This window comes from Tiliqua scincoides, chromosome 8, assembly GCF_035046505.1.
Source record: "Tiliqua scincoides isolate rTilSci1 chromosome 8, rTilSci1.hap2, whole genome shotgun sequence".
Lineage (NCBI taxonomy): Eukaryota > Metazoa > Chordata > Lepidosauria > Squamata > Scincidae > Tiliqua > Tiliqua scincoides.
Genome location: NC_089828.1, coordinates 40,785,481 through 41,072,735, shown reverse-complemented (window position 1 = coordinate 41,072,735; position 287,255 = coordinate 40,785,481). Strand labels below are relative to the sequence as shown.

The window sequence follows — 287,255 nt, the reverse complement described above, 5'->3', positions numbered from 1 at the left end:
GAAGGGACTTTTTGAGCCAAGTGCTCTTTGTCAGCAGCACAGCTTGAAACACGTTGGAATCTTCCAGTTTTTATTAAATTGCATTCTTCAGTGAGACAGGGATTGGAAATGGAAGTTAAAACCAAGCCATTGGCGTGTCTAGGGTGTGGCAAGTAGGGACATTTGCCCTAAGTGACACATGAAGGGGGTGCCGGGCATCGACTTACCATATTCTATGATGGTACCATGGTATATTTTTGCACCAGTTTCAGGGAACCATCAAAAAGAGGGAATCCTACTAAAAGAAATTTAAAAAAATTAAATGAACACTATTTTTTGTTTCTCTTATTAGGGGGCTTAGCATCCATATGCTTTTGCATAAATTCACTTGGATCAGGGCTGGCTTTTTCCTCATCTCCTCTTCTTCACTTGGACAGGACTGACTTCCCATCTCATGATCTCCCCTTCTCTATTTGGACAGGGGTACAATTTCAGTGCTTGCGATGGGCACCATTTTCCCAAGATACACCGCTCACTCAAGCTCAGAATTGAGGTTCAGATGAAATGCAGCAGGTGAATCTGCTGCTTATGATAGTATTCTGCCATCTGACTCCATTCAAATGCTCATATATTTGTAAATAAAGCAAATATAAAAACACCACAATCTTTTCCTCCAAAGGAACCCAGAATTCGGTCCACTCTGACCTGAAATTTCTCACAGAATGAGGAAGGAAGGCACAAGCTCATAACTGCAATATAGCCATGATATTTTGTGCTTTTTGTTCCATCTTTAAGGTACCACAAGAAGACTCTTGGTCATTTTTCCTATGTGGTTCCATCTTTAAGGTACCACAAGAAGACTCTTGGTCATTTTTCCTATGTGGTACTTCTTCATATGGTAGATTCAGTTCACAAGACAATCTTATTCTGACATGTTTGTGCATGTGAAAAACCCATTGAGATGGCCAGTCACAGCAGTTTAAGATGTGCATAACAGCCAAGAAGAAGCAGTCTGGCAAGTCAGGCTGCCTTTTTGACCACAAAAAAATTATTTTTAACATTTTAAAATATTTATTTATTATTTAGAAGATTGCTATACCTCCTTTTGTGGTGCTCACCAGATGCAAACCTTGAGGATAATTTGGAAGTTCATCATCGGGTGAAAATGTTTGAGGAATTTTGGCAGGAGCCCAAAATCTTTCTGACAAAACAAGCAACATTTCTCAGGCGGAGGAGGGAATTTCACACATCTTCCTACATGAAGGGGAAGGGCCAAGGAAGTCTCTTTCCAGCAGTGGCGTAGCTAATGATCGTGTAGCCCGGTGCCAAGGTTAAAATGATGCCCTGGAAGTGATGTCACAACCGGAAGTGATGTCACAACCGGGCTTTTAAAAAAGTGAAAATTGGGGGAACACCTCCCTACTCCCCACAGAAGCTTGCCACCTACTTGCTCTGCCGCCACCACCCAGTCAGTGGCATAATGCATCTACCTGCCACCTGTGATCAAAGAAGATTTTGTAGCCCCCCCCCCCCAACAAAATAAAATGTAATTGAGTAAATTAAAAGTGTGCCTATTATTGGTTAGAGAAGCTGTGCTGGGCTGAAGAGGGACAGTTATTCTCCCCCTACTAAATATAAGATGAGCACCCCTGGAAAAAAATGCCTCTTTACCCAGTTAGCAAGGTAATTATATTATGATACATGGAAATGAGAACGGACTCATATTAACACCTTATTCATTCCATGTTGTATCATAATAACATCTCATTGGCTCTCAGAGCAATCAGTCTCATGGGTCAGTTTTAAGTTAAGAAAATCCACTTTCTGTTCCATAAGGCAGTTGTGTTTTCATTTTTCGGTTCATTGGCCATAACTTTTGATAGAATACAGATATTCCGGTGAGGCTTGTTTCATTGCATTCTGCATTAAATTACCTTTCCAATGATATATAACACAATGGTATTATTCATACACATCAATTTTTTCACAATTTTGGACACTAGTGCCAAGCTCAGTTTGTTACCCCCCCCAAACGTTGTTGCCCAGTGCAACTGCTACCCCCTGCACCCCCTTAGCTACGCCACTGCTTTCCTGTCATCCAGGACATGGATGACCCTGAGTAGGACAGCTTCCCTTGAGCACATTGTCAAGATTTTCAGTGACATTTCTGAGCTTGTGTCCAAGTATGTGAGCAGAAAGGTCAGTGCCTCTGTGGAGGAGAGACAGATCAGATTGCCCAGCACTCACCCCCCCAAGTGGTGTGACTCAGCCTTCCCTTGCTACTGTACAAGGGCGTCAGAACTCTCATGGGCAGCTGCTTTCAGATCCCACGAGAGCCTGGGCAAAAAGACAATGACATACACACTCTCTCTCCTTCCGCCAGTCCTTTGATTTGCTACATAGTTTAGCTAGGAAAAATTCCCAGAGGTTAAAAAAAAATGCATCACATGGCAGAGCATGACATGGTGCTGTGTCCTCCAAGAGCACGTGTCCCAGTGGTCCTTTGCAGAACCACCTGCTGATCAGAAAGAAAATGGCTGACACTTTGACTCGTGGGATATGTTTGGAGGGTGGAAATTTTTTTATTGCAAGCAACCCTATGAAGAAAATGCAAAAGGTGATTTTTCAAGTTCATTTCCCTCACACAAACATCTTCTGTTCTGGTCTACCATATGGAGGGTTCCATATACTGGTTAAATCCCTAGCAACCTTTTTCTATTTAACTGAAAGTTGGATTTTTTAATTAGTTAGGTTTTGCTAAAAACTCCTTAAAATTAAATTTAAAAAATGAAAATCTTTAGAGTTCTGCAATCTATTTCTTCACTGCCATCTAGTGGCCAAATCTTGGAAGACTCAAAATTAAATTAAAAAGATTCCCTTTATTTCCAGAGTAGGCTTTAGTGTTGCTGAGGCATTGCTTTCAGCTAGTAGTGAAATAGCTTCAGTCTGCCCTATCCGTTGTGTTCCCATCTTTCTAAAGATCTGCTTGGTGACAATTGTTCTGTCCCGTTCATGCAGACGGGCACATACAGAGTTCAGTATGACAAACAACTTCCTGACCAACTTGATGTTCGCAGACAATAGTGCCATATTTGCCAACACAGATGCAGAGGCGACCAAAGTCATTTACCACATTGCTTGCTACTGCCCAAGAATCAATGTGGACAAGACCAAAGTTATGACCACAGATGGATCAATTCTCCTATATGGATCAGAAACATGAACAAGCTCAATGTCTTCCAAATGTGATGTTTGAAACAAATCCTGTGTGTCTCTCTTTGTGATTGCCATTGTAACAAGACAATTCAGATAAGATGCGATCATCAACCATCAGTCAAAGATCAAATCCAAAAACACATACTGAAATGGTTTGGCCACATCTGCAGAATGAACACTAGCCGGCTGCCACACAAATTCCTCTTGTGAAAGCAACCTATCTACTGGAGTTTTCAATGGGAAGCACCAAATAAAACATGGCTCAGATACATTGAGGAAGACCAGCATTTGACCATCAACAAGGCAAGAAGTATCACCAATGACTGCAAAAAGTGGAAGTGTGTCATAAATGATACACGGATCCCAGTCGTACCTACAGCAGCATATAGGCTGAGAAGACAACCTGCTCTCCAAGCTCCAGCTAAAGATTAAAGAAGAAGAAGAGGACGACGACAATTGTTCTGCCTTTGGGTGGAATGAGACTGGCAGTCTTATATGTGGATTGGAAAAGTTATCTTGATTTGTTTCCATCTCTTCCATCATTATTTATTTGGCTTAATTGATTACTACAGTGGTTCTCAAACTTTTAGCATCAGGATCCACTTTTCAGAATGAGAATCTGTCAGGACCCACCAGAAGTGATGTCATGACTGGAAGTGACATCCTCAAGCAAAATTTTTTTTAACAATTTAGGACCCAATCCTATCCAACTTTCCAGCACTGGTGCTGCCCAGCCCTAAGGTGAGGGAACAAGTGTTCCCTTACTTTGAGGAGGCCTCTGTGACTGTCCCTCCACCACAGGATGCAGTGCAAGCCCCATTGGCATGGCTGCACTGGCATTGGAAAATTGGATAGGATTGGGCCCTTAGGCTACAATCCTACTTACACTTACCCAGGAGTAAGTCCTATTTACTATCATTGTTAATGCATATACATAGTAACCTGTTAAAAGTACAGATGTGTAATATTTCCCTAAAATAAGGCAATTCTTTCATAACGTAGTTATCTGCGAGGAAAAGCCCAAATTCACTGACAGTGAGAAGCTGGTGAAATAAAATGTAAGTAGGAGGAAATAACCATTGTGTGTAAATTAGGACCCTTAACCATTTCAAATGATTCTCTCCAAAGGAAATTAATCTATCCATCACATCCCAGAAATTTAACGGTCAATATATTTGATTTTAACAATGCTGTATTGGATGTGGATAGCTTCTTGCCATTGTGAACGTTTTATATTAGCTCTACAGCTAATTAGAGAAGGCAAAGGCAAACCACCCTGCTTAATGATATTCTGCCATGAAAATGTCACAGAAGTCATGTCACCCTCAAGGAGCAGTAATGACTTGGTGCTTGCACAGGGGACCTTTCTTTCTTTTCTTCTTTCATACAGTATTACAGTGTACTATAGCTGAGAGAGGGAGTGGGGAATTGACTCAAGTTGCTGGGAAAGGCTAGTCTATCTGAAACTCAGCCGTAGTCAAATGGTTCCCACTAACCAGAGCAGGAAAAGGGAAGCAGAAACATCCCTCACTCACGCTGAACCTCACTGTGGTTCAATGCAAGGACTTCGGCATTCCACTGCCCTTCTTCCAGCATCATTGTTGAAATATATTTTAAAGAGTGGTTTGTGAATTAAAGTAGAATCGCATTCATAAAACACAAAATGAGATCACAAATAGTCGCTTCCACTGTATTTTTCAACAAGAAGCTTTTACCCCACTTTGCCATGTGGACACGCATTGCCGGAGTGTCATGGTCTTGTGCCTCTAACTAATCATATGCACCCGTCTTGCACAGGCTCAACCAGTCCCAGGGAGTCAGAGATGCATGTTCTTATGTATCCTACCATCTCAAAGGTTGTAATGCAGGTTGAGTGACTCCATGTCGGGCCTTCCAGCCCAACACGGAGTTCATGATATGCATGAAAAAGCATAGCTCTGCCTATCGTACCCATCTCCTGCTCCTCCCCCACGCTGCCCACCCCCACCCTCATTCCATCCTCCCCCTGCCCCCCAGAGGCTACCCTGCTGCCCAGTGGTTGCATGTACCCCCACCAGCAGCACATCCTTTGCCTGACGGCACAGGGCCCGGTGCCTGACTGGCGTGGGTCCAGCACCAGCACTCCATACTCACCAGGTGCTGTAAACTTGCTTGACAAAACCCAGTGCTAGGGCTCAGTGCCGGCACTGGGTGACTTTAGAATTGGGCCCCGAGTATCCTAGGCCAGACCTAGATCGATCGGTTCCTGTGTACTCACAGGATAACGTAATAATGGTTTGTTTAAAAAATAGAAATGTGGTTACAAGCTACTTGAAAGGCATTTAATTACTTGAGAGAATAAATACATACATACACAATGCTAAAACAATAAGGCTATGCTCCTAAGCTTACTGGATCCCAACACTCAACTGGATCCTCCAATTCCTGAACATAGACGAAGCTTTTCCACCTGTCGTACCAGCAGGGATGGAGATGGACAGTGACAATGAAAATGGCAACAAGCACTTCCCTTCCCTAGCACCAGGCTTTTATAGCCTTGTCCAACCAGAAGTTTGGACTGAACTTCTCCCAGATTGGGCTGCCTCTCCCAGAAACAACTAATTTTCCCATTTTCAGTTACGTCCCACCTGAGGAAAGATGTCTGTGTGACACAAAAGCTCATATGCCACATTGTCAGCATTCATCCTGATCAAGGAAATGATTTACTATCTTGCACTTTTTCACTGTTCTTGAAACATGTAATCCCATATATTCAACTTTTGTACTAACTGCATATATTTATCAGATAGTCATCCTTTTCAACTGATGTTTAGTTAAAGAATTTTAAAAGAGAGCATTCACTGGTGCCTAAAAACATTCATAGCTATTATTTAAAAAAAATCAAAAAATGCATTAAGGCAGCACACACTGTGAATATATATCACACACACAACCCCACCACAGCCCCACCAAAAGTCATCACTTGCCGCTGCCTTGTCTCCTCATAATTATTTTTGCAGATAATCCTACCTACTGGTTCAAATAATTTACAAGAAAACAAAACACTAATTAAATTAACATTCATACAAACTGCTAATTGGTTTTTAAAAGCTGGTGACACTGATTTGGATCACGTATGGGAAGCAAGTTGTGGTTCCTTGGACTGGAAAGGACTAACTGAATTTTACAAAGTTTTAGGTTCCCAAAGACTTTTTCTTCATGAGATGATCTCTACTATTGAGACCAGGCCTCAGAAGAATAATGTAGCATTTGGGGAGAAAGATGCAAACCAGGAGACCAGCACTGGAGGCCAAGATGGAGAAGACCTCCACGGCCACCATGTACTTCCCCTTGGTGCTCAGGTAGGTTGGGACAAAAGAGACCCAAACACTGCAAAACACCAGCATGCTGAAGGTGATAAACTTGGCTTCATTAAAACTGTCAGGCAATTTCCTAGCTAGGAAGGCCACTGTGAAACTCATGAGGGCCAGGAAGCCCATATAACCCAGCACAGTGTAAAACATGGTGACTGAACCTTCATGACATTCCACTATGATCTCTCCAGCCAGAGACTGGAAGTCCAGGTTTGGGAAAGGGGGAGATGTTGTCAGCCAGATTCCACAGATAACAGCTTGAATAAGGGGACAGAGCAGGACAATGGAGTTTGTCAGTTGTCTCCCCAATATTTTTCTTGCAAAGTTTCCTGGCTTGGTGGCCATAAAGGCCAGAACCACTGTGATGGTTTTTGCCAAAATGGATGAAACAGCAGCAGAGAAGACGATGCCAAAAGCAGTTTGTCGGAGGAAACAGGTGACCTTGCCAGGTTGTCCGATGAAGAGGAAGGAACAGAGGAAGCAGAGCAGGAGGGAGATGAGAAGGACATAGGTGAGGTCTCGGTTGTTGGCTTTGACAACTGGAGTGTTGTGGTGTTTAATGAAGGTTGTGAGCACTAGAGATGTGATCAGAGAGAGGAAAAGCACAAGACAAGTCAAAATGAGCCCCAAAGTGTCTTGATAGGATAAGAAGTTTATCTTCTTGTTGATACACTGATCATGATTCATGTTTGGGTGCTGATCTTCTGGACACTGGAAACAATGAACTGCATCTGCAATGGGAAATCACTCTTTAAGCAGCTCAGATATTATGTACGTTCTAGTTTTGTACTCTTTGGTCTACGCATAGCCTGCCCTGCAGAACGGATGGGGTCAGAGATATCTGTGTGTAAGAAGAGGACAACAAAAATTCACTCATGCCATTTCGGGGAGTTGTGGGACATGCCAGGACCCCGGAGGCTGGATGGTCATGGGATGGTATCAACACTGAATTTCTTGAGATGATGAAATGTTGCATGAACCCACCAATTTCCATGTGTCACAGTAGGACAATAAAAAGTCGGCAGACTAATCTATTCTCATAGACAATTATTTGTCAATTATTTGATCTCATGTACTCTATTCTTGTTGTTTAAGGAGAACCAGGAAGTTCCTATACATTCTGCCAGTAATTACAATGAAAGAGGCTTGCGGATGACACTACATTCCTGGATATGGTTAAGGAGTTTTTCCCTTCTCTTGATATAAATTCCTTATCATTGCACTGTACCATCTCTCCCCCCCCCCCCCCACATTTTATTATGAATTGGAGGGTTTTCCTCTGGAAACTTGCCTGTTTGGTTAGAAATGGTCCCTTCTGGGCAAGGATCACATTCGTAGCAGCAAACATGCTCCTCTGTCTCTTTTACTTTTATAGTCTGACCTGGAAGGCAGCTCTTCACACAGCGAGAAAAAGGTGGTGTCTAAAATGAAAGAAGTTTGGCCATCAGAGAAAACCTGGAAGTGTCTGCTCAACTCGGTTGCGTGCGTGGCATCTTGAAATGCTTGCCTGGGCTGAAGTAAAACATGGCCAGCGTGATCAGAGTGTTCTGGGGCCGGAAGGAGCATCTTTTCCCCAAAAGAGTTGCTGGGCCTGTAATCCTGGCGTTGTCCCAGTAGGGAAAAGGTGCTGTGCTGGGGCTGCGCTGGACTTGCCTCCTGCCTTTGCCACCACCAGTGCCTTCCTCATCCTGTGTTATGACTCCAGGTACAAAATCCTCTAATCTGGGGACAATGTAGAAGACCTGTCTAGGAGGTAGGTTAGGGAAGGGGACTTCTTTCATTAAAATCCCCAGACTACTCCCAGGTCCCTGAATCTCTTGCACAATAGGTAATCTAGGGGTTGGATCCACTACCACCATTCCAACTGGAGGATGTTGCTCTGCGCCTCTCTTTGGACTTCAAAGACTATCTTGATAGCACTTTGAGACAGGCAACTACCCTTATAGGCCATCAGAGCTTACGCTACAGATTTTGACAAAGGCCCTTTAAGATGCCTTTTCTGAGGTAAGAGCTGGAACCAACCACTCTAAGTAGCCAGAACAGATAGACAACAGCATGTAATTAGTCTATAGAACTCTTTGCCACCGGAAGTGGTGATGGTATCTTGCCTAGATGCCTCTAAGAGGGGAATGGACAAATTTCTGGAGAAAAAGTTCTTCACGGGTTACAAGTCATGGTAGGTATGTGCAAGCTCCTGGTTTTAGAGATAGGCTACCTCAGATTGCCAGATGCAGGGGAGGGCACCAGGATGCAGTTTGTGTCTTGTTGTCTTGTGTGTTCCCTGAAACATTTGTTGGGCCACTGTGAGATACAGAAAGCTGGCCTATGGCCTGATCCAGTGGGGCTTTTCTTATGTTCTTCCCTCAGAGTGCAATGGCCCTTCTTCTTACTGAATTCCCTTGGTAGCAGTGAGGGCAGCAAAGACCCACTTGCTTACAGACAGATAATAACAGAGGCCCATTTGGGACAGAAAGTTGTCCTGTTGATATCTCCTGACCCTTCTGTCTTTGTGAGTGGACTATCCAGGGGCCTCAGAGGAAGCCCATTTCCAGAAGCAGGAAAAGGCATATTAATTGAGCACAGTGGCCACTGGTTGCAGCACATAAAGGTAGGTATTGTGGGGGCTTTGGGATCAGCTGGGTGAATCTGAAGGGGCATATGGTCAATCTCACACTTGGTGACACACACAATTACCTCCACTGATCCTCTTTGTGTTTTCATTTTCTAATCTAGGAAGAGGGGGACAGAGAAGAAGAGAAAATGTGGAGGGGAAGAGAAAACTCAGCTGGAGCATTGGAGGATGAGAGGGCAAGGGCTGGCACTTCATTAGGTAAGGGGGTAACATTTGGCATGCTGTCTCAGGTGTCAGGAGCTCTTGGACTCATCTCAACTTCATCCCAAACGCTAACTTCGACTTAGCAAGAAGGTGACACATGATTACCACTAAGCAGACCAGTCACAATGTGATCTACTCAACCATCACAAATCCACCTGTCTCCATTCCTAATGACTGAATCACCAAGTCCCTGGAGTCTGCATCTGGTCCCCACCGAATTGGTACTCCACACAATGGCATCAGAGTTAATGCTGATATCAGTCAGTAGGGGAACTCCAGAATCTATCCAGCCAACTTTCCGTCGAGCCAAAGATTTATTGGGGAAGAAAATCCAGTTTAAAAGATCCAATCCAGCAAATTTCATCTGTTTTTCTGAAAAAGACACCTCATCCCCAGCGCTGTTGTTGAAGTGGATGTTCCTCAAAGAGGCATGGATCTGGAATGAGAGACACTTAGAAAGTTGGGTGAGTGGACGGAATGGAGATCCATGAAATAGAATATACTCTAAAGTGAAGGAGGGATTGCCTGCACAAAAGCAGCAATGTAGAATTCCGTAACTTGCACACGGATAACGGGGGAGCCAGTGTAATGGCAATCTGAGCCTGGCTGACTCCGCAATCCTTCGCAGGATGCTGAGACATTCCAAACCTCTAAGAGGGAGGGGGCCCTGAAAAGATTCACAAAAAGTGAAACAATAGCCCAAAATAAGGAGCAATTTTTAAATGTAAAATATTATTTCTAACAATGAAGTTAATTCTTTAAAAAAATAGAATAATTTAAAAATGGTTTCTAAGTTTTGTAAAATGAACAAGTACAGAGATCCCCTGCTTGGTGAAGAAAGGGAGAGGATGCCCCACCAAAAGGGGAAGAGCGCCCAAAAGCTCAGGGTGCTCACATTGCCTAATGGTCGAATAGGTCAAAAACAAAACTGAAAATCAACTGATTCTAAAGTGTGAAGTCTGTAGGTGCCTATTTTCATTGTTACACAGCCTGTCAAAGAACAAGACATATTGGGGGGGGGGGAATTACCTGCCAGGGCTTCATATTTTGAAGAAATGAACTCTTGCTTTCCCACATCACTCTACGTTTCGATGCCAGTAAGTACACGGCATGTAATGCATGTGCCACAGAATAGACAGCGTTGTAGACACTGTAGCTGTCGCCAGTCATGCTGACATCAAACACTGAGGCTGGCAAGTCCTCCACCTTCTCCTTTCCTGTACAGTTCCTGATTCCATCTTCAGAGAACAGGCCTGATTTCAGAAACTCACAAGCAAATGCAACCTCCCACCAGTCACGAAGAAAGACATCTCCCTCAGGCTGGTAGGGGTCTAAATTTGAGAGAAAGTGGTGGAATCCTGGCACGTTGCTTGTGTGGACTGTGAAGGACAGAGCACCATGGAGGGTTTTTAGATTCCACCACGGATCATACCTTCCTATGGCAGCAAATTCCCACTCGGTTGTCAGGATCCAGACCTTCCCACATGAAATATTCGTCTGTTGTTCATACAAAGTTAGTGATATTAGTAGGGTTTGTATGAGTTGGTAGCCTCCAGCAACAATCTCCACGCGAACATCATCTCGCATAATATCCGAAAGCAGACGTACTTGGTGAATTGTAAGTACATTGAATATTGAGATCTCTGATAAGGCCTTTACTGCAAAGGCCACACAGATATTATTCCGGAAAAGTACTGCTGTCAGAGTCCGGATAAAATTTTCACCATTATCACTCTTCAGAGTAACGATCCCAATCCAGTTCCACTGGAAGTACAAGAGTAAAGCAACTAGGCCTATATTTTGCGCCTCATAGCTGGGGTTGATCTGGTAGAAGCTAGGAAGAGTGTTTGCGTCACTCAGAAGAGGGTCAAACAACCTGTAACCTAGCTGAAAGACCAGAGGTGATGGGAGCATTAGCATTTAGTCAGTTGGAAAAACTGACTGTCTTGACTCTATACATCCACTAGAATCATATCCTACAGGAGGGGCTGCACCCAGCTGTTTGAATAGGGTGGAATGTTAATCTAGCACTGGGAGATGTCCTGCCCAACATCCTTCTTCCAAAAGGAACAACAAAACTTTGTAGTCCGATGCTGGCAATGGGAAAGACGTATCCTAAGGGAGTTGATTCTGACAAAGCACAATTGAAATTAATGAGCAACATCAGTTGCAATGATCTTAACTTTCATTAATTTCAATGGGACAGAGCAATCCTAAGCACGTCTACTCAGAATTACATTCCATTCTGTTCAGTGGTGCTTACTCCCAGGAAAGTGCATATAGGATTGCAGTACTAGTCATGACTATTGTCAGAAGCCCCGAGGAGGAGATCTTGGGCTCCTTGCCTGTCTAAGGTCAGAAGTCTATGTAGGGCTTCTAGGGTCATACCCACCTGGCTTGTCTCCTTCACACTTTTCCCCTCTTCCTCCCCGGAACTCAGAGCAATGGCCAGGAGGGGGTTTACAGCACCCTCCTCAGCCTCAGGGCCTTCTCTAGCCTCCCAGGGCTCTGGAGTTTCTCAGCCAGTCCCTTCTCATCCCTGACCCACTCTTTATACAGCATTATCCTGGCTTTGTCTGTTCCCTTCCTGGTTCCACCCTCACTGCCTGGTCTGGGTCTACACCTCCTCGAAGGTAAGGTTCCTGCAGATGCTGACTGCACTCTACTCAACGGGCCAATGGCCCATGCTGTGCCCTGCCAATGGCCCATTCCAGCCCCTCCTAGCCTGTATGTGGTCCTGTGCTCACTAGGTAGGCAGCTCTCTGGGTCGGGTAAGTTCAGCTCTCTGGGTCAGGTAAGTTCAGCTCCGGACACCCATCCATCCATCCATCCAACATTTATTTTTAAAATGCATATCTTGAGTTTCCCTCTCCTACGTGAGAGGCTGGATGACAATATTAAAATTATAAAATAATAAATCATAGAAGCCAAGGAGACATTTGATGTCTTCACCTGCCTTCACTTCCTCTGCCTCTTCTCTTTCACAGGACAATTGATGTTATGGGTGGGGCAGTCCAACTGAACCAGGTCTTTGATACCTTTGCCAGCCTCACCTTGTCATTCTCTTTTGTGTCCTCTTTTAGGAAACAACCCCTGGTATGCATTTTACAAAGTTTCAATGCAAGCAAAACAGCCTATTCTGCAAGAACTGGATCTCAACTGATATGGAATGCTCACACCAGTTACCAGATCACTTTTAAAGTTAGCATCTGAACCCCAGCACTGAAAAATACTGGTGAACCTCAAGGAGAATTCAAGGTTCCCGATTTTGTTAATAATAATAAGTAACAGAAAATGGATATGCCTATGTCAGTGGTTCTCAAGCTTTTAGCACCGAGACCCACTTTTTAGAATGAAAATCTGTCAGGACCCACTGGATGTGATATCATGAACAGAAGTGACATCATCAAGCAGGAAAATTTTTAACAATCCTAGGCTGCAATCTTACCCACACTTACCAAGGACTAAATCCCATTTACTATCATTGTTAAAAGAATCTACAGAGTAGCTTGTTAAAAATACATGTCTGCAACATTTTCCCAAATGCAGTAGCATCAAGTCTGCTATATTAAAAATAAAATGCAGATTGAAATGAATAGGGATCCAGCTGAAATTGGTTCACAACCTGCCTAGTGGGTCCCAACCAATAGTTTGAGAAACACTGACCTACACAAAAGTTTAGTAATTTGATTTGGATTTGACCAGCAGTTGCCCCTCACTGGTCTTTTGCCAAGTTTTGAACAGGTTCTATAAATATGAAACAGCCACACAGGAACACACATAGAAAATGAAATAAAGTGCCCTGTGGTGCAGGCAAAGAAGTAGTTTTCCCCTGTGGAAATCATTCCTACCTGCGGAATCTTGAAGACGCCAAAGAGAAAAGCCATTTCCTTTGCGAGTCCGGAGTCAAAACTCCCAATGACTGAGAGTAGATTCTCCTGGCTGTTACACTTATAGTTTGGAAACATTTCCCCTGATGAGGAGAGTAGAGACAAGCTGGCATCTTGTGCCATACTTGCATACGCCAGTTCTTCATAGATTCGGAACCCCAATGTGATGTTGGGCAGAAGCTCCAAGTTCTTGTTGAGCTCCTTGATGGCAAATGCCAAAGCCTGGGTGTGCTGGTAGTTCTTGGAAACTGGTCTGCAATGAGAGTTAGCTGCAGGTGAATCACAAGAGAGTGGCAAAACAAGAGAGGGTAATGAAATAAAATTCTATTTATTTTTACATACATTTATACTCTACCTTTCCAATTCCAAAGAAAGCTCCAAATGACAAAGGGGAGGAACCCTTTTTACCTTGACCCAATTCCCTTTCCTTGGTCAACCATAAAGGCAAAGCAATAGAGGGTTGTGAAGTCCCTATTTAGTTATTATTACACATATTTATATCCCATCTTAGTCTTAGCAATTCTGATGAAAACTCTCTTTGTACAAATGCTCTGTTATCTGGACTCAACTCCTTTTCCTTGTTCAAACAAGGCATTCAGATTGTTGTGTACCGAATGTGAAACAGGAGGGAAGTTGCTGTGCATATGGCAAGGAGAATTTAAATCTAATTATTATTAACCATTTTTAACAATTATTAAAGATAATTGTTGGCAAGACTAATAGGGAGAGTGTCCAATGTGATAATCAAGGGAACAAAAAATAAAGGTTTTTTATGCATTTGGGATTTATATTTTTATACGCTTTATAGGTAGATATTGCCTTCTCGCTCACTAATCCTATTTTGTCATAAAGGAACTAATTATGGTAGAATGGCTTAATACATTCAACAGATATCAAATCAAAATGGATGATGTGAGTAAGGTAAATATTGATGTCCCCCAGATAGAATGAACTTTCTTTTCCAATATGTTAATGGCAGCAGGCATGATCTTGCTAGCTTTAAACACTCCCTTATTTCACAGGAAAAACATGCAGTGCGAAAGAAGAATGCAGAAAGTTGTTTGAATTGTGCACCATACGCCGAGAGCAATGGTACTCAAACTTTTCCGGCCAGTGGCTCCCTTGACCCCCATGGCTGTTGGCCATGACTCCCCATCATGTTCCTGAGGGCTGGAAGTGACATCATTAAACAGGAAGTGGCCAGAAATATTAACTATATTAAATATATTATAATATAATATTAAATATATATTAACTATATTAATATTAATTATATTAATCATACTATTAATTAAATGCAGATCTTAAAAATATATTATTAATACACAGCAATATACATGCTTTATAAAGATCACTGTTGGAGACAGGATGCTGGAGTAGGTAGATTTTGACTGGTCCAGGAGGACTCATTTTTTTAACTTTGTAAGCTTACCAATAGAATTGTTTTATCAAATGAACGTTGTGAACAACCAGTCTGACCAACATTACACACACACACACACCCCTGTGGACCCCAACCCAACTAGTCACTTCTCCCATTCTCCTTGGATAGGATTGAACCCTTTATTAATTTAATGAAATTAAATTTTTCCAGCAGCTGGTGGGGAAAACAAAAATAGACCATGAAAATGTATCAGAGCTGATAAGGGTTTGGTTAGGATGCCAATTTGTCTCCTATACTAGGAGATGCATAGCTCAAGCCTATGCATGTCTACTCAGAGTCAATGGGGCTTACTCCCAGGAAAGTGTGGATAGGATTGGGCTGGCAATCTCTTCATTAATGGCTGATAAGTATTCCCTTCTAATAGCAAGATTCATCACTTTAAAAATACAACCTCTCCTCTTCAGTCAAACAACAAGATTAATTAAAAACAGTACCCTTTTTCTGCTCTTGGCCAAGTAAAGTGTGTGCTTGTCTCTCCCCTCCCTCTTTGCCAACTGCATGGAAGCAAAGCGGGAAGGTTTGGAGATCGAAAGGGGGGAGTGGAAGAGGGAGGGGGTTGAAAAGAGAGATTTCACTTTGATGAGAAGCGATCCCAGGCTGGGAACTAGGAACCAACCAGACAAGGATCAGTCAGGGTTAAGGACTGCAAGCTGAGCAAACAACATGCAGCAAACACAGAAGGCAGCAACCTCGGAGTGGAGGGAGAAGAGGGCAGGGTGGCAGCAGCCACTCTTGCAGCTGAGCAACTCCCCTTCCTTCTGCTTTAAAAGAAAGCGCAGATGACAGGCAGAAGACGGACTCAGAAGACGGGCTCGTATTCTGCCCAGGGGTGTGACTGTATCGCTGCAAGAGGACATCCCACGCCTCCCCTTTCAGTTCCTGGCGCCTCCCTAAAGAGCCACGCCACACAGTTTGAATAACACTGGCCGAGAGGATCAACTGAATCTGTAGCTGAATCTTTTAAAGAACAGCTTCAGATTTCTAAATAGTGGGTTGGGGGGGAACCATAATATTTTTCTTATCTCAGAATAAGTGTCTAAAGTTCGGAGTCTTGATGGTAAAATTTCCTTTACCTGTTACACACTTCATAATACCTTGCACCTCTCCCTCTCAGAAGGAAATCACTCTCATGACTCTCAGGGAACTGATCAATTTTAATACTGAGATTCCACTCTCGGGCAACAATCTCATAATGAAGCAAAACAACAAAGAAGCACTTACTCAGAGTACATCTCCTGGTTGCGGGGAGATTCAGTTAAGGGAAACTGTGTCAACATGGAAAGGCTGAGGGGTACGTTTGCACCAACAATGAGGTCTCCTGGTCTGTAATAAGCTTTCTGGAGTGCAAAAGGCCTGCTCAAGTGGCATCCGGTCCTCGGCACCATGTGGATAGAATGAGGCAAGGGCCAAACCAACAGCAGCATCCAAATCATCAGTCTCACAAACAGACCTTCACCTTCTGGATCAGCAGCTAAGTGAGTAATCATTAATTCTGGACGGACTCTAAAAGATAATAACTGCACAGAGCTAAAGAACTGGGCTTTAGCTCTTAAGAGTAGCTTTCCAAAGTCAAACAGCCCATCGATAGCCAAGTCCAACTGTGATCACATACATCAGTACATGGATGTATTCATATCTCTCTTGGTATGAGCATGCCTCCTCTGGAATGTGTCTGTTATTGATTGCCTGGGTGGTTTCTGTAAACCCATGGAGGGTCAGCAAGAATGACTGTTATTTTAGCAATTCTGTAGGAGAAAAACAAGCATGGCCCCAAAGCGCTGGGCAATCTTTGCACTGCAACAGGAACAAAACATGTTTGCAGGATCGCAGCTGGGTCAGCCTCTGCTTTTCCACTGGGCAGATGGGCTCATATTATTTCATTCTGATTTTTATCAGTTTATTTTATTATCATTTCTATTATTATCCCATAATATTTTACACACCAGTGATTATTGATATATTTATTATATGTCAAAACCCTATCTTACAAAACACAAAAATGACAAATGCCTAAAACAAATTTATTGACCAAATTAAAAAGCAGCAAAACCCCACAAATGAGTTCAGAATGGAATTCACCGCAGAGTGCGTAGGTTGTGGGTGCTTGGGCGCCTCACACAGTGGCGGTGCTTTTCGAAGGACTCCTGTGGGGAGCCTCTGCCTCACCCGCCTCCCCATCCACTGCCTGTCTCTGCTTAACACTGCACACTCTCTGCCCTTTTATAGGCCTCTGAGCCTTTGCGCACAGATCCTCTACTGTCAGAGTTTTCTTTTTAGTCCTCCAGGCTATCCGTCTCGAGGAGGGGTCATACAACATTCAACTCAGCCATTCATTTAGCAGGCCTAGCAGCTTACCAAAGAGAATAAGAGGCAAGTTTAAAGAGTGGGGAGTACTCGTCAAAACAGTAAAATGGTCATTCCCATCACCCCCAAGCCAGCTCTCTGAGCAGACACTACCTGCTCATGCTTTTGGTGAAAAGAGTAAAGAAAAATTCTTTTGTCTCTTCTTCAGACAGTTCACCCTCCTTCCATCTGTTTTGGGGGTAGGGCGGGGAATGGGAATGGGAATAAAAATACAGAGGGACAGAAAGTTCTGGAACTCTTTTGCCTTTTCCCCTGGCTCTGAATTGTTTCTTAGGGAAACAGTATCTGTGAGATACTGATCTGTGAGCCTCTTGGTCTTGCAAGGGTTGGCTGCCCTTAAAATATGCCCCCACTAGTTCATGCATTTGTGGGCATATTTTGAGGTTTTATCACTATGCTACTGGACACACCTTGGAAGTCCAGAGAGCCACACTCGTACATATCAGCTAATCTATAGCAGTGGTTCTCAGTGTGTTGCGACCCAGTTCGTGTAAAGGGTCCCCCGTCCTTTTATGGGGCAGGGCAGCGACGTGATCCTCAGGATCGTGTCATTAATGGGGTAGAATGGGGGTGCTTTTACGTAGAGGTCATTGTAGGAGATGCAGGGAGTCCTGCGCATCCCTCCGCAGGGCTTCTGATGCTTAGAACATTGAAAAAACTGGGCAGAAAGCACTTCCTCTTTGCATTCACAACTAGCAAGTGCTTTGTGCCCACTTTTTCAACATTCTAAGTGTCAGGAAGCCCTGCAGAGGACTGCGCAGAGCTCCCTGCACCTCCTGCAACATCCTGCAGCCACCTCTAGGTAAAAGCACCCTCCCTCCACCCCCGTTAGCGATGTGATCCTGAGGATCACATCACTGCCCTCACTCTATCCCCCGCAAAGACTTACCCCAGGAGTAAGTTTGAGAACCACTGTCCTAAAGGGTAAGAGCCTCTGATCCAAATCAGAAGATGTACATATGCAACTATGATCTGGAAATTGTATTTCTTATGAAACCTTAACCAAGCGTCCGCTCCTATGTGTATGTTTTATTGGTAGCAACTGACCTAGGTGCTGGAATGTTCTTTTACCATAGGAAGGGGGCCTTTCGCTGATTACTCTGCTACTTCCCCCTCTTCCTTCCCATTGTTTACAAGCTAAACCAGCCATTTTCAACCACTGTGCTGTGGCACACTGGTGTGCTGCAAGTGGTCCACAAGTGTGCCACAGGAATTTGGGGGAATTAATAGGGCCAGTGGGAGATGTGAGCCCCCACTGGCAGCATGGTGTGCCTTGTCAATTGTCAGAAACCTGGTGGTGTGCCTTGACCATTTTAGTGCCTTGTCAGTGTGCTGTGAGATGGAAAAGGTTGAAAATCACTGAGCTAAACAAACAGTTGAGAAAGAAAAAGGATTGTTGAATGATTCCATCAAGAAGAGCAGAGACTATTAGTCAAGGCATCTAAAGGTAACTTATTGAAAGAGACAGAAAGTCAACTACCAAAAGGTTGTGGTTCAAACAAGCCTAGAAAACTGTACCCCTGCTAACTGGGTAAGAGGCACTTTTTCAAGTGGGTGTTCCTCTTTCTAGCAGGAGAAGAGTAACTGGCCCTCCTCACCCCAGCACTGTCTTTTCTAGTGGCTAACTGCTGGTGTCCTTTTGCATTTTGTTAGATTGTGAGCCCTTTTGGGACAGGGAGCCGTTAGTCATTTGATTTTTCTTTGTAAACCGCTTTGTGAACTTTTTGTTGAAAAGTGGTATATAAATACAGTTGTTAATAATAATAATAATAATAATAATAATAATAATAATAATAATAATAGTAAAGAAAAAGAACTCCTTGACAACAAGATTGATATAAGAAAACAAAACACCTGGAAATGTCTTCAGAACGGAAACTTGAGGAAAGAAACAGAAGTTCTCATCCGAGCTGCACAGGAACAGGTACTTGAAACAAAGAAGGATACTTGCTTATAGGCTGTGTTGAATATAATAAATAATATACAATGAGTATTTCTTTCTTTTCTTAAAGCTTCTGAATAAAGAAGAAAATACAGAAATGATATTCTCCTGATCCTCAGGATCTCTGTTTTCTGGGAGTCCACCATCCCACCAAACAACTGTGTTGAATACTAGCGTGCCATGCAGGAGGTTCTGTGGTGGCTGCCTAATAGTTCCAGGCTAGCCTGTTGAAGGTTTTGAGTTCAAATCCTCCCTGCCTCATTTCTTCCAAAGTGGCGAGGGAGGCTTGTACCTTCAGATGTTTTTTGGCAACCCAGCCACTCCATCCCCATGTGGCCTGGTACTGGAACAGCAAGTGGATCAGAACAGGTAGGCAAGGCTTGGGGCAGTTGCTGAGTGTTGGAGGCAACAGGCTATAAACATAAGAACAGCCCTGCTGGATCAGGCCATAGGCCCATCTATCCAGCTTCCTGTATCTCACAGCGGCCCACCAAATGCCCCAGGGAGCACACCAGATAACAAGAGACCTGCATCCTGTTGCCCTCTCTTGCATCTGACATAGCCCATTTCTAAAATCAGGAGGTTGCACATACACATCATGGCTTGTAACCCGTAGTGGATTTTTACTCCAGAAACTTGTTCAATCCCCTTTCAAAGGCATCCAGGCCAGATGCTGTCACCACATCCTGTGCCAAGGAGTTCCACAGACCAACCACACACTGAGTAAAGAAACTTGAGGAAACCCGTTGTGCTCTGGATATGCAAGGCTAGAATGCCACCCTTGAAGCCTCCTTTTCCTGCTCAGGTGTGAAGTGAAGCATGCACCTGCCTGATGAGCCTGCCAGGGGCTCTGAGGTTATGACAATGAGCTTTAAACATGGCCTCGTCACAAAGTGGCAGAGTGGAGAAGACTACGTATCCATTGTGGGCTGCACAACTAGGTTTGAATTTCACCTTTACCTTTGGTGGTCTTTTGAGCCAGCATTCAAGCACGCCTTCTAAAAGTAGGAAGATCATGGGACATGGCAGGGTGGGGTGAGGTGATTGAGTGGTGAAGGTGATGGTTTTGAAATCTGTTTTGTTCTGCATCTGTGGGTTTGAAACCAACCCTCACTATCCTTTTGGGCTTCAGGCGAGAGTCCCAGGGACACATGGGCCTGACTTGGGCATGGTAGGCAGGTCAGGAGAGGCTGGTGGACAGCAGGGCTGGTTTGCAGTGGGGCATTGGAGGCAACTGACTAGAAATCCATTTGAGCACATGAGCTGAAATCCCATCCTCCTCATCCACTTTTTCTCAGGTTTGAGGTGAAATGTGTGCCTTTCTTGTGAGCCCAGCAAGGGCTGTTCAGCTATGGGGATATGACTTTGTCACGACAAGGTGGCCGAGAGGTAAAGGTGATGGACTTGAAATCCATTGTGCTCTGCACGCGTGGGTTCGAATCCCACCCTTGTCGTTTTTTGGGGCCTCACTTGGATGGCTCTGAGGGAGGAAGTGGGCCAGAATGAAGGCTCCTTTCACGCCATGTAGCCTTTTCCCAGCATGCTTTGATAAAATTTGCATGCTGCCGCCAAAGCCCCACACCTACCATTCCTGATGGCAAGGTGGAAGACCCTTGGAGATGAGTCCATTTAAATGCCCCCCAGAAGGGCTAAACAGTGCGCTTGCTCCAGTTACTCATATGCTAAAATTAGAACAATACAGAGAAGATTAGCATGGTCCCTGCGCAAGGATGACATGCAACTTTGTGAAGCATTCTATCCTTTCTGCTTTGTCTCTCCCACTGTTTTCCAGGAGGACAGCCAGCCTGCTGAGACTAATGTGCTATGCTGAGGACGCTTTGCCAGAGATTCTATAGCAGCTGCCTAGTGCTTCCAGGCTGGCATGCTGAAGGTCCTGAGTTCAAATCTCCTCTCCCAGAAAGGAGGACGAGACTGTACCTTTCAGAAACGTTTTTGCAGCCCAACCCAACCTCCTCTTCCCTGGGTGCCTAGGGATCCATGGGCCTGGCTGAGTCACGGCAGGCAGGTCAGGAGAGGCTGGTGGGCAGTCAGGGCTGGACGCAGTAACCAAGCACTGGAGGCAATGGGCGAGAAACCCATTGCGCTCTGCATGCACAGGCTCAAATTCCACCCTGGCCCCACATTTTATCGATGGGGTGTGAGGTGGAGCATGTGCCTGCCTGATGAGCCCAGTAGGGCTGTGAGGCAGTGGTGGCAGGCCTTTGGTAAGAATGTGTGACAAGGTGACCGAGTGCTGAAGGTGATGGACTAGAAATCCGCTGTGCTGTGCATGTGTGGGTTTGAATCCCACCCTTGTTGGCCTTTTGGGTGGTGTTCAGGCACACCATCCTGAGCTGGGGAGGCATCAGGAGTGATGAAAGTGATGGGTTTGAAATCTTCTGTGTTCTGCACACATGGGTTCAAATCCCAACCCTGTCATCCTTTTGCGAGAGGCAGTGGACCAGAACAGAGACTCCTCCCATCCCACCTGCTGCCTTTTCCTGTCATGCTGTGCTGAAATATGCATGCTGCTACCAGATCCTCATCCACCATTCCCCCCACTTGCGTCAAAACGGAAGGGCCTTGGCTTGTGTTCTCTCTGGTGATACATTTGCTAACATGGGAACAAAACAGACAGGATTACACAACTGCACAATGGCGACATGCAACTTTGTGAAGCATCCCACCTTGTGTGCTCTTTCTCTCCCACTGTTTTCCAGGAGGGCCACCAGTCTGCTGATTGTACTGAGAGACAAGTGGCCCAATGGTCAAGGTAGTGGACTAGAAATCTGTTGTGCTGTGCATGAGTGGGTTTGAATCCCAGCTTTGTCACCTCACTTCTGCCATCTCTCTGGGATACACCCAAGCAGAGGATTCAGGCCAACATCCTTATGAAGATTTGGATGTGCCCAGTGACTGGGCTGCCAGCACTATCTGGTGAGCGCTGGGGTGGGATGGGATGTCAAGGTGCCTCCTATCCCGTATCATGACCCAAAGGCATTCCTCTGCAACCCCATTTCCCCCTTTTAAAAAAATTCATACACAGAGAATGTCTGCGGTATTATTGATTTGTCATGGTCCTACACGAACCAAGGGCTCTCCCATGCCCCTTGAAAGCTGCTAGACCTGAAGTGGGGGGGGGGGAATGTCAAAAAGAAAAGATGAAGTGCGCCTGTGGTTAGGCAGCTCAAGGCCCTAAGAGGAACAATGGGGCACATCTTGCAATTTGCACACACAAAGTTACAAAACTGCTTAGCCAATAATACAGCTAGGACAAAGGTTCGTGCACCTCCTATGTGACCAGCTCAGGCAGAGAGCATGATAGAAAAGTACTGAGTGAAGAGTGTTGCTTTATGTAAACTGGTGGTACTTTGTGATTTTGAGTGTTACGTAGTGCTGCTTTGCAGGGATGGGAAAGTCCAGTGCGACTTGACTCGAGTTGAGTCTAGAGTCACCGCCCCCCTGTGTCTCACCTTAAAAGCAAGTCATAACGGGGCACTTTCCAAGTCACCCTTTCACGACTCGATAGGACTCGAGTCACCCCGCCCCCTTTACAAAGCCCGCCATGGAAAAAAACAGGGTTGCTGCCAGTGTGTGTGTGTGTGTGTGTGTGTGTGTGTGTGTGTGTGAGAGAGAGAGAGAGAGAGAGAGTTATCCCTTAATCATAGAATCATAGAGTTGGAAGGGGTCTAATAGGTCATCTAGTCCAACCCCCTGCCTTAGGCAGGAAATTCTCTTAGAGCATCTCCAATAGGTGCTCATTGAGCCTCTGCTTGAATATCTCCAGTGAGGGAGAGTCCAGAGTCCACCACCTCTCAGCAATCTGTTCCACTGCCAAACCTTCCTGTCAGGCATTTTTTCCTGATATCTAATCGAAATCTCTCTTGCAGTTTGTACCCTTTGGTTCTAGTTCTACTTTCAGAGACAGCTGAGAATAAATTATGCCCTTCTTCCACATGACAGCCCTTTAGGTATTTGAAGACAGCTATCATATCCCCCCTCAGCCTTCTCTTCTCCAGGCTGAACATGCCAAGTTCCCTCAACCTTTCCTCGTAGGGCTTGTCCTCCAGCCCCCGATCATCCTTGTCACTCTCCTCTGAACCTGCTCCAGTTTGGCCACATCTTTCTTAAAGTGGGGTGCCCAGAACTGGACAGAATACTCCAGGTGAGGTCTAACCAGTGCAGAGTAAAGCGGAACCACAACTTCTCATGACTTGGAAGCTACGGTTCTGTTAATGCAGGCTAAAATTCCATTGGCCTTCTTTGCAGCCGCATCACACTGCTGACTCATGTTCATTCTGTGATCCAGCGCAACTCCAAGATCCCGCTCACCTGTAGTGCTGCCAAGCCATGTATCTCCCATTTTATACCTGCACCTTTGGTTGTTTTTGCCCAATTGCAGAACTTTGCATTTTTCCCTGTTGAACTTCATCTTATTCATTTCAGCCAGTATTCCATTTTTTTCTACGAGGTCTTCCTTCCTGTCTTCTTTTGTGTTTGCTACTCCTCCCAGTTTGGTGTCCTCCTCGCAAATTTGATGAGCCTCCCTTGTATCCCCTCATCCAAGTCATTGATGAAGATATTAAAGAGAACCGGGCCCAAGACAGAGCCTTGGGGTACCCCACTCAAAACCACCCTCCAGGTTGACGCGGAACCATTGACAAACACCCTCTGTGTACGGCCATCCAACCAGTTGCGAATCCATCTAACAATTGTATCGTCAAACCCATATTTTACCAACTTGCTGATTAGGATGTCATGTGGGACCTTGTCAAATGCTTTACTGGAGTCAAGATATATTACATCTACCGCATTCCCACAGTCCAGTAAGCTAGTAACCCGATCAAAAAAGGAGATGAGATTTGTCTAGCAAGATTTATATTTGACAAATCCATGTTGGGTTCTATTGATCACTGAGTTGTGTAGATGTGTGCAAACTGTGTGTAATACTCCTCTGCTGCCCCTGCCCATCTGAAAACAGGGCAGGAGGGGGTGGAATGGACTGTTAGAGAGCGGGGACAGAAGCGGCAAGAGGGAGGAGGGTCACATGCAGCAGCTGCCTTACCAGGACACCCAATCCATTGTAAATCTACTCGGAAATAGTCCCATCACAGCAAGTCATTCAGTGAGGGTTTCCCCTCCCAAGTAACAACAGAGCCCAGAGAAGCCATGAGGTTGGAAAGTGTGATTGCTACGAACTGCCTCCCCTTGCTTCGCCATCTCCTTTTTCCCCCTCCAGCGAAGCGTAAGGCAAGAATCCATTGGGGCCCCTCCTCCTGCCTTCCCTCAGCCAAAGAAACTATCAGATGCCCATCCTTTGTCCAATGATCAATGGTTCCTTCCTTCCTATTAGAGATGGACACTTCCCTGCTGCTCGACCGGTCTGCCCTAATCCACTGCTACCAAGAAGCCCCTGTAGCTGGAGCGGAACCTTCTTGCACTTTCTTGGTGGTTTCCCCAATATTCATTGTCCCATCTGCTTTGCCCCTCCTTTTTAATAAGTCCAACAGTCATTTTTCCTATGCCAACAAGCTTTTATTTATTTCATAAACCTATATCCCAAACTACTAGCATTGCTTTCAGGGTGACTACAAACAAGAAGTAATCACAATTAATACAATGAAACCAAAAAATGGGCTGTTGAAAGGAAAAGTTCAGGTGCCTGTACGTTGACCTTATGTTTTATTATTTATTCATTCAGCATCTTTGAGTGCTTTATAAATCATAAATGGAAGATGGGCCCTTCTCACAGGCTTACCATATAGAGAGCCATGATAATCTCAGATATTACTGTTTATCCCATCATTTAATTATCTACAATTTTTGATTTTGCTTCTCCTGGGCTTTGAAATTACACTTAAGTTCAGACAGTTCAATTACACTCAGTGGCATCACTAGAGTTGGTGTCACCCAGTGCAGTGTCACCCCAAGCACCACATTGGGAAGCCTGGCAGGCCTGGGCTCCTCTGCTGTGGCTGATGATGGGGGGGAGCACCTCAGCCATGGGTACAGCTGCCATGTCTGGGGGAGGAGCCTCATTCCGCCCCCAGATGGGTAGACCTGGCCCCATGGAAACTCCCCAAAAGGGGAAGAAGTTATACTATGTGATAAATGTTACTGAATTTGACTCCTGCATATTAATTAGGTGTGTTTGTGCCCCAGTATGTTCCATAGCTGGTTACCTGTTACTGAAGGGCTTCATAGTGGATTACAAAGCTAGTCACAAGCTGCACCTGCTGAAAATCTCTCCTGTACGCAATTTCTAAAGGTTTAGGAGCCCTAAAGTTGAAAGGTTGGCCACCCCTGCCATAAACAATATGCCAAAGTTTCCTTTTTTATTGGGGGGGGGGGCAGTGAATGCAAACAATTCCAGGAATGCAGCTGCCTTAAAACAGTGCGCTTTGTCCTATTGGTGCATGAAATGGGGTGACCGTAACAATCTGATAAAAGGTCAGAGAACCAGTTTCATCTCTCTAATTTCCACAGAAAAAGATTTCAGAAAATTGGCAAGGGCAGTTTTTTTGAGATTCCACTTCTGGCCAGTGGTGTGCAAAAGCACCCATGCTAAAGCACTGCATAATGGTGTCACCTGGTGTGGTCCCGCAATGGAAATGCGCAAGATCCCTCGAGGAGACAGAGTGTGGCATCCACAGTGGCCCCTTGCTCTGGCAGGCAAGCATGAGGTTAACCCCAGGGCTCTAACTAGCAGTGGGTCTGCTGCACAGCTGCAGCCACAAGAGGCAACCAGGTCATGGAAGGATAAAAGCAGCACCTGATGAAGGGCGAGTTTGGTGGATAGTAGAAGGGGGAAAGTTGAAGGAAGGCAACTGAACTGAAGGATTAATGGACTGAGGAACTAATGGCTTATGGACGACTGGAACTGCTGATGGACTAACTGACTCAGGGTGCAGTGCTGACCTTGACTTGCGCCAGCGCAAGTTTGCGCCTCCTTGGGAGGAAGCTGAGCCGGCACTCAGAGAAGCGCTGGCCTGGGGAGGCTGACGGAAGCCTCAGTGCCGGCTTCCTCCAAGCACCTTGCGTCAGCATGGCTGCGCCGATGCAAGGCTCTGAGGTAGGCAGGGGGGCTGGGAGGAGGCAGAAGGGAGGTGTTCCTGGGCAGGGGGAGGGCGGGCGGTGGTTGGCCCTGGGGAGTGGTGCAGGGCTGGGATGCAGCAGTTATCCAGCGGTTTCAAGCCACCCTGCTCTCCTCGGATTTGCGCCACCTCCAGAGGTGGCACAAATCTGAGAAGACCCATAGGGGCCAGCGGCCCTTACCCAGAGGTAAGGGGAAATATTTCCCCTTGCCTCTGGCTGAGCCGCTTATGGCCCCTAACCTGCGCTGGATACAGCGCAAGCCTCTTGGCTTGCCTGCTCCAGCGCAGGACAGCGCAGCACCCTAAAGGACAGATGGGTGAATGGACTTTGGAGACTGCTGGAGACACTGGAGATTGGTATGTGGCTGCCATGCCCAAGACCTACTGAGGACCAAGGTGTTGCTGTAGTGGCTAGAGAAGCTGCTAGTAGGAGAGAGGAGGAAGGAGGACCTCTGCAGGTTGAACAAGTGAGCTACCCTGGTGGTGGGGTTCAGCAGTGCTGCAGTGCAGAACTAGGGTCATGGCTGGGGAAAGAAGGGGAGTTAATTAGCTTAAAGTGGACATAGGTTCTCTAAGCAAAGCTTGGACTGGGAATTTGGCAAAACAGGTCTGCCTCCCAGTAGGGATACTCCTAATTAGACTGTCTGGTTTTTTCGAACCTCTTACTCTAAAGTAAATGAATGAGAGAATAAAAATTACAAAACTGGCCCTAAAGATGTACTATAGAAAAATAGGGAAATTTTGTTTAAATGTCAGTCGTGGACAACCTGAATTGGCAGGGGATTGGACGTTATCTGGAAGGTACCTTCGAATGCTCTGATTCTATAATTCTGTGACGAATTCGTTAATTTAAAAAATAACAGCTAATCACTTGAACTCCCAAATAATTCTGTGGGTTTCCTTGTACAGAATAATTGGATAGGAAATTGTGCTTGATTATTGAATCAATTCATTACTGAAATAGGACTAGCAAGGAAATTTCCAGAGTGCTTTATTGCCTAACGTTTTTCCTTATGAGATGATCTCTGCTATTGAGATCGGGTCTCAGAAGAATAATGTAGCATTTGGGGAGAAAGATACAACCCAGGAGACCAGCACTGGAGGTCAAGATGGAGAAGACCTCCACGGCCACCATGGACTTCCCCTTGGTGCTCAGGTAGGTTGGGACAAAAGAGACCCAAACACTGCAAAACACCAGCATGCTGAAGGTGATAAACTTGGCTTCATTAAAACTGTCAGGCAATTTCCTAGCTAGGAAGGCCACTGTGAAACTCATGAGGGCCAGGAAGCCCATATAACCCAGCACAGTGTAAAACATGGTGACTGAACCTTCATGACATTCCACTATGATCTCTCCAGCCAGAGACTGGAAGTCCAGGTTTGGGAAAGGGGGAGATGTTGTCAGCCAGATTCCACAGATAACAGCTTGAATAAGGGGACAGAGCAGGACAATGGAATTTGTCAGTTGTCTCCCCAATATTTTTCTTGCAAAGTTTCCTGGCTTGGTGGCCATGAAGGCCAGAACCACTGTGACGGTTTTTGCCAAAATGGATGAAACAGCAGCAGAGAAGACGATGCCAAAAGCAGCTTGTCGTAGGAAACAGGTGACCTTGCCAGGTTGTCCGATGAAGAGGAAGGAGCAGAGGAAGCAGAGCAGGAGGGAGATGAGAAGGACATAGGTGAGGTCTCGGTTGTTGGCTTTGACAACTGGAGTGTTGCGGTATTTAATGAAGGTTGCCAGCACTAGAGATGTGATCAGAGAAAGTAAGAGAGCAAGAGAAGCCAATATGAACCCCAAAGTGTCTTGATAGGATAGGAAGCTAATATTCTTGGGTATACACTCATCTTTGCTCATCTTTGGTTGTTGATCTTCTGGGCATTGATCACAATGAACTGCATCTGGAATGAGGAACCGTGACTGAAGTATCAGTGATACTGTATCACTAAAGATGTCCCGAATGTTAATTGGTGCTGGCGACTTCACATAGCAGGATGTGATCTTTATCCCACTTTACAAAGCCAACTGCTTTCACTATCCCTAGCCGCTTCTGCTGCTCCAATCAGATGGAATTCAGCTCTTCCTCCTACATGACTACATTTCCTTTTAGCCTACTTCGCATTATTACTGTGCATTGTTCTGGGGGAACTTGCCTGTTTGGTTAGAAATTGTCCCTTCTGGACAAGCAACACATTCGTAGCAGCAAACTGCTTTCCCTTCTATGACTTTTCTGCTCTGCCCTGGAAGGCAGCGCTCCACACATCGAGAAAAGGGCAGGGTCTGAAAGGGAAAACAGTGATCAGCGAGACAGATTGCAGAGCTTTTGGGCTTGACCAGAATCACTATGTTGAACAAGATACAGGCCCAAATCCTAACTCACTTTCCAGCACTGGCATAGCAGCTCCAATGGGACGTGTGCAGCATCCTACAGTTGGGGGCACTCACGGAGGCATCCTCAAAATAAGGGAATTTTTGTTTCCTTAACTAGGAGCTGCATTGCCCTTATGTCGGTGTTGGAAAGTGGGTTAGGATTGTGTCCTAAGTATTGCATGAATGGAACAGACTGCAATTTCCTTAGTTTCCCTCATGAACTTGGAAGCTGCACCTCATTAGCCCACATGATGGCTTCAGGATTAATGATGAAATCTGAATCTGGGGAAGTTTCTGGATCCATCCAACCAACCTTCCGTCGAACCATAGATTTATTGGGAAAGATGGCCCAGTTCAGAATATCAAATCCGGCAAATTTCATCTGTCTTTCTGAAAAAGACACTTCCTCTCTGGCGCTGTTGTTAAAGTGGATGTTTCTCAAAAAGGCATGGATCTGAAATGACATATTTGAGAAAGTGGCATGAGAAGGCAAAAATGGCTGCCCTCGAGATTTAAAAGAGCATCCTTTGGAACCTGCAGTTTTCTGTATCTCTGGAGTGAAGCAGAGCAAAGGTGGAGCAATCTTGAAGTTTGTCGTTAGAGGCTGCAGCATTTGACAACCAGTGGTGGACCTGGGGCAGGGCAAGGGCAGCAAAAGCCCCTGATGCGAGGCCAGGCTGGCTAGAGGGGGGTGCCACCACAATTCACCACCCCCCGGGCTCCCGAGGTGCCTTGCAGGCTTTTTTGGGGTGCTCAGAGCTGCTGGGCAGGCATGCTGTGGCTGCGGCTTTCCTTCCTTCCTCACTATGTCACCAGGCAGTGAAAAGCTGCACTTGTTGAGTCTCTGCCTGTTCTGCAGCTGCAACAGGCAGGGGAGCCAGCAAAACGAACACACCTCGAAAGTAGAAAACCCAAAATTTCTGATCTTGGCCGTTTTTTGGCTTTAAAAAACTTGTGACATGGTACATGCCTGCACACCCAGAGTGTTGTCTGTGCTAGCAGTGACCTAGACAAACCCACATGAGGATTATGACCATTTTATTGTTGCTGTCTCTCTGGGACCAGCCAGCCCTGGCAGGAGGCTCTGCCAGTGACCTGGTGGTGCAGCCTGGCTCCTGGGGCCAGGGAAGAAGCACTAGGCTAGCGAGGTTGTGCCATCTGTTGTAGCTGCTGTTTGTAGCTTGTGTATGTTTGACTTGTTCATCAAAATACCCTGGGTGTAATTTCTGGCATTGGGTGACTTTGGGCCCTGCCCAATATCATTTTTTTTTTCCTGTGCCTGCCTCTACCAGTTGAGGATCACGAAGTGAGCACTCTCACCTGGCAGCTGGTGCACAACAAATCAATTAGATTTTAAGGTGCCACAAGATGCTTTGCTATAACGGTTATTGGGCATCCGTAGCATCCTTTCTTGAGCTACCCCTCAGTGTCCTTACTCTCCACAGCTGACTCCTGCTTTGCCTTCTCATTTTAACATGTTTACCTCCTGCAGCTGCCATGTACTTAGGTGCCAACTTCTGTGTTAAATCACATAGTTTGCAAATAATAAATTTAATTAATTAAACCGTGAGGAGGCACCAAAATTTTAGGTTACCCCAGGTGACAAATGGCCTAGGTACACCACAGTGGTAACATCCAGGTATGCTATTTTCTTTCGTTATTAGTGGGGCCATCATGTTTTTAGTGAATTCATGAATATATAGAACAGTGTTTCCCAATCTGTGGGTTGTGACACACCAGTGGTTTGCAACTTGATTGTTGGTGGGTCACAAAACTGGCAAGCTGATTGCTGACAAGGAAAACATATTGAGCCCTATGGAAAGTGAGATTGAGACACACATCCATGTTTACTTGTGAGTTGGCGACCATGCCCCTTTCCACTTTGAAGTGCAGGCTGAGAGGAACGCAGTTCCACCAGAATGGTCCCCATCTGATGAAAGAAGACCTCAAAAAACACTCAAGAAGGAAGTCCCCCACATGCTGACAAGAAAAATGTATGGAGCCCTAAGGGAAGTGAAACTGAGTCACACGTGCCATTTACTCATGAATAGGCAAACATGCCTTGGCGCCTATCAAAGGCCAGGCAAAGGGGGAACTCAAGGCCACTAGAATGGTCCTGATCTGATGAACGTGGAGTTCAAGAAATGCTCCAGAAGCTGCCCCCCCACACACTGCCATGGAATAAAGGATTAAAAACAGAGGCTTGAGCAGCTGGTAAGATGAAATTGGTTTTTTGAAAAAGACTTTAAGCTAGGTGGGTCCCAATACAGTGTTGTTTTTAAAAATGAGTCCTGGTGCTAATAGTTCCCTGATGGTTCCCTCTATCTATACTAGAAATTGCAGTATAGAGGAACCTATGCAGAGACTGCCAAGGTAATGCGAAAAGTAGGAGAAAATGAAAAATGTACACAGCCTTTTGATCCTAATGTTTCCCATTGAGTAAGTTCATTAAAAGTAGGCATCAAATCATCTCATCAAATCATTGCGACCAGTTTAAACAATTCAATTACATGCCAAAAAGAGTTGTGAGTCTGAGGGAGGACTTTACCTGCCAAGGCTTCATATTCAGAAGCACAGAATTCTTGGCATCCTGTGTCACTACACGTTTTGGTCTCGACAAGTATACAGCATGCAATGCGCGTGCAACAGAATACACTGCATTGTAGATGCTATAGCTGTGGCCAGTCATGCTCAGTTCAAACACAAAGGCTGGCAGGTTCTCCAAGTTCTCATTCCCAGTACAGTTTCTCCTGCCATCTTCAGAAGGCAGACCTGATTTCAGAAACTCACAATTAAATGCGACTTCCCACCAGTCAGGGAGAAAGACATCTCCTTGAGGTTGGTATGGATCTAAAGCCCAAAGAAAATGGTTGAATCCTGGAACATCACTTGTGTGGACTGTGAAGGACAAAGCATGAAAGGACTTTACCACCCACCACTGAGGCTGGAATCCCTCTGCAGCAAATTCCCACCCAGATGTCAGGATCCAGACCACCCCAAATGAGGTGTTTGTTTGTTCTTCAAACAAAGTCAGTGATGCTATGACGTTTTGTACGACACTGGAGTCCCCAGAGAGAATCACCACATGGACTTGACTCATTGCAACAGTCCAAAGTTGATTGTACCGTTCGTCTGTAAGCACATACCATATCATTAATTCAGGCAAAGCCCTCTTCGTAAAGTTCACACAGATGTCGTTGTGGGTAAGCATTGGTGTCAGGGTCCGGATGAAATTATCCCCATTCTCATCATCTGAGACAATGATCCCTATCCAGTTCCAGTGAAAATGCAAAAATAGCTGGACTAACCCAGTGCACTGCAGGGTGTCTTTTGGATCAATTTGATAGAAAGTGGGAGATCTGATAGTGTCACTCAGAATAGGATCTGATGACCTGAAACCTAGCTGAAGGATGGAAATGGACAGCAGGTTAAAACTCATTCAGCTCAAAAACAAACTTTCCATTAGTGCTGTGCCCCGTTTACTAAGCCCAATTTACTAAGCTCACAGTGGAGCGAGATAAATTATTGATGAGAGTTTGGCTACATGTGCACATCTAAGTGATACCAAGCTCAGCTCTTAGCCTCTGAAGACATTTTGAAAGATCTTTTGCAAAAGACACAGCTGGCATGGAAATGGTGTTGGGAGTGGTCATTGGCACTATCCAGTGTGTGCTTGTGACTACTGAGAAATTACACTTCATATTGTAATTAAAATAGCAATAGGTCCACTACATTGGGGGCAGAATGGCATTTTCCCAATGATGAAATATTGCATTCTAAATGCTTGGAAAATGTTACAACATTTCAAGAGATGAACTACCTTGAAAGAAGAGATTGTACCCTTTAAACAATAAGTGATAACTACCCACTAATTCCTTGACTAAAATTATCTAAATGTGTTTATCAAAACCTCCAGTATTTTTTTCCATAGTCCAATGTTTGGAATTCCCATGACTGGATCTAGGGACTAAGGGAAACTTCTGTTTGGAAATTGGAGGAGAGAAAAGTGCCATAGAGACATGTGTTTCTGCTGCAGACGTATCCTGAGCTATTAAGTTCCATAGTCCCACCTGTGGGATCTTGAAGATGTCCAAGATGGATGCCATCTGCCTGGAGATTTTGGAATCGAGACCCCCAACAATGGACAGCAACTTGTCCTGCTTGTCACATTTATAGTTAGGAATGATCTGCTTTCGTGAGGAAAGGAGAGACAAACTGTGCTTGTAAGTCTTTCCTGCATGATAGTTGTCCTCGTAGATACGTAACCCCAGGGTTAGGTTGGGTAGGACCACTGGATCCTTGTTCAGCTCATAGATGGCAAATGATAAAGCCAGGATATACTGGTAATTCTTCAGAACAGGTCTGCAATGATAATTACATTGGTGAAGTGGGCAGGGTGACTGACAGTAGTAACATCCATCTGGTTCAACTCATTTAAACAGAGGCAGAACCCTCTGGCTGATCCAAAACATCTTTGCATTGATTAACCAAGAAATTCAGATCATTGTCTATTAAGTAATAAAGCATACACACACTGAAAATATTTTATCAAAAACAAGACTGCTTAGGTGAGGAGAAAAATGTAAGTCCAATGTGAGTTACAATTTGAGTTCAATTCCCCCTCCCACCGATGCAACGTCACCGATGCAACGTCTCCTCCAGGTAAGCCTTCGCAGCATGGAGGGTGTACTCTGACCTGCACTAACAGATTTGCTGTTGCAGGTCCATGTGGACCTGTACTGTGGGATTGGGTTTAGGAAGGGGGCTAGAATTTGGCAGCCGCCACCTAACCAAACATGATTGGGTTTGGTTAGGCGGCATCAAAGCCGCCTTGGGTGCCCTTCGGGGAGAAAGGCGGAATACAAATCTAATAAATAAATAAATAAATGATCACCAAGTTCAGCATGTAGAAGGCCATGTTTCATCAAAAAGTTTGTTATTATAGATTCTCTAATCCTAGAGAGAAGGTCCATTCCATTCAACTCTGTTGTCCATAATACAACATTTGAATTACTTTTAACCAAAGACACTTTTTGCTGGCATCCTTCAGTCTCAGAAGACTATGGTATCGCACTCTGAATAGTGTTCTGGAACAGAGTGTCCTCTCCAGTGCGCGAAGCCTGGGTAAAGTAGATATGGAGGATAGACTGTTACCCATGCAGCAAATCCCCCCTCTCCACATAGCTGGAATGGTCCAATGGAAAGGCAGAAGCCAATATGGTTGGTTCCAGCAGCGTCGCAGGAGTTGCCAGAACGTAACTGTGTTTAGCCATGAACTGCCTCAGGGACTCCGGCTCCGGATTTTGCCTCGAGGTTGACTCCTGAAGCCTTTTCCATAACTGGATGTAGCCACAAGGCAGTGGAGGTTTGGGATCAGAGTTTTCCTTCTCTCAGATGAGCTGCCTTCCTAGGCTAATGAGTCCCACCTACCTGGTGGCTGTTTAGTCGCCTCTTACGACAAGTACGGCCAATCTGAGGGCCGATTCTTATCCCCAGCCTCCAGGGGAAACCAAAGACAAGCATGCTTTGATTTAACAACCAAACAGCAACAGAAATTCTGTCTAGTTTTATTGGAATGGTTGAATTTTCATTTAATATCAGCGGGTCATTTGGGCATATGTGTTAAACAGCATGAGAAACCAGATCCATGATGAAACAGGGGATCGGAAATAAGGGCTTCTGAGATTCCTGGCTCATTTTGAACATTTTGTTTCAGGTCGTTGATTCTGATAATTTAATTTTATCTTGAATCATATTGACAGGTACTGAGCAAAGAAATGTGAAAGCTGTTTGAATATGGAAGGTAAAAATATTACACAGTGCATGGTCAGAAATAGTTTGTAGCATGGAGAGCATATTTGGTTGCCCATAGATAATATTTTAATAATGTGGATGCTAATGGGGAAGGGGAGGAAGGGTATAAATATTTTAATCAATCCAGACAGGAGTTGCTCTGATGTTCTTGGGAGAGAAATGTAACAGATTTTTCCTGCTGCCTACATTACACCTCTGACACCAGTTGTTTAACCAATGTAAGTGATAACACAATAAGATTTGGATGGACAGTGTCTTTCTTTTGTCCCTTATGAGACTTAAACCTACATTTAGAGTTACTCCTAAGTATTTTCTGCTTCAGTCAAGTGAGGTCCAATCTGCAAAGCATTGGTATGGAAAAAGAGTTGTTTTTTTTAATTTATTTGACCCATAAACACACACTAGCATCCCTGGGATCCAGTTATATGGAAGTTCCCTAGGACCCCATTGTATGGGTGCAAACACATACATACATATCTGACAATACCGTATTATCTGAAAAAAGTACTTGAGTACTGTGTTTGGAAATTTTTAAATCACCCAGGATGAAAGCATGCACTTGTCTTTTGTTCCGGTAGAACTGCAACTCAAAATTGCCTTGCCAAACCATGTTTCCTCCAGTCTGCTAGAGGCTGCAGCTTTGAGACAACTGTACTGGTTCACTGTCATATCAAAACACTTAGGTTGGAACTAGCATTGTATCTGCACTTTATCTGGCCCATGTATTCATTTTCCATTCCATAAGAACACCCACCTAGCAGCCCAATCCTATCCACACTTTCCTGGAAGTAAGCCCCATTGACACTAATGGGACTTACTTCTGAGTAGACATGCATAGGATTGGGCTGTTAACCTTCACAGCATCTAGCACTACAATAATTCCTGTCCCATCTAAAATGATGCAGTTTCAGGAATGAGCACTGCTGTTTCTGAGGAAACACATCTGGACTGAAACCAGGGAATGAGGATCTTACCTCAAGCCAGTCCCCCAAAACAACACAGAAGCAACTTACTGAGATAAAGAGAAGTCCCATGTGAGGGGAGATTCCTTAAAGTTTGTTGGTTTCACTATAGCCAGGTGGAAGGGTAAATTCCCACCAACAATGAAGTCTCCAGGTCTATAGTAGTCATCCTGAAGATGAAAAGGCCTTGTTAAGAGGCACTTGGTCTTCAGCATGATGTGGGTAGCCTGAGGCAGGAGCAAAAACAGCAACAGCAGCCAAATCATGAGAATTAAATGGAGACCTTCCCACTTAGGTCAACAATCAAACTGTGTTGATGGAAGGAAGTTCATACAGAACCCCGTAATTCTGCCAACTGCCCAGGTGAGGGACAGGGTGTTGGATAGTTTAACAAACGTTTAGATGTCAGGGTTTCAATTGCTCATCCTAACACTGCTAGGATGGATCCAGGACATATTTATAATATCCTCAGTACTGTATAAGCATGTTTTGTCCTGATTTCTTTGTTATGAACTTTGTTGTTGGCCTCCGGAAATTCATGGAGGTTCTACAAGAATGGCTGTTATTTTCTCATTTAGCTTCGGGGAGAGAAATAATTGCGTCCCCATTTAGCTGAGCTTTCATTATAATCCCTGCAGGAAGAAAACAAGTTTGCAGAGCAACACTTGCATCATTCTTTCTACTTGTTTGCAGGGCACACAGGCAAAGACTTATTTTTATTACTATTTTAACATGTATTTGTATTCACTCTGTTGCCTTTGAAGGGAACTGAGAGCAGCTGTTGCCTCCAGTGTCAACCGGTTCTGGCCTTGGCCCCAACTGCAGCTGAAGACTTTAGATCCAAAATGGAGTCCAGGCTTGTGCCAAAACTAAGGCCTTAGCCAAGATAAGGGAGTGGGGCATGGCACATGGTCCTCCATAGTAATAGAGCAGAGATGATCACCAGATGGTTTCCATGGAATGTTCCCTGAAAGAAACTGGGCACAAACTTTATAAAAGGCAAGACAAGAGCAGAATCTGGGTGAGAAAGTTGGTCTCAGTGAATATCCCAGCAGTGGCATAGCCAAGCCAGGGCTGGGAGTGGTGAACCCCACCCAGGGTGAAGTGGTGGTTTTATGCCATCTCCATTGGGGAGGAGGGGGTGACAAGGCTCATCATAGTTGCTCAGCAAATGCCACAAAATTGGCCCACCCACCTGCCCTTGTCTCCATACATATCCAAATGGAGCTGTTTCCAGGGCTGTGGCAGTGGAAGGGGATGACCGTGCAGGTGCAGGTGCAGAAGCGATGCAATGACCCAGGGGCATCATCACATTACCCAGCCCTGGGTACCCACCCTCCCAGTTATATGACTGTGGTTCGTGCCCAAGAGAGTTTTAACAATAAAATTTAGTACATATCTCGCATTTCAAGTCTCCGGTGAGTTAATTGACGTTTTCTGCCATGCGCCTTAGAAAACCAGCCAGTTGCTACTTTTCCACAGGCTCACATGTGTGGAATTGCAACATTCCTTCCATGCTGCAGCACATACAGCTATTTTAAAGCTTTGGAAGTTACTTTCACTTCCAGAAAGTGAAGGAAGGGTCTTGTCCTTCGTGAGTTTACTCCTTTATGAACACTTTGGCCCACAAACACTTTGGCCATCACAAATAGTTGATGTATACAGTAAATACTTTAAACATGTGTTAGCCAGATCCCACCTCTATTGCTAACATTCAGTAAAGGAAGTGGAGGAAATTGAGAAAAGTCATATAGAGAAAAATATGTGTTCCGTTCTATTTTTATGGACTAAGCTCTTAAAAGCATAAAAGGAGGACACACCCATAGAAAAGCTACCTATCTGTCTAGCCATCTATCTATCTATCTGTGCAATCTCTTTTGAGATTAGGACCCCACCAGTTTCTGTGAGACAGGCAATCTCAGTGGGAATGACGTGAGAGGACAAATAGTCTATGACAGCTGGAAAGTGAGTTATGCCAGAGGAATGCTGGACTGGGCCAAAATTGTGGTGCTGGGTCTGTGAGCCATAACGTGTGCTTGTGGGAGTCAGTGCCAGCCCAGCACTGAATCAGGCTTGGTGTGAGCCCGCACTGGGCCAGTGCAAGTTGGAAGAGAGCCGGCTGCCACCTGGCACTCTGTGCAAACACTGGGCAGCAAAGAGGTGAGTGAGGGCGTGTGGGGATGCATTCCAAGGCAGGGGAGGGTACTCTGCGCTAGCTAAATATCCAGCACAGAATCAATTAGCCTGTCATGAACAGGTTAAATCTAAGTCCAAGTCTATACCAAGTCTACTACTGTTGCACCAGATCTTTGCAGCTGTGGGAAAGTATGCAATTAGAAAGTAATGTGTTATCTGTCCTTCAGTGGCCAGGGAGGAGAGGTACCAAGGAGGGAACCAAACAGAGAGCAAGTACCTTTGCTGGCAGAGGAACTCTTACCAAGAGATGATTACCACAGCTGTGCAATTGGAGATGGGAGGGGGAAGAATTGTGGTGTGTTCCCTGTAGGGCAGAGAGTCTGGGGTACAGCCTGACCTGCTGCTTGTGTCCTGGGTCCTTTGTCCATCATGGGCTACAGGCCTCATAGGTAGCCTGGGAGCCAGCTTGTGTTTCAATGGTCTTCTGACCCAGGTGAGAGATAGTTTCGGAAGCTAGCTTTGTTATTTTAAACTGATGCATTTCATAGATATCTGTACTCTTGCAAATTGCTGCCTTAAAACCTTTAAATCTGTGTAACTCTGTTCTCTTAATAAATTAGAATTATTTTTTTTACATAGTCAGCAACTGTTACCCTACACGTGCCCAATCTTGTCTGATCTTGGAAGCTAAGCAGAGTCAGGTCTGGTTAGTACTTGGATGGGAGACCACCAGGGAATACCGGGTGCTGTAGGCTTATACCATAGTCTTTCGAGACGGAAGGTTGCCAACCAGAATTTTTTTACAAGCCTGTCTTATTTTGTCCTGGGAATAGGAGACCAAAATCCTGCCTAGCTACTTGGTCAGTCTACCAAGTAACATATGTTGCAGTTTAGTCTTGAGGGCTGGGTCCCACTGCAGAAGGGAGCCCAATGCCTGCAAGAGCTAGAGCCAAGCCTGGAGGGTCCCAGTTTCCCTGGCCTGGGACACTGGCTGATACAGGGTGATGGTGTACTGGAAATGTGCAAGATCCCTTGAGAAGATAGGGTGTGGTGTCAACAGTCCCTTGCTCTGGCAGGCAAGTGTGGGGTTAGCACCAGGCCTCAGATCATTTGAAGGCAATAGGGACCTCAGGGATAAAAGCAGCACCTGGTGAAGGGAGAGTTTGGTGGGTATTAGTAGGAGGGAAGCCTGGAGGAAGGAACAGAATGGAACAGAACAGAAGCAAAGGATTAATGGACTTAGGAACTATTGACTGATGGACTACTGGAACTGCTGATGGACTAACTGCAGGAGGGGTGAGTGCCTGGGCAGAACTAGCGCCCCCCCAGCTTTGACATAGCCCCATTGCGGGGATGCTTCCCTTACTTGGGAGAAGGGGATGAATGTCCCCTTCCCCTAAGGAGATGTCGGGCACCATTCTGGTGCTGCTGCAGCCCTGATAGCTCAGGCCTTAGTCATTCCTTAGTCAGGAGGGGCTGTTCAGGTAGTGGAATCTTCCCAAGGTCTCCTACCATGAAGACAGATGCAAAGAATTCATTTAATTTCATGAGATCTCCAAGACCCCTTTTCCTCCCTCACTGTCTAGTGGGCCAATCACCTCTCTGGCAGGTTTCCTACTTCTAAAATAATTGAAGAAGCTTTTATTATTCCCCTTTGTGTTTCTGGCCATGTATTCCTCAAAGTCTTTCTTAACCTCCTTTATCACCTTCTTACATTTCTCTTGCCAGAGTTTGTGTTTCTTTTTATTCTCCTCATTTGGGCAAGACTTCCATTTACAGAAGAAAGCTTCCTCGCCTTTTATAGCCTCGCTAACTTTGCTTGTTAGCCATGTGGGCACCCTCTTGGACTTACTCAAGCTCTTCTTCACAGTATACACTTACTGCTGAGTCTCTACTACTGTTGTTTTAAACAGCTTCCATGCACTCTGGAGAGATTGAACTCTTTTTACCTTCCCTTTCAACTTATTTCTAACTAGCCTCCTCATTTCAGGGAAGTCTGCCCTTTGGAAGTCAAGGGTTTTTGTGTCAGATTTGCTTGGCACTCTTCCCCCAACATGCATGGCAAAATGGACTGCAGTATGGTCACTGTTCCCCAACAGCTCAGTAACAGTCACATCCCTAACCAGGTCCTGAGTACCGCATGATATTAAATCTTGAGTCACCTGTCCTCTGGTGGGCTCCATGACTAGCTGCTCTAAGGCACAGACATTTAGCATTCCATCAGAATGGAAAATAGCAGCCAGCTCTTGCCAGACGCCAGAGATGAGGAAGCAGCACTGCTGCTGTCAGAAGGGACAGCATTTCACATGCTAAAAAATATTATGGGCCTGCTGCATTCCGGTGGCAAAGTGTGTTTTCCTGGGGTTGCATAATGTGACCCACCATTCTATATAGCTGGACCAATGTCACAGGTGGTGAGCATATCTGGTCAGACAACAGCAGCCTCTGGAAAAGCTCCAGTGCCAGTAAGTCAGCGCAGTGGGTGGGTGGAATGGAGTGGGGAGGAGGAGACCAGGGCAAGGAGGGGTGTGTGTTGAGGCTGGGAAGGGGGCTATATTGCAGCAGCAATAGCCCCACAAATATCTACCCCCCTTTCCAGGCTTTGATCCACTGGTGTGGGTCTACTTAGACTTCAGCCAGCAAATCACTGGCACAAGGCCAGGTAGGCACATCAAGGCAGTAGGAACTTACCCCTGGGAAATGGAAAAAAATATTCCCATACCTGAAAGAGACCTCCAGACACTAGGGTTCACATCACCTGCTCCTGGATGCCAGCACATCACCCCCCCCATGTAGTGGCGGGGCAACACCCCAGATGGTGGGCGTGGTGAGGTACCATCACTCCCCACCCACTGGTTTTTTGGCTATACCTTTTGATCGAACAAAGATAGAAAACATTCTGCATGAAATTACGCATTGATTGATATATAACATGATGGTATTATTCCTCCAAATTATGATTTTAGTGATTTTGATCACTAGTGGTGTCACACACATCCCAGGGTGTCAACTTACTAACACCTTATTGCAGCAGTTCTCAAACTTTTACCACTGGGACCCACTTTTTAGAATGACAATCTGTGCAAGACCCACTAGAAGTGATGTCATGGTGGAAGTGACATCATCAGGCAAATTAAAATAAATAATTAAAGTTAAACAAATAATTAGATAAGCAGAAACCAGCCCTGGTCCACCAAGTGAATTTTCTCTGTAGCCTGCCTGTAATAACACCCCCCCCCCTCCAAAACCAGTAAGATTTTCAGCCCTACCCAGTGCCCAGTTCAATTTAAGAACTTCTTAAAGACCAGATCCCTATCAGGATCCACCTGGCTTTACAAGTCTCAAAAAGGTTCACCTTATCAGCTGAAGCCTCTGTTTTTTTAGTGGGGAGGGGGGGAAGGCTGCCTTCTGGAGCACTTGTTTAGCTCCAGGTGCATAGGATCAGGACCATTCTGGTAGCCTTGCAGTCTCCTTCACCTGATCTTCCACACCAGCCAAGGCATGTTTGCTTACTCGCGAGTAAACGTGACAGTGAGGCTGAGTTTAGCTTTCCATCGGGCTCAATACATTTGTCTGCTTGGAGGGAGGGACTTCCTTCTCACGTGTTTTTGGGGGCTGCATTCATTGGATCAGGACCATTCTGGAGTTGTTGGACTCCTCTCAGCCTGCCCTTTCCGAAGGACTAAGGCAAGTTCACCTACTCACAAGTAAACATGCGATACAGCTCACTTTCACTTTCTATAGGGATCCATGAATTTTTTGTTCTCCAGTTTTTTGGCCATAACCTTTGATAGAAAGGAGATATTTCACTCTGGTTTTTTGCATTGCATTCCGCTCGAAATTCCACATCCAACGGTATATAATATGATAGGGTTACTTCTAATCACCACAGTTTTAGTGTGTCACCCCCCAGTGCGCGTCACCCCCCCGTACCACCTGGTGTGGCCCGCACCCCTCTAGCAACGCCCCTGCCTCCAGGACTGCCCTCTTTAGGACACAGCATGAGCTCCGGTGGTGTAGGTATGTTGACGGTGGAAAGCTTTGGATAGGATTAGTCTGCTACGTAGTATAACACCACTGCCAGTAAGTCTTCCTGAATACCAGCAAGCAAATTAAAGAATACAAACAAAGCCCTCAAGGCACACTTCCAGGTTTGGAGGGGGGAAGCCACAATAGTATCAGCCTCTCACTGTGTTTGATGTCCCAAACACAATACTGAATTTATTTCCACATAACACCAAATCAAAAACAATTCCTGAAATGTGTCAAAAATGCTAGCAAAAAAGCAAACACAAAATATTGGCAGAGCCTTATTAAAATGTGTGATTTTTGCCCTCCGAGGACCATTAGTAAAGACATGTGAATAGGCAAGAATATGGATCTTCTTGGCTTTTCAGAAACCTTTGCCCTTGAGAAGTGACGTGAAAAATATAATAGATCAAAGGAACAACTGGATTATTCTTCCACCATACAATATACAAAAAAAAATTTATGAATCATAAATAAAAAATTTTGTATATTGTATGGTAGAAGAATAATTTGGTTTCATTTTTCACTCATGAGCTCCCAAAGCGGCTTGCAGTTAAAATGCCATCAAAAGACAGACTATAAGTAACTCTGGTAAGTGATTGATTAGAACAGCTGGCAGCATTTCCAAGTGTTACATTTGTTACATTCCCTGAAACTTTTTGCTCATGAGATGATCTCTGCTATTGAGATCGGGTCTCAAAAGAATAATGTAGCATTTGGGGAGAAAGATGCAACCCAGGAGACCAGCACTGGACACCAAGATGGAGAAGACCTCCACGGCCACCATGTACTTCCCCTTGGTGCTCAGGTAGGTTGGGACAAAAGAGACCCAAACACTGCAAAACACCAGCATGCTGAAGGTGATAAACTTGGCTTCATTAAAACTGTCAGGCAATTTCCTAGCTAGGAAGGCCACTGTGAAACTCATGAGGGCCAGGAAGCCCATATAACCCAGCACAGTGTAAAACATGGTGACTGAACCTTCATGACATTCCACTATGATCTCTCCAGCCAGAGATTGGAAGTCCAGGTTTGGGAAAGGGGGAGATGTTGTCAGCCAGATTCCACAGATAACAGCTTGAATAAGGGGACAGAGCAGGACAATGGAGTTTGTCAGTTGTCTCCCCAATATTTTTCTTGCAAAGTTTCCTGGCTTGGTGGCCATGAAGGCCAGAACCACTGTGACGGTTTTTGCCAAAATAGATGAAACAGCAACAGAGAAGACGATGCCAAAAGCAGTTTGTCGGAGGAAACAGGTGACCTTGCCAGGTTGTCCGATGAAGAGGAAAGAGCAGAGGAAGCAGAGCAGGAGGGAGATGAGAAGGACATAGGTGAGGTCTCGGTTGTTGGCTTTGACAACTGGAGTGTTGCGGTGTTTAATGAAGGTTGCCAGCACTAGAGATGTGATCAGAAAGAGGAAAAGATCAAGAGAAGCTAAAGCAAACCCCAATAGCTCTTGATATGAAAGGAAGTTGAGCATCTTGGGAATACACTGGTCTTTGCTCTTGCTTGGCTGTTGATGATCTGGGCACTGGACACAGGAAACTGCATCTGGAACAAGTAATCATTCTTTAAGCACCCCAAATATTTGTGCATGTTTGGTGCCAGTTCAGCCTGCACCCAACGAACAAGAATGATCCATTCTACAACTTACCAGACCTCCACAATCCCCAGTTGCTCCTGCTTGAACAGACAGAATTAGGTTTTCCCTTTCAATAGTAACAAACATTTGCCCATGACATGTAAATACTAGGACATACAAGAGTCTTGCTGGATGAAACCTCAAGAAAGGTCCATCCAGGACAACATTGTGTTTCCCACAATGACCAACTGGGGCTGCAATCTTATCCACACTTATTTGGGAGTAAGCCCCATTGTCTATAATTGGACTTACTTCTAGACATGTATAGGGTTGGGCTCTCTGCAACTGGTATTCATACAGTCTTTGAACCTGGGGGTAACATAGAACCACCTTGGCTAGAAGGCATTGATGGATCTGTCCTCCATGAATTTGTCTAAACCTAGTGGACCCTGCCACGTCTTGTGGCAGCAAAAAGCCATTTTGATTATGTGCTGTGTGAATTAATTCCTTTTGTCTGTCTCAGACAACTTGCCAATCAGTTTCAGTGGATGACCCTGGTTCTAAAGTTGCAAGAGGGAGAAAAATGATCTCAGCCCACTTTCTCTATGTCATGTACAATTTTACTCGCCTCAATCATGTCCCTCTTAAACTCACCTTTTTTTCTAAATGACCTCCCTCCCCCCCAAAAACATGTTTGCCTTTCTTTATAGGTAAGGCACTTAAGGCCAATGATAATTTTGATTAACCTTTTCTCCCCTTTTCAATGAAAGGGATTTATATACATTAGGAAGATAGTGTGCTATGGGGATCCAGCTTGTTTTAATTTCCAGTGACCTCCAATCTCCAACAGTTTTATGTCATGGCATTGTTTCCTGGTACATCCAGGATAACCTGTGAAGTTTTTGAATCTGTGAATTCTTCCACCAGAAAATTTCCTCATATATACACACACACAGACATGCCCCACTAGCATTTTAATATAGATTCATGGGTTCATCTGACGAATCTTGCCTGTTTGATTAGAAATGGTCCCATCTGGACAAGCAACACATTCATAGCAGCAAACAGGCTTCCCCTCTGGAACTTTTCTGCTGTGACCTGAAGAGCAGCACTCCACACAGCGTGAAGAAGGCAGTGTCTGAAAACAAAAAAGTGTCGCAGTATGAAAGACCTGGAGACTTTCTGAATAACCAGAACTTCAGGGTTGAACAGTTCTAAAAATGTCACAAAAGGAGTTCTTGCTATTTCATGACCACAGATGTCAACAGAAGATACTCCAATGCAATTTCACCCTGAAATCTGCCGTTGGTTCACACCTGGTTAGGCCACAAAATGGCATCAGAGTTAATGTGAAAATCTGCCCCTAGGGGAGCCACTGGATCCATCCATCCAACTTTCCATCGAGCCAAAGATGTATTTGAGAAGATGACCCAGTTCAGAATATCAAATCCAGCAAATTTCATCTCTTTTTCTACAAAAGACACTTCCTCTCCAGCGCTGTTGTTGAAGCCAACATTCCTCAAGAAAGCATGAATCTGGAACGGCAAATTTTATAAACTAGCGTGAGAAGATCCTGAGACTTTAAATACCAGGCCATGGAAGCTACAACTTTGTGCATTTCTGGAATGATGTTTTGGTTTCCGTGGTTTCTCCATTGATACTGAGTTAGCAGGCAATGCCGATAATGTCAAGACAATGCTTAGAGAGGCATGTCATTCTTCTTTGCTAGCATGGGACATAGGAAACTGCAGAATGCTCTGTCAGACTATGATTCACAGCAGGGAAAGAGAGGGTAAGGGGGCACCTAGTTACTTTAAATGAATGTAAGACAAAACCAGAAGAACTCCAACTCCAGTCACTAAAGAAGTTGGCAAATGTGATCTCAGAGCTGCTGTCTGTAAGAACTCATGGAGAACGGATGAGGACTGGAGACAAGCATAGTTGTCCCTAGCTTTAAAAAGGAGGAAGGAAGCTAGACTTTTCAGTCTGAGAAGCTAGACTTTTCAATCTAACTTCAGTCCTGGAAAGATTCTGGAACAGATTATTAAGGGCGCAATCCTATCCTGCGCTGGAACAGGCAAACCAAGAGGTTTGCGTTGTATCCAGCGCAGGATAGGAGCCCAAGGCAGTTCAGCCAGAGGCACGTTTGCAGTCCTCCTGGACTGGCCCAAGTGAAAAGCTGGATTGCACCCTATGTGAAATACCTATAAGTACTTTAAAAATAATGGAGTCAATTCTAGGAACCAGCATTGGTTTGTCAAGAATAAGTCATGCCAGAAAAATGTCTCCTTTGATAGGGTGACTAGCCTGGTAGACCATGGGAATGCCCATATTTTAAGCAAAGCATTTGACAAAGTCTGAGACTTTTAAGTTCCCCATATCTTTGTGAATAAAATGGTAAAAATGTGGGCTAGAGAGTACTACTGTTAAATGGATTCAAAGCTGGTTAGCAGCCATTCCCAGTGGCTCTCCATCAACTTGAAGGGAGGTATCAAGCAGACTGTCACAGGGCTCTGTCTTGGGCCCTGTGCAGTTTAACATTTTTATAAATGTTCTGGATGATGGAGTAGGAACGATACTTATCAAATTTGTAGATGACAGAAAACTGAGGAGGGGAATAGCTTCCACCCTGGAAGACCAATTTAGGATTAAAATAATCTTGAGAGGCTCAATTTATAGACCAATAATTTGTAGGTCCCATCTGTTGAACAATTGTTGATCAGTCTTGAAATACCTGAAGGGCTGTCAAGAAGGACCAAATTTGTTCTCAGCTGCCTCTGAGAGTAGAACTAGAGTCAATGGGCACAAATGGCAAGAGAGGAGATCTTAGTTGGTCATCAGGAAGAAATGCTTGAAAAGTAAGGGCATCTGAGCCATGGAACAGATTGCCAAGGAAGGTGGTGAATTCTCCCTCACTGGACATCTGCAAGCAGAGGTTCAACAAGCACCTTCTGGAGATGCTCTTAACTGTTAAATGTGTCAAAAAGAGAGACGACTTTGAAAGAGAATGTTACCTGAAAGGGCCTGACATTGAGAAGAAATGACCTCTTGCTATCCTTCACCCCTGATCGTTCTGATTCCAGTGAGTACATGGCATGTAACGCATGTGCAACAGAATACACAGCATTGTAGATGCTGTAACTGTGGCCAGTCATGCTCATTTCAAACACGGAGACCGGCAGGTTCTCCAGCTTCTCCTCCCCTGTGCAGTTTCTCCTCCCATCTTCAGAGGCAAGACCTGGTTTCAGAAATTCACAATTAAATGCAACTTCCCACCAATCATGGAGAAAGACCTCTCCCTGGGGTCTGTACGGATCTAAAGTCCAAAGAAAATGGTTGAATCCTGGAACATCACTTGTGTGGATTCTGAACGACAAGGCATGGAAGGATTTTAGAGAATGCCACTGGTAGTGAAACCCAACTGCTGCGAATTCCCACTCAGACGTCAGGATCCAGACCTTCCCAAAGGAGGTTTCAGCCTCTTCTTCAAAAGTAGATAAGGATGCTATAAAGTTTTGTATCGCATGGGAGTCCCCGGAGACAATCACCACCTGGGCTGTACTCTTCACAACAGTCAAAAGTTGATTGTACCGTAGTTCTGACAGCACATTCATAACCATGATTTCAGGTACGGTCCTTTGTGTGAAGTCAACACAGATGTCATTCGCAGTGAGCATTGGTGTGAGGGTCTGGATGAAATTGTCTCCACTGTCATCAGCTGAGGTAATGAGTCCAATCCAGTTCCACTGGAAATGCTGGAGCAACTGGATTAGTCCCATGTACTGAAAGTCATACTTGGGATCAATCTGGTAAAAAGTGGGGAAATTGATTGTGTCACTCAGAACAGGGTCTGAGGATGTGAAGCCCAGCTGAAAGATGAGGAATGGATAGATTTGTATTACTTGTTCAGATCAAAAGCAGACTTTCTCTTAGTACTGTGTTTCTACTAGCCTCAGTCCACCAGTAGCAGCTAGATATCCTATCCCCAGATCAAGGAGGGGGTGTCACTTTACTGTGAAGAGTGGGGTGGGGAGAGTGTAACTTGTTTCTGAAAGAGAACCTACTTTCTTACAAAAAGAAGACAGGAAAGACATGGACTTTATCATTACCCATAAGATCACATATCATTCAAAGAAAAAGCGTAGAAGGAACAGTTCACCAAAAGCCAGGCATTGCTGTAGAGTTCTGCACTGTAGTCATTTTTCACCTTTTCACTATATTGACTGATTTACAATAGCACTTTTGCAGACCTTTTGCTCATGTTTATTCATATTTACAGGAATCAAAAAATCATTTAAAAAATACACAGTACATATATATTTACATATTTGTTTAACTTTTTTGGAGAAATAAATTTTACACTGTTCTATAATTGACATTTAGTACAATTCAAGTACAATAAAACACATTTCAGAATAAAAACTCTACTGACTTTTTAAGAATTCAGAAGAAAATTATAATAGTTACTGTTGGTGTTAAGTATCCATTGCAATATGGCCCCTTAGGCACAGGGCCCAACTGGGAGAAATTGGTCCAATTGTCTTAAAGCTAGCCCTGCCCAGCTCCATCTGCTGGGCATTAATGGTTACCACATTCAAGTAGAGCTGCGGTTTTCAAACTCTCCGGGAGTTTGAAACCCACAGTAAGTCTTTGCGGGGGCGGGAGGGAGGCAGCAGGGGCAGGGGGAAGGCAGCAACACAATCCCCAGGATCGCGTCACTCAGGGGGCTGCAGGGACTGGGATGCACTCACCAGTCCCTGCAGCAGCCATCCTTGTGTGTGGGGAGCCCTGCGCGAGCGCCTGCAGGGTGCCCCAGGTCAGGGAAAGGGACAGTAGAGCGATCTACTTTGCCTCTGCTAAAGCAGAAGCAGAGCGCGTTTGCCCCACTCTCCCTTTCCCTGACCTGGGGAGCCCTGCAGGCGCTTGCGCAGGCCTCCCCGCACACAGGGACGGCTGCTGCAGGGACTGGAGGGTGCACCCCAGTCCCTGCAGCCCCGTCAGAAGGGAAAGCGGAGCGATCGTGCTCCGCTTCCGGTTTTGCAGAGTGGGGCACAATAGCTCCACTTTCACTTTTCCTGACATGGGGAGCCCTGCCGAAGTTTGCGCAGGGCTCCCTGCACCCCTGGGAGGCTGCAGGAGGCTTGGGCAAGTGCCTTGGGCTGCCTCCCCCCTGTCTCCTGGCTGACCCCGCCCCTTAAGGGGGCAGAGGCCAGGACCCACAGGCTGGGGCATCGCGACGCCCCAGTTTGAATACCACTGATTTAGAGGACAGAGGGATGTTCGTTTCCCTCTCGCACAACACCAGAACAAGGAGACACCCATTAAAATTGAGTGTTGGGAGAGTTAGAACAGAGAAAAGAAAATATTTCTTTACCCAACATGTAATTAGTCTGTGGAATTCTTTGCCACATGATGTGGTGATGGCATCTGGGCTAGATGCCTTTAAAGGGGGATTGAACAGATTTCTGAAGGAAAAGTCCAACACAGGGTTCAGGGCATGATGGGTACGTGCAACCTCCTGGTTTTAGAAGTAGGCTACCTCAGAATGCCAGATGCAAGGGATGGCACAAGGGTGCAGGTCTCTTGTTATCTTGTGTGCTCCCTGAGGCATCTGGTGGGTCACTGTGAGATACAGAAGCTGGACTAGATGGGCCTTTGGTCTGATCCAGCTGGGCTCTTCTTATGTTCTTATTTGATGAAAACCATTTTTGTGCATTCTGGTCACAATTCTTAGGTATTTTCATCAGCCTACTCGTACTGTTACTACCCCCCTTCCCCCCTCCCATATTGTTTAATTCTCTTTTCATTTGGACTTTTAATAAACAAGTTACATGTTGACCTTTGATCTACCTGGTCCATGTTTACAGGTAATTCAGTGGATTGTCACATCTCCAAACGAAAGACAGAGGCTGCCCCAAAAGGATGCCCCAGCATCTTTTTAGTCTGCTGAACGTGCATAGGAACTTCTGGAGAATTAAAAGTGTCTAGACACACAAATAGGCAAAACATAGGGGAACAAACATCACAAGAGCAATTATACAGGCACTACCTAATTGGCACTTGTGATCTTTATTGAGAAACAGGTGGGGAGGGAAAGACATTTTTTCTGTGAACAAAATGCTGCAGTTTGAATTGTTGGAAAATATATCCCTGTAAGGGACAGACTATCTTAGAGAGGAAACTAATTTACCCAAAACAAATGCGCAATCATAGCAGGTTCATTTCATGAAGGTATCTAGAGAAGTCTTTGAGTATGTACCCAATCCTCCTGAGTCAACATCTGGAATTTGCATCAACTGGTGGAGACAGAGGCTTCTGATAAGAAAATAGAAGAGGAGAAATTTCCTCCTCTTTTGGCTCTTGTGCAGACATCCTAAGATATGACATCTCTTTATCCCTCAAGCAAATTCCCACCTGTGGGATCTTGAAGATGCCCAAGATGGATGCCATCTGCCATGACATTTTGGAATTGAGACCCCCAATGATGGACAGCAACTTGTCCTGCTTATCACATTTATAATTAGGAATCATTTGCTTGTGGGTGGAGAGCAGGGACAGGGTGTCCTCGTAAGTCTTTCCTGCAAAATTGTAGTCCTCATAAATATGGTATCCCAGTGTAAGGTTGGGCAAGAGCACAGGATCTTTGTTCAGTTCACTGATGGCAAATGCTATAGCCAGGATGTGCTGGTAGTTCTTGGGCACAGGTCTGCAATGAGAGTTAATTTGGTAGAGTGGGCAGGGGAACCCCAAGGCATGGCAGAGTAGTGGAGAGTCCTGGTCCATTTGGTTCAATTCCATTTAAACAAACACAGAACCGTCAAGAATATAAACTTCCTTCAACTGATTACTCAAGCATTCACATTTATAAAGCATACACTTTGAAAATATTTTGCCAGATAGAAGAGTGCTAGGTTGGAAAACAAATGGAAGCTTTATCAGGGGGATGATGATAAGGGAGATCCTACAAATTCAAGGTGTCTGATTCAGTCAAAGGATCATGGTATAGTGTAATATGTGGGTGATCTTGCCCATTGCCAATGCAGTGCTCCAGCATAATTTTAAATGGGAGAATGAACTAGTTTAGAACAATAGATACTGTTGAGGAATGGTTTAAAGGGCCACACGTACAGGATGTATAAAACTTTGCTGATATTCAGATCTAAGAAATTTCAAGGCATTTATCAATGAAACAAAGAATGAGGTTCAATAGTTAAGTATCTTTGGCAATACATGTGAAATAATAAGAATTTATGTAGTGATTATGCCTTTGCTTGTTATCACTCCCAAAATCCTGTAAGGCAGGTTTATTATCCCCATATAACAGATATTGGGAATCTGAAGGAAAAAGTCACTTGGAGAATTCATAGCACATGTGACATTCAAACCGAGGACTTCCTAACTGCTGCATGACACCAGCTCATGTACCTGACAGCACAATTCTATATGTGTCTACTCGGAAGCGCCCAGTTGTGTTCAATGGGTCTTATTCCATGGAAAGTGTGTCTAGGACTGCAGCCTTATCCTACTTGTTTAACTCAAAGGTTTTTCTGTTATGTCACAGTGGTACCTCACCACAGACAGGCTGAAAAGGATCGTGGGGGGTACTTGTCTGAAAAAGTATTTTTCACAAGAACTTGTGTACTCATGTGGTGGGGGCAACTGCATATTAAGAAATATTGGAACAAGTACCTATGCGCTGTTCTGGGCATTACTAGTTATGCATTGCCAGATGATCATGAATTATTAGCTGAGCACTGCAGCTCGGCATTAAGCTGAGCACTAAGCGGGATGATCAGGATGTAGTCCAATTTAAAACTGCAGCAGGGGAAAAAACTGTACTGTGGCAAGACCCAAATAGGCTGAGCCCGAAGCAATGCTTGCTTAAATTGTGAGAGGGCGTAGTAATGGAGAACATAGCAAAGTCTGCTAAATTTAAACTTATAAATCTAGATTCACATGACAATTCTTTTCCAAAGAGATAGTTTGGAAATATCACAGAAATGCACACATTTTAATTGTATAATTTGTTTTTGTACAATTTTTTGGAAAATTTGTACAATTGTACAAACAACATTTTCGTACAGTTCGTTAATTATACAATTCGTGTACAATTTTAATGATTGTTGCACTTTATATTTCATTCCTATTTTGGCATTTTACCATTTTCTCTCTCTGTCATACCCTGTCCTGAGCACTCTGTTTATTCAGAGGGAAAGATGGGCTATAAATCATGTAAATAAATAAATACATTTTGGCTTTCTGGGACTGAAGTAGAAAACATTTAGGGGTTGTAATGATTTTGTCAAGATTAAAAAAAAATGATGATAATCAAGTTGCTTGTACAAAACACCTCGCGTAGTCCAGACCCCACTTTCCATTAATTGTATTATCAGGAATATGTATGAGAAGAACATACATAATCCTTGATATACAGGTTGAGACTCATTATTGGTGAGGGTTCCAATTTTTTTGGATGGCAAAAAAAGGAAAATAGCAAATCAATTTAAAGAACAAAGTTTCTTTGCTCTGGCTATTTAAAAACAGTCTTGCTGACCTTTGTCATGGACACAGAAACAAACAGTCTCTCTCCAGGAGCTTAGGTTTCAATCAGAGCCCCAGCAAGGGGGGAAAGAATGGAGAGGGTGATAATCTCTGCCATTTAACCTTCTTTCACATGCTCAGGGGGAAGGGAGGAGAGAAGCCTGCAGAGAGAATGATTGATGGATTGTCTGCAGGCTGCCCTCTCTGGCATTATTAAATGACTGTTTTCCTTTAATTTAAAGGGCCCTTCTCATCAGCTTTGAGATAGAAAAATCTGTGGATTGTATGGCTTGTATGATTGTCTCTCTGCAGCAGTAAAAAGCAGTTTTTTAAACTGTGATTTTAAAGGGCTGCATTTTTTTCTCTTCTCCAGGGATCAGCACATTCCTTCTCATTTGCAGGGGCCATTCGTGTTGAGTCAAATCCCTGTATAAAAAATCTGTGTATAAAAAGGCTGGACTGGTAATGTTCATTTTAATTGAAAATATTCTGAGATTGTTTTAAGTTGTGTTACCATAGTTCTGATCTCTGTTTATGAGATAATGAGAAGAGCTGTTTTGGATGAAATCCATCTAACATGAGAGCAGAGAATGCAAGATTTAACCTCAAGGCACCCCCCCCTGGAACAATTAAGAAATGCTTACTGAGACATGGAGAAATCCCACATGATGGAAAAGTCCTCAAAGGATGCTATCTTGTCTATCCTTAGAAGGATGGGTACATTCCCTCCAACAATGAGGTTTCCTGGCTGATAATAGTCATCACGGAGTCTAAAAGGCTTACTCAAGACACACTTTGGTTTCAGTGGCAAGTGAGTGGCCTGTGAAAGGAGCTGAAACAACAGTAGCAGCCAAATCAGGAGCAGTATAAGCAGACCTTTCATCTTAGGTGACCAGCCTGACTCCTTCTGCAAAGAACCTTATACAGAACTCGTAATACAGCCAGGTCCTGGGTGGGTTTTAGATCTTAGAGATAAAGCATTGAGGTTTCTGAACTGTCCGTTCTCCATCCCAGCCCCACTTGGAAAGATCTGAGTGTATTTATAACATCCTCAATATGGTATTGCCATGTTTTGTGCTGGATTTCTTTGCTGTGGAGTTGGTGGGTGACTCTGGAAATCCATAGGGGTTCAGCAAGATGACTGTTATTTTCACATTTAGTTTCAGGATGAGAAATTATCATATCCCCACAGAGTTGAGCTTTCAACATATCCCTGTGGGTAACAAAGAGATTTGTGTACCTGTACCTGTCATAACCACTGGCTCATAGAAATAAGGGAGAATTGAACTGATTACTATTATAATATGGCCTCATCCTTGGGGCCATCTGCAGCTGACGATTACAGGCTGAAGCTTGTACCAAAGCTACTCCCAAATAGACATCAAAAGAAAAACAAAAGGAATGAGGTGTGAAGAATGGTTCTGTGAATAATGGACATCAAAAGGAATGGGGTGTGAATAATTGTCCTCCACTGTAACAGAGCAGGAATGATCAACAGACATCTTCCATTGACGGCCCAAACCTATCCCCTGCCACCCCACAGCACAGGTTGCCACTGCCAGATCACACACATCATGCTACCAGATGGCCCAGGCGAACTAAGTAAAAATTGTTCTTACTTAGCTCCCTATAGGTTGCTGGGCCACCAATAGGTCTCCTCAGATTTATGCCAGCTATTTTGTTGGCGTAAGTCTGAGGAGATCCAGGGGGTGTTTCAGGGTGGGGAAAGGAGATCTCAACATGTGTTAGTGCCTCCAAAATCCTCCCCCTCCTGTCCCTGAACCACCCCCTGTATGGCCCTCCCCAACCTACCTGCTCCAGTGGGGCATGAGGGAGCCACTGTTGCACATGAGGAGCCTCCAGCCATTTGCATTAGCAGCCCCAGTGCACACAATCAGGGTGAGGCTTTTGAGCCACCAGTCCAGTACAGTGGTGGATTGCAAGATCCTCCATCATAAGCCTTGGATAGAACTGGGCTGTAAATATTCCATTATATAAATTCATAAAACAAATGCAATAAAAATGAACCCCATAACAAGCAGGCAGGATGAAGTAATGGAACCTGGCTGCCACTTGAAGTATTGCTAAGGATCATGGGAAGCTAGAAAGGACTTGGGGGTGAGAGACCTTGAACTCCCGGTGATCTGAGGTGAAGAGTCCATGGCCCTAAGGATCCTCAGTTGTGGCAGTCAGTCCACAAGCAGGTCAGATAGAGAGAGTTGACTTTTATCATCGGTAAAGAAGAAGTGGCAAAACACTGCAATATGTTCCTACTCCCTAAGAGGAGCCCCTAAGTCCTTCTAGGCAGCTTTGTAGTGCAGGATGATGTTCACAGCAGGGAAGGAATTTCTAAAGTGCTAAATGGTTCAGATTGTGATTGCTGAACATGACATTACTAAAAAAAAAAGAGGCTAGGAAAGATTTTTGGAGTGTGGGAAAGGGAGCGAAGGGTTAGCCCTGCTAATTACAAACAATCATGCGGCCTATAGAGAGTCACAGCCCAATCCTGAGCTGCCCGAGGTGCGCGGTTGCAGTGGTGCCTCAAACGGCTGCCGCCACATCCTGTATGCCTCAGCCTGCCGCAGGCGGCACCTCAGGAGCAGGGGACATTCATCACCTTCCCCCAGGTAAGGAAAGCAGCCCTGCAATAGGGCTACTCACTTTTCCGCCGGTAAAGCCGTTCGTGTAGGGCGCCGAGCCCTGCACGAATGGACAGGATTCGGTGCAGTGGAGCTACAACGGACCCCCCTCCTGCCTTTCCGCTCCCTCCCCCCAGAACACCTCCCACCCACCCTCTCTCTGCCCCTGCCTCCCCGTCACGCCTCCCACCCATCCTCTCTCCGCCCTCCCCATGCCTCCCCGGAACGCCTCCTTCCCTGCCCCCTCCCTGCCCCCATTTACCGTGCCACGGCTCGGTGGTCCGTGAGACTGCCAAGCAGTGAAGGACGGGCGCCCACCCGGCTCTGGCCCAGTGCTAGCCAGAGCTGGGCTAGCATGGGCACTGGCCCGGCGGTAAGCCTCACAGACGTGCCTTACGGCATGTTTGCGACAGTGCGCTCCAGCGGAAAGCCAGAGCACCGAGCTCAGGATTGGGCTCTTAGATAATTGGCCTGGCTAGACGAGCCTTTTCTTGTTCGCTGACTAGCAGCAGTGCTTCAGACTGGCATTTCTCAGCTCTGTTTGGAGATACAGGAGGCTGAACATGGGACCTCTTGCACACAAAGCACTTGCCCTACCAGAGCTTCCTCCCTTTTAGAAAAAACCGATTGTGGGGAGAGTGGAGCTAAATGGGAGCATCAGCAGAGCTTTTAATGGTGGAATACTGTCTTTAGACTTTGCCTTAAATAATACAGTGCTTGTATCCCCGCATAAATAATTCTAACCTGCAGTGCTACTACATCATGTGCAGTTTCTCCTCCTTTGTTTTTGCTTTGCTTGTATAACAGGTCTTGAATGAATTCTCCCAATATTTTCTACATGGATCAAGCTCTGTTCTGGAAAACTTAAAATTTGCTGCTTACAACTTTCTGGTATTTTGGTTGATGCTCACATAACTATTTATCCAGACTGGCTTCTAGATTTTTTTTTTTTCCTCCATAGTGTCCCATTTATTTGAACTCTTACAAATAGGGCAGGCTGGTAGAATCACCACATTCCAAAAAGTACTAGATAGGATGGTGTTGTGATGAATCCCTGCATTTCCCTGAGTTTCCCTGTTTCTTTCTGAGCTTTTTTTTCTGTCTATTTTACCCTGTTTGGGATAAGTAACTCACCAGCAGCACCGGTCTTTGCCATACAGCGGCAAGCAGCAATGGTCTCTGCAGCCATGGGGGGAGAGAGCCACAGGGCACAATCCTAACCAGGTCTATTCAGAAGTAAGTCCTATTGTGTTTAATGGGACTTACTCCCAGGAAAGTGAGGTTAGGATTGCAGCCTTAGTCTTTCTCTTCCTTTGAGTCAGAATTCCAACCACAGACAGGAGTGACCTTACTGATTGGCTCGTATTCTCACCAGTTCTCCTCCACAAGGGCAAGACAGATACCCAGGTGGGCCCACTCCTCCAATCAGGTAATGTCCAAATGTGCAAGTTCCAAGGGTCCCTCACTTGACAGATAGCCTACTGCTACATTTTTGTTTCCACTTGGCATTTGGCTAAATGAGAACCAGAGCTTTGCCAAAGATAGTACTTGATCAGAATCATAGAAAGTAGACTTCTACATTCAAGGTGAAAAATCACCTAGCTGAGCCTCTGCCCGAAACCAAATGATATGTGCATGATCTCTGAAATGTGTTGCTTCAAAAGAATGAATAGAAGCCTCATGCTCTAATTGAAATCAAGGTGTCATCACTGCTTTCACCCAACCAAGGTGCCTTCCACTTCAGAGCCACTGTTCTTTGGTTGGTGTGACCCACATCCTAATCTTCCTCAGCAGCTATCTGGTTAGAAAAACTCATCTCCACCCAATCAAGCTCTTTTGTTTTCCCAAGAAGAAAAGCCACTGTCTGGATTGAGGAGGAAGGATAAATTCCTAGCCAGTTAACAGAGAGCTGTACCCTTACAGCTATAATTGCCATCTGTAGTCATGCTAGTCTTCTGGAGGCCCCACTCTTGAAGGCCAGCTTTTTAAATCAGTCACAAGGTTAGGGAGAAGAGCTAGATAAGAGTATAAAACTAGGACCTGATTACAAGAGAGCTCTTTCTGTAAGCAGTGAGTGTCCCTTCTACTGGGCCTCTGAGAGGAATTTTATCAGGGGGTATAGAGTTCCTTTCGGACCCCTTCCAAAAAGGGGGGCTGGCAGTGGCAGAATGAAGGCAAAACAGGCAAGAATAGCAGCAAAAAGTGGCAACAGCTAGAATAGTCTTTGGAGCCCAGGCCTACCAGTCTTCTCAGTGCAGAGCAGGCAGGTCTATTTGTCTGCCCGGTGTTGGCAGCTAGATATGGAAAATCAAACACACTCCTAAATCTCTCTAAAATCTTTAAATATAAAAATAATTGCAAAGATTAGTATCATTGTATTTAAGCTCACACTAGAATGGTAAGCGCCCTGGGTACACCAAAACTGACTTCTGCAACAGCTACTGTCCCACAGCTGTGTATCTGAGCTCCTTTACTCTCCTTCATGGTTAGCAGATCCACAAACCAAAGAGCTACTGTAGCAGGTCAGTCACCTCTCAAATGTGACACAGTTAAGGAATGTAGACATTCCTGGACCTGGTATGTATGGCTTCTTGCAGTAGTCGCCGCCATGTGCCCATGGTAATGCCCCCAGCATCCCACATGGACAGTGAGTCTGGGTCAGATTGTAAAATGTAAGATCCCAGGAAATTTCTGGGCCCCCTCCTTTGGCTCCTGGGCCCCCTTTCTGACCCTGGGCCTGGGCACAAATTTCCCCCTTTACCCCCCTCTCCTAGGCCCTGCCCTTCTAGAACAGTGTCAAGATACAGGCAAGCAATTTCAACATTTGTGCGAGTTGAGAGCCAGGGCAACTAACGCTCCCCTCTAGCTGAAGGAATTACACAAACCCCTCAACTACCCAACACGCACTTACAGAGGATACCAAAGAATTCCTGTTACATTAAACTTATTTTGCTAAACCCAACCAGGGACAAGAAAACCGCGCAACAAAACTGTGAAGACAGAAAGCCAGCAGCAGAGTGGAGGTTATCCAGTGTGTTGCACAAATTATGCTTTGTATCGTGGGCATATGTTGGGGGTTTGTGCTCAATGCAAAGCGCTCCAGGTTCTCAGGGAATGACCTGGAGAAGCCAAGAAAGGCAGAGAGGGATCTCACTGAGACTTCCAGGCATGTGAAGGTGTCATCCCATCCAGAGGCAGGCAGCTCCTCAGCTGCCAGGGAAGGAAGTCTCCTTTCTCCCCTCCCACCATTCCCATCGCTGCCCTGCTCTTGACCTGGTCCCAATCCAGGTAAATGGTAGGGGGAAGAGAATGAAGATGGAGAAGAGGCAAGTGGCAGCAGTGGGTGTGTTTTGTGCATGCATGTGTAGCATCCCCCAAACGGGACATTGGTCAAGGGCCCAGGGTACTCTGGCACCACCACTCCCAAGTCATACACAGAGCCTAGAGTATGTTTTTCAAGGGTTAGCAGACCAGGCTTCACCTCTGTGTTTTGGATGCATCAAACCTGGAAGTAGTGCTCCTCAGCAGTAGCGTCACTAGAGTTGATGTCACCTGGAGCTGTATCTCGTGGTGTCACCCCAGTGGACCTCCTCATAAATGCAATAATAATGTAATGATAAATAATGATAACTCTCCCAACAGCCAACAAATCAATAACCAGTGGCCAACTTGAGGACACTCACACAACTGAATAAGAGTTCTAGTATTTGCTCTGATACATGGAAACAAGAGCCGACTCATACTAGCACCTTACTGGTTTCCTGCTGTTTCATTATAACACTTGGTATGGTATGGGGGTGAACCAGTAAAACCCAGCAGCAGCACCAAATGGGCTGAGATTAATCTTTTCTGTCTGTTCACCTGGAAAAAAGGGGGGAACTGGAGAAACTGGGTCATTTTGAAACTGGAGAAAAAAGGGGGGAACTGGAGAAACTGGGTCATTTTGAACAAACTGGGGATGCTAGACACCAGTAAAGAACTGACGTGTTGGACACAGCCAATCTGAGATCAGTTGCTGAGATCAGGTGTTGTATTTTTCAAGTGAAGTTTGCTTGTTCCACACTTGTAGTCCCTTGTGGCATAATTTTGCAATGTCTTCAGCCATACATATTACAAGTTCAGCAAGAATTGCTGTTGTTTTTTTATAATTACAAAGGTGATCAATAATGAAGTCCCTGCAGCACAGAGGTCTTTTCGCCTCTAAGTGGTAGAAAAACATGTTTGCATGAACACAGCTGTGTCACTCTGTTTGCTGGGATGGGAGGGCAGATGGACTCAAACTGTTTATTATTATTTGAAAATGCAAAATATCCCTGAAATATTGAGGAAAATCAAAACACCTTTTGCCACCAGACAGGAGGTTCTGATCTTGTGACTATATGCAGCTGAGAACATAGGAATCCAGACTTGTGTCACAGCTTAGACCAGTTATTTTCAACCAGTGTGCCATGGCACATTGATGTGCCACAAATGGTCTGCAGGTGTACTGCAGGAATTTGTGGGATTTATTCCCACAAATAAATGATATAATACATACAAATGATATAATTTATTAGTAAGATTAGGGATGTTCGCCTCCCCACTGGTAGAGCAGTGTGCCTTGGCAGTTGTCAAAGAACTGATGGTGTGCCCTGAAAATTTTAGCGCTTTGTCAGTGTGTCAGGAGATTTAAAAAAAAGATTGAAAATCACTGGCTTAGACACAGCTTAGGAACGTCTAGTTTTCCCCTTTTGGCATGAACTGTGTCCCCCCATGTAACAGGGACACCCAAAACCATCCAGTCAGTGACCAAATTGCCCCACACCACAGGGACTGCATTGCCCCATGTCAAAAACACTCTGCCAATTCATTGCTGTGAAAGTCATAATTTACTGTAAGGTCAGCTATTTTCAACAGCAGCATGTTGGGGTGCTGCAAATAGTCTGCAGGTGTGCTGCTGGAGTTTGGGGGAGGGTCATTGGGGTTATGAGTCTCCTACAGGCAATGTGGTTTGCCTTGTCAATTGTCAAAAAATTGATTTGTCAAGGCAACGATCAATTGTCCAGTCAAGGCAACTGATGGTGTGCCTTGACGATTTTAGCACCTTGTCAGTGTGCCTTGAAATGAAAAAGATTGAAAATTGCTGCCTTAGGAAAAGGCCAAATTGCTAGATTATGTTGTAGCACCAGGTATTTATATATCCAAACATTCATGTAAGAACATGATACAGATTTGGGGGCAAAAATCAACCAGGCCAGACTTTTCATAGAATTGTAGAGTTGGAAGGGGTCTTCAAGGCCATCTAGTCCTTCAAGGCCTGTTTGAAGAACGAAAATAATCTCTACAGTATCTGCAAAAAAAAGGCTGTCATGCCTCTGCTTGAAAATCTCCAGCAAAGGAGAATGCACTACTTCCTTTTGTAATTAGTTCCATGGTTGAACCACTGATACTGTTATGAAATTTTTCCAGATATTCAGCAGAAATCTCCCCTCCCACAGCTTAAGTCAATTAGGTCTAGTCCTACACTCTGCAGTAGCAAAGAACAAATACTTTTCCCTCTTCCATGTGCCAGTATATCTGGCAGGGAGGTGTTCCTCTCAAGCTGAGAACTGGGGAAAACTGATTACGTTGAATTTCTATCAAGCAGCTGTTGAGCGGCGTGGGAACGAATTCCCATCCTCAACACACATGGCTGGGCTTGAGATGCACGGTTCCGCACACTGGTTTGCCAGTACAATATGTGAAAGCGATCTCAGGGTTACGGATTGCAAGCTGAACATGAGCCATCAGTGTGATGTGACTGCAAAGGCGGCTAATGTGATTTTTGGTTGCATTAGTAGAACCATAACTTCCAAGGCATGAGCAGCGGTTCCACATTACTTTGCATTGGTCAGACCTCATCCAGACTACTGTTTCCAATTTTGGGTGCCACACTTAAAGAAGGATGCAGCCAAACTGGAGCAAGTTCAGAGAAGGGCATCGGAGATGGTCAGGGGTTGGAAAACAAAACATATGAGGAAAGGTTGCAGGAACTTGGAATGTTTAGGCTGGAGAAGGGAAGGCTGAGGGGAGACGTAATAGCATTTGCTGAATTTTCTGTCCCAGCTGTTTAAAGGTCAAGGAGCCCTATCAGAGAAATGGCTGACCAGGCCACTTTTTGAAAATCACTTCTTGGAAAAAGAACACAAATCCAAATATGTGAGCACAGATGCTTTATTGCTGTGAACCATGAGAAAAGACACAAACAACAACTAGGTGAGTTTCCTTACAGTCCCTTTGGTCCCCTCCCCTTCAGGCTCAGCCCTTAATGGATAAATGTGTCACCCTTTTACCTGTGATCATTGTGCCCCCCACAGCCTGCACCAGACACAGTATCCAAATATGCTTGGACTACAACAGAATGGGTTTCCTTTTAATGAAAAAAATGAGAGTGATTTTTAGCTGGCCCTACTCCTCAATACCAGCACCATGTTAAAGGGCTAAGATTGACACTGTCCTCCATAGCATATTGCCCCCCATCCATGTGATGTGATCATGTGATTTTTTTTCTTGGAGTGGCAAGCCATAGGAAACACATCACATGCTTACTTTCCTGCTTCTGTAGTTCAGAGACAGCCACCTTCAGTCTCGCATGGTTTAGAAATCCCTACAGTCCACCAATGTGTGTGACAACTACATTTGCTCACAAGAACCCCCTACAACCTCTCTGCCTGGGACTGTATGCAGCATATGCTTCCTTACAAAAAGAGAAAAAACTCAATTCTTCTTTCTGTATAATTTATGCAAATTAAGAAGATCTGCATATATTCTCTTTTATTCTACATAATTTGCCATTTTTATCATTAGTCTGGTTTTGCTAGGAAGGGGAGAGAGGCAAGGAGGAAATATGTGGCACCAAGGTGCTCCCTGCCTCCTGAAAACCTTATTCAGTACATGCATGCACATACTTTGCAACTGCTGAGATTCCCACAGGCACTGCCCATACATTCTCCAGCATATCAGCGGCACCATCAGGGCTAGAACCTTGTTTTTAACCTTAAAATGAAAGCTGTGATTCTCAGGAAGCTGACTTCTGTCTTCAAGCCCCCTGCAATGAGTTTTCTGCGCCCCTGCAGAATCATGGTAGGGCTTAAGCATCCCTTATCCAAAGTGCTTAGGACCAGAAGTGTTTTGGATTTTTCTGTATTTTGGAATACTTGCATATACAAAATGCAAGATCTTGGGGATGGGGCCCAAGTCCTAACACAGAATTAATTTATGTTTCATTTACTCCTTATACCAGAGTTCTCAAACGGGACCATTGAGACACCCCAGCCTCTGTCTTTGCCCCTTTGAGAGGTGGAGAGGGGAAAATGCAACAACGTACACAATCCCCAGGATTGTTTTTTTTAAAAGAAGAAAACAAGTCATGTTGGCGTTCAAAAAGTTCTGCATTTTAGAATACTCCATATTTCAGAATTCCGGATAAGGGGTACTCAGTCTGTATATACACAGAGCAACTCATGGGCCAAGATCCAGTGAACTGACTCTTCTTCTCTTCCACAGGGTCAACATTTAGGTTAGTTATTCATCTTCCAAGGAGGTCAGTATGGCACACATGATCTCCCCCTCCCTTTATCCTCACACCAACTCTGAGGCTGAGAGTGACTTCATGGTTGAAAGGAGAATTTGAATCCAGTGCTACCCTCTCACAGCCCAGCCTTCTGCCACTATAACCACAATGGCTCATTGGGTCAAAGAGTAGACCACAACTCCCCATGTCTACAGACCATTAATCCATGCCAACACCCTTCCTATCAAGTTTTATAATCTTCTGCCCCTCCCCATGTGTCTGCCCTGTTGTGACAGGCAGAAATTCAACAGGGACAGCTTGCCAGGAGTAGAGGCAGAATGATAAATTGCTGCACCAAGTAAATTTTTGCCTGCTGTGCAGCTGTTAAAAGCCTTCTGACAGGGGACAAAACAGTGGCCAAATCCTTCTTGGCAAACAGTGTTGGAGGTCATATTGAGAAAAATGATTGGAAAGGGCAGGGTAAATGAGACTAGCCAGAACAGGAAACGCACAGTTGACTCAAACAAATGAGGTGGCCTGTGATCCGAGGACAGCAGGTTAGTTGGAACTGTGTCACTCTCAGGGCCGGCTGTTTTGTGTGAGGAGCAGGAGATCCTGCAAGCTCTACAGAATTCTCCCATAAGGAAAAGCCAAGCCTTCTGCCTGGCACCTACCGCCCACCAGTCCCCCCAGTTGAAATATGCAGTCCTTCCTCTTCTGCCTCATCTCCCTTGCTCCTGGAGTCTTTGCATCTTCAGAATCTGGAACAGAATCTTCTGGATGTCCTCATCCATGTGGCCCTGGAAAGGAAACCAGGGAGGTAGGTGAGCCAGAGAGCACATGGCACCCTTCAGCCTTGGACCCTCATGGTCTGTGGTGGAATTACAGGTTTTTTCTTGCTTATTTTTCCACCAGGGATCCTGTTGCTAGGAAGGGTGAGTTTAAGGAACAACTCTAGCCCTTTTCAGACATTACTGTAAGGGTAGAGCCTCTCCACCTACAAAGCCATTTCTGCCCAACATTGCATATATGCAACAGGGATCAAATGTGTAAACCTGTGGGCTGGGCAGAAATGGGTTAATGTCTCAAAAGGGCTTTGAGATCATCCTCCTTTCTAACATCACAATGGCACTGCAATACACCATGTTTGAGGAAAAGCCATTACAAGACAAACAGGAGCTTGACCCATATTCAGTGGATTTATCTGATTTCACTGTCTGAAGAGACTTAGCACCACAAAGAATGCAATTTCTGCCATTAGCTGCTGTGGATGTGCAACACAGAAAAAAACCCTTCAGGATTCTCATTTTGGCTTATGTGGGAAAATAACTGTGGAAGGCATTATTCCTCCTTCTTATTGACTGCAGGGTCCAATATCCAAGAAAACACACTGCAACCATGCACAGTTCTGGTTGCTCCCTCTTCCCAAAGGATATGACAGAGCTAGAAAGGATGCAGAAAAGAACAAACAAAAGAGATTTGGAGACAAACACCTTCTCCACAAGGAAAGGCTAAAGCATCCAGGGCACTTTGAAAAACGGTGACTTAAGGGAGAGAGTGATAGAGGTCTTAAAAATGATGCATGATATGATGGCATTGGAGAGAGACAAGGCTTTCCCCTCCCCCATAATGCTAAAATTCAGGGTTCTAATAGTCATTGGGGGACACACGAATCCCCCTCTTGTCCCACACTGTGATTCCTGATGCTGATGCAGGTTCCCTCCTCCATCAATTCATGGTTGCTATTTAAGAAATAAAAATAAAAATGTATACTTTGGACTTTAGGGAAAAAAACTTGAGTCCTGTTACAACACTTTTGTGCGATTTGTTGTGGCAACTGCCACTGGCTTAGGTGGTTTTGAAAGGGATTGGGCAAATTGACAGGAGGATGTCTATTGATGAAGGCTATATGGAGCTTCCATGTTCAGAGACAGTATATCTCTGACCGCCTCCAGCCCATTTGTCAATACTAACACCACCAGCCTATGCTGCAGGCCTGTGGTGAGGATTCCAAAGTAGTGTATGTGCAACACTTTTGAGTTCTTAGGAAAAATTACTACAGAAATACAACAGTCTCTGGCAGTATCTTAAAGGATGCCTTTTTGTTTGCAACTAACTGACTTGGCAACTCCTCTGGAATGTACATGCATACTAAGAATTATTATTCCAGGGTGCCAGAGATACAGAAAAGTCTTACTCCAAAAAGAAGCAAGTTCCCTTGTTAATATTCACTACTTTGCCCATGCAGAGTACAAGGGAAACCTGAAACCTCACAAGCAAGGCCTGATGATAGGGTTGTCAACTCTTAAGCCACAACAAACTGTAACTGTGCTTTTCACAGCAGCTCAATGGAACATCATGCTTGACAAACATTTTTGCCTGTGCATCTTCACTCTGTGAAAACCGTTACCTGTCAGCTGCTAAAGGCAGAGGACTATCTGGTGCTTTTTTCAGTACGTTGGCAACTCTGTTAATCACCCGGTGAAATAATTTTATATCCTGCCCCTCCTCCAAGGAGCTTACGTTGGCATATAAAAGGATTCTCCCTTTCATTCTCATAACAATCTGTGAGGATGGCTCACAAAGATAGTGGCAAGTCAAAGATCACTCAGACTGCAATCCTATACAACTGAAAGTAAGTCCCACTGTATTCAGTGAGACTTACTTCTGAGTAGACATGCATAGGATTGATCTGTCAGTTAGCTTCATGGTTGCGCAAGGATTTGAACCCAGATCTCCACATTCTAAGTCTGGTATGCTACCCCCAACAGTACATTGGCTGCCAACACCCAACTCCTGGAGAGTCCGATATGTCTCGAATAAGTGCACGCCTATCTTTTAAACACTGTTTGGGCCAATTAAAACTATTGCTTCATTTCCTCTGTGTTGGATCTTCCTTAATTTAAACTATTTCCAGTGAAAGTAAATCCAACTAGAGCAGAGTACTCCCATTTCAATCTCCAATAACAGGCAGGATGCAGAGAAGCAACTGTTACCCTGCCATTTCAATCTCCCTCTCCAATAACAGGCAGGAGGCAGAGAAGCAACTGTTACCCTGCAGATGCCTGATCTTGTCTGATCTTGGAAGCTAAGCAGGGTCAGGCCTGGTTAGTACTTGGATGGGAGACCATCTGGGAATACCGGGTGCTGTAGGCTTATACCATAGTCTTTCGAGACTGAAGGTTGCCAACCATTTGGCACAGAAGAAGAAGAAAAAAAGAGCCAACCTGATGGGGGTCATCACCAAGACTGGACCTCTACACAGAGTGATGTCTCTTTGATGCCAATATCCCCAGCAAAATCTGGTGCTGTGAGCTGCAAGAGCCAATTTCTCACACACCTTCAGGAACTCTGTCATGTGTAAGAGACTCCTATGACAGACTAGCTAGAATTCTCTTTTGTTTGGGGACTAAATGGGGTTTTATCTAACAAATTTGCCTGTAAAACTAAAGGGGGGAAAATGATATTCCTTTGCAGGAAATAACCTCTTGAAAAAAATAACCCTTTGATGCTCCAATATCTGGGCCTGGAATTCTGGTTCTGTCCCCAGTTTGGGGCCAGCCCATCCCTGAGGCCAACTGAGGCAGTTGTCTCAGGCAGCAGATTAGCAAGGGAGGGTTAGCCCACCTCCATCTTCCACTCACCTTCCCATACTACTTCCTGAATTAGAACAGGGGGTAGAGCAGAAGCGAGGAGAGGATGGGTTAGAGCATCTTCAAAGCTCTCTATCCCATCACTCTCCTCCCTCCAGGCTTCACCTTCTGCTCCATCCCCCTCTACTAATTCAGAGAGTCAAAGGAGCAGTGGCTGACCTGTCACCAGCTTGGGGGTGATGGTGCAGCATTTGGCATTCTTCCTCAGGTGCCGAGAGGTCTTGGACTGGCCTTGTCCCACTTCTGAGTTCCCAAACAACAAATGCAGAGGAACTGAGCTGCATTCAAGCTCTGGATACCTGGGGTTTTGTTTTTAAAATCCTCCCCATCACAACCCCCACTACCACTGCCATGCAACAAGTACCGGCACAAGAGACAAACAGCCCACCTGACACAAGTCCACAAGCCCAGGGTCAACATGCTTAAGCACAAAGACATGCGCACACTGGCTCCAAGCACCAACTGACACATGAATGACCTTCCAGCCTCCCGGAAATCTTGCGCTGGGTCTGCTCCACTGGGCTGTCCCGCCCCTTCCTTCCTTCCAAAACCGCTGCCTTTAAGAACCTGGGTGAGTTGACTGACTTCCCCCCTACCAAAAGCTGCGTCCGGAGAAGTACTGAGAAGTTCAGGGGAAAATGGTGAAGGAAAAATTGGGAGGGGTGAAGAGAAGGTGAGGGGTTGGAAAGAGGAGTGTAATTTTGACAGATCTCCGGAGTGTTACCTGGCCAACATGCAAAAAACATTCAGAAATCCAGGCAGATGATCAGTTGATACAGGCACACTCCTTGGCGCATACAAGCAGGGTTCTCGTGTACTCCACACTCACTAGCAGCCACTCAACACAGCAGTCACAAGTTTTATTGGAAACCTATCCTTAATGAGCCCCACTGAAATCAGTGAGACATAGACAGGCAGGAGCATTTATGCACTCATACACACCTTCCATTCACACCAAGGAGAATTTCATCAGAACAAATTCTGAGTAGAACCAGAGGTGTAGCTATAGGGGGTGGCGTGGTTAATACTGCAGGCACCACAATGCACTGTGTAAGAGACCCCTCCCACTCACTGTTGGAGCCATTCTGGGCAGCGATGGCAATGCATGCATTGCCATCGCTGCCCACATTGGCTCCAATAGCAAGTGGGAGGGGCCGTTTACATGGCGTGCTGTGGCGCCTGTAGAACTTGCTACACCACTGGGTTAAACACACTCCAAACATCTCTCCCTAATACCCACCTCCCCTCCATAACCCCAGCCCCCTCCCCACAACCAGGTCCCATGTTGACCCACCTGGATAGCATAGAGAAGGTGTCCCCTATACAGAGAAACAACATTGGCATGGCGTCGCTCAGCCTCCTGCAACCAAAGACAGACCAGCAACTAAAGTGTGCCATTCTTGCCAATAGTTAAGATATGTTTAAATATCAGTTTTAAGATGTGAATCCAGAGCAAATGTAGAAACCATTTTAATTCAAGTACTTGGTCACTCCAGGATTTCCAGACTTTCTCCATGTTGGGGAAGGGCAAATATTGGGGATTCATTTCAACCATCTGCTCAAGGTCACTGCCTGGCTGAAGGGGTCAAAAATATGCAAAAGGATACTGGGCTTCCTGAGACATTAAGCCACCAGCTCTAAGGTGCTGGGAGGCTGAAATCAGGAACTATGAAATCAGGACCCCTGACCTGTATCTCAGTGGAAGCTTGACAAGAGAGGGAATTGAACACCTGATTTCTGCTGAACTGTGGCTGTTATGCCCAGCAAGATAATGTGATCTGGAGAGCCTATAGAGACCCTCCTGACCTAACTGTTGCCCGACTCCTTAATCCAAGCAATTTGTCTGTCACAGTGCAAGCTTGAGCTGCTATAGACTGCCTGGAAACCCCACTTGGACCTGCAGAACAATCAGCCTGTCTCCCCACTGGCCTCACAGGAAGAGGTGCCAGTCCACACCCAAAGGGTGTGGCCAACAGGATCAGAGGCTTCTAGACCTCAGCACAGTCATGAGGATGGCAGCAGTCAAAGTCCTCATATGGGGTGGGATGGAATCTATAATTAATCTGGCTTAATTTCAAGATGTCCAGCAAGTTCAAATAATTAATCTGGTTTCCTTGGACAGAGTTAAAGATTAAAATTTTGAACACAAACCACATCAGTGGCAACCCAGCCATGAGGCCACCTGCAGTGTTCACATGGAGTGGCATACTTGGAGGGGTGGCAAACAGACAAGCCCATCTTTCTGCCACCCTCTGCTGCCTGCCAAGCCACTGGGCACTTGGACCTTCATTCAGTGTGCCAGGAGCAAGTCAGAAGAGGACTGCAGCAGTTTTTTTCTCCCTCCAGCACCACTGGGGGAAAAAAGCTTCAGTGGCTACAGTTCACTTCTCCCCACCTACTTGGTGGTTACCCAGGAGGCAGGGACAGGATCTTTGGAGCAATCTGGCTTCTTCCCTGTACTGACAAAGATCACTGCATGCAGCCTCCCCTCTCCCCTCTATTTACAAGAAGCACAAGCAGGGGATGCTGGCTTCCCGGCATCCCCGACACCCATCACTTCCAACCAAAGATGCAAAGACTGAGAAGGCTGCATCGTGCCTACTTCGTAAGGAAGGGGAAGGGGGTGGAAGTGCACACACTCATTTTGTCTGGCCTCCATCGTGTGCACAGGCACGAGAAAGCACAGGCAGCAGTGGGCAGCAGATTCAGGGCCCAATCCAGAGTATCCAATCCAATCAGAGTATCCAATCCAATCAGGGCCCAATCACCGCTGGCACGCACTGTTGTAAACATGCTGTAAGCAAGCCCACGCTTGGACAGAGCTGGTCGGAGGTTGGCAATCTACCGCCTGGCGCTCGCTTGGAGCACCAGGAGGTGGAGAACAATCAGAGGTAAGGAACAGGAACAGTTTGGAAGAGGCTGCCTTTGTGCTGCTTATAGCTGAAGGCAGTCACCTGCAGGCTCTCCCCAGGGGAGGGGGCACTGGTCACTTCGTGCACCAGTGATTTTGGTGCACTTCGTGCAGAAATTATTTTGTGACGTCACTGCCTTGGGATGCCAGGACGTGACATGGTGACATCTCTGCCCCAGGTGCCAGAGCAGGACGTTTCACCTCTGGTTGTTGTGCTGTTGTTTTAAATGGTGTTAACATAGCTGCCAAGAGGGCTGGCAAACAGACATGAAAAAGAACTATGAAAGGTAAGCATTTAGATGCCCCACAAACCCACTTTTCATACTGAAATGTATAATTTGTAATCATTTGGCCCATTATTAATCATTAAACTGCTCTGATAACATTAGTAGACTCAGCTCACTCTGTAATTAATTTTTAAAAATTTTTTTACTTTACAGTAAAAAATTTAGTTTACTTTACAATTACTTTACTTTTACTTAAAGTAAAATTAAGTTTACTTTAAGTAAACTTTTTACAGTTTACTTATCTAAACATTTGCTCATTAACTAGAAATCAATCTGGATCTCTAAGAGTAATTACAAAGCTTCTCGGCCCAATGATTCTAGCACCCGTGCATCCCATCATGTCAAGGATCTTGCCACATGGATTGTGCTTACTCAACACCACTGCAACAGATTCCACAGCATTTGAGAGGTTTGCACTTGGAACCCATTATGTTCACAGGAGAAAAAGTTTCAATTTCAAATTTCAGCATATTCAGGACAAAAAAAGTACTTTTTCACACAGTACAGAATTAACTTGTGGAACTCATTATGACAAGATGAACACAAGCTTAGATGGCTTTTTAAAAAGGGATTGTACAGACTCATGGTTAGAGGTGTTTGTTTCCAGTGAGTAAGATAGGATTACAGCCAAAGTCTTACTGAACACAATGGGTTTACTTCTGAATAAGGTAAATAACTTAGTTTTCAGACACTTCTACTCGGGGTGGACTTTTATTATCAACCACTGTTGGACATTGGACTCAAGATGGACTTTGGCCTGATGGCAATCCTTCTGACTTGGCACAGGGTGTTCTATTGTTTCATTCTCCCCACTACAACTCCACTTCTGTCCTTGCCAGGAAGATACTTACAACCAACTGCTGCTCCAAATCTTTGATTTTGCCCTGGAGAATAGTCACCTCCTGCCAGTTCTCTGTCTTTAGTGGAGAGGCTGCCTTGGGCGAGGCACCTGCCTGTCCAGAGAGCTCCGATAAATCATTCAGAGCTTCTTTCAACTTAAAGACTTCCTTCGAAAGTTCTGTGATCTGCAGAAGAAGAGAAGGTATCTGGAAGGTCATCACTCCCCCACAAAAAACCCACAGTGATTATCACAGTCATCCCTGCAGTCTTTTTTCTTCCTTAAAAAAGTTTACCTTCACTCCAATTGATGGCATAATGAAACCCATAAATGAGACCCAGCAGGTATAATTGGCCCACCATTTTTCTATGACTTTTATACCTCTCCCATCAGCAAACATGCTGGCACTTGGAGACTGGTGGAACCCCAACAGATGTCCAGCAAACACTCCCTCTTGCCCCCCAACTGCCTATCTCCAGCCCGAGGCCTTCTTCCTTCGCAGACTCCAAGCTCACCTTTTTATCTTTTTCTTTGACCAGCTTGGCCGAGTCCTCGATGTGACTGTGCAGTTCCTGGATCCGTGCCGACTCAGCCCGCAGACTCTGCAGCTGCTTTTCAGCTGCTGCCAGTTGGGCTTCAGCTGCATGCTTCTCACTCTTCATGAAGAGGGCTTCACGCTGCACCTGGAAGACCTCGATGCAGGTACGCTCATGCTTGCGTCCCAGGTCATTCAGCTTCACATTCAGACTGTCCACTTCACCCTGCAGGTTTGCCTTCAACTGCTCGTGCGTTTCTTTGGACACTGCAGCCTGCTGGACAGCAGCCAGCTCCTCCTGCAGGCGTGAGGCCTCCTGGGTTTTGACCTTGAGCTCCTGCTCCAGGAGCTTGGACTTGGCCTTCAGCTCCCATATGCTGCCCTCCAGGATCTCCTTGGCGCGATGATGCTCCGCTAAGGGCACTGTCTTTTGCTTGTGACTTTCGGCTGTCTTCCGCAGTTCTGCCAGCTCCTTCTGGTTGGTGCCATGCTTCTCCTTTAACTCCAACAGTCTCTTTTCAGCACCAGAAAGTGAGGCCTTCAGCTTTCCCACCATGTCTTCATGCTCCTGCCTGGAGACATATTGGGAAGCCAGATCCTCCTTTGTGGCCTGTAGTTCCTTTTTCAGTTTCCTGTGTTCCTCTCTGAGTTGCTCCACCTGAGCCTTCGCCCCTTCATACTGCTTGGTTGTGTCATCCAGGTGCTTCTTCAGCTCACTAGCCTCCTCTTGTGGGCTCTGGCCTCCTTGCATTGTTTCCATCTCACGGTTTTTCTCCTCCAAGGTTTTTCTCAGTTCCTTCACATCTGCCTCAGCGGAGGCACACCTCATCAGCAGGGCCTCCTTTTCTCTGCAGACCTCATCCAAGGAGGAGCCAAGTGTGGCCTTCATCTCCACATACTCCTCAATGGAGCACCCTTGCACAGCTGCTGCTTCCTGAGCCTCCAGCTGCCCCTCCAGATCCTTCACCTTCCGTTCCTGCTCCCTGAGATCCTCTTGTGCCTGGCACAGAGCGGCCTTCACCATCTCAAGTTCAGTTCTGGAGCTCTCCACGATCGCCTTTTCCTCTACAGAAAGGATGCTGAGTTCAATTTGCTCCTGGAGGACCCTGACCTCAGCAAGGGCTGCCTGGTAGTTTTCCTGGGTCTTTTTAAGCTCTTTGGCCAACACTTCCACCTCATCCTGCCTCTCCTCCCTACTATTTGCTGGCATCCCCTCACCAGAGTTTCCCATCTCTTGTTCTCTTCCACTCTCACTGGCTGCAGAGCTGCTCTTTTCCAGAGCCTCTTTAAGTGCTTCAGTTTGCTTCTCATAATCTGCCTTCAGCTGCTCATAAGCCTCTGCTGGGATGAGTTTACAGGAGTCTTCCTCGGTCCCGACATCTTCTAAGGCCTTCAGGGCTGCTTGCGCTTCAGTGTGTTGCTCCTTCAACCTGTCAAACTCAGACCTGAGGGAGTCATACAGTATGATGGGGATAAAGTCCCCAGAGGCATCAGCATCACTCTCGTCCTTCTCATAATTCTCCAGGACCTAGGCAAAATGCAAAGTCAGTGGAGAGAAAGAAACCACAGGACACTCAGCAACATCTTCCAATGTTGGTTTCATTCACCTGGAGTATATTATCAGGGCTCTACCAACAGTTTTTTAGCAACTCACTCTTTTATTTCAATATAAACTTTAGGGGGTTGTAGTCCACTTTATCAGATGCAGAGAAGTGAAGCTCATAAAAGTTTATGCTGAAATAAATTGGTCTTGGTCACAATCCTAACCAACTTTCCAGCGCTGACATAAGGGCAATGGAACTCAGAGGTAAGGGAACAAATATTGCCTTACCTTGAGAAAGCCTCCATGACAGCCCCCTAACTGCAGGATGCAGCACATGTCCCACTGGTACAGCTATGCCAGTACTGGAAAGTTGGTTAGGATTTGCGCCCTTTGTCTTTAAGGTGCTACAAGACTCTTGACCTTTTCGCTGCTAGACTAACACAACTACTTCTCTGGAAGTTCTTACCCAGTAAAATAAATCTTTGTTGATTAATTGATTGATTATCTTCTCATCAGTTGGGAAAGTGGAAGATCATGCAGTGGCCCCAAAAACAGAATGTGGTTGCCAACCTAAACTATTAGCCACAGCAGTTTAATAACTGGCTTTCATGCCCAGGGCAGGGCAGTGGATGGGACATCAAAAAGTCATCCAAATGAATGGCAGAGAACAACCATTAGAATGCACTACAGGTCCAGCTTTATTATACACAGATTTTTTCTGCACGGATTTGACTCAACACGAATGGCCACTGCAAATGAGAAGGAATGTGCTGATCCTTGGAGAAGGGGAAAAATGCATCTCTTTAAAATCACAGTTTTAAAAAACTGCTTTTCTTACTGTTGTAGAGAGAGATAGTCATGCAAGCCATTACAGGTATAACCTAATCATCCATAGATTTTTCTCTCTCAATGCAATGAGAAGTGCCCTTTAAATTAAAGAAACACACACACAGAGGGAGAGAGAGAGAGAAAAAAGCAGGTTGACAATCCATCAATCATTCTCTCTTCAGGCAGCTTCAGCCCAAGACGCCTCCCTTCTCCCTGAGCAGAAAAGATACTTTGTATTGGTGAAGGGAGGGGGTGAAGCCTTTCTAGGAACCTTGAGAGAGACTGATTGAAGGATTGTCTACTTAATGACTCTTTCTTACATCAGAAAGATCTGCAAGGTTATTTTTAAATCTCCTGAGCAAAGGAACTTTGTTTTTTACATTGATTTGCAATAGTGTGTTTTTGCCATCCAAGTGAGTTCTGGGAATGGAACCCTCAAGAATAATGAGACTCAACCTGTAGTTCCTTCCCAATGGCCATAGGAATGCAGTAATTTCTCTGTCATACATTTAGTTTGTCCCTGCATGGAAGGATGGATGGAGCTATGAGGAGGGGTGCAAGCAATTACCTGTATTTTCTCCATTAATTCTTTGTTTTTCTGGGTCAGAGACTGCACTTGGCCCTGCAGTGTAGCTAACAGCTCTTCGGTCGAGGCACTCAGCGTCTTTTTGGAAAGCAGAAGCTCAGCTCCTGTTTTATTTTAAAATAAAATATTATATTTTAATAAAGGGAGCAGAAGAAACCATAAGGAAATCCAGATTTAGACTGTGTTGGGGCAGACAGAGAAAAATATGTTCAGAAAGGAGCATTGTACACCCTCTTTGGATTGCAGAGAGAATGAAAAGAGAACTAAGCTCAGACTAAGTAATTTTTAAATGTTTCCCTCTCTTTACATTTGCTCTGGCTGCATTTCAGAAAATAGTTCGAAACCGAAACAGAAAAGGACAACAAAGACTGCTGAGTTTGGAAGCAGGGAAGTGTAGGGATAAGAGGAGGAAGGAGAGGACTGGTGAGGTATGCAGAGTGCTGAAAACACAACCCCCTGGCCATTAGGATCCCTTGGGGTTACAGATGGCACAAGGAATTTAAACAGGTTTGAAACGGATTGAGCTGCTTTTATCATTCTTTTCTGGCAGGATTCCTTTTCATTTTTAACAGTTACTTGGCAGACAGGCATTCAGCAGCAGTGGAGTCAAAACAGGGGGGGACCAGGAGGCCCCAGGCACAGGGGGGTGACACCTCTAGTGTTCAAAATCGCTAAAATCAGTTATTAGGAATAATACCATCATGTTATATACCATTCAATGTGTAGTTTACAGCAGAATACAATGAAACAAACAGCATTGAAATATCTGTGTTCTATCAAAAGCTATAGCCAAATAACCAGAAAAGGAAACACAATTGACTTATGTCACAAAAAGTGGATTTCTTTAACTCAAAACTGACCAATGAGCCTGAGTATTATGTGAACTAACAAGGCGTTATTATGACACAGCATGGAATCATTAAGATATTATCATGTCAGCTCCCTTTTCCACGTATCAGAGCTAATATTCAAACTCTTATTCAGTTGTGTGAGTGTCATCATGTCAGCTACTGTTTTTTTTGTTGGTTACCGACTGGTTTGGTAACCTGTACTGTTCAATAAATAAATAAATAAATAAATACATACATACATACATACATAAATAAATAAATAAATAAATAAATAAATAAATAAATAAATAAAATAAGGGTGACACTATGAGTTACCAGGCTGGGTGACACCAACCCTAGTGATGCCACTGGTGGGAAGGTTGGGTGTTGTTGGTTTGCATGACTTTTAAAGTGGATTCTAAACATTCATGGTGAACTATAGTCCATCAGTGATTTTTAACCACAGTGGCTGCATTGAATCTCCAGATGTAGGGACAGTATGTCACTGAGTCAGGAATGGATCCAGTGTTGTGTCTGGGGGAGGGGGCATAAGCACTTAACTCCAGAGCCCAGGTCAACCAGGCAGACAGACCTGGGCTCCTAGTTGAACTTTGGCCTCTGTGGCTGAGATTTGTTGAGTGGGTAGACCTGGGCTCCCACTTGGACTTGGAGCCCAGATCTACCTGCTGGGTAGACGTGGACTTCCATTCTGACTGCCCACTAGAGCAGGGGTGCTCAATAGGTGGATCGAGATCTACCGGTAGATCGCGAGGCAAAATGAGTAGATTGCGGAGTGCTGATCCCCCCCTTCAGGTGCCTCTGGGAGGAAACGCCGGGAGTAAGGCCCATTGTACTCAATGGGGCTTACTCCCAGGTAAGTGTGGCTAGGATTGCAGCCTCACAGCCTAATCCTAGGCATGTCTACTCAGAAGTAAGTCCTGTTATACTCAGTGGGGCTCAAGGTACACCAACATACATTGTACACATAAATGTTATATGTTATGATGGCGCGAACATTGTAAAAAAAACTCTGGTAGATCTCCGGGCCTTGCTGGGTTTCAAAGTAGCTCTCGAGCCAAAAAAGTGTGAGCACCCCTGCTCTATAGCCATCTCTTCCAAGTGGGTAGAACCTAGGTTCCTGTTTGAACTTTGGCCTCTGTGGCTGAGGTATGCTGGGCAGGTAGACCTGAGCTCCTGACTGGACTTGAAGCCCAGATTAATTAATTTTGTTGTATGGAAGGGAGTGTCAAAAATTTATGGGCCCCAGGTGCCAAATGATCTAGCTACACCAGTATTCAGCAGGTGAAACTTTTTCTGGCATGCTTTTGAGGGACCTATATCTCATTGATAGAACCCCTGCTTTTAAATGCAAAAAATTCAGTTTTGGGTTAAATCCCTGGCTTCTAGCCCCACTGCGTGAAACTGTGAAGAGCCACTGTTAGTCTGTTTATGTAGGCCAGTGTTTCTGAAACTGTGGGTTGGGACCCACTAGGTGGTTTGCAAGCCAATTTCAGGTGGATTTTATTTTTAATATATTAGACTTGATGATAGCATGGTATATGACTGCATTTGGAGAAATGTTATAAATCTGTACATTTAACAGGCAATTATGTATATGCTTTTAACAATGATAGTCAATGGTGCTTTCTCCTAGGTCAGTATGGATAAGATTGCAGCCTTTTGGATGTTCGGGGAATTTTTTGAAAACAGATCGGCAACTGCTTAAATAAATTTTTATACTTATATTTATTGTAAATGTTTAATTTAATTTTATTTTGTCAAAAGGGGTACTAAAAATTTTTTTGCTTGATGATATCACTTCCAGGTTAATGACATCGCTTCTGGTTGGTCCCAACAGATTGTCATTTTAAAAAGTGGATTCCTGTGCTAAAAAGTTTGAGAACCACTGATTTAGACAGTACTGAGCTAGATGGAGTCAAGAGAAAGTAACTCCATAGGTTTTCTGGCTGAATTTCAATTTGATTTTTGTTTCACCCAGCTCAGAGCAACACACAGGTTTTCCCATTCCCCTTTAGCCTCACAATAATCCTCTGAGAAGGTTTGGGTTGAGAGACAGTCACTGGCCCAAGCTTTATGGCTGTGTGAAGATCTGAACCTGGGTCTCCCCTGGTTCACCTCTAGCATTCTAATCACTGTACACATTGGCTCTCCTGCTTGATACATGGCATTCTGGGGCAAAATGCCAGCAACCCTATTCAGCTGTCAGACACAGCCTAGAATACCTTGGAAACTATAGTTTTGTAAAGGTGCTGATCATTCCACAGAGACCTTTCCACAATGAATCCAGATTCCTTGCTGGGTATGAAGTAATACCATCCAGTGTATGAAGTAATACCATCCTGGTAGAGTGCTTGCGGATTAAGTACTCTAGCAGGTGCTTAATCCTCAAGTTTTTAAGTGGCTGCAGAGACGTGGGCTTTCTGTACTGGGAGAAGAAACCTGATAAGACCAGCCAATATATACAGGCCTGTGCTCTATAGCATACCAAGAATAATGATTTATCCACCCTGGCAAAGATTCTTCAGAGAGGTGTTTTGCTCATGCTTGGTTTCACAAGAGCAAGAGATGCAGACCCTTACCTGGAAACTCCAGAAGATCTCCCTCTTCATCCTGTAGTGTTTCAATATCATAACTGGTGTTCTCGTTCTCATTCTTGGGAAAAGAAAAAACAGAGGAAAAGAAAATCAGTGTTCTTACAGCCTGGGATTTACGGGTAGTCCCCAAAGCCATACTCCAATTCTCTCCCTCCACCAGAAGACTGACTCTGAAGAAGATGCCTTGATATTACCTACCCCTCAAGGAAATGAGGACCACATCATAATTAAGTAGCCAGTTCTATACCTTTGTAAGATCCTAAGGGTCTGGAACCAGGAACTGTGCACCACCATGAAAGTTTATCAGAAAGAGAGCCACTGTCCTGCTCTTTACTAAACCACAGTGCCACCACTTCAGATGGTCAGAGGATGATACTACAGTCAAATATCAGGTGACAAAAAGAGTCCAATAGGGTTCCAACTGGGCCTATAAAGTTGCTGGTTTTGGCCTATCTCCTCAGTATATTGAATGGTTTGTTGGTCAGAACTGTACTTTGGAAACTCAACAGAAGCCTCATCTCTCTCTCTCTCTCTCGCACACACACACCTCCTGTACCTCCAGAGATGACAGACGGTTCCGGAGCACTTCCAGTTCTTTCCCCAAATTTTCCTTCTCTCCTACTTTCTCAGCCAGTTGCTTCTGAAGGTCTTTTATCTGGAGAGTCAGAGAACAACGGCGCCTTTTTCCAGCCAGCACACTTACCTATTCATTGCCAAACTACTTGGTATTTTAAATGTGTAGTTTGACCTTCTGTACCTGTTCCTTAAATGAGAATAGAACGTGCAAGAACCCTGATCTTGATCAGGCCCGTCCATAAGCGTTATTTACATCAGGAGCCAATGGAAGCTTCCTTCTGATGTAAATTGTGCATGTAGGAGGACTGCAGTGGTGGTAAAGCACTAAAACTCCAAATCCTCTGCCCTAACTGATACTATGCTTCCAGTATAGACCAGGCGCTCCACGTATGCTTTTTTTTTTTTTTTTAAAGAAACATAAAAGGGTCAAACTACATTTTTAAAGTAATGTGTATTCTGAACCTTAGGAAATTAATTCTTAACCAAGCCAGAAAGGGGCTGACACTTAATCCTGTCTAAAGTCTCTTCCCTGATTCCTACTGCATGTGATATAACAGGGCAGAGCTGTGGTTTCTTGGGGGTGTAAAGAGTCTCTCATTCTTCATCATACCTCCAGAGTGGAGGTTCCTGACAGTGAAGAAGAAGAAGAAAAAAAACACTTGAAGGCAATAGGAGAGGATTGCTCTGCACATGGCCATTAGCCAAGAAAAATTCAATGTATAGGAGCAGCCTACCTCTGGAATATCAGGTTTATTTTGTTTAAAGTCACTGGTCATCACAAGTAATTATCTTCCACCCATCCTCCAAGGAGCTCATAGCATTATACATGCCTCCTTCTCCTCTCCTTTGAGGAGGTTACAGTTGGATAACTGACATATTCAGTGGAGAGGTTTAAAAAATGGGGACGCCAATATGGAGACTTTTAAAATAATCAGTGCAGGAAATAACAAGGAAATTTATTTAAATGTTGGCAGTGCCTGCAGAAGTGCAAATTTTAGACATAATACAGGCCTTAAATCAGTGGTTCCCAAACATTTTAGTACCAGGACCCACTTTTTAAAATTGACACTATCAGGACTCATCTAGCTCAGGGGTGTCCAAAATTTTTGGCAGGAGGGCCACATCATCTCTCTGACACTGTTCTGGGGGCCGGGGAAAAAAAGAATAAATTTACATTTAAAATTTGAATACATTTACATAAGTTTACATAAATGAATATATTAAAGATAGACTTACATGAATGAATGAAGGTCTTGCAATAGCTCAGGGTCTATAAAAGGCCTTGCACAAAGCAAGGCTGGCCTTTCCTTTGCTGCTGCTACTGCATCACAGACATGAAACAGCAAGCAGTGGAGGGAGCCCTCATCCCACAGCTCTCACAAGAGGTCAAACAGTTGCATCATGCCAGTGCGGGCTCTAGCAAGTCTCCAGAGGGCCAGAGGCTCATTGGAGACTGGGGGCTCCCTGAGGGCCGCATTGGGAGTCCTCGAGGGCCACAAGTGGCCCCAGGGCCGGAGTTTGGGCACCCCTGATCTAGCTTGATGAGACTAAAAACAAAGTTTCATCTTACCAGCTGCTCAAGCCTCTATTTTTATCCTTTTTACTATGGAGTGGGGTGCCTTCTGGAGCATTTATTGAGCTCCACATACACTGAATCAGGACCATTCTGGGGGCTTTGTATTCTCCTTTGCCTAGACTTCGATAAGAGCTAAGGCATGGTTGCCTACTCATGAGTAAATGCACATGTGCAGCTCAGTTTCACTTTGCATAGAGCTCCATGCATTTTCCTTGTCAGTTTTAGTTTCACTACCCACTAACAACCTGTTCACGGGTTCAGGGAACACTGCAGTAAATTATTGATATACAGGTCAATCCTTAGCACCTGAATAGAACCCCCGCAGATGCCAAAAAACATGGATAATGAAATCTATCACTGTCCTGACCTATTTTTTGAGGTGTGTGGCCTCCCCATGCCTCAGAATGCCCGCCAGAGCCTTCTGGCAGGCACTTGTAGTTTTTGTGAAAACCAGAAGTTCCCGTTAAAGATTCTGGCAGGCATTCTGAGGTGGAGGGAGACAGTGTGCAGCCTTCCTGCAACTCAGACTTCCTGGGTGTGACTGCTGGTTGCATCTGGGAGGTCCTTGATGGGTCCTCCAGGCCCAGGTTCAGAACCCACAGTGGGTCAAATCTGCAGGTTCAGAATCCATGGATAAAGAGGACCCAATGTAACTTGTATTGGCTTGTTTTAAAGCCTTTCCCCCTACAAGGTATATCTCAGGGGTCCCTAATTCCAGGACTCACCTGCTTCTCTAGAGTATGCAGGGAACCTTCCTCCAACTCCAGCTTCTAGCAGAGGGGGAAAAAAGTCAGACAGTTAATGCTAATTGTGTAATGAACATGAGAGCTTCCGATTAATACTCCTTGTTTAAGTTGAGAGGTGCTTTAACTCACGCCAGCCTGGGGGAAATGTCGTCTTAGTGGGAAGCTCTCTCACCTCTTGCTTCTGCTTCTCCTGCTGCTGCTCCAAGCTTCGGATCTTCTGCAGAAACTGCGCCCTCTCTTGCCGCAGCCGAACAATTTCTTCGTAGGCTTCCCGATCATCCTGGGAAAAGAAATCCAGGCCCAAGTGAGGACAGTCTGGTTTCCTCTCCCCTGCCCTATTGCATCCCAGACACAAAAGCCTCACCACATCAGCTGGAACTGAGGAGGCCCTGGCTGGCACTGCAGTGACTACCTGGCTGCTCCGTTCTGCAGAAGATGCGTTTTGGTCTGGTGGATTGGAAGCATGCTAGAAAACAACAGTGGACTTCATGCAGAGAAAGACTCATTACTAGCCTTCTAGAAGGACAGCCAGATGTCCACCACAAGCTGGGAATGCATATGACACCACGGCCTACTGACGGGAGACGGCATTATGACAGCAAAAAGTGCAGAGTTTATTTTTATCTATTTGCTGGAGTCCTTGCAAAATATGCACTTGCCCACCTCCTCAAGTCATGCATTGTCACTCAGTTGTGTTCCAAGACAGTAAGTAGCTAGGCTGGTTGTACAGTGTCGACCCAATGTATAGTGGCAGTGAAGAAGACTAATTCCATGCTTGGGATCATTAGAAAAGATACTGAGAATAAAACGGCTAATATTATAATGCCATTGTACAAATCAATGGTAAGGCCACACCTGGAGTATTGTGTCCCATTCTGGTTGCCACATCTCAAAAAGGATACAGTGGAAATGAAAAAGGTGCAGAAAAGAGCATGATTACTGGTCTGAGGCATCTCCGTTACGAGGAAAGGCTACAGCGTTTGGGGCTTTTCAGCCTAGAAAAGAGGCGCCTGAGGTTGGACATGACTGAGGCATACAAAATTATTCAGGGAATGGATAGAGTGGATAGAGAGAGCACTTTCCCTCTCACATAACACCGGAACCAGGGGACATCCACTAAAATTGAGTGTTGGGAGAGTTAGGACAGACAAAAGAAAATATTTCTTTACCCAGCATGTAATTAGTCTGGGGAACTCCTTGCCACAGGAAGTAGTGATAGCATCTTGCCTAGATACCTTTAAGAGTAGATTGGACAAATTTCTGGAGGAAAAGTTCATCACAGGTTACAAGTCATAGTAGGTATGTGCAAGTTCCTGGTTTTAGAGGTAGGCTACCTCAGATTGCCAGATGCAAGGAGAGCACCAGGACGCAGATTGTATCTTGCTGTCATGCTCCCTGAAGCATTTGGTGGGCCACTGTGAGATACAGGAAGCTGGACCAGATGGGCCTTTGGCCTGATCCAGCAGAGCTCTTATTATGTTCTTACCCAACATTTGTACCTGACCTTTTGTTTGCAGCCTGTTAAATATGGCAATCTTGGTCCCATTCCCGAGTGAGAGGTGTGTTGGTTGCTATGCATGCAAGCAGGTCTGAGGTGAGAGTGGGGACAAGTGGAATGGCAACAGCTGCTCACATTGGCAAAATGGTTTCAGAAGGAAAGGTGGACAGACAGAGAAACCCACAGAACGATGGGATATTATTCAGTCATGATAATCAATTAGGTTGTGTGGGGCAGCATCTCAGTGGCAGAGCACCTGCTTTGTATACAGAAGATCCCAGCTTCAATCTCTGGAAAGCAGACCTGGAAAAGACTGCTTTTCACTGAAACACTACAGAATTGCTGCTGCCCATCAGTGCATACACTACTGAGCTTGATAGATCAATGGACAGAGACAGCAGCTTCATAAATTCAAAGGCAGGTAACCCATATCTGTTACTGGAAGGCTGTTGCTTTCATGACCTGCTTGTGGGCTTCTCAGAGGCATCTGGCTGGCCACTACTGGAAACGGGGTACTAGACTAGATGGACCCCCACAGTGGCCTAATCCAACAAGGCTATTATTATATCATATTTAATTGAACAGAACTGTGTACCTTTCAAAAATTCAGGAACACATTTTCATAGTTGATGTTTCAAAAGTATTGGTCATTTTCAAATTTATGATTTGTATTTTGAGACAGCCAAAGGACAGAAGAGAGGTTTTCCAACTCATCAACTGGACACTGGTGCCAGCTTTCCTACCTGGTTTGAGGTACATGTTGGGGGTGGTGGAGCCCTTCTCTTTCTGGGGCTGTTGTTCTTCCCTTTGGACAGGGAGTGCCGGGGGGAGGAAGTCTGTGAAAAGATGAAATACACAGCAGAGGCAAACATAAGAGTTGTCCTCCAACCGTTTGCCCAAAATGAGGGCACCCCCTGTGGCCTGGGTTGAAAAACATTACCTGTGAGCATAATTCAACTGACTCCTCTTCTGAAAAAGGGCCAGAGAGGGGGGGGGGGGAGAGAGAGAGAGAGAGAAAGAAAGGAGGACGAAAAACACAAAAAGTAAAATGGGGTTAAAAAACATCTGTGAAGAACACCCAAATGTGAGGAGCTGAGAAGCCTTGAGAACTTTGGCAGTTCTAAGTGTTCACCTACATGGCTGGAGCACCCAAAGATCCCTCGTAAACACCCAGCTCCAGTTCCACCCACATCAGCTTGCTGGAAGGTCTTTTGCTCCCTTAAATAACCCTATTCTCTTTCTCACTTGTAACTGAACTGCTGGCTTTTCCAGTGTTTTTCCAGTGACTCAGCTACTTCTCCCTTCCCTCCTTCTGAAGGCTCCCCTGAGATTGAAAGTTTGATTGATTGATTGGATTGGGGCAAGAACCTGTCTTTTTGGTGTTGCTGTTCTGCGAAGTGCCACACACAGCGATGATAATGTTGCAGAGGATGCTGGGACATCCCACTAGGAGAGTATGAGTTGTTCCCAACATTTTGGTGTCCCAGACACAACATTCAAATGATACACCCCAAAACAACCTCCTGCTTAACTCTTTCCCATTTCAATCATGTTCACATGGTGGAATTTCATGATGGATTGTTTCTGACCCATGAGGTCTTTCCATCCGTCTCCTCTTCTCTGTTAGGCTTCAGCACAACCCAATACATTCCTTGTGAAGGCAGGACATCCTCCCAATTGTTCTGAAACTGCAGACCAAACCAGAGATGCAATGGGAGACATGGCACAGGTAAATTATTGCTGAACAGTGGCAAAGAAGAGGACATTATTTGCAGCAGAAAAATGATGGGGTGGGGGAGGATGCAGAATCCTCCCCCCTTACACCCTTTTCCCCTTAGCTGAGGTTCCAGATGGACACAGTCCTTTTATAGAGAAAAGCAGCGAGAAGGAGCAGTTGCAGGGGATGTGGATTCCCAGATCTGAATTGCACACAACTGCCTATTTTCACCACATGAAGGAAGCCATACTGCTGCACAACCCAAAGAAACTCAGGCCCAAGCCAGGGAAGCACATTCCTATTTCTCTCTGACAGCCTTTTCTTCTATCTGAGATGGAGGGATCTCGTCTGATCTCGGAAGCTAAGCAGGGTCATAAGAACATAAGAACAGCCCCACTGGATCAGGCCATAGGCCCATCTAGTCCAGCATCCTGTATCTCACAGCGGCCCACCAAATGCCCCAGGGAGCACACCAGATCCTGCATCCTGGTGCCCTCCCTTGCATCTGGCATTCTGACATAGCCCATTTCTAAAATCAGGAGGTTGCATATACACATCATGGATTGTAACCCATAATGGATTTTTCCTCCAGAAACTTGTCCAATCCCCTTTTAAAGACACCCAGGCCAGATGGTTGTCACCACATCCTGCGGCAAGGAGTTCCACAGACTGACCACACGCTGAGTAAAGAAATATTTTCTTTTGTCTGTCCTAACCCTCCCAATACCCAATTTTAGTGGATGTCCCCTGGTTCTGGTGTTATGTGAGAATGTAAAGAGCATCTCTCTATCCACTTTATCCTTTCCATGCATAATTTTGTATGTCTCAATCATGTCCCCCCTCAGGCGTCTCTTTTCTAGGCTGAAGAGGCCCAAATGCCGTAGCCTTTCCTCGTAAGGAAGGTGCCCCAGCCCAGTAATCATCCTAGTCGCTCTCTTTTGCACCTTTTCCATTTCCACTATGTCCTTTTTGAGATGTGGCGACCAGAAAGGGACACAATACTCCAGGTGTGGCCTCACCATCAATTTGTACGACAGCATTATAATATTAGCCATTTTGTTCTCAATAGCTTTTCTAATGATCCCAAGCATAGAATTGGCCTTCTTTACTGCTGCCGCACATTGGGTCAACACTTTCATCGACGTGTCCACCACCACCCCGAGATCTCTCTCCTGATCTGTCACAGACAGCTCAGAACCCATTAGCCTATATGTGAAGTTTTGATTTTTTTGCACAACTGCAGTTATCTCCAGTCACCTTCTGCTAATTCTCCCCTCTTGTCACATTTCTTGAGAATACAGCATGACTGTTTCTTTCATCCTTTCTAGACTTGTTTCTTTTTCCATCTATCAGGTCACAGTCATACTATATTTTTAAATTTGACATTTTCCACCTGTTCCATGATCTGAATTTTTATGTTTTTAACTGTTCTGTGGCCAGCCCTCCTGAATCTTGAAAGAAAGGGAACAAATTTTTAAAATATTCCAATATTAAATTCAACATCTCGATCCTTTCAGGTTTGCTAATAGATTTGACCAAATCTTCAGAAGCTTAATTCTAAAATCAAGCCCATCTGTACCTGCTAAAGAATTATTCTCGAATAGATTACGGTAAAATTCTAGTAGACTCAAGCATATCAAGCTTTTGTTAATTTTCTCAGTGCTTCTCATTTTTGGATGACACCCAAAATTTTGTCCCATGAAATGGTCCTTCAAGGTTACGAAGAACCAAAATCCCTGCCTATGGTAGATTCAGTCAGTTGCTAGTTATAATTCACTAGTGAAGATACAACCTAGTACATCTAGATAAAATACAGGCTAAAAAGTGAACCCACAGAATACCTTGAAATCTGGAAACATTTAAAATCCGTTTTCTCATGATGCAAGTTCTTAGTCTGTTTACCTTTCCTTCAGAATTATGTAATGCATGAATCAGAAAGAATCACGCTGGATAACATAATACAGACATTTTCCCCAGGACCTCCATTGTAATTTATCTGCCCACACAGACTATTGCTGACATGGGTGTTTGCCTGTGGTTTTGATTCCTGCATTGGTGGAGATAAAAACCAGGTTTTAAAAATGAAGGTCCTCTTGCTCCAAAAGCGAATTTGGTGGACAGTGAGGTCAACAGTTGATGTCATAAAAGGGCCCTGGTTAGTACTTGGATGGGAGACCGCCTGGGAATACTGGGTGCTGTAGGCATATACCATAGACTGAAGGTTGCCAACCATGGAGATGGAGGGACCACACCACAGTTCTTTTGACAGTGAAGCTGTCCTCTTTTTCTCCATTTTTCCATGACCAGTGAAGTTGGGGGTGGGAGAGAGGTTGTCTTACCGCTGGCCCAAGAGCAGCGCTGGGCAGCTTCCTGCAAGTAGTGCTGAATGAGGGCATTGCCGGTGGCCGCACCATAATGTGCTGCATCATGCCCTGTGGCATCCACAAGTCCGACCCGTGCTCCACCATGGATGAGGACCTCTACTGTCTCCACACTGCTGTTCTCGCAAGCCACCATCAGGGCTGTTCTGAATCAAAAGAAGCCCAGTTAAGTTCAGAGAGATGGCTAAGGAGTGGAAATGCTGGCAACTCACATGCCTGGATCTACATCAGCAGCCCTTAACCCAAAGCTGGTTAAAGAAGAGGAGGTAAGTACAGGGCCTTCTCAGTGGTGGTGCCCACTTTGAGAAACTGTTCCTGAAATATCAGGTATTCCCTCCCTTCCCCTCTCTCTCTCCCCCTACCCAAGTTCAAATGTTCTTTCCTTGTACCAGAGCAGTAGCAGCATATCTGTTTGGCCCTCTCATTTGGGTTGGTTTCTGGTTTTGCTGTTTCACTTGGAATTTTGTTTTATTTGTTGTAATGATGTTAAAATTTATCTGGTCATATGCCTTAAATAATTATTGTTTGCCATGGTGACAGTCCACCTGGGTGGGAAGGGTAAGCATCCTTTAAATAAATGATAAAATATGGTAGACATTTATGAAATTGTAGAAAGGGTGAAAATGCAAGAAGAACAAGGGAACCACAATCAGCCCAAGATACTGTCAGACACTACCTTGGGTCACCAGGCAAATAGGCTTATAGCTCAATGAAAAATGACCTGCTTTCACTACAGATGGTTGCAGGTTAAATTCCTGGATTCTCCAGTTAAAGAAACAGGTAGGAAATGATGGGAAAGAGAAGAGTCAATGCCTGATACCCTAGAGAGTAGCTGCCACTCAGAGTACCAATACTGAGCTAGATGGACAAGCTAAGAGAATAAGTCATACCTCATGGGCAGCTCATGCAAAAAGTCCTGAGTTCACTCTCTGGCATCTCCAAACAGGTCTAGAAGAGTTCCCAGCTTGCCTGAAACCCTGGACTGACTGCCAGTCAATGTGGGCAATACGGAGCTGAACTAGACTGAGGATCTGACGGTATAAGGCAGCTCCATTCAGCAAAGACATTTTAGGGCTGCAAATATTAATCTATTTTGTAATTAGGTTTATAAGCTGAAGTTTTGATCCCAGATAAAAAATACATCCCAATATTGATCAGAAGGGCAGAGACACAGTCCTACAGGCCAGAGGGGACAGGTCTACTCCCACTTCTGAATGATATAAAAACCTGCTAAAAAAATGGGTTTTCTTTTTGTTTGCAGAGCTGGGTTAGAGAGGATTTTGATATGACCTCGCATTTCATTTCAAGTAACACAGAAACTGAGGAGCAGGAGGAGCAACACACATAAGCACAGAGAGAAAAGGTCCTCACCGACCCCGCAGGTCTCTGGCATTCACGGCTGCTCCACGGTGCAGCAGATAATGGCAAAGTTCAGAGTGGCTCAGCTTGGCTGCAAGCATCAGAGGGGTTGCTCCATCCTGGCAAGAGAGAGGACAAGACACTAAAAAGAGGGCACAACCAAGTCCAAGGAACTGTTCATAAGATGTTTATAATTTAATAGCTGCCCAGTGTAAAACTTCTAAACACACCAGAACAACCTTGAAGATAGTAAACCGCTCAGATTAAGTCTGTGGTGGTTTTTTGTTTGTTATATTTCTCTTCTGCATTGTGTGTTCACCAGACACTGCCCCAAACTTCTCACTTTCAATCTAATGAAAACCAAGTCTCACAGCACAATCCTAGGCGTGTTTACTCAGAAGTAAAATCTACTGAATTCAATGGGACTTACTCCCAGGTAAGTGTGTATAGGATCACAGCCTTAGAAAGTTCGATTTTCCATCTAATATCCCACTTGGTAGTTTCTTTGACATGGCAAAGAATTGTAGTATACATGTAGCCCTGGAAATGGGGGAATTTTTGAGAAGTGGGGGGCTTACCTGATCTTTGGTGTTCAAGGAAGCCTTAAAGTCACAAAGAATTTCCAAACAAGAAATACATCCATTGACAGCTGAAAAAGAAGAGACTGCTTCCAATCTCTTGTTATAATAGAATGTTTTGATAAATATCAGAATTTTACTGAGACTAAACCACAAGGGGCAACGCATGACTCTTAAGGCAGGATAAGAATTGCCTGCCTGAGCCACAATTTCTTCCTGGCTACTGTGAAGATTTGTTTCAGGGATCTGCAGACACACACAGAGCTAACCTGCATGGTGCAGTGCTGTCCGTCCATTGTTGTCCGCCATATCCACTGGGCAGGATGCCTGGGCAATGAGAAAAAAGGTTAGCAACAAATATGCAGCCACAGTTGCAAGCCTTTACATGTTTGCCTGGGAGCAAGCCCCATGCAGTGGGACTGGCTTCTGCGCAAACATGTATTGATTTTAAAGCATTCATATCCCTCTAGTTCTCTTACTGAAAAGGAACCACAACCTCACAACCTCAATAAAACTTAATATTTAGTAAAAACATGATGGAGATGTGGTAACATTTCAAGTTGGAAAACATTTCCTTTTTTCCAGCAGTTTATGTCCAGACTTTTTTTCCACTGTGTAACTCAAGGCAGCCATCAGGAGCTTTCCAAGCCATCATCCAAGCATTAACCAGACCTAGACCTCCTTAGCTTCAGCATAGCGGCTGGGTGTGCCTTCATTTAGGTCATCATTCACCTTCAGAACATCACCCTGGGACCAGAATAACAGGTGAATGGTGGGAAAGCAAATTATCAGGCAAACATTCCAAAACCTAAGTGATGATTAAAATGCTTGAAAATCCACATGTGGTCATTACCTGCAACAGCTTGCTTACACACTGAGGGTGACCATGTTTAGCTGACAGATGCAATGCTGCATAGCCTGCAAGTGGTAAAAAAAAAAAAAAAAAAAAGACATGATTTTGCTTCAAACTATATCATGTCGGTTCTGATATGAATCTGAGCAAAAATGTCTCAGCCCCTTCCCTGTGCCTCCTTCTCATGAGAGAAATTGCCAATTCTTCAGCCAGTTCAGAACTCAGACATACCCAACCCCTTTGTCTCTCCCCTTTCCAGAAAAAGGAGATGAAATCCCATTTTGCTGCGTCCAGGAAAAGATGGAAATTTTGAGCCCAATTCTATGCATGTCTACTCAGAAGTAAGTTCCATAATAGTTAATGGAGTGGAGCTTACTCCCAGGAAAGTAAGGATAGGATTGCAGCCTTAGGGCGCAATCCTAACCAACTTTCCAGCACTGGCATAGCTGTGCCAATGAGGCATGTGCTGCATCCTACAGTTGAAGGGCAGTCATGGAGGCCTCCTCAAGGTAGGGAAATGTTTGTTCCCTTATTGCATTGTCCTTATGTCAGTACTGAAAAATTGGTTAGGACTGCGGGCTTAGTTATTAACTGTATTTATATATTATCTCTCTGTCAACGCATCCAAGGTGGCTTACAATTTAAAACAGTGACATAAAAAAGGGAATGATGATGGTGGAAAATGAGCATATTCAGGAACCAGAATCCTCAGATAATGTTACATAATTGTTCTCATGACAAGGTGGAATGGCCACTCAGGGAGACAGTTCTAAGAGAGGAAGAGCCAGAGGGGGTTGGTGCCAGCTGAGAGGATGGAGTTAGTAGCTTCAGAAGGAAATAGAAGCTAGGATAGGTGGTTTCAGGTCTGTGAACTAGGTGCCAAAAAAAATCACTAAGGGCAAAAAGGGTGGGGGGCTCTTTGCACCCAGAAAACTTCCAGAAAACCCAGAAAACTTCCAGAATTTTCCTCTGATTGCTAAAATTTGCTAAACACCCACTCTGGGAATTGTCCACACTGACAAACTGCAATATTCAGTATCTCGCAGAGAATGACCATATTCCACATTGCGCATCTGGAAAAATTCACATTGAATAAGCTCACCTGAGCCGTCGATGGTCATGGCATCAGCCCCATGGGCCAGCATCACCTCCAGGCAATCCACATTTCCTTTCATAGCAGCCAGATGGAACCTGACATGCAAGCCAAACCTGCCATTAATCCATAGTTCCCAAGGCTAGATTAACATACATACTTTAAAGAGTAAGGACCCGGACCCAGACCCAGTGAAGTTTCTCCTGCTTTAAGATAGATAGATAAATAAATAAATAAATAAATAAATCGACATACGCAGATTTTCCCTCTGAGTCCAGTTTGGTTGGGACCAGGCCCTTCCTGAGAAGGAGAGATGAGACACGATCTGCATCATTGTACTCCACAGCTTGCAGGAGCTTCTCGTCATTCTTGCTCCAGTCCTGACTCTGAAAACCAAAAGGAAACATTTTATAATTTCATTTCCTTATACACAATCTCCATTTTTCATCACAAACACACCCTACACCAGCTTTGGGTTGGGATTCAGAGACCTGAACATGCAGCAGCATATGCTTCTATGGCACTGGGAGAAGTTGCACTTGCTGGAATTCTCCTTCCATAGGGCCAATGTAAATTTGCAGAAACAACAAGTTGCATGGCTCTTCCCAGATAATACCATTCCAGACTGCAAATGGAGGAGTACATATTTGAATATTTCTCCATCAAAAAACTTTTTCCATCTGTGTAAGCTAATGTCTTTATTCAATAGATTCTCAGCTAAACCATAAAGCAGGATTCTAGTTTTCCATAGCAGATTTCCATATGCAAGGTATGCTATTTTGTTAACAGTATGCAATATCTTCCACAAAGGTACAATCCAGGGCTGCATCAGGAATGACTTCTGCATATCTGAGGCATTGTTAAGCAACCAGTAAAGACAGAGAAGATCTACTAGGTATATGTAAAATTTAGGAACTGAGCACAAAGCAGTGGTATCCTTGCAACTTTTCCCACTTGGACTGTTGCTTCCCATCCCGCCCTGGATGATTAGTATGGTTATGGCTCTTTGACTGAGTAGGCTCTTTGACTGAGAGCAAAGTCCAAAGTCCAGCTGAAATGTCTGCGTGACTTCCTCTTTGCCGACGATGCAGCTATCACTACCCACTCTGCCAAAGATCTCCAGCAGCTCATGGATCGTTTTAGCAAAGCCTGCCAAGATTTTGGACTGACAATCAGCCTGAAGAAAACACAGGTCATGGTTCAGGATGTGGACTCACCTCCCTGCATTACAATCTCTGCGCATGAACTGGAGGTTGTCCATGACTTTGTGTACCTTGGCTCAACGATCTCTGACACTCTTTCTCTCGATACCGAGCTAAACAAACGCATCAGTAAAGCAGCTACCACGTTTTCCAGACTCACAAAGAGAGTCTGGTCCAACAAGAAGCTGACGGAACATACCAAGATCCAGGTCTACAGAGCTTGCGTCCTGAGTACACTTCTGTACTGCAGCAAGTCATGGACTCTTCACTCACAACAGGAGAGGAAACTGAATGCTTTCCACATGCGCTGCCTCTGACGTATTCTCGGCATCTCCTGGCAGGACAAAGTTCCAAACAACACAGTCCTGGAACATGCTGGAATCCCTAGCATGTATGCACTACTGAAACAGAGACGCCTGCGTTGGCTCGGTCATGTCGTGAGAATGGATGATGGCCGGATCCCAAAGGATCTCCTCTATGGAGAACTCGTGCAAGGAAAGCGCCCTACAGGTAGACCACAGCTGCGATACAAGGACATCTGCAAGATGGATCTGAAGGCCCTAGGAGTGGACCTCAACAAGTGGGAAACCCTGGCCTCTGAGCGGCCCGCTTGCAGGCAGGCTGTGCAACATGGCCTTTCCCAGTTTGAAGAGACACTTGGCCAACAGTCTGAGGCTAAGAGGCAAAGAAGGAAGGCCCATAGCCAGGGAGACAGGCCAGGGACAGACTGCACTTGCTCCCAGTGTGGAAGGGATTGTCACTCCCGAATCGGCCTTTTCAGCCACACTAGACGCTGTTCCAGAACCACCTTTCAGAGCGCGATACCAGAGTCTTTCGAGACTGAAGGTTGCCAACTACTACTAGATAGGCAGTAGGGGGCACTCATTTGCCACATGCCATTTTGAAAACTGCAACCCAAGCCCTGTTCACTCTCATGGAAATGCACCAAATTACATGCAGACTTGTGATTCTATCATCAGACCCACTTTCTGGATAATGAAAGATAATAATGAAAGATAAGTGAAAGATAATCACTTTCCATGTTTGCACTAATATTCCCTGGGCATCACCTGGTTGAAACAGCAGCAGTTAATCTGAAATGCTCACATCTGGGCTTGATTTTGCAACATATACCCACATGGTCTGTTGGTACAAATACCAACGGTCACTTGAAATGGAGGCACTCCAAGAAGCTTTGCAAGAATTACTGATTAATACTGTATATGTATCTGTCACATAAGTGCACCTAGCTGTGCTCTTGTGATGAGTCCAGCTTTGATCTGGCACCTCAGTAATCCTGTAAATTCTGATCTTACATACTTGCAGCTGGTTTTTAACCCAAATCAGTTTACCACTGAGCTCTTGCAATGCTTATGTTGCTCATTCTGATTAACAGGTTAGGGGCCCAATCCTAACCAGCACTGATGTAGCTGCAGTGCAGCCCCAAGTTAAGGGAACAAACATTCCCTTATCTTGAGAAGACCTCCATGACTGCCCTCCCACAGACACACCCCGTTGGCACAGCTGCATCAACGTTGAAAAGTTGGATAGGATTGGTCCCTAAAAAGCTGAGCTCTTAGAAGGAACTCTATTCTTATCTAGCAGCAGAGTTTTCCCAAAATTCACCTTGCTTCGCTTCATAGGCTATTAAATTATTTAGGTTGCAACCAGACACAAGTATTCATTCAAAAACTGATGAGTGCATGCTGACTCCAATGGCCCCAAACGACAAAATACTGGTTCAGAATAAAATGCAAACTAGCTTTTACCCTGCAAACTGTCAGTTTCTGTAAACACCCAGAGGATCAAACTGAGAAAATACTCTGATAAAATGGTTGATTGAGAAGCTTAACCCATTTCGGCCCAGCCCACAGGTATACACATTTGATCTCTGTTGCATATATGCACTGTTAGACAGAAATGGCTTTAAAAGAGGTTGGATGCCAGAGTTGCCAACTTTATACACTGATTTCCATTCCTGTGCCTTGCACAATAACTTGATGAGCAGACATTAACAGGCAGTGGTGCTCTGAAAAGTTTCATGTACAGATCAGGTGGCTGCTAAAGGCACAAGGGAAGACCATGTCTTTTTTTTCCCTGTGATCATTCGACATTTCTAGTGGGGTCAAGTCCTGCATTCTGATCCAAAGGGAGGCACCTTAATTTTAAAGGAAGGGGTAAGGTGCACATACTCAGGGATGAGATAGGCAGTCTGTACATGTACCTTCCTTATTAGATAATGTTATTTCCCAGTTTTTCTTTAAAGAAGCTAAAAGTGGGGCAAGGTTAGAGATAGAGAAGGGGGCATAGCCAGGGTATGGTGTATTGGGTAGAAAGTGCCAGTCCAAGAGGATCAGTACAAATTTATATTTTTTCAGAATGCTAACAAGGGAAGTTAAGGCAGAGTTTGATGTCTAAAAAAAAAGAGGGTCATGGGCCAACACCTCCAATAGGAAGAAAGCTCAGATCCTAAATCTAAGCATGTAAGGCTAAGTTTCAGTTGCAGACGTAGGCATTCTGCACATACCTAGAGGTACATCTATTCATTACAGTAATATTTCATATATGTCCCTTTAAGGAGAGGTATGATCAACATGAGGGGGGGGGGAGTGCTAAAAGAGGGCCTTCAGTATTTGAAAGTGATTTTTCCCCCCCTGAAATAATCAAATAATGTCTCAGAATATCCTTAGAACACAGGCAAAGTAAGTCTCTGGGCAGTGTACATAGATCACAAGGACAGGAGGGTGGATGGAGGTAGTCACCTTCAAGCACCTCTGTAGCTGAAAGAGCACAAAACATTTCTATCCCAGAGACAGAAAATTCAAACAGTAACACCTCTCCACCCCATTAAAAATATTATAGTATGTCCACATAATTAAAAATTTGCTGCCTTGAATTCTGTTTTACCTTGCCCGAGGCCTTACTAAATTTGTAGATTTAACATGGGGGTGTGTGGATTCTGCTCTGTTTGTGGCTGGTATGCCCTGTCCAAAGCTCAGCATCCCTCTTAGCTGCTATACTCTGACATCAAGAGAGGTCACAGGCCACCAGTATGTGCCATGTCTTAAAATCTCCTTAACTGGGGTTTAAAAACAAGGCTGCTGGAAGCCAACAAAGGAGGATCCCATGGGGAAGTTACCAAAAGAGGTATCCAGTTGATACTGAGGAGCTGGGGCACAAAACCTGCTCTCCCATATTCAATTCCTCCTCCCCACTTTCCTGGGTTATTCCTTTGCAAGGAAGGGGCCCCTATGATGCAGTGGCTCAGAGTAGATTCCAACACAAAATACTATCTAGACCTTTTCTCAACACTTTAGGGTTCTTCACATTATTTTATCTTGGTTGGTTGGTTGGCAACCTTCAGTCTCAAAAGACTATGGTATAAGCCTACAGCACCCAGTATTCCCAGGCAGTCTCCCATCCAAGTACTAACCAGGCCTGACCCTGCTTAGCTTCCAAGATCAGACGAGATTGGGCATGTGCAGGGTAACAACAACCCTGTAGAGTAAGTCAGAACATAGTATTTTCCCTATATTTCAGATGGGGAAGACGGAGGCAGAAAGAGAACAGCTTTCCTACAACTACCTAATGAGTTTGAAGCAGGATTCAAACTTGGCCCTTCCTAATACACATGCTTCTTGGCAAAGCAATAACAAGACATTGCACCACGGTGCCTCTCTTTCTTCCCCTCTCTTCTGAAGTCTGGCCTACTTGACAGGGCTGTTGCAATAGGAGTAAGGACAAGACAAATGAAAAGAAATAATTCATTGTAAGCACAACATAGAATCCCTGTTTCACCCAAAAGCACACTGTAAAGGCACAAGAGAAGGCACAAGAGAAACCTATCCTTCCACCACCCCTGTGACAGGTGAAATAAGGGACAGCCAATTTGGATGTCCTGTTCTTGAGTATACACACCTGGAGAGGCAAGATTTGCAAGACAGATGAAATCCAAAATAGGGAACATTGTAGATAATGCAGGCAGCTGATTAAATAAGGAAGATGAAGGAAAGCATTGGACTTGTTAACCCCCCCCCAGCCCTGAAGCCCATTGAGCAACGTCTCAGCCTACCTCCCTAGATTATTGTGAGGATAAAATGCTATAGGGGAGACCTAGGTACATTGCCTTGAACTCCTTGGAGGAAGGGTGAGGTAAAAATCAAATAAATGATACACCACATAGTATATTCATAATAATAAATACTGATATTACATTTCTTCCTTCCACCCAATCCTCCCTCAATTCCCCCATGTATTTCCTTTTCACGAACCAGTCACCATCCTCCAACCTAACCTCCCTCACAGGGCTGTTGAGAGGATAAAATGGGGGAGGGGCGATAACATATGCCCTAACCGGAAATCCTTGGCATAATGGTGGAATTATATCATGGCAGGATACTTCCCATAGGCACAATCTCATGATTAGAAAAGGACTAGAAAGCATAGAAAATGGGAAGGCTGTAAAATTGACCTTTATTTGCTTATGTAACAATAATGAGGATAATTATTAATAAAGATTATTAATAATTACTAATAATGAGGATAATTTAGCACATTCTTATGAGCAGCAATATTCTGGAACAGGAGAGTTCTTTTCCAACAAAGGACAAATGCAGGGATGCGTTTGGTCACCCACACCAATGTCTCTCTTTTTTTCCTGCCCAGGGCTCAATCATACAGGAAGCAATAATAAGCATGCTTCTGTGCATGCACAGAATGCATCTCCCCCTCCTTCTTCCCAACACCTAGTCCCCAAAGTGCAGGAGACAAAAAGAAAAGGGTTTCCAGCTTTTGAGACAAGCAGGGTCTTGGCACCCACTTCTCCTTTCTACAAAAAAAGCCCTGATTAACGGGGAACGGGGAATGAAGAAAGATGCATCCCAGGGGAAGGTGGGGTCATGAGGGAAGAGATAGTGCAGAGGGGAGGGGGTAATGAGGAGGTCTGAAGGAGAGCCCTACCAGAGGGAGGGGATGCCCGGGCTGGGGGCTGGAGGGTGGGGGACGTACCGTGAAGGAGGAGGCGGCACAGAAGCAAATTTGCTTCATGGTTCCTCCCAGGAAGTAGCGAGCAGCCATCCATCCGACCAGCTGGCCTGGCAAAGGAAGACGAAGAGGGCAGAAGGGGACCAGGGATGAAGGAGAAATGATGAAGGATGCTGCTGGTGCTTGATGCTGTGGATACTGTTCCAGCCAAGACAGCTTGCTGATGCTGCTCAGTGAAAGGGCAACTGTTGCCCTCTAGCGGCTGGAAGGAATCTTAGGGAAAAGTGCTTCCTCCTCCTATGTGGGGAAAATGGAGCTGGGTAGGGGCTAGGGATTATCAGGGCTTAATTTCCTTTTTTAAGGAGAAAAAAAAAAAGGTGATGGAGATCAAGCTTGCTTGGCTCTTGCATCCTTTCTGGCCTGGAATTCCTCATGTGCAGTTAACAAAAAGACCACTGCACATGCTCAAGCACACTTCAGTACCAAAGCCTCAGGGCCAGAAGTTGCAAACAGGGTCCATCAGGCCCTGAGTTAAGCTGCATCCCCAAAACTGCTGTTGCTTAGGCTCAGACTTCTCTTTTGCTGATGAAAATATTGTTGCTAATAATTTTTATCATTATTGTGTGTCTGATGTCAGATTTCTCAAAGAATTATCTGAGGCCAAGGGTCAGAGATTGAGCGTATTTATTACTCAGCCCTGTGAGGGTCTGCAACCTTTTGAACCACCTCTGCAGTTAGTAGCAGCCTGACACACTGTAAGGTTTGTTGGCAACATTTCATCTCAATGCCAGGAAGGGCTTTACTTGCTGGCATTTACCTGGAGGAAAGGTTCATCACAGGTTACAAGTTGTGATAGGGATGTGAAACCTCCTGTTTTTACAAGTAGGCTACCTCAGAATGCCAGATGCAAGGGATGGCACCAGGATGCAGGTCTCTTGTCTTGTGTGCTCCCTGAGGCATCTGGTGGGGACACTGAGATACAGGAAGCTGGACTAGATAGGCACTTGATCTAAACCAGCAGGGCTCTTCTTATACTGAAATTTTGAGAGCCTGGCTACTGTTCACAGGAAGCTGTTTTAAATTGAATTAGATAATTGGCCCAACTAGGTTGGCATGGACCAGTGGTGGTTCTCCAGGGTTTCAGACATTTTTCTCTACTTGTAGGTGCCACAGTTGAGACTGGCATGCCAACCAAGTGCTCTACCACTGAGCCATAGGCCCTCCCCTCTGTTAGTAGCATGCTAGCAGGGGTAGTAAAAACATTGGCAATCTTATATACTCAGATAGACCCCAGAATGGAATCCCATCATGTTTCCAGGTTATGGAATAGGTTCGGGGAGAGGACTTGCAACCTCCTTGTTAGCAGGACTCCTATGTTTTTAACAGCTATGTGACACAGCAGAAATTAAACAGAAGAAACTAGCTCTCTCATCACTTTATTACTATGCCAGGAAAAGCTTTACTTATTGAACATCTCCTTATGCAGCTGTTAAAGTGCTAGTAAACAAGATGGCAGTACTGAACACAAGAAGAGCACATTTATCTCATCACTTGAGTCATTACAAAAATTCATGCATTCTTGGGGTCAGACCATGGGCAAGAGGGCCTGTGACTTCCAAGCAGCTTCCAGGCTCCCTGGTTTTGAATTCCTTTTATTAAAGGTGTCCATTTTCCCGAGTTCCATATTTTTAGCTTCTGCAAAAAGAAACTGGAAATCCACAAGATGAACCTGACAGGTGTTGCTCTCCACCAGCATTCCAGGCTCCTGCTGGTCTCTCAACCAGATCCCTTGGAGACAGCAGCTGGATGGGTCCGTGTGACAGGTGACCTGTGGCTGGGTTGCTGGCTCTGATCGGCTTGGGGATTAATTATGAAACAGAGAGCAGAGTTTGGCACAAGATTCACTGCTGGCTTACATTGCTGGGAGTTCATCTCTATTTCATTACAATACCCTGGCCACCCTCCTGGTGTCACAGCCATTCCCACCCGGAAGGCCAAGGCAGGCCAGAGAGCTATGAACAAACTGAAGCAAGCCACAGAAATCTATGAAGAAAGGCTGGTTCTATGTGTCTCTGTCTGATTACCTGCTCTGATAGTATATCCTGAAACCCAGTGCCTAATTCTACATTTCTTTGAATTGAGTTTCACTTTGCTCCTTCAACAAGCCTTTGTAAGATTAGATAACATTCCTTCAATGAGCAGAAAAATGCTTATTCAAGGGGGCCTCTCCTCCTATGAGCTATCTCAGACCCCCTCCTAAATTGTCAGCTTTCATTTTAAACATTTTTAACCCATCTAATGACAGGCTTCAAACGGGTTGAAAGTTCATTTTGCAACCACAAGAGACTTTACTCACATCTGATTTCTTAAACCTGGCCTTGAGGCTTTTCATCTCTTGGTGTCAGTCTCTTGCTCTGCAAGAGACAAATAGAAGGGGCTCAGAGAGAAGTCAAGGCTTATACTTTCATTACAGTCACATCATCATCAGACCTAGAAATCCTGCCCCCAGATCTCAGATAGTAGGATGATGCTTCCAGGCAGTTACTGAGACACTAAAGCTGCAATCCTATACACACTTTCCTAGGAGTAAGTCCCATTGATTTCAATGAGACTTACTTCTGAGTAGACATGCAAAGGATTGTGCTGTTAGTGTACTGTCTCAAGCAGATGATGGTTCCAGTTAACATCCATGGCAAACAGTCATTGGCAGACTTGCAATGTGATCCAATGCATGTTTAATCAGAGTCAGATCAAATATGTTCAAAAATAGGCATGTACAGTACTCTGCTGATTTGTCTAATTTCTTAAAGCCATCTAATCATGGTAGCATTTCCACAAATTAACTGTACCTTGTGTGAACAAGGACTCTCTTTGGTCTGTCTTGAACCTATCGCCAATCTTCATATTCTAGTGTTAAGAGAGAGAAAAATATTTTTCTGCAAATTTAAGGGGGTTTTATATACTGTAGGGGACATAACACTTCCTGAAGACAAAACTCCACTAGGTATGTCCTGCCTATCGAAAGCCTCACATGGCTGTGCTGCATGACTGTGATCTCAGCCTTGACTCATTCCCTTCTACGCACTGGGGTTCAGGCTCCAATTGTAGCTTTGATAGATTCCCCAAGCTCTTTCATCACAATCCACTTGGCATGTAAAACCAGGAAATCAGTTTCTCTGCACTCTAACCTCCAGACACCACCAACCTCATCTTCTCCATCCCACATGGCCTAATTAGAAGCCATTTTTGCACCATGCCAGGAGACCAAGGTTGACATTGCACAGTTCTGCGACTTGGTTGTTTATCCAGCAGAATTAACCTCCATCTTGCAAAAGTAGGTGCTGGATCAGTCTCCATAGCATCTGTGGATAAACCCCTGGAAATTCATCTCATGGGTGTTAATGTTGTTCTAAAAAGAAATGTTCTCCTATTTACAGAGTTTTAAAATGCAAAACTTACATGACATCCGTCTCTGGGATATGGACCGTTATACAGTATTCTAGTGCTCGGTTTCTGCCTCGGTTCTGGTTAAACTTGGATCCTCCACTGCCACCTTGTAATCAACAGCAACCGCCTGCTTGGTATAGTCTTTCAACACTGAGGAAGAACAAAACTCAACAGTATCTCCTTACAGGAGCCTGGTTGAAAGCAATTTCAGTGTATCCAGCTGTATTCAACACCAGCTGGATGACATACTCACCAATGAGAAGCATATCTCTAATGGAGGACCATTTCTGCCCAGGGAATTAGGTTACCACCTGTTACAGATAAAGTTACCACCATCCTACCCCCTAGCAGGAGAAGAGAGCATAGCCACATAGGAAGAAACACAGAGCAGAAGACAATTCCAGTTGTTCGGTCCAAGGAGTGTTTAAAATGCTGGATTCAAGCATTTTTCCACAAGAGAAAATTCTGCGCCAGAGCCTGGTGTTAGCTGGCTATTCCATACGTGTAAACTTTTTCAGAGTCACAAGGAAAGCCCTATTGCATACAGGGAAAAGCCATCCAGTCCAGCATCCCGTTTCTCACAGTCACCGAACGTTTGGGAAATCCACAAGCACCATTGCTCCCCTGCATGAGAGAAGTAAGCCTTTCAAGTAGGCAGAAATAATTGCAGTTTAGATATGTATTACTGCTACATAAAACCCTAAAGCCCTGTTGTATTATATAATATCAAAAAGCCCATTTACTTTTTCCAGTAGAGTCTGATCCAACAGCACATATTTTTATATTTTGGTAAAAATAGTGGGGGCCCAGTCCTATCCAATTTTCCAGCATTGATGCAGCCGTAATGCAGTCTCAAGGTAAGGGAATATATGTTCCTTACCCTGAGGAGGCCTCTGTGACGCACCCCCCCTTGCAGGATCAAGTGCATGCCCCCTTGGCATAGCTGCATCAACACTGAAAAGTTGTATTTTGTTTGTTTAAAAAAATTATAACACACCTTTCCCATGCCTACGCTAGGCAAGCAAATGCCAAAGGTAGGGCTACCATACATCCCAGTTTGACCAGGATTGTTTGGGTTTAGCAACATTGTCCTGTAGTCTCACTCAGTTTGAAATTCTGTCCCAGTGTGCCCTGGCCGCTGTTTATAGAAAGGCACCAAAACCACAATGGAGGGAACAGGCACATTGTTAGGTGAGCTTGAGCACCAGGGAGATGAAGAGGAAGACAAGGAAGAAGCCGCATGCATGTGTGCTTTTGTGTTCCACCTGAAGGCCAAAGCACTGCAGCCTCCCACCACCATACTACTGACCCCGAATGAACACACACACGATTCTTTGGATTTTGGAGAGGCAATCAAACAGGCGACAGGAGAATTCAAAGAACTTCTTAACGTTTACTCGTTTGCAAACGGGACCTCCACACATGTAGAGGACCCAGAAGGATTACAATAATGCAGGTTTTATAGGGCAAAATAACATACAGGCAGACGCCTAAAACAACATTTGGCATGTTATCAGTACAGGATGCTGATCTGAGGATGGCAATTCAATACACATTGGCAGTTTGTTTACAGAGATATCCCTTAGAGGGGGTCTGGTACTCTGACTCATCCCTTTTACCCTAACCTTTTTATCCTCGTTTGTTGATTGCCCTTATCTAGGACCTTTCTGTTCACCCTTGGAGGCCCATATCACAGTTAACTGGTTCTCTGAGAGGGATAGCTTTTTGGTCAGAGAAGAGCCTTATGGGTGAACTGGGCATCTTGGGATATTTCCATATTGTGAGCTGGGCATATTGTTATCACTACATGCTCTTAACCATGACTAATCTCATTCAGCCCCAACAGGAACCCTCCTGGGTAAGTGCGCACTGGACTGGTGCCCCAACCTTATAAAGAAATTTGTTTGCTTTGCCCTCAACCCTGCCAGAGCCACTCCACGTTCTCTCCAGTTTGTCGCTCCCCCCCCATCATCTCTCTCTCTCTGCTAGGGTCCCTCTTTGAGTCTTTCCAGTCCCCAGCAGGCCTGAGGGGAGTGAGGGAGGGGGAGAAGCAACACAGCTTGGACCTTGGCAATGCCTGAGGCTGGCTGGCTGGCTCTTATTCAGCACAGAACCCAAACACCTCTCTGCCAAGTGGCAAGAGGCAAGGTGAGTGCTACACCCTGGTGCTGGGGGCACCTCTGACCATTTCCACCCTTGGAACACAGTCACCTTCTGCCCTTACCCTACTTGCTGCCCACTGATGCTCCAGGCCTGACACCCTCTTTACACCTGCCAACAAGCAAGGGGGGGAGGCCCTCCTAGGAAGATACGCCTTCCTATCTCTCCCTCTCTCTGTAGCCTGCCTGCTAAATAAATTCACTCAGAGCCCAATCCTATGCATGTCTATTCAGAAGTAAATCCCATTCTAGTAAATGGGGCTTAACCCCCTACCCCAATGCCTGCCTGGTGATACTCCAATTGGTCCCAATTTCAATTCTAAAAATCTTGGCAAGTCTAGCCTAAGGCAGCTTACAAAGTTCCACACTAACATGTACAATATATAAAAACAATAAATAAAATCATTATCAAAAACAATACCATGAGGAGGGGGGCAACAGACCAAAACACTATGACAGAAGCACAGAGGGCAGACACCAACCCATCATCCAAACAAAACAGAAATGCTTTGAGCCCTCACTGAAAAGCCATGAAGGAGGTAATTCTTAATTCCCCTGGTTAGGAATTCCATAATTGTGACGCCACTACTGAGAAGGCTCACCCTCATGCCACCATCTGTCTAACTTGGGGAACTTGCCAGAGAAGGTGAGCTGGAATGTATTGCTATTAAGTAGGATAGCTAAATGGAACCTCCATATTCAGGGCAGTCTACCCCAATTAATACCTATTGGGGACAGGTAGCATAGAAGGGCTGTTAGCATAGAACCATATGAGGGTTACCACATACCCTCTTTGTCAGTTTCCCAGATTTATCTGGTATGCCACTGTGAGAAACAGGATATTAAATTTGATGGATGCTTTTTTTAAGATAGGCGAATTGGCGGAAGTGATGTTTCCAGTATGCTGTTAGCATGCTTCTAGCATGGTTAATGTAAAAACAACAAAATGATGCTCCCTCATTGAAATTAATTGTATGGAAGTTGCCATGTTGTAACCATGCTCTGCACATACTATGGAGGCTGCCTTGTTTCTGACAGGTTCCTCCATTCCTTCTAATATAAAATAGGTGGAAGTGATGTAACATGGTGGCAGCCATCTTTTCTAGCTCCGAGCTAGCTTGGAGAAATTCTTGTGTGCCTAGTATGCTAGAAGCTAAAGAAAGAATACAACCTGAGCATGCTGGAAGCTTAAAAAGAAAGCTCTCTAGCACTTCTAGAAGGTGAAAAAAGTATGCAGCCTTTGTCTAATCCAGAAAGTCTTTTCTAATAAATAAGTCATTCACACAGTGCGTAATGGAATCCCCACACTCAGAGACAATCTATCTCTAAAAAACACCAGCTGTTGCTGGAGACAAATAAAGGGAAAGCCTCTCCATCAATGTTGGATAGGACTGGGCTGCTACATAGACTCTCCTCCATGCATTTAGCTCATGGCCTCCACTGCAGTAAGTGCCACATTTGAACTCAGTCAGAGGCAGGGTCGTGCCGTGGGTGGGGAAGCAGGTGAGGCAGAGCTCCCCACCAGAGTCCTTTGCTATTCAAAGGCATCCACGCCACCATGTGAGGCATCCACACAACCCACTTGGGGTGGGTGGGGAGGGAAGTGAGGCAGAGCCTCCCCTCTGGAGTCCTTGAAAAAGTGCCACTGCTGCATGAGGCTCAGGGTGGGGAGGCAGGTGAGGCAGAGCCTCCCCACTGGAGTCCTTTGAAAGGTGCCATTGCTGTGTGAGGTGCAGGGTGGGGAGACAGCTGAGGCAGAGCCTTCCCACTGAGAAGCGCCACTGCTGTGTGACGTGCAGGGTGGGAAGGCAGGTGAGACAGAGCCTCCCCACTGAAAAGCGCCACTGCTGTGTGAGGCGCAGGGTGGGGAGGCAGGTGAGGCAGAGCCTCCCCACTGGAGTCCTTTGAAAAGCGCCGCCGCCGCGTGAGGCGCCCAAGTATCCTCAACCCACGCGCAAATGCGTGGGGAGGCTCTGCCTCACCCGCCTCTCCACCCACTTTCTAAAGCAGTGCCTACAGATGCAGCCTAGAAAGTGGACAGCTGTGAACTGAAGCAAGCAGAACCTGCCCAAAGTAAAGATGTCTCCCGCCTGCTGCTCGTCACCCTCTCAGGGCCCTCTGTGCCCAAAGTAAAGATGGCGCCCGCTTACACTTCGTGCCAGAGACAAAGATGGCGCCTGCCCACTCTCTGCCCAAAGTAAAGATGGCGTCCCTGCCACCGGCCCCTCCTCCAGGAGCAAATGACACTTTCCCCCTACCCGCCCATGCTGGACGTGGCCTGCGCGCAGTTAAGAGCGGAGGAAATGTCGGTGAATTACGCGGCCGGGCTTTCGCCGTACTCGGATAAGGGGAAGTGCGGGCTCCCAGAGGTGAGAGAAAAAGGTGGGGCGTGGAGGAGCCCCATTCCCCCTCCCGCTTTCCATGGTCACCCCTCAAGCGCTTGGTCCCCTTCCCAGGCTCGCCTCGGCCCCGCCCCCTTCTCCAAGGTGGGGCATACAAGATAGCATCCCTCCCCCTCCCCCGTAGTCCCCTTGGAAACACACATTAGACCCCAGGGCGAGCCTGGGAGGGCCCAGTCTGAGGGTCTTTGGGAGCCTGGTTGATGTGCACAGAGCCCCACCCCCATCCCCTCATGTAGTGGTGGTTTTTATGGGGCAGTGGTCTGCAGCCTGTTCCCTGCCACCACTCAGGGATGTGCAGTGGGTGGGGAGGCAGGTAAGGCAGAGCCTCCCCACTGGGGTCCTTCAAAAAGCGCCACTGCCACCGTGTGCCACCGTGTGAGGTGCTCAAGCACCCACAATTCACACTCGCTGTGGGTGGGGAGGCAGGTGAGGCAGAGCTTTCCCACCGGAGTTCTTCAAAAAGTACCTGCCACTGTGTGAAGCGTCCAAGCACCCACATTCCCCTGCAGTCTGTGGGTGGGGAGGCAGGTAAGGCAGAGCCTCCCCACCAGAGTCCTTTAAAAAGCGCCGCTGTGTGAGGCACCCAAGCAACCACAACCGATGCGCTCTGTGCATAGGGAGTCAGGTGAGGCAGAGCCTCCCCACCAGAGTCCTTCAAAAAGCACCACTGCCGTGTGAGATGCCCAAGAACCCACAATTCACACGCTCTGTGGATGGGGAGGCAGGTGAGGCAGAGCCTCCCCAATGGAGTCCTTCTGAAAGCACTGCTGCCGTGTGAGGCGCCCAAGCACCCACATTACCCCACAGTCTGTGGGTTGGGAGGCACGTGAGACAAAGCTTCCCCACTGTAACCCTTTGAAAAGCACCACCGTTGGGTGAGGCGCCCAAGAACCCACAACCCATATGCTCTGTGGTGGGGAGGTAGGTAGGTGAGGCAGAGCCTCCCCACCAGAATCCTTCAAAAAGCACCACTGCCATGTGAGGTACCCACGCACCCATAATTTACACGCTCTGTGGGTGGGGAGGCAGGAGAGGCAGAGTCTCCCCACCGAAGTCCTTCAGAAAGCAACGCTGCCATGTGAGGTGGCCAAGCACTCACAACCCACGTGCTCTGTGGGTTGGAAGGCAGGTGAGGCAGAGTCTCCCCACCAGAGTCCTTCAAAAACCACCACTGCCACTGCTTGGGAGCCTCACACGGTGGAAGTGCTTTTCAAAGGATTCTGGTAGGGAGGCTTTACCTCACCTGCCTCCCCACCCACCGCATGTCCCTGTCACAACCCCACTAATAAATAAAGTATGATACTGGAGACTCCTGTCAATCCTGCCCCCCTCCCAGGACCCCATCTGCCCACTCCCCACCTCTGTTATGCCCCTCACCAGCCTCAGCAGTGTTTGCTGTAAACAAATACTCTTGTTAGAGCAGAAAAAGTGGCCCTGAAGCCTGACACTAGTGACAGCTATTTAAGCATAATTGACAAGACCCTAAGAAGGGCTGGGACATTATCTCCTGGTACCTTAAAGGGTACCTCAGATAGGTACCTCCCCCTTTACCTGATGGTGCTCTAGCCCAGTGGTCTTCATCCTTTTTCATTCCCATAAGTTGCCACAACCCCTCAACTGAGGCTTCGCAACCTTATTGGGGTCCTGACCCCAAGGTTGAAGAACACTGTTATAGAAAACATTGATGTTGCCTTCTAATATAAAGTCTCTCAAAGTGATTTGCATTGCAAATAAGAAGACGGTTCATAGAACCATAAGCTGATTTTTATGTTCCTTGTCTCTAAAGAGTTCACAGACTTATTTAAAAAAAGGCACAAGGCAGTCAGCAATCACTGAATAAGAGGCTATGCTGGGGTGAACCAGGAAAGTTGGTCTCCCCACTAAATATAAGAGGATGACCACTTGCTGCTGTTAGTTTTTACCCTGCTTATCTGGTACATATTTATGCTTTTTGCTAGATGAGACCACCTGTATTTCCTGCTACCGGTACTTGTCGTTCTTATTCTCAATATACCTGCACATGTGTATATCTGTATGTATATCCAAGTGGTACTTTTTTCTTTTTCCACCTCTATCTGTTTTTCCTCTTGTGTTGATGGTAAGCCATTATATTGTCAACCGTCTGGAGCTCATTGGCAGAAAGGTGGTATACAATATTTAATGCACATGCACATACAGTCTGCCTGCTGAGGTTTACATTTCATGTCTCTGAAGGGGACTGTCATCCATGAAAGCTTGTTTGTGGCCACAAGTGAGGATAGTGGGCAACTTATATGGGTTTAAATAGGGATTAAACAATTTCATGGAAAGCGTGTCTATCAGTGGTACTACATGTAGTACCATCATGATGTAGCGCATCATGTAGTCATGATGGTTGTATGCCACCTCCAGGATCCTCAAAACTCTTTGTTGTTTCCTCTTTGAAAGGGGCTTCTTTGCACAGTGTGTAGGGGAATTTCTACATTCAGTGGGTCATATTCCCAGGTCAGTGTGCAAAGGTTAGCAGCTGTATTGTGGCAGAAGCTTTTGTATCCACTTCCGTGCACACATCAAATATTGTCCTTGGTTGATAAATAGATCTTCATGCTTGGGCGGTGGGGGGAGAATTGTCACAGTTACAAATGGTCTGTGACATGTCTACACCAAATATAGATAAAAGTGTGCTGACAGATTTTAGAGGTGAAGCCCAAAAATTTCTTCAAACTCATTGTCAAACCCTCCCCCCCCCCCGCCCGTTGAAAATGTTTTTCAGGGCTGATGATAGATTTGGGGGAAGCTTGTTATTTTCTCCCACTGCCCTTTGCAGACTTTGTACACAGATCTGTAATATTGAGTAAGACGTCACAACTATTTTGTTTTCCTTTGAGTAGTATAAGCAAAAAGTTTGTGCATCCAGCCACCAATAAATTAAATTATCAGATAGATATTTGTCCTCATGTTATTTGTCCACATGAGCCTAACTCAGTACCTGCATTAAAAACCAAATCCAGTAGATTATCTTAACTGGGGGAGCCCCTGCACTCCAACCTAATGATTATAGTCTTTGTCTTGTCTCTACTACCACTGAGTGAAATGCATTGACCTTCATAAAGGTGCCATGCCACATCTCTTACTTCCTTAAAATTCTTTCTTAAAACTCACCTTTCTTACTAAACTTTTGGCACAACATCTTCATCTGTTTTGCCTGCTGTAACAAAGCTTAAGTGTAACTGAAATAATTGCATATTTTCCCTTTCCTCTGTTGTTTGCTTTGTGTCAAGATTCTAGACAGCTTGTGATTGTGAGCTGTCCATCCTATGCAGAGCTTTGTGTACATGGCTGAACCAATCAAGCAATCAGTAATAATCTGCCTTCCTCTGCCTCACCTCTCCCTTTTTATTCAGTTTTTTGATCCACCAGATGAACTGGAGAGAAAAATCTGTGAGTTGGCCGGCTTGATACGAAATGCTTCCAATGTGGTGTTTCACACTGGGGCTGGCATAAGCACAGCTTCAGGAATTCCGGATTTCAGGTAACCCAAAAGTAGAAATCTATGGTTTGCCATTGACTTGTTAGGGAAAACCCCACTATCTTTCATTGACACTAAGGGCACAGTCCTAACCCACCTTCCAGCACTGACCTAAGGGCAAAGTGTGAGAAGCTGCTGTGCATGCACACAATGGAAAAGAAGTGTTTCTCTTCTGTCATCATCACCCTTTGATAGCTCTTTCTTAGACTTACTGTTATTAAAGGTCTAGTACTCACTGACCTGTGTGTCTGGGCTATACTACTTGAGACTGCACAAGGGAGGGGGCTGTAGCACAGTGGTAGAAATTTACTTGTGAAGGTCCCAAGTTCAGTCCTCTGCATCTTTGGGTAGAACTGGAAAGACCCATCTCAAATCCTGAAGAAGTGCTTCCTGTTAGGTTAGAAAATACTTTGCTAAATGGACCAAGGGTCCGGCTCAGGACAAAGCAACTCTCCTTGACTTTGTTCACCTGATGGAATAATCCTCCTTACAAAAAAAGTTGCTTGATCAGCCTGGATGGAATCCACCTCACCTGATTCCCAAATGAGGATTTTCCTAGAGACACAATTAGAATGAAGTTTTCAAGTGAGATACAAAATTGAAACCTCACATTTTTAATGTATAGAAGGCCCAAATGCACGTAGAATCCCAGTACAGAATCACTAAATGTCCATCTGAAGAGCCCTGGCAGATTTGATTCCTGCCAAATAGCAATTAGATCTTGGATGCCCAGGAAATTCATTAGTGTTCAAACTGAAGGAGATGCTGGTTGATGAACCTATTTCCATGAAATATTCAGGAGAACATGGAGTCTGATTTATACATGAACCTGAGTAATCAATATAGGTACTGTTGCCATTGTGATAATCTTCTTAAAGCCCATCCCTGCCCTGCCCCCTTTCTCAATAGGTTTTTTACAGCACCCATGGAACTTTCAGTTAGCAATCACAATGTCTGCTTAAAAGTTGAATTTTTTCCCCTTCCTCCCCACAGAGGCCCCAATGGTGTGTGGACTATGGAGGAGCGAGGCCTGGCTCCCAAATTTGATACTACTTTTGAGAATGCACGGCCATCCAAGACTCACATGGCCCTCCTGGAGCTGCAGAGAGCTGGCATTCTGCAATTCCTGATCAGCCAGAATGTGGATGGGCTCCACGTCCGTTCTGGGTTTCCCAGGTAACAAACAGGCCACTTCTTCTTGCTCCATGTTGTTTGAAGAAAGGTATTGAGGGTCAACCTGTCTTGACCTTTCATTGCTGCAGGAGTCTCTTACCTGGCCTTTCCTCATGTTAAAACAGAGACAGGCTGACAAAAGAACACAGGGGTGGGCTCCTTCAAGTTCTGGTAATTTTTACTTTTGCACCTTTTGATTTTAGAGTGTGGAGGAGTAAGAGTTACTTTATCTGCCTTTGGAGGAGCCTGTAAGGGAGGAGAATCCAGATAAAGGACACTTGCAGAGATGTAACAGGCATCATCCTAGGTGGGTAGGCAACTCTGCTGTGCGCCTGTTTAATGGAATGATCAATCACACATATGCAGAGTCGCAGCAAAATTGTCTGCCCCAGGTTCATACACTGGAAAAAAGCATGACCTGAGCTACTGGCAATGGGGTCATCACTTGGGGCGCAATCCTAACCCCCCTACGTCAGTGTTTTCCAGCACTGGCATAGCGGTGCCAATGGGACATGTGCTGCATCCTGCAGTTGGGTGTCAGTCACAGAGGCCTCCTCAAAGTAAGGGAATGTTTGTTCCCTTACCTCAGAGCTGCATTGCCCTTATGTCAGTGCTGGAAAGCACTGACATAAGGGGTTAGGATTGCACCCTTAGTGTGTATTTGCTTTGCATGTAGAACGTCCCAACTTCAATCCCATCACCTCCAGGTAGCGCTGGGAAAGGCCCCAGCAGAACGTGTTGCAGACAGGAGGGAGCTGCATCTGCTTGTTCATTCAGCAAGCAGTCTTTTCCATGTAGGTGTTCTGGGCTCACAAGACTTTGTTATTTATTGGTACCTCCCAAGCATTCCCTGCTCTTCCTCTAAGAAGCTCAGGTGAGCATCCTTGGCTCTGATCCCATCCTCAGTTTGCAGCATCCCTGCAGCTCACAATGCTTTTGACAGAATGCCTACCACGTGAAAAGAGGTGCGTATCATCCTGGTACAATTTGGTGTGTTTATTCTTACAGAGAGAGAGAATCGCAAATAGTCCAACCCATTTTCAAGATGCTTCTGCTTAGAAACCCCTCAGAGCAATTCTTCTTGGAATGTCAAACCTTTAGCGCTATAAAAAATAATACTTATAATTCAGTATCATCTTGTGTTTTCTGGAGATGTATGTAATTGTGCATGGTGTGAAGAAAGTTGAGAGAGTGAACCTTTCTCACATAATAGTAGAGCTTGGCTCCCCCAGTGGAACTGATGGGCTATAGATTCAGGACAGACAAAAAAAAAAAGGACCGCACAATGCAGCAGCACTAACTTGTGGAATTTTCACCACAAGATGTAGTGATGGCCATTTGGTTCAGACCATTTCAAAATGGATAGACTTAAAATGTTTTTAAAAGATGGACTTGTGAAGATATTAGTCATTATGGTTATGTGGAGTCTCCATGTTCAGAAGCAATCTACCACTTTACTGACTACTAATCCCTGAGGATGGGAGGGCTTTTGCCTTCATGCCCAGTTTGTTGACTTCCTTTTAGGGACGTCTCATTGGCTGCTGTGGAAAGCAGGATGCTGAGTTAGATGGTCCCTTGGTCTAGCAAACAGTCTTCTTTCTTTGCACAAAACACAGCGGATGCTGTTTGATTGTACTAGTTTGCTTTGTGTCCTGGTTTTAACCAGTTCCAGCCCAGATCAAGACGGTTGGTTCTGCTATGCAAGGAAGCTGGGGGCAGGAGGTCCTGAGTAGGAGAGGAAACTCCAGGAAGAAAAACAAAGGCTGAGGAATCTGGATGAGGCTGGCTTGGTTGGCAACCTTCAGTCTCGAAAGACTATGGTATAAGCCTACAGCACCCAGTATTCCGAGGCGGTCTCCCATCCAAGTATTAACCAGGCCTGACCCTGCTTAGCTTCTAAGATCAGACGAGATTGGGCTGTTGCCACTGTCTTCCAGAGAACTTTGCAGTGAATTTGGCAGAACTGTAAGGACTGCCCTGCTTAATCATACCATAGGTCAGTCTAGTCCAACAACCTGTTTACAACATTGGCAAGCCAGATGCATCTAATAAGCTCACAAGCATGGCATGAAGGTGATGGCTTTTCTCACTCTTTCCCCCTCCACCAGCATTTAATATTGAGGTGCACTACTGAACATAGGAGTTCTCTTTTGCTATCACAGATAGCCAAGGTTGATCAATGAAATTATCTAATTCTCTTTTAAAGATGTCTAAGCCAGTGGCCATGCACTGATCCTTGAGGAATCAGATATTCCAGTTTGAAAATGGAGAGTCGGGAAGAATGGGCATCTTTTTTCAGGTCTGCAGAAGCCTAAGTCAGCTAAAGCTCTGCTTGATTAAAGAGTGTGTGTGTGTGTGTGTGTGTGTGTGTGTGTGCGTGCGTGCGTGCGTGCGCGTGCGTGCGTGCGTGCGTGCGTGCGCGCACCACCATTTAAACAAAGGTTTTCTTCTTTCTTTCCCACAGGGACAAGCTGGCTGAGTTGCATGGGAACATGTTTGTGGAAGAGTGCATGAAATGTGGCAAGTATGTACCCCTTTTCCACTGCTTCAGCACTTGGGCCTCCTGGAGAAGAGTGGGGGCTGCAGAAGTAGAAGGGACCTCTCCCGAGAAGATCCCTTGAGAGACTCCTGTGTATAGTTCTAGTTGCCCCAAAGGAAATTGTAGAGCTGGAAAGGGCAAGCAAAATGGTCGAGGGGGTGGAGCAGGACACCTATGAGGGAAGGCAACTAGGGCTTTTCAGTCTGGGAATACAGCTGGAAAAGTGAGACACTATTCAAATCTATTATGATGTGGAGATGATAGGGAAAGAAATCTTCCCCTTCTCCCATGAAACTAGAAACCAGGATCACCAAATGAAACTGGCAGAAAATTGAGGTCAGACCAAACAAAGGACATTTTCACACTGTACCTAAGTAATGGCCCAATCCTATCCAGGGTGCAGTTCTGCCAATGCAGCCTCTGTTGCATTCTGCTGGCCAGCTGGGGACCAGGCCAGCTGACTGAGGTAAGTAAAGAACATTTTTACTTACCTTCTCCATTGCTCCCTGGTCACCTGTGGACCTCCTCAGATCTGCACCAGCTCTTTTGTTGGTGTAGATCTATTAGGGTGAAGGGGCACATTGGACCCAGAACAGGAGCATCAGATCCATCAGATGTTGATGCCATCCACCCCTGTCTCAGCCCAGTTCCTGCCCTGATCTGCCCCTGGCACCAGCAGCACCTCATTGGTGGCAGGTCTGCAGGGTACCGCTGCGGTACACAGCCTTGCATTGGCAGTGGCTCTCTGCAGAACATCAAAGAGGCTGCTGCAGTGGCAGACCATAGGATAAGCTGGCAGACTTTATAGTCCATATCTTGCAGAGACAGTATTGGGCCCTAACTTACAGAATTCCCTGACCCCAAGATGCTATGATAGCTACTGGCTTAGGTGGCTTTTAAAAGGGAATAAGACAAGTTCATGGTAGAAGAAAGTTACTTAACGCTATGGTAAGCTAAAGGACCGACCAGGTGCAACAGCAGTATATCTTTTGAATACAAGCAGCAAGGACTGTTGCCTCTCTGTTCTGTTTTGTGGGCTTCCAGGAAGCAACTGGCTAACCACTTTTGGCAATGGGATGTTGAATTAGATGGGGCCCTTGTCAAATCCAGGCAACTTCTCATTATGTTCCAAATATTCTGAGTGATTCCACCTGCTCTTGGTGTGAGCGAGAAGCGTCTTGGCTGCCCTCCATGTGAGAGATGGAGCTGCTTGTCAGCCTGCATGGGAGAACTGCAGGCCAGAAGTGAGACCAAACCAGGAAGATCCATTCTGAAATGTTGTTGGTTCTTGAAAGAGAGAACCTCTATGTTTGTAAAAATCCCCTTGAGGGATTTAGAAATGCTGCCTATGTAAACTGCCTTGAATAAAGTCAGAGGAGTAATCCGATGACCAGAAAGGTGGTATATAAATACCGAGTTATTATTATTATTATTATTATTATTATTATTATTATTATTATTATTATTATTATTATTAATATTGCATATTGGGGCAACCCAAGTGAGAAGGATGGCAGCTCAGGGGCAAACCTTCTCTGTAGTGGCACCACAACTATGGAATTCCCTTTCAGGGGAATTGAGAACTACTCCCTCCCTCATGGCTTTTCAGTGAGGGCTCAAAACATACCTGTTTTGTCTGGCATTTGGTTGCTAAGTAGATAATTTGCCCTCTGAAATACTGCTGTGACTTGACTGCCTCCCTGGACTTATTTGTTCTCCCAATGGCTCAACGATATGTTAGGTCTTGCTTTGTTTTTGTTTTTAAGTTTCATTGTTTTATGTTAAAATTAATGTGTTTAATGCTTCTTACCTATTAGGATACTTTGTACTTTTTTATGGAGCCTTGTAAGCCACCTTGGGCATTTTCATCAGCATAGAAAAAGCGGGATATAAATTTCTCAAACAAACAAACAAATAAATAAAGCCAGTGATTAAGAGGCTCTCACCCACCTTTGTCAGCTAATCTTTGTCTGATTAAGCTTGATATAAGGAAGGGTGAGTGGTTGAGTTTTGTATGAGAGAAGTAGCCTCCTAGTGCAAACAGGAGGTGAGAGCATCGGGGCTTGTTAAAGTGGGGGAGCATTTCCTGTTGATGTGGTCTAGGATCTAAGAAGACTAAACAGGAAAGGAGGACAGGATGGACAATTGCACCCAAGATCCAGGGTCTGAATTATAGGACATCCAAATACAGAGAAAGGATTCTTTCCCTAATTATGTTACTGTCACTGATCTCAGAAAATCTAATGCCTTACCACATCTTCAATGTGTTTATGTTTAAGGCAGTACGTGAGGGACACTGTGGTGGGCACTATGGGACTCAAACCAACAGGAAGGCTGTGTGATGTCTCCAAACGGAGAGGCCTTCGATCCTGCAGGTATGTCACTGTCAATCATGGGTCACAAGAGTGTCCCTGATCTTGCATGTAGTGTGGGTAGGGGGATGCAGTTTGCACATGATACCCTCAGTTCAGCACTTGACGGGTTTTTCCAAAAGGATACACCACTAGGAGTGGCTGCAGCCCGGACTCTCTCTTCCAAGTGTCTCTTGGAAGAAACCAGCTCCTGAGAACAGTTAGCCCTTTTCATCTGTGTTTTTCTACCCGCGAATTTGACTCAATGTGGATAGCCACCGCAGATGAGATGGACCCTGCCAACCTGCTAAAAAAAATCCCTTAAATAGTGGTTTAAAACTGCTTTTCTTACCATTGTAGCACAGCAGAGCAGCAGATGGGCAGCTATTTCTGGATTGCACCGAGGTCATGACCCCCCTCCCTTTGCCTTTGGTTGCCCCAGAATGCAATATGGAACTGATTAATCACTTCCTCATGCATTCTTCCATGTTCCAGGGCCAAGGGTCCAGGTCACTTGCCTCAGTGCGACCCGAATACAGTTGTTCTAATCCTCTGAGACTGCCTGCCTGCTGCTCGACTGCGCCACAGTGATAAGAAAAGCTGTTTTAAACCGCTATTTAAAGAGACACTTTTAAAAAGTGGATTTCACTATTGCAGTTTTCAGCATCTGCAAAGATTGTGGGTATGGAACCCTTGCAGGTGCCACTCAGGTTGGCCCTCTTTATCTGTGGGTTTGGTACCCATGGATTTGACTCACCGTAGGTGCAAACCCGCAGCTGGAGGGCTTCAAGAGACCTCCTGAAAGTGCCTTCCGGTTGTTTCTGGGAGGTGTTTGGAGATGCAGGGAGGCTTCCCTGCACCTCAGAAGACTTCTGACAGGCACTTTTAGTTTTATGAACACTGGAAGTGCCTTCCAGAAGCCTCCCAGAGGCCTTCTGAGGCACAGGAGGTCTCCGCAGCCTCCCTGCGCCTCAGAACACCTTCAGACACAACTGGAAGGCACTTCCAGTCACATCCAGAGGTCCTCTGAGGTTCCCCCCACAGATCTCAATATCTGTGGTTCGGTATCTGTGGGAGGACAAATATGGATGCCAATAGCCAACCTGTATATTTATTTATTGCATATTTACACTGCCTTTCTGCCAAGAAACCCACAGTAGTTTGCAATTTAAAATGCACATACACCCTTGCACATTTGTTTGTTTGTTTGTTTGAGAACAGAAAGTAAACTGGTAGAGCCGTCTCAAGCCACAGATGTATTCTGAAGGAGCTGATAGTGTGAGCTCCCTGACCTGGAGCTCACAAGAAAGAAAGTTGTGTACATTCTCACACACAAGTGAAGTGCATCTCTTCTTGTGCCACTTGCTTATTAATCCTTTTCAAGTATCTTTTTAGAAATAATTACAGCTGTCACAAAACACCTAACGACCGTGCATGGAACGCACCACCACTCCATGCCAGTCTGAGCTGCTGCTACAAAACAGTGGCAGCATCAGAGCCCTGCTCCCACAGACCCCAGGCTGTGTCAGACTTGAGTCAGCTGTGAGGTTTCATGGGAGGGCAGGGGGAGGATTTGGAGCAGGGAGGGGGGGATGGATCCCAGTGGCAGAGATTTGCGCCAGGATAGTGTCTCCAAAACGCCACCTCAGAATGCTCCCAGCTCTCCTTGGACTTACACCAGCAAAATGGCTGATGCGGCTCTAAGGAGACCCATAGGCTGCCTGTAGGCTTATGTGGAGGAGAAAAGTAGAAAAGATTTTTACTTGCCTTCGGTTTGTCTTCAGGTTGCCCCCCCCCCACCATAGCATGTGCCTTTTTGGTGTGGCTACATGCTGTAGCAAGAAGGGGGATTGGGATGAGCTGTTAGTGTTTAAATACCACCTAAATTAAAGTTATACAAAGGATGGATCTACATGACAGACTTGATTTTGCACCAATTTAACTATCTTGGCTTCCCCCAAAGAATCCTGGGAATTGTAGCTTGGAAAGGGTGTTAAAAACTCTCATTTGAGTATACATCATCCCTTCAGTTCCCCAGGTTTCCTAGGGAAGAGGAAACAACTGCAAAACCTGGTGTAGATAAATCTCAAAATTCTTTGAGAGAAAGTGTGTAAAAGAGAACATCTCATCAAATATAACTTCATTACAAATCCATAGTTCACCTATTTATCTGTGTGTCTCAATTTTATTTTTTTAAGGGGAAAGCTAATGGACACCATCTTGGACTGGGAAGATTCCCTGCCTGATCGGGACCTCAATCTTTCCAGTGAAGCCAGCAGGTAGGAGTCTTCCACAACACCAATTTCCAACAGCACTTTTGAGTAACTCAGGGCGCAATCCTAACCGGCACATAGGCTGGCATAAGTCCCCCGGGAGGGTCGCAAGCGTGCCGTAAAGCATGTTTCTGGGCGGGGGAGGGTGGGCGCTGGGCGGCCCCAGGGGCAGGGTTGGGACCCAGCAGTTATGCCAGATTCCAACCCCCATCCCTGCAGAGAACGGAGTGGCTTCAGGCCGCTCCACTCTCCTCGGACGTTCACCACCTCCAGACATGGCGCAGGTCCATGGAGACCCATTGGGGCGAGCAGCTCTTACCCAGGGGTAAGGGGAAGAGCTTCCTTCCCCTTGCCCCTGGCTGAGCCGCTGCAGCCTCCTGGCTTGCCTGCTCCAGTGCAGGTTTGGATTGCGCCCTCAGGCTGCAATCCTAACCACACTTTCCTGAGAGTAAGCCCCATTGAACAAAATAGAACTTACTTCTGAGTAAACCTGGTTAGGATTGTGCCCTTACAGTGGTAGAAGATTTGTGGTGTTTTCTGTTTTTTTTATTATTTACTGTCTTAAACCATTTTTCAACAAAAAGTTATCAAAGCAGTTTACATTGCAAAAGGAATAAGAAACTGGTTCCCCATTCCAAAGAGGCTCACAAACTAAAGAAAAATACAAGGCAGACACCAGTAACGGCCACTGGGAGGGAGCAGTAAGCTTATACTGAACCAAAGAGGGATGGTTGCAAACTTGCAGTCACAGACACTGCTAAATAAACGAGCTTCACCACTTTAAAATAGACCTCTTGGACTCTGTTCCCCTCGATATACAACTCAATGAAATGCTGTTATAATTCAGTGAATCATTTCTTAATAATGTAAGGAGTGCTTCTGCTGGATCAGACAAAAGTGGGTCCACCTAGTCCAGCATTCTGTTTCCAGCAGTGGTCAGCCAGATGCCTCCACAAAGTCTATAAACTAGGCAACCTGAAGGCAATATTTGTTATTGTTTCACACTTTATACCTTCCCTGTCCTCCAAGGCAGGGGTGTCCAAAGTTTTTGGCAGGAGGGCCACATCGTCTCTCTGACACATTTAAAATTTGAATAAATTTACATAAGTTTACATAAATGAATATATTAAAGATGAACTTATATGAATGAATGAAGGTCTTGCAATAGCTCAAGGCCTATAAAAGGCCTTCCACAAAGCAAGGTCAGCCTTTCCTTTGCTGCCCCTACTGCATCACAGACATGAAACAGCAAGCAGTGGAGAGAGCCCTCATCCCACAGCTCATGTGAGAGGTCAAACAGTCACCCTCACGCTGACAGCAGTTGCGTGGGGCCAGTGTGGACTCCAGCAAATCTCCAGAGGGCCAGAGGCTCATTGGAGACTGGGGGCTCCCGGAGGGCCACTTTGAGAGGCCTCGAGGGCCACAAGTGGCCCCAGGGCCAGGGTTTGGGGACGCCTGCTCTAAGGAGTTCAGGGCATTGTATGTGGCTCATCTTCTTCCTCTATATCCTGGCAACAACCTCATGAAATAGATTAGAGAGATTGTTACTGGCCCAGGGTCACTCAGAATGCTTTATGACTGGGCAGGGATTTGGACTTGGGTCTCCCCAATCATAGCCCAGCACTTTAACCCCATGGTTCTCAAACCTTTTAGCATCAGGACACACCTGAAAAAACAATTCCACTTTACCAGCTGCTCAAGCTTCTGTGGCTATAATGGTGTTTGGGTAGCAGTGTCCCCCTCCAGTAGCAGGTTGTTTAACCCTTGATACACATAGGCTAATCTGCCTTATCAGTTCCACAACCTACCCAAAATTGGGTTGTGACCCACTGGTGGGCCATGGACCCACAGTTTGGGAACTACTGCAACCCATTCACCACATGGGCTCATCTTTCCTCTGATTGCTTGCCTTCAAGTAACTGATATGTAGAGGTAGACTGCCTCTGAACCTCTAGGTTCCATAGCTAATTGCCGTTGATAAACCTTTTCATTCATGGATTTGTTTTATTCCCCCACACAAGAACATTCTGGATATCTTTGTTAAGAGATACACATACCATGGTTAAAGTTTTCTTGTTGCTAGATTTTAAAATACTAACCATACACTATTGCTCAACCTTGCAGGATCAGACCAGTGGTTCCCCTAGCTCAGGGTCTCCAATTATGGAACTTCCTACTGGGGGAAGATTTACCCCCTCCCTCATGGCATTTCAGCGAGGGCTCAAAACTTTTTTGTTTCATTTGGCGTTTGAGTGTCGGCTTATCTGCCTCCTGTGCCTTTATAGCAGTTCCTTGAGTGTGAATAGTTTTGCCCTCCTCCTATTGGTTTGTTTGTTTTTTAGTTTATTTATTGCTTTTATAAATTTTATTTTTTTCCCTATAAATTATAAGCCACTTTGGGCATCTGCTCCTGCAGAGGAAAGGCGGGATAAAAATAAATAAATTAACCCCAACCTGGGGTCAGAGGCAGCCTGTGGCAAGCTTCTATCTGACCCTTGACCAGCCTCTGATCCTCTCCAAGCCTCTTGCCCACTCGACCAAATGCAACTGGAGCTGTGCTCTGGTCGCATCCGGAGGGTATTTGAGGGCCCTCAGAACAGGGCCTAGGAGAGGGGGGTAAAGGGGGTGATTTGTACCCGTGCCCAAGGTCAGAAAGGGAGCCCAGGAGCCAAAGAAGGGGGCCCAGAAATTTCCTGGTATCTTACATTTTGCAATCTCACCAGACTCACTGCCCACACGGGCAGATGCTGGTGCATTACCATGGGCACGTGGCGGTGACTACTGCCACAGATCAAACACACCAGGCCCAGGAATGCATACATTCCTTAACAGTGTCACATCTGGGAGGAAACTGACCTGTTACAGTAGCTCTTTAGCTTGTGGATCTGCTAACCATGAAGGAGTGTAGAGGAGCTCAGGGACACAGCTGTGGGACTGCAGCTGCTGCAGAAGTCGGTTTTGGTGTACACAGGACACTTTCCTTTCTAGTGTGAGCCTGAGTACAATGATATTATTCTCCTGCAATGATTTTCTATATTTGAAAGATTTTAAAGAGGCTTAGGAGTGTGTTTGGTTTTCCGTATTACTATATCTAGTTGCCAATGCCAGGCAGGCAGATAGACCTGAACTCTGCATTTGGGAAGACTGGTAAACCTGGGCTCCAAAGACTATTCCGGCTGCTGCCACCCTCCCTTTACACTGTTTTGTCCTCTCCCTGCCCCTGTTCTGCAAATCCCCATCACCATCCTTTCCCCACTCTGTTTCAGTCCTTCCCTCTTTGGGAAGGGGCCCAGAAGAAACTTTGTACCCCCTGATAAAATTCTTCTCAGAGGCCCTGCCTCAGAACACACTCTGGGTGTTCCCTGTGATGTGCTGGTTATGAGGTATTTACTCCTGCAAATTTACACAGCCCACAGGTGTACACATTTGGTCCCTGTTGCATATATACAACATTGGGCAGAAATAGCTTAAGGAAGTTGCTTGGGAGGTAGAGGAATGGGGGGGGGGGTCCATTTGAGTGTGTAGTGTGTGTTGGTGCTTGGAGAAATCCTGGAAATTTGAATCAATTCATTCATTTATTCATTCATCTAAATTCCATCTCTAATGTATTTATTTAAATTTTATATTTAAAATTTATTTTTTCTGTGCCCTCGAAACTGTGCCAGATATTTGATGCAGCCCTCTGGCCAAAAAGCTTGGAGACCCCGCTGTAGCCCCACATCCTTTTTCCCACTATGATAAACCAAATGCCTCGAAGAATAACTAATGTTGCTATTTTGTATGCATTGAGTTCTTCTTCTTTTAATAATAATAATAATAATAATAATAATAAATAGTAATAAACTGTTTTGGGGGAATGCTTCTTTCTGAGGAGAAATTAATGTTTTGTTTGTGGTAGCCAATTTGAGACTTTCAAGACATCACTTGATGATGCAGTTATCAGCGAACGACACTGAACTGTACTGCCCTGCCAAGTGGTGAGGGGCTTTACCACAATCCGGGGGCTGGTGAGATATTCCTTCCTACCTGGCAGGGCATATAGGTGGCCAGCTTCGAGATCGTGTTTTGATGAACAAATTGTAACTTGAAAAAGGACTTACCACATGGAAAAGGGGATTGGACAGATTTCTAGAAGATAAGTCCATCCCAGGTGACAAGCTGTGATGGGTACATGCAATCTCCTGGTTTTAGAAGTAGGCTACCTCAGAATGCCAAATGCAAGGGAGTGGCACCAGGATGCAGGTATCTTGTTGTCTTGTGTGCTCTTTGAGGCATCTGGTGGTCCACTGTGAGATGCAGGAAGCTGGACTAGATGGGCCTTTGGCCTGATCCAGCGGGGCTCATGTTCTTGTGACTGCCTTTGACTATTCCTTGGACTGCCCAGTCCTAACAAGGAATGTGAACCTGGCTAGCTTTGGTTTCTCTTCTCCCTGCAGGAGAGCTGACCTGTCAATCACTTTGGGGACATCCCTGCAAATCAAACCCAGCGGCAACCTCCCTCTTCTGACAAAGAAGAAAGGGGGGAAGCTGGTGATAGTCAACCTGCAGCCTACTAAGCACGTAAGTTCAGTTTGGACTCCTGTAAGTTGTGCTCAGGAACTCTCAGGTCTGCAACTGGGCATGTTCTGCTTCATTTGGGGCATCTTGCTTTGTTGTCAGCTGCTCCACAGTGCTGGGGGAGTGTGTGTTGTACATCCCAAGAGAAGATAAATTATGTGATCTATAGTAGAGATGCTTCAAATGAGAGAACGTCACTTCTAAGTATACTTACATGGGAATAGGTTCCATTGAGATCAGTGGGACTAGCATCTGAATAGCCATGCATAGGATTGGATTGTTAGACAACCAAGAGTCTTGTGAGACCATTAAAACCTTAACCAGTTTGACATTGTTGGAAAGATGGTGCTGGGCTAGAGGGACTTTTTGATCTATTCCATGAAGACTTCTCTTGTGTCCTTTTTGTGACAAACTTCCGAGGATCATCAGATGCTGTTATCCTCAGTTGGCAGGTTACGTATGTCACCTCTGAGTGGGAGATAACTGTTTCCGGTGGGGCCAAAAAGTCACGAATTACATAATGTACAGAAGGTCTGTGACATCTCCGTGCAAATGGTAGGATTCTGAAAAAATGAGGCACCAATTTTGTTGCTTTCCTGCCCTGGTGGAACTCACAGTTGGGGAGGGGCTGTAGCGAGCAGAAGGTCCCAGGGTTAATCCCTGGCCATGCCTCCAGCTAGGGCTTGGAAAAAAAAAAAAGAGGGACCTGAACCCCTGGAAAGCTGCTGCCTTTAGGTAAACAAGACTAAGCTGCTGCCTGTCTAGGTAAACAAGACTAAGCTAGATGGACTTGGATCTGACTTGGGATAATGCAGCTTCCTATGTAAGCCATAGAGGATGTCCTGTTGGTCTCCCATCCAGACACCTGCTAGCCCCAGACCTGCTTAGCTTACTCAAGGCTGCTGTATCAGGACCTCCTTCCCTCCCACCCACTCAAGTTACATACATCACACACTCAAAGCTTAGACAACTCTTGTTTCCTGTCTTAACCTCAGGACAAACATGCTGATCTTCGGATCTACGGTTATGTGGATGATGTCATGACAAAGCTGATGAAGAACCTTGGGCTGGAGATCCCCGAATGGACGGGACCAGTGGTGGTAGAGAGCACCATGTTCCTCGAACCACATGCAAAACCCAGCACAGACTTTAAGTTCCTGAGCAAGGAGGAGCCTCTCTCGCACTACAATGGCATGGGACAGGACCCAGAGCATTCTGCTTCCCTGAAACAGGAATCCCATGTCCTGGACAGCAACTCTGTTGCAGCCAAGCGGTTAAAAATGGAGCCACTGCCTACCTGATTTCCTGTGTGTGTGTCTCATAAGTTGTCTTTATATGTCCTTAGAAACTTTTTTGGTATTCATGTTTATATGACTTTTTAAAAACTGTCTTCCCTCCAGCACTTGTTTGTCTGGTTTTTTCCTTCAGAGTTTCCAAGTGTTCACATGTGTGTTCAAAATGCCCTTCCCTGAAGGACACTAAACTGCCAACTTATGTTTGTGAACCATACCCATAAATTGCACGATGAGGCTTGTACTGGCTAAACCAGGGTAGCTAATTTCCATAAGGCCTCTTTTGGCAGCCCTCGAGAAGCCCCACCACCTCCTCTGCCAGCTTCTCCTGCTGCCACCTCCTCAGTGGCTCAGAACCCGGAAGTAATTGGCAGTGATGACTTTGCATCACCACCAATTACTTCCACATTTGTACCCTCAGGGGAATGGTGCTAGGATATTATGGCCCCCTTAGCAGTAAAAGTTGGACTGCCCAGTCTAGACCATGCTCTGTCCCACTGAGTGCTCCAGCCACCCTAAAACTTTTTCATGCTAGTTCACATGTACATGTTCCTTGCCCAGTAACCACAGCCTCAAGTGATGACTTGGCATGTCAGAACAGGCCATCAAAGTGACCTGATACAGCTGACAGAGCTTTTGTGTTGCCTCCCCCCATTGCTCTGATTGCAGTGAGCTGGAATAGCATTGTGCCAACAAGGATGAGCTGTGGATCAGGACTTTCATAGCTCAGACCTCACTAGGTGGTCTTAGGAAAGTCACTCCCTCAGCCTCAGTGTTTCCTATCTGCATTTTGGGAATAGTATATCTAGAAAGGATATGTTAAGTGCTTTAAACACTCAAAAATGTGCAATGCAAATATTAAGTACAGTATTTTTGTTCAGTGCTGTCTCCCAGAGTTTCACATAGGCATATTGTTGGACTCATGAAAAACTAGGTATTAGGTGGTGCATAATTCTGGGTGATCAGCCTTCTGGATGCTCAGTCTTCTGCAAAGCAAGAACTGGCTTGCCTATAGTGTTCTTTTTAAAATATAAGAAATGACCTTCACCTGCAAAGATGGGGGAAAAGAAAGCTATAAACAAATAAAAAAATCACAGCTTCAAGAAAAATTTCACTAATTCATAGATGAGAATAATTCAACTTTAGAAAGCTGAATAGGTAGTCAGATGGTGAATTGCCTGACTAATAACCCAATCCTATGGGCTGAAACTGCTGGTGGAACACACGTTCAGCTAGCAGTGGGTGCTGAAAGCTAGAGCCTTCCCTCGCGTGTTGCTGGAGCACCAGCCACCTGCTGAGGAAGGTAAGATGGGGGAAGGGCAGAATGGGGGGTGGGAAACAGGGCAGGGGGAGGAAAACAGGGCAGGGAGGTTGTAGGAGGAGGTGGATCCAACATTGATGGTGTGTGCCAGATCCTATCCCCTCTAGCAGCAGATTTAAACCTCTTTTCTTTCCCAATTGCCCCCCCACATGGTACAGAAAATTCATTTTTTAAGCAGCTGCAATAGCAGGTGGGAAAAGGGTAGGGTTAGCCTCTTTGGAGCTCTCAGATAAAAATACATGACTTTAGGAATATTGGTGTTAATAATCTGGTTATATGTAGCTATTTTGACCATCTTACTGTATATATATGGGGATGGCACAAATTCTTGAAACGAGACTCCTAGCAGCTAGTGGTTATGATGGCTAAGTGGAATCTGCATGCTCCAAGGCAGCCTACCATTGGATACCAATTGCTCAGAGGCACAAGGGGTGTAGTTGCCTTCATCTCCTACTTGTGGACTTTCCAAAAGCATCTGGCTGTCCAGTGCTGGAAACCAGCTGCTGCACTAGATGGCTTCACTTTGGTCTGAGCCAATAAGGGTGTTCTTATGTTCTTATATTTGGCATGCCTTGAAGAAATATACTGTACTGTGCTATCTCGGAACCAAAGTTGTACTAACTCTGTGTTCTAAACATGTTTTTCTCACCTAAGATTCATGACACCTTTTTCAATCTGTTGTACTGGTCTGTCAAGCCCAATTGTGTTTGCTTCAACTGATTGCAGCTCTCTGCAGTCCTGAGCAGGTCTTTCCCAGCTTTGCTAGGTGAGATATTTTGAGATGAGATTCTGGAGATTGAACTTATGACTTTCCACGTGCAATCGATGAACACCACTGACCGATGTCTGAAAGCAGAAAAGCATAGCTCTTGCTCTGTGTGTGTCTGTGTGTGTGTGTGTGTGTGAGAGAGAGAGAGAGGGGGGGGGGTCTCATTCCCAGCCCTGCTCCCTGAAATCCTTTTTAATGAGCTACCAAGGATTGAACCAGAGTCCTTTTAATACATGCAAAGTATTCAGCCTTTAATCTGCAGCTTGGGCTGTGTTTAAAAGCAATTACAATGTTGTGCCCAGGAAAAGCACATGCAAATTCTGCTGTGAGAAAAGTCAAATGCTGTGACCAGTGAAAATTATTCCAACATCCATGTATTTCTTCTGGTTGCAATGTCCAGCTTTAGAGGTAATCACTGATATTACCCCTGCCTTTTCAAGCCTTGTATTTTCAGTCCTTAAGGTCCACATTTGCTTTTTTTTCTAAGTGGAAAATGAGATTTTCAGGCTGCCAGTTTCTGTTACTTTCTGCATTAATGCCAAACTGACACCATGACATCTCACATCGCATTCATTCCACAACCCCCATCAGAACTTTGTGTTTGCTCCTGTTCTTCCAATGATTAATCTGATTCTGTACATATGTGCCCATTTGTTATCTCCTGTTTAAAAAAGCAGATAACACATCTATTTTAAAAGAAAAACACTTGCAAGCATACAGGGCAGGCTGCCCCAGCAGAAGGATTGCATGGCTGCCTGCACAGTTGAGTTTTGTTAAACTTAATCCAGGGAATAGCCCCCTAATTTTGTGAGGAACAACTGGGTTCCTGTTTCAATAACAAACCCTGAAGAGGTGAGAGTGGGAGGTGGGACAAACCCTCAACAGGTGAGAGGTGGAGGGACTAACTAAAAGAAGACCAAGTCATAATTACACCAAACTGACTGGACAAAGCAAGCCCAAAACACCTGCACCTGAGGCAGTGTGCCAAGCACTGCTACTCCTTACCTAGTGAGGCACCAGCCTCTGCTCCCTCCACTTCCTGGGCTACCTGATTATCTGTCCCCCACAAACACACACACTCACTTCACCTTCTGCTCCATTCACCTCTTTCAGCCCAGGGAGCTGAAGGAAGAGGAAAAGTGGAGGTGAGTGGGTGGGCGAAAATGGGAGCCACAGCACCAATCAGCTGCCTAAGGCAACTATTTCAGTAGGCTTCAGGGATGGGCCAGTCCTGGAAGTGGCTGTATCTTTAAGGCAGTGGTGTCACCAGGGGGCAGGAGATCCACTTAGGGAATGACTCAACTATTGGCCAAAATAGTTATTTTTGAATAATACCTTTGTGTGTTTTAGCCTTGTGTTCTGAAACGTTATTTTAATGTCCTCCTTTTCACTGTGTGTGGGCCCCTGCAGGCAGCACATAGCTTTCTTGTAATTAATAAATACATGTAATTATGTTACACAGTTTTAAATTTAATAATAAGTAATATAGTGTTTTAATTAAACACATGAAAACAATATATGAGTGTTTTTAGTTTTTGTGTGTGTTGCGTCCTACATTTCTCTTGGATGTCCTACATTTTGGAGTGTCTTGTCCTCCTTTATGGTTATGACATCTGGTCACCCTGTATCAAACATTATGGCCAAATAATCTGAAGAGGAAAACACAACTGCCTTATGTAACACAAAGTGGATTTTTTATTAACAAAACTAACCAATGAGACAGATTGTTCTGAGAGTCAATGAGGTGTTAAGACACAGCAGGGGACCAATAAGGTGTTAGTATGAGTTAGCTCTCATTTCCATATATCAGAGCTAATTCAGTTGTGTGAATGTTAACAAGTTGGCCACTGGTTTTTGTTAGTTACTGATTTGTTGGGTAACCTGTATAGTTATATATTTAAATAAAGTTAATGGGGGTTACATCAACCTTAGAAGTGTGACTGCATTTAGGTTATGTGTATGATATTGTAATGTATTCTGTATGGTTCAGTACAGGAGGAGATCCATCATGGGGGTGATGCAATGAGCTCTCACACAAGGTGATACGAACCGTAGTGATACCTCTGCCTTAAGGAATTCTCTTTCTGGTTTGCTTTTCACTATTCTAGGCCCTTTGTAGGCTGACAGCACCTTTTAGACAGAACCTGTAGGCTCTCTTTTGCACCTTTTCCATTTCCACTATGTCTTTTTTGAGATGCGGCGACCAGAACTGGACACAATACTCCAGGTGTGGCCTTACCATCGATTTGTACAACAGCATTATAATACTAGCCGTTTTGTTCTCAATACCCTTCCTAATGATCCCAAGCATAGAATTGGCCTTCTTCACTGCCGCCGCACATTGGGTCGACACTTTCATCGACCTGTCCACCACCACCCCAAGATCTCTCTCCTGATCTGTCACAGACAGCTCAGAACCCATCAGCCTATATGTGAAGTTTTGATTTTTTGCCCCAATGTGCATGACTTTACACTTACTGACATTGAAGCGCATCTGCCATTTTGCTGCCCATTCTGCCAGTCTGGAGAGATCTTTCTGGAGCTCCTCACAATCACTTCTGGTCTTCACCACTCGGAAAAGTTTGTTGTCGTCTGCAAACTTAGCCACTTCACTGCTCAACCCTGTCTCCAGGTCATTTATGAAGAGGTTGAAAAGCACCGGTCCCAGGACAGATCCTTGGGGCACATCACTTTTCACCTCTCTCCATTGTGAAAATTGCCCATTGACACCCACTCTCTGCTTCCTGGCCTCCAACCAGTTCTCAATCCATGAGAGGACCTGTCCTCTAATTCCCTGACTGTGGAGTTTTTTCAGTAGTCTTTGGTGAGGGACTGTGTCAAACGCCTTCTGAAAGTCCAGATATATAATGTCCACGGGTTCTCCCGCATCCACATGCCTGTTGACCTTTTCAAAGAATTCTATAAGGTTCGTGAGGCAAGACTTACCCTTACAGAAGCCATGCTGACTCTCCCTCAGCAAGGCCTGTTCGTCTATGTGTTTTGAGATCCTATCTTTGATGAGGCATTCCACCATCTTACCCGGTATGGATGTTAGGCTGACCGGCCTATAGTTTCCCGGGTCCCCCCTCTTTCCCTTTTTAAAAATAGGCGTGCCATTTGCTATCCTCCAATCTTCTGGCACCGTGGCCGTTTTGAGGGACAAGTTGCATACCTTAGTCAAGAGATCTGCAACTTCATTCTTCAATTCCTTAATAACTCATGGGTGGATGCCATCAGGGCCCGGTGACTTATTGATCTTTAATTTATCAATGAGGTCTGAAACATCTTCTCTTTTAACCTCTATCTGACTTAACTCCTCGGTCAGGAGGGGCCGTTCGGGCAGCGGTATCTGCCCAAGGTCTTCTGCTGTGAAGACAGATGCAAAGAACTCATTTAATTTCTCTGCCATCTCAAAGTCTCCTTTTATCTCCCCTTTCCCTCCCTCACCATCCAGAGGGCCAACCGCTTCTCTGGCGGGTTTCCTGCTTCTAACATATTTGAAGAAGCTTTTATTATTCCCCTTAATGTTGCTGGCCATGCGTTCCTCATAGTCTCGCTTGGCCTCCCCTATCACCTTCTTACATTTCTTTTGCCACAGTTTATGTTCCTTTTTATTCTCTTCATTAGGGCAAGACTTCCATTTACGGAAGGAAGCTTCCTTGCCCTTCACAGCCTCTCTAACTTGGCTGGTTAGCCATGCGGGCACCCTCCTGGATTTAGTGGAACCCTTCTTTCTTTGCAGTATACACTTCTGCTGGGCCTCTATTACTGTTGTTTTAAGCAGCCTCCATGCACTCTGGAGAGATTGGACTCTTTTTACCCTCCCTTTCAACTTCCTTCTACCCAGCCTCCTCATTTGAGGGAAGTCCGCCTGTCGGAAGTCAAGGGTTTTTGTTAGAGATTTGCCTGGTATTCTTCCCCCAACGTGCATGGAGACAGGCCTCCCTTGCTTTGTGACTGCACCTGCGCACCCCTTCCCCAGCAATTGATTCATCAGAAGTGTGCTGCATCTGAAAAAGAGGTTCCATTCAGCTAATATGGCTCTTTGTTGTTGACAGAATTCTTGGGAAATTTTGCCCTCTTTAAATGCCATCTCCACCTTTGCTACAACTTGTGGCAGCAAGTTCCTCAAGCTTAATTATGTATGTTGTGTGAAGACCGACTCCCAATTGCCATTCTGCAATCCACTGCCCAGAATTGAATTGGGCATCTCTATGCTAGTGTTCTGCAAGAGGGAGGGGAGAAATTGCTCCCCCTCCTTTATATAGCTTTTATACATCTTTGCCATTTTCCCTCTTTGTTGTAGAGAGTGTGGATTGAAATAACTCTCTACAGCTCCCTTTAGGACTGTCCTAATGTTTCAAAAGATGGCCCCAAAGCCTGCAGTTGACTATCACACCTAACACATCACTTGCTTTATCCCGCCACTCGACCCTCTCCCCTCTTTTCTGCATTGAAAGTCCCTCCTGCCTGACTCGTCTTCAGCAGAACTAGTTCATCCTATCGATGATCTGGCAGATGGACAACTTTTTTGTTTTTTGGTCAGGGCAGCCTAACTGCATTTTTGTTGAGGCTGAGAAGTCCGGGCTGTTGAGGTTGCAACAAATTGTCTGCTGGGAGCAAAGGTAGGTGGAATGTGTAAAAAGTGATCCAGGGTTCTGTTTGTTCCATGCTAAAAACAGTTTAAATTCCCTGCGAAGGTAATCTGAATTCTGTGTCTGAAAACTATCTCAGTTTTCCAGTATATACAACACGGGGACGGGGGGGGGGGTATGAAATGAGGCAAACACCTCCCCAGACAAGTAGCTTCCCCTGTCCCATTGTTGGACCGCTGTGGTAATTGTAAGGAAATACGCTTTTCACATAGTGCTTTTCTTTATGAGAGCATTCATAGGCACCCCCCCAAATACACTTTGTTCCATACATGCTCATCTAATTTTTTTCAGATACAACCACTGTTACCATCCAGATGTTCTCTTATTTTGAATATTAAGCTTTTGCTTTTGTACATAGGGGTTTCAAGGAGCTCTGTGAGGCCCACCTCTGACAACTCGAGTTCTTGTAAAGTCACCCCACTGTCTCCAGAAAGTTCAGCAGGCATTGCCCCCTCCTATGCACCTTCTCTCCCAAGCCATTCTGTGGCCATGACTAGAAACTTTATTGTCTTTGAAAATAAAAATAAAAATGAAAGCTTGGATTCCAAAAAAGCTGAATTCCATAATTATTCTGCATGTGCTCTGCATGGAATCTCAGCATGCCCCTTACTTGTAGCATGGTTGTACATAAAGATTGGATGTGGCAGGAAGAGGACACTCCCAGCAAGACTTTTCATGGTAGAGCTATGATGGGTTAGACTGTTCCCACCGAAGGGTCTTAATTCAAGCAGTCTGGTATTAAATGCTCTCACTAAGGCTGTTTTTACATTCCTCTGAAACTTGGAGGATACATCAATTAACACATTAGACTCTGTCTTTCTAAAATACAAAACAAATTGAAAGGGACCTCCAGGAGCCAAGGTGGCATCTTCAGTGGGGACACCAGAATTTGGCCAGCTTGGTTCCTGACCACGGGCCCAGGTCCACCACAGGACCTGTCCGATCAAGGCAATCCCTGAACCCTTAGCACAATGGCAATGGTAGAACTCAGTGCTCCACTGGGGGTGCATGATGGCTCCATCAGGGACCTAATACAGAGCTTTACCCCAGGCACCTCTGCAACCAGACACTGGCATCAGCCTTGTAGCCTAACCCCTGTTCCCAGACAGGAGCCTAGAGCACCCCAGCAAACTGCCTAACAGAAGAGCCCTGCTAGATTGGATCAAATACCCAACTAGTCTACCCTCCTGCTTCTAGCACTGGTCAGCCAGATACCTCCAAGCAGCCTAGAAGAAGGAGCTGAAGGCAACCATTCTTCCCTTGCCTTTGTCTCCCTGATCATCACTTTCAATCCACTTCGTCACCACTACCCTTGAAATATCCTCTAATAAAACATGCAAAGGATCTGCTCATCTTATGCATGGCATTTATTTCATGTTTCATAACACTAGTCTTCCAAAAGATTTAACTCTATGACAAATCTCTCTATGACAAAGCAAGAAGCGTCTTGGTTGCCCTCCATGTGAGAGATGGAGCTGCTTGTCAGCCTGCGTGGGAGAACTGCAGGCCAGAAGTGAGACCAAACCAGGAAGATCAATTCTGAAATGTTGTTGGTTCTTGAAAGAAAAAACCTCTATAATTGTAAAAATCCCCTTGAGGGATTTAGAAACGCCTGCCTGTGTAAACCGCCTTGAATAAAGTCAGAGGAGAAATCCGATGACCAGAAAGGCGGTATATAAATACCGAGGAGTTGTTGTTGTTGTTAAATCTAAAAAAATACATTAAAATTGGTTCTGGAAGTGCCATCTTTCCACTATAAGGAATTAAATACTATTGACAATGAATTTAAACATATTTTTCTTTTCACTTTGCAGCCAATAGAGTTTTGAACAGTTACTCTAAATCTAGTTCAGGTTTTCATCTGAACTGTGAATTCCTGGCTTTTTCCACCCCAGCAATGAACATTTCTCTTCCTCAGAGCACAGTTTCTAGGTTCACATTGCTTAAACTGATTGAAGATTCAGCCTCCCCCAAGTTTTGCATTAGAAAACAGCCGGGAAGACATAATGTGGCATTTCAAGGAACAAATTGGCCTTGAGTGGATCGTCTCCCATCACTGCAGGAATCAAGTTGCCCCCAACACTACAGCACAGATGGAGAACATTTTTGAAAAAGAGAATTCTCATTGACTAGGGAACATTGAGAAATGTTTGTCCTCAGGCTGGTGCGCAACAATTGTGACTCAGTTCACTAAGCTTAGTTATGGAGAAAGATGCTTCATTTGTGGGGACAGGCCTGTTGTTCAGTGGCCATACACCTGTTTTAATAGTCATGGGCCCAGTTTCAATTCCTAACAGCATCTCCAGGTAGGGGTGACCCTGAAACTGGAACCTGGAGAGCTGCTAGCAGGCCGCATAGACCATACAAGAACATCAGAAGGGCCCTGCTGGCTCAGGCCACATGTCCACTTTGTCCAGTTTCCTGTATCTCACAGTGGCCCACCAGATACCTCGGTGAGCACACATGTATTCTGTAGCCACTTCTTTGCATCTGGTATTCAGAGGTAGGCTACCTCTAAAACCCAGTGGCATAGTTATCATGACCTATAACCTGTGATGAACTTTCTCTTCATAAATCTTTCCAATCCCTTTTAAAGGCATCTAGACCAGCCACAGATAAACCAATAGTCTGAACTGGTATAAGCAGTGGCGTCACTAGGGTTTGCGTCACCCGGTGCGGGATGCCAGCGCGTCACCCCCCATGCAGTGGGCAGGGTAGCACCCCAGGTGGTGGGTGTGGTGATGTACCATCACTCCACCCCCACTGGATTTTTGGCTGTACCTTTTGATAAAACAAAGATAGAATACATTCTGCATGAAATGATGCATTGATTGATATATAACATGCTGGTGTTATTCCTCCAAACTGTGATTTTAGTGATTTTGGTCACTAGTGGTGTCACAACCCCCCCGCCCCAGGGTGTCAACTTACTAACACCTTATTGCAGCAGCTCTCAAACTTTTAGCACTGGGACCCACCTTTTAGAATGATGATCTGTCCAAGACCCACCAGAAGTGATGTCATGGTAGAAGTGACATCATCAGGCAAATTAAAATAAATAAGTATAAATAATTAAAGTAAAACAAATAATTAAATAAGCAGAAGCCAACCCTGGTCCACCAAGTGAATTTCCTCTGTAGTCTGCCTGCAATAACACCCTCCCTTCCAAAATCAGTAAGGTTTTCAGCCCTACCCAGTGCCCAGTTCAATTTAAGAACATCTGCTTGGAGGGAGGGACTTCCTTCTCAGGTGTTTTTGGGGGCTGCACTTATTGGATCAGGACCATTCTGGTGTTGTTGGACTCCTCTCAGCCTGCCCTTTCCAACGGACTAAGGCAAGTTCACCTATTCACGAGTAACCGCGCAATATGGCTCACTTTCACTTTCCATAGGGATCCATGCATTTTTTCTCCAGTTTTTTGGTCATATCTTTTGATAGAAAGGAGATATTTCATTCTGGTATTTTGCATTGCATTTCACTCGAAATTCCACATCCAACGGTATAAATATGAAGGGGTTACTCCTCACCACCGCAATTTTAGTGTCCCCCCCCAGTGCGCATCACCCCCCTGTGCGTGTCACCTAGTGCGGCCTGCACCCCCCGCACCCTCCTAGCGATGCCACTGGGTATAAGGCAACTTACTCTTTTCCTCAGTGGTAGAGCTCATACTTTGCATGGACAGGATGCCAGGTTCTCTAGTAGCAGGACTATGAAAGACTTCTTTTTGCTTGAGAGTGTGGTGCTTGTTTTTGCATGGGACCACACCAGAAGTGTGACCTCAAACACCCTCTAGTGGGACCAATTTGGGTCCCAATGTTGCCCCTAAAAATTCCTTAAGAGACCCTGCACGCAGACTTTTGAGGAGCATGGGCTCCCCTTTCCTTTTTTACACAGTCCATGCTGCTGCCATCACATCCTCTGTCAAGTTGCACCACACCTCATCAATCTAATCCCACTAAGTGCAGCCACCATCATCCTTACCCAAGCTCATCTTAAAGTTCTTGCTCAGTTTGTCTTCCAAGGGTAGCTTATGGGAATGCATGAAAACCCAGTTTGTCTTTCAACATTGGGAAATACAATGAGGAGCTCACATTGTATGTCAGATACTGCATGAAGAAAAGTTGAGTTCTGCAATCAGCAGAAAAAGCAGATCGCCTTATTTAAACAGAGTTGCATGTCTGTTACAGGTGCTTTTAATCCCCAAAAGACATTGTGAAAACCAGCCAGGGTGGTCAGGACAGACAAGAGACAGCATTTTGTCACTCAACATATAATTTTTGGAACTCACTGCCACATGATGTGGTAACAACATGTTATGGCTTAGACCATACTACAAGAGCATGAGGCAAATTCATGGAGATGAGGTTGATCAGCAGCTATTTGCCAGAATAAACAAATGGAACCTCCATGTACAGAGGCAGTATAGTGGATCCTAGGGACAAACAGGAGAGGGCTGTTGCTTTCTTTCTCTTTTTTGTGAGCTCCCTGGAAGCATTGGTAGGAAACAGGATGCCCAATTAAAGTGGATCCTTGTTCTAATCCAGCAAGGCTCTTAACATGTTCTTCCTGTCACCCAATGGCATAGCTTAGGGGGTACAGGGGGTAGCAGTTGCACCAGGCATCAAGCTTTAGGGGGGCAACAAGCTGAGCTTGACACTCATGACCAAAATTGTGAAAATCTTGGTATGTATGAATAATACCATCATGTTATACATCATTGGAAAGGTGATTTAATGCAGAATGCAATGAAACAAACTGCACTGGAATATCTGCATTCTATCAAAAATTATAGCCAATTAAGCAGAAAATGAAAACACAACTGTCTTATGGAACAAAAAGTTGATTTGCTTAACTCCATAGTGACCTATAAGACTGATTGTTCTGAGTGCCAATGGGATGTTATTATGATACAGCATGGAACCAATAACTTTATTTATTTACTTAATTAAATTTGATTTTATTGTGCAGGGGGGGGGGGCTACAAAATCTTCTTTGACCCACCAGCAGTATCTGTTCTAGTGGCTGTCTGCTGGTATTCTTTTGCATCTTTTTAGATGGTGAGCCCTTTTGGGACAGGGAGCTATTTAGTTATTTGATTTTTCTCTGTAAACCGCTTTGTGAACTTTTAGTTGAAAAGCGGTATATAAATACTGTTAATAATAATAACAATAATAATAATTGACCCCGGGTAGCAGATAGTTGCTATGCCACTGACTGGGGGGAGGCAGCAGAGCAAGTGGGTGATGAGCTGCTGGGGGGAAGAGGTGGGTTCCCCCCCAATTTTCACATTTTAAAAAGCCTGGGCATGATGTCGCTTCCAGTTGTGACATCACTTCTGGGGCAACAAATTGAGCTTGGCACTGGGCTACATGATCATTAGCTACGCCACTGCTGTCACCATCCCTTTTTAACAGGGATCTCAGAAACCAGTCCTGGGTGTTTTTCTTCTTTCCCCTGCTCTGCTCTCCCAGGGTCAGCTTCGGAGCTATCCAAAGTTCTGATTATGTGTTAACTGAATGTATGTGGACACCCAAGGCAAAATAATACCATAGCTCCCTTTTCTGTTAGTTCCTTTAAAAATTTTTCTAACTGCATATGGACAGACCAAATTCGAGCTGAAAACCCCAGACATCCCTTTGTTTTCAGAGCATTTCCTCTCCCGCCAAGTTACCAAGTCCTGTAGCCTAGGCATGTTTAAAATGATTCCTTCTCTTCTGAAGAAAAAGAAAGCCTTTATCTTCAGCATTTTTCAAATGTTCTAAGATGTAAACTCCAGATTCTCATTCATATATTTTATCTGTAGATACTAAATCCAAAGTGAGCTACAGGGAAATTTTCTGAAGCAAATTCTCCTAAGTGGAACTGACTTGGAAACATTCAGATTTGCATTTCCTCTGTATTACAAAAATGGAATTGGGTGGGGGGGGGGGGAGGAAATGGAATAAAACATTTGACAAGGCAGCCACTAAAATTATCTACCTAAGTGATTGCCAACAACTGTTAATATTTAATCATAATTCTTAACATTTATGTATGACATTTCTAGCAGTCAAAGTGTATTAGAGACATTAACAGTACAACCTTAAATGTTTTTACTCAGAAGTAAGTTCCACTATGTTCAGTAGGGAATACTACCACATAAGTACAAATAAGATTGCAGCCTAAGGCTACAATCCTATGCACATTTTCCTGGGAGTAGGCCCCACTGAACACAATAGGATTTACTTCTGAGTAGACCTGCATAGGATTGGGCTGTCAGGCTGCAATCCTATAACACTTTCCTGGGAGTAAGCCCTACTGAACACAATGAGGCTTATTTCTGAGTAGATAAGCATAGGATTGCACTGTAGCTCAGTTAGGGCCCAAACCTATCCAACTTTCCAGCACCGATGCAACCTCAGTGAAGGCCCGAGGTAAGCGAACAAATGTTCCCTTACCTTGAGGAGGCCTCCAAGACTGTCCCCCCATAGCAGGGTGCAACGCAAACCCCATTGGCACAGCTACATCAGTGCTGGAAATTTGGACAGGATATGGCCCTTAATCCTTACACCAGTAGGCCACTGTTCTTATTCCCCATAATGCAGGTTGGGGGAGATGGACTGTAAATGAGAAAATACCAGCTTGTCTAAGGCCACTGACTGAGATCTGGGCTGAAGTAAAATTTAAACCTTGAACTTCCTGGCTTATGGCTTATTCATGTGACCCTAACTGTCACTAGCGTTCGTTTTCTGCATGTTCATGTAATCAAAATTTACCATCCAAATGTGATCATCTGAAATGTATTGAGTGTCAAATGCATTTTAAAAATTTACAAAATGCAAGTTCACACACAGTTTTCTTTAGATCTGGGTTTCACTGCCACCATCAGATGCAGAGAGAAACCCAGCTCGTTTGGCCTTCAACAGCTGCTTGATCTGCAGAAATCAGCCAGTGAAGCATTTTACAGCACAGAGATAAAAATCTGCTGTAAAAATAATTCCTGAAAAACTGTTAATGGCACAGGTAAATAGACCAGCTGAAAAACTGGCAACCCTATTTCAGCTCCACTTTAGAGTCAGAAGTGGGACCCAATACAGAGATGCTGTTGCTTTGCATAGCTCTGTCCCTGCAGCAGGGGATTGGCTACCACTCATACTTCCTGGGTATACCTACTCCCAGGGAAGCCTATAACTTAATTCCTGGGGGGAAAAGATTATTTTGCGTGCCACTCTGTAGAGGTGGGAGGGGAAGACCCATATTCATTTCAAAAACTCTGATTGGCACAGCCCTTAAGAGAGTAATTTATTCATTGTTTGGAGGTCCTTAAGTGCAGCATAGAATGTGGAAAGGAAGAGACAAACTGAGTCATTTGTATGTCATATTCTTCATTTGAACTCAAATTGCAGTTGATTTTTATATGTACACTACATGCATCATATTAAAACAGTCAGGTATGCTTATTTTCTTGCTTCTTACATTCTGGGGGGGGGCAATTATGGCAAAGGTTCACATCTAAATTCCTATCTCAGTCTGCTTCCATCCCTCATCCCCATTGGAGAGTTCACATACTTATCTCATCAGTATCAAATGATTCATATGCTCTATCCAGGGCCAGTCTTGGGGTGTTTCCTGCATATTTCCCAAGACCAGCTATGCCTTCCCCAGCTCTCCCAAAAGCTCCACCATCCTCACTTGGCATCCAATGTAGTCAAATGCAGAATGAGCAAAGTCTCACTTTACATCAGTCAACTGTTCTTAGCTTAGGACCCCCAAAATCTTGCCACTACCATCCTCTCAGCCTTTTTGCTGATCGTAGCTATCTCTGGACAAGCCAGACAAGATGAAATAGGTCACCTTCAAAATGATTTATTTTAGACATTATTTGCCAGAAGCAAATGTTTTTCATGCACGCCTGGGTTAGGGAAACCCCTTGTCTAAACAAGGGGTCTGGGTAGGGAATTTAAGTCAGCACAAACTCAGGAAGCAAGCTCTAGGTCAGTTCCAAAGAAACATTTGTAAGCTGGGGCAGGTGGATATTTCTGCAAGCTACTGTTGTGGAGTTGGGACCGGAAGATTAGATGCACAACTACTCCTGAGAAAGACAACTTAATTTCTGGGGGTGTGGCCTTAACTGCTGCTTTGGCATTTATAGTTCCTTCTTGGAAGTAGGCACACATTTAATTATGCAAGCCATCTCAATGAGCTTAGCAACAAGTATCTGTGACAGCTGCCTCAAGGATAACTTGCCAATTTTTCCCTTTTTGAAATCATGGCTCATTTATACCTGTGAGTGCCATTATGTATGAAGAATACTCCTCTGACCTGTGATGATGGGTTGCATTAAGTCAACTACAAATTCTATACTTCAAATGTGGCATGACATTGTGTGTGTTTTTGGACTTGGGTCCAGGAGTTTTTTTTAAAAAACAAAAACAGGAGTTTAAAAAAAAAAAAGAGGCAAAAAAAGGAGCCTATGTCTGGGAGTACCAGATGCAGTAGGGGGTCTTGAGCTGTGGGGGTGGATTTGCTCCATTTCTTGCAAGAGAAACTACTGGGAAACCATGGGATATAACTAAAATAAATATTTAAAAAATAATAATAATAATAAAAGGTAAAGAGAGAATTGGAGCTGAGGACTAGACTGTGTGAGCCTTTGGCACTTTCAACTCTCATTCTGCAGTACAGCCAGGACTGTGTGTATGTCATAATTCTGGGAGGGCACAAAAGTTACTCTGGACCTCAGTGGCAGAGCACCTCTTTTGCATTCAGAAGATCTCAGGCTCAACCCCTTGAAACATTAGCAGGTAGGGCTAACAAAAAGCTCTGCCTGAGACCCTAGAATGCTGCTGCCAGTCAATGTAGACAAAACTTAGCTAGATGAACCAATGGTCTGGCTCAGTAGATGATAGTTTCATATGTGCAGCTTTTGAATTTTTTTTAAGGCAAGCTTCTAGCCATGTTGGTTATAGAAATATAATTGAAAATATAGCCAGGGCCTAGTAAAATCTCAGCAGCCAGTTTGCTAGTCAGATTCCCTCCCCCCCAATTGTCCCAAGATTGGGACTTCAGTGCTATATATAGCTCCTGTCCTCCTCCCCATAATCATACAATTTGGTTCTGACTTGGCTGGACTACCCCATGCCCTCTCCTACCATCCACAGTGCCCAAGGAAGCAATGCGTTTGAAGACACTATGTGACTTTAAAATGGGAGGTGGGCTAGAGCTTGCCACTTTTCTGCCACTTCCTGCTGAGATGGGGCCAGAGGAGAAGAGGCTCTTTACACCATCTCTGGCTCTCTCATGCAGCACCAAGATGACTCCACAACTTTTCATTCTTGCTCAATGAGACAGAAGCAGCTTTGTCTGCACAAACCCAGTCACTTCCATCATCACCATCCCTATTAAGTTCCCTAAAGCAGTACGGGGGAAGCAGCAGGAGGGGACAGTCACAGCTCCCCAGCCTGCTCCAGAACCACCTTGCCAGGGTGACTAGACTCTGTCCATGCCACCGATGCAAAGCCATGCCCAGAAATGTGGTCCACATGCCCAAGACCCTCCAAGTCTGCATGTGTCCCCTCTGAGAAGGCCTCTGTGCCATTGCTCAAGATGGCCTCTCCTGCCTTGTGAGGCTGCGAGAGTACGCGGCTTCCGATTAATCTGCTGAGGGTTGTGCTTTGCCCATCATGTGGTTCATGTGCATATTCCATCCAAAGGGGCTTCTCGGGCTCTTTGGGAGTCAGGCCAGCATCTTTTGCCAGGGAATACACAACTCTGGAAGAAGCATCATCATGGAGGGACCTGGAAAAGACTGGGGGGAGGGGGAGAGACAACAAGACATGACCAGCATTAGCAAAAGGGAGGGATAAAAGGCATGGCAAGCATTAGCAAAGGATGGTTTGCCTATCTATCTTCTGGGAGCCGAAGACTGATAAGAACATAAGAACAGCCCCACTGGATCAGGCCATAGGCCCATCTAGTCCAGCTTCCTGTATCTCACAGCGGCCCACCAAATGCCCAGGGAGCACACCAGATAACAAGAGACCTCATCCTGGTGCCCTCCCCTACATCTGGCATTCTGACTTAACCCATTCCTAAAATCAGGAGGTTGCGCATACTCATCATGGCTTGTACCCCATAATGGATTTTTCCTCCAGAAACTCGTCCAATCCCTTTTTAAAGGCGTCTAGGCTAGACGCCAGCACCACATCCTGTGGCAAGGAGTTCCACAGACCGACCACACGCTGAGTAAAGAAATATTTTCTTTTGTCTGTCCTAACCTGCCCAACACTCAATTTTAGTGGATGTCCCCTGGTTCTGGTATTATGTGAGAGTGTAAAGAGCATCTCCCTATCCACTCTGTCCATCCCCTGCATAATTTTGTATGTCTCAATCATGTCCCCCCTCAAGCGTCTCTTTTCTAGGCTGAAGAGGCCCAAACGCCGTAGCCTTTCCTCATAAGGAAGGTGCCCCAGCCCCGTAATCATCTTAGTCGCTCTCTTTTGCACCTTTTCCATTTCCACTATGTCTTTTTTGAGATGCGGCGACCAGAACTGGACACAATACTCCAGGTGTGGCCTTACCATAGATCTGTACAACGGTATTATAATACTAGCCATTTTGTTCTCAATACCCTTCCTAATGATCCCAAGCATAGAATTGGCCTTCTTCACTGCCGCCGCACATTGGGTCAACACTTTCATCGACCTGTCCACCACCACCCCAAGATCTCTCTCCTGATCTGTCACAGACAGCTCAGAACCCATCAGCCTATATCTAAAGTTTTGATTTTTTGCCCCAATGTGCATGACTTTACACTTACTGACATTGAAGTGCATCTGCCATTTTGCTGCCCATTCTGCCAGTCTGGAGAGATCCTTCTGGAGCTCCTCACAATCACTTCTGGTCTTTACCACTCGGAAAAGTTTGTTGTCGTCTGCAAACTTAGCCACTTCACTGCTCAACCCTGTCTCCAGGTCATTTATGAAGAGGTTGAAAAGCACCGGTCCCAGGACAGATCCTTGGGGCACACCGCTTTTCACCTCTCTCCATTGTGAAAATTGCCCATTGACACCCACTCTCTGCTTCCTGGCCTCCAACCAGTTCTCAATCCACGAGAGGACCTGTCCTCTAATTCCCTGACTGTGGAGTTTTTTCAGTAGCCTTTGGTGAGGGACCGTGTCAAACGCCTTCTGAAAGTCTGATGATGTGCCTCTATTGATCCTTGCTCCCTGGTCACTTGCTCAAACATCTCAGTAGGCTGTGATCTCTGCTCCAGTATCAGGAAGCTTTGTTGTCATATGCAGACACAGATTCCATAAAATGTATGGAATCAGAGGGGCTGAATAGAAGCTCCATCTCAAAAATCCAAGACATTTTTTTCAATGCTGGCTGTGAACTCTGCATTTAGCTTTGTTCTAACACAGTGTTTCCCAACCAGTGGTATGGGTGCCACCAGTGGTATTTGAGGTGGTGTCTAGTGGTATTCACGGAATCCCTGAACATCCACTGCCTGGCAGCAAGACCAGTAATGTGACACAACAAACAGCAATAGGAGAATCGGCTCAGCCAAAGCATGCTTTTCGTGCTTGAAAACCCACCCACTCGGAGCCTCTTACTGGTGTTTGTTGCATTGCATCTGGCCTCCCAACCCAGAAGTATCTGCAATGATGTCATCACCAGTCACCAGTTACGCCTGGTGCACAAACCCAGTCACTTCCATCATCACCATCCCTATTAAGTTCCCTAAAGCAGTACGGGAGAAGCAGCAGGAGGGGACAGCTTCATGTTCTTATGAGTTCGGGCTGCCTTGATTACTATGAGTGGGCAAAGTTCACAGCGGCCAAGGATTCTTAACTAAAGCACAATCATGTTCCTTGATATCTGGGAATCGCTCTCTCCAGCCTTTGGAAGGCAACGTCCTCTGTCCAGCTAGAGTAAAGGCAGACAGACAGGTCCAAGCTGGTTCTGTAGTTTGATTTTCATGGGAGGCAAATGGGACTTTTTAGCAGGAAAAGGCGAAAACTACAGTGCTACCCTGGGGGTGGAAGCAGTGATTCTCTGGGACTCCACATCAGGGTTCTGATGTCACCTTTTGGGAATCTGCTTGCTCCCAACATGCTCTGCTCTCATAAACAAACCGAATATTACAACAGTGCTATAAGTCTACAAGACTACCCTAACCCTTCAAAAAAAAAAAAAAAAAAAAAAGCTAACTCCCCTCAGTGCTGCTGGGGGCTCTGGAATTCATCTTTGTTACTCACCTCTCACAGGTGCAAAGTCACCTTGTGTCTCAGCTTTGCCGCGGGCAAAAGGGCTGATGGTTGGAAAGATGAACAGGCCAAAGGAAAGCAGCAGGACCTGAGAGCCAGAAAGAGAAAGCAGAATCAGGCATGGGCAAGTTCAACTCTTGAGCTTTGTACACAGGGAGCCAAGGAGCTCCTGAAATCAAGTTACAGTGCACTAGCTAACGTGGCTTTAAAAGGGAACGAGACAAATTCATAGATGAGGAGAAGGTTGGAAGGGCCACCAACAGCTACTAACCATGAAAGCTAAGTTAATCCTCCATGCCACTGTCAAAACAGTTGCTCAGAGAGTCTTCATATTCCACTTGTGGGTTTCCCATGGGATGTATGATGAGAAACTGTTGGAAATGGGATGCTAGACTGGATGGGTCCTTGATCTGATCTAGCAGAACACTTTGAATGTCATCTAGTCAAAGTTTCTCATTCAAATCCCTGAAAGACTCCACTCCAGCAAGCCCAAAAGGCAGGGTGTTCTACAGCCTCTGTTAACACAGCTTCTTCTGTTACTGAATTGTTACACCCCCACTTAATGTTTTGTTAAAATGTTCTTTGTCTCGCTTAGTTCTACTGATTCTTGATAATTCCTCAGCAGATGGAGTGAGCAAATTTTTTTTTTTCAGCAGCAGTGTCAGTAGAAAAAAAAGGGTATGGTCTTGGGTTCTCATCCCTCATCTCCCAACTATATGTATATAGTACCACCCATTCCCATCTGTGGTTGTACCCTTCTTTAAAAACAAAAAAGACAACCCTGTACTACATATGAAGACATATCTCTGAACACATGTAGAGTGCCTTTCCTTGCAACTATCCTATATGAAATGGTCACCACTCAATGGTAGAGAATGTGCTTTGCATGCAGAACACTCTCAGTTCAATTGGTGACATTTCCCATTAAAAGCCTCCAGCAGCCAGGTTAGGAAAGGTCTTTCTTTGCTCCAGACTCTAGAGAGCTGCTGCCAGACAGATGAGACACTGGGCCAGAAGTAATACTAATGGCATGACCCTAGGGAAGGCAGCTTCACAAGATCATACAAAAAGTCCATAGCTATGCTCAATTCACTGTTAGAATACATACTTTGCATGTAGAAGGTTCCTAGTTCAATCCCCAGCATAATCTCCCAAGTATATTCTTCCATGCCCTAGCCCACCCTTGATAGCACCCTGGAAACACTGTCCCAAGAACATTTGGGAAACTTTTTTAAAGCTTTAAAGTCCTGCCATACCTGAGCGTGCCTCTACATTTTCACAACTAAATACGTATATTCCCCTAAGCGCCTCCATTTCATCTTCTTCTCTCTAGCACAGGGGTCTCTAAAATACAGCCTGGATGCTACATCCAGCCCACCACAAGATTTTATCTAGACCAGAGGTGCCCAAACCCCGGCCCTGGGGCCACTTGCGGCCCTCGAGGCCTCTCAATGCAGCCCTCAGGGAGCCCCCAGTCTCCAATGAGCACCTGGCCCTCTGGAGATTTGTTGGAGTCCACACTGGCCGGACGCAACTGCTCTCAGTGTGAGGGCAACTGTTTGCCCTCTCGCATGAGCTGTGGGATGAGAGCTCCCTCCACTGCTTGCTGTTTCATGTCTGTGATGCAGTAGCAGCAGCAAAGGAAAGGCCAGTCTTGCTTTGAGCAAGGCCTTTTATAGGCCTTGAGCTATTGCAAGACCTTCATTCATTCATATAAGTTCATCTGTAATATATTCATTTATGTAAATTTATGTAAATTTATTCAAATTTTAAGTGTAAATTAATTCTTTTTTACCCTGGCCCCTGACACAGTGTCAGAGAGACGATGTGGCCCTCCTGCCAAAAACTTTGGACACCCCTGATCTAGACCATAGCAACTTAAAATATTTTTTCCCCAACCACGCAGTCAGGCAATTAACATGTGCAGTTCTGTCTGCCACACTCCTTTCTATTCTTACGTGAATGGTCAGAATGGTGTCATCCTGGCTAACCCTCATTTCAGTCACCCAGGCCATATGCTGTAAGACCCTCAAACCATAATTATTCAGTGTTAACCTCACCCCTGCTTATAAAACAAATTAGGTCTCTATATGTTGACTTTTCAACAATGCCGTAAAACTATCACAGTGAGGAAGCATCATTTTTGCACATGCATAAACAAATCATAACAAAATGGGTTTTGCAACAGATCAGACAGAGCCAGTGTGCTCTGCATCGCTCTCCTCCACCCTATATATAACAGATTTATTTTTGGCCCGCAAAAATATGTAAAATATATGATGTGTCCCTCCTACTGAAAAATTGGAGACCCCTGTTCTAGCACAACATAGGCTCAGCCTTTGTTGTAATGCGGTTTCCTTCCAAAGCCTTATTACCAGGAGTTCTGTCTTGGAGAGATAAAAAATTAGAACTATCTCCCATGACTCCCTACCACTACATACATCATCCCCCACATACCGCCACACAAGTGCCTGTCTGAGCTGCTTTGCTGCTGGAATGAATCACCAAAGCTTGAAGTTTCTTCAGCTGTTGTAGCAGAGACCTGGAAGCAAACAAAACATACAATGTCACCCAGGGCTTGCCCAGAACCTCCTGCCCAATGATATGCCAGCTTCTGCTCTTCCCACACTAACATTTTAGCTCAGCTCTCCCCCCCCCCCCCACATTTCATCTTCCTCTCTATTCCACTTTCCCTTTTTCAATCCAGAGAGGGGAAGAAGGAAGAGTAGTGGAGTCAAGTAAGACAGCCCCACAGTGGAGTCAAGAGATGGACAGCCCCACATCTGCTGCCTGAGGCAATGGCTTCAGTTGGCCTCATGGTTGGGCCAGCCCTGATGTCATCTCAGTCCTTTGAACAATAAAAAAATTAGATAGGATGATACCTTGTACGTATGAAACTACCTTATACTGAGTCACTTAGGCCAGTACTTACTCAGACTCAGTGGCAGATCTGGAGGGGGCAGGGGGTGCAAATGCCCAAAGTGCCAGGAATTTAGGTGCCCAGAGATGGCACTGCAACCCGCCCCCTCCCTGCCACCAACTTTTTAATTGATCTGGAACCATGCCCACAGTGGTTGCAGCAGTGCAGCCATGTGGCCGCGGTTCCGTGCTGATCTGAAAGCCACACTCCTCCCTTTTCTTTAAAGAGGAGGAGAGGCAGGCAGACCTCCAATGAGAGATGAACCATGCCTGGAGTGACTGTACTCTTGCAGCTGCTCTAGGTACCATTCCTGAGAGGGGAGGAGAGGAGGGCAACCCTCAGAACAGCTGAGGAGCCCACCCAGCAGGAAGCAGTGCATGTCTCCTCCAATTTCAGAGGAGGCCTGTGCCACTTCAAGCCCCAAAGGAGCCATTCGCACTGCTCCTAGTAGTACAGACGGCTCCTTCTGAGCTTTCTCATGCCGCTGGAAGGTGCCCAGGAGGCAGGCGGTACCAGTGGCGTGAAAAAGCTCTGTTGGAGCGTGGGTTGCCCCCTCCCCCCTTTTTCTCAAAGGGGGAATGGAGAAGGTGGTGTGCCAGAGGTAACTGCAGTGATGATAACATGACCACAATTACTTCCGGTTAGGGGACGGCAAGTGGGATAGTGGGCCCTGGCAGGAAAACCATCAGGAACGCCACTGCTCAGACTAGAAGCAGCTTGCAGATTTTGCTAGGTACTGAACCCAGGACCTTCTGCTGCAACACAAGGGCTCTATGACTAGGCTATGCCCCCTGATCATTTTACCTACTTTGTATCTCCTTTTATTGGAACCTACCTGGTGAATACTGTCAGCTGGCATTTCAGAGATGCTAAGAGCTTCAGCATCCTCCTTACCCCTACCCAATACCCTGGGAGGAGCTGGATTGCCAAAGCAGCCAACTTACAAGTTCTGCTTCTCCAAGTGAACAACTTTTCGTTGCAGCTCCTGATTCTGAGTTGTACAGGCAGACATCCTGGAAGGAAACAAAGCCAGCAGAGGTAAATGCAAAGAACTCTGCAGCAAAAGCCAACAGACAAGGAATGAGTTCTGCTAGTTAACAAGATCAGCACAAGAATTATATCTTTCATGAGACTGGTTCAGCCACATGCAAATACATCAACACAGGGGAAGGGAAAATAATTGTGGGTAGGGATGTGCAAAGCCTGCCCCCTTATTTCTACAAGTTTTCCACTTTTCCATTTATCCATGGAAACAACCTTCTTGCCTTAGGGACTGTGGGCATAAACCACATGCTTATCAGCTTGTGTTTCCAAACATATATCCAACAGAAGATACTGTCAGTAGTATGGGCATGTGGATATAAATGAGGGAAGTGTCCATTACTTTGAATAGGATGTACATTCAGACGTGCATCCCACTGAAAGCAGGGGACAACATTTGCACTAGGTGTGCATCTGGACACATACCCCATTTTGTGTACCCACCTGCAGATAATTTCCCCCTCCCCAATGAAGTATACAACTATACAAAAGGGGCCATTCTAAGACAGTTGCCCATGCCAGTGAAACTAGAAATCAGCATCAGAAATCAAAACTTGCAGATTTCAGCCTCTCTAGTCAGTGGCGTAGCTAGCGGGGGGCAGGGGGTGGTCTGCCCTGGGTGCCACCCTTGGGGGGTGACACCACAAATGCCCCAACATCGCTAACATCACAGAGGTTTGGAATAACCCCATCATGCTATACACTGTTGGATGCAGAATTTCCAGCGGAATACAATGCAAAAAACCTGATTGAAATATCTCCTTTCCATTAAAAGTTATGGCCAGAAAATCAGAAACAAAAAAAATGTATGGAACCCTATGGAAAATGAAACCGAGCCATATTGCGCATTTATGCGTGAGTAGGCGAACTTGCCATAGTTCATCGGAAAAGGCAGGCTGAGAGGAATCCAATGACACCAGAATTATTCCTATCCAATGAAAGCAGCCCCCAAAAAACACCCAAGAAGGAAGTCCCTCCCTCCATGCAGACAAATGTAGTGAGCCCTATGGAAAGCGAAAGTAAGCCACAAGGTCGCATTTACTCATAAGTAAGCAAAAGTGCCTTGGCTCCTGGTTAAGTCAGGCAAAGGGGAATGTAAGGCTAGCTGCATGGTCCCAATCCGATGAAAGTGGAGCTCAACAAATGCTCCAGAAGGCAGCACCCCCAAAGAATAAAACAGAGGCTTCAGCTGGTAAGGTCCATTTTATTTGTTTTTAGACTTGCAAAGCCAGGTGGGTCCTGATAGAGCTATGCTTGAAATATAAGAATTTACACTGAACTGGGCACTGAGGAGGGCTGAAAATCTCACTGATTATTTTTTTTTTTGGGTGGGGGGGTGTTCTTGCAGGCAGGCTACAGAGAAAAATCACTTGGTGGAACAGAGCTGGCATCCCCTTATTTAATTATTTGTTTTTCTTTAATTATTTATACTTATTTATTTTATTGTGTTTGATGGTGTCACTTCCAGCCATGACATCACTTCCAGTGGGTCCTGGACAGATTGTCATTCTAAAAAGTAGGTCTCAGTGTTAAATGTTTGAGAACCACTGCCTTAACTCAAAACAGGTCAATTAGACATTTGGGGGGGGGGTGACACCCTAGTGACCAAAATTCTGGAAATCATTGCTTTTAGGAGTAATACTATCATATTAAATACCATTTGATGCAGAATTTCATCCATTGCTTGTGGGGAAATAGTCACTACATTTATTTTCTGGCCATTATTATTATTCATTTCAAATCCTGAGCTGCTTAGAGGAAGGGTGGTATAAAAATGGGAATGAATTAATAATCAATTAATACTTACTTAATTAATTAATTATTCATTCATTCATTCACATTAATTAATTAATTCACATAATTAATTATGTGAATTCACATAATTCACATAATTAATTAATTATGTCATATGGAGTGACAAAAATTTATGGGCCCCGGCTATCAAATGACCTAGCTACACCACCATCTCTAGTTGTGTGAATCCACTTTAGGTTCTGCTTCACGTGTGGTGCTGCTGGTGCTAAGCAAATTTTGTTATGGCTGTAATGTGTAAGAGGATAAAAACTGGCACTTGCCAATCTGTCTGTAAACCATCATGGGGCTTCTGGCCAAACCGCTGTGATGTTGGGAAATGTCCATGAATGTTATAGCTGCTTGGGGCGAGCTGTCAGTAAAACAAACGTGTTGAAAAAATGGCACAATGTTTGGGTAAGTGGAGGGATCTGAAAGTTCAGTTTGGCTGAAATTAAAATTTAACCCAGGTCTTAAGGACAGGTTGTTCTGTCTACGGTTGCCAAAGAGACAGAAAGTCCAGGGCAGATGAAACCAAGTGAAAATGGAGATGACATTGAGGAGGTAGCCTTACATATAGTGGGAGGGGCACTGTGTGCCACAGGACGTGCAGTGAGAGTGTGACAGGTGAGGCATAACCACCCCATCATAGTCCATGGAAAAGCACTGCAGCTGCCCTGCCCTGAGGAGGATCTCCTTACACTTGAAAAAGCTGGTGTAAGGAGAGCCTCCTCGGGTGTAAGCAGGCAGGGGAGTTGCTTTTCAATGGACTACAATGGGGTAGTTCTGCCTCACCTGGACCGCACGTCCCTGGTGTGCCACTTGTGGGAAAGAGCAGTGTTGCTTTGGAGGCTGAGAGAGCAAAGAACTAAAAGGTAGCAAATCTAAGCTGAATTTCCCATTCTGATCTGAGTCAGCCAGTTGGTTGATCTACTGCCTAGCAAGACTTCAAGTGCACAGAAACTCCCCACACAACTTGCCACCATCATCAGATGCTGGGGAAACAGGAATGAAAAGAATGGGAAGGGATGCCTTACCGGCTTTCCAAACCATCGATATATTCCTTCTTCTTCTTCCGACTTTCTTGTGCAGATTGTTTGTTCCGTATCTTTCTGCGGATTTTCTTCAGCACCCTCTCCTCATACTGGCAGATGCAAAGGGCACAGTTTAACAAATAGCTTCTAGCCATGTGGGGCTCTGAGTTAGACATGTGTATTACAGCCTGCCTTGGGTGAAGGTGGATGGCATGTCTAAATAGAAAGGCTGCCTCTCTCCTGTGAAGATTAAAGCAGTTGTAATAGTCGAGCACTGAGTGAGTACCTTGCAGTGCAATCCTATGCATAGAAGTTACCATCACTGTGTTCAATGGGGCTTATTCCCAGGAACGTATGTATACTATTGCAGTCTTCGTTTACCCTTCTCCTAAACCAGAGAACTCTCTGTCCAGTATCCTGCTTCCCACAGTGGCCTGCCAGATGTTTTTGGGAAACCCAGAAGTGGGACACATAGGCAAACGGTCCTCTCTCACTGTTGCTTACCAGCAACTGACATTCATATGTGTCAACATATATTCAATGCAGGATGATCACTAGTGCGATCCAGAGGATACTTCAGCAGTGCCAAGGGCTCTGGGGCAGCTCTTGTCCACCTTAGTGAGGCTTGTGCAGCTAGGATAACATCCCAGTGAATTGTGTCCCATGTTAGGGTAAAGGGGAAAGATGCCAACTGATTTTCCCATGTCTGTTACCAAAAGGGTTTGGGCCAGCCAGCCCTGACTGAAAATTGCAGGCTTTGTTCTGCTTTTCCTGTGACTCTCAATAAGTTTGCAAAGTGAATCATGTCAACTAATCCTGGAGTAATTTGACAGGAGATTCATTATGCTCCACTGAAGTAACTGTTGGCATTGCTGAGCCAATTTGAGGAACGCTGCTTTGATCCAGCAGTTCAGCTCATGCAATTTGTATGTTATTCTAATGACCAGAAAAGAAGCAGGAAAAAGATCATAAAGGATATTGAGATTTCCTAGACACAGTTTACATGTCCCTGGGGAGAACAGTCTTGAATGTTTGGGAAGCAGGATGCTGGACAGAGAGTTCTCTGGTTTGATCCAGCAAAGCAACTCTTACCTCTTGGCCAGTGTACCCTGTAAGTACCCTGTATGTGTAGCCATACACCTCCACCCAAGAGTTATAAAGGAACTGAAGAATGAAGTTGCTGATCTCTTGGCTAAAATATGCAGCTTGTCCCTTAAAACGGCCGCGGTGCCGGAAGATTGGAGGATAGCAAATGTCACACTGATCTTTAAAAAGGGAAGGAGAGGGGACCTGGGAAATTATAGGCCAGTCATTCTCACGTCTGTTCCAGGTAAGATGGTGGAATCCACTGGAATGCTTCATCAAAGATAAAATCTTAAAACACAAAGAAGAACAAGCCTTGCTGAGGGAGAATCAGCATGGCTTCTGTAAGGGTAAGTCTTGCCTCACAAACCTTTTAGAATTCTTTGAAAAGGTCAACAGGCATGTGGATGCAGGAGAACCCGTGGACATTATATATCTGGACTTTCAGAAGGCATTTGACATGGTCCCTCACCAAAGACTGCTGAGGAAGCTCCACAGTCCGGGAATTAGAGGGCAGGTCCTCTCCTGGATTAGGAACTAGTTGAGGTCCAGGAAGCAGAGAGTGGGTGTCAATGGCCAGTTTTCACAATGGAGAGAGGTGAAAAGCGATGTGCCCCAAGGATCTGTCCTGGGACCAGTGCTTTCCAACCTCTTCATAAATGACCCCGAGGCAGGGCTAAGCAGCACGGTGGCCAAGTTTGCAGATGACACCAAACTTTTTCCGAGTGGTGAAGACCAGAAGAGATTGTGAAGAGCTCCAGAAGGATCTCTCCAGACTGGCAGAATGGGCAGCAAAATGGCAGATGCGTTTCAATGTAAGTAAGTTTAAAGTCATGCACATTGGGGCAAAAAAATCAAAATTCCACATATAGGCTAATGGGATCTGAGCTGTCTGTGACAGATCAGGAGAAAGATCTTGGGGTCCATGTGGACAGCTCAATGAAAGTGTTGACCAAATGCGCGGCGGCAGTAAAGAAGGCTAATTCCATGCTTGGGATCATTAGGAAAGGCATTGAGAATAAGACAGCTAATATTGTAATGTCGTTGTACAAATCAATGATAGGGCCATTGCATAATCTACCTGCGGAACTCACTGTCACAAGAAACCTTTGATGGTAGCTGACTTGCAAGACTCATTAGAAAAGGTATTGAGAACAAAACAGCTAATATTATAATGCCGTTGTACAAATCGATGGTAAGGCCACACCTGGAGTATTGTATCCAGTTCTGGTCGCCACATCTCAAAAAGGACATAGTGGAAATGGAAAAGGTGCAAAAGAGAGCAACTAAGAGGATTGCTGGGGCACCTTCCTTATGAGGAAAGGCTAGAGCGTTTGGGCCTGTTCAGTCTAGAAAAGAGGCGCCTGAGGGGGGACATGATTGGGACATACAAAATCATGCAGGGGATGAACAGAGAGGATAGAGAGACACTCTTTTCCCTCTCGCATAACACAAGAACCAGGGGACATCCACGAAAGCTGAGTGTTGGGAGAGTTAGGACAGACTGAAGAAAATATTTATTTACTCAGTGTGTAATTAGTTTGTGGAACTCTTTGCCACAAGAAGTAGTTATAGCATCTTGCCTGGATGCCTTTAAGAGGGGATTGGACAAATTTCAGGAGAAGAAGTTCATTACAGGTTACAAGTCACAGTAGGTATGTGCAAGCTCTTGGTTTTAGAGGCAAACTGCCTCTGACTACCAGATGCAGGGGAGGGCACCAGGACACAGGTTGTGCCTGTTGTCTTGTGTGCTCCCTGGGGCATTTGGTGGGCCACTGTGAGATACAGGAAGCTGGACTAGATGTGCCTTTGGCTTGATCCAGCGGGGCTCTTCTTATGTTCTTATGACCATGCTGAGCTCCACACAGCCTGGAGCAGGGCAACCCAGAAGTTCGGTGATGATGCAATGACATCATCACCAAATGTCTGGGGACAGCATCATGACCCAGTTGCACACTGTGCAGCTGAAGGGGGGGGTTCATGCACTTGTGTGGGCCCCTTAAATATAGCCCTTGACCAGTTTTCCTAGGCTTCCATGTGGTAAGAATTCAGTGTCATAGCTTCTTACCTTGGTGAGGGGCAGCTGGGTGGGCAGCATCAACCCTTCTTTGGCCAACAGTTTTTTCTCATCCTCTGTTAGAACCAGTTCCTGGCAACTTCTAGGGCTTTGCTTCATCAGGGATGGATTCATGGTCTGCTGATGCTATAACATCACAAGGTGGTTAGTATTCCAATGGAAAAAGTATGGGCCAAGAGCATTCTAGAACAGTGGTTCCCAAACTGTGGGACAGGTTCCCAAACTTGTGAGACTCACAAGTGAGTTGAAACCCAGTTTTTGGTGGGTCACAAAACTGACAAGCTGATAGCTGACAAGGAGCCCTATGGAAAGTGAAGCTGAGCCACATATGCCTGTTTACTCACAGGCAGATGTGCATCAGCATGTTCAACAAGGTCTCCTACAGAGCAACCCTATACAGGTTTACACAGAAGTAAGTTCCATTGCAGTCAGTGAGATTTACATTCAGGAAAGTGTGTATAAAATTGCAGCCCTAGTACATTCATACTAGTTGTTGCTGTTCTTTGAAAAAGAAGATGGGGCCATACTTGTAGCTGTAAACCTGATACTTCCCCCCTCCCCCAGCCTATACTGTCTGGTGGGTCAAAAACAAGGCATATTAAGTACTAATTTCTATGGTTTTAAAATGTTTTTAAATGTTTTGTTCCACAATCATTTTGCTTTTCAAATAAACGCCTCTCTTTTTTTTTTTAATTGACATACATTTTGCCCTGAGAATTCAAAAGACTGCTCCGACCCATCTCAACTAGAGACTGTAGGATCTATGCAGCTTTATACTATACAAAAACTTCGTGCTTGGAGGCAGTAGTTTGATGGCTAACATTTGCTGAGCTGAAAAAGGAAGTTCTGGAGTAGCATCTTGGAATTACAGGCTGGGAAATCACCCGGTGTTACAGCAACTTGCTCTGACTAATTTGTTCAAGTAGAAAGGCCTTGTGATAAATGTTAATTCCTTAGGTCTGCCATTTAACTCCCATTTCAATATGCATCTTGGGTATATATACCATGATACCTAAAGCCAGATGTAGATGGATGGATAGGTTCTTGCTACTCACAATCTCGCAGCTGTTTGACAGCAGAAGGTCCTTCACAGTCAATGTGCACGAGGGTGCTGGCAGGTGGATAGAGGTTAGCTTTTGTCTCTCCTCAGGATAAAATCCTGCATCCCACATATCTGCAGAGGAAAAGAAGAAACCTATTGATCATTTCATTCTAACCTGAAGCACATGAAAATTGGGAAGCAGGCTGCAATTTGGCTTGTTCTGTTAAAATTGGTAGCAAACAGTATCCCCAGAGCATGGAGGCAGCTACAATTCAGATTAGGGGGTAAAGATTCCCATCTCTTTGAAAACTTGACTTGAGATGCCCAATCCTATCTTTAGTTCCAAGATTTAATCAACTCCTCATGAGAAGGAAGTTATGCAAGGAGAGGCTGTAAGTTATTTACTGGCAAGTATTTGCTGGCCAGCCCTTTTCAGTCAGACCCTAAAAGTGGAGGGAGCAGGCGTATTTCATATTAACCTGAACTAAGCAGCCAAATATCTGCTGCTTGGACTCTATGGACTTTGGTTTGGGTGTTTAGCTTGTTATGATAGCTTTGGAACTCAAGCACAGCTGCAAGCAGTGGATTTAATGCCACCTACTGTAGACTGAGAGTGCTGCAAGATCTGCTTATTCTCATTTCTGACTACTTGCTCCAGCAAAGCAGGTGCATTTTTTTCTCTTCCCTTTAACTTTGGGGGAAGGCTGGTGTAATACAAAAGACGCCTCACAGGACATCTCTCAGCCCACCTTCCACTTGGTTTCACAACCCCCCCCCCCATACGACAGATGTTCATACCAGCAAACTAACACAAGTTCAATCACCAGTCTGCTCCTCCTTCTGTACTTCAAGCAGGCTGTTTGGACTGTTTTGTTGTAAAAGCCCTGCATGAGCATGTATGCTGTTGTTGCCTCAATTAAAAATGGATTTTGTATTAAGTGCAAAACTACTCAGAGTAAGTGAGAAGGTCTTGGTCGCATCCCATCACAGTCTTTTGCTAATCAGTGCTGTGCAGAGCTAGGTTCTGCTTCAAACTTGCACAGCATGACTAGAAGCCCAATCCTAAGCATATCTACTCAGATGCAAGTCCCATTATAGTCAATGGGGCTTACTCCCAAGGAAGTGTGGACAAGATTGCAGTCTCAGGAAAGAGTTGAATTGAATTTACTTAGGAGGTGTCCAAATCATCCCCTACTTCTTTTTGTCAGTGTGTGTATAGCAATTTTTCACTCTGGTTCAAATTTTTGTCTGTCAATCTCCCTCTCTCTATTTTTTTTTAAAGTTCAAAATTACATATCACACATAATGTGATGAACTTAGCTTATCTTGGCCATGATGGTCAAAATCTGACTAATTTGACATTATTGGCTCCCGTTTTAAATGGACAAAATTCCATTATGCAAGCTAGCCAAGTCAGACTGGCTTACTCAGTACTTGTCACCTAAACAAAATCTTGCTCTCCTGTCTTTCCATCCTGCATAGTTAATGGCTCTCCAATCATCCTTATGTATACAATACGTATATTGTATACGTATATGTATATTGTTTGTCCAGAGGAAACTGATCCCCAAGATTTTCTTGGAGAGGTGAATGTTTAATATTATTCCTGTCACCATAAAATTGAATTAGGGTGGAAGCCTTCCTACACTGGACTTCCCCAACTGGTTTTTCATACATCTTACCTCCTGCCATTACAGTGACTTGCAAGGCTTCAGTTGGTCCAGTGGAGGCATTAAACTTAGTGGTACTTATGAGTAAAGATGCTGAATAAAGCATTTTGTGTTCATCTTCTTTTGGTCAACATGGGACTCAGTTTGCTTCTTAGCTAGATCTTGAATTATATCTACTTTGTAAAGAAGTACTTTAGAAGTATGAGTAGCACACTGCTGGAGTACTGTCAGGGAGGCTGGAGCTTTCCTGCACACTTCCAGCAAATCCTCAATCACCTACTGATGATGTTAAGATGGCAGAAAGGTCGGAGGGGGGAGGAAAGAGGTGAGGGCTGAAACTAGGTGAGGAGGTGAGTGTAATGGGTGTGGGGAGGCTTGGGGAGGCATACATCCAGCAGTGATGGCATGCGCCAGATCCTATCCTCTTTTCAATAGCCTTCCTGTCCCCTTTCTCTTCTTGGACTTGAGCTAGCAAAATTGCTAGAGCAGGTCAGAGGAGACCCATTGTAGAGGGGGAGGCTTATGAAGGGGCAAGGGGATTTCAATCCCCTTTCCCTGTTGAAGTCTTCCAATCCACCCTCATCCCACTGGATACAGCACAACTATTTTTGGTGTGGCTGCAACAGCGGGGAGGGGGGAGAGGATAGGATCAGGCTGTATGGATTTAAACTTTCTGCATCTCCTTACACACTTAAAGGTCTGTTCACACTACAACATGCTATCGCTAAACACATAATTGGGTGTTATAGGAGAAACCAAGGCATCTTCCAACTGCCTAGGCTTCAGCAAAAAGAAAATTAAGTGCCCATTTTTGAGTGGTGGCTGGCAACTGTTAATTTTCTGTGATGTCAAATTTTAACGGGAATACATGAATTGCAAAGTAAGTGGTTGGTGATAATTCTTGCTTAGACCTCTAGATCTCCACAACAATGGACAAAACAGTTCAGAAAGGAATTAGTCAGATAAACTGCATGCTTGCACCTTAAATCCCACAGGGATCAATCAATATTGTCCTGTCAAATAAAAGCCATTATCAATACTGCCCATGCATAAAGACTATATTTGAAAAATTGCACTGTAACAAGAGCAAAAGAGACGTCACAGCAAGAAATGCAAAACTGCAAATCAGAATTTAAAACATGCAGGTTCTTAATTGTCATTCCCAGTAGACTGAAGGTTATTGTCTCTCTAGAAGTCTATAAAAACTTTCAAAATACTATTAGAATCCAATTCATTCCTAAGGTCATATGGCACTCATTGTCTTTTCATTAACCTTGCTTTTTACCTCTCTCGGGTTAAGACTGCTCTGCTTTCTATATTTGAGGGAATGTAATTACCAAGAAGCTGCTTGTACTGCTTTTGATTTTCATCTTGCATTGCTGTTCTTTATGTTTTGTGTTTATTACTCTTCTGTAAGTCACCCTGGGTGCCCCAATAATGGGGGAGGGGGGAATGCAGGGTACAAATATTTTAAATAAAAATTTATTTATGTCTCCAAAAGGGATTCAGTCACTGTATTCAAATTCTCTGTGCCCCAGATCAAACAACTGTAAGCTAAGACAACTTAGACAAAACAGGAGCCAGAGGTTGTCATTCTGAGACAACCGACATATGTCGGACAAGGAATCATAGAGAGTTTCAGCTACACAATAGCGTAGCTAGAGGAGGGGGGCAAAACAGTAAGTACTGCAGGCATTGCAATGCACTGTAAGCGAACCCTCCCGCTTGCGGTCTGAGCCATTCCTGGCAACGTGCAGACAAACCAAACAGTGCCTTTGGCGCATTGCCACTGCTGCCCAGAATGACTCCACTTACATGGGAAGGGCCACTTACACAGTGTGCTGCAGCGCCTGCAGTACTTACTCTTACACCCCAGTTATACAACTAGTAACAGGTCACTCATGTGACCGGTTACCATTATCAATACCACTGTGATGTCTCTTTTGCTCTTGTTAGAGTGCAATTTTTCAAATATAGACTTTATGCATGGGCAGTATTGATAATGGTATTGATACTGACCTAAAGGACTGAGAACGACTGAAAATAAACACTCCACTTTTCATTTACGTGAGCTTGAAATGAAAGGGGGTTCTCTTCCTCCTTCTCAACTCCCATCAGTGTCTGGTTCAGCCATCTGCATATGTCAACAAACCAGATGCAAAACTGAGAAAAGGCAGTTATCACAAGAGAATTGATTCTGTAAATGCACTCACTAAAGTCAATAGACACCTCAGCTTCTCGCGCATCAGTGGGTGGTGCTTTCAGGACAGGCATGGTCTGGCATGGGTCCTGGTACGGGGTGTAAGCCAGATCACTGTGCCCTCCATCAGAGTAGGTTCCTGGACTGCCTGTTGGAACATAGTGTGGAGGACTGTCCAGCTGGTCAGAACTTGGATCCTCAGATATGCCACTATCACTAGCAGCTGGAGACCAGCTTGGAGAGTCTAGGATGGAGTCTGAGGGGCCCAAGATGGAGGCGATGAAATCCTCATTCTCTTGAGCATTGAGTAAGTGCTATAAAAGACAGAGAAAACACCCCATGAAAGGAGAGAAAATATCTGAACTCTATGTTAGAATTAACACAAATATATATGAAACTGCCTTTTACTGAGCCAGACCATCGGATTCTCTAGCTCAGTAGTTCTCAAACTTTTTAGCACTGGGACCCACTTTTTAGAATGACAATCTGTCGGGAACCACCACAAGTGATGTCATTAACTGGGAAGTGATGCCATGGATGGAAGTGACATCACTGAGCATCAAAATTTTTAACACCCCCAAATCAAGTAAGTAAATTAAAAGTTTACAAGTATGAGTTTTTAAAATGTCTTTAAAATAAAGAAGAACCCTTCTAACTATCTCAAGCAGTTGCTGATCTGTTTAAAAAAAAAATCCACAAACATCACAAAGGCTGCACTCCTATCCACAATTACTCAGGAGTGAGCCCCATTGACTGTCATTGTTAAAAGCATTTTCAGAGTACACTGTTAAAAGTACAGATCTGTAACATTTCCCCAAATGCAGTCACATACCATTGTAGCATCAAGTCTAATATATTAAAAATGAAATATACATTGAAATGGATGGGACCTGTCTGAAATTGGCTTGCAACCCACCCAGTGGGAACCCAATGCACAGTTGGGTGCATTGAACCAATACTCTAGCTCAGTATGGCCATAGTCACCGGCAGCAGCTCTCCAGGGTCTTCAGCAGAAGCTTTTCCCTGCCCTACTAGGAGATGCTAGGTCTCTGAACCTCACTCTTCTGCATACAAAGCTTGTGCTCTACACTGAGCTACAGCTTCATCCCAAGTTTAGAGGTGTCTTACCTGGACATTCTGCTACATCTGACCAAAACAGGAAATACAAACAATGAATAATGTTCTGTACATCTGCAGTTTTGCATACATGATAAACCCAGAACATGGCACCTGTTCCTTAGTTTTTCCTTCTTGTTTTTAAAATGTGAGTTTCTAGTCCTTATGGATACAGAGAAAAGGACTGAGGGCCCAGTCCTAAGCTTTGCACGCCAGGTCACTGCTGGTGCGCACTGTCACAAATGTGTCGTAAAGCATGTTTGTGGGCCCTAGCGCAGTGCTCCGCTGGTGCTAGGCCAGCGCTGGCCAGTGCTGGGCTAGTGCCGGGCAAGCGCCAGAGCTCTGCCGCTTGGCGGTTACACTGACCGCCGAGCTGCAGAGAGGTAGGTGGAGGCGTGGAGGAAGGCTGGCCACCCAACACCTTTGGGTCACCGTAGAATCGAGTAGCCCCATTGCAGGGCTACTCACTTTACCCAGGAAAAGGGAAGTCCCCTTCTCCTGAGGAGCCACCAGTGGCTGCCTGGAGCGCACAGGATGCAGCGGCAGCCATTTTCTGCGCCACTGCAGCCCTGTGTACCGGGCAGCTCAGGATTGGGCTGTGAGTCCACAAAGGTAGTGCCTAGTAAGAAGTCAGACATCCAGTGATCATGGGGTGGGGATTCACTGTCTCATCATCTGTTTAATTAAAGATTTTTATCCCACATGATCCCTTCCTGTCAGATTGGCACTCAGCAGCTCAGGGTCCAGAACCATGCCAATCTGAGGGTTGCCTGCTTCTTCCCCTTTAAAAAAAGGGGGGAAGGGGGGATGGCCCAGAGTGGCACACAATAGGTTTTTAAAATAACTTCTTCCCCTTTAAAGAAAGGAGGGAAGAAGGAGGGGGCAGCCCTTAGATCAGCATGATTCTGGAAGTAATTATGGTGACACGATGATGTTACCACAATTACTTCCAGTGGGGGAGTGGCACCTTACCTGAAGGTCCTGGGGTGGCCAAAACCACCAGTGGTATTAAATGTCTTCCCCATGTACACATTGAATATACACACATTAAATGTACAGCTTCAAGTCCACTTTCCTGCCTGCTGCTACTCTAACATGGAAGCAACTACAGGGGAAGGCTAAGGATGAGAGGTTCTCACACTGTCTTCTGTTCCCATCCAAGTAGCTGCAGAGGGTCCGAGTTCCACGTTGCGAAGGACCCCATCTTGCCGGTCAAACAGGAGATCTAGCAATTCCATGCTGTCAAGGCCGGAGGAGGCCATAGCTACAAAAGAAAAATGACAACATGATCATAGGCTAGAACAGGGATGTCCAAACATTTTGGCAGGAGGGCCACATCATCTCTCTGAGTCAGGGGCCAGGAAAGAAAGAATTAATTTACAATTTAATATTTGAATAAATTTACATAAATGAATATATTAGAGATGGCACTTATATGAATGAATGGCCAGCCTTTCCGTTGCTACCACTGCTGCATCACAGATATGAATTCAGCAAGTAGTGGAGGGAGCCCTTGTCCCACAGCTCAGATGAGAGGTTGAACAGTTGTCCTCATGCTGAGAGCAGTTGCTTTGGGCCAGCACGGGCTCCAGCAAGTCTCTGGAGGGCCAGAGGCTCATTGGAGACTGGGGGCTCACCAAGGCCCTGATTGGGAACCTCTGAGGGCTGCAAGTGGCCCCTAGGCCAGGGTTTGGGCACCCCTGAGCTAGAACAACAATAGGACATCTTGCTACTCTGATCATGCTTTAGCCTCTGTTTGCTTTCCCTCTTATTGCCCTCTTGATTTTATTATCCCATTTTCCAGGAATATGCATGAGAGTTGAGTAGGGTTCGCCTCCATGTCCTGATCCCCAACAACAGGAACCAGTAACAACATATTAGTGAGACAGGAGCAAGAGTAGACAGTTCTTCCACCACTCCACAAGAACTGCCATGTTGAATCCATCTCATCAGGTAAACTAAGACAGACTCAATACAGGAATCCTTACTTTCTTATGGAGAAGCGGAAGAACTATTCCCTCATGCTTCTCTTCCACTGGAATGTCAGTTTCTTTTTCTATTGCTGGAGATCAGGACACAGAGGAGAACATACACAAACAGGACATTGTGTCATTTGTTATTCCCCAACAACTGTTGATCGGATGCACATAATCTCTGGAAATGGAGATCTATCGGAAAACTTCAATGGACTGAAAGTCGCTATAACATTCAACCTTGTAGAAGGATTTCAAATTCCAGTTCCAGAAAGCTTCTCTAAAGTTATAGACTGTTCCACATAAGAACATAAGGGCAGCCCTCCTGGACTCTTATGGGAAATGTAAGCAACAGATTCTGGATTCAAACCTACCTCAAATTCAATACTACAGCAGGTCCTTCCATTTGTCAACTTATAACAACCCTTGTTAATCCAACTGGAGGAGATGGTGCATTTGCTTCTTTGTATGGGTGACCAGTCCACAAACACACACAGCTGGTGGATAACAGACTTTTAAACAAAGAACAAGAGATTGCTGCAGGCTGCCAATATCCCTGCTGCTTGTGGACTTTGCTCAGGCTCTTAGAATGGAAAATAGGTAACATAGAGCACAATTCTATGCATATCTACTAGGAAGTAAGTCCCATTGTGTTCTATGGGACTTACACTCAGGAAAGTGTGTATAGGATTGCAGTCATAAGAACATAAGAAGAGCCTTTCCGGATCAAGCCAAAGGCCCATATAATTCAGCTTTCTCTATCTCACAGCAGCCCACCAGATGCCTCAGGGAGCACACAAGACAACAAGATACCTGCATCCTAGTGCCACTCTCTTGCATCTGGTAGCCTACTTCTAAAACCAGGAGGTTGCACATACCCATCATGGATTGTAACCCGCAATGGACTTTTCCTCCAGAAATTTGTCCAATCCCCTTTTAAAGGCATCTAGGCCAGACGCCATCACGACATCCTGTAGCAAGAAGTTCCACAGACTAATTACACACTAGGTAAAGAAATACTACTTTTTGTCTGTTCTGTTTCGACACTCAATTTTAGTGGGTGTACCCTGGTTCTGGTGTTAAGTGAGAGGGAAAAGAACATCCCTCTATCCATTATATCCATCCCCTGAATAATTTTGTGTGTCTCAATCATGTCCCCCTCAGGCAACTTTTTTCTAGACTGAAGAGCTGCAAACACTGTAGCCTTTCCTCAAAAGGGAGGTAGGTGTCCCAGCCCAGTAATCATTTTGGTCGCTCTCTTCTGCACCTTTTCCATTTCCACTACATCTTTTTTGGGATGTGGAGACTAAAGGGAGGAAAATCACAACAAGGCGTTCCTCTTTCCTTCTTATACTGGAAGGAATGCCTCTTCTGAGTTGATGTCTCTCTTGACACATACCTTGCATTATCTAAAAACTAAGAATGTTTTTTTGCTTCAAAATTATTTTTACTCATATGCCAATATGTATAGATTTAACTGATTAATTACTTGACTAACAATGCAACCCTGCGCATGTCAAAAGTAAGTCCCATAGTGCCTCACAGGGCTTAGTCCCAGGAAAGTGTATACTGTGTAAGATTACAGCCTAATATTTCTTTAATTGAATAACAATCTTTAGGCACACAGATACTCTGCTCCAATGAGAAGTGCCAATAACTCATATCTGTATGCAATTGAATTATAAATTAGCTCTTTCCTGTTCTCCACCGAATTGCTTTCAACAAGCTATTCCACATGCCCCTACAAAAAAGAAAGGGAATTCAAAGGTTTCTGTTTCTGAAAAACAACTCTCAAGCCAAGCATTTCTGTTCAAAAGGTCAGAAGCCCTTCCTTTCATGACCCTGATCCTTGAACAGTGGCTTGATGTGCAGAAATGTAGCCAGTGGAACTGTACCTGGCATGGATGTGTAAGTGGTGGAAAAAGTTGTCCCTCCTTAATTTCTGCATGCTTAATTTATTGCACAGGAACAGGGCCAGCAAAAAGTTGGCAACTCTACACTGAGTACTTATGAATGCCAATCCCTTGGGAATTATGGGACCTACTCTGTAATCTTCTAGTGGGAATTAAATTTGATTTAGTAGAAAACTACTGCGACAAGGTTTCTCCCAGGAAATTAGTATTCAGAGTTTGTGTGCACACAACTTCCCAGTTCACACCTATACATGAAACATCAATACTCATCTCTGACTGTGAAGACATTGAATTGAAAAATTGAATTTCACACACACACACACACGCACACACACGCACGCACGCGCACACACAAACACACACACACACACAAACCTATTGGAATAAGGGCTGCCTGCTAACCCATGTGAGAGCTAAACCATGTGTTGTTTGTGTGTCCAAGCATTATCTGGGGAACAGACTTATCTCTATCCACTACACAGTACGCCCCCACTATCCCATCCTGACCTTTGCCCTCTTGTTTGCACTGCACTGGTTTCCAGAGGCAGGCTGTGTTGGGTTAAACAAGAAAAAAAATTACCAGAAATCAAAGGGTGCAAACTCACCCCAGTTGTCAGTGACTTCGCCTCCTTCACTGCAGTTTGGAGGAATGGATTTTATTCCACCAGTGCTCTCAGCAGAGATGGTTGAGGTGGTGGGTTTTCTTTTCCCTCTTGTTTTAGATCCCTCTGCCCCAACACCTCTTTCTACGATGTGGCAAAGTTTAAACTCCAACAGAGGAAAATAATATCAGGAACTCTAAATCCCTCCCTTCATCTGCTTCACCAATGGGGCAGAGACTGACACAGACACAGAGACACAGTTATCAGAGGGCCAAATTGGGTAACCATTATCTAAATAGCTTTGTCCCCTCCAACCCACCCCCTCCTTTCCAATTTGAGGCGGGCGCTGAGACCATAGGTGTAAAGTCCTCTCTTGGGCTGTATTTACTGCGAACTTTTACCCACTTTACAAGATGCATTTCAAGGAACAGCATATTCATTAATTGCATTTTAATCACTACTGCATAGTCTTATTGCTGTCACAATCATTTCAGAAGATGCCATAGTGACAGCTCAAGGCAGAACCAATATTTTGCAGGCAGGAAATTCCAGGTTCAAACTCTGCCAGTTTTTAAAACGATCTTCTTGAATAGTGGGCTAGTAAAGACCCTAGAGAGCTGCTGCCAGTCACAGTACGTACTGTGTAGGAACCAATGGCCCTATTCTTAGAACCCAGTTTCAGGTATTGATGAGCAAAAACATCTTAATAAGAACATAAGAACAGCCCCACTGGATCAGGCCATAGGCCCATCTAGTCCAGCTTCCTGTATCTCACAGTGGCCCACCAAATGTCCCAGGGAGCACACCAGATAACAAGAGACCTCATTCTGGTGCACTCCCTTGCATCTGGCATTCTGACATAGCCCATTTCTAAAATCAGGAGGTTGCACATACACATCATGGCTTGTACCCCACAAAGGATTTTTCCTCCAGAAACTTGTCCAATCCCCTTTTAAAGGCGTCCAGGCCAGATGCCATCACCACATCCTGTGGCAAGGAGTTCCACAGACCAACCACACATCGAGTAAAGAAATATTTTCTTTTGTCTGTCCTAACTCTCCCAACACTCAATTTTAGTGGATGTCCCCTGGTTCTGGTGTTATGTGAGAGTGTAAAGAGCATCTCTCTATTCACTCTGTCCATCCCCTGTATAATTTTGTATGTCTCAATCATGTCAACCCTCAGGTGCCTCTTTTCTAGGTTGAAGAGGCCCAAACGCCATAGCCTTTCCTCATAAGGAAGGTGCCCCATCCCAGTAATAATCTTAGTCGCTCTCTTTTGCACCTTTTCCATTTCCACTATGTCTTTTTTGAGATGCGGCGACCAGAACTGGACACAATACTCCAGGTGTGGCCTTACCATTGATTTGTACAATGGCATTATAATATTAGCTGTTTTGTTCTCAATACCCTTTCTAATGATCCCAAGCATAGAATTGGCCTTCTTAACTGCTGCCGCACATTGGGTCGACACTTTCATTGACCTGTCCAACACCACCCCAAGATCTTGATCTGTCACAGATAGCTCAGATCCCATCAGCCTATATGTGAAGCCTATATCTTCTCCTACAACTATGCTCCTCTGTTGCTACTCAGGGGGGCTATAGCTCCCCAACAGGGCTCAGCATGACTTGCAAGAAGAAAGCCCCATGTTCAAGTCCACTGTGTGTAATACCTGATCTGAGAAAACAACCTCTCTCTGTTTGAAGCTTATGGCCAGCTAACTCCAGAGTAGACAACACAGTGCTAGATGGACTCTCAAGACAAGGTCATATGATATCAAAACTGTCTTATAATACTGGTATTTATAAGTAGCATTGCCAACTGAACAGGAAAAAAACTCTTCTGTGCTCTTAACAGCAGGCTTATTTATTTATTAAGAATATTTATGTACCACTTTTCAACAAAAACTAGTTTAAAAAGTGGTTTACAGAAAATAGCTTGTTTCCTGTCTTCAAAGGCCTCACAGTCTAAAAAAAGAAGCAAAAGAGACACCAGCGAAAGGCACTGGAAAAGAAGGCATGCTGGGGTAAAGAGGGACAGTTATTCTACATAAATCAGCAGCCAAAATGTTTCACAACATGACAGTTCAGGGAGGGGGATAAATAGCAGTCAAAGAGAGCCCCAATTAAGATTGGGACCATAACATAGGGAGAGGGAGGATTCCACCCTGTACACTTGCTGAGGTCTTGACCTGGACCGTCAACCCATCAGTCCCATGCTTCTGTTTGCACAGGGGAAAAAAGCTGCCATTAGGTTCTGCTTGTATATTTATAAATCAAGTAATCATAAATGTTATTAAAAAGTTACAATAAACCTCGAGTATTATTTATTATTTTAATTATTAACAGTATTTATATACCGCTTTTCAACGAAAAGTTCACAAAGCGGTTTACAGAGAAAAATCAAATAACTAAATGGCTCCCTGTCCCAAAAGGGCTCACAATCTAAAAGATGCAAATGAATACCAGCAGACAGCCACTAGAACAGACAGTGCTGGGGGGAGGTGGGCCAGTTACTCTCCCCCTGCTAAAAAAAGGAGCACCCACTTGAAAAAGTGCCTCTTACCCAATTAGCCGGGGTATGAGTATTCCCTCATTCAAAGGAAATGATACCTGATAGCGCTGTCCAGTCTGGAACTTCTCAATGCCACTGGGAAAGTGGCGAAGGTGCAATGATATTTTAGATCTTAGGTTGTTTTAAGCTGCTTCTTAATATGCATTTTTTTGGAATATTTTAAATAAATTGTAAGCCATTTCAAAGGCCAATATTCCACTTTGATTCCAATCCCAATCCTTTTGGGATGCATGCCCTCATATTCACAGTCAATGAATGCTGGGTATTTATTAATTCAGGGTCCAAGAGTGTTTGAGGCCTCATGCACACACATATTGTTGATGTATAAAAGTCAACATTAGCAAAACTTTTTTTCCAGTGAATCTGTGTACAGAGAACTTGTGAAACCAAAAGAAATGTCAAGACCCAGTCAATAATTCCAAAAAACATCTGACCTCCTGAAAAAATAAACTCTGCCTGTTGATTTATTGCCAAGTCTTATTTATCACTAGAAATAGTCACTTGCGATCTTTATTGTGTGGATTTTCCACATTTTATGAACGGGGAAATGAATCTGGGAGATGGTGGCATGACTAAGAGCACAAGCCTATGCCTGTCTCCTCAGAAGTAAGTCCCATTATACTCAATGGACCTTACTCCCAGGAAAGTGTGGATAGGATTGCAACCTAAGGTCACACAACGTACCTATGGCAGAGGTGGGACTTGAACCTTCATCTCCTGATTCAAATCTGGCTATCTTCTCACACAGCTGTGTTAAATGGTCTTAGTGTGGCAGCTGATAGAAGGAAGGATGGTCAGAGAAGAAGGAAAATTGTTTGTAATCTAATTTATATAATCTCCAGTCAAGAATTGCCTTTTCGCTCCTTTGTTTTAAACAGTGATAGACTCAGTCTATCCTCCATATCTACTTTACCCAGGCTTCACGCACTGGAGAGGACACTCTGTCCCAGAACCACTATTCAGAGAGCGATACCATAGTCTTCCGAGACTGAAGGATGCCAACAACCCTAGACTCAGTACAATTATTATTGGCCTGAGCCTGTACTGTCTGTTTCTTCTGTTTTGTGAATTTTGTTCTGAGTAGTTAGACTCAGAGAAAATGTATTTTTATATGAGCCCAGCCACTAAAGCTTCACTTATGCAAATGTAACACCACAATCCTATGCATGTTCACTGAGAAGTAAGGCCCTGCGACTTTCCTTTTCCTCGCCCCTTTGACAAACCCAATCTATTGGTTCAAAGACGCCTGCCTCATCCATGGGTAACCAGGTTGTGGGCTTTTAATTATAGGGGGTATTGCATAATCAGGGGATGACGATGGCGCCAGTTGCCTGGCTGAGTTGCCCCTTGCTCCTCAATCTTAGTTCCTGCCTGCCACACCCCAGTCACGAGCTGTTTTACTCACCTGTTCTTCAAGGGAGACTTTGGTGTCAGGGAGCTTCCTGTACCCACTTCACCTTTGGATCTTATTCTCAGAAGGGATGGGAGCAGCTGGGGAGAAAATGGATGCCTTGTTTCTCACGTTGAGCCACCCCTACCTCAAAGGCAAACAGTGGTAAAACCTACTTCTCAGAAAGGGCAATACTTGCTTAAAAATTAACAAAACACAACAAACATTTGAAAAGCCTAATCCCTGGTTTACTATAGACAGGCCTGTAAATCTTCCTGCTTCTGTGACAGTAAATGGCCCCTTAAAGAATGGTTTTGATTCATCTCAGTCCTTCCACTTCATCCAGTTACAAATTCTGTACATTTCAATATTTTTCCTAAGGGCTTTCTATGTCATCACTGCCACTCATTCTAATTTTGGACTGTAGAACTGTAAGATACCTGGGGCAAGGACTTACTTTTTGCTTACATTATGATATACAGTATATTACATCTGAACAACTGGGCTTGGTGGGTCATGTTGTACAGACTTGTGCTATGTACTGAATAATAATGCTTTTCTCTCTATGATCCCCTCCCTCCTTTAGGGCCTTCCCTCTGGATGTCTCTTTTCCTTATCAGTCAATTCTGGCTAAACCATGTTCCATTTCTATGCCCAAGAGCAGCATCAGGAGTTGGCTAGCACTGGCAGAAGGCTGGAGTTGCCAGGTCAGATACATCTAAAAAGCTGAAAATGAAAGGGGGGGGGGTGATCTGATGCAGGTTCTCCTGATGTCACAAGGAGGGCCCTGCTGAAGTAACAAGACTATTAACCTTTGAAAAATAGGAGAAAATAACTGGAGCCAGGGCAGAGTGCCATGGTAAAGGGGTAGAGTCCAGCAGCAGCCCAAAACTGATCTGAGATTAATCTTTGCCACCCTGAGAAAAAAAGAAAACAGCTGGAGAAACAGGGTCATTCAGGACAAATTGGTAACCCTGTTGGGGACCCATGCCCATCAGAGGGCCCACCCAGTCAGACTAACCCCAAACTCCCTTCTCTTGGCCATGGTGGCAAACGTTGGCCAAGAGATTCACACCACCACTGCACCTAGTACTTCTATCTACAAATGGAACCATCCACCAGAGGCCTCTGTGTTATTGCAGGCTTCTAGGGGATGTTCACATTTGCCAGTGGAGAGGGATGGAGGAGGTGCCATTGCCTGTAACCTGCCACCAGTATGCTTGGAGGCACTGGGGCCCAACATACCATGGTCCAGTACATGACTTTGGTCCGAGGTCTCTAGTGACCAGGCATGGACACTGGCACGGCTCATGGATGCCTTCCCTCAACCTTTTGTCCCTGGTACTATCAGTTTCAAATGTTTTTGACAGGTAACTGATGAACTGAGGCTATATGGCCTCCAGCATAGCCCCATTCCTATCTATCCCCTTAATCTTTTATAATGTACCTCAACCACTTTCTCCTAAAAACCAAGACACAGGTGAAGGATTCTTTAAATCCCTTTCCTGCCCCCCCCCCCAACCTGTGGCGAAGAAAGGGGAGAAAATAGTTGAAATCCATAATAAGGACAAATTCTGTCCAAGCGCCTGGCATTGTTCATACTGGAAAGAAGCTATTTACCCAACCAAGTGAATTAGTGGGTGGTGCCAATTCCAGGTTCCGATGTTTCGTTACTTTTATACATTAAGGAGAATATGGCCGACAGAAGGAAGTTTTGCTAAACATTGCATCTGATGCTACTTGCAAGTCTCAGCTTTTTGCCCATCATTACAGCTGTCACTTTCTGCACATTTGCCAACACAGCGATACATTGCCTCAGTTCTCCCTGTGGTAGTTTATTCAGCACACAAAGATAGGACTCTTAGGCCAAAATTCTAACCAACTTTCCAGCACTGGCATAGCTGTGCCAATGGGACATGTGCTGCATCCTGCAGCTGGGTGGCACTCATGGAGGCCTCCTCAAAGTAAGGGAATGTTTGTTCCCTTACCTTGGAGCTGCACTGCCCTTATGTTGGTGCTGGAAAGTGGGTTAGGATTGAGGGACCAATCCTATCCAATTTTCCTGTGCCGGTGCAGCTGTGCCAATGTGGTGTTCACTGCATCCTATGATGAAGAGGCAGTCACAGATGCCTCCTCAAGGTATGGGAACATTTGTTCCCTTACCTCAAGGCTGCATTGCGGCTGCACCAGTGCTGGAAAGTTGAATAGGATTGGGCCCTGAGTCTTCAATTTTACACTTTCCCTTTAATTTCACATGGATTACATATCGCTAGGACGTCTCCAACTCTCTTTTATGCCTTTTTGTTCTATTTCTATTTCGTTCTGTGCTGAGAAGCTGCAAATATTTTCTCATTTGCAGATTTTGTTCATGTTGTGTACTTGCTTTTGCAAAACAAAGTATCCAGAGCATGCAGCTGCTTCAAAAATAGTTTTCACTGAGGGAAAAAAGGTAGCAACTAGATGCCCAGAGTCATTTGGAAGAGCAGGGATACTATAGAAAATGGATCCTCCCAACCAGATTTCAGAGCATAACCTGCATGTTCCACACTTCCCACTAGAGGACGTGATTTGTCCTTAACCCAGTTTCAGACTTTAATGTACGTCTATGTCTCCAATGGACATATATGGGCTTAGAGAAGTGCTTCTCAATGGAGAACATCACAGAGCTTTATATCCAGGTGAACATGCATTTTGTACAACACTTTACCTTAGGGCTGTCACATTTGTTTCATACTGAGGGCCAAATAGCATTCATTATGCCTGCTGAGGGACAGAGGTGATGTCATTAGGCAAGAAGTGATGTCATTAGTCATAACCAAAAATAAGCACTTTTTCTCACTTAGGAACCCATTAGCAGCAAATAACAAAAGAGAAAACACACAAATCTTTATCATATTTCAAGTCTTGGGAGAGCCCAATTTTCATGTGGACTGCCCTTTAAACAATAACACCTCAGCACTGCTCATCAGCTGAGAGCCTGAGGGCCAGACAAAAAGCTTCTTCGGGCTGCATCCGGCCCCCAGGCCTTATGTTTAACACCCCTGCTTTACACAGTACTGGATGCTAAATATACATTCAACAGTGGTAAAAGTAAGGTGCTAATTTCATATCCACCAAGAGTTATGGATAATTTGCTTAGTGGATATGCATCTCTCATGCTGGTGCACGTGTGTGTGTATGCACATGTACCACCCAGCCACTCAGTCTACTTAGCAAATCCAGTTCTATCTTTTATATGCTGGTCAGGAAGAAAGACAAGCATGAAAGATGTGTTTTGTTCTTTCTATTTTTAAGCAACTGAGAGGTGTTTTGCTGCCATGGGGACGGGGAGCAACGTGAGCAGCTTGGCAGATGGATGAAGTACTGTAGTGAGAAAGAGGAATGGAACAGTACAGCGGGTGCAGTGTTTCCAAACAGTGGGGTAGGGGAAAGGAAGATGGCACATGTACACTGCTGTTTTCTTTAGAATGTCTTGCAAGTTAGGATCATTGGATGAATTTTTTATTTAGAGACCCTGTGGGAGCAGGGTACAGAAAATACAGTATTCGGAGCAGAGAGAAACATTTTTTTAAAAGCCCATCCAACATGTATAATCTTTTACTCCCTCCTGTTGTCATTTTATCCATAGCTTAATTGTTAATATGAGAGATGCTGAGGCTCTAGCACAGCTATTTTCAACCACTGTGCCATGTGACTCTGGTGTGCCACAAATGCTCTGCAGGTGTGCCATGGGAGTTTGGGGGAGGGTTATTTATTAGTAAGGCCACTGGGGGTGTGAGCCCCCTGCTGGCAGTACAGAGTGCCTTGTCAATTGACAAAAGACTGATGGTGTGCCTTGACCATTTTAGTACCTTCTCAGTGTGCCATGAGATGAAAAAGATTGAAAATCACTGCTCTAGCATGAAGCCATGTGCTACATTTTTAGCACATGTCAGTATAATACACGTTAAAACATTGTATAGTAAATAACAGATATGTTTTTGGCATATAGAGTTTTCCTGTTAGGCATGGTTCCGTGGCACTTACCACTGTAAGTAAGTCCTATCTACACAAAATTCATGCTGCCCTGATTTAGAAGCTATTTCTGAGAGGGTCAAAGCAGATGTAACAACAGCATTGCCCCTGTAAGCATTCCATGAACACTCATCACTCGTACATACACTTAGCATGCCATTTAAACCATATGCGTGTAGAGTTAACATGCTAGTGGTCAGAGGCCAAGCTGGGTGTGCCAAAAACTACAGGTAGTTGGTAAATGACCCAGGAAGCACTGCCTCATGTGGTAAGCCACTTATATGTGATGGGGCAAGCAAATGCATTTTCCCCATGACTGCTTTCAGTCTGTTTCAGCCACCAGCTTCATATGGTTGGCCAGCCTCTGAAAGCTCAGTGGTGAAGGAAATGAGGCCTTGATGCGTGGCCAGAGGCACTCTTTTCTTGATTATTATTTTTACTTAGTGTGCGATTTCTGAAAATAATAAAAATAGCATTAGTCAAGACAATGATTAATTTGCATGTTCAAAGGCTGTCAGGTGGAAAGCAAAACAAGTTGAAATGAAATCCTGCTTGTGGTGAGGAGGGAAAGGCACTCCGTGCACCCTCAGAAGACTTTTTCATTATTATCATTTACACAAACCTTCTAGGGCCACTGAGAAAGGTTCGTTGGTTCGTTTTCCTTTTGCTCTGATTCAGTTCAGGATCTGGTCGGTGTCCTTTTCAGCTCCCTCAGAATGAGGGATGGAGAGCCCCGAAAAGCGCCACTGCAGTGTGAGGCGCAGGGTGAGAGGCAGGTGAAACAGAACCTCCCCAGCCCTGCCGTGTGAGGCGCAGGGTGGGGAGGCAGGCGAGGCAGAGCCTCCCCACCGGAGTCCTTCAAACAGTGCCACCGCCACATGAGGTGCTCAACCCAAGCGCTTTGCGCGTGGGTTGAGTGTGCTTGAGCACCTCACACCGCAGCGGTGGCTGCGGCGCTGTTCGAAGAACTCCGGTGGGGAGGCTCTGTCTCACCTGCCTCCCCACCCTGCGCCTCAAACGGCAGAGCAGGGCTGAGGAGGTTCTGTCTCACCTGCCTCCCCACCCTGCGCCTCACATGGCAGGTCTGGGGAGGCTCTGCCTCACCTGCCTCCCCTCCCTGCGCCTCACAGGCCAGGACTCTGCCTCCCCCCCCACCGAAAGCAAGAGCCGCTTTTCCGCCTTCATGCGCATGCGCCAAGCTTCGAAGCCGTGGTGAAGGCAGGTTCTCGCGAGATTTCACTCTCTCCCCTCCCCCCGCATCCTTAGTTCGCCAGTTACTCTATCTCTAGCGCGCATGCGCGTTCGTGCGCGTGGGCGGGCTCTCGAAGTCCGTTGAGAAACCGGCCAACCAATCGCGAGAGGGCTGGCGCGCGCCGGAGTACAGGCCAATAGCGAGAGGGCTCGCGCGTCCGCGCCGACCACATTCCCCCCCTTTTCTCCGTCTCCCCCTCCCCCCGCCCTGGCGTCTTCGCGTTCCCCCCTCAGGGCTGGACTGGGAACTCAGGCCTCGCTGGCAGCCTCGGCCTCGCGTAGCGCGTCGAGCCGGGCGATGAGGACGACGGCGCCGGTGCTGCTCGGTCGGGGCCCTCGCTAGGCGGAGCGCAGCCAGCCCGGGCGAGCGGGCGGAAGGAGAGGCGAGCGCCGCCGCCGTCATGCCGGCCAAGCGCAAGCTCGTGCCTCCGGCGCTCAACATCACCCCCACCATCGCCGAGGGACCCAGCCCCACCGGGGGGGAGGGCGACGGCTCCGAGTGAGTGGGGGCAGGGAGCGGCCGGGAGGCTCAGGGGGAGGAGCTCGGGTGGGGAGGGGGTTCTGTGCCTTTAAAGGGGAGGAAGACCCCTGTGTGCAAGTTGGAGGAGGGGCGCTGAGGGGCTCCCCAGAGGGTGTGTTCAGAGGACGTCTTCCTGCCATTTCTCTTACAGTGGTAGAAAATGGGAATTTTCTGTGAAGCATGTAGTGTGCTCTTATGTATGTAGTAGGCATACATATACGTAGTATGTATATAGTATTCATGTTTACATACTGTTTTTCCACAAAATTGGTAGAAACTATGAATATAGTATATTGCATATGAGTATTTCTCAAACTGTGGGTTGGGACCCACCAGGTGGGTCATGAGCCAATTTCACAAGGGTCCCCATTCATTTCAATATCTTATTTTTAATATATTAGACTTGATGCTACCCTGGTAAGTGACTGCATTTTGGGAAATGTTAGAGTCCTGTACTTTAACAAGCTACTATGTATATTCTCTTAATGATAGTAAATGGAACTTACTCCTGGGTAAGTGTGGGTAGGATTGCATCCTAGGATTGTTAACATTTTTCCTGCTTGATGATGTCACTTCTGGTCATGACATCACTTCTGGTGGGTCCTGACAGATTCTCAATCTAAAAAATGAGTCCCAGTGCTATATGTGTAAGAACCACTGCAATATGGTATATTGCATATGAGTATACAATATGGTGTATTGTATACAAAACTATGAACATAGTATATTGTATATATGAATATAGTATATTGCAGTGTTTCTCAAACGGTGGATTGGGACCCACTAGGTGGTTTTTACGCCTTTAGCACCAGGATGCACTTTTTAGAATGAGTATCTGTCAGGGCCCACCGGAAGTGATGTCATGACAGGAAGTGACATCATAAGGCAGGAAAATTTTTAACAATCCTAGGCTGCAGTCCTGCCCACACTTACCCAGGAGTAAGTCCCATTTACTACCCTTGTTAAAAGAATATATATAGTAGCTTGTTAAAAGTACAGTTCCGTAACATTTCCCAAAATGCAGTCACTTACCAGGGTAGCATCAAGTCTATTATATTAAAAATAAAATATTGAAGTGAATGGGGACCCACCTGAAATGGCACAAGACCCACCTAGTAGGTCCCAATCCACAGTTTAAGAAACTACTGTATACGATGTGTATAGTATATTGTTAGAATACATTTTTATATATTGCTTTTCAACAAAAAAGTGGCAGAAACTATGAATATTTGTATATTGTTGGGATACATTATTATATGTTGCTTTTCAACAAAAAAGTCCATAAAGCAATTTACACAGAAAAAGGAATGTGAAGATTTTTTCCTCTCTCAGACGACTCAGTCTTAAGACAGAACCACCAGCAAAGAGCCCCTAGAAAAGGTGCTGGGGTGATTGGATGCTGTCTCCCCTACTAAGCAACTCTTAGTAGGTGCCTCTTTTGCCCAGATAGGGGATAATCATGTATTTTGGTAGCATTGTTATTGTCTTGACAATAGATTTGGATGATGGAAGATTATGTAGATGGTAGATGATATGAGAGTGAGAAAGAACAAGGGATGCAATGGGGAAGAATGTGGAAAAGTGAGGTGTGACATGGAAGGAATGAGATGCTTGAAAGGGGATTAACATATGACAGCATGAAAGAGCGCCTTTGGAAGGGAATGGATGAAATGTGTATAGGGCTGAGGGAGGAACAGTGTTTAAAGAACGCAGTTTGTTACCATTAACATCAGCATCACAGTTTGTATTGTTTGTGTGCCATATTTAATATCACAAATAATAAATTGAGTTTGAATAGTTTTAAAGTGAGCAGAGGCAAAGTGATGGAGTGAGAGCAACTGTTCCTATTCACTCCAGCATAGTGTTTTTTTTCTAGTGGTCCTTTTCTGATTGTGAGCCCTTTTGAGACAGGGAACCATTTATTTAGCTCTGTAAACTTTGTGAATTGTATTGAAAAACATCATATAAATATCATAATAATGATGTGTGGAAGAAGGAGAGAAGCATAATAGGAATGCTTGAAGGAATTGGGATGTTGTGGATATGTTTGAAGGAATGCATATGTGTTTTAATATTTGTACTAATCTTAATATTGTAATAAATGTAATACTTTAATTTTTATACTGCCCTTTCTTCAAGGAGTGCAGTGCAGCGCAGCATATGTAGTTTTTTCCCCCCATTTTATTCTTCCAACAACCATGTGCGGTAGATTAGGTTAAAAGAGGTGATGTGTGGTGAAGGATGGGTTAATAAACATTTTTTATCCCTGCCTTTTTCTAAGGAGCTCAAGATAGTCTTCCTCTTTGCTCTCTCCTGTTTGTTCTCTCAGCCAGAGGGCATCATTTTATGATAGAAAGATGGATAGAAATGTCTAAAGTAACCATCACAGGGTTATTTTAAGTTAAATGGAAAGGAATTTGAACTTTGTTTTCCTATTGAAACACTCTCTAAGTACCAGTGTTCTGTACTGATAAAGCAGTGATTTTCAACCTTTTTCATCTCACAGTACACTGACAAGGCACTAAACTTGTCAAGGCACGCCATCAGTTTTTTGATAATTGACAAGGCACACCATGATGCTGGTGGAGGGCTCACATCCCCCAATGGCCCTACTAATAAATGACCCTTCCCCAAATTCCCGTAGCACACCCACGGACCACTCATGGCACACCAGTGTGCCACGGCACAGTGGTTGAAAATGACTGTGATAAAGGCTGAGAGTGTAAGAGAAACTAAGAGGGTGGTGGGGTGTTGAGTATTAAGGAAAAAGCAGAGAAAGATAATTGATAGTGGGGCAGTGTGTGGGAAGCACATAAAAAGGGCTCCCAGGGCAATTTGCAATATAAAGATATAGTATTTAAAAAATACGGTACCAATAAAAACAAGACAGCAACAACAAAACTAACAGCAAAGTCAAAATATGATATCATTAAAGGTTTTTCTTTAAAGCATAGTTCTGTCTTTTTTCAGAAGCGTGTCCTACTGGTTTTAATAGGAATTATGAAATGTTTTAAAAACCTGGTGGAATCTAACAGAGTTCCACAGAATGGGTGCTACAACAGAAAAAACCCTGTTCGTCACAATTTACAGCCCATGTAAAAGGGGTTATATGTTTACCTCACTGTTCTTCTATTGGTATTTTCCCCAGTGCTTAATTTCAAAATAAGAGCTATTGAGGCTATATCCAGAAACGATATGTAGAAATATGTTCAAAGGAAGGCATATATTGGGCTAGATTGGGTGTGCGAGAAGGATAACACCTTGGGGGAGGCTAGACTCTGTGCATCTATGGGGTGAGGAAGGGCAGGGTCTGCACTGGAAGCAGACTGGGAGGGAGGGTAATTATGTGTGAAGTTGCAGGGGACTGGTTAGAGGAGGGTTGCATGTTAACTAAATCTGGATAGGCCAGAAATGACGTGAAGGAAGTCAAAGATGGATGAGTCAAAGGAAATTATTTGGATATTGAGGTTGGGAAGTTTGAGTTTCAGAAGATAGCTTTGGCAAAGGGCTTATGCACTTTGAATAATTTGAGGGTGAGAAGGGTTTTGAAGGAACCAGATATATTAAAAAAAATTATATCCCAACTTTCCTTTGGAAGATTCCGCTCTGGGGAGCTGGGACTAAAAGCTGAACAAGGATGTCAGAAAAAAATAGGTTTAGTAGTGTTAAAGGCAGCTTCTTTGGAAGAAAGAAATAGATCTGGATGTAAGAGCTCCTCCTCTGGGGGCATCTGAATGTGCCCTTAAAAGTACCACAGAGGGAATCCAAAGATACATTTCTGTCCTTCACAGAACTATGGGGAGAAGTTGCAAGTTGTCTGCCTATGTCAAGATAGCTCACAAATATTCCACAGAACTCCTTACTGAAGAGCCCCTACAGGAATGAGAGTTATTAAGTAGGCCGGTTGTATCTGATCCAGAGATGGAAGATGTTTCAGTTTTCTAAGAGCCAACTTTGTACAGAATGGAGAGCATGCTTACTCTTTAGGCACCAGTTCGAGGAGTTGGAGAGACATGGGAGACCAGGGTAGTTTCTTTAAGGAATTTGTTTGCAGACTGTGCTGGCTTAACTTGTAGCTAACAAATAGCCATACTTCAAGCTTTGCAGGAGGGACAGTGTAGGAATCTTAGCAAGCCTAATGCTAAGATTCTTTACCCTGTTTTACCTTTACCTTCTTTACCCTGTTTTTCTTCAGAGCGCATCTTGTTGACCTCCAGAAAAAACTGGAAGAATTGGAGCTGGATGAGCAGCAGAAGAAACGGTTGGAGGCTTTTCTCACTCAAAAGGCCAAAGTTGGAGAACTGAAAGATGATGATTTTGAAAGGATTTCGGAGCTGGGAGCTGGGAATGGCGGGGTGGTCACCAAAGTACAGCACAAACCCTCAGGGCTAATCATGGCACGAAAGGTGAGGCAGGGGAAGGGAAGAAAGGATGAATGCTCTGGGGCATCTGTAATGAGCAAGGGATGCCAAGAAATGATAAGTGCTACAACAGTAAACCACTGAAGTTTGTCATTTAATATAGCAAAGATCTGTTGCACCTTAAGTATTATTGATTTCTGTTAATCTTTTGTCGGCCACATTCTCTTCAACAGACAATTACAAAGGATCAGTGTCATTTTGCCACATTTTGCTATTATAGCGAATCTAGAATTTGTTGTTCAGGAATTGGATATTTAAATTTTCTTTTAGTGTTAGAGAGATAATTAGGATAGAGAAGATATTTCAGTTCCTAAACAGCCAAGTCAACATTTGAGATCTTTACCTCTCTATGTAAAAAGTGCTAGTCTTTCTGGGTGACGTGATTGAATGTTTAGCTGCATGGAGGACTGGGCAAACTTGGAATTTTTCTTGACCTACTGTGGAGTAAAACCTGTTTAATTTATGCTGCTATGCAGTTTTTGTCATTTAATTACTATCTTGCTGCATCCTTCACAGCATATACAAGATTGTATACAGAAAGCTCAGGTGTATTTGCTGACTATGTTGAGCACATAGCAGTTGCAACTGTTTTTCTTCTGTTTTCACTATGTTACTTGCAAGCTGACTTGATTCCATAATTGTAGAACTGGTAGGGACTTCATGATCAGTGCCTCTGTTAGTCATTTAGAAGGAAGGGTTTAGGTAGGCTTCTGCCACAGTGGTGCTATAACGTAAAAGTTGCAATCAATCACCAGCATTGATCTTTCCTTGCATGTAATAAAAGCACCTGAGCAAAGGATTTTCATAATTATGCATACACCATATACACCCTGAGGCAGAGTATTCTTTATGCTGGCATACTACATGAATGTCTGGGTTACGGTGGTTGTATGTACAAATGACATTTGCAACATCCCAAATATGCATTTGTACATAATGTACATATGGATAATGTATGTACATAATGTATGTACATTATGTACATATACATATACCAAATGTATAATTCCAACATCCCAAATATGTCATGGTGGCAGTGAACAAAGTGAGAGTAAGCAGCCTTGGCAGTGACTTGGCACCATCCTGCCTCTTTTCTGCACCTACCTTGTCTTCTAATGCTGGAGAGAGAAGGGGCTTTTCCCATTTTCTTCCCATAAGTTGGCAAGATAAATCTTTTCCCCCTTTCTCCTGTAAAGGCAGATGGAAAAGCCCTTTGAGTTGAATTGTTTACTCTGCTTTTCTTTATAACATTTTGTTTCTAGATGTGAAGTGTCCCTGATATTTGCCAGATGTCAGTCTTTTCTTTGAAATGTCCCTAATGGGTGATATTCTGAGTTTTCTTTGTTTGGTTGCTTAACCTGACCTTGCAGTTGTTCAAGGAATGGTTGCTCATTGCCTGCTCTATTCGTGTGCATCTTCTCCTCCTCCTCTTGCTGTGACGCTATCTCAGATACTTGCCTGGAATCAGGATTAGTATCAAGTATAGAGCTAGATATTCAACTTGGTAGCATTGCCTTATAAACTTCTTTGAGGCTAAAAGTCAAAGTCTAATGTTACAAAATTGAAGGCGATAAAAGACAAGCAACATTTGAACACAATTTAAGACCAAAAAAAAGGAAACAACATGGTCAGCAACAACATTTTGGAATGCCACTAAATTTCAAATTGCAGAATCTGTAGTGTGTGAAACAGACCCACCCACCTCCTAGTTCAAACTGAAAGAGCCAAGTCTAGCAAATGTAACCAAGAGCGTAGCCTGACTGTCACCATTTCAGCCATGTGGAAGTCTTGGCTAGTTTGAAAACTGCTAAATAATGCCCCCTTTTGCAGCTGTAAAATTCTTCTTTTAGCCAGTTATTTTGCAGGTTATATCTCTAAATTATGTCATATCCTGTTTGATTTGGTGCAGCCAAGATACCACTTTGCTATAAATCCTTTGTCCCAGAGTTTTCAAACAGTGGTGATATGTGGCTGGCAGTAGATGTTCCACAGTTTCTGTGCTGTGTCCTTGGGAGGCAATAGTGAAAAAAATTCTTGCTTTGCATATCTGTCATTCCTTGATTTTTCTCTTCTTACCTCTTTGCAGCTCATTCACTTGGAGATCAAACCTGCCATAAGAAACCAGATCATTCGTGAACTGCAGGTGCTTCATGAGTGCAACTCTCCATACATCGTGGGTTTCTATGGCGCTTTTTATAGTGATGGGGAGATCAGCATTTGCATGGAGCACATGGTGAGAAAATGTTCATCCCTCCCCTTTCCAAATCAGGACAGAGATATTTGGTGCCAAGGACATGAAGCTTTGATTATAGGCAATCCACACTTTGGGGGTATAAAAACAGCATTTTGCTCTTGAATGAATCCGCAGTGGTGATCCTGCCACCTGAGCAAGGACCGCATAATACCATCACCCCCATTGGGGACCTTCTGAGGGTGGAGGAGGCTGCACATGGCCTCCAGAATGCCTTAAATGTCATTTCTGGTTTTCATGTGGAAAATGGAAGTGCAATTAAAAGGCCCTCCAGAGGCCTTCAGAAGTCTGTGGCCTCCTCTGGCCCTTTGAAGGAAGCAGGGGGATGAGAAAGGCAGCAGCGCCCCTGCAGGTGTGGTACCCTGGGGTATTTCCCCCCTTGCCTTTCTAGTTACGCTAGTGTTAATCCAAACATTGTGTTTCTTCTGTTTGCTTTTGCAGTTGATGACTGTCTGCTTTTTAATACTTTCCCTTTTTCTTCCCTGATAACACAGGCCAACACACATTTTGCTTCCTTAAACATTTCACAAATTCCTGGGTATATTTGGGGTGCTGATTCAAAAAATGGCATCCATTTTGCCCTATCACATCTCGTTTTGGGGACACGGCATAGCCTCTTTAGTGAATGGTTCAAGCAGCTTCCTTTATGAGGAAGTCTACACCATGACTTTCTCATGAGGAAGCTGCTTGAACCATTCACTAATCAGGCTATATTATATGTCCAAAACTAGATGTGACAGGGCAAAACAGATGCCATTTTTGGAATCTGCACCCCAAATATATATCAAACCACCATAAAGTTTGGGAAAAACTTTTCTGACCCTCAATTTTGTAGGCCTGTGTAATTTAACTTTTCTGACCCTCCTGCTCATTTGAGGCTAATCTATAACTCACTAATCCTTCTTCATTGTGCCTTTGTGTCTTCTGCCATGCTGTTGCTGTGCCAAGTGGCAGCATCAGTGTGTGTTTTAGGACACACCAATGAAAGTCACAATGCCTCCAGATCTCAAATAGTAACAATAAGTGTTGTGGATGAATAAATGCAAATTATTTTTCCAGTCGTGGCTATTATCCATGTCTACAATATGGTGGCTTTTCTCATTCTATCAAACAATCTCTCTTCCTTTCTCAGAATTCTTGAATATATTGCTGTAACACACGCTTAACTTCCCCCTCGTACCTTCTCCTTTCCACACCTACAAATATAATGTTAGCTGACTACTTTTGGCATTGGTGGTCTGCATTTTGACAAGTACATGTTGGTCCAGTTCCTCAAGTGTTTTTACAATGGCATAGAATTAATGAGATTTAGGATGCAATCCTAACCAACTTCCTAGCACTGGCGTAGCTGTGCCAGTGGGGCATGTGTTGCTTCCTGCAGTTGGGGGGCAGTCACGAATGCCTCCTCAAGGTAAGGGAATGTTTGTTCCCTTACCTTGGAGTTGCATTGCCCTTACCTTAGTTCTGGAAAGTTGGTTAGGATTGCATCCTAAATTAATTAATGGATCTTTGTATGTTAAAAGGTTTAGAAACAAAACCAACTGAAGACTGCTACTAACTGATGTCAGGTGCAAATTGACAGTCATATTATAACACTGGTGATGCTTATATCCTGCTTTTCTTTAAAACAACCAGACTTTCTACAAATGTGTTTGTTGCATCATATTCACGCTGCTGACTTTGACCTTCAGAGCTTTAATGATCTGATACTTAGGGAGCACCTGCTCCCATATGATCCTCTCTGGCCAAAAAAGCCACAGGTTCTGGTTCTTTCTTGGACTGTGAAGCAGGACCTTATCTCTTGCCACTCTAGAATTTTGGGCTGCTCGTTGGAAGACTGTCCATTTGACTCCCCCACCCCACCCCATGAAGATCCCTAGACAGTTGTAAATCTTTATTCATCCTGATTTTGGGAGTTAACCAGCAACATAAAATACATAAACACATGTTCTGTTTTTGTGTGTTGGATTTTTTTTACTGTTTATATATGGATTGTATCTTTATTTTAGTTGTGCTGTCATTTTTGAATTGTGCTTGGCTTTGAAAATATTTGCTGAAAAGCAGAATTAATATTGTAGAAGTAAAATGAGCAAGAATTTACTCAACTATGAGATTCAGAAGTGGCTATGTGCCAAAACAACTCCTAAGAAATTGGGATGGGGGCACTTGCTACCTACCATTGAACTGTGGGTACATTGAATGGAGTAATTGAACTCCATTCAAGATGATTACGGGGCTGGGGCACCTTCCTTATGAGGAAAGGCTACGGCGTTTGGGCCTCTTCAGCCTAGAAAAGAGACGCTTGAGGGGGGACATGATTGAGACATACAAAATTATGCAGGGAATGGACAGAGTGGATAGGGAGATGCTCTTTACACTCTCACATAATACCAGAACCAGGGGACATCCACTAAAATTGAGTGTTGGGCTGGTTAGGACAGACAAAAGAAAATATTTCTTTACTCAGCGTGTGGTCGGTCTGTGGAACTCCTTGCCACAGGATGTGGTGCTGGCGTCTAGCCTAGACGCCTTTAAAAGGGGATTGGACGGGTTTCTGGAGGAAAAATCCATTATGGGGTACAAGCCATGATGTGTATGCCCAACCTCCTGATTTTAGAAATGGGTTAAGTCAGAATGCCAGATGTAGGGGAGGGCACCAGGATGAGGTCTCTTGTTATCTGGTGTGCTCCCTAGGGCCTTTGGTGGGCCGCTGTGAGATACAGGAAGCTGGACTAGATGGGCCTATGGCCTGATCCAGTGGGGCTGTTCTTATGTTCTTATGTAACTCATCACTTCATTGTGGTGGGTTTGAGAACTGCCTTTTAATGTCTCCAACCTCGGGAGAATAGACGTGGACAACGTAGAACTGCATTTTTGGGGTTCTAAACAGCTCTGGGTGTATTTTACTTAAAAGATTTATACATTAACCTTTGGTCACAATGATCATCATGATGGCTTAAGCATAGTGCAACAAACTGACAAAATAATAAAAGCTGCTAAATTGGACAATGCAGCTTCAACCTCATGACTAGCAGCATGCGAAATGACAATAAAAAGTGCTGTAGTCATGTCTCAATAAAAACGAGAAAGGAAAACGGCTTTTGCATATCTAAAAGAATCCTAAGTTGGACCCAAGGAATGGGTTTGGCAAAGATGTTCTGCAGTCAGGATACCACAGCAAAAAAGACCCTGTCCATGGTAATTGCCTATATAACCTTTTGAAGCAAAAGGACCTTGGCTGATTATTTCAGCAAATGCTCATACAGGAGAAAGTGGATCTTGAGAAATGCCACAGACTTGTCTGTGAACAGATTGTACTGCAAGACAAGCATTTATCTTGCAGGTTCTGGCAATGAAGGGAATGTCTCTCTTCCCCACTCCCTTGGCTTGCTTTATTTTTTTTCCATAGAACAGGGGGATACTGCCATCTGGTGACTTCAGTCATCTTTTGACAAGCCAAGTGAGTTCTATTCAAGTTTGAAAAATAATTGGAACATGTTCCAGTAATGTTTGCACATTACACCAACTTCATCCTAGCAAGTCTCCTAATCACAGAGAGAACATTCTACTTAAACCAAAAGGGTCAACTAGTAACCATGCTGCTGCTGTCTGGTGGGTAGGACGTTCGGCTTTCACCTGAGGGTGTGTATGGGTCACATGTTGTTCCAGGCCAGGCTCTAAACTCTTGACTTTTTCCTCACATGCAGAATGGAAATTGTAGTGACCCTCCACATAGAATGTTTATGCATATGAGCACAGTAATTATTGTGAATCAGTTTGCATAGGAAGATTTATAGCAAGGTTTTTCAGTCTTTTTCATCTCATTGTACACTGACAAGGTGCTAAAATTGTCAAGGCATGCCATTTTTTTTTAACTATTGATGAGGCACACTGCATTGCTAGTGGGGGGATCACATCCCCCAATGGCCCTACTAATAAATGATCCTCCCCCAAACTCCCACAGTACACCAGCAGACCGTTCTGGGGTACACCAATGTGCCATGCCCCATTGGTGGAAAATCACTGACTTATCGTAACAAATGACAGATGTTCAGGGGCAGACTAGGTGGTGTGCATTGACTTAGCTAGTGTCTTATAATTTAAGAGTCCACCTCCTCTCTTTTGATAAACCAAGAATATAGTCTCCATTGTTCTGACCTCATATCAGAGTGACAGCAGGGGCATTCTTGGAGCACTTATCTCTCCCTGTAGACACATTTACCATGCAAACCAGAGCATTTACCTTAAGGTTTGCAAGACCACTATTCAGGTTGCTGTAAGGCAGGGGTGCCCAAACCCCGGCCCTGGGGCCACTTGCAGCCCTCAAGGCCTCTATGCGGCCCTCAGGGAGCCCCTAGTCTCCAATGAGCCTGTGGCCCTCCGGAGATTTGTTGGAGCCCATGCTGGCCTGTTGCAACTGCTCTCCGTGAGGGCAACTGTTTGGCCTCTCAAGTGAGCTGTGGGATGAGAGCTCCCTCCACTGCTTGTTGTTTCACATCTGTGATGCAGTAGCAGCAGCAAAGGAAAGGCCAGCCTTGCTTTGTGCAAGGCCTTTTATAGGCCTTGAGCTATTGCAAGACCTTCATTCATTCATATAGGTTCATCTTTAAAATATTCATTTATGTAAATTTATTCAAATTTGAAATGTAAATGAATTCAGCCCCTGACACCGTGTCAGAGAGATGATGTGGCCCTCCTGCCAAAAACTTTGGACACCCCTGCTTTAAGGTGATTGGAGTTGGTTTTTTTCAGGCCATGGGATTTCAGTGCATACATTGTTTTTTTATAATATGCTTTGAGCCTTATGGAAAGGTTGCATTGTGAATGTATAGGTGTCAAGGAGGGAGCAACCCTGAGAAAGCAAACATTTCTGGTCTTCCAGATTAACTTTTACATACAATTCAAAGAGAGAAAGCAGGGAGGGAAACATACATGGCCTTGGGTGGTGGTGAAATTAGTACTGTATCCTACTACATGCAGAGTTGTGTGACCTATGACTGACCATTGCAACCAGCAGTTTCCTCTTTCTGTCAGCTAATCTCTTTCCTCTGAATTTAGGATGGAGGCTCCCTAGATCAGGTTTTGAAAGAAGCCAAGAGAATCCCAGAAGAAATCTTGGGGAAAGTGAGCATAGCAGTGAGTATGCCACCACCTTCCTTTAAAAACTTAATGAAGAAAAGTCTGACCTTCCAGAAGTAGTCTTACCTCACTTAAATCCTTCTGTAGGCTTCTTGATATTGAGTTTCTTGATACTTTGCCTCTCTTGCCATTCCACCTGTTGCTTCTCTTGGCACTAATTGTAAGAGCTGGTGGGAATTGTACTTGGGCCTGTGTACAAACTGCAGCTCAGCCATAGGCTCAGTTAGAGTAAAATGGGAATGGTGACTGACAAGGGAAGAAGAGGCAAATGCCAGAACCCTTGTCTGTGATAAAAAGGATCAGTAATAGGCTTAAATCTGTTCAGGCCAAAGACCCATCTGGTTGGTTAACTGCTGTTCCCTACCTTGAACCTTTGGCCAGAGCAGGCTGTCAAACTGAAATGTGAACGCACATCTTGCAAGTTCACTTCTCCTTTAACAGGAAGCAAAACTTAGGGCGCTATCCTAACCAACTTTCCAGCACCAAGGTAAGGGCAATGTAACTCTAAGATATGGGAACAAACATTCTCTTACATTGAGGAGGCCGCTGTGACTGCCCCCCAACAGCAGGATGTAGCACACACCCCATTGGCACAACTGTGTCAGAGCTGGAAAGCAGGTTAGGATTTGGGCCTTAGTCTCTCTATTGATGAGAATGTTTTTTTACTCTGTAAATTTAATGGACTTTGGAAGAATTAAACTCTGCAGAGCTCACTACTGCACCTTTGTCTGGGAGTAAGCAGGACAAGTGCTTGGGAGGGTATCATAGGGACCCAGAGTGGGGAGGAAATCCTGTCTTGGCGTAACTGTGTTGTCACAATATGCAGCCACTTTTTGGACTAGACAGAATGGAAGTAGAAACAAAGCAGGGTGGAAGAAATCAAGAGGAACAGAACCTCACTTGGCAAGTATTAAGATGACAGAGAAGTAGTGGGAGTTTGAATAGAAATATAATTGGGATCAGTTATTTCTGGCCTAGCCAGTATGGGGGAAGGAAACTAGTCAGCCTGTGGAGGAGGAGGTGGAAGAACCTCCCTCTCCTTTATGCAATCTTCCTTATATTGGTCAACAAAAAAGTTTGTATTCCTTATCCAAGGTGCCTGTTCCTCTCTCCCCTGTTCTGCTTTCCAAATCCTGGGTTTACCCTTCCCTCCCCTTTCCCATACAGGTTCTGCGAGGGTTGGCTTACTTACGAGAGAAGCACCAGATCATGCATAGAGGTGAGAGCAGCCAGGTTATATTTTGGGAGAGTATGTGTTCTGTGCTGAGATAACCAAGCTTCTGCAATCTGAACAAATTATGCAGATACAATGGATTTGTGTAGAGTTACTTGGTTTTATTCTGTTTCCAGGGTTTGACTTGGCAAATCATTTGGAATGTTACCCAAACTCTACTATTGCAGACTAGAGGGTGAACATTTGCAAGAAGTGTGAGCAAACTGTGCTTCAGGGTAGCCCATTTGACAATTTTGTATTGCTGCTTGAGCATTGCAGTAAATGGGCACGATTGGAATGACCGAACAAGCACTAGCATGCAGAACATGCCAGGGGTTCTGGCAGTACTCTACTTGCCCATATGCTCATAAGAGAGCTTCTGAATTCCCTATTCTGTTAAGCATTGGATAAAATGAGACTTTTCTCTCCTCCAGAGGGGGATGTGAAGGGGTTGAGCTGCGGTTGCTCCAGTGCTTTGCATTATGGGGGCAGTTGTCAAATGAACCCGCCTCCTACTGAATCTATTTACTATTTACTCTGTACTCCCAGTACTATTTACTCTGACTGGCAGTAGCTCTCCAGGATCTTCTGCTGTGGAAGATGCTTGTAAGCCCTCCTACTGTACTTGTGAATCCTTTAACTAGAGATGCCTGCAATTTCTGCATGCAGGACGTATACTCTACCCCTAAGCTATGTCCCCAAAGCAATCTGAGAAGGGCCTGGTTGCTTTGCAGGTCAGGTCTTTCTTGCTTCTCAGACTCAATTTGATGCAGCCCTCCAGGTTTTTTTCTTTTTGACAGCCACGTGTGCTAGGAACTTGCTCTTTGTTTTATTTTTTCGACAGTAATAGCTCCCAAGATTTTCAGGAGAGCAACCATTGTTGCCAATATCAGACTCCGCTCTTGCTAAGTGAATGCTGAGTATGCAGTGCCCTCATTGGGACGTCCATTGTTTGAATTGCATATTATATTGCTGGTTTTCAATATTTTCCATTCCTTCAGTCTTGTCTTAAAATTCATTTGCAGATGTGAAGCCTTCTAACATTTTGGTGAATTCCCGGGGAGAAATTAAACTCTGCGATTTTGGGGTCAGCGGTCAGCTCATCGACTCCATGGCAAATTCCTTTGTGGGCACACGATCCTATATGTCTGTAGGTCCCTTTGTTCTCTTGTGTAACATTCTGACTTCAGGAGTGAGTGGCTTTTCTTCATCATCTTGAGGACAACAACTAATATATGATGACACACATGTGTAATATGTAGTGGGTTGTATCTTAAGTTGAATTAGTCATGACTCAATGTTGCTAAACTCAGAACACTGCCCAATGTACGTTTTGTGCCAGTATCTTTTATTATTGTTGGTGCCAAACTTACAGCTGGTCAATTTGTTGCTTTTATTTAACAGTATTTGTATGCTACTTTTCAACCATGATGAATTTCCAATGTGGTCACAGTGACAGAATTAAATTCATAAGCAGGTGCCATCTCCTTGCATGGAGAAATCTTAGGTTACCAGATGATCTTGACACGATTCTCGACTTTGCTTTTTACAGTGTTTCTCTGAAAGGTGGTCAAAAATTGTGATATCTTGATATGTTAGAAAGTATGACCATTAAGAAATGCAAGAACAAATTTGTCTTATTTTGAACATCTGTGTCTGATCTCTAGTAATCTTCCTTTCATGTTAGCGAGCATTTCTCTTTAATCCTGTGGGCTAGGAATGCCCCGTCTGGGTTTGGGAGCCCCCTTTTAACACCTGTTGCAGATGAAGGAAAATAGATGTTTTATCTAGGCTAGTGGTTCCCAGACTGGTGGGTCATGACCCACCAGGAGAACTGGAAGAGAACCATTCACCATTAAGGGGAGTGGCCATGAAATGCGTGCCCCAATGGTGCCGCAGCAATTGTGGCAGCACCAGGAACAAGGGTTTTTAAAACTTAATGGGGGTGGGTGGGTTGCGCTCACCTCTGGGAGGGTCCAGAGGCTCACAGCCCCCTCTGCAGGCCTTCCCACTACTCCAAATAGCTTCAATTGATGATGGGAGCCCACTGCTGGTTTCCATGCAGAAACCAAGTGGGCTCTGATCAGAGCTATATGGAGCCACAGGGAGGCCTGCAGAGAAGGCTGTGAACCTCCTGGAGGCCAGTGTGACCTTCCAGTATGTTTTTAAAAATCTACGTTCCCCGGGGGCAGCGTGATCACTGTGGTATCTTCAGGGCCTCACCCCATCCCTGCCAATACTTACTGTGGTCCCAAAGTCTGAGTAGGACTTTGGGAACTGCAGATCAGGCTATCCAATAAGTTAAATTATCAGCAACTGATTGGGGACCATCTGAGTTATACTAAACTTGAGTACAACCAAAATCTCTAGGCAGATTAAAGAGACAGTGTTTTCAGTAAATATGTCTCGAGATGCAGCATAACACCTGCTTAATTTTCTGCTAGAGTACAAAATCTTGGGAGGGAGCATTTGCACCACCCCACTTTCCCTCTTTTCATTCTCTTGACAGCCTGGGTCTATACAATTGTTCATATACCAGCTTACTTCAGAATGTTGCATATTCTGTTCCATAATGCATAATTGATGAAGATTTTAAGGGGTAGCATGCCATTTCAGGCTTCAGCAGAGGTAGGGCAAAGTTTAATGGTCATGTTCAAAGGTCTGGTCTTAAATATTACTTTTTTGCAATACATTCAAGAGCATTGCTTATGGTGAAGTAACCAGAGATGGCTGAGGCATAATCAACATGCAACTGAAGCATAGGAGGAACAGTGCCCTCTCCCAGTGGTATTCCTGGTACAGTTTAGGCAGTTTAAAATAAGAGCTGCTTCATTATCAATTTAAGGAATAAAATTAAAACTTTTCATCTGAAATAACATTTTCAGTTCTCAGTACTTGCCTTCAGTAACTGGGTTTCTTTTGATATATTTATTTATTTATACTGGTATTTATATACTGCCTTTCTTTGGTTGTTAGATTTATCCTCAGACTTTAATCCAAGGCGGTTTACATAGGCAGGCTATTCTAAACCCCCGTAGGGATTTTTACAATTGAATAGTTCTAGTCTTTCATAGAACTTCTCCTTCCAGCTAGATTCCTTCCCGGTCTGGCCTCTCTCTGGCCCTTTGCCTCCCACACTCCACTTGACGGCAACTCCTCTCTGCCACCTAGGGTCAGCTCATCAGTATATCAGCATGTCATCAGTTCTTGGGTACCTCCGGTTGTTTCGAACTGGCAGCCTCAGATCTTCAGGCATACAAGTCGGCAGCTCTACCAACTGAACCAGACCTCCTGCCTTAGATATACAATCTAAGGCTTTTGTAGCCAGTATCACACAAAAAATTACCTGGGATTAAAGACTGTGGTCTAGTAAAAAAAAGTCAACTCCTAACATTTTGCCCACATTTAAGAATGCCCACGAAAGATGTGGGTGAAATGTTAGTAGTTGATATTTTTATTAGACTGCAACCTTTAATCCTGGTTAATTTTAATTGCAACAGTATAGGTTCCTTTAACTATCATTAAGCCAGGCTTGCAAATTCTCTCAACCCAGTCTCTTGTGATACTAAATCACAATGCTTTTGTTATGAAAAAAGCTAGATGCCTTATTTTTTCACTTGGTGTGCCAAATGGGTACACAGGGCAAGCAGACTACTACTAAAATGTTTAAGGGGCTAGTAACTTTTGTGCATATTTTCAAGGCTGAACTAACCTACATCTCTGTCCTGTAGCCTGAACGTTTACAAGGGACTCATTATTCAGTCCAGTCTGACATCTGGAGCATGGGCCTCTCTCTGGTGGAGCTATCGATTGGAAGGTATCCCATCCCACCACCAGACACCAAGGAACTGGAAGCGATATTTGGCCGTCCCATGGTTGATGGGGCAGAAGGGGAGCCCCACAGCATCTCTCCACGTCCCAGGCCCCCAGGACGTCCTATTAGCAGTAAGATTGTAGGAAGAGCAATGTGGTTGCTGGTGAAACGATACCTGTCACTTTTAGCTCAACTGGGTCTAGTTCTCTAGATTGCTACAAACAAGCAGCAAAGCAGCAAGAAAGTTTCTGTGTACTTGGTGCCATACTGACCATTAATTTTCCTGCATACCTGCTGACCATACTGCACAATATTGTTAGTAAGGTGGTTGTGACCAAACCATTGACAGTCCCTGTGAGAAATATTTTAAAAGGTGCTGGGGCAATGGAGGCAGAGGCCTGGTCGGGCAGGCAAAATGAGATTACAGGATTTATTCCTAACAGGAACTCTCTTCCAGTCTGCTCACCGACTTTGGGCAAAAAACAAGCAGTTCTCTTAGCATTCCTTTGACCACTGGAGCTGTAAAGAATGAAGCTGGGTTTGGAATTAGATTGAGAACCTTGAAGCTGCCACATAGGTAGAAAAAAAATTCTTCTCAAAATTTAGTTGATCTCCGGAACAGAGAACACACACAAGGGAGTAGCTGAAATTATTGGTGGTGCTCATTAGTTCTTTGTGGTCTTGCTGCAGTCACACATGGTGTTCTGGGCCTGCACAGATAATTTGTACAGAATTTTTCTAGAGTTAAAGTCTACTGATTGGTACTTATAGCTCTTTGAGGGAGTGTTCATGCAGTGCAGTTGTGCTGGGTTATTTTGGCTGGGTTCAGTATTGTGAAGAACTTGTCTCAAAATTTTACTTTTCAGCAAGCCTTAGGCTCATTTTCCCCCTAATTCTCTTCTGTCCTGTTTCTTAGCATTAGACCATCTTTTCCTCACTGTTAAATGGCCATAGCCAACTTCTATTCTGCCTGGATGTATAGTAATATGAGGACTTCCAAGTCAAAGTCATGACTTCTGTGCAGGCTTGGATACCAGTGTCCCTCTCATTGGAAATGATTTACTGGAAGACCATGGAACACATACTTCATAGGAGTTTTCCTGCAAATTAGCAGCAACTGCTCTTGCTTTTGCCAGTAGGTTATCCTAGCAGAGACCTGTGCATCTGTGGCTCATCATGCCAAATGTAGCCTCCTCAACCAGATATGGCAACCCACCAGGGCTTCATACATTTTTTTTTTCTAACTGCCTGGGACTGCATGAACTGGGAGGGGGAAGTTTGGTGAACTGCATCAGCTTTGGCTTGATGGGCCATAAATAGTTATACGTCACCTATCACACCCCCATGACCTTGCACAGAGGTCTCCAATTTTCCTAGTCCTCAACTGCCCAGCACATCTCCCTTTTTAACTTTCAAAGTTGAAAGACTTGAAGTCATTACTAGTAATCTGTGTTGTGACAGTGGTGCTTGTTGATCAGCATGGCTTTCAGAAGTGTGTGCTGTCCCTTCCAGGTGAGGCCCAAACACCTTCCTAGCTCTGTGTTTTGTTTAGTTTAGTTTAGGGGAAGGCATAATATTGCCTCACAAGATTGACAATTCCTGAGTGTTTCAGTCTTTTTTGCTTGAATTTCTAAACTCACATGATAATCCTCTTATCCTTTTCAGTACGTACCACGTGCAACTTTTCATCCTGTCTTTGCTCCTTTAACATTACAGGTCATGGGATGGACAGTCGGCCTGCAATGGCCATCTTTGAATTGCTGGACTACATTGTTAATGAGGTATGTGACTTGCATTAATTTGACCTTTGTGGTGGAATTTTGGCCTCATAGCTTGCAAGTAGTCGGTTGTAAGGGGGCACAGTAGTGTGTTGTGCGGCACAAGATCTTGAACCTTGTCTCATTTGAGAAGTCTCACTTCTCAATTAATTAGCCTTTAGGAGAAAAGTTGCAAAAACCGGGGGAGATGGAGAAATGGCAGGGATAGCATATTCAGCACATTGTACACCACAATCTAAAGTCTGGTATCTTCTGTTCACTTTCCTAACCCAAACATACTTTTGATTCAAAATTTATATTGGAAATGAAACACTACCACTGAGATTGATTTTGCAAATTAAGCCAAACCCATTTCATACAATCAAATAGCTGGACAAATCCATCCTCCTGTTAACAATTCTTTAAGTGCCCAGAACAAGGTACTGTGCATAAAACAAGAATAAGACTTGAAACAAAAATCAGACTTACAGTCTAAATAAGGTGAGATATGCAAGGGAAGGGGGAGTACAAGGACAAAGATAGATATGCCAGGTTGGTTACATATCAAGCTGAAGAGATGGGTTCTTCTGCAGTGTTTCAGTGTACCAGTGGAATGAGCCAGAGGGTGACCGGGAAGCATAGAGTTCCAGTGCTGGGTGGTAGCAAGACAGATGTAATTAGTTTATGGATGGCAAGAATACCAGAATATCAAAGAGTGAAATGAAGGATAATAAAGATGCAAGCAAGGCAGCACAGACATTTGGAAGTCAATAGAAAAAAAAGTTAAATTGTGGGAAGGGGGAGAGAGGGAGTTATTGTCGAGAGTAAGATCCTTGATATACTGCAAGGAGAGCACTTTTAGGAAGGCAGGCTGTGTGGTGGTGACATAAGATTTTGTGGGCTACAAGAAAGTAGATAGACCCTGAGGCAGGGCCTGCAGAACAAACAGTCCAGCATGCTGAAGCCCTGCTGAACTGTACTTTACTCCTACATTGCTTGGCTCTTCACAACTGATATTGAATAGAAGCTTTTTAAAAACCAAAATCAAGTTCTTAGTCAGCTGGATCTGATAACTGGTGCAGAACATTCTATCAGCCTCACAGATATATGTTATGCATACAGATACATTTGCAGCTCTCTGGTAAGTAATTGGAAATTGTACATGGAGAAGTCTATAGGAGAAGGTTCCTGTACAATTTACAATTTTCTGCAGTGCCAGAAGGAACAGTTGCCTAGTTTCCCTCCTGGGGCATTATTATAGATGAAAACCTGACAAAGGTCCTTGCCTCCTTTGAGCTTACACAATGACATTGCCCTCTCGTCCTTTATTTCTCCCCATTAAGCAACCTTGGATGTTCATTGCCCTTTGCCTATCAGACTGCAGGGCTGTATTTGTTAATGAAGCTGCTTCCCAGTCACCAAGTCCTCATGGTGTGTTACCTGTGCTTTTTCCCCTGTGTTTCCAGTCGCCTCCTAAGCTGCCGAATGGGGTTTTCACTCAAGACTTCCAGGAGTTTGTAAATAAATGGTGAGAACTTTCTTTCTTAATGGGGAGAGTAAGCCATGCTGCCTGCTCCCAAGCCACGTGATTCCATTTGTGGGTGGCCTGTGTGAATGGGGTTAAGTTGGAACTGCTAGTGAGAACCTTTTATAGTTCAGTCTGCCTGACCCTGCCCGAGCTCTGGTATTGCTCCAACTGTGGCAAGTTTGAGAGAGTAGAACTTTGCTAGTGGCAGGTATTGACCAATCTTTAAAAATTAAATTTCTAATTTTTCAGCTTGATTAAGAACCCTGCTGAACGGGCAGACCTGAAGATGCTAATGGTAAGTAGGTGAGAGTTTCAGGGATGTAAACACACTGCTAAAATAAATTTAAAATAACAGTCTCACTCCCTAAAAAAAGTAGTTAAAATTTCTATTAACTATTAATGTTTAATGTTGAAAGCTGCTTTGAGGAGCTAATGCCCCAAATGACATATAAATCAAATAAATAAACATGAATCAATCATGCAGCATGCTTCTGATTATACTGGGTAATTCAGTTTCACTAGCAGTGCTTGTGGGGGAGGAGCTTGTGGGGGAGGAGGCAAGGAGCTGTGCAGGTAACAGCTATAGAGTTCTGCTCAGCAGCCTCCTGGCTGTGAAATTTTATTGGGCACTGTCCAGATAGAGTGCTCAGTTCCACATGGGCTAGAAATTTAACAACAGAAAAGGAATCTGTGGGCCCCTTCACACATAAGTTATCTGTTTGTGTTGCAAGTGTTTGCAATGCTGGTACTGTAGCTGTTACTGCTTCCAGTATACACTCTATGGCAAATCCTTTCTGTGATGTGTACAATAGTCCCAAGTCTCACAGGATGTTGAATTCTGCATTTCATAGCAGGTTCCTTGCACTGAATGGTCCCTAGCCCTTCTCATAATGCTGTTTTTAAGAAGGGCTTGGTGTCAGTGTCTGCTTTTTAGTTTACTGTATTTTTTTATTTTTTATTTTTTGCTGTTAATGTGCCATATTCCTGCCTTGTTTGTAAGCCACTTTATCCATTTTAGTTTGTTAGGTAGGTGTCCTAGAAATACCTGCTGCAATTAGCAGGCTTTGGTTTGCAGTGGTCCCATAGTAACTGGCAGTGGGTTGGTGCCTCGCTGGTAGCTTGCATTTCCAATAAAGCTGCAACTGCCTCATGTGTGCATAGTATCTGGCTCCAAATGGAGTTAACATGAAAACCTAATATTTCACTTCAATTAGAGGGAGAAGGAAGCAAGTTTAGGGAAAGCAGAGTCTTGACCATATGATCAACCTGAGGGTACTCCTGTGCATCCACATATACCCTTCCCCCAACCTTACCAAGCTTATATGCAAATACACCCCCTCCCAACTCTGGCTTATGTGTATCTACATATTTTCGGATATAGCAAAGATTGTGGTTTAGGAAAAAGATCTTGAATCTGTGGCAGAGCCCTTTTCTGCCACAGCCTGAATGGAAACTGCCTCCAGCCCAGCATAAGTGCATTTTGATCTCCTTGCACCACCAACAGCTCTGAATGCTGACAGATTGGTCAGACAGATGCTGACAGTGCAGAAACCATTTCTTGCTGAGGCTACTTTGTACCACAAATGCTTGTAGAACCCATCTGTTGTGGATGGGATTTTCTGTTTGGGTTTTTTTCCCCACTCCTGGCCAACGACATCAGACACTTTTTTTCAAAAACATGATTGTGGAATCTTCTTTCTGAATAGTTTGGTTTATAAACATAAAGTGCTGTTTAAAATGACATATTCCAGAAGGCCACGCACTCCAAAATATAACACCTCCCTAGCCCCCACCTGAATCTGTTATGACCCTCCAGGTGGAGGATAGAAGGGCAGCTACTATAGGAGCCAAAATGCATGACCGGCCCATCTATGTAGTAGATGATGCAGTGGGTTGCAGGAAGTGAGACTTGAGGTGCCCTTCACCCCAAATCTGCAATCACCTCTCTCCAGCCCATCATGCTTCCCTATCTCCTTATCTGGTTCCTTCCTTGTATGGTCCCTTCCAACAGAACAGGAAACATGGGACACACTGGGAGTTGGTTGTTCTGTTCTGTCTAGTTGAAAGGAAAGAGCCAGATTAAGGGGATAGGGAAGTGGATTGCTGTCTTCCACATGGTTTTTTGGGGGGAGGGGTGTAGTGGTGGTGGAAGCTGCACAAAGTTTACCCCCATGTCAAGCAGTGCTTGGGTTTAAGCCAACCATGCAAAATGTACACATTTGTTGGGCACATCATCTTCATGCAGTACTCGTTTAGAGACAGAGGAGACTTCATTCTTGTCTGGTTAAGCATGACTTTCCATGTGTTGGCTATATCATCCTGTTATCAGTAGCATCAACTGCAGTAAGGCTACTTGTCATCTCAAGGTGGGTCTCCTTTAAATGATGTTAATAATCTGGGAGATGGGAGAACTTCTGGACACCATACACATCCAGAAAAATAGCATGGGGATCTTTGGGGCAAGGGGTCAGCAGAGCAACCATCCTTTTTATAAGGAAGCAGGAAGTTTTGGAATAGTCAGTCTGCTTCTGAAGACTTTAAAGCACATGTTAGACCAGTATGCAATTCTATTTCCTTCCCTTTCTTTTGGACTTGTTGCTTTTGAGCAATAAACGTGTCACCCTCTAGCAAAAACATCGCTCTCACAAAACTGCCTTTAATGATTCAGACCTGATCTGTCTAGCTCAGCATGGCCCACTCTAGCAGAGTCTTGAATTGCTGTGTCTTTCTTCAGTGGGCTCACTGAGACTACTAGTGTCATATACCATTTTTAAATGGTACAAGTCTTGAGCCCATTTTGTTCCAAAACAAGACTTGGGAATTTCCAACTAAGTGCTGCCCAATCAAAGCAGAAGGCTTTGGGGAGGGATTCAAGATGGTGGGGGCACTAGTCTCTCCCTTCCATTCTTGATCTCTGTTTCTCCTTGCCTTAAAATAGCCTTCAGAATTCCATCATTCCCTGTGAGAAAAATTTAAGACACACTTTGGGCAACCCACCTACCACCAACTGTGTTAACGCCTCCTTTCTTGTTTGTTTTCAGAATCACGCCTTTATCAAACGCTCCGAGGTGGAAGAGGTGGATTTTGCTGGCTGGCTCTGTAAGACGCTGCGGTTGAACCAGCCGAGCACTCCCACCCGCACTGCCATGTGACCGCCAAGCAAACTGCCTTGTTCTTCTTCTTTTTTTCTTTCGTGCACCTGCTTGTTCTGCTGTTGTTCACTGCCCTTCAGCAGAAGAAAGAACCACCCTTCTTGATCCGCCCCTCCTCCCCCTCTTTTTGCTCCAGAGCAGCAAAGCACCATAGTTTGGAAACCGCCCAATCATCCGACAGCAAGAGCAGAAATCGGCTTGCTTCATTAAGTTCCTGTTTTGTTGTTGGGTTTCATTTCTTTGCCCACAGCCGAGTGTGGCTTGCATTCTGGAGTTTCTGACTTTTCAGATGTGTGGGGAGGCATACAGTAGTACTGCTGCATTTTGGTAGATTGTATTGTCAGTTTTGGAAGAAAAAAGGAAGAAACTGTCAGCGAACTGACTGCACCTTTTTATGTGCTTGTGTTTTGGTGGCCCTGCGGATAGCATGCAGTGGATGCTGCAGATGGACAGCGACCTTGCCCTGGGAAGGGGCTGGGGGCAAAGGTGGGCAGATTACATAACAAACAGCATGGTGGTTTCATCTACGTTGGCAGAGATGTCGACCTAGCTGCTTGCTGGAGCTGGCCTGGGGGAGATAGCAGGAGTGCTGCAAGATTAAGGAAGTTCTTGTTTGGTGGGCAAGCAGCCAGCAGTAAATTCCTTTTCATCCTCTCTCCCCTTGACTCAGTTCTTGCATTTAGTTTAACGAGGAAGTTACCTTCAGTTCCACTTGAGCCTTGTGTGTTCTTGGGGGGGGGGGGGTGTTCAACAGTGAAAGTGCCACTTTTTGGCTCTTTTTCTGGGCTTTGCACCATGAAAACTGAGTGGTTGTTAGCCCTGAATTTGGGGTGTGTGTGTGTGCATGTGTGCTGCTGCTTCAAAGATGTGAGGTCTTAAACCTTCTCCTTCCAGTCGTTATCTGCTTAACAATCAGTCTTGGAGTGCTCCATTTCTGGAATTATATGTACTGCTAACTTATTAAACAGCAGGTGGGGAAGTCAGCACTCCTTTGTGGGAGTTCACTTGAGGGAGAAAGAACTTGCAGCAAGTGTTGGGGTTTCTGCATCAGTGCCACCAAGCACCTAGTCACAGCTTCCCTGTCTTTCCAGTACAACGGTATGGTCAGCATCCACTATTCCTTGGACACAGCAACTCTCCCTTGTGACAGTATCTCATTCTCAAAAATCTGTATCTATTTCTCCCTTTTCTTTGCATTGATGTTGCTGTCTCTTTATCCCTAGAGTGCATGATGCAATGGCAACACACTTATGCTGCACCTGATGCTCCAGTGTCACACTCAAGCTACTGTGCTCCATAGCTTAGAGAAGACTTAATCTCTGCAGCAGGTGTTATGTTTGGGTGGGATGTACTGCATTTGTGTGCGTGGGACAAGGACCCTTATGGCTGACCTTAATGCTGACTGGCGTTTGTTGCCGCTCTCCCAACTCCTAATTTGGAGTTCATGCTGCTCATTCTTTGAACTGTTCAGTCTTTATAATGCTGCTGCTTTCATCTCCAGTGGCCTCAACATTTATGTTCTTGACTGGCATTGGTTTGCTAAGTGCCAGAGCAGTCAGCTTATAAGAGCTGGGTAGGAAGAAACTTGCACTGGAGTGAGAACCAATTTAAACCATCCCCAGTCTGTTCTTAAAAAGTACCCAAAAAGCAGTTGGGTCCTTTTGAAGTCTTCTAGTTTGTGATGCTGCTACCACACTGCTCTTTGTGCTACTTTGAATATTGGACTTCTGGCATTCCAGTAATGGGGCAGGGGTAGTTAGGCAATAATGCTCAATCAGTTGCTGTAGCCCTATTAAATAAGGAAGCCATGACTGGGTGGCAGAACCAGATGGAGTTAACTTTGGAAGAGACCAAAGCAGGGCTTGTTTAGGGTGTTGAGTCACTAGCCTTGTTCTCCCTTGATCTCATTGATGGGTTGCACCTTGGATGCAGCAACCTCATGCAGGTTTGCTTCTCAAAGTGAACCACACAAATGCGCCTTATCTTAGCTGTGAATGATTTGACTGACGGTTCAGTCACATTGAAAGCTGCCATTAGCAATGGCATTAGCTAACTGATAGCTGTCCTGTTCGTTCTATCCAGTCCTCATCTAGCTAGAATGAGGCTCTATTCCCTGACTCCATTCCTCTGCAGCCAGGGTTGTGTAAGTGAAGCACTTAGCATAAGGAGTTATCCTCCTGGCTTAGTTTGACTAGTAAGCAGCAAAGTCTGTCTCTGTGCACCTAAATATGCATGGTTGGCTATCTTCATTACCATGTGCCACTTAGGAGGAGAATCCAACTGAAGGACAAGGCAAATTTGATTGTGTGGGGGGGGAGAGGTTGGCCACCTTTAGTGCCAAGGTGTTCCTTGGCATGTATCTCTAGCATGACTCCCAGAGTTTTACCTCCCTGCCTCCCCATTTGTGCATTCTTGAAACTTGTGAAAATTCTTGGGATGCCATAGCAAAAGAGAAGGTTCTGCCTTTCTAAGGAGTATAATCCTTGGAGCACCACCTATAAGGGATAGAGCAGCCTTTACCCATAGAATTGAGGCTGGGTAGCAAAGATTGCTCTTTGACTTGAAATGGCCAGAGTGTCTGCATGACCTTGGAGTGAAGACTGCTGGGAAGGCCCTTATGGCTATTCCTTTTCTGAAGTTCTGCTCTTAGATACCCCAAACGAGGAAGAAAAATGTATTCATTTTTCCACTGAGGACTCTCAAGCACCTCTTTCTTTGCTTTGGAGTCTGTAAACTGCTTTTTTTCCTCATTGAATTTCTTTTCCAGAAATAATTTGAATGTCAAAGCTTTCTAGGCACATTGACTCTAGTTGTATTGCAAAGCTGTAATGCTGTTGCAGATGAAAAACCTAGAAAAAGAGTCATGGAGCTGTTCCTGGACTCTTATTTGGCCCTATTAAATTGAGTGACCTGTTTTGAGTAGGGAACATGTCCATACCTCCCTGTATTTAGTCCTAGATTTCCACAAGCTCCTGTCTCCCTCTGCTTGCCATCTCATAAAGACTGAAAAGAAATTAGTAACCAGCAGAATTGTGTAAGCCTGTATGGTGTGGCTGCTTAGAAGAAATGTATTGGTAGACAGATTTCCAAGGAAGAATATGAAAAAGTAATAATTGAGGACAGGGCCAAGAGACCACCCATTCTTGTTCGTCCATTTTATGCTGCTGGTTGTGGTTCATATATACTGGGTGTTGGAAGAAAATAAAATATAATAGATTGTGTTTTTTCTTTTAAATACTACAAGTGGCTTAACCATGAATTTATTAAATAAAAATTGAAGGTCTTTATTTTTAACCTTGGTGTTACTCTATTTGATGTGATTTCTAAGGCACTCCAACCATCTCATTCCTGTTTTCTTACGATCAATAAAGCAGTGAGTGAGAGGGTTGAGCTTACTCGGGGTGTGTGTATGTGTGTTCTCTTTCCTCCCCTTCCTCAGTTCAGTTGGGGAATATTGAGATTTTTTTCCTGAGCCACTTCTTAGTGGGCAGAAGAAAATAGGGACAAATTCCCTTAGCAAATCTCTAGGCAGTGTTCATTTGTGTAAGGATGGGCTGGCAGCCTTGTGAACTAACAGCTCTAGCATCCTTTTCTCAGATTAGCATTTGAAATACATTACTGCAACTGGATCTGTTGTGCATTGCACCATCTGGTTTTCCAACAGCTAACTCTCCCCTGCCCCCTTCCTGCTGCAACTATTGCCTATCAAATGGGGTAACTCTTGAGGATTTGAATGTATAATATTCAGTGTTTGAGTTAAGTTGTCAATGAACCAGTGGGATCATGTGATCTAATTACTGTACTTTTGGGGGATATAATATGAACATACATGAACAGTGAGGCTCTGCCAGGGTGTGTGCGTGTGGGGAGGGAGTGTATTTTATGTTTCTCTGCCTCTATTTAAATTTTAAAAAATACTTAGTAAGATGTTCAAAAGTTTTTGAATATGGTCCTTGCTTTTTTTGCGCTTTTGGTTTTTTTTTGGGGGGGGAGAGTTTAAGGAGAATGTGTTGAGTATTTTGATGGTGCAATTTTTTTTTTAAAGAAACTCAATATTTTCATCATGGGGAGACAAAATAAATGGCACTTTACATTAAAAAGTCTGTTGTACTTTCTTGTGTATATGTTAAAACATCAGAGGATTGTAGAGCTGCAGAAGCAGAGCTTTTGTATCTGAGTTTTGCCAAAATTCCTCCCAATACTTCTGTTATATTTCTAACCCATGCTATTTTGATGGAGCACAAGGAGCTCTCTTCCTTCTCCGTTTAACCCTACAGCAGCCCTATGAAGAAGGTTAGACTGACAGATGGTGGCTAGCCCAGACTCACCCAGTTTTGTGTATGAGTAGATATTTGAACTTGGATCTTCTCAGTCCCAGTCCAGCATTTTTACCCAGTGCTTTCTCAAAACCAGTAGCCAAGATATTGTTTCATTAGTGAGATGTCATATAAGGGAACTACCTGCCCTCAGAGAGTACACCCCTTTGTTTCTCCTCCAGTCTCAGAAATCTACATTGGGAGGGAATTTGTGTTGCATTGATTATTGGAAGAAGGCATGCTGCGATTAGTCACTCATGCATAGTAGCAAATAAGCAGCATTGTTCGACTCTAAGGGCAAGTAATTCTTCCATGTAGAATGTGATCCAGACTTATCTGACCTGGAGCAGCAGCAGAATCGTACACCCAGCAGAGGCCAATGGAAAGAAGGCAAGACCAGAGCAGTGACTCATTCAGGGATGCAGTGGGCCGCATCTTCCACAGGTGAGCACTCTGGGATTACAGAAGCCTTTATTGAGTGTGCTTCTTGTAGCCTGTAGTTTGAGAATTCTCAACACGGTAGTGTTCTGCACTTGAACCCATAGTACAAATGGTAGAGGTTTTTAACCAGTGGCTGTGACCCAAGCATTTGCACAACAGATCCTCCTGATAAGCCACATGCATACAAAAAAAGATGAAATCCAAGATAATTGGTAGTAAGAGTTAACCTTGGTTTGTTAACAGAACTTCAGTAGAGAATAGTAATATCTGAGGGTGTTCCTGCATTATGTACTGAGAAGGACCCTTCTCCCCTGGAACTGTAGTTATTTGGCAGGGGCTATGGGTCTCTTAACTTTTAATTCCCAGGATTCTTTGGGAGAAGCTATGTTTGTTGACATGGCATGAGACGAAGGGTATTTTGTAGTGTAGACTTACACTACATGCTAATGAGATTGACATATTGTGGGTGCAGGAAGCCAGTTCCCTGCTGTATTTGGGTGAGGACCCATAGCTTGAGATAACAGCCATCATCACTTGAAATCTAATGCAATACCAAAGTCCAAGAAAACAAAAGTGAAACGAGAGCAAACAGCTAGAGAAGGGAAACGCTACATGTTCATAAGACTTTTGTGTTGTGTGGTGGTCTTGTTCTTTGCAAAATTTGAATATCTATAGAGTGCTGTCAGAACATGGCAACCTGAAACAGTTACATAAGCAAAAATAGACAGTCCTTGCCTTCTAGCCTAAAACTGACAATAGTGAAACCAAAAGGGAGGAGAGTAGGAAGAGGCATTGTAAGGAATGAATGTGAACAAATCTTACAACTTAAGGGTCCTGCATGAATTGGAAAGTTGTGGATTCTGCAGTTGGACAGTAGAGATGCTAGGTTTTTTGAAGGTTCGTTGAGCATCTAATGGTAGTACAAACTTTATTTGCTGTTTGGAAACTGCATTTATGTGGTGGCATAGCTGGAGGGGAGCGGAGCAGCCAGTGTGGCAGGGAGCGTCTGCACGGCGGGCAAGTGGCCCCTCCCTTTGGAGCCGTTCCTGGCACTTGCCTGCCGTGCTGAAGCTCCCTGCCACACTGGCTGTTCTGCCCCCCCTCCAGCTATGCCACTGCCTTTATGTGGCCATGCTGCAAAGGATACCCCAGTTTTGGAATGAAAACATTTCAGTTTTCTGTCCTTGTTGCATAGTGTGGTTCTTGTTTTTCAAATGGTAATTGTAACACATTTAACGTTTGGAACTCTTCTGCCCAGAGCATGTTTATGGAACTCCGTTTGTCTTCTGTCAAATGCTTCCTCAAAATCCATCTTTTTTTTCCCTTTGGGCTGAAAGTTGAACTCCTTAGTCAATAATAATATACTGTCTAATATAGTGTCTTATGCATAAGGACTATACAGAAAGCACTGACAGATCCTAAGAATATAATGTGAATGATTCGGCCTCCTGTTACCCAACAGTAGTCAGTGAGATGCCCCTCAGAAGATCACCTGCAAGGTTTGAAGTTACTGACCCTCTCCTCAGCAGCTAGTCTTCAGTGGCATACTGCCTCTTGCCATTTGGCTATCATGTCTAGACCTGTCCGTGAATTTGTCTAATCCCCCTTCTAAAGCCACATAAGGCCATGGCTTCCAGGCATATATGCATTGTGTGGGAAGGAAAAAAATTATCATTTATCTGCTTATTGCCCCATCATTTTCACTGGATGAATCCAAGTTTTAATTTTACAGAGAAAGGGATATTTTTTCTCACAGCATGCATAATCTTTATAAACCTCATTTGATCAAGTTCCCAGTCTCCTGTTGTATTTAGTCCAAAACCCTTTCCTTGTAGGGAGGGTTCTCCAGCCCTTGAATAGTTTTCCAGCTCTATCATTTTTGGCCTGGGTTAGTAGATATGGAACCTGTAAGATGAGCAAAATAAGTAAGGGAAAGAAGACTTGAGAGGGAAAGTGCTAGAGGAGAAACTGGCTAGGACGGAAAGGCCTGGGGGGAACCCAATTTGTCAGTATGTTTTGAGATAAAGGAAGCAATGGGGCTGTCCAAATGTCACAAGGGAAAAAAATTCCAAAGAAAAGGAACTGAATGAGAGAAGGGACAAAGGTGGGGAAATGGGTTAAGAAATCTGAAGTTTGCGATTACAGTGTAAAAAAGAACTTGCAGAATGAAGCAGACAGGATGAAGGCTGCAGAGACGGGCAGGTGAAAGATAAAGTGGTGGAATAGAATGAGAGCATCCATAGACCAAAAAGAGGAGTTTTAAAAATGCACACATTGTTTGGGAACAATAGGGAAAAGTCAGTGGAGAGGAGGAAGGGAAGGAGGGATGTGATCACAGCAAAAAGCAGAACTAACAAGCTGCATTTTAAAGAATGGAAGAAAGAGGCTGAAGGAGAAACAGGAAGATTAAAGGCAAGAATTAACACTAGTATTCAAGGCATAGAACATTAAAGCATGGCCTGTAGCTGGCAAAATAGGGTTGAAAAACACTTGGCAGAGAAATTAAGCATTTGAAAACAGAAAGAATTAATGTTTTGCTCCATATTTCCCTACTTTGCCTTACCCCTCCCACCCACAGCAAAATTCAGATGGAAAGTTTAGAGAGAGGGATTTTATTTATGTATTGCTTTTGCTGCTCCATAAAGTATTGTGTGTGCTGATGTTGTATAATTAACACAACAATTGAACATAGCATCCTAAGGTTTTCTCCTCTGGTGTATCTCTGAACTAGGGTGGGATGGGGAGACAAGTACTGTACTTTGCTGTCTCAGTTCCCTGCATGCACAACACTTAACAGGGACATTGAACATAAAATATTCAGTCCCAGGAGCATCCCTGCTGTTTGTACCCACACCCCAGAATCTGTTTTGGGTCAGGTAAGGATACAACCCACTTCATAAACTGCAGTGGGGTACTTTTTGAAAGGAGGTTACCAAGTCTTAGGTCTGGCTTGATGTTTCAGGGTCTCCAAGGGGAGAAGCTATTTTCTCTTTGGCTTGAAAACTTTGGCTGTTGGATAGTGCCTCTGGAGTAAAGCTATAACCAGGTGATTCTCTTCAAGGCATCACTAGGTTATGTCCCCTGCATCTCGCAGTCAGGAGACCCAGCATATAGGGTTGTAAACTCTGTGTTTCTTTTCATTCTGTGTGTCATTGTTCACACTGATTTATGTACATGGGTAGAGTGTGGTCTGTGCCTGCATGCAGAGCCAGCACTGGGAACTGGCATCTTTGGCTACTGCTGAGGGGCCACTACTCATCTTGGCAATACCCCTACTATAGCTTTCATGCAGTGGTGACTGGCTGCTTTTGGAGTGACCTTCATTTGCAGATGGTGTATGAGTGGGAGTTTTTCAGCCAAGAATTGTTCTGTCACTGCTGCCTTTACCCCTTTCTCTCTGCAGATGGGAGCTTTTCCTGCATGCTCCTGCTGGGATCTCTGGAGGGAGGGATTCATGGATAGGGGACCTGGAGTGAAGTAGTGATGTGCTAACGCAGCCAGGAGAATCAATTAGTTACTTCTCTCCAATCCCATCCATCAATGCTTGCCTCATCATGAACCTCATAAGAGGGGGCCCAGGCTGAGGGCCTCTGCAAACCTGAAGCTTCACTATGTGTCTGACCCAAATATGAGATCATAACTTTTTACTCTGGATTGATCAATCCAGGGTAACTGCCACCTCCTTGCTCTGTCCTTGGAATCACTAATATGGATTTGAATCCAGGCTCTCCATATAAGCGTAGTTTGAAATGAGACTTTTTTGGGGCGGGAGGGGGAAACCGGGAATCCACTGTTCTATCACAACATTTCAGGTTCAAAATGCCATGCTATCATAGATACCATTTTTTAATATGTAGCACTTCTAATTTGCAAATTGTGTTACTGTCCTTATGGTGCTTGCTATAACAGCATCCCCATGAAATAAGGTACAGTGCTTTTATTTTACTGATTGAGAAATGGAAACATATCTGGGGGTATGGGGCAGGCATTATCCTCTTGCAACTATGCCCTTGAAGTCCTATTGCTTTCAGTGGGGCTTAGTCCAATACAGGCACACCTCAACCCTTTGAAACTCATGACTACCAAAGCACCCAACTGTACCTAAGATTGCTGCTTTAATCCTAACAAATGTTCTGTGGGTTGGGCCTGACTCCTCTATTCATAATACCACAGCAACCCTCAATATGCAAATGTATTTCGATTTAAGTTGTTGGTTCAAAGGCAGGTGATTATAGTAGGATTGTCATAGACTTAACTGATCAAACATAACAGAAATTGGCAACTGATTATGCTATTAATAAAATGTTGTCTTTATAGAAGTGTGGATCATGACATCTTTAAAGACTATGCAGGGAAAGAATGGACTGAGCTATGAATCGGGAAGTCTGTCGCTTAAATCTGGCTTCTGCCATAAATCCCATAGGAGATTACCTTGGGTGAACATCCCTCTCTGCTACTGCCCCCCCCCCACAAAATGGGTATTGGACCAGAGCAGAAAAGTGGCATATAAATGTAATTGACCTCCTGTTACAAAATTTATTTTAAGGATTGCAAGATACCTTTCACAATGTATGCTTCACATATAGTATGTGAAAGTGCTATAGAAACAAAAAAATTTATTGGAGAAGTCATGTTAAATAAAGAAGCTGGCATAGGGCAGAGGCAATCAATCCAGAACTCTGCTCTCAGAATGCTCCTTGACCGTGTGCTTAAGCAAGCTATGACCTGTCTTCCTCACATGCAATAAGCAGTGTTTCTCAAACTGTGGGTCAGGACCCACTAGGTGAGTTGCAAGCCAATTTCAGGTGGGTCCCCATTCATTTCAATATTTTAATATATTAGGCTTGAGGCTACCATGATATTCGACTGCATTTGGGGAAATGTGACACATCTATACACAGGCTACTATGTATATGCTTATAACAATGATAGTAAACGGAACCTACTCCTGGGTAAGTGTGGGTAGGATTGCAGGCGAGGATTGTTAAACATTTTCCTGCTTGGTGATGTCACTTCTGATCATGACATCACTGCTGGTGGGTCCTGACATTCTAAAAAGTGGGTCCCAGTGCTAAAAGTTTGAAAACTACCGTGATATGGGAATAATTATACTGACCTACCTGACAAGGTTGCAGTCCAAGCAAAGTGCCAAGTACCTTCAGTATTGTATTGGGCATTGGGAATTGCACAGTGGAGGACTGAAGGCACTTTTCCTTACCCAGTGTGAGGATATTATAATGTTGTATAATTTTTCCTAATTGCTAAAGCACAGTAAAAAGAGAGTTTTTTCTCTCTCTCTCTGCTTCTGTGCAATGTGCCATCTACCTGCCTCCTCTGTGGCTCTGAGCATGTGCCTGGCAGGGGCTGCGTGCGTGTGCCTTTATTTTTGCATTTCTGAGGTTGCAAAGCATCACCCACGAACAGCTCCGCGCTGATCTGCGTGTTCTGGGTTAGATAACATGGACCGCAGCCATGGCTTGGGGAGGGCCAGCTGGGAGCAGGGTCCCTGCTCGGCTGGGTGGGGTTGGGCGAAGGAGAGGAGGGGGAGGCAGCAGCAGCAGCGCTTTGCAAAAGCAGCAGCAGCAGTAATCGAAGCGTGCCCTTGGCACAGAACCCAGAGGGAGCCAAGGCAGGGTGAGACGTGGCAGAAGGGCTGGGGGTTGCCTAGACTGCTCTCTGCCCCCCCTTTTGCCCCCTCCCTGCCTTTCCTTTCTTCTTCCCCCTCCCTCCTCCCTTGCAAAAGGGACTTGCCAAGCCAGTTTGCTGCTCTGCCCAGAGAGAGCCCCATGCCAATCTGACTTGGCCCAAGCAGGTTCCCCCAGCGTGGCTGCTGCACCTTTAAGAGAAGGGAGGGACCCCTTTTACCCTTACAGAAACCAGGAAGGGAGTTCACAGCATCATACGGGGCTTTGCATCTACTGTTACAGTAGGGGCAGGAACAGCACAGAGAGAGAGAGAGAGAAAGGGAGGGAGGACTGGAAAAGCTGCTCAGGAATTGACTCCAAACTCCAGGCCCCCCTCCTCTTCCTCCTGGCCCCCACACCCTCAGGACCAACAAGGTAAGGACTCCGGGTCTGGGGAGGGATCTCTGTTGGGGGGGTACTCAAGGGATCTCCTCCGGGGGGGAGAGAAAAGTCTCTTCTCTCTGCCCCCCCGCCCCTTTCTAAATTGTGACTTTATTTTAATGCTAACTTTGTTCCTGCCAGAATTCCCAGCTGTCTTGTCTGCAACCCCCCTGTGGAAGGTTGCATGTGTGTGAGTTCATGGTGGGGAAGGTGGAAAGAGATTGAGGTTGAACTCCTAGGTCTTAATGGGGGGAAGTGTGAAGGTGAAGGGGGTGCTTGCAACTGCCTCTGTCAAATGCAAAGCAGAGAGTATTCGCAATTGATCTAGTGGCCTGTCCTTTTGCACTGGGAGGCTGCAAGGCTGCTGCAAGGGGTTTGGGGGTTGCAATCCAGTGGAGGGGGAGGAGGAGCTGGAAATAACTTTCCCCCTCCTTCCTGCCAAGCCTTTCCAGAGCCCCTATTCTGTACTGCGTGCATACGTTGTACTTGCTTGGGCTGGGGCTTTCTGGGGAGGAGAGGGCAAGGGGGGGCAGGATATGTGTTTTTTTTAAGGGAGGGGGTTTGCAAACCCAAGAAGAAAAATGTTGCTGGGAGTCCTGGGAGTTGTAGTTTTCCCGCGTAATATAGTGTGCAGGTGCAATGGGAGCCGGGACTACGTCTCCCGCCATGCTGTGCGACGCGCCCGGCCCCGTCCTTCCGTGGGTGGCGTGTTGACAGGCTGCCGCTTCAGCCAATAGGAGGCCCGCTTGCGTCTTTTCCCTCTGGCCTCCGCCTTGTCCAATGGCGGACCGAAGGGAGCCGGGGTGGGGGTAGGGAAGGGAAAGCGGAAAGCAGCCAAGGGCTTGAGCGAGGCCAACGCCAGCCCCTCCCCCGGGGGAGAGGTGGGGTCCCCGGGCGTGGCGACCAGGAAAGGCCGGGGATGCGCGGCCTAGTGCAAGGCCCGGGCGGGGCTCTGTCTGGCTTCACCTTCCTTTCTAACCTCGCCACTGGGTCCCGTAAAGGGCAGGGAGGGCCGCTGGGGGCTTCTCCCCGCGAAGGAAGAGGGAGTTGCTGCGGGAGGGGAAGAAGCCCCTGTGTGTGAGGGCGGGAGGCAGATACTGAGGGGAACTGGGGGGCAGCCTTTCAGGGACACACCTGCATGGAAGGGAGCAGGTGCTGTAGGCTCAAGGAGACGGGGGGGGGCATTCTTTTTGCCTAGCACCAGCCATCTGCAGGGCAGGGTACAACAGATGAGAAGATAGGTCTCTGCCCCAAGGGGCTTCCAATCTCGAAACAGTCTCAAAGGCAGCAACAGAGGACAGGGGTAAACATGAGAAGAATGTGCTACTATTTCATGGACACCTGCATTGGCTTAGTTGCAAAAGCAGTGTTTCTCAAACTGTGGGTCGGGATCTGCTAGGTGGGTCGCCGTTCACATCCATAACTATCAGAGAGTTGGAAGGGACCTAACAGGTCATCTAGTCCAACCCTCTGCCTTCATTTTTAATACATTAGAACAGTGTTTCTCAAACTGTGGGTCGGGACCTGCTAGGTGGGTCGCCATTCATGTCCATACTTATCAGAGAGTTGGAAGGGACCTAACAGGCCATCTAGTCCAACCCCCTGCTATCATTTTTAATGCATTAGACCACTGTTTCTCAAACTGTGGGTTGGGACCCACTAGGTGGGTCTCGAGCCAGTTCGAGGTGGGTCCCCATTCATTTCAATATTTTATTTTGAATATATTGGACTTGATGCTACCATCGTACGTGACTTCATTTGGGGAAATGTTACAGACCTGTACTTTTAACAAGCTACAATGTATATTCTTTTAACAATTATAGTAAATGGGACTTACTCCTGGGTAAGTGTGGGTAGGATTGCAACCTAGGATTGTTAAAAAATTTTCCTGCTTGATGATGTCACATCTGGTCATGACATCACTTCCAGTGGGCCCTGACAGATTCTCATTCTTAAAAGTTGGTCCCAGTGCTAAATGTGTGAGAACCACTGCATTAGACTTGATGCTAACATGGTGTGTGCATTTGGGATCTGTATTTTTAACAGGCTACTATGTATATCAACCACTGTGCCATGAGTGGTCCACAGGTATGCCACAGGAATTTGGGGGAAGGTCATTTATTATTAGGACCAGTGGGGGATGTGAGCACCCCACTGGCAGCATAGTGTGCCTTTTCAATTGTCAAAAAACCGATGGTGTGCCTTGACAATTTTAGTACCCTGTCAGTGTGCTGTGAGGTCAAAAAGGTTGAAAATCACTGTATATCCTTTTAATAATGATAGTCAATGGAACTTACTCCTGGGTAAGTGTGAGTAGGATTGCAACCTAGGATTGTTAAAAAAAAATTTTGCGTGATGATGTCGCTTCTGGTCATGACATCATTTCCGGTGGGTCCTGACAGATTCTCATTATAAAAAGTGGGTCCTGATTCTAAAAGTTTGAGAACCACTGGGATATAGGGTTGTGCCAAAAGAAAAGCTTATTGTAGCATAGTGGCTAAGAGAGTGAACTGTGATGGTTTAGTGCAGTGGACTAATAGCTTCGGATGACTTGTTCACTAGCACATATTGTAAGTGGCCAAGATATTTTCGTCTAGGAAGAGTTTAACTAGGTTGTTTGTGATTCAGATTTTGTATCCGCTAAAGGGCCATCAACACTGATAGGGAGGTGTCCAAAAGAACCCTCTTTTAAAAAGTAAGCAAGCTTTCAAATAATCAAAATTCATTTATCTGGCGATCTTAAGCAAAAAAAAAAAAAAAGCAGGGATAGCCCCATTTTACAGTCTCTAATCATTTATTTTGAGCTATCTGTGACTTTTAATTCTTCAGATTGTCTTCAGTAAAGTTTGGTGTCTCTTCCTCCCCCCCCCCCCCAAGACCCACAAATTATGAACGGGCAGGTGCAACAGTGATTTTGAATGACTCATTTGGAAGGTTGATGTAGGTTAAGTGACTGAGAAACTGAGCTGTGGACCAGGAAGTTCCTGGTTCAAACCTTGCCTCTGCCATAAATTACTTGTTAGTTGGCTTTAGGAAAGCCTCTGCCCCAGCATTGGCTACATTACAGGCCTGCTGTCAGGATTGCTGTAATAAAGGCTGGAAAACATTTCAACACTTGAAACATACAGTATATGATTATTCATAGAGCAGTGGTTAAGCTTATGAGCTAGGAAGTCTCCAGTTCAGATCTTACCTCTATCATGTGAACTCACTTGATAGCCTTAGGTGACCCACTCTGGCTCCCTATATGCAATAAAAGAACAATACTGATCTATTTTATAGGTCTGTCTGAAAATTGAGAGTGCATGTGAGGGACTTTGGACACACAATATAAACGAATTATTATGAAGTGGATTGTTAAAGGTGACTTGGAGAGAGATGTGGATTGGCTAGTAAAGGGGTCACGTGGTGGGGTAAGTATAAGGAAGCAGATGGTTAAATGGGAGTGGGGATTGGGGAGAAGGCAGCTTGAACCCAAGGGTCAGGAGAAAACTGACTAGTAATGGGAACTCTTCAGGGACCAGGCATTGAGTAGTAGGGCCTAAAGAGAATTGAGAAGGTGGTGGAGTTTGGTTGGTGTAACGTGATGTAAGGGACTGTGACAGTCCTAAAAGCAAGGCAAAGTGGGTTGGTTGGAGGCCCAAAACCCAGGCATAAAGTTGGACTAAACTGGGTTTGTCAGCAGCAATTTGCTGTTCCTTTGTGATAATAATACTGCCTGGACAGGAAAACTCTAAATCAATGGGTTCCATATTCCTCATTTGGGTGTCTATTTGGTGTCCATATACCTCAAATGGGCAATAAAAAACCTTTGTGGCTGGTAGGTTACCTGCAATGCTGGTCTGGATGGTCTTCATCTCTCTTTTCCAGTGTTGAAAAACGTGTTCTCTGGACATAAAGTTCAAGATTTAGTTTCCCAGCATTTGCCACAGAATGCTGCCTCTTGTGAACCTGGAACATGACTTCCAATTTAAGATCATGGAGGAGGCTAACTATGTGACAGCAGTTCTAATTGGATGTGGAACTGATGACTTTTCAGAAGGGTACTAATATACTGATGGCCAGCTGTACGCCCAGTTAGATATCATTCATTTCCTTGAACCATGTGGCTTGTTCTTAAGCAGGAGCCATGGTAAGTGGCCATCAGAAGAGAAAATGGATCATTGGCTCTTTAAACTGTTCTATGCAATTGAGAGATTTCTGAAGGCTTAGTGGAAATAGGGCACAGAGAGGGGAGAGGGTGGTGGGGAAACTTGAGCCAAAGCAGTAGGGCCTGGGTTGAGGGTTGACACAAAAGCAGATCTTGAGAGGTGGAAGCTGATCTGGGAAGGGGCAGGTTAAAGGAGGTGGAAAGTAAGGCAGAGATGTGCTTGGTCTTGTCTGCCTTCCACTTCTCTAGAGGGAGGGGAGTTGGGTGGGGTGCTATTTCACATTAAGCCCTGCAGAGCTGGAGGTTGAGAAAGAAGGTATGAGTTGCCCACTTGGTGAATTTAACAAAACAGCAGCCCTGGCAAAGAGAGAGAGGGTGGGGAGCATGCAAATTTGTACTGGCTCCGTCTCCCCTCCCTGATTTTCTTTGGCAGTGAGGCCAAGAATGGAGGAGGCCTGCTCAAAGACTGATTGTTAATACTCCCCCAACCTCCACCCTTCCATTTTTTTCATACCCGTGTCTCCTCTAGTCTACCCTTAAGCTGTAGGGCTGAATTGCAGAATGGTTGCTGGGGCATGCAGAGCCAGAGTGCTTGAAATAGCCTGCTGGGAATTTTTCCATTGAAAAGAGAGGCTCTTCAATTGGTCGTTTTTGCTTAGTGGACTAAAACTTGGAAATCGAGATCATAAGGCCTGGGATATTGTTGTCTTCATCTTAGACCTCCTCTTCTACTTGAGCCAGTACACTAGAATTCCAGCTATGCATTTTTTGTGTTTGGGTCCTTGGCCTGTTTATAGTGCAGTTTCCTATGAAGGCCACCCAATGTGCTTGAAGGACACTGCACTTCCCCTTGCCAGCCATAATCCTTATGAAACCCAGAGCAGATGGAAGTATATGAGCAGGCTTTTGTGGTGAATGTGTAGCTGTGCTTCTAGATTTTGGAGGATGACAGTCTTTAACCAGTCCTGAACACATATGAATGCATGTTAAGCCAAGTCAATAGAGCTCACTTGCGGAAGTAACAGATATTAAATTGTCAGTCACCTAGGAAATTGTAGAGTATTCGGTCTTTTGTGACTGGGAGCAGGCAGAAGACCATATAAAATCAAGCCCTCCACTACCTAATCAGATTCTGAGAATCTCTGTAAAGAAACAAAACCAGGGAGACACACTTGAATCTAGTTGCCAGGTGGGTACTTGTTTTTGTCTGTGACTTTGCCATGTTTCCAGTTCCTGTATAGTCCCTTGTTTTTCTATTCTGCCATTCCTGTATTCCAACAGTGCTTCAAGCAGGAAAATAAATTCTGAACTGTGTCAATCTTGATGTGGTGAAGATGGGCACCTTGAGTGAGTTTACCCCATAGCTTTTTGTACACACCATACCCCATAATTTTTTTATGCTACCCATAGCTGTTTGTGCAGCACAGTTTGTGATGCTGAATGTCTTTCTTAGAGTATAAACTGTTACCTTCGGTTAGTAGTCCCTCCCCCAAATGGTTGAGATGGCTGAAGGAGAGCATTCATAGAAATGTACAACTATGTGGGAGAAGGAGGTGCTGTTGGTGATCCTGATACACGAGGTAAGAAGTGTCTTGTGAAGGGTTTGTACTACCCAGAGACATCATTCACATGTATTCATGTTTGACATTCTTTTGTTCTAGCTGCAAGAAGATATTCATAGAGGTTTTATCACCAGTTAACAGGAAAGCTGCTGGGGTAAGGTCTTCAGAGAGCTAGTAAACCTTGCAGTGCTAAAAAGCAAACATTTAATTGTTAAAGATTGAGGATTGTAACTTCTTATGTACTTTCTTCTGATATGTCAAGGGTTGGCCATTCTAGAAGATACAACACTAAGCTAAATGAACTGTTGTTTTGACTTTGAATATCAGTTCTCATGGAAATAGCTTAAAAATAAGACCAATGCCCTGATGGAGAGGACTATTCCCGCTTTAATAATCATTTTGGCTGCAGTTCAAGCCTGTTCTGGGAAAAGTGGGAGTGAAGAGGCACCACCCAAATGAACTTGTGATGGTGGGTTGTATGCTTTTTCTCTCTTCCCTGATTATTGTACTTGGAGAGGTAGTGCGAGTTTTGCTAGGCTATAGAGCAGCTATCTCGCTGTTCCATGTGTGGCAGCTCTTTTCTTCAAAAACTTGTTGGGTGGGTACCCCCTAACTTAACATCTTACTTGAAAATAAATCTTTCTCAACCAACAAATTTAAATATTTGTTGTGTGTCCATGATTTGGGAGGTGTAACAGTCTAGTACAGAGATTCCCAAACTGGTGGGCTGTGACCCACCAACCAGAGAAGCACTTGTCCTTGCCCTTAAGGAGTGGGGAGGGGTAAGGCAATAACGCAATCCCCAGTTTCACCCTGTTGCTGGGGACAGGAGGGGGTCTTTCACTTACCTGCAGCCAGTGCCACCGTCCTGGGAGATCTGGGGAGCCCTCCGCAGGGCTCCCCAAGTCTCTGTAAGTCTAAAAAAGAGAAACAAGGGCATTTACAGTTTCATTGTGTAAACTGGAAGTACCCACTTTTCCCTTCTTTTTTAGACTTACAGAGGCTTGGAGAGCCCTGTGGAGGACCCCCCCCCCCAGGACTGCAGCACTGGCTGCAGCTAAGAGAAAACCTCTATCCCAACTCAGGCGGCAGCGCAAGCCTGGGGATTGCGCTGCTGCGTTCCCCCCTCTCCTGCAACAACTTAACAGTGCTCCCAACTCCCTTGTAGGATTTTGGGAAGCACTGGTCTAGTGTGTTAAGAAGCAAATGACATGGTCCTCTATGTATTCATTCTCTTACTGAGTGGGGAAAAAATGTTGCGTTAATGGAATGTATTAATAGGAATTCTCTTGCAACTAGCAAGGTGTGCAGATGGTATGATCAATACACAAAAAGTTTTTGTGGGTTCTTAAGGACTATTGTGGCAAAAGCTTTTGTGATTAGAACTTACTACAGGGCTCTTATTAAGGCCACAGTAAGTTGTTGTTGGCTACAAGACTTGTAGGTAAATACTATTCCTCCCAAAGATGTGGGGCCCTTGTGAAAATTAGAAGTTGAAATTTGCAGTCCTGAATTGGTAACCGTTGATGACTTTTTTCATGTTCTCTTCTCTCCTCCTCCATGCAAATGCCCCTCGTTACCTGTAACTGTACCCCTGCATCATCTGTAGTATTGCCATGCATATCTGAGTTGCATTTTGACTTCTCCCATTTCTTTGGATGCATGCTTTGCACTTGGGAAAATGTCTTGGCTGTTCCATGTTTCTTAGTGGTGTTTTCCAGCATCTGTACTCAGACGCTACCTGAGCACTTGCCCATCTCAACTACCTAAATGTACACCTGACATTTCCAGTGCCAAAAACTGGCAGGAAAATCCACTCATTCCTAATGCCCAAGTCCATTCAGGAGTGAGTCTTTGTAGTTTTCTCAGTCTTATACTGTGGAAAGGAAAGAAGTAAAAGAAATTTGCCTCTAGCCTTTTATATTTGGAGGATCTGTGGCAGCCTGATTGTGTGCATTCAGCAAAAAGACATGGATGTTATGGTCACATGAGCATCTGCCTTCAATGAGAAAGTGTTCACAACTGCTTGGATTTATTACAGATCCCCCTGGAATGGTTTAGCTTAATTCCAGCATGGATAAAATGTGGGATAAGAATAAACTCTACCATCATAGGGCGAATTCCTGAGTCAGATTTTTTCAGTGAACTACCGAGCCAAACATACACGCACATGCTCATACGTATGTTATGGCAAATGTCCAAAACTATGTTGATGTCAACAACCCCACATGAATTCTATGAATGAGTGAGCGCTTGGAAATACACTGATGAATGCTGGCAGCTTAAGCATGTTTATCAGTACTCACAGATATATCTGAAATGTGGGGGAGTAGATATTCTTTTTGCAAACTTTCACAAAGTTCATATGGGGTGATTAACATTTGCTAAATTTGGACATACACTGAAATCTACGGTGATGCTTTCAAGGATATAAGTGACAGCTAATGGCCACTGATAGGTTTGTCCACTGTGAATAGTTATTTTGACTTCAAAAAGCCGAAACATAGCGGCTGGTGGTGTTTTACAAGTCATTACAAGTTGTTTTTTGTTTCTAGCAGCAAAAAGAATCAGAAACCAAGAACTGCCCTTCATCTGTCCCATCTTTCTTTTAGGCACTATTCAAAGATGTGGATCTTCATGTTTTCCTTCTCTGGAGCAGTAGTATATCATAATGTCTTATGTTTCTGATTCTCTAAAGCAGGGGTCTCCAAACTTTTTGACCAGAGGGCTGCATTAAATATCTGGCATGGTGTTGAGGGCCAGAGAAAAACTTAAACATAAAGTTTAAATAAATAAATTAGAGATGGAACTTAGATGAGTGAATAAATGAATGAATGGGCTCATTCATTCAACCTCTCTGGACCTCAGAACACCCTTCAGACACAACCAGAGCACAGCTCTGGTTGTGTTCAGTTGAGTGGGCCAGAAGCTTTCAGGGGACAAAAGCTTTGAAAGGCTTTCGGGGGACTGCATCTGGCCCCCAGGCCAGGGTTTGGAGACCCCTGCTCTAAAGTAAGGATTTTTAATATATTTAAGATTGTGTTTTTCAACAGCAGATCAGTCGGTTCCAATTAGGAATGGGTACAGTCAACACTTTGGTCCTCATGGAGAAAGTAACACACATGGTTGCATCTGCATGTTGCATTCCAAAAATAAGCTTATTCTGCATACTATAGAAGATATATTTTGCTTGTTGTTTTCTAATTACTATATTCATTTTATCAGCTTGATCAGTTTGGTTGAACAGACATTGCAATCAGCCATTGAGGCTCCGGGTTGGGATCTCTAGTTTTGCTGCAGTCATTAGATTTGTAACAATTTCTTCATCTACATACTGTTTGCTGCTCTGAAAGAGTTGTTAGGAATTGGTGATGGATTCATTGATGGTGAATAAACTGTCCTCAAGAATATTATATACTAGTACTGGAAGGTTTCATAGATACCTTCAGTTGAGGAATGGTGGGTAAAGATGTTGGACCTTGCTGAAATGAATAAACTTATGAATCTACTTAAAGAGAAGTCAGTAAAGACTTTTATGGACAATTGGAAACCATTCATGGACTTTCTGCATGCGAAGGGGAAAATGGGTCAAAAGAATTATGGATTTAATGAGTAGATAAACTGGTATACAATTTTTTCTCTGTTCTTGAAAATGTATTTTAGAATAATTGACAGTTTAAGATATGATACCTAACATGTTATATGATTTTGCAGAAGAACAAAGAAACATAGATTTAGGATTCTGCACTTGCCACACAACTTTCAATACCTGTCTTTATTTTTAGTATTTTTAAATTTTCAGTGTATTAATTTTTTTGCTATTTTTTTGTATTTTAATTTTTGGTATTAAAATAAAATTATATATATATATATAATATATATAAAAAGAAAGATAGTGAACAATCTGTCATTCTTTGTGTACTGTAATCTAAAACCATTGTCTCCAGAATTTTATGAATAATCTTGCACTACTAGCAACACTAAAATCTGTCACTTGAAGTTTGGGGCAGTTTTCTGACAGTTTGGGGTGTTCTTTAATTTCAGGCACCATCTGTGTATCATTTTGATGATGAGAAACACAAGAGGGTCTTTTCATCTGTCCTTTGGGTGGTTGGACTGTATGTTCGTGTTGATGCCTTTTGAGGAGTGGGACACCATCAAATTTTGTTGCATGGGTCTCAAATCTGGGTTCTCCCTTGTGCTAGGCATGAATCACATCCTTGCTCTGTTATAGTGTGAAGAACATGAGAACCCTGTTGTTTTGGACCAGAGGCTCATCTAGCCAGGCATTCAGCTTCCAACAGTAGGAAGTTGCTTCCAAAAAGCTCACATGAAGGCACCAATCCTCCTTTATCTTGCCCAGTGCCGGATAGTCAGAGGTGCCTTGACTTCAAAAATATTCAGCAACCTCCATGAATGTCTCATTTTTTTTCTTTCCCTAAGCCATTTAAGCTCTAGCCACACATCTTGTGGCAGAGAGTTCCATAAGTTATGCTTGCAGTTTTTGTGTTTTCTAAGTTTTGGTTCTTGGAGGACCAGTTTCTCAATAGGTTGCCAGTTGCATTGGACCCATTAAGCCCCTCCTTAATCAGCTGAACTGAACTTTAGCCTCTCCTTCTCCAATCATGTTTTACTCCGCTGCAGCTGTCATGTTTACCTATTGTATTATAAGGAAACCTAGTGGCCTGGTTACTTGCAGTTGCTGAGAACTGCTAGTGACAGTTCTAGGGTGGTAAAATAGAGTAGGAGCCTAACTTGACAACTGAATTGGGGAGTATCCTTTGAATGGAAGGATGCTTCTGTGATGAGATACAAGTGTTTTCAAAACCAGAGACGTGTCAGAGAAGGATTCTTCTGTGTTGAGATACATGTGTTTTCAAAACCATAGGAAAAAGTGTGAGGTTGCTCGTCTTTTCTTTCCTGGAATTGGCTAGTTATGTTGCTTGGTTTTACTTATTTGCATAAAATGGCCCTGTCTGAAATCAATGCCCAGTCTGTCCAAAGCAGAGGTCAGAAATACAGCCCCAGCTTGATAACCAGGGCAAGTTGATGGCAAAAAGTGGCTCATCCTTGATGGAATGTTCAAAGTCTAAGAATGCCTCATTTGTCAAAAGTGAAGGTGTCATATGAGTAGCAGTGACTTTTGCTCTATATCAAGCTAACAAGTGCCAGATAAGAATCTTAAAACTGCAGGGAGACCAGTTCCTCTGGGTAATTTTAAAGGATTTTGATGAGCAATATCAGAAAAGAGAATGTTAGTATTCAGGGGAGGGGGGGGTGCACTGCTCCTAAATCTCTTATCCAAACAGAGTAGTTGATACTAGGCAAAATGACCTGACTTGGTATAAGGGAGCTTTATGAGCTGGGGGCAAGCATTGGGGTGGCTGTCCCTTTTTCTTTTACTTTGTTTCTGACTTTCTTCACTACACAGTTGCTTCCTACAAAAGGAGTGGCAGAATATGACCTTCAGCCCCTGCTTGATGCAGTGTTGATTGTGTGCCAGCATTGATATATGGTCTTCTCAAATGTGTGTGTAAGTCTATATGGTGCCATTCACATATTTGGGGCTTTATAAAGCATGAAAGGACAAGTCCCTACCCCAAAGAACACACAATCTTAGATATCAATGCAAAGGAGACATTGGAGAGATGCAGTGGCATAAGGTAAATGGGAAGAGGGGAACATATTTCAGTTGCATGTTCTTAGACTGAAAGTAGGGTGTGACTGCCAAAGTGAGGAGAGGGGTCTATCCGCTATGGACTTAACCAGTCAATAGCTATTACCCATAGTGGCCAAATGGTATCTCCATATTTGAGGGACAATATGTTGGGGGTCAGAGGGTGAGGGAGGGTTGTTGGATTCATGCCTTGCCTGTGGGCGTCTTAGAATAATCTCATTCACCCAGCTACCCTTGGGGTACCTGGACTGTGTGGGCCACTGCTGCCCAGTATGTCAGCCCATTTGTGATTATGGAGAGGCTGGTTGGGAATTTGTCTGTGTGCTACTCAGCTTCCTCCTGCAGTACTTCATCATTTGTGCTCATTTAGCCATCTCAGTGCAGTGTGTCAGCACAGTGTGGACAGTGTAGCCTGGACAACCCCAGCTCTCCATCACCAGGGCAGGCGCAAGGGTTTGTCTGGCATGCGGACAAACAGCTGAGAACAACCTGTACTCGTGTATACTGGGGCCAGCTACTTGGGGCTCTAAGCTGAATATGTCCCACTAAGGGATTATTATCTGACCTCACAATTGCCAGCCCAGGCAGACAGGCAGCCCAATTCTTTGGTTCCTGGCACCTGGAAGAACAGTGGCACCAAAATGGTGACCGCTGTTTTCCGCGGGTGCCAGCAAGCAGCCACAGGTCTCCTCAGCGGAAGGGGAGTTTCATCTCCTTCTCCCAAGGAAAGCCTCAAGTCCTGCAAAAGGGCTTCTCATTCTGCGCTGCAATTTTGCTGGTGCAGAAGAGAACCTCCATGTCAGGCTTTGTAGCCCAACACAGAGGATAGGATCTGGTGAAGGAGGCCTCTGCCAGTTCCTCCTCCCCCCTGCCCCCAAAACCCACACCACTGCCCAGCAGTGTGACCTATCTTCGGGTGCTCCTGTGGTATGCTCTACCTGGCGCTAGGCTGGCACTCTACTCTGAGGGTGCTGTAAAAGTGCTTTATAGCACGTTTACGACACTCAGTGCCAGCACTTGGGCAAAGTAAGATTGGGCCTTAAGAAGTTCTTCCTTCACAAAAACATGTTTGACATATAGAATTTACTGCCACAAGACACAACTCTAAAAAATTAATACTAATAATTGTACAAATTCAAATATTGAGATCTATTAGCTGTGACTGCTAAATGGAACCTCCATGAGCAATGGCAGTCTGCCTCTGAATACCAGATGCTGGAGACCCACATGGGAGAACTTTTGCCTTCAACTCCTGCTTGTGGGCATTCTAGAAGCATGTGGTTGGCCACTGCTGGAAAGAGGATGCTGAGCTACTTAGTCTAACCCAGTCTAACCCGGCAGGGCTCTTCTGACATGCAAAAGATGCTGTCACAGTATATCTGGCATTTTTTTAGTTATCTTGGTTCTTTTTAATCCAAACATTTGGGAGTCTGCCATGGCCTTGTAGTTACAGGTAATTTTCTCCTCCCCATTGCCGCCTTTACTTGACTAACAATTCCTGTGCCAGCAAGCAGAAAGAAGGTGCCTTTTGACCCCTCCCCCTCATCCTTCAGCTGCACTTCCCAGTCTTGTCTTTCAGTAGGTTGGGTGGGGGAGGGTCCTAATGATAGGGCAGAGTTCCTAGGAATTTCTTGTAGCCTCACTTCCTCCTGGGTGGAATTTTTTTCCCAATATTCTGCATCTAGTTAGGAGCTAGTAAGACTAAATGTAGCTGTTTTATAGCTGTACATTGGGAATTGCACAAGGTTTGGCCTGGCTTCTGCATGTTCAGTTTTTGTCCATAAATGTACTCGTCCTTCCTTGCTTCCTAGTGTGCAAGATTGACAGCTGTGGCAGTGCTACCTGGAGAAGCGAAGTCAGAACAGTAGGAATCTGAAGGAGAGTCAACTTGGGGCTTTTAAAAAGGATTTGATAAATTCATAGAGCTGTCTGGTTATTTATCTGGATACTCTAATGGAATCTCCATGTATAGAGGCAGTGCCAGTTTCTGGGGGAGAAAACACCAGGAATGGCCTGTTGCCTTATCTTTCCTTGCTTGTGGGTTTCCTGGAGGTAGTTATCTAGCTACTGTGGGAAACAGACTGCTAAACTAGATGGCTCCATCTGGGTATGTTCTAGCAAGTTGGTTTTTCTGGATGATCTCACTTGCACAATCTGTAAAATGGGAATAACAGCATCTGTTCTGAGGTAACTGCAGGAGGTGAGAGAAAGTTAATACACTTATTTGCCTTGAGTCTTTGATTCTGTGGAGCCTGTAGTTCTAGCTCCAATTAATAAAGTTGAATGCAAAATTGACTGGAATAAAGCAGAAGCTAATTCTGTACCCATTTGCTGGTCCATGTGAATATGAAAATTGCTAAGCCTAACCCAGCATTATGTTCCAGAGAGTGGGCAGCCAACTCCCCCTCCATAAGCAATAGGTTAGGCAGAGCCTCACCTGACCTAGCAAATAAAAATAAAAAAAGGACCCAACCAGTTTAAAAAAAGAGTACCTTTTGCCTTTCCCAAGCTGCTTCTCTGACCATTTAAAGCAACATGCACAAACAAGGAGAGCTGTCAATCATCTCAACTGCTACGATGGCTTGCAAGGGATAAAATAGGCAGGAATGCCTGTGCAGCCAGGAAGAGCTACCTCCATTTGCCCAGTAAGAAAATGACTGTACTTGTGTTATAAATCTCTGGGGAGGCAGCAGGAAGACTTGCCTCCAGCAGGTGATATCTGGAATCATGGTTGTCTTCCTTTTAAAAAGAAAGGAGGATTAAAAAAAGAACAGATGACTGGCTAGCCCAGTTGAAAACAGCTATGCTGCAGCACGGTAGTGTGCCAGGAGGCCAGAGGAGGCAGGCAGCAGTGAAAAAGGAGCAGCTGCTTTGCATCCCCTGCAGATGAGCAAGAGCAAGGCTGCAACCCGATCCTTCTTTACCTGGAAGTAAGCCCTATTGACTATTATGGGGCTTACTTCTGAGTAGATATGCCTAGGATTGGGTATCAAGTCCCTTGTCTGCCCTGTGTGCTGATTGGGCAACCAGAAGAGCCTGGAGGAAGTCTGGGCTGAGTGAGAAGGAGGAAGCCAGGGGCAGGCAAGCAGGTAGGAAGCAAATGAGTCTGCTAAGGCCACCAGCCTAAGCATGGTCTGACTGAAGGTCCATGAAAGTCCCTTCTCCTTGCTGCAGTTGCCTGCAGCTCCCCAAAGCAACCCTCCCTGCCTTGCCTTTGCCTTTCAGAGGAGGGGTGGTGGGCCACAATCCTATCCACACTTTCTTGGTAGTAAGCCCCGTTGACTATAATGGGGCTTACTTCTGAGTAGACATGCCTGGGCTGGGCTCTCAGGTTCCTCTCCTACCCCACTTTCCTGGGAGTAAGCCCCATTGACTATAATGGGACTTACTTCTGAGTAGACATGCCTAGGATTGGGCTTTTGGTCACATTTTTTTCTAAAATGTAGGACCAGGCAATGGGGGGGGGGGAATGTGAGGCAAGTGATTTTGGACCTTTGGGAGGTGTGGACCAGTGAGGGGAGGGACAGTAGGAGAGGTGCTAACTGCAATTATGAGATGAGGGAGGAATGTCCCTGTGGGAGGGGGTGGGTGGGGGAGAGGAGGAGAGAGAAGTGCCAGTTGCCTGCTCAAGTATTTGAGAAAAAAGAGTGCAACCAAAAGCCCAATCCTAGGTATGTCTAAGAAGTAAGTCCCACAGGCACATTCCCCCCAATGCGCCCCCCCCCAGTCTTTGGCTGCAATCCTAACTACACTTTCCTGAGAGTAAGCTCCATTGAACAAAATAGGACTTACTTCTGAGTAGACCTGGTTAGAATTGTGTCCTTTGTCAATAAGTATAAGTATTGGCAACCTTCAGTCTCGAAAGACTATGGTATCGCACTCTGAATGGTGGTTCTGGCACAGCGTCTAGTGTGGCTGAAAAGGCCAATCCGGGAGTGACAATCCCTTCCACACTGGGAGCAAGTGCAGTCTGTCCCTGGTCTGTCTCCCTGGCTATGGTGGGCCTTCCTTCTTTGCCTCTTAGCCTCAGACTGTTGGCAAAGTGTCTCTTCTAACTGGGAAAGGCCATGCTGCACAGCCTGCCTCCAAGCAGGCCACTCAGAGGCCAGGGTTTCCCACTTGTTGAGGTCCATCCCTAAGGCCTTCAGATCCCTCTTGCAGATGTCCTTGTATCGCAGCTGTGGTCTACCTGTAGGGCGCTTTCCTTGCACGAGTTCTCCATAGAGGAGATCCTTTGGGATCCGGCCATCATCCATTCTCACGACATGACCAAGCCAACGCAGGCATCTCTGTTTCAGCAGTGAATACATGCTAGGGATTCCAGCACGTTCCAGGACTGTGTTGTTTGGAACTTTGTCCTGCCAGGTGATGCCGAGGATGCGTCGGAGGCAGTGCATGTGGAAAGCGCTCAGTTTCCTCTCCTGTTGTGAGCGAAGAGTCCATGACTCACTGCAGTACAGAAGTGTACTCAGGACGCAAGCTCTGTAGACCTGGATCTTGGTATGTTCCGTCAGCTTCTTGTTGGACCAGACTCTCTTTGTGAGTCTGGAAAACGTGGTAGCTGCTTTACCGATGCGCTTGTTTAGCTCGGTATCGAGAGAAAGAGTGTCGGAGATCGTTGAGCCAAGGTACACAAAGTCATGGACAACCTCCAGTTCATGCTCAGAGATTGTAATGCAGGGAGGTGAGTCCACATCCTGAACCATGACCTGTGTTTTCTTCAGGCTGATTGTCAGTCCAAAATCTTGGCAGGCCTTGCTAAAACGATCCATGAGCTGCTGGAGATCTTTGGCAGAGTGGGTAGTGACAGCTGCATCGTCGGCAAAGAGGAAGTCACGCAGACATTTCAGCTGGACTTTGGATTTTGCTCTGTCTGGAGAGGTTGAAGAGCTTTCCGTCTGATCTGGTCCGGAGATAGATGCCTTCTGTTGCAGTTCCAAAGGCCTGCTTCAGCAGGACAGCGAAGAAAATCCCAAACAAGGTTGGTGCAAGAACACAGCCCTGCTTCACTCCGCTTCGGATGTCAAAAGGGTCTGATGTGGAGCCATCGAAGACAACAGTGCCCTTCATGTCCTCGTGGAAAGATCTGATGATGCTGAGGAGCCTGGGTGGACATCCGATCTTGGGGAGAATCTTGAAGAGGCCGTCTCTGCTGACCAGGTCGAAAGCCTTTGTGAGATCTATGAAGGCTATAAAGAGTGGCTGTCATTGTTCCCTGCATTTCTCCTGCAGTTGTCTAAGGGAGAATACCATATCAGTGGTGGACCTGTTGGCTCGGAATCCACACTGCGATTCTGGATAGACGCTCTCTGCAAGTACCTGGAGCCTCTTTAGTGCAACTCAGGCAAACAGCTTTCCTACAACGCTAAGGAGAGAGATGCCGCGGTAGTTGTTGCAGTCTGCCCTGTCACCTTTGTTCTTGTACAGCATGATGATGTTTGCATCCCTCATGTCTTGAGGTACTCTACCTTCTCTCCAGCAGAGACAGAGGATTTCATGCAGCTCATTTCATGTCCTTTGTCATGTAATAATGTCATGTAATGATTTAATTGTATTAATTATATTAATTAAAAATTAATTGTAATATAGTAATTTAATGTAAGTAAAAAACCTGGGAGTGTGCCTTGACAGTGTGGCATGAGCTGAAAATGGTTGAAAATGGTTGGGCTAGCCAATCAAAAAATAGCAGGTTGCCTGCATCAGCAAACTCTGGGGAGGCAACTGGAAGAGTTACTTCTCCTGTTTAAAAAAAAATGAGAAAACCAGGGAGCCAGCATAATGGACCAGCTCTCCAAAGCACAAGGAGTGACCATTTTCTAGTTGCTTCAGGAGGCCTGTGCTGAGCTCTGAGTGGAGGAAGAGGAGGTGAATTTTTTTAAAAAATTATTGAGGGGGTAGGAAAGAGAGTGTGTGTTCCAGATACTGAGATTCATTCATTCATTCATTTCTGGAGGAGGAAAGAGTGTGTGTTCTGAAGACTGAGCTTAAGGGGGAAGGAAGGAGGGAGAGTAAATGTGTGTTGCCTCCCTGGCCTGGATCTCATTGCACATCACTGATTTTAAGTGTGTTTAAAAGTGTTTCACATTATGTAATACTTACAGCAACTCTGTAAGGTGGGCCAGAATCATTGCCCCTTTGTAGCAAATGAAGCTGCCGAAGCTAATGGAGAATGGCTTGCCTAAGACTGCTGAGGGAGTTCACCATTAGGGCAGGTTTTGAACTGAATTCATAGAGCAATGCATGGAGCTATTTCTTCATCACTATGCTACTGCATATGCTTGTTCTTTGTTTGTGAAAGAAGTCATTTCCCCTTCTCAAACAGCCTTGAGAGGTGGCTGCAGAGCAGGAATTTGAATCCAGGCCTCCACAGTCTAACTCAACCCACCAGTATACCACATTTCCAGATTCTTTGCTTATTTGTCTGTTGCAGCCTTCTGTGGCAAGGAGTCCCACAGGTAACTTGAGTGTTGTATGAAAGGATGTTACATTTTATCCTGCCATAACACCAGTCGGTTCACTTGGATGATTCTGAGTTCTAATAAACACTGTTTGCTGCTATTTTGAGAGAACTCCCTGAGTTTGAAGAGGTTCTTGGACAGCTAATAAAAGGAGTTTAGCAGTGCAATCCTATGCGTGTCTACTGAGATGTAAGTCTCATTGTACTCAGTGGGGCTTATTCCCTGGAAAGTGTGTTTAGAATTGCAGCCTAAGGGCGCAATCCTGACCAAATTTCCAGCACTGGTATTGCTGTGCTAGTGGGGCATGTGCTGCATCCTGCAGTTGGGGGGAAGTCATGGAGGCCTCCTCAAGGTAAGGTAATGTTTGTTCCCTTACCTCAAAGTTGCTTTACCCTTATGTTGGTGCTGGAAAGTGGGTTAGGATTGCGCCCTAAGTCTCTTAGCTATGCAAAGATGTGATTTGGGGTTTTGGTAGGGCCATGCTATATCTTGCACATGCTGTATGTGCCCAGCAATATGCAGGAGGGAATTCAAATTTGCTATTTTTCAGAGTGGGAAGAAGAAAATACAGCCCACCAAGACAGTTCTTCACCCTGGCCCTGTTCCTAAGCACTAGCAGTGGAAACTTACTGAGTTGGGCTTTCCCCCCTCCCTGCATACCAGGCTCCCTCTGTGGCGCTCTGCCAGGTCAGGCGGGCAACTACATTGCCATTTGCGTGGGGGTGGGGGGGTTAGAACTGAGCTGCTAAATGGGTGTGTTTGGTAGGAAATGCTTCTTTATGTTTTAATTGCAGATTCGCCCAAGATGACTTTGCTGGTAAAATGGTTATTCTCTGTGTTACAAGTTGGACCACTTTTGTGTCAAACAATGAAATATTTTAGATTCTGTTCCAGTTCAGGCTCATCACTATTTTTGGTTTTAATCTCCAGCTACTAATTTTTTTTAGGTGATTTGGTAACTGATTAAGTCTTTTTTGAATCGATTTAGATCTGTTTCGTGCAGAATTAGATCAGACTTGGTCCTGGTCTACAGTGTAACTGTGTCAAATTTGATGCATTGATCAGAGCTGACCCAGGACCTCCCAGCATCTGCAGTCCTGTGCCGCATGCTATTCCCCTTACCTGGTGATGCACCAGCCTTTGATTCACCCACACCCTGGGTTGGAAAAGGGAGGCAGAGCCAAAGAGGAACTGTAGAAGAAGGGAGGGTGGTGGGCTAGAGCAGTGGTCTTCAACTTTTTTCATGCCACGACTCAAATAAATAAATAATGAGACTGGGGACCCACTACAAATCCCACCCATCCCCAGGACCTGACCCACCCCTGCCCCTATTGACACCCATCCCCTGCCTGCTCTTTCCCCCTAATTCTTGTGTCTTCACAACAAACCTGTGAGGTAGCAGCCTGAGCAGGGCTGGCCTTGGGAGCGGCAGGCCAAGACAGTGAGAAGAGGCTGTGCAGGATTATATCAAGAATTCAGTTTTGATAAGGCAGTACCAACATTGGATTGGATCCAAGCCCTCTCTTGCACAGGCTTCGTAAGGTTGGCTGACCCCCAGATGAAGCCGCATGATCCAATTTGAAGTTGTGACGCCTCAGGTTGAAGAACACTGGGCTAGGGCATTGGCCCACTGCTCTCCTCTCCTTCACACTTCCTTTTCCAATCCAGGGAATGGGAGGAGGAGCAGTGGAAGCAAGTGGGTGGAGAAAGGTGGATTCTCTGTCCCAACAGTCAGCTGTCTGAGGCGGCCACCTTAGTTGGCCTCATGGGTGGGCCGGTCCTGGCAACCACAACTTTTTTCCTCAAGTTATTCATCTGGTATTTTTGAACAGTTAAAAAAAAAAAAGTTTAAAGGGTTCTCTAAAAGAAAACACAATTGGATAAAAGCAGAGAAAATAAACCTTGATTCATGTAATTTATTGAGCAACATACTTTAAACTGGTCACAAATTCTTGTATTTAGGAATTTGCTTGTGGTTCAAGGCAACTGAGAGAGTTTCCGTTCCGGTTGACTGAAAACCATGCTCTGAACTTGTTTGGGTGTAGCAGGTTTGAATCCCTGCTTCTGGCTCCAGTGTTCCCATTTTTCTCTTTCCCATGACTCCAGTCTGCCATATAGGGATTCAGTCCTGTGCCCATGAGGAAGTGGATCAAAGCATCTGTCAGAATGTATGTCTTATTCTTTAAACTAGAGTGCCCTTCTCTTGCCAACTTTTGCTGTACAAGACACACAGTTATTGCTCTAGAACCGATCTCTTCTTGGACTGAGGTGCTCAGTTAACTCTGCTTTCATAGCTCTTTTCAAATCATAAAGATGAGTCCTTTCTCTTAAATCCATGCTTTCTCCTTCTGCTTTTCACTTCCAATTCAGGCTACTAGCTATCACCTTTTAAACCCTAATCAGCTTGGGGCCCAGATACCTGAAGGACCACTTTCCACCAAGGCTCAAACATTCATGAGGCCAACCAAAGCAGTTTCCTCAGGCAGCAGATTGGTGAGGGGTGCCCATTTCTGTGTTCCGACTTACATCCACTGCTCCCCCTTGCCCTTCTATTCCCTGGATTGGAAATGGAAGAGGAGGAAAAGTGGAAGAAGAATCTCGAGGCGAGTGTTGAGCACTGAACTTTGGACCGTGGGAAGAATAGAGGCTGGCACATCATCTAGTAAGCAGGGGCAGTATTTTGGCATTCTGCCTTGGCTGTCAGGAGGTCTTGGGTGGGCCCTGCTTTGCCATCACATGGTTCCATCCATCTTCTGAAGAGACTCACTCAGATTATAGACACCTGTGTATCTTTGCTTTTCCCCCCTTATTGGGATTTTTTGTTTTGCTCCTACTTTGTTTCTTAATTTATTTGAATTGTTGTATGTTTTAATTTTTATTGTAAGTCATTTTGGGTCCTATAGCAGAGAGACAGGATATAGATCTTTTTAAATATTAACTAAAGCAAATTAAAGGTCTTTTGTCCAAAATCTATAGTTCAGTAAGATAAACTATAAGATAAAACTGAAAATAAGTGTTAACTCGTGATGGGATAAAATGCTCATCTAGGAGGATGTCTGGGTTTACTGCAGGTCCAGCTAACTCTCCAAGCATGGGCATCACAGACAGCAATTGCAAAACACACAGTTAATATTTACTGTATCGGCTGCAGGAGGTTTACTGAGCTGCTGGGAGTGTAAGCATCCTGATTCTGGCTTCCAGGCCAGCCCAAGACCTCATGGTGCCAGAGCCGGCATGCCAAATGCTGCCTTCCTCCAACCTGGTGATATGTCAGCCCCTTGTCCTACCATTTTCTGGATTGGAAAAGGAAGAGATGGGTGGAACAGAAGAGGAAATGTGGAAGAGAGGAGTGGTGGAGGTGTTCTTTCCTCTCCGCTTTCTTTATTATACAGACCCCATACCCCAGAAGGAATAACTCCTGCTCTCTGTTTATTGCAATCAAGCAGACACACTACTTTATTGCAGAGAGGATAACACACCCAAGCTGGCAACTGAAAGGAGCAAGAAAAAAAAAGGTCTAAGGGGTGGGGGCTAGCTCCATCCCATAAAAAGTGCCAAAGTTTAACTGTTTACTGGCCATATTGTTGCACTTCTGCTCTGCTCCCACCCTTGTTCAGTCCAGGAAGTTGGAGGAGGAACAGTGGAGGTGACAGAGTGGACAGAGGTGGGTACCCCTCCCCAACCTCCTTCCTCAAGTCACTGCCTTAGTTGGTCTCATGAATGATTTCAAATGTTTATGCTTGCCTTGTAGTAAGGGTCTGCAGTCTTGGAAGGAGGGTTTAGAGGTGGTTGGGGTAATGATTAGTTATACCATATCTTGTTTTTTTGGGGGGGGGAAACCATTGTTCTGTTGGGATATTTAAAAGGCTCAACATCATCTGAGCACCGTTTATTGGCCACTAGGATTCGAAGGTGAGAAACATTGGCAGGACTCGGCACTACCAAATTTGAGTGAATGGCTTGCCAAAACCTGTGGTCATGCATGACTGAAGTTGTTTGTTATGTGAGGGTAAATAGAATGTAATGACCTTTGGAAAGGTTGTATGTAGCATACATGATTTAATAAGGGTATGCATACTTAAATAGTTTCTTCAGTTTAATCATGCTTGCTCTTATTAGAATATGTTTTTCCTACATACTTTTAAATAAATATTTTTTTTGTTTCATATATGATGTCTCCAACATACGTACTGGTTCTGAGCCAGAGGTGTGTCCAGTAATTGGAACGTACATGGTTTGAAGCAGCCTGCTTTTGCTGGCTCAGTGCTCTCAGGCCTGCACAAAAGCACCACATCAGATGAACTGTGCTGGCACGAAAACATCAGTGCAGCCATCCATAATTTGGAGATTCATCATTTGGGGACCCAGTGTATCTTGCCTTCCCCCCCCCCCCCCGAAACATAGGGTGCTCAAGATGGCTTTCAGTAGAAGCAAATGAAAACAGTAAAGCAAATTAACAAAATGATTTTAAAAAATAGTAGCAGCAGAATATCCCTACAGCAGCTCACTTGTCAGGCACCAAAAGATATAAAATAATCAGTAGGGACAAGAAATCCATATATAAAACCTATTCAGTAGGGCAGCAGTTCCCAAACTTACTGTAGTCAAGGCGCCCTGTCACAGCAGTGTTATGTGTGAGAACTGTGTGAGATCTTGGCCTGGCCAAGATGGTGGCGCCCAGGGGAGCTGGTAAGAGGCTGGCTGGGACCTCCTGTGTTGCTCAGTTTGGAAGCCACCACACTTAACTAGGAGAAAGCACAGAAAAAAAACCTTTCTCTGCCTTGCTTGTACACAGCAATGCTTGTTTGTCATTCGTGCTTCTGCTTTCTCTTTATGGCTCAATTCAGAGATGATGCCAGTTTATGCTAACCATGGTTTGGAAGCCAAACCATAGGCTGCTGTTACTTTTTTGCATTGTATTCAAGAGTCTTGGCACTCCACTTTCCAAATTCATCCCTGATGCGGCACCCACTTGAGGTGAAGTGGCAGCTTCAACCTTCCACCTGCAGTTTCTAGTCTGGCAGCCAGTTGCAAACCATGGTTTGTCACTCAGCCAGCTTGTCAAACCAAGCTTTCTTGACCGTGGTTTGTTGTGATGTCTGAGCATTTTTCTTTTCCTAATCTTGCATGGATGGTTGAAACTGTAATTTCCTCAAAAGTTCCAAAATGACTGACTGATAAGTGGTTGAACCTCTAGTCACCTCAGTAGCCTGGAAAAAAAATTGCCATGAAATGTGGAGCAAGGCTCAGTTTACTTCTGGCTCTGTGAGTTCAAAAAAAAAAATGTCAGGTTCCAGGTCACCAGTGCACCTAAAAAATTGATATTGCATCTTAACAACTGGAATATGTTGTTGGCTCAGAAGGGAGCAATATTAGCTATATTGCTCTTATCAATATTGACAGGTCCTTGTTTATAGGAAGAAAATCATGAGTAGGTTCCTAATGTTTTAGGACAAAACTCTGCCCTTGAAGTGTATTTTGCCCTTAGAAAAATGGTTGACTTTCCATCTGTTTACTCAACTTTTTAAAAATCCATTGTTACACTATTTTCTATTCTTATATGAAAATATGCTAATATAATGTGACTAAGCTCAAGTCAAGACAAAGTTTTAAGGGGTTTGGTGGAGGAAACACCAAACCAGAATTCCCATTCACTTCCAAAAATTCAAGCAGCCAGTCAGGGCCAGACCATCCATGAGGACATTGCTCAGGTAGTAGATTGGTGGGGGGAGCACCCATCTCTTTGCCTCCCCTCCTCCTCCCCCTCCTCCTCCCACTCCCTGTATTAAAAATAGAAGGGGGGTGGAGAAGAAGAAAGAATGTGGAAGTGGGGAGAGTGTTGAGCTGGAACGGGTTCCAAACTTTTTGGCATGAGGGCCATATCAGGGGCTGGGGGAAAAAAGTTCATTTACATTTCAAATTTGAATAAATTTACATAAATGAATATATTAGAGATGGAACTTATATGAATGAATGAAGGTCTTGCAATAGCTCATGGCCTATAAAAGGGCTTGCACAAAGCAAGGCCGACCTTTCCTTTGCTGCCACTGCTGCATCACAGACATGAAGCAGCAAGCAGTGGAAGGAGCCCTCGTCCCACAGCTTACATGGGAGGTCGAACAGTTGGCCGTCATGCTGAGAGCAGTTGCGCCAGGCCAGCATGGGCTCCAGCAAGTCTCCTGGGGACCAGTGCTCATTGGAGACTGGGGGCTCTCAGAGGGCTGGATTGGGAGTCCTCGAGGGCCGCAAGTGGCCCCAGGGCCGGGGTTTGGGCACCCCTGAGCTTAGAACACTTGAGAGGGGGAGTGGCAAGGGGGGCAGCATGTCATGCTGCTTCAGGTGGTCTTGGGTTGCCCCTGCACCCAATCCTTCCTAACACCTCTTCAAACACTCCCTTCTCTCACACACCTGTCTTAGAGATTCCAAAACGGTCTCTTCTCCCAGCTGAACAATGAGCACAACAGTGTCATAAAGCCCGTGGGGCCGGATGCAGCCCCTAGAAGCTTTTTATGTGGCCTACCTGATAACTGGGCTCTCCTAGCACATCCCTTTCAGCAGTGCTGCTTCTGCTTTGGGAGGGAGAGATGGAAGGAGGCTTCAGAAGGCAAGGAACGCTATGGAGGAATGGCAGGCGAAGAAGGGTGAGAGAGGGAGAAGCTGCCATGCTGCTGAAACAGCCCACATATAACACGGACCGCCTTTTCAGCAGTGCCATTTCTGCCAAGGCATCACTTCGCAGACCACCTCCCAGCTACTGAGCTGCAAAATGATGCTGTGGCAGAAGCAGCACTGCTGAAAAGATGGCCCATGTGATAATTGGGCTCTCCCAGTGTGATGATTGGGCACTCTCCCATCTTGAAAATATCATCAAGATTTGCACATTTTTCTCTTCTGTCACTTGCAGCTAATGAGTTTCTGTGTGAGAACAAAGTGCTTATTTCTGACCTTCATCTGCTTGATTGGGCCCACTATATGAAATGTATTTTATACCCCTGAACTAGCACCATAATCCTAGGCATGTTTTCCCAGAAATTAGTCCCCATAGGACTGTTATGGGGTACATAACATGGTAACCCAAGGCTGCAGTCATTTGTCCCCAGGCTCCACCCAGTCTCCTCCATCAGGTTCTCCCCTGGAGGGTGGGGTGCTGCTGGCTTTGCACACTCTGCCCCTTTCCCTTTGGAGGCTCCCAGCTCGAAAAGGATAGGGCTGGGGAGTGCGAGACTGTAGCAGCAAGCACCCTGCCCTCTGAGGAGAACCCTGAAGTAATGTCATGACATCACTGCTCCAGGCGCTGGTGCAGTCCATTATGCCCCTTAAAAAAGATGTCAAGGATCAGGCTGTACAGGCTGAACTGCACACCAGGAATGTCCCTGGTTCAAATTGGTGGCGCAGCACCCTCTCGGCCCCTCCATCTGCAATACGAACGTCCTGCTGACCTGCCTTTTGTACAGAGTACTGATAAGGGGTGTGAGACAGTTTGAGCACTCAGAAGGGCTGTATAAAAGCGATGTATTTTATGGACAATACAAATGATAGTAATAAAACACTGACATCCTGCATTGTTAGAAACCAACTTGGTTTTGGGGAGGGGAATATGGCCTGCTTCTCACCAACTGCTTAGAAGAATTGACATTTTGTTCTTGTGCCACCAATGTACGTGGCAGTTTTCACAGGATGAGAGGACAAGTCCCAAGACACACACAAGGGGAAAGCAGGAAGGGGAGGGGGCAGAACCGGGAAAGAATACGTGGTTGTTTCAGTGACATCGCCCTTAAGCAGAAAGAGGAGTTACTCTCTATTGTGGGAAGATTTCAGTTGTAAATATACTAAGAGGAATAAAGAAAAACGGATTTCTTGGGTTCAAGGAGTCCTTGTGAGCACACAGCTACTTATGATGAAATGTTGGTGCAGCTTGAAAACCTGGTGCAGCAGGTGGGAAAACAGATGCAATAGAGAGGAGCTTGGCAGCGCGAAAGAATTGTGCAGGCTCTGAGCGCTGCAGGTTCAGGTAGATGAAGTTGCATTCCTGCCAAATTGAGTGCGCGCTCTGATGACACCGGAGAGGGAATTGGCAAGGAGTCGCTTGGGTGGAGTAACCTGTTTAAGGCAATCCTTGCAACATCCCCTGTGACTTGTCCCACTTTGGAAATGGCCGTGGTGAAAAATTCCGACATTTTGGCTGGGGGAAAGAACCTTCCCATCCCAGAGCCCTTTAAGCAGCCTATCTGGTTCTGCTGGGTTTTGCTTGCCATGTAGCTCTGCCCACTTTGACGTTGGCTAATATGCATTGGGGAAACATTGTAGTCTTTTTTTTCCCCCCAAGGAGCTGCCCTACTGGTTCTTGGAGAGCTGGTGTACCACCTGGCAGCCAGCTTGCCTCAGAGCATGGCCTACGCTTAGGGTGCTGAGATTAAGCTGGTTGGGGCTTGAATGGATGACCTTTAGGAATCCTGCATGCTTTTGGTTGGAGCTCCTTGGAAGGGTGGGTCTGAATCAAGTCGATTGCAGGGAATAGTTGGCTGCAAACACTCGGGGCAGTATATTCAAGATCTAAATCACATCATGCAGACCAGGGCTTTGAGAATGCTTTGGCTCCAAAGGTGTGCTGCAGAATGTGGCATTGATCACAGAAGCTGGCCTCCTGAGAGTCTCAGCTTCCATTTTTTTAAATAGAAAAAAACAAGTTTCTAGCCCTGTTGGATCCTAACAAAATGCTTTTTGAAAGCATCTGGGTCATGCTGATGGTGGGGGGCAGGATTTATTGAGGGTTAGGCTTCACTGCCTTCAGGTCATTCTGCCCTGCCCCACAATAAGTGCAGCTGGAATAAATTATGTTAAAATTCTGGAATAAAATTGAGTATGACCTCCCTGAAGTTTTAGATCAGCCAGGGAAGCCCTGCTTCAAGTTGAAACGCATTCAGAACCTGGATTCGTTTCTACAAGAATTGGGATCTTGGCTATTGAAATCCTGGAACTCTGGTGTTCTGCAGGCTCTTTGTTTTTCTCCTCCTCTGGCGCTGTTCCGTAAATAAGTGAAGGTGTAAGTAAAGAGAATTTTGTTTGGTTGTGCCTTTGGGATTCAGTCCCCTCCCTGTGTGTGGATTTGTGCTTTTTCTTTTGATGTTGTCTCACTGGTTTGTAGGTAGTTGGGTTTTCAGTTATGGTCATGTGTGATTTTTTTTTTAATTGGATTGTAGGGAATTGTCTGTTTGTGCACCACTTTGGGAACACCACTGGAAAAGCAAAGTGAGTTCCATAAACAAATACATTTGAAATGGGAGAAGTTGAGCTGTACTCTATGCAGGTTGCTGAATCCAAATTTTGTCATCACAGATTGTGAGCTGGCTTGCTGTAGAGTTTAGATGAAAGATGTGTTTGTTTAAGAGTAGACTAAGAGTCACGTCTTTTTCAAAAATGGGTTTCTCAGTGATGGTATTAATAGTGATGAATTTGGGACATGTCTTAGTGGTGCAGGAAGCACCATTGGATAATGGGACCTACTTCTGAGTAAACATGCAAAGGATACAAATTGCATTACAATACAGATAACATTATTTCTTCCCTGACACTGTTGGATCTTGTCCTGCTCTTCTTTCAAAGAAGTCAGTGTGGTGCAATCCCATTTTGTTTTCCCCAACAACCTTGCAAGTTTGAATGTGAGAAAACGTTTTGCCCAAAGCCACACAATGAGCTTAAGGACTGAGGAGGGGTTGAACAAACACGGCGCTGTATCGCCTCTGTGTGTCACCCCCACCATGGAGACCTTCGATTACCGTACACTACAGTTTAACCTTTATCCACAGCTGTATTCAATATGTAGTTGGGTAGCAGGTTCAGCATCCTGAAAAATCTAAGCTCTTATATAATAGGGAGGGGGGACCCTCAAGTTTCTAGACTCTCACGTCTGCAGAAAAAGCTGAAAAACCACCAGGGAAATCTGAGGTGTTGAAGGGGAGGCTGATCTGAGTGTTCCTGTGTTTGGAGCAGAGGAGGGATTTCCGAGTTCTGTAATGGCTCCCTGCCCTTCCCTGTGATCAGCAGCAACAGAATATGCAGAATTTTTTTCAAATGTGTACCATTCTAACTTCTAGCATCCAGCAATACAAAAGTGGCATCCATAAAAAAGACACAAAAATATATACAAGCAATTAAATTGACCGTAATAACAATGGCAAACTGCAGTAAAAGCCACATGCTCACACCCACTTCCGGAGAGCCGGTCTTCGTTGAAATCAGAATTAAGCCACCTGTCCGGCAGTTAACAGAACCGGGAGTTGCTCAGGAACCTGGTCACAGTTTGCAGCTCTATTTGCAGGACCAGGTGCAATCCTCACTGCCCCTTGAGTCACCTTACCCCAGCTGCGCTGGTGGCTGCAGTGCCACTTTCTGGCTTCCTGGCACAATGGCTCTGCAGTCTGGGAGCGGGCAAGTGGCATCCCCTCTTCTTGCAAGCATGATGCAGAGAGGCCTGCAGCTGAGTCTTGGTGTGAGAACCCCTCAGTTCAAGACTCCCTGCAGGAAGCAACCTGGAAGAAGCAGTTGTCATCACCCTTCGCAAACCCAGGTTTGCATGTTTCATCACAAACTGCAGCGTGGGACCCAGTGCTCCTTCCAGACTAGGTACAACAGTGCCAGCACCAGCTTGCAAAGAGAGCTCTGTGCTGGGCTCCCATGGCATCACCGTTGGAGCCACCAGTACTGAGCATTCAGGGGTTGATCTAGGTGACAGACCCTCATGGGTGGGTCTGACCAATACCTGACTTGATGGACCCCTGACACTGTCCCTGGTTTCCTATGCCTGCTTTTCTTAACTTCTTTCTGAGGTGACCAGATGCAAAGGAAAACCCTAGATCCTCCACAATTCAGAAAAGGAGATTCTGCCAGCTGCAGCTTGCCATGCAAGGTTGGGAAAAAGAAAACACTTCATTGGCCAATGTATCTTCTGCAGTACAATTACAGGTCCAAGAACTCTGTCCTTTGCATCTTATCCCTCTGGTTTCTTTCTTGCTCTTCCTCTCCTACAAAGGTACCCAAAGAAAATGGTGGAGATAGCAGTCCTGTTCCTATTTCCAAGACCCACTTCCTGCTGGAGCATGACTCACTATGGAAGACCAGTGCTGTCCAGAGAAGAGCAGTGACTTACTTTCAGTAGCCACCATCTTGTTTCTGGTAGTCCACATAAAATATTTGTGACTTTTCTTGTGACTGAACTTTAAAAAGTTCATGAACAACCCCTGCTAATTGGGTAAGAGGCACTTTTTCAAGTGGGTGCTCCTTTTTTTAGCAGGGGGAGAGTAACTGGCCCACCTCACCCCAGCACTGTCTGTTCTAGTGGCTGTTTGCTGGTATTCCTTTGCATATTTTTAGACTGTGAGCCCTTTTGGGACAGGGAGCCATTTGGTTATTTGATTTTTCTCTGTAAACCGCTTTGTGAACTTTTAGTTGAAAAGCGGTATATAAATACTGTTAATAAATACTGTTAATAATAATGAACAAGGAAGGGGGTGTAGCTCAATGGCAGAGCACATGCTTTGCATGCAGAAGGTCCCCAGTTGGCAGTCTTGCCTGGTACAGCTGGGAAGGATGCTTGCTTGAAACACTGGAGAGCCACTGCTTGTCAGGGTAGACAGTACTGCTGTTTGATGACCAATTACTTATAAGGCAGAGAATAAGACATTTCCTGAAATATTCCAGTCCTCCTTGGTAGGAATGGGAGTAAGTGCCTAGTAGTGTGACTCCTCTGGTCTGTAGCTGCTGGGCCCAGATAGTCCTCTCTCATTTGTTCGTACAGGTCAACTTCCAGTTATGCTCAGGGCAGGAGAAGAGTGCAGAAACATTGCAAACATTGGTCAGAGTTCAATTTTCAGAATTGTGTGTGTTTGAAGCAAGGTCCTTATGACTATGACAACACTTGCCTCCTCCAACCTCAGAAGCCAGTGTAGTGACTGAATAGTGACCTAGAGGTCAGGAGAGGTCTCCGGTAGTTCCCATTCCTTGCAAAGCTAGAAGTCAGCAAAATGATAAATGTTGCATAATTGTGCAAAACACAGATGCACACATTTAGTGTGCCTCCTGGGCTGCTGCCCCAGCACCTGCTCTCCATTGTGGCTGAAAGACCCACAAGATGGTCTTTTGACTTCTGCAACCAGGATTGTGCAACTGTTGTCCACTCCCCCTAAGTATGCATTGGCACCCAGCACAATAATAGTCTGTTTCCATTTAGATCTTTTTCAGGAGAAAAGATTCTGCAAAGCTGCATGCTACTTCTGGCTGCCATCTCTGTCTAAAGCAGTTTTTGCATTTCTTGTGATTTCCCCAAGAAGGTGTAATGTCATTTAGCCAGGTATCCCTGTTGAATTCTCGAGGACTACTTTCAGTAGTCTAGAGCAGGGGTGTCCAAAGTTTTTAGCAGGAGGGCCACATCATCTCTCTGACACTGTGTCGGGGGCCAGGGAAAAAAAGAATTAATTTACATTTAAAATATGAATAAACTTACATAAGTTTACATAAATGAATATATTAAAGATGAACTTATATGAATCAATGAAGTTCTTCCAGTAGCTCAAGGCCTATAAAAGTTCATGAATAAACCAAGGTTGGCCTTTCCTTTGCTGCCACTACTGCATCACAGACGTGAAACAGCAAGCAGTGAAGGAAGCCCTCATCCCACAGCTCACAGGAGAGATCAAACAGTCGCCCTCATGCTGAGAGCAATTGCATCGGGCCAGTGTGGGCTCCAACAAATTTCTGGAGGGCCAGAGGCTCATAGGAGACTGGGGGCTCTCTGAGGGCCACATTGGGAGTCCCCGAGGGCCACAAGTGGCCCTAGGGCCGGGGTTTGGGCACCCATGGTCTAGAGCAGTGGTTCTCAGCACAGGGACCCACTTTTTTAGAATGAGAATCTGTCAGAACCCACCGGAAGTGATGTAATGACTGGAAGTGACCTTATCAAGCAGGAAAATTTTTAACAATCCTAGGCTGCAATCCTACCCGCACTTACCCAGGAGTAAGTCGCATTTACTATCATTGTTAAAAGTATATACATAGTAGCCTGTTCAAAGTACAGAGTTGCAACATTTCCCCAGATGCAGTCATATACACGGTAGCATCAAATCTAATACAGTGGTGCCTCGCAAGACGAAATTAATTCGTTCCGCAAGTCGTTTCGTATTGCGAAAATTTCGTCTTGCAAAGTGCGGTTTCCCATAGGAATGCATTGAAATTTAATTAATGCGTTCCTATGAGCAAAAAAAGTCAGAACAAAGTCAAATTTGGTTTACAAAGTGTTTATTAAGTGCTCTTTAAAGGCATACCGTATTTTTCGCTCCATGTAAAGTGAACAGCAGTCAACAGTGGCATTAAGAACCATTATCACTGTCATTAACAAATGGAGAGACTTAAAGGTTTGAGTACTCTAGTTTTCTGGAAGCCCCAAGAACTCATCATCGCTAGAGTCAGAATTTATGAAGCTCATTTGCTCACAATCACTGACATCACTTTCTTCGCTGTCTTCCTCCCCCTTCCTTAGGGTGAATGTGAGCATAAACTGGCATGAAGATCCCCTGCTCCTTAGGGTGAATGTGATCATAAACTGGCATGAAGATCCTCCCCCTTCCTTAGGGTGAATGTGAGCATAAACTGGCATGAAGATCCTCCCCCTTCCTTAGGGTGAATGTGAGCATAAACTGGTATGAAGCATTAAAAAAAATTTGTCTTGCGAAGCACAGTCATTAAAATTCGTCTTGCGAGTCACCAAAAAATCGCAAAACGCTTTCGTCTTGCGAGTTTTTCATTGTGCGAGGCATTCGTCTTGCGAGGCACCACTGTATATTGAAAATAAAATATTGAAATGAGTGGGGACCCACCTGAAATTGGCTCACGACCCACCTAGTGGCTCTCAACCCACAGTTTGAAAAACATTGGTCTAGAGACTGATGCTGATTTCTCGAAGCTCGGCAACTCTCCTGCTGAATCACATCATTGGTCCATCAGTCTGACCTTATAGGATCAGTGATGTTCTATGGGGGGGGCAGTGGTTTGGGGGGGGCTTTAAAAATATTGAACCTGGAGCTTTCTGCTTGGGAAACATGCTTCTCCCCATGAAGTTAGGGCCTCTCTCCATGATGGGGGTTCCTCACCCACACAAGCCTTGAAATCAGACCCTTGACCCAACTTACCCAAACTTGATGTCTGGCAGCAGCTTTCCAGAGTTGTGGTTACATGTTTTTCCCAGGGGCCTGCTATGAGCTGTGTGTTTGCTCTGTTATGCCTCCTTCTCATATCCTATCTATCTGCAATTTTGAAAAGCACAACTGTCACCAGAGTAAAGAAATAGCTGTTGACTAATCATGTGATCAATTGATTCATCAATTCTGTATGGATTTGCATATGGGGAATAATTTCACTGAAGAAAAAAAGCTGATTTTCTTTGTTTTTGGATGATGTACATGCTCATTGACACAAGTGCCATTTTAGAAGAGGCATTCACTCCTACTCTTCCTCTTCCTCCTCCTAGAGAGAGAGAAGGGGAGATGCCATTTGCATCTTGCATCTATTGTCCACTTGCATCTATTGTGTATTTTTGAAAATAATACACTACCCAATCAATTAGGTTTTTTAGTAGGTTTGCATCCTTAACAATAAGGCAAACTTTTGCAAATCTTCTTTCTTCCTTCTTTGGTCATAGTCCAGCGGTTCCCAAACTTACCTCTTTTGACTGAAAAAGTCACCCATTTTTCCAAACATTGCTCACAGCATTGCCAAATTCCATTCCGTATGGTCCTGTTTATGGTGGCCGGTGTAGCTCCCCTCCCTTTTTGTCAGAAAAATTTACAAGTGCTCAGCAAAATCCGAGGGTCCCTTGTGATAACCTGCATAGCTAGAAGGCTACATTCTGCTTGCTTGGCTACAAGCAGAGCAGAACCTGTCTTTGAGAGTTGATGTAGCACAGTGGCTAACCAACTGAGAAGCTCCTCAGTTCAAATTTTGCCTCTGCCTTGGGCTCATTAGGTGATCATAGGCAAGCTACTTCCTCTCAGCCTCAGTCTTTCCCACCTGTAATATGGGAATAATATTATTTATCTTAACAGGGTGGTGATAATGATTGCAACATAATTGTGAAGCTCTTTGAACACTAGCAGCATGCGCCTTATGTACAGTCGTGCACTGCTTAATGACAGGGATGCAGACCTGCCCTCCCTCATCCAAAGAAACAAATCAGACTGTCCCTCCTCCATCATCAGTTCCTTCAGAGATGGGCAAGAGACCCTGCTCCAGCCTCCCCTCTCCCCCCCCCTTGGATGCAAAAGCAAACATTAACCCTTCCTTCCCTGCCTGTTGACTGGAACTTCCCTGCTGCTCACTCAGTCTGAATGATGGCTCCGTGAGGTTTTTCATGCCCCAAAAACAGTAAGCAAGTACACCCAGACACAGACAGACTAGAGCCTGCATGCATGGGGACCAAGTACTGAGTCAAGGGCCCTTGATGCTAGTGTTTTGCTGAGTCTTCCACATTCGTGACTCCAGTATACAACAGTCAGTGACTTGAGCCACCTGACTCGACTTTCCATCCCTGGTATTTGGTAATGGTTTTTTTGACCTGGAAGATGTTCTGAATAAGAAATAAATAGAACTCAGGGTGTCATTTAAAGTTGGACTTTCTTGTCTGTCATCCTTTGTTTCTGAAAATGTTCTCTTATGTTTGGGTCTGAGTCTGGGAATTCCAGTGTGCTGCTTCCCCTTTCCCTTCAACTCCCTTCTTAAAACCTCCCTTTTCTGTGAAGCCTTAGAGCAGCCATTTTCAACCACTGTGCCGTGTCACACTGGTGTGCCGCAAATGGTCCCCAGGTGTGCCGCAGGAATTTGGGAGAGGGTCATTCATCAATAGGACCATTGGGGGGGTGAGCCCCCATTGACAGCACAGTGTGCCTTGTCAATTATTTAACAGCTGATGGTGTGCCTTGACCATTTTAGTGCCTTGCTGGTGTACCGCAAGGTAAAAAAGGTTGAAAATCACTGCCTTAGAGGATCCTGAAGTTGTGGAGAGCCTGCAGTGACAGGGATTGATCTCAATGATCTTATAGGTCTTGTCTTCCAGCTCTGTGAGTCTGTGTGCCTTGGTCCTCATTCCCTGCTATAACTCAGCTAAGTATGTATGACTGAAACAATTGCATATGCTTTCCCTGTTTCTATCTCCCTTTCTTTTAGCTTCTGCCTATCTAGTGTCAAGATCTAGGCTGTAAGCACCTTGGGGCAGGGACTTGTCCCCTCATTCTGTGTAAAGCACCATGTACATGAATGGTTCTATGCAGGTGAAAGAATAAATTAAGTAGGTATAGGGCACAATTCTAAGCAGGTCTACTCAAAAGTAAGTCCTATTGTGTTCAATGGACTTACTCCCATGAAAGTGAGGTTAGGATTGCAGCCATAGTGTCTTAGGGGTTAAAAGTGGGTCCTTGAGTACAGAAAGGCAGAAGTCTGAATCACATGGCTTATTTTGATGTCTCCCAATGCTGATCCTACAATTATCCGAATATGTGTCCTTTCAAGGTCTTTCCTGGTGTTTGAATATATCTTAACTTACAAATGGCTGACTACAGTCTGGTTCAAAAGCCAGTAGGCCAAAAGTGGTGCCTTTTTTCTGTCAAAATGTTGTGGAAGCTGGCTGCAGGCTGAGTCCAATGCAAGGCCTCCTTGGACCCCAGGTCACACCACATAGGCTTGTCGGTAGCCTCCTGCTTGGTCTCCAAGGAGCTTGGTTAGTGTTGTGGTTTAAGAGCCCAAGCTGTGAAATCAGGTTCAAATCCTGCCTTGGCCATGATGACCTTGCTTGGTTCCTGAGCAAGCGCTCTTCTCTCCACCTCAGTCCCTTCTCACCCACAAAATGGAGATAATAATCCTGGCCTGAAGTACAGGGTTGTTGTAGAGAAGGCAGAAAAAAGTATGCAAAGCCCTCTGAACACTCCATGTCAGAGCTTCTCCTGGAGGCCCAAATGGCATCGGTGAAAAGGAGCATTTTTAATCACATTTTGGAGGTTTGAGTTTGCAAATCTGCTGTGCCAATTGCAGCTTTTTCTAGAGAGGCCTGATCAAGTTACAATTGTTCATGCTCTGGTTCAATCACTGCAATATTGTCTACAAGGGCTGCCCACAAAGAATGTTTGGAAACTTCAGTCAATGCGAAATGAGACAGCTGGGCTTTTTAACCTGGGGGGGGGGCTGCCAGTTGGGAGCACATCTACCCAACATGATGAGAGCTACTGTGGTTATCGGTGAGCTTTCAGACTCATTTCAAGACACTGATGAAGCACTGAATAGTTTGCATTGTGGATCCCTTTTAAGGACTGCCTTCACCCATATGTGCATTCCCATACTCTACATTCACCATTTGTGTGAAGGACTCCACCTGGAATGAGGGCGTTCTTGGAAAATACAGCTTAGTAATTGTGAAAGTCCCTATGGGGATTTAGTAAAGCCTGCCTATGTAAATCACCTTGAATAAAGTCGGAGGAGCAATCCAATGACAAGAAAGGCAGTATATAAATACTGTTGTTGTTTGCAGCCTTGCTCTGGGTGCTGGTGCTCTCGGGCGCATGTGGGGCCTTTGAGCAGGGCCTTTTTGGTGATGGTGCCAGCTCTGTGGAATGCATTCCCTACAGAGACCTGGTTGACTCCTGCATTCATTTGAGAGCTGTGTGAAAACTCTGTGTGTCTTGTTCTGCTTTTGAGGGAGGGCAATGCCTGACTGTTGATTAGGTGGTATAGTTGGGGTTCTTTCGGTTGTGGATTGTGGCTCAACTTTCTGCTGCCTGTTAGGACCCAATTCTATACAATTTTCCAGCACGGATACAGCCATGCCAGTGGTGTGCGCGCTGCATCCTTTAGTGGGGAAGCAGTTCACAGAGGCCTCCTCATGGTAAAGGCAGCTGCATCGGCAGTGGAAAGTTGGATAGGATTGGGCCCTGTTAGTTGAATTGTTCTTATGATTTGTTTTGCTTTTTGTGAGTTTTTGTTTTGATTGTAGGCCACCTTGGGTCACTTTTTGGTGAGAAAAGCAACACATAATTGTGGATTTTTGGCTTTCTTTTGAGATGTTATCAATAAATCTTCCTTGATACGTTGTGGGACAGTCCCTGCTGCCATATCAAGGGCTAATCCCTGTTTACACTCCCGGTGCCTCACCTACTTCCCCTACCTTCTTTGTGGAGTCATAACTCTTGGTAAGCGCCTGTGCCTTGAACCTGGGAGAGGGTGCCTAGGTTTTGCAGACCGCATAATCTGAGAGCACTGAAACCATCCAGCAGCACATTTTTGGGTGGAAGAAGGTGCTTGAATTTCAATGAGTGAACCAGAGTCTGATAGAGTAGCCTCTGTCAAACTGGCAGACTCCCACTCGCCTAAAAAAAAATACATATGAGAGAGAGAGAGAGAGAGAGAGGACTCTGTTTTTCTTTTGTATTGCAGCTCTTGACTCCCCCCCCCCCATTTACTGCACTTCTAAAGGTCTCTGCAGAGCCTGGGGAGGGACCCTGAGCCGAGAGAAACTTGCTCAGGCCTGCCTTTCCTTTTGCAGAGAACTACGTGCTCCAAATGGGCTTTCTGTCTCGGGGCTGTGGACGTGTGGAGCTGGAGGAGGCGGGTGGGGGACCTGGAACAGCCCTCTTGAAATACAAGCGGATGTAGTTGCGGTTGTGAAATCCACAATTTGGGACAAAGTTATTTGTAGGAGGCAAAGAAGCCCTGTTTCTCCAGGGTGGGGTGGAGGTGGTAAAGGCCCTCGAAACAAATGGGGTTGGACTTTCTTGCCAGCATTGCCGAAACTGTTCTTCCACAATGCTTGTCTGAAAATCATTTGTTTGGTTGGCTTGGCATCGCCAGGCAAGGAGTGCAGTTTGTGCAGTGTTGTGAGCACAATGAAGAGGAGGTGTAGTAATGGATAGTGCTTAAATCAGGGAGGTCAAGTCCCTGTTCAGTCACAACCCAACTAGGTGGCTATGGGCCAGCCTCTGTTTTACTGCCCACCCTGCATATCTGTCCATTTGCTTACCCTGTCAATGCAGGGATTGTAGAGAGCACTATGATGATAATGATGATGAACTACTAAATAATAATGACGACAACATTTTTCAACTGAATGTTCAGAAAGCAGTTTACGTGGCTAACCTGCATTTGCATCATGCCTTGTGAGCATACAAAGTACATTGCGTGCATTTTCTCAGCAATCCATATGACAGCCTGGTAAGGTAAGCCAATATTAATTCCTATAGTGCATGAAAAAGTCTGAGAAATCCCTTAAGGCAGTGGTTCCCAAACTGTGAGCTGTGGCTCCCGCAGGAGCTGCAGAATCCTTGCAAACAATCCTTGCAATATATAGGATTTTAGCCCTAATAGGGAACCGCGGCCAATGGCCCAGTAGGTCAAGGGAGCTGCCAGTTGAAAAAGTTTGGGGACCACTGCCTTAAGGTCTTGGAGTATGTTTACAGGGGAGGCAAGATATTAAGCCTTTCCAAAGCTCACTCCTAACCCCTCCACCTAAATACTTGCAAGGACTGTTCTGCTTGTTTCTATTCTCTCCTGGGAGCTCCTATGATGTTATAATTATCAATGCTGCCACAATTAAATGGGTTAGATAAACTGGTGGAAACAAAGGATACCCTTTTGGTCAGTTTTTGAAAGGAGCCATACTGTGGTTGGGCATTCTGGAAGGACTTTAACCTGACCTTCTGCTTGCAGACTCGGGTGCTGGAGCGGATAGCTAAAGGGGGAAGGTGCTTTAATGTATGTGCCTTCTTGAGTGACCGTGCATTCTCTGAGTACATGATACAAGAGACCCCTTGTGCTGATGACATGCCAGTTGCCAAGTACAGCCCTACTCCACAAAGTCCCATGATCCAGCCATTTTTTCCCACAGCGTGATGTTGTTCCCCCCCACCCCGAGTCTCCACTAAGATCACATGGGCTTACCCTTCCAGGGACTTGCTCTTTTTTCCAAAGTCTCCCCTCCCACTCCTCTTCTCCATGCAGTGTCAAAGCCCACAGGCAACTGAGACAAACTTTGTAAAAAGCATAAAAATATTGATTTTTATTTTGGTTTGTTTAAATTCAAGCCTTGAGTCAGTAGAGAGACCTGTGGTAAAATCTCATTGGGTAAGATTGGGCCAGTTCCCCCTTTTCCCCCCTCAGTTTAGCTTCCTTTGAGGGTTGCAGTGTGAATCAGAATGGGAACTCCTCCCTGTGCATGGATCCTGAGAGAATGAAAGGCAAGACAGAAATTTACAGAGATGGGCAAGTCCAACGCAGCTTGACTCAAGTCGGGTCATGAGTCTCTGTGCCCCGCAACTCAACTTGAAAACGAGTCCTAATGGATGTACTTTCCGAGTCACCCAGAGCATTTTCACAACTTGAAAAGACTTGAGTCATGAGTCTTTTTGATACACGTCAGGTGTGGCTCTGCGGAAAAAAACTGAGCTGCTGCCAGTGTGTGTGTGTTTGAGATCTCCTTAAAAACCCCCCTGATGTCCCAATCCCATGTGTAAACAAGGCGGGAGGGGATGGGATGGACTGTGTCAGAGTGGGATAGAAGCAGCAAGATGGAAGAGAGTAACGTGCAGCAGCTGGGAGGTTTACCAGTATGACTCAAACGTTTGCAGCTCTAGTTAGAAGTAGTCCCATTTGCCTCTATTGTTCAATGAGATTTCCTCCTCCCAAGTAACAGTGGAGCCCAAAGGAGCCATGTGGTTAGAAAGCATGATCACTATGAACTGCCTGCTCATCCCCCTCCCTGGGCTTCTCCAGCCAAATTCTAAGGCAAGAACCCCCTTGGGCTCTTCCTTCCATCCTGCCTTATCCAAAAAAAAAAAAAAAAATCAGACTGCCCATCCTTTGTTCAATGATCATCAGTTCCTTCAGAAAAAGAAAAGAGAGTCCACCCTAACCTCCCCACCACACTCAATGCTAAAGCAAAACATTAACCCTTCCCTGCCTCCTGGCTGGAACTTCCCTGCTGCTCGCCCTGTCTGAATGATGGCCTCACTAGGTCTTTCCCACCATGAACAAAGTAAGCAAGCACACCAAAACACAGACAGACTCAAGTCTGCATATGTGGGGACAGTGTGCTGTGTCAGTGGCCTCAGACTTGTCTGTGTGTCTGTGTGCTGAAGCCTTATAGCCCACTTGAGGCAGGAAAATGTTGGCCCTTGTGATGGGTGGGCAGTGTGGAGATACCTAGATTGGCCAAAATGCTAGGGTTTTGTCCTTCTGCTCTTGCCAGTTTATTAGAGTAGGAGTTTCTGTCTGCTGTAAAGCAGGCTTCAGCTTTCAGTTCCTGACTTCAGGAATTCTGGCAGAGATTTGCCCCGTCAAGGTCCTGATATAACCCTTCTAGCTGCAGATGGGGTACATTTTACCTCTTTTTACAAATGTGTGTGCTCATGCCTCATTTAATTTATTGCATCTTATTAAAATGCAAGAAGATGCTTTTTTGTTTCCTTTGCCCAAGCAAAGGACATTCTAGCTCTTCTGCCTAGGAGGATAGGAGAGTCGTAGAACCAGCATTTTCTCTTTCAGGTATTCCAGGGAAATGGCATTGTGTTTGAAGAGATGCTTGCTTGTTTCTCAGAAGTCTTAGGGGTGAGCGTTAGTGCCTTGTTGAGTTTTGACTGGCAAAACCACAGTATATGTTGCAAAATTGCAGAATAAATTGTACTAAGCAAGAAGAACTCTGCAGAGAGGCTTATTTGCATCATTTAACCAGATCACAGATCTTTTATTATTTCAGATGGGCATCCTGCCCATGCACTTTCCCTTAATAATAAGAAAGATGGACATGAGGACTGGCAGCATGGTTTGCTTGAAGGGTCACTTAGGAGAGGATTCCATAAGTCTCAACAATGGAGTTTTCTTCCAGGAATTTCCCTGCTTTACATGTATTGTTGGTGTTCATAGCATCCCATCATGGTGTTCCACAAGCTGTGTGGTTGGGCAAACCTGAATTTCCTCCTGTTTTGTTTCTGTGTAAGTGTGAGGTGGTTGGGGAGCCAGTCTTTCCTGTCTGTGTATTGCTTGGTCATTATATATCTGTAGCAGGTAGTAGGCTGGGTGCTAATGAAGCCCAAATTACTTCCACAGAAGTGAAATGTGCATGTGTAAGAAGCTGTTTAAGAAGAACTTAAAAGAAGGTTTCTGGCAGGTCATGGGGAGAAAGGCAGAGAGGTGGGAAGTGTGAGGTTTGTGTGCCTGATTACACAGTGCAATTTGATTATAGTGTGCTACATGACTGAGCCTGCAATCCTCTGCCCACTTGCCTGGGAGTAAGTCCCATTCAACACAGTGGATTGTGCTGTGAGAGCTTTCATTTTTAAAATGTGCATACCAAGTTTCGAGCCCTCGTACTTCCAGAGTCATGTCTGAAAGTATAAAACACTGCATGAAATTTCTTATGTCAGGATGGACTCATCGCTCTTGCTTTTTACCCTGCAGCTAGCGGACTGGAGTAAATCATGCAAAATAACTGTATATGTGCTAATTTTTAGTGATCTATTTAGAATACAGGAAATTTTAGAGAGTGTGTGTTTAGTACAGAGCGTTCAGAGGACTGGTTGTAGGGGCCTAGAAAAGAGACCTGTGGGAAAGTGAGCTGTGTGGGCTGCCTGATCCCTCCCCCTTCCTATCTTAGTTGTCTTCAGAGGTATTTACTAGTTGCATTGGCTGTATGTGATGAATCTTGCATTTCTGTTCACAATATTTGGTTTTGTTCTGTTCAGTGGCTACTAGGGATTTCTGAAGCCTGGTGATGGCTCAAGACCAGGGCCAGCCTTGGGGCAATTTGACCCATTTGGCCAACTTGGGCCCCGCACTGGGGCAGCAAGTGGAGTGTCCATAGCTGCAGCCAGCACCTTGCTCTGTAGCTCTCTAGCATGGAATCTTCCATGCCAAGGTGTCGTGAAGAGAGTGCAGCAAGTGGAGCATTGCCACTGGATGACCCTCCCTTCTGCCCAACCCTGGGTCTGATTGACTTGAAATTTTACCCCCTCCTGCAGCAGTTGGCAGTGATGCGATGCCACTGCTGGGTCCCTTGCTGCCACTGCTCATCCTGATGAGTGGGGGGTGGGGGGGTGGGAGGTGCAAAAATATTTTGCAAAGGCTGATCCTGAAAAATTGGGGTGGTTGAATGAATTTCGATAGTGGGGTAGAGTTCAGCACTGGGTGATAGATGACCTGAGAAGGCAGAAACAAAACTGGGTTGTTGGGGAGGGGGGGCAAATTGATGACCCTGATGGCTAGAACTGAGGTGATTTTGCTACAAACTGTCTGATGGCTTAAAAATCTCTCTTCACTGCAACCATGAGGACTAGAAACCTACTTTTAAAAAATCTGTCTTTAAAACATGTTTCTCATTTTGAAAATGAAAGTGATTGTGTTTGTCTAGCATCCTAGTCACTTGCTTGCAAAGTCACTTGCCTGCAGGCACAGATTCTGCAACTGACCAGAAAAGTATAATTCTTAGTAAGTTAGAAGAAAGCTGGTTGTCTTTTCCTTTCAAATGATCAATGTGGGGATAGTGAGCAGGTAGGGAAATAACAGTTCTTGTGGACTACAAACGTCTTTGGTGGTTAATTAGCAAAACAAGCAGGGGGACAAGCCCTTGCATGACCCTGCAGGTGCTGCCAGAGTTTCAACCTGGGATTCCTTGCATACAAAGCAAGCACTTTGCCATTGAGCTACCCTCTTCTGCCCCTTCATTGCAACTAGAGACTATGAGTTGGAATGGCTCGTCCAAGGTCACCTGGTAGATAGCAGAGGTGAGATTTGGGGCAGGGAAGTCCTGATTTGCAGCCCAGTCCATTGACCACTATGCTACAGTAACTTACACTATGTGTTCTCTCTCTGCAGCCCTCTGGTGTCGGCATGGAGGGTGGTGTGGACGGCCCCATCGGGATTCCCTTTCCCGACCATAGCAGTGACATCTTGAGTAGCCTAAACGAGCAGAGGAACAATGGGCTGCTCTGCGACGTGGTGATCCTGGTGGATGGGCAAGAGTTCCCCACCCATCGCTCCGTCTTGGCGGCTTGCAGCCAGTACTTCAAGAAGCTCTTCACCTCAGGGCTTGTGGTAGACCAGCAGAACGTGTACGAGATAGACTTTGTGAGTGCAGATGCCCTCTCGGCGCTGCTGGAGTTCGCCTACACAGCCACCCTTACCGTCAGCACTTCTAACGTCAGCGAAATCCTCAATGCCGCCAAGCTGCTAGAGATCCAGGCGGTAAGGGATGTTTGCACGGATCTCCTGGACAGGAAGATTCTGGCCAAAAATGACCAGATGGATACAGTAGATCAAATTGATCAAAGGAACCATCTCAGAGCGAAAGAGTACCTGGAGTTCTTCCAGAGCAACCCCATCAATGGCCAACAGGGCAGCTTTCCATGGACCAACCAAGACTTGAGAGACCTTCAGAGGCTCAGCTTCCGTGGCGCAGAGGAGGAAGAGGAGCCTGAGTGCAACGGCATGGACTTCTACCCACAGGCCGTCCTCAATGAAAGACCAAAGGCAAGTGACTGTGACCCTGACAGCAACCACGCCATGTGGCTGGACCGGGAGGAGGAGGAGATGGCCCAGGGACCCTTGTTCCCGCCCTCCCAGAATGGACAATTTGGTGCACGCAAACTGCCAACAGCAGCAGGGGAGGATGAGACACCATTGACAGCTCAACTGGACCAGCAGGAGGTCGGGGGCTCCCCCACCTTCGTTTCCGGGGGAGGGGAGGGTGATGATGTGGATGCCCGGGAAGGTGATGGCCTGGCCGCCAGTGCCCTCCTGCAGCAGATGATCAATTCTGTGGGGCGGCAGCAGCTGGCAGACGAGGACCGTAAGGATGATGACGGAGTTATGGATTATTACTTGAAATATTTTAGCACTTCCCAAGAGGGCGGCGACTATCCGTCCTGGTCCCAGAAGGTGGAGAAGAAGATCCGAGCGAAAGCATTCCAGAAGTGCCCCATCTGTGAGAAGGTGATCCAAGGAGCCGGCAAGCTCCCGCGCCACATCCGAACCCACACAGGCGAGAAGCCCTATGAATGTAACATTTGCAAAGTTCGGTTTACAAGGTAAGGACAAGGGGGTTTCAGGTGTGTGCAAGAGCAAGTTTCTGACCTTTATTTTACTTTATTTATTTATTTTTTTCATTTTTAAAGCAACTTTCTTCCAAGGATCTCAGGGTGGTGAACATAGTTCTTTCCCTTCTTTTGTCCTCACAACAACCCCATGAGGTTGAGAGATAGTGACTGGCTCAAGGTCACCCAGGAAACGTTGTGGCTAAGCAGGGATTTGAGCCTGGATCTTCCAGGTCTACGTCCAGCTCCAGAACCACTACTCTATCCTGGCTTATGATTCAAACACATCCTTCAAAGGTATCTGGGCAACACCAAGTTGTAGTCTCAGACATGAGGGGCATGCTGAACAAGATTTTACATGAGTGAGGTTGGACTTTGTGCACCTTTCCCTCTTTATACGTACGTAATCCATTCCTGAAAACAGCCGTTATAGTGAAACTCTGGCTAACAAATACAATTATTACATTAATTTCAATGGGAAAAATTCTAACTTGTTCAAAAGCCATCCCAAAGTCACTCTAAATGTCTAATAGCATAAAGAAAATGTTGTGATGCAATAAAATAGAATAAATAACATTTAATAACAATATTATACAGCATCAATAGTGTGCTGAAGTCAATGATGAAAATGTTTCATAAGTTCTAGCATCACATAATGAGGTTTAGCACCTCAAGCTTTAGTTGCAAAACATGAACAACTTGCTTACACTTTACCTGTTTTTCCACTTTTCCCATGAGTTTTTTCCTCTGTTCTTCAGGACCCATATTCACAGTAATAAGTAGAAACCCAGCACAAAAAACCTGTCCAATATAAAAGGGAGCATGTAATGCACATGCCTTGAAAGTGTGGGGGCCTGCTATCCAGCAGGCGGTGGATCTCACACTGGGAAGGGTGCCACTTCCGCAGCCATGCTTGGTCCTCCAAGGATCCCAAACAGAGCTTCCCCTAAAGCCACACCCAAGAAAGGGGGCACTCCTGTTCTACCAGAGGGATAAATCCAAAATTTGACCCAACTTTCTGGAACTTCTCCTTGTACAGATGAGGCAAATTCATTCCCTTCTCTGTCTCTGGAACTCAGAGCAGAGGGGTGCTGTGCCCACTGGATCAAAAGGAGGCAAACCTTACTGCTGGGAGGGACTTGGTGCTGTTTTTTCCTCACCATTCCCAGACCTTATATCAAAAGTCTTTGTATGGATAAAGAGGAATGGTCTTAATATGTCTATTTTAATATGTCTGCTTAATATGGTCTACTTTACAGTAAAGCTTTGTAAGCCGCCTTGGGCATTTGCTTCAGCATGGGAAAGGCAAAATATAAATTTCTTAAATAAACAAATAAATTAAATTAATATGTACAGTATGGGTAAGTGAAAGAGGGGAAAGTGTACTGCTTTTCTGGGAAAAGATGGATGGGAATTTTTCCTCTCGAATTTCAGAAACTTGCAACCAGAGGGAGGCTGTCTGGTGGTGCACTGTTTTACTTTGGACCTTTCATTTTGGGAGATAATGTTTGATTTTGCTTTGGGTCTGAAACCCATGTGTGGGGCTAAGAGGAGATCTTTCCAGCAGATGACATGGCATTAAGCTACTTGGCTGCAATCACATTAGGTGTGGGAGAGGCAACCATGAAGCCAGTGATGGTGATCTGTAGCGAGCACAAGGTATGAGTTTTGACCCTGGAGGTTTTTGTAGGTATCAGGAACAGTCACCCTACCAGCTTTTTCTCATTGCTGTTCAAAAGACGGACTTTATTCCTCTGCAGTTCCCCCTTTTGTCCAGAGCCGGATGGTGGTGCAGCAGAGGCTGAATTCACACTTTGGTAATCCCTCAAGTCTCAGGGCCTGACAAACAGATGGTCATTCTGCTTAATTTTATTTTTGGCTTCCCTGCAGCATGCAGTTTGGCTCACTGATGTGCATCATATGGTGTTTAGTTGCTTTGCAGGCCATTTTCCTTTGGGTTACGTGGAAAGTCTTGCTGCAGGTGTGACGTCCAATAAATCAGTCAGTGTGATGCGGGCAGGAGAGCACCAGCAGTCCATCAGGACTGAGACACACACAGACACTCCTTTCCCCTTCCCAAAAGGGAGCTGGCCAGCCAGGATTCTGGACTTTACCAGCTTGAAATGCCAGAGTTTGAACCTGGGACCTTTTGCATGCAAAGCCAGTGTTCCAATACCACTGGAAAAGGATTCATATGAGAATATTAAAGGGAATGGGTGACACACCTAGGAGAAGACTTGTGGCTAGAGTCAGTCATTGGAGCCCGTTTGAAAACCTTCAGGAAGAACATGTGAGACAGCTTTGGACTGTAGGCAGCAGACTGAACTGTGCACCACATAAAAAATAAACCTTCCTGTACAAAGAAAAATAATATGTCGGGGGGACTAAAACCTTGATATGCTGTCTTTCTGTAAGCAGGGAAGCAGTGGGGGTTTTCTAGATGTGGGACAATGTTCATATATTGTATGATGTTTGAGCTCCCCTTGCTCTCTTTATTTTCCACATCTGTTTCCTTTAAGAGAAGTCCCAATGTAGGGTCAACAAGGAAGAGGCTTTGTTGGCACACTTTGAAATCCACACCATTGCAGAAAGTCTGCATTGCAATGAACAGGCTGTTTTGTGGAGTTGCTGTCATTTTCATCTGGGTCCAACCAGGACCATATCTCCAGCCAGTCCACAGAATTGGCATGCACCACCCAACTAGGCATTCAAACCCCCTTGATCAGGTCAAACAGCAGGTAGGGATACCCAGAGTGGTCGTACATTATCCAGCTGGCTGAACCAGTAACATAATCTAACCTGGGTTTCTGAAGATATTTCTGTGTGTTCTGACTTGGCTTCCACAGAGAACACTTCTGTACATTAACCCCTTGAACTGTACATGAACCCCTTGAACATGAACCCCTTGAACCCCATTAACTTCTGTACAATAACCCCTGCTAATTGGGTAAGAGGCACTTTTTCAAGTCGGTGCTCCTTTTTTTAGCAGGGGGAGAGTAACTGGCCCACCTCACCCCAGCAGTGTCTGTTCTCGTGGCTGTCTGCTGGTATTCTTTTGCATCTTTTTAGATTGTGAGCCCTTTTGGGACAGGGAGTCATTTAGTTATTTGATTTTTCTCTGTAAACCGCTTTGTGAACTTTTAGTTGAAAAGCGGCATATAAATACTGTTAATAATAATAATTAATAATACATTGTCAAGTTCTCACCCACTTCCCAGTTGCAGGGTGTCAAAGAGCTGTGATGGTGTTTGGAAGGCTATAATTCCAAGTAAATGCAGGTAGGGACCAGTGAGAGAGAGAGAGAAAGAGGGCATGTTATGTTGCTTCTTGGTTTGCCTGTAGTTTTCTACTTGTGTTTTTGCTAAGATCTGCAGCTGGGCATTGCAAGCAGCCAAGCATCTTCCAAAGTCTATTTGTTTTGTCCATCTGTCCCCCGACTTATGCGTCTCCCTTCTCATCTCATTTCAAGAAACTCTATTTTTTGTGTTGTCAGGGAGGGGTCATTGTGTAGTTGAAGAGATGCAATGCCCAGCTCCTCCAAATAGGGCAGAAAAGAATTTTCTGTCTGAAACCTTGGACAGGACTGCCACTTAGTGTCTGACAATACTGAGCTTCAAGAAACAATGCTCTGACAGCATAAGGCAGCTTCCTGTGGTCGCAGCTGGGCCCCATGCCTAAGGACTCCCACCCCGCTGTAGGATAAAAATTTAAAAAAAAAATTAATATTTTTTCTAACTCATTTCGCAGTCACTAAAACTAGTAGTTTTGTAACTATTTACTTTTCAAAGGTAATCTACACATTTTGTTTTTTGTAGGCTTACATGTATGCAATTTTATATTAAATGTGCTTAGAGCCATTTGGTCTGTTAACTCCTTTGTACTTTTTAAGTACACATTTCCATTGTACCATAGAGATATATTAAAAAATTTATTATAGACTTTATATCTCTAAGACAGCGGTTCCCAAACTGTGAGCTGTGGCTCCTTGGAGAGTCAAGGAAACCATCCTGGGAGCTACAGAATCCTGGCGTGTGTTTAGCCTGGAGAAGACAGAATACTACTGTTCAAATACCCAAACGGTTCTTCCTTACAAGAAGGCATATTCCAGGCAGAATTGGGCAATTAGTAGCAGGGCCAAGGGACCAGGAAAATGCTTGGAGTGAAGATGGGTTGTGAAGTGAAGGTGGAGCAAAGAGTGGTGCATGTGAACTTCAGATGCTGTGCATGCTCTGTTGCATGCATAAAATCTGCAACCAGGAAGAGGTATTTGATCTAGGGGCAGGGAAGGGTTGAGAGAGCTGTTAAATCAAAGAGCTCGGAGTGCAGTTTGGGCCAAGGAGTACAGTTTTGTGCACCAATGGAGCAGAGGTATAACGTACTGCCCTGGCGCCCATGGCAATGAAATCACAATGTAATGTGACATTGTGACGTGGCATGTGACATCGTGCCATCACTTCTGGGTTCTCCCTGGAGGGCTGGGAGCCTCCACAGGAGAAGGAATGGGGAGTGCAAAACCACCAGTACCTCCTGCATAACAAGGCTGGACCTGGGCAGTCATGTGCCCCCCCCCCAGCATAATGCCCAGGGCACATGTCCCTAAGACACCACCCAAGTTACACCTCTGCAATGGAGTGCCTGAAGGAAGAGGGCTCTAACCCACCACCTAAAAGGTCTGTGGTTCAAGTCCACCATGTATAGCTCAGGGGCACAGATAGGCAGGAGAGCAAGCTATTGTAGGTTAGAAAACCCAATGGAATAGGACTAGAGCACTGGACGGAACATAAATAGAATGACCAGGGGACAAACAGATCAGTGGATAGGAATGGTGACAAGTGGAGGGACTTGGCAGCCAAATAGACAATAGAATGTAGCCATTGTGCAGGAAATATTTCTAGCCAGGTCAGGTTGCAAACCAATGATTGTCAAGGTGGCCACCTCACTGATCTCCTCCTTCCTTTTTTTTCTCATGCAGACAGGACAAGTTGAAGGTCCACATGAGGAAACATACCGGCGAAAAACCCTATCTGTGCCAGCAGTGCGGGGCAGCTTTCGCCCACAACTATGACCTGAAGAACCACATGCGTGTCCACACGGGCCTGCGTCCCTACCAGTGCGACAGCTGTTTCAAGACTTTCGTCCGATCTGACCACTTGCACCGGCACCTTAAAAAAGATGGCTGCAACGGGATCCCTTCCAGAAGGGGGCGCAAGCCTCGGGTGAGAGATGTCGGTGGTGTCTCTACCCCAACCGCTAACCCTGACGACGGAAGCTTTGCGGGTGGCGAGGAGGCACAAGAAACGCAGGACACCGCCACGCCGCAGGACGGCCCGGAACAGCACTTTGAAGATAGCTCTAACGCCAAAGCGGCGTCAGGAAGTTTGAATGTAGCGGGGGGTTCGTCTGAGGGTAACACGCAAGAACTCTCCTAAACCAAAAAAAAAAAAAAAAGTGTCACAAAATCTAGTTATAACTTTCCTCCAGTTCCTCTTGGAAAAAAATGGTTTCCTCACCCTTTTTGGGGAAAAAAATTAGCCTTATAGGTCTATGATATATCTGTTTGTGATCTTCCCATAATGACCAGTTACTCTAACCTCTTGTAGCCACGGATTCATTTTAATTTTTTTCCCCCTTGAAAAAAAAAAGTGTAGAAAGTGGCCTGGTCGTGGGGGAGAAGGGGGGTGTTGATCAGATGTTTATAAAACATGTAATGAAGCTTCCAGAGTTTTAGTTTGTTAAAGTTTTAAAACCACACTCACACAGTATAGTTTACTAGAGATGTTACCTATTTTAACAAGCTGTATGTTCCGAGGGTCAAATGCAGGGAGGTCAGTGTGTTAGCTGTCTTGAGAAATCAAGGGAGCCTTAGAAGCATGTTTCTTTCCTCCTTCCCCCCCCCCCACCCTTCCTTTTCCCACCCCTGCCTGAAGTGCTCATCTTATGTTCCCTCCATAGGGAGATTTGCATCCTGCCATGATTTTCTATTACATTCTTGTAAGTCTCTTGGGCAAGAATAACAGGCTAATTTTCAAATCACACCCAGACCAGAGAATGGCATTGAGTTTCTTGGGGATCCCAGGTCATCCCATGTGCAAAATAAAGTATTTGAGTTGTTTGGACCATAGACTTGCCCTTGGAGTTGTAGAGCAGGTGCCAACATCACAAAGTCTTGGGGGGGGGGGGTGTATGTGTGTGGATACATTTTCAACGGATAAGCCAATGGAGAGAATGCCAGTGTTCCAATTTCTCAAAATCCCTGTAGGGATCCATGTGAAGGAATCCTGGGATGTTCTCCCCCACTCCACCCCAAAACCTTGATTTCCAGGATGAAAGCAGTTTAAAGCTTGCTTATGTTTGTAGTATTAGATTCACCCTGCAAAGACTTTATTTGCAGTTCTAAGCACAGTGGTCTGGGAAACAAGTTCCATTGAAATTAGTGGGACTTACTTCTGAGAAAATGTTGGTGAGATTGTGCTGTTAGTGTGTTCAAACACATGGATGCAGTCCTCAAATTACTTGGGAAAAATTCTACTGAAAGCAATAGAATTTCTGCCACATCTGCTGGCTTGAGAACTGTGGCTATAAGTTGAGCCCCCCAATTTATGAATTTGAAATTGTTTTGTCGAGTTGCTCTTCTTGAGGTTGTTGGATAGGCTTCATTTGAAATCTCTACTTCCCTGAATTTCAATAGTAATGACATTTTGTTGGATGCTATGGGCTCCCACAAGCTTTTTGATATCATTTGTCAGTTCAAAGTTTGTGATTAGCACCACTGGGAGCTGCAAAATGAGTTCAAATTCAAATATTGGCTTAAATGATTAGTTATTGTAATCTTTTCACTTGATGCTTTGCCCGCCACCAAGATTTGTTTCTGGGAATCCTGTTTCATGTATGCTTTTCGCTGCTGGCAAGAAACTGCCCTGGAAGGTGTGCTCTTCTAACAGTTTCCTGCATCCTTGCAGACAAGTTTCAGTTTTGACTCAGGTTGGAAGAGGTGACCCAAAACTACTTCTGAACTAGCTAGAAACCCAAAGAGACACTTCAGTAATGTAACAGGAGGAAATTGCCTCACACAATCGCAAAACTTGAACTTGCCGTGCAAAGATTTACTTTGGCTGGGCTGGTTTCCTGGGCTGTGGGCCACTGCTTTCATCTACACCTTCTGCAACTTCTACAAAAATGGTCTTTTAAACATCTTTCCAAGAAAAGAAATCTTTTAGGGTGAATGGGGGGTGGACGTTGCCACACCTTTAAAATCAGTAGGGGGAGAATTTCACCCTCATGAGCACATCAGGCTGGGAATTTTGTACTTCAGCAGATGGAGCACCTGCATCTTGACATACTGAGACTCCATGGGAGAGGTATGGTGCCCAAAGACCTGTGAAAAAGATCGTGAGGGGCATCCATGGTGTTCATTTAGTTGATGGAATGGGGGAGGTGGCTTTGAGCCCAGTCGTTGTCCCCCCGCCATGTTCATAACCCCTCTCAGCCCTGTTTGATGAAGTACATTTCCCTAAGCTTTTCCTTCCTTTTCTCCCCACCCACCCTCTCACCTACCTATTTTTGGTACCAAATATATGTGGGGTTGGCCCTTGTATGAGAGATGCCAAATTCCTAGCATAAAGCAAGCTAGTAGTGCAACACTTGAAAGCAAAAGTGCATGTTTCAAGCCACATGGAGGCATCTATAAATCCCCCCCCCCCCCAATGTCTGAGACTTTTCCACAGTCTGGGTTGCATTTAGTTTGTAGATTTGGACCAGGGCAAGTCTTCTTGGTCCAGATTTCAGTGGTGACCCATTCCCCCACCTATGTAAGAAGAGAAGTCTAGAGATAAAGCAATGACTGAATCAGGTTTATATAAAAAGGCACAGTAACTCCCTCTAAGCTAAAGAACCAAGGGCACCTTTTAGCCATTTCAGAGTTTTATCAATGCACAGTTTAAAAATGGTGAGAGAAAGAGAGAAAGAGAGGGATTTTAGTCCTTTTTTATTCTACAAGCACTTTTTAAGATTTCGTTTTTAATTTAATATTGAAAAGGTGAACCATTTGGACGAATGTAATCAAATAGGGAGTGTGTGTGTTTGTGAAGGGAGTTGGGGGAAAGGGGAGAAAAACAGGGTTAGGTGGGAAGATGGATGTTTTATTTAATACAGAAAAAGCAATAAAAAACCACAAAAAAATAAGATTAGAAACAAAGAAGTCTTAGCACTTTGAAATGGAACGGGTACTTTGAAATCACTTTATCTTAATTTAAAATATATATATATATAAAAAAGAAAGAAACGAATATGTTTACACGTTGAAACCATCTTCTATGGAAAGAAATTTATTGTTGTTTATTGTTTTTATTAAAATAATTCCTAAAATTGAATTTATTTTTGTAAGAGAAAAAAACAAATATGTATATATCTATATATTGGGAGAGAGAGACTTAAATGGAATCCACTGTTTCGGTTTGCGGATTAATACGGAAACAAAAATGGGAGGACTGAAGTTAATTAGATTCTGTGACACAGCAAAATTGAAAAACAAACCCTCGGAAGTGATTTGCACTTCATAAAATATAAAAATGGAAGCTTGAATTTTTAGGCAGGAATCATGGGGTTATTTTTGTGTATGGTTGTTTTTTCCCCCCTTCTCTCTCTCCTTTTTTTTTTTTTTTTTTTTTTTTTTGGTAATGTCTTATAGCCAGTGCTGGCCTGTGTGTTTTCCTCATTGGTTTTCCCATCACCCAACCACAATCTCAGTCCTGGGACCCTCTTCAAATAAATTGAACTTAGGCAAGTCAGTGTCTTGCAGCCTCCTGCCCAAGATGCGTTTTCTGTCACTTGTGGACCTGAGGGTTTGATCAGGAATGGTATGAACAAGTCCAGTGGAACTGGTTTCTGCAACATGTGTCCATTGCGTTTCCAACCATTTTATTCCTGGGTCACTGCCTTACAGCAAGGTATAATAGTGTGAATCCATTGTTCTGTCACCCAAAATTGAAAGCTTTAAAAAATACTTCAGATCCCGTTTCATTTTTACAGAAGCCTGGATCAATGGGAATGGCTCCTTTAGCCACACGTTGCAGTTGTAATAAAAAGCAGGTTTTAAGCTGATTTACTTATCTTTCCAGCTCCGGTCTCATGTGTTATTAGTGTGTTCCCCACCCCTTTGAATGGTGGATGTTTCAAGCACTGGATACCTGAGTTTTGTTGCTGATAGGCTAATTTAGGCTGAGATCTTCAGTGAACTATAAGATGGAGGCACCGAGAGTGCATTTCTCCAAAGAACATATGGTTAGAGATAAAAGACCACCACCACTACCTCCTGTGGACTGAAATAACCCCCCTACCCCCCCCAAATTCTAGTTTATTTTTGTTTCTCTTTAACTAGCTCTCTCTTACAGCTACTAGAAGAGAATAAGCAACAGTGATTGGAGATTCCAAAACAAGTGTCACCATGACTTTTCCCTTTGGGACAGGAGGGACCTTGGAAAAAGAGAAGAGAGCTAATAGTTGGATCCCCAGCTGAGAGTTCATTGTAAAAGACATCTTATGTTAGGCTGCATTTGGGAGCTAGTAAGAAGATAACTGCTGCCTGCAAGGGCTTTGCCAAACAGGAGATGGTGAATTGGGGTAGATCCATATTGTAAAGCTGGTAAGATTTCTGGATTGGCCATTTTCTGTTGCCAGAAGTGGGCATAAATACTTTGTGATCTCTTTAGTGCAAAGAAGCATTTTCGGCAACCTTACCCTTCTGGGAAATCCATTTTATAAACTGACCTGACAAAACAGCAAATGTGTCCCACTCAGCCTCTTCTGATCTTTCCTGTGTCAATTTAGCCTGTTGATGAAGGAGGTCCCAGGTACTGAATTGGCTATCCTCTTCCCATGCCACCAACCATGTCCTCCTCCACTTCCACAGAGATCCTTGGCTTAGCACTGACTAAACTATTGCATATGCAAAAACTAGCGTGGACTTTGTAAATAGATAGCTACATGAGGTTCTTTATTGTAATCAAAAGTTGTGGTATCTCTTCCAGTTTGTTTTACACTTTTGTCTCCACCCACGGCTGTTCATGTTTTGTGTGTGTGTGTTTCTTCTCTCTCTCTCTCTCTCTCCCCCCCCTTCCCCAAAACCACCCACAACCTCTTAAGAAAATAAATTTTCCTCACCATCACTGCCCAGTATGGACACCATAAAAAACTTTCCAAAGAAATCAGGGATTTTTTTTTTCCTTTTAATTGTAGGTTCTGATAAGAAATGGAAGCCAACCCTTTTTTGTCCCCCCTGTCCAGCATGGTAGTTGCCCCATCTTTCAGATCTAGTCTGTCCTTTAATGCTGAAGTGGTCCTCTTCCGCCTAGCATTGGCAAAATGGCAAAAAAAAAAGACCCCTGCAAATATCTGGGCAGTACAAGTTGTTCTAGACCTGTTTTGTTTTTCTGATTTGAAATGAGCATCCCAGAGGAGAAGTGATGTTGGCTATTGGTCCATATTGGCTTTCCTTGCTAAAACTGCTTCCCACAGAGTTGTGTTCTTCATTCTGAGTCTCAGCCAACTTCCCACTAATGGAAGGTTGTGCTTTGCCCCACCTTGACTCCATTGTCCGTGGGAGATTTGACCAATTCAGCAATTGGCCTCATGATTCAAGCACAATCCTCTTGCAGTCATGCGTACTAAACATCCTCCATCCTTAACATCCTTAACCGTTTCCCCTTGTCCATTTCAGTCTCTGCAAAAGCAAGGCTTGCTGGCTGGCCAGAGGTAACCATTTGGGGCTTGCCTGCACTACCAGTATAAGCCTGTTTAACAGCCAGGCCTTCGCCACAGGGAATCTTGAGAACTGTAGGTAGCTCTGTCAGGGTAAGGGCTAAAAGGAATCTCTAACAGAGAATTCTGCACCCTCACCAGACTACAACTCCTAGGATCCTTGAGAGGCAGTCATGCTAGTTAAACAGGTATAAAACCCATATTGGTTTGTAGTGAAGACCTCTCCTTTCCCTGCCCCCTTAAATGTATTTTTTTTTCTGAACAGAGATACCGCACCTTGTTCTTAATGAGTTGTTTTTACCCTTCAAGGGGCAGGGTGGGGGGTGGAATCTGATTTGTGATAACTTGCAGTGGGGCTAAGCTTCAAGCCTTGGTGCTGGCAACACTTTAACACAAGCCTTGATGTGTTTGCACTAAAAAGAGAAAAATTGTATACCTTCTCCATGTAGAGAGGCTCTCACCTCTGGATACGTTCTGCCTTAACCTTCTTAATCCCCTTTGTACAAGCGACAACAACAAAAAGGATATATTGCATGCAGGGCCTTTCCTTGAATCACATACTGTATATAAAGCATTTGATTTTTTTAATTATTATTTTATTTTTTAAAAAATATATGCAGGTTGTGATAAAGTGTTGCCAAAGAAACTGTTGATTTATACCACATTTCAGGAAGAAGAAAAAAGAGAGCTTAACTTCTGAATGACATCAACAAAAAAATACAGATACAAAAGTATTTCCTTTTTGGCTGTTTTTTTTTTTTTTTTAATTGATTGCAAACCAACTGTCAACATAATGGCAATCAAGTGGTTGCATCTCTGCTTGTTAGGGTATGTGTGTCTTCTACGTCTGTTTCTTTGACAGGTTGGGAGGCAGGCTGTTCAACAATTCTGCTATTATTACACCTTTGATTTCCTCTAATCAGAATTTTGGAAAACGGGGGTGCTTGAGGTAGTGCTGGGGCTCGGTGGGGGAGTGGAGAAATGGACTCTGATGAAAAATAAGTAAGAGTTCGATCAAAGACTTGTAGGGTTTTGATCTGAGGGGCAAGAAGGTTTTGCAACTCTATCTTAGAAGCAACAGAGCATGGGGCACAGTTTTTCCTGGTGCTTCTCTGACCCCCTAGCCTAGAAAGAAACATGCTTTGGACACACAAACTCTATTGCCTTTGATCAAGTTACAGAATACCATGGCCACCAATCCCTGTGTTTGCACCTTTTTCTGGAAGCTTCTCCCTAGGAGCCAGTATTGCGCTTCTCCCAAGGCTGTGTTTATGTGAATGTCAGCTAGAGAGGTTGTGAAGTGCTTCAGTGTCAAGGGGGCAGCTGTGATGTAAACAACAGTAGGGGGGGCAGTTTAGCACCAAGATGATAAGACCAGAACTGGTTAATATCTAGCATGCTGTGCTATAAGTTCTGCAGTACACTCTCCTCTCTCACCATGTAGCTGTCTTCATTAGGACATGGGATTTGTGGTGGGCTCTTTTGGCAGTGCCCCATTGGAGATGCACTGGATTGTCATGAGAAAGTGGTCTTTGCAATTGAGAGATGTATTTGTCAAGGTTCAGACTTCTACAACTTTCCATATTTCAGAGGGGAGTTGGCAGGAGCTTATTGATGTAAGAGTTGAGTGTGTTCTGATTTTTCTTGTATGTTATGCTGTACCCATGACTCTTAGGGTTCACCATGGAGTTTTTGTGTGTTTGGCCCACCTTGCCTCTGCTGTTTTTCAAAAATGCTGGATCCTCTGCTGAGATCCTTGAATTCTAAGCCTCCTCCTCCTTAAAGAGTTCTTCTCATCTAAAGAGTCAGAAGTGGTGAGAGGCACTCAAGCCCCTCATTCCTACTGGGGAAGATGAGAGAGGGACCTGGGACCAGCTTTTTGCTGGTTCATCGCTGGCCTGGTTTCCACTCCTGGGGCATGGAGAGGAGCAAGTTCTCAAAGAGTGGCAGAGGATTGGCCAAACACTTTGTCCATTATTTGGCCATGTCCCTGGACTTCAGAAGAGGGGCCTTGATTTGACTAAGCTGTATCAGCATCCTTTTGCCCTGCCCCGACCCCACAAAAAAAGCCTTAAGCGTAAAAGGAGGATACAGCATGTTGAAAATGTTAACTACTTTCCTTCTTTGCACTAATGCTGCCCCATTGAGTTCAATGGGGATATTTTTCTGTTGCACTTTTTATAAAGCTTTTGGAAACTTTGCATGGGCGAGAAAGGACAGGGACTTTGAAAGATTTTTCAGTTAACAGTTGATATATGGAAAGGGATTTTTTAAACAAGAAAGGGGCTTCCTGTTTTATCCCCCTTCCCTTTCAGGTCTGATCCTTTCCATCTTCTCTTTCCACCCAAACATTTAATGCCTAGTTGTAGGAAATAGCTTTGTAGGTTTGCTGAGACAACTGGACCATAACGTGGACAGTAGAGCTGACCGTGAGGCTGCCATAGGCAGTCTCCTCAGCAGGTGGATTGGTGCGTGGATTGGTCCGTCTCTATCTGCCCACCTCCACTTCTGCACCTCCTGATTGATGGATTCAGAAAGGAAGAGGAAAACAGAACAAGAGAAGAGGGTGATGGGCTAGAGAGCATGAGAGACACTGTAGCCCAGTGGTCTACTCTCCTCTATGCTTCATCTTCTGCTCCATTCTCCTCTTTGAATCCAGTGAGCAGGAGGAAGAGGAGGAGTGAGTGCATTGCTGGGTGGGGGTGGTGGTGGTGTGGCATTTGGCTGGGAGGTCGTGTGCCAGTCCTGTTGGGAGGGCCTCACTGTTTGAGGTTTTTTCCCCTGCTTCCAGCTTGGCATCATCTTCCTTCAGACACACTCTTTTTCTTCTTTCATGACTTGTTGAGATCAGCAGGAAAGGCTCAGGATGCAGAACTTCTGTATGTATAAGACTCTGTTCTATAAGCAAGACAAGACATTTAAAAAACCTTTTGATTTGTATCGAGTTCTCCAACTGCTCCTCCGTTTTTAAGGTCACTTGAGAATCTCTTGTCTGGTTATCCATTATCCAGTTTTCTTTGTCTTCTCCCCAGATCAAGCAGCCCAACTTTGCTCTTTAAAATGAATCTATCAATTTATTTATATTTTCAGCATATGCCGAAAGCTTTATTTAAGTTAAGAGGAACACTTACCTTTTTAAAAAAAAATTTTAATTTTATTTTTGCTAGTTGTCCACATGAGATTAGCTTCATTAGGTGGGTACTCATTTAAATAGCCCTTTTATTGTATGGAGAATGTTAATAAGATGCTGTAACAAAGCTATGTTTTTCTAAGAAATTATATATATATAAAACATATGAATATATATATATATGTACAAAGAGAAAATTTAAACTTTATGCTGGGAGTGGGCTTTAGAACTTTCTTATACCCTCTACCAGAAATCAAATTATTTGAGTACAAGGAAGATAAAGGAGAAATTATTTCAGATGGGGGCCACGTTTCTTATGTCTTTATTATTATAATTATTGTTATTGTCTACAAAGAGAATGATCTATCCAGAGCATTCAAAGTTCATCTTTTTTTAAAAACAAACCATAAATGACTAATTTTATGTGTTGTTGACTGAGGTGGGCAAAGCACAGAAAAGACATTCCATAGATTGTATGTTTGATAATTCTTTATTAGAAAAAAAAATTGGGAGATGTGTCCAAAAAAAATTATATATACATATATAAAATATAAAATGCACTTTTGCAGGGGGGGGGGCTTAAAATAAATATATAAATAAATATAATTAGAAAGCTGCAACAGTTCTTTCATTCTTGTATATAAGACCCACTTTTTAAAGTAATGTAATAATCAAAATATTGATAGCATTTTTTAAAAATTTTTAAAAAATAAAGGCTCTGAAAAGTTAGATGTTCAGAATCAGAGTTGAAAAGCAAGATGATAAAAAGGGTAGAGGCTACTTGTTGTGATTCAAAGAGCTGTTTCGGGGTGACCAAGACTTTGGCCACCCCCCAGGTGAAATGTTTTGACTTATTTTTCATTGAACAGTAGAGCCCCCATGCCGGTTTACAAAGTGTTTCCAAACGTTACCATCTTCACGGTATGAAAAAGTGGGAAGTCAGCAGTTCAAAAAACAGAACCCGGATGTTCCCTTGTTGGGCGCGGAACTAATTGTGTGGTGCTTTGGATCCCAGCCATGTGTAGAAGGTAGTCGGGCAGCTCCTGTGCCATTGGTCGACGTAAGATCCTCATCCTTGATGCTCTTCCCTAGTTAATAAATGAAGCCCCTTGGTTTCAGCTGGTGTTCCTCCCAGTGAAATATGCTTGGTATCACTTCCAAACAAGCCCAAGGTTAAAACAAATCTACGTAAAATCCATTTACACATTAAATACATTATTTCCAGACATAATGTCCAGACTCAAAGGGCTTTTTTGTGACAATGAGAGAGGGCCTTGATGCATGCCAAGGTATTCTTGAGACCATGGGTCACTGCAGCAAAACCCACTTGTAACTGTTCTAAGAAAAATGCAGTTGTATTAATGTGCTCAGGCTTCCAGATGAGGGTCACCCCTTGTGATGCAGGATGCAGGCCACTTGAAAATGTCTTTGTGGGGCAATTCCCCAATATAGCAAGTGATGAGAAGTAGTTCTAAGGCTAAGTCCTATATGCATTTATTTGGGAAGAGGTCCTTCTGAGTTCCAAATAAATCGGCTTAGGTTTGGGTCTCCTTAAACACATTGACTCAGCTTTCCTCTTGATGTTACTACCTATGTCGATTGCAGTCCAAGGTCTAGGAAAGCCAGTCACTCATCCTATATAAAAAGCTCAATTTTTGGCTCTATCAACAGAGCAGTTTACCAATAACATATCCACACCAATAAAGGTTCGTACACAAATTGTGATTCTCCACATTGTTGAAGATGTCCACCATTGGTGTATGGGTCCAAGAATAGGACAACAACAATGGAGCTAATTGTATCCATACAACTTTTCTTGCATCATATTCTTTTATGGGCAGAGTGGGTTTCTGTTTTCTTGCCCTTCTTGACCCAGTCCAAGACAACAACAAAACCCTCATTTCCGTCAGAGGCACCCCCAATATCCCAAAAGCAAGTGATATAGTTCCCTACAGCTTTGAATCACAACAGTATCACTATACCAATTCAAGATACTCAATTCACAATGGCCAACCATCCCCTGAAAGAATGAGAATGCTACTCATTTTTATATTTTTTATCTTCTCTTCCCCCCCCCCCCAATTTCCAGTAATTAAATTTGGCCACAAAGAATGCTAAGGAGGTGAATCTTTTGAATTCATAGTGAGTGAGAAAGAGGTAAAAATTTGTAGAAACAAATATTACTTGTTTGGTTGTTTCCCCCCCCCCCCATTCCTGTCCCCAAATCTCCAGCTTGAATGTGTAGGGCTGGGTAGCTATGCTTTTTATACCATTGATTTTGATTACTTCGCTGAGGGGTGTGTGTGGAATTTTTGGACAGGGCTGATTCTGTCATGGCTCCTAGTTGGATGCTAACTTATAAGTAGAAGTTGACTAGATTCTACTGACCCCTTCAACTCTGGGAATAACTCTTTACCTTGGAAAGAGTCTTCTTTCCAAACTCCTAACCAAGCCATTAGGTTCTTCCCAAGATGCTCCTGGAAGCATGGGAAGAAGGAAGCCATTTTTTCCCAATTCCACTGTGCCTCATGAATTTGCTCTGACTCTGGCTTTTACTGGACAAGCTCCCTCTGGAGATGAGTTGGGTCTGTCCTCATGGCGGTGCTATTGGTCTGCCCAATCTTCCCCACCCCCCTTCTCCTGACTTGGAACTAGTTAGACACATGGGGACCCAAGACAGCCCATGCTCAGCAGTACCACCCCATCCAAGATGAATCTTTTGAGTCAGGAAGGTGCTAGGGTCCTGTTGCAGCTTGGGGTTAAGAAAGCAAACCAAAGAAAGACCAAGAGCTTGTGTGTGTGTTCTTGGAGGATTATGGGAGTTCATGATTACAATGGATATTGGTGTTTAGCATCCCTGATAAATAAATAATGGAAGGTGCCTTCATGTTAAGGGTTGGGAATTTGATGAAATTGTGGATAGCAGATGTAAAGGTCTTGTCCCTCCCTATATATAATTGACAAGTTTGTTGTAACTGAAGTAGGGTCCGTCCTCCCACCTGCAATCAGAGCAGCAGTTGCATTCTTCCTAATGGCTCCATTGCCTTGAAAATTATCTTAGGGGATGTCTGACTTCCGTAGCTAAGCTTTATTTTACTAGTCATGGCTTTTCTTCCACTGCTTTTGCCCAAGGAACCATGGGAAGTAGTGACATATTTGGGAAGAAATGCCGGTTTCCTAGTGAAATCTATCGTACAAAACCAACCTGCTTTGAAACTGATATAACTGGCTTGGCTTCTCCCACTCACACCCCCCCCCCCCCAAAGAACCCTAGAAAATGTATTTTTCTGTTTGTTAATTCCAAGGATTCTTGGTTCTTCTGCAAAATGACTGCTCTCAGGGTTACTCTCTTGGGAGCCTGGACTGTTAAAAGACCTTGAAACGGGTAGACAATTTTGTGATTTAGACACACCGTGGACTTTCTCAAGGTTCCTTGGAGAAAGCAATGTTCGTTTTAAAATGAGAGTTTTAAAATGAGTATAGGTGTGGCCTTGGTTCTGTTCCTTATTTTCCACTCTTGGAATCCCTTGGTCCAGTATCTGTCAAGTATACATCAAAGGCCCAAGACAGGCACCCACTTTTGCAGCAAGTGAAGGCCTGATGCACAGTTTTTACCTTTTTCTGCAGAAAATATCAAAAATTAATTTTCTCTAGCTTATAGTACGCAGCTGCTTGTTTAAGTATACCTGTTTCTGTGCTTCCTTTTCATTGAATCGTCTTTAAGAGTGAGATATTCCTCGGTTGATTCTACAGTTCTTTCCTGCAGCAAATGCTGCAGGCTTCATCCGCCTCCCGCACCCCCCAGCCCCAATCCTCTTTTTCTAAAATGGCAATGGATCCTGTGGGGACAGGAACATGATCAGGTTTCTCTGTGCTGAGAAACTCTTTTTTCTCTCTTACTCTTCATTTTATTCCTTCTCCCTCTGTTTTGTTTTGTTTTTCCTTCAAATTGGCAATGGATATTTCTTCACTGCTATTATAACCCTCCATCCCCCAGGGAGTTAATTTTAGGAAGGGGTTGAGAATTTGTTGGGAGGCCTTGGGATTTTTTTTCATATTAAAATGTTAATTTTTGATGGACACCCAGGTCACAATATCCAACACTAATTTCAGGCTCATGGGTAAGAGAAATAACCTTTCTCTTTCCCTGGATCTCTTGTGTTTAACAGAAGAGCGAGAATTTACAAAAAAACAAAAAAGTTGCATTGATTTTCTTCTATTGTTCAGGACTGGTTGTTGACTAAAATCAAATCAATTGTATGTTTTTTTTTTCCATATATTGTACTGTAATAGAGAACTGTTCATTCTTTGCACTAATAGATTTCTTTTCTCTCGAATATTGGCCTTGTCTCCATTTACTGGTCTTTCTCCCAAATCACCCCACCCCCTTATCTGAGCAATAATGGGTTTGGGTGGACTCACTGGACAGCATTGCTTTTTGGGTGCTTAACTCGCAAACACGCTCCATACCCTAGAATTGAAATGCAGTCTGCATTGCAGCCCCTGATGAGATTGGAACCTCTTGGCTTGTTAAAATGATTTAATAAGGGGTAGGCTATTGTTAAAGCAGTCACCTGATGAAAGAAATCTTTGTCAATTAATTTGTCTTCTATGAAGAGTCAGATGGACCTTCTAGCCCTGTACTGTCTACACACTTATTGGCAGTGGTTCTCTAGAGTTTCAGACAGGGGGACATCTGTACCTGGAGATTCTACTCGGGTCGAACCTAGAACCTTCTGCATGGAAAGCAAGTGCTCTGCTACTGAACTACAGCCTCCTAGTTTAAAGCAATATTTAGAAAAAGAACATGCCCCTTTCTCTGAATATGTCTCAGAAGAAAAGCATGTCCCATAGGGTTGGTGCAAGGACTCAGTATTGTTGAACAGTTACCAAGGGCCCCCAGAAGTTGCCTGTCTCTGAGACCACATCTGCATCCATGGCCTTTGGGCAGCAGTGACAGGGCAGCTCTAGTGGCCTAGAGAATTGTCCCATTGTTGCCTCTGGTCTTCCGTCCTAGTTGCAAATGGGAGATTTTGTTATGCTGGTGAGGCCTCTGGCTGAAAGCTGCCATTTGTTAGTGGGAGGCAAGGGCAGCTAGAGGAAGCAGTGACAGAGTAACACCCTCTGACAGAAGAGTATCACGACCTCTTCCCCAGAGTGACCAGATGTCATAATTGCAAAAGAGGACAAGGCACCCCAAAATGTAGGGCAGCCAAGAAAAATATAGGACATGACAAAATACAAGCTAAAAATACTCGTAAATTGATTTCATGTGGTTAATTTAAACACTACATTACTTATTATTAAATTTAAAACTGTACAGGCATGCCCCCATGACCACGGGGGTTCTATTCCAGAACCTCCCGAGGATACCTGAATCCATGATTATGAGGGGTGCCTTTGGAGGCAAGGGGCGTGTGTAGGCCCGCAGACTCGATCTGCAGGTAAGTGAATCCGCGGATACAGGATCCACAGATATGGGGCATCCTGTATTACATATAATTTATTAATGACAAGAAGGCTATATGATGCCTTTTCACAGGGTAAAGGAGGACATTTGAGTTCCTTTCCAGGACACGAGGCTAAAAAAAAGGACATGTCCTGGAAAAAGAGGACATCAGGTCACCCTGCTCTTCCCTCTTATCCCAGTCACCAAAGCAAGCACCACCATGAACCTGAGGGGAGGGTCACCTAGTAGGAGGGGGCCCTCTGAGGACAGTTTGCTAAGAGCCATTACAAACAATGAGTCAGCCAAAATTACTTCTTTGTTTGTAGATGATGTAAACACATACCCCAACAGGCACCATCTTAGAACAGGCGCCCTCTTCTGGAATGGCACTTGCCACCCTAAGGTAGGTACTAACATGGGAAAATAGTTTATTATTTATGCAATTTTTACCCAATGTTCTCACCAAAGGGCAGTTTGCATGTATTAAATCTGCTGACTGACTAATTGGGATGCTTTTTTAATGGATCTCAGGGTTTTTGATTGGTTGGTTAATTAAATGCATCCCTAATCATCATCATCATCATTATGGTTTATTGTGTTTATTTATTGTGTTTATTTTTACACTGACACTTTCAATTGCCTTAGGATGCCTTCGGATGGAAGGTGGCATAAAAAGTGCAAAATAAAATGGAAAAGAAATTGTAACACACGAGAGCATTTTCAAGTATTCAAAGCACTTCACATGCATTATTTTGTAGTAATCAGTACAACAACCCTGCAAGGTAGGTCATTTGTAACTTAACAGCTCTGGCCATGATATTAGTTTGAAAAATTATGAATAGTGCAGTACAGTGTAGTCTCTGTAAAAACTATTGTAGTTGTGGCAAACTTCTGTTACAAAGTGTTTTTAATTTCTTAAAGAATGGTGCATGGCCTATGGGCTATTAAATCAAGTGAACTTGAACCTGAATAGTGCAGGCAGAGGGAAATTTTCTTCCTCTCTTAAAATACCAGAAAATAGATCAAGAAAGCCTTGGGACCAAGGAACGAAGAACTTCTTGATGTTGTGCACTATTAGCATATATAAATGGCAACTTCATGTTCAGAGGCAGACTGCCTGATGCTGGAAATGCATAATGGGGTGCAGGGCTGGCCTTAGGGCAATATGGCCTATGTTGTGACATTGGGCCCTGCTCTCTGGTACCCCCTTGCACTGGGGCGGCAGGTGGATCTCCGACAGCTGCTGCCAGCATCTGGCAACCTGGAGGTGTTACCAGGAAGGTTGTGTGGGAGTTATGTCACTGCAAACTATTTTTGGGTGCCATGCTTTGCACACAGCACCACAAGTGTCTGGCTTGCTGCTGCTGCAGTAGCCTGATGAGTGGGGGACCATGAGTGAGCACCCCGGATTCCACCCCACCAGTCCTGAGGCTGGCCCTGACGGGGGGGGGGGGGGATATTGTCTTCATAGCTTGCTTGTGGTCTTCTAGCAGGTATCAGGCTGGGCCATTCCCAGGAACAGGATGCCAGAAGGGATTTTAGACTTTTGTTTAAGAACAGGGGCTCTGCTTAGGGACTTAGGAAGGAGAAGTCTGTCTACAGCTAATTACCTTGATAGTAAATGGAAACCTACATGTTCAAAGCAGTGTATCTCTGAATGCCAGATTCTGGAGACAAACTATGGAGCAGGGTTGTTCCCTTTATATTAAAAAATAAATAATGTTGGTAGACTTCCTTGAGGCATTTGATTGGTCACTGTTAGAACAGATGCTGAGCCAGAAAGACCTTTGGTCTGATCAACAAGAATCTTTTTTCTGATCAGGAAGAGGGCCAGCAGTCAGTCTCTGCTCGTCTGATGGAGGGAGGGAGGGAGCATGGAGCAGTCCACATCCCAAGTACCAGATGCTGGGGACAACCCTGGGAAGGACAATTGCCTTCACACCTTTTTTTATGCTTGTGGACTTTCTGGAGGCATCTGTCTGGGCACCGTTGGAAACAGTATAGCTAATGCTACAATAAATTGTTGATCTTTAATTACATACCACAGTAATAATTTTGCTGTACAGTGTAGTTTGTTGCAGCATAAACAAAAAATCAGATCCCTGTTGCCATAGAGATTACATTCTTCAGTTTTTTGACACTGAGGGAGTGGAGGCAAGAGGTGGTGACAGGTCTTGGTCTGAGGGGATGCTTAATCAAGGCATCCCTTAAAATGTTCAGGTACCTCTCAAGCGGCCATCAACTGAAATTGGGTGAATGGTCAGCTACTGCCACCCCTTGCTGTCATAGCCTTCTGCCATACCTGGTGGAGATTTGTCAGATGGAGCAGAAGCTGGAGGCTTCACTTAGTAGTGGTCCCCTTGCTAGAGCTTAAACCTGGATAGATGACCCAAGCACGCTGACCACCAATGCTTCAGGAAAGCCAACAACAGCAATGGGTAATGAGCAAATGGAGTGATTTGTTTGTAGGCTTGTTTCAGTTGGAAGGTAATGGCTATGGATAGGGTTGTCAGGTTGGATAAGTCCCCAAGCCTAAGATTTCTGAGACAGAGCCTGGTGATGTCACAGGGCTGCCAATTCTTTAACAATAGGGGGAAAAAATCTGGTACAAGCAATGGCGTAGCTAGGGGGTAGGAAGGTACATTACCCTGGGTACCATGCCTTGAAGCGGTGCCAACCTGTACTCCCGACAGCAGACTCAAGGTGAAAAAAGTGACCTACTGAGTGTCAAGGAGGCTATGTGCTGCCTCCTTGGACCTCAGAAGGCCTCCTGAAGGTATTTCCAGTTTTCTTGAAAACCGGAAGTGACTTTTAAGGCCTCCAGGAGGCCTTCTGTGGCTCAAGGAGGCTGTGGGGGGGCTATTAAAATTTTTTTGTGCTCTCAGGTGCTAGAGGCCTTAGCTCTGCCACTGTACCATGGCAGGTCCTGGCAGAAAGGCAGGAATTGGCAACCTTTCTGGGCAAAGGGGCCAGACATTTGGCAATGATGTAATTGCCAAACGTCTGGGTTGCAAAGCTTCCAAAAGTAGCTGCACGGAGCTTCGCTTGGGAGGCAAGCCTCCTGCCAAATTTGCCATATGTCGGACCGGGAACTGCGCAGCACGGAGACTCCATGAACCTGGGCAGGTAGTGCAGATGTTCCTTGTCTGGAGCATGGCCAATTTGGCAGGAGGCTTGTCTACAAAGCCAAGCTCCACACAGGCCAGATGACTGGGTGGCAGGCTGAATCCAGTCCACAGGCTATAGATTGCTGACCCCTGCAGTAAGGGGAGGTAGCCACCACCCAAAAATGGCCCAAGTGTAACCTTTGTCATCTGTCTGCCAGAGAAAAACTGTAGAAATTGGTTCATTTTGGGCAAATTGGCCCCTGCAGTTAAGGGCCGCTTCTCTTCTCCGCAATTCCTCTGCTGCTTTGTTCCCCTTGACCTGTTTAAACAAGACGAGGGTGGATGGGAGAAGAGGAAGCAGCAGCATTCCAGCACACACTCCCACTCACTCACCTGAGTTTGCCTCATGCATAGGCCATCTCTGCAGGCAGGGGAAGGACAAGGTGGGGGAAGTACTTGAGCTGGGTGTGAAGGGAAATGAGAGATGACGCGGATCACCCCTGGGGACAGCAGGACAAATGCCTGACTTATTCAAACAACCCCCATTGTGGAACAATGACTCCTTTGGGGAAGGGTCATAGTCCAGTGATGAGGCAGGTACAGAAGGGCCCATGTCCAGACTTGAGTTAAAATGATACAAAAACCTTAAGTTACCCATATTGATCCGTTGCGGGGGGGGGGGGGGGCGGGGACCTGCCAAAGTAAATCAGTAATTTGATTAGGACCAACTGAAAATTCTCAGCATTAAGTTTTCAAGTTCTTGAGGACTTCTCATCTGGCTGAAAGTTCAGCAAAACACCTTGAACCTTTTTCTGCAGCCCTACTTATGCATGTTCCCAGAACAACCTGAAGTGGGGCAAGTTAGCTATGAAAGGTGTCTATTGGCTAGTGCACATGCTGTCACAACACACTTTTGGCACTCCAGCCCATAAAAATTTTTTTTGCGATGTAAACGATGTATAAATTAATAAACATATGTACAGGTAGTACTTTAATTAAAAACAAAAAATGGGATGCTCTCCTGACACATGAAGAGAGGGCAACATTTATGGCCAATTCAGCAATGTATATCTGTAATGCAAGTTGCAAAGTTGATCTGGTACTGGTGGAAGAAATGGATTTGTTTCCCCTTTGAAATCTTATAGCTGGATTCATCCATGGTAGGGCCACATCTGCCTTGCCCTCTGCATCAAGCTTTCCCTTGCTCAAACTGATCACTCTGAAAACTTGCAGAACCAGGTTTTTCAGTGTATTCTGAGCTGGGTGTCACGGTGTGGCCCATATTCCCTGATTGTCTTAAAGGAGCTTTCCTGGCTCTCGTCCTGCTAAGCCGCTTGTCTCAGGTGGCGCAAAGTAAGTGCAACTTGATGCTGGATCGAAAACACGAGAGGCTGCTTCTAATCTGCCTTTTGCACAGATTACAACCTGAGAGGCTCTGCTAATGCCGGCGCTCGCAGCAGGCTCAGGACCCGGGTTAGAAATGCCGCTTAATGGGGAGACAAGCTGTTGCCCAGCAGGGACCAGCAAGCAGATGGTGACAAATTTAAAGAGGGAATTGAACCAAGGGGTCTGGCTGCCTTGTTTTTGCCTGGTACAGTCATTTCTCTTTGTATGTGAATTCGCTATGTGCGAATTCGCTTATCCACGAGGGGAAGAATTACTACCTACCTCTCATTATCTGCACCTCTGTTCTCATTATCTGTTATGCAGAGGCCTTCCAGAGGCTGCAGGAACCTTTAGAATGGTGCCTGTGACCAGCACGGACCCCTTTAAAATGGCCCGTGGAAGCTTTTACAGGTCATTTTAAAGGGGTCTGGGCTGGTTGCAGGTGCCATTTAAAGTTCTCTGCAGCATTCAAGAGATATTTTGGTGCTGTCTGCTGCACTCTGCCGGCTTCTGGAGGGTCTCTGCTGGATTCTTCTGATGGTACCTCTTCCCCCCAAGGTACCACTTGTACCTAACCCCATTGATCCGATAGGATGAATGGTTCATTATCTGCAAATTCACTATCCATTGGGGTTGCTAGGAACCTAACCCTAGCAGATAACAAGAACTGATTGTAAGTGAAAAATGGGGGGGGGGGAGCAAAAGGTCCTTTGCAGAGGCATCAGAGATATAGCCAGTATGGTCCAAGGTATAGGAACAGAATTTCATGTAGCGAAACAGTCTACCTCTGATCATGGAGACACACAATAAGGGACTTGCATAGTATTGAGAAAAGCAGAATGTTTAACTGGATGTAGTTTATACTCAAGTAGCACAATTCTTATGTCTTTATAAGAAGTTAAATTTTGATCTGGGGATCCTGGATCCAAATTCTGTGTCTGCCACGGATGCATTGTGTGATGTTGGGCTATTGTTCATTCTAGTGCACATACAAATCATTGTAGTACACATTACCCCTTTTTCTTCACTCTCTGCCATCATCTCTACTGTCAATTGTAAGCACTTTGCGGAAGAGGCCTGGCATCTTTTGCATATGTAACTTCATAAAGAGCTGCACATGTGGATTGTGCTATGTAAATAATGATACTTTGTACAAACAAAGGAAGGTGTGCATGGGCAGGTTCACACATGTAGTTGCTTTGTGTGCAGTTGTTGTAATCAGGGGGTTGATCTATTTTAAAATATGGATTCAGTTCTGATTCTGGTATGCCTATATTTTTTTTTTAACTCTCTCTGGTTCAGAGACAACTTCTGAAAAGTGGTTTGGTAACCAATTCAGGCACCTTGAACTGGTTTAAAATGGTTTAGATACATTCCATGCAGAATATTATCAAACTATTTTGCTTGCAACTCGATTATCTAGAAAATAACTATTTTTAACTTGAGAAAAAATATTATTTTTACAAAACTGTTTTTGAATTTTTAGAGGATTTTACAAACAAAGTACTTTCAACAAGATGAAAAGCAGGAAAATAAAACACTAATCACACACCTGAAACCTGACTGTCTATAGATACACTTATTTTTGAACCAGTTACTATTATGTGTGTTGAGGGGTGCAGTTCAGGTTCAAAGCAACCGACAGATTTTAGGTTTGGGTTTAGTTCCAGTTCACTTTAAATGCCTCATCTGGATCGGTTTTTGGATTCAGACCTGGGTTTGATTTGCCTCCCTCTCAATAATATTTCCATGCCTAGGCAGTGGGGATCTGTGGCCAATGTGCCTTATCCATTGTGGCTTCTAGGGTTGCGTATGCCATCTGCAGCACCTCAAGCTGGTGGGGGTGGTAGTGAGTATAGCAGAGGGATGACAGGATGGCATGGGGAGGGCAATGGGTTAAAATATAGCAACCGCAACAAAAAGGGATTTTTTTTTAAAGTGGGGGATTTAATGTTTTTTTTTTTAGGACTACCGCCTGATAAAATTTTTGAGTTAATTTAGTGTATGTGTTGTAGTTGGTTAATTGACATGAAACCTGTATACATTTGTAGAATAGTAACATTATTTTTACAGCTCAGTCCTAGCCCACTCTCCAGCACTGATGCAGCCCCAAGAACATTCACTTACCTTTAGGAGGCCTCTGTGACTGTGTCCTCACTGTAGGATGCTGCGCATGCCCTGTTGGCACAGCTGCATTAGCTCTGGAATACTGGTTAGGATTGGGCTGTGAGTATATGATCACTTAGCATAACTGCAGGTGGCTAAAACCATTCTTAGAAAGGATGGGGAGAAAGAAGGGGGAATGGTCTAAACAATGGTCTCTGACAATGTCTAAAATTAAAGGAATAACTTATACCTATTGGTTCATTTAAGAAAAATGTGGTGCCTGATTAATGGGAGGCACCTTTTTAGGTGATCAGCATATTTTTAAGCAATTGATCTAATGAATTAAACCCTGATGGATCATCTCATGGCTAAATCTTGTAGCCACTGGAAGCTTCCAGATGGAGTATTTAGTTTGAGTCTATTACATTTTGTTCACTCGCTCTTTATGGGGGGTGGTGTTCACATGACACTGTCGACTGTCCATTGCCAGCAGTATTTTCCATATGCATGATTGTCTCATTTATTAACAGTGCAAATCTTTTTAAGAACAGCAGTGCTGTGTCTGTATGTGTGGACTGGTCTCACTGGCCATGCATTTCAGTATGGCTAACAAGAAATCACAACAGAAACAGGAGAGCAAAAGTGTGGGGGTCAGTCTACTGTAGCCCTAAGGCTGTAATCCTATATGCACTTCCCTGGGAGTAAGTCCTGTTGAATACAATGGTTCTGATTCTGAGTAGACATGCCTGAGATTGTGCAGCAAAACAGGCTTGATCTGCTGTTACACAGAAAGGATGTTGTAATTCCCCATACATGACTACAAGTGGAAGAGTCATGACTGGCTGCCACCCCCCAGTGGCGTAGCGAGGGGATCTAGCACCTGGGGGCATAAGCATTTTTAACACCCCCCCCCAAGGGCCAGATGCTCAGAGCACCCCCCCCCAGGGGCATCTGGAAGAAGGCCTTCTGGAGGTCTTAAAAAGACACTTCTGTTTTTTGCAAAAAGGCACTTAAGTGCCTTTCGGAGTCCTCCAGGAGGACTTCTAAGATGTTCTGAGGCATGGGGAGGCCACTTGCGGCTTCTCCACACCTCAGAACTCCTCCTGGATGCCTCAGGATCCACCACTGAGTGTGCTGGTTGGTACCCACTCAAGGTGTGGTACCTGGGGCAATTAACCCTCCCTGTGCTCCCTTAGCTACACCACTGCCACCACAAGGAACACAGCCAGCAGTGCTCCAGTTGAGTTTTTTTAGTGTGATATGAGAGTGATGGGGAGTTAGTCAATTTCCTTTTTGTCAGTCAGTCCAGTGGCATTACTAGGGGGTGTGGGGGGTACAGCCTGCACAAGGTGGACAAAGTGGACATGGGGGGGTGACACAAATACTGGCCAAAAATTTTAAAATCTTGGTACTTTCAAGTAATAGCATCATGTTATAAACAAACTGTGTTGAAATATGTCTACTCTACCAAAAGTTATAGCCAAAAAGCCTTCAGGGGTGGGGCAATGGTACATCACCACACCCACCGCCTGGGGTGTTGCACGGGAGGAGGTCTATCATGGGAGTGAAGTGCTGGCCTCCCACACCAGATGACACAAACCCTAGTAATGCCACTGAGTCAGTCTGATCCCAGGCTTGCATTTGCAAAGATAACACTTTTTATTTTAACCATTTTACTGCATGCTACCCTAAGTGGTTGTTCTTTTTCTCTCATAATAGAGAAGTGGCCTAAAAATATCTTAAATAGCAGGGAGTGGAGGATGCTTAGAAGTGAAGGTTTGCATGATTCTCCCCTGCAAATGAAATCCACTGCCTTGTGCTGGAATCACTTCCTGTTTTAGAGCCCGGATGGCAGAAAAATATGAAAAATTAAAAACTATGAACACTGAGGGAATGATTCTCTGAAAATTTCCTCCTAGTCTCTGCATTTACTGTTCTGAAACAAACACGGGGTCTGAAATCCCATTTCCCTTGCAGCATCTCACTTGGCCTTCGAGTAAGAGCTGTTACTCAGAAAGATCCATCTCAAATTTCACCTCAGCCACAAACTTATTAGGGGCCACTTTGGACCACTGCCACCCAATCGCTGTCACCCAATCCATTTCATGAGAAGAAGTATATACAAGGCTGTTTCTCTTTCCCCCCCAATCCCAGTGCGCCATGTTACTGCTACATAATGGCAAGATGAGGGGACTTTCAACCTGCTCCTCATTGCAGGGTTTAGGTACTATTTTAAAGTAGCATTTAAATTACACGATAAAGGTGGTTTGCATGTTACATGCACACACTCCCCATATATACTGGTTGCAATGGGGTGGCATGCCAGCTTGGGGGGGGGCATGTGCACACATGCTACTTCCTATGTGGTGATTGGCTTTGTTGTCCTCTGACCTCACCCACACCCTTGCACTATGGTAATGAAAGAGGGATGTGCATGTAACCTCCCTACGCTTGTGGCAAGGATTGCTGCCCCAAGTTTCCTCACCCCCTTCCCAATTGCACATGGCTATGGCTCTATTCCTCCTGCAATGTGCTGTCTTCATTTACCCAGCAACAGCTTGTCCTCCTCCACTATTTTAAGATCACAGAGGGTGGTGGTTCCTTTTGGCTAAAGATATGTACTTGTGCTGCAGTATGTTATCAGCTGTTCAAAACCAGCCTCGTCAGTGAGTGAATTGTAGGTTGCACAGTGCATGGCATATACATCTTCATACATGCACAATTTCATCTTTCAAGTGCACTTAAGGCAAGATTTATTCCTTCCAAAATGTAGCATCTGAAGATCCTGTGGAGGGAGCCAGACCCTGAGGGATATGGATAGTAGCACCTCACACAGATACAATTTTTAATAAGATATCCTGGCAAGCCAAAAATAAGGACAGGAAGCAGAACATCAGTGCTTGAGAGTGTAATCACACATCAGTGTGTCTGTGCTTTGGTGAGCAAATTTTGGCCTTCCACCTGGGATGTCTTTAAGCCTGACACCCTCCATGGTTTGGTTACATTACCTTCGCACCTTCCTTCAGTGCAAAGGGCAATGACAACGTTAAAAGATTAGCTTGTGTCATAAGCCTCCTATTTTTCGAGGCCGCTATAAGATTTAGGGGGACTTATCTGGTTGGATTAAAAGGCAAAGTTATCTTCCTTAATGCCACTTAGTGCCCTGGATCTGCGATTTTCATTAAGGGCATCAGGACCAATTAGTAGGCAAACAATTAGGCCAGGCCTCAGTGATGTGTGTTTAAATAAAAATACAGGTTTAAGCAATTGGGGAAATAGATTTCTGAATTGCAGACCCCCTCCCTATATGAACATGTTCTTTTGCAACTATATATATATATATGTATATAAAATTTTCCCAGCAATATACATGCTAAGAAAAACAGCCACCCTTTGCATACAGTCTATTTACTGCTCATTGGCAAGAACAGAGCAAGTTTCCCCACTAAAATATTGGGAAAATGCAATATGATAATCATTTATTCACCACACTCAAGAGTTTGAAAACCCATTGCATATATGATCTCAGTAATCTTTATAACAGCTCTGAAAGGTAAGCCAGAGTAATCGTGAGGCTAAGAGAGCAATAGCTGAACTGAATCCAGTATGAGTTGTGTCAGAGGCTCAGTTTGAACTGAGGACTTTGTGGGACTTTGGGCAGCCCCAATTGTCAAAAAAATATTAATATAATAAATTCAGCTTCAAAACAGAATTCTTCATCACTAAGCCCAGGTATCTGTTTTGAGCATCAAGGCTGGGGTCTGAAACTTGAGAAGTAATAATAATGAAACTGTCTCTGGGGATATGCAGAATATTTTATTTTGTATGTTCCAACATGCTTTGATTGTACAATAAGTGGAATAAGAAAACTTGCCCCTGAATAAGCTGATTTGCCAACATACATTGGGTGAATAAACAAAATAACATTTCGAGGCTTCGCTGCCTTCTTTTTCATGGCTTTCAGTCCCCTAATTACTGCCCCACTCTTTTGTGTGTGTGTGTGTGAAATTGCAGGTGCAGATGCCTATTTCTCTGCACTGAGTAATGTCTCCCCACAACCCGTGTATTTGAAATTAAAGAAAGGGCTTATAAATGTATTGCAGTGACTAAGGCCCAAATCCTAACCAACTTTCCAGCTCTGACATAGCTCTGCCAGTGGGGCATCTGTTGCATTCTGCAGCTGGGGGGCAGTCACAGATGCCTCCTCAAGGTAGAAGAATGTTTGATCCCTTACCTCAGAGCTGAAAGTGCCCTTACCTTGGCGTTGGAAAGTTGGTTAGGATTGAGCCCTAAGAGACTGAGCTACAATGTAAAAAGCCCTAGGTTGGATCTTGCCCCAGCCATGAACTCACTATGTGGCCTTAGGCAAGCCATTCTCCCCTTGCCTCAGCCTCCAATCTGCGTTACTGGCCTACCTAACATGGCTATTGTGAAGATTATATTATGTTAATGTATGTGCAGTGCTTTGGACACTCTGACACACAAGGGCTATTCTTACAATGTAAAGGTGGATTTGAGAGCCAAAATCCATCTCTTTGGAAAAGTGACATTGGCTTTGGAGATGATGATAAGAGGCAAATGATGAATAATAGCACAAAAACAGTGTGCCCTATGAAAGATTTATTATTCTTACCATTAAATATGTTTAACAGTTTTACAACACAGCTATGTCCTTTAAAATGAATGTTTCCTATTAAAACAGAACAGGTACATTGACATAAAAACATTGACATTTTTTTAAGTTAAAGAATAAATGTACTCGAGTCTAAACAAGTTTTGAAACACACATACAGTACACTCTCTCCTGCTCCTGAAGCCAAACCTAATGGATTTCACTTGCCACCAGATATTGAGATGGCTGCTGGGTTAGATGGTTCAGTAAAAGGACCAGACCAACCATTTTCAACCACTGTGCCATGGCACACTGGTGTGCTGCAGATGGTCTGTGGGTATGCCATGGGAGTTTGGAGGAGGATTATTTGTTAATAAGGCCACTGGGGGATGTGAGCCCCCGCTGTCAGTATGGTGTGCCTTGTCAAAAAACTGACAGTGTGCCTTGACCATTTTAGTGCCTTGTCAGTGTGCCATGAGATGAAAAAGAATGAAAATCAGTGGACTAGGCACTTATTCATGGAGCAGAGAAGTCTGTCGAGGTCCCTTTGCCATGATAGTTCAGTAGGACATCCACATACAGAGGCAGTAAACCCAGAGGCTTATTATGCTTTTTACGATCAGCCTGCTTCGCCCCTCTCCAGTGGTTTCTCCCCTCCCCTTGTCAGAGCTGAGTAGAAAAGTCAAATGGGCCAGTAAATGATGAACTCTACAATTTGTTTGGTGGGTGCCACCTTGGCCTCAGCTGCTCAGACACAGCAGGCTGGGCCAGAAGAATGCAGAAAAGACACTGAGAAAATGATGAAGATCATGAGGTGGCTTCTGGAAAAAAGTTCAGATATGAGACATCCCTGAAAAAGAGAGATATATGGAAGGAGGCGCCACCAGGCTCAGAAGTGGGAAGCAGGCTGCAGCTTAACTGCATTTTGTGTTATTCCTTTTCTAGACTAAGGAAACTGCTGCCAGTTCCACAACTTACCTCTGCAGTAAAGCACCTGCCTTGCATGCAGATGGTCCCAGGTTGTATTCTCAGCAGCTCCAGTTTTAAAAGGATCTTAGGTACCAGGGCTGGCAGGTGCCCTTCCCAACTGTCCATGAACACTTCATCCAAAGCTGTGTGACCCAAAGAGCAGTATTTTCCATGGATACTTCTGATCAAGACAGGGTCTGCTGGAAGGCAACTGAAGATCCAAGCAGGGCCGAGGATGGAAAGCTCACAGGTTGGTGCGGGCTTGCAGGGGTGCGATTTGGAGGTGTGACCTGCTCCAAGTTGCCCAGCTGAGCCACTTTTCAGCTTGGAATTTCTCTGTTCCTACTCCTCCACCAGAGAGGAAAGGTTGAGGCAAAGAGACAGCTGGGGGGAGAAGAAGAGGAGGGAGCCCATGTGGGCACAGCTGCGGTGGACCAGAGACGCTGGGGTGAGCATATGGAGGGCAGCAAAGGCAGTAGCGGCCTGGGCAGCAGCTGAGTCCGTAAAAGGCATATGGGTGGTAGTAGCCAAAGTTTACTGCCATCCTGTTCCAGGGGGAAAGGAAATTAAAAAGGAATTAAATGAAAAGGGAAAAGGGAACTAAATGAAGACAAATTCATGGTTTGTTAGCAACAAGGCCATAAAGCTTCCATGGATGTGGAAGTACTAGTTGCTGTGGACAAAGAACAGGAGATGACCATTGTCCAAGTTTGCTTGTGAGCTTCTTGGAAGCATCTGGTCATAGTTGAAAACTAAATGAGTCAGGTGTGGCAAGACAGTTCTTAGGACAACACTATAAGTGACGTCAGCGTGTGTGATTGCTCCAGGGTGTTTTAATATGATGGCTCATAAAGCAAAGAGGGCTTTGAGATCATGAGTTCTTGCAGTGACCACCAGTAACATGAAATAGTGCAACTGCAATCACTGTGAGATTACCTCAAATCATGCAGCTTAGTTGGGAGGTAGCAGGACACTCGCTACAGTCATGTGTGCACAAATGTGCATGTGTGTGCACCAGTTCCCATGGAGATCCTAACAGAGTGGCCTAGACCAGAACAATGTGAGATCATAACTTTCACACAAGCCACCGCGTCACTAGGGCAAAGGTACCATCTCCGCCATTTGTCTGAATCTTCCTGATGCCTTGTCCTATACAGAACAGATTCTCTCATCTCTCCAGGAAGGAGCCAGAGATTGGAGCCTGAGCCCCCTTTCCACCACCTCACATTGCAGTAAGCTACTCTGCTAACTGATTTTCTGATTGAAAAACCAAAAGGTTGACTCTTCTTTTGGTTCAAGGTAGCCATGAACCGATGGCCCTGCAACCTGTTATCACTTGGAACAGCTGCAGTGTGTGTGCAAGCACACTCGTGACTGAAAATAGGGAGCATTTGAGCACATGGAGGTTTGAGCCAGGGACATACTGTTTCCTGTTGCTCAGCCACTACACGACACCATAGCTCTCCATAGGGTGCCTTTGCTCTACCAAGCCAAAGAGTGAAAGGATAATAGCAGGTCTTGCTTTGGGTCTGGGGGAGGTCGAACTGAGGTCAGCAGGAAGGGCTAAAGGTCTTATCCTTGATGAGGAGTTGAGCAGCTAGAGGTTAACGCAGAGCCCATTAAAGGATAGGAGGAGGAGCCGTTTTATGCTGCATATGGTTTGGGGATAAGTGGGGGATTGGGGGCAATGGCAGCCCTATAGCCACCTGCCTCTTACCTGCGGATGCGGCGCCGGGCTCTCCGTCGGTGGTAATCACCCTTGGAGAAATCGTCCAGGTTGGCTGGGTGGATGGCCCAAAAATGGCCTTTCCCATTGTCACTGCGGCCCGCTTTGATGAAACACTCATTCAAAGACAGATTGTGCCTCACACTATTGCGCCAGCTTTTCTCCTGTAAATCAGGGTGGGAGGGAGGAAACCAGAAATGCCAAGGGAGTCAGCCAGTTAAAAAAAGGAGAGTGCCACAGGGCCAAGAGACCTGGAAGCTGGACTGAATTTTGCCTGGGAAAGAGGCTCACTGGAATCAGCTTTCAAAAGGGGTGGCTTCTGAGCATGTGTAGAGTATGCCCACCCACTAAGCAACCACAACCAGTCCCTGTGCATCTGGGATTACAGGAAATGGCTTCCTGAGGAAGTCTTGGAAATTGCCCACAAACAGCTTGCAACCAAACAGTATAAGAAAATACTGTAACAATGGAAAAAGAGAGAGAGAGAGAGAGAGAGGATAATGACATGTCCTACAAAGACGTTTCAGTGGGGAGACGTTCCAGGGTGGGGGAGGGGAGAGCAGGGGAGGAATTGGTCCAGGAAGGTGGTGGGACCAAGTGAAGCCATGCTGCATTGGATCCTATCCTCCATGTTGGGCTGTAAAGCCGGCACAGACGTGAGAAGCCCCATTGGGGAGCCTGGGCTTTCCTCAATGGAAGAGTTGACAGTCCCCTCCCTCTGAGGAGACCTCCCGTGGCTTCCCAGTGCCCACAGGACACACTGGTCACCATTTTGGTGCCGCTGTTCCTCCGGGGGCTGGGAAGGTTAGGCTTGGGCTGCCCGAAATTTTATGTGTGTATATTGCTTAATTCTTATGTAATTCAATTACATTTTTTTTGGTCTTTTTATGTTTTGGATTTTGTTTCTGCACATTTATTTACTAATATAGGAGAAAGAAGGGATAATTAAACTATTCTAATTTGTGGAACTCTTCTATGTATAGAAAAAGTCACATATGAAAGCAGCCATCAGTCATCCAAGAAAATCTGCCTCTTGCATAGGTAAACGTGACACTTCTATGGAATCTCTCCACTTCCATTTTGGCCACCCCTCCACACTTTGCCATCCCTTGGAACTGCACAACACAATTCAAGCAGGGTACCCAGAGATCTTCTGCCACAGTGGTTCTCACATTTTTAGAACTGGGACCCACTTTTTAGAATGAGAATCTGTCAGGACCCACCAGTAGTGACATCAAGTAAGAAAATTTTTGACAACCTAGGCTGCAATCCTACCCACACTTACCCAGGAGTAAGTTATCATTGTTAAAAGAATATACATAGTAGCTTGTTAAAAGTACAGGTTGTAACATTTCCCCCAAATGCAGTCACATGCCATGGGAGCATCAAGTCTAAAACATTAAAAATAAAATACTGAAATGAATGGGACCCACCTGAAATTGGCTCACGAGCCACCTAGTGGGTCCTGACCCACAGTTTGGAAAACACTGCTCTGCCATGTTCTAGACTAGAGAAGGATGTCAAACACAAGGCCTGCAGGCCGTATCTGGCCCACAGAAGTTCTTTATCCAGCCCCCATGAGAACTGGGCTCTTCCAGCACCACCATCAGCTGCTCTGAGCTGCTGAGATGCAAAGTGAGTTGTGACACCTTGGCAGAAGAAGCAGTGCTGAAATTGTGGTGCTGGGAGAGCCGAATTCTTTCAGCAGTTGCCCTTTCAGCAGTGCTGCTTCTGCCAGGGTGTCACTTTGCAGAGCACCTCTTAGCTGCTGCTGAACAGTGAAGCAGTTGCAGAAACAGTGCTGCTGAAAGGGTGGTCCTTGTGATAATTGGGTTCTCCCGTATCTTGAAACTATTATCAAGATTTGCATATTTTCTCTGCTGTCATTTGCAGCTAAAGAAAAAAGTGCCTGTTTTTGGACATCACATGCTTAATGCTGTCAGTTTTGGCTTAATGACATCACTTCCTGCTCTCAGCAGGCACCGTGAATGCTATTCGACCCACTGTATGAAAGGAGTTTGACACCCCTGTTCTAGAAAGTGCTGTGGTGTGACTTCTGAACTGGGCAGTATCAACAGTTGCATCCCAGCTGATTTGGCAGAGATTTTGGAGGAGCACGTCTTGGCTTGCATGCTGCTTGAAGATGCACAAATAACAATCAAGATACTACCACTCTATCCCCAAGCCCAACCAATTGAGCTTCTTGTGCCATCAGACTAACACTGGGATGGCAACAGAGAATAAAATATGGACCCAACATTCTTCTAATAGCCCAGTCCTGTAACAGCCCAATCTAGCCTTTCTGCTCCCTTTCTCCCATCGCAGAGCTGGAGGCTTACAGAAAGAGGGAATTATTCCCCTTTCTCCTCTGAAATCTCCAGTCTACTCCCCTTGCTGGGTACAGCATACCCATTTTCGGTGTGGCTGCATCATGGGAGGGGGGGGAGAGGATAGTATTGGGCCCCAACTCTTGAAACTCTTCTCTAGGTCAACAATCAAAACAAAATGTATGTCTGATGTATTTCACGAATCAGTGAAGAAACAATTGTAAAAAACCATATGTTTTGACAGCTTAGATTAGTATTAAAGAACACATGAAATAAATATCACATAACCAACGAATGACAGAACTTTTAAATTATCCTAAAACAAAAACCTAACTTTAGTGAAATTTAGCACCAACCATATGAGAAACGCCAATGTGCAGCCTGTTACCTCATACTTAATTTGGGGTGGGGCAGGAGGGTTCTTTTTTATGAGACATCTAAATGTATAATAAGCCTTATTTCAGCCTTGATTTGCTCAGCAGGTATCAAATATTGCTTTGATAGATGATCTGGAAGAAGAGTCACAAGACTTGAAATAAATCAGGAATTGGCAGAAAGACTGGGATCTACTGGGAGATCTCTGGGTGATTTGCAGTAGATCTACAAGGTTTTCTGACCCCTAATTGTTTGTTTATTTTAAATATTTGTTTATCACCTTCAGATCCCATTAAAGAGATAATCAAGACAGCCTGTACTGTACTGTTGGCAACCTCCAGTCTCGAAGACTATGGTACCGCGCTCTGAATGGTGGTTCTGGAACAGCGTCTAGTGTGGCTGAAAAGGCCTACACTACACCATACAAACAGACTCGTTTAAAACAAATAACCTGACAATACTTAATACTAATTAACAACAAACCGAGCAGCAACTGCAAGGCAAAGCATAACACTGCAGAATAGCAGCAGCAAAAACTGGGAGCCAAGCAGTTGGTGAGATTGTTGGACTTGAGCTAGGGGAGGGAGGGACCTGGGGTGAAATCAAACTCGGGTTCTCATTTTCTCTTACCCCAACCCAATTCACAGAGTAGTTGCAAGGATAATTGGGGTGGGGGGGGAGTGATGCCCATCACCATGAGTTCCTTGGAGGAAGGGTGGGATATCAATGTAATCAATAAAAAGCCTCCCCCCACCAACAAACAATAACTACTAGAATAAAGAAAGCTGGGGAGAGGAGGTACTTGTATGAAAGGGCTATGAGATCAGTTCTTGCACTGAATACAAATGCCTGGGCCACTCAGAGGTATTTTCTGGTCCTTAATTCTAAGTTTCACCTTTGAGCCACTAAGGGTGCAACCCTAACCCCGTATGTCAGTGCTTTCCAGCACTGACATAAGGGCAATGCAGCTCTTAGGTAAGGGAACAAACATTCCCTTATTTTGAGGAGGACTTCGTGAGTGACACCCAACTGCAGGATGCAGCACATGCCCCATTGGTACTGCTATGCCAGTGCTGGAAAGCACTGACATAAGGGATTAGGATTGCACCCTAACTTGTCCAAGGTTTCTGTGGGTGCACCATGGGGTCTAGTAATAAATAAATAAACAGGATCTCATCTGCTCACCCTTGTTCCATATCATTCTCAGAGCAGCCTTGAGCAGGAAGTCATACCAGTAATAATGTCAGTTCAGATTCATCAGCATTTTTTTTTTGGGGGGGGGGGTCTCTCTGGTTTGGACACCAACCTTAAAAAAGTGGTTCAGTAACCAGTTCAGACATTTTGAACCTGTTTTAGATGCATCACAAGCAGAATAAGATCAAGTTCTGCTGCTAGCAATGTAACTCTGTAACAGGAATGCATATAAATATTTAATTGAGGGAAAAGTGTTTGTTTAAAACAGTTGAATTTTGATTTTTTAAAATGGTTTTAGTAAACAAAATAAAATATAAAAAACAGGAAAATAAAACATGGATCATACAACGGCAAACTGAGTGCCTAACAACTGAACCACTGATTGTGAACCAATTACTACTTCCTGTGTTTAAGGATTTGTTTCTGTTTCAGGTGCAAGGCAACCAAGAGTTATTTAGTTCTGGTTCATTTCTCTAGAATGCCCTCTCTAAACTGACTTTTGGGTTCAGGCAGAGTTCAACTCCCTGCCCCTGAGATCTCTGTTCTCATACTGTTGCCCTTCCTTCTTTCCATGGTCCCAAGAGACTAGCCATGGTGTAATGGGTTGTACGTATTTTGAGAACCAGAGAAAACTCTCACCCAAAGCAGGGTGTAAACAAAAGTAAACTTCCAGGGTGGGACAAGAGGCAGATTCTGGTGCACCTGATAAGAGCAAGGCTGCAATCCTACACAGTACACACTTTCCTGGAAGTAAATCCCATTGAACACAATGGGGCTTACTTCTGAATAAACCTACCTAGGCTGGTGCTGCAATTCCAGGCAGCTATGACTTGTCCTCCTTGGATCAAATTCTCACACATCATGGAACTCACCTTGTTTTTGAAGTACGGATATTTATCCATAATCCATTGATAGATATCTGAAAGCAACAGCTTCTTCTCTGGAGAAGAGAGGATGGCCGTGGAGATGAGGGCAATGTAGGACTGGTTGGGTTTATCAAGAAGGTCTGGAGACAGCTGAGTTCCAGGCTGTTCCACCTCAGTGACATCTTTCCCTGCAACTTGCTCCTCATGTCCCCTTTGCTCCAGGTCTCCTTGAGGGGATTTTCCCTTGTTGAAAAGTAGATAATCAATGGTGAAGGAGACTCCTGGCTGCCTCTGGCCTTCGGCCCCAACACCCTCCATTGTATAGAAAACTGCAGTATACGCTTGGACTCAGCTCATCTTTCCTGGTCCAGAAAATCCAGCAGGGTCAGAGAACCGTGTTGAAGAGATGGACAAATGAAGGCACTTCTTGAGGGCCAGCTTGTAATTAGTGCAGATTACCAGGTTTGCTAATTGTGTTTTCACAAACGGGCTGCCTTCACAAAGCAGTCTGTTTATCTGGCAAAGTCTTGGCTTTAGCAGGATTTGGCACCTAAGCCTAATAAATACATTGATTAATCCGCTTGGGGTGGAGGAATTCTTAGCTGGGTTCACCAACAGATTGGTAGCAGCTGGAGGCAGTGATGGTGGTGGTGCATGTCACAAAGGGGTCTGGAAAAATACAAAGTGGAGGGAAACAACCACAAGGCTAGGATGGGGTTATGGGTCAAAGGAAGGTCTTTTGCCAAAGCCCTGTACAGTTCTCAAAGGGAGGGTTCTTCAGCCATTATGTATTTTACATATACGGCACATGCGTGAATGTGTCTAACCCAAATCACATACAGCCATACCTTGCACTTTTGTCTGGTTAGGGACCAGAGCATGGGTGAAAGTAAAAAATGGATGACTGTCAAAGGATAGCCTTATTTAGCTTGTAAATTTATTTTGGCTGACAAAAATGTAAATCACTAACTATGTAAAGCATGTGTTACAGGTGTGAATCCTAAATAAACAGAAATAAACGAAAAATAAACAGAACGTTTACGGCGTTTGGGCCTCTTCAGCCTAGAAAAGAGGCGCCTGAGGGGGGACATGATTGAGACATACAAAATTATGCAGGGGATGGACAGAGTGGATAGAGAGGTGCTCTTTACACTCTCACATAACACCAGAACCAGGGGACATCCACTAAAATTGAGTGTTGGGAGAGTTGGAACAGACAAAAGAAAATACTCAGCATGTGGTTGGTCTGTGGAACTCCTTGCCACAGGATGTGGTGATGGCATCTGGCCTGGATGCCTTTAAAAGGGGATTGGACAAGTTTCTGGAGGAAAGATCCATTATGGGTTACAAGCCATGATGCATATGTGAAACCTCCTGATTTTAGAAATGGGCTATGTCAGATGCAAGGGAGGGCACCAGGGTGAAGTCTCTTTTAATTAGGTGTGCTCCCTGGGGCATTTGGTGGGCCGCTGTGAGATACAGGAAGCTGGACTATGGCCTGATCCAGTGGGGCTGTTCTTACGTTCTTTTGTTCTTATGCACTGGCCCAGGAGTGTCATGTACCGTAAAGCAAATGTGTACTAGTCTAGAGGAGGTTGTACTGGTACAAAGACACACATTGGCCGTCCTACACCAGATCCAGGCCCTGGGCCAGTAATTAAGCACTGGCCAAAGCAGGCCAGCACAGGGGGTTAGAGAGGGTGGTGGGAGGGCAGAATGGGGATGTTTTGAGGTGGGGGGTGAGCCAGTAGATGATCATACCTGGGAGGGGTGGGACTGGTCATGGCAACTTAGACTAGATCCTAACCCCTCTCCTAGACACCCTGACGTTACACTAGGCTGCTTAGGTTTGCATCAGCAATTTCGCTGATGCAGATCCGAGTAGCCCCATAGCAGTGACTGGCCACAACATGGGGTAAGGGGATAAATATCTGTGTTGTGCCACACACACTTCTGTGCTGGATATGGTGCAGATCGGTTGGTCTGCCTGTTCCAGCACAAATTAGGATTGGGCTGTAAATGCTTAATAAAGCCATTTACTACAGTTGTTCAAACAGCACAATTTAGGAGGGGGGGAAAAAGAACAACCATCATATATAGATTGCCATATGTGACAGTTGCATGTGTATTTCATAGCTGGTACAATAGGTGCAACTATTGCACAAAGGTTTGCCAACCAGTACAGCTGTGTTCAATGAGATCACTATGACTGGGAATTTAAGAACTTGTGAACTGCAGAGATACTGCTAGGCTCCATTCTCCTATATGGACCAGAAACATGGACTCTGCTCAAACCAGACATAATCTTGAGGTCTTCCAAATGCGATGCTTGAGGCAGATCCTGTGTGTCTCCCTTCATGATTGCCATCGTAACGAGACAATTCA

At 44.8% G+C, this 287,255-nt stretch overlaps 7 protein-coding genes, 2 non-coding genes and 1 pseudogene across 13 annotated transcripts; 5 read left to right on the top strand and 5 right to left on the bottom strand.

Moving 5' to 3' along the window:
• The first annotated feature begins 20,396 nt into the window (after positions 1 to 20,396).
• TRNAS-UGA (transfer RNA serine (anticodon UGA)) lies at positions 20,397 to 20,478 on the top strand. The gene has a single exon. It is a non-coding gene; the product is annotated as a tRNA-Ser (tRNA).
• A 206-nt stretch (positions 20,479 to 20,684) lies between these two features.
• LOC136659588 (U6 spliceosomal RNA) lies at positions 20,685 to 20,789 on the top strand. The gene has a single exon (XR_010794857.1). It is a non-coding gene; the product is annotated as a U6 spliceosomal RNA (small nuclear RNA).
• A 6,320-nt stretch (positions 20,790 to 27,109) lies between these two features.
• Positions 27,110 to 34,009, bottom strand: LOC136659283 (vomeronasal type-2 receptor 26-like). The gene is made up of 4 exons (XM_066636419.1): positions 33,917 to 34,009; positions 32,557 to 32,835; positions 28,270 to 28,396; positions 27,110 to 28,017 (listed from the first exon to the last, which is right to left on the bottom strand). Exons 1-4 carry the CDS (start codon positions 34,007 to 34,009, stop codon positions 27,110 to 27,112), a joined length of 1,407 nt encoding a protein of 468 aa, XP_066492516.1.
• Positions 34,010 to 42,067: 8,058 nt separating this feature from the next.
• Positions 42,068 to 54,591, bottom strand: LOC136659282 (vomeronasal type-2 receptor 26-like). Its single transcript, XM_066636418.1, has 5 exons — positions 54,587 to 54,591; positions 49,424 to 49,715; positions 46,024 to 46,815; positions 44,021 to 44,147; positions 42,068 to 42,978 (listed from the first exon to the last, which is right to left on the bottom strand). The coding sequence occupies exons 1-5, from the start codon at positions 54,589 to 54,591 to the stop codon at positions 42,068 to 42,070; spliced, it is 2,127 nt and encodes a 708-aa protein (XP_066492515.1).
• Positions 54,592 to 62,442: 7,851 nt separating this feature from the next.
• On the bottom strand, positions 62,443 to 95,001 carry ANKRD24 (ankyrin repeat domain 24). Its single transcript, XM_066636228.1, has 21 exons — positions 94,933 to 95,001; positions 88,979 to 89,109; positions 88,733 to 88,821; positions 87,631 to 87,695; positions 87,047 to 87,104; positions 86,778 to 86,848; positions 86,212 to 86,318; positions 84,799 to 84,986; positions 81,683 to 81,708; positions 81,486 to 81,578; positions 79,609 to 79,710; positions 79,417 to 79,524; positions 79,224 to 79,268; positions 76,903 to 77,001; positions 76,332 to 76,404; positions 72,884 to 73,005; positions 70,873 to 71,472; positions 69,925 to 70,833; positions 69,423 to 69,596; positions 66,668 to 66,733; positions 62,443 to 62,520 (listed from the first exon to the last, which is right to left on the bottom strand). The coding sequence occupies exons 1-21, from the start codon at positions 94,999 to 95,001 to the stop codon at positions 62,443 to 62,445; spliced, it is 3,273 nt and encodes a 1,090-aa protein (XP_066492325.1).
• On the bottom strand, positions 93,310 to 93,431 carry LOC136659781 (5S ribosomal RNA; annotated as a pseudogene).
• A 7,779-nt stretch (positions 95,002 to 102,780) lies between the features above and the next one.
• SIRT6 (sirtuin 6) lies at positions 102,781 to 121,278 on the top strand. Of its 2 annotated transcripts, XM_066635771.1 has the most exons (8): positions 102,781 to 102,883; positions 106,300 to 106,427; positions 107,418 to 107,600; positions 110,062 to 110,121; positions 112,416 to 112,511; positions 114,686 to 114,766; positions 119,197 to 119,320; positions 120,313 to 121,278. In XM_066635771.1, the coding sequence occupies exons 1-8, from the start codon at positions 102,818 to 102,820 to the stop codon at positions 120,616 to 120,618; spliced, it is 1,044 nt and encodes a 347-aa protein (XP_066491868.1). In that variant the 5' UTR covers positions 102,781 to 102,817; the 3' UTR covers positions 120,619 to 121,278. The 2 variants fall into 2 exon arrangements, with proteins under 2 accessions (XP_066491868.1, XP_066491869.1); XM_066635772.1 differs by lacking the exon at positions 106,300 to 106,427 and having other exon boundaries at positions 102,828 to 102,883.
• Positions 121,279 to 134,701: 13,423 nt separating this feature from the next.
• On the bottom strand, positions 134,702 to 168,832 carry CREB3L3 (cAMP responsive element binding protein 3 like 3). Of its 4 annotated transcripts, XM_066635783.1 has the most exons (11): positions 168,667 to 168,832; positions 164,046 to 164,131; positions 156,716 to 156,840; positions 154,474 to 154,774; positions 150,604 to 150,722; positions 149,540 to 149,674; positions 146,392 to 146,498; positions 143,467 to 143,535; positions 142,060 to 142,144; positions 139,594 to 139,690; positions 134,702 to 137,141 (listed from the first exon to the last, which is right to left on the bottom strand). In XM_066635783.1, the coding sequence occupies exons 3-11, from the start codon at positions 156,836 to 156,838 to the stop codon at positions 136,780 to 136,782; spliced, it is 1,398 nt and encodes a 465-aa protein (XP_066491880.1). In that variant the 5' UTR covers positions 156,839 to 156,840; positions 164,046 to 164,131; positions 168,667 to 168,832; the 3' UTR covers positions 134,702 to 136,779. The 4 variants fall into 4 exon arrangements, with proteins under 4 accessions (XP_066491880.1, XP_066491879.1, XP_066491882.1 ...); XM_066635782.1 differs by lacking the exon at positions 164,046 to 164,131; XM_066635785.1 differs by lacking the exons at positions 164,046 to 164,131; positions 168,667 to 168,832 and adding an exon at positions 163,325 to 163,393.
• A 600-nt stretch (positions 168,833 to 169,432) lies between these two features.
• MAP2K2 (mitogen-activated protein kinase kinase 2) lies at positions 169,433 to 197,190 on the top strand. The gene is made up of 11 exons (XM_066635961.1): positions 169,433 to 169,794; positions 174,011 to 174,221; positions 176,323 to 176,469; positions 181,546 to 181,623; positions 182,794 to 182,845; positions 183,865 to 183,989; positions 186,571 to 186,784; positions 188,370 to 188,434; positions 189,877 to 189,938; positions 190,188 to 190,233; positions 192,980 to 197,190. Exons 1-11 carry the CDS (start codon positions 169,697 to 169,699, stop codon positions 193,088 to 193,090), a joined length of 1,209 nt encoding a protein of 402 aa, XP_066492058.1. The 5' UTR covers positions 169,433 to 169,696; the 3' UTR covers positions 193,091 to 197,190.
• Positions 197,191 to 203,787: 6,597 nt separating this feature from the next.
• Positions 203,788 to 255,160, top strand: ZBTB7A (zinc finger and BTB domain containing 7A). The gene is made up of 3 exons (XM_066635888.1): positions 203,788 to 203,906; positions 245,652 to 246,862; positions 251,841 to 255,160. The coding sequence occupies exons 2-3, from the start codon at positions 245,667 to 245,669 to the stop codon at positions 252,295 to 252,297; spliced, it is 1,653 nt and encodes a 550-aa protein (XP_066491985.1). The 5' UTR covers positions 203,788 to 203,906; positions 245,652 to 245,666; the 3' UTR covers positions 252,298 to 255,160.
• The last annotated feature ends 32,095 nt before the right edge of the window (positions 255,161 to 287,255 follow it).

Excerpts from the sequence above, each read along its gene's own strand:
- LOC136659283 (XM_066636419.1), bottom strand. The coding sequence starts at position 34,009 with ATGCTTGTCTTTGGTTTCCCCTGGAGGCTGGGGATAAGAATCGGCCCT. Across the intron at positions 28,397-32,556 it reads ACATCTTCAAGATCCCACAG|ACCCTGCCCTTTTCTCGATG; the intron begins GTGGGACTATGG and ends TTTCCCTTTCAG. Across the intron at positions 28,018-28,269 it reads GACAATTTCTAACCAAACAG|ATGCAGTTCATTGTGATCAA; the intron begins GCAAGTTCCCCC and ends TCCTCATTCCAG.
- SIRT6 (XM_066635771.1), top strand. The coding sequence starts at position 102,818 with ATGTCGGTGAATTACGCGGCCGGGCTTTCGCCGTACTCGGATAAGGGG. Across the intron at positions 110,122-112,415 it reads GAGTGCATGAAATGTGGCAA|GCAGTACGTGAGGGACACTG; the intron begins GTATGTACCCCT and ends TTTATGTTTAAG. Across the intron at positions 112,512-114,685 it reads AGAGGCCTTCGATCCTGCAG|GGGAAAGCTAATGGACACCA; the intron begins GTATGTCACTGT and ends TATTTTTTTAAG.
- LOC136659282 (XM_066636418.1), bottom strand. Across the intron at positions 46,816-49,423 it reads GCATCTTCAAGATCCCACAG|ATTGATCCCAAGTATGACTT; the intron begins GTGGGAATTTGC and ends ACTTTTTACCAG. Across the intron at positions 42,979-44,020 it reads GACCATTTCTAATCAAACAG|ATGCAGTTTCCTGTGTCCAG; the intron begins GCAAGATTCGTC and ends TACTTGTTCCAG.
- CREB3L3 (XM_066635783.1), bottom strand. The coding sequence starts at position 156,838 with ATGGCCTCCTCCGGCCTTGACAGCATGGAATTGCTAGATCTCCTGTTT. Across the intron at positions 150,723-154,473 it reads TGAGGTGTCTATTGACTTTA|ATATGTGGGATGCAGGATTT; the intron begins GTGAGTGCATTT and ends TTTCCTCTGCAG. Across the intron at positions 143,536-146,391 it reads ATCGATGGTTTGGAAAGCCG|GATGTCTGCCTGTACAACTC; the intron begins GTAAGGCATCCC and ends GTTTCCTTCCAG.
- MAP2K2 (XM_066635961.1), top strand. The coding sequence starts at position 169,697 with ATGCCGGCCAAGCGCAAGCTCGTGCCTCCGGCGCTCAACATCACCCCC. Across the intron at positions 174,222-176,322 it reads GGCTAATCATGGCACGAAAG|CTCATTCACTTGGAGATCAA; the intron begins GTGAGGCAGGGG and ends ACCTCTTTGCAG. Across the intron at positions 176,470-181,545 it reads GCATTTGCATGGAGCACATG|GATGGAGGCTCCCTAGATCA; the intron begins GTGAGAAAATGT and ends CTCTGAATTTAG.
- ANKRD24 (XM_066636228.1), bottom strand. The coding sequence starts at position 95,001 with ATGGCTGCTCGCTACTTCCTGGGAGGAACCATGAAGCAAATTTGCTTC. Across the intron at positions 81,709-84,798 it reads GCGCTGCTCTTGGGCCAGCG|AGGAGTCAGTTGAATTATGC; the intron begins GTAAGACAACCT and ends CTTTTTCAGAAG. Across the intron at positions 70,834-70,872 it reads AGCTGGAGGCTCAGGAAGCA|ATGAAGGCCACACTTGGCTC; the intron begins GCAGCTGTGCAA and ends GAGTATGTGGAG.
- ZBTB7A (XM_066635888.1), top strand. The coding sequence starts at position 245,667 with ATGGAGGGTGGTGTGGACGGCCCCATCGGGATTCCCTTTCCCGACCAT. Across the intron at positions 246,863-251,840 it reads TGCAAAGTTCGGTTTACAAG|ACAGGACAAGTTGAAGGTCC; the intron begins GTAAGGACAAGG and ends TTTCTCATGCAG.